This window comes from Microcaecilia unicolor, chromosome 3 (assembly GCF_901765095.1).
Source record: "Microcaecilia unicolor chromosome 3, aMicUni1.1, whole genome shotgun sequence".
NCBI classification, from domain to species: domain Eukaryota; kingdom Metazoa; phylum Chordata; class Amphibia; order Gymnophiona; family Siphonopidae; genus Microcaecilia; species Microcaecilia unicolor.
Genome location: NC_044033.1, coordinates 448,813,854 through 449,102,211, shown reverse-complemented (window position 1 = coordinate 449,102,211; position 288,358 = coordinate 448,813,854). Strand labels below are relative to the sequence as shown.

At 44.6% G+C, this 288,358-nt stretch overlaps 1 protein-coding gene and 1 long non-coding RNA gene across 5 annotated transcripts; one reads left to right on the top strand and one right to left on the bottom strand.

Moving 5' to 3' along the window:
* Nucleotides 1–90,534: 90,534 nt before the first annotated feature.
* On the bottom strand, nt 90,535–109,000 carry LOC115467187. The gene is made up of 3 exons (XR_003941658.1): nt 108,957–109,000; nt 105,444–105,560; nt 90,535–90,574 (listed from the first exon to the last, which is right to left on the bottom strand). It is a non-coding gene; the product is annotated as an uncharacterized LOC115467187 (long non-coding RNA).
* On the top strand, nt 108,414–278,175 carry TDRP (testis development related protein). Of its 4 annotated transcripts, none has more exons than XM_030198938.1 (5): nt 108,414–108,596; nt 109,269–109,413; nt 182,440–182,499; nt 269,063–269,166; nt 277,324–278,173. In XM_030198938.1, exons 2-5 carry the CDS (start codon nt 109,336–109,338, stop codon nt 277,655–277,657), a joined length of 576 nt encoding a protein of 191 aa, XP_030054798.1. In that variant the 5' UTR covers nt 108,414–108,596; nt 109,269–109,335; the 3' UTR covers nt 277,658–278,173. The 4 variants fall into 4 exon arrangements, with proteins under 4 accessions (XP_030054798.1, XP_030054799.1, XP_030054800.1 ...); XM_030198939.1 differs by lacking the exon at nt 108,414–108,596 and adding an exon at nt 108,666–108,783; XM_030198940.1 differs by lacking the exon at nt 108,414–108,596 and adding an exon at nt 108,822–108,928.
* Nucleotides 278,176–288,358: the final 10,183 nt, after the last annotated feature.

Genomic DNA, 288,358 nt, shown 5'->3' with positions numbered 1-288,358 from the left:
TGTCTGCTGCTGCCCCCCCCCCCCCCCCCCCCACACTGATTGCTGCCACTGCCTCCTATCTCATGAGTTTAAAATTTTTCTGGAATCTCGCATGAGGAACTTTGTCAAAAGCTTTCTGAAAATCTAGATACACTACATCAACTGACTCACCTTTATCAACATGTTTATTGATGTCTTCAAAGAAATGAGGCAAATTGGTGAGGCAAGACTTTCCTTGGCTGAAATCATGCTGACTCTGTCCAATTAAACCATATTTATCTGTGTGTTCTATAATTTTATCCTTTATAATAGCTTCCACTATTTTACCCAGCACTGACGTCAGGCTTACCAGTCAGATCACCCCCTGGAACACGTTTTAAAAATCGGCGTGCTATGGATGATTTTAACAACAGATTACAGATTACTAACAGCAGATCAGCAATTTTATGTTTGAGTTCTTTCAGTACCCTATGGGTGTACACCATCTGGTCTAGGTGATTTATCACTCTAACTTGTCAATTTGGCTCAGTAAGACTTCCAGGTTCACTGAGACTTCTTTCAGTTCTTCCACTTCATCACCCTTGAAAGCTATTTCTGGTACATGTAGATCTCTTACATTTTCTTCTGTAAAGACCAAACCAAAGAATTCATTTGGTCTCTCTGCTATGGCGTTGTCCACCTTGATGGCCTCTTTTGCTCCTTCATGATCTAACAGTCCCATGGATTCCTTCACAGGCTTTCTGATTCTGATGTACCTGAAACAGTAGTTATTGTGAGTTTTTGTCTCTGAAGAAAGTTTCTCTTCATATTCTCTTTTAGCTTTCTTTATCAATGCTTTGCATCTAACTTGCCTGTGCTTATATTGGTTCTTATTTTCTTCATTTAGGTCCTTTTCCTTTTCTTTGAAGGTTGTTCTTTTGGCTCTAATAGCCTCTTTTACCTCACCTTTAAAACATCCTGGCTGTTGTTTTCTCTTCTTTCCAGCTTTGTAAATGTGCGGAATGCATCTGGTCTGGGCTTCCAAGGTAGTATTTTTAAACAATATCCATGCCTGATTTAAAGTCCTAACTTTTGTAGCTGATCCTTTTAGCTTCTTTTTAACCATTGTCCTCATTTTATCATAGTCACCTTTTCAAAAATTAAATGCTGCTACAGTGGATTTCCTTTGTGGCTTCACTCCAGAGAGTGGCTCAGACTTCTTGTACCATGCCCTGCATTCCACTAAGGACTAGATCAAAAATGGCTCCACCTCTTGTCAGTTCTTGGACCAGTTGCTCCAAGAAGCAGTCATTAATTACTTCTAAGAATTATATGTCCCTGGAATTCTCTGATATAACATTTATCAGTCAATATTGGGGGTAATTGAAATCACCCATTATTATACTGTTGCCCAATTTGCCAGTTTTCCTAATTTCTCTAACCATTTCTTCATCTGTCTGTTCATTACAGCCCTATAAGAGTACTCTTTCCCTTCACACACAGAATTTCTATCCATAAAGATTCCATGCTGCTATCTGTTTCATGTGGAATCTTTATTTTATTTGACTCAATTCCCTCTTTAACATATAGCGCAACCCCCCCCCCCCCCAATCTGATCCTTGCTATCATTGTGATACAATTTCTACCCTGTTTACACAGTGTTCCATTGATTGTCCTCTTTCCACCAAGTCTCTGAGATGCCTATTATATCAACCTCATCATTTAGTGCTACATACTCTAACTCTCCCATCTTATTTTATGTTTTAGGCTTCCAGCATTTGTATTGTGTTTTTTCCTTGTATCTACAAGCTGCTTAGAAGTTGATAGGGATAATGTACATCGTTTATCCTGCTCTCTCCTTAAACACGTCTGGCTTTTTTTCAGCATTGTTGAAACCTCTCTATTGGTATTCCCTAAATGTCCTGTTTTAATAGTATCCTTCAAGGATACTGCACACCAAGCCATGTGCACCCTCTCCCCCCCCCTCCCCTCATTTTAGTTTTAATTTTAGTTTAAAAGCTGCTCTGTCTCCTTTTTAAAAGTTAGCACCAGAAGCCTGGTTCCATCACAGTTAAGGTGGAGTCCATCCTTTCAGAATAGGCTCCCCCTTTTCTAGAATGTTGCCCAGTTCCTAACAAATCTAAATCCTTCATCCCTACACCATTGTCTCAACCACACATTGAGACTTCGGAGGTCTGCCTGCCTCTTGGGGCCTCTGCATGGAACAGGGAGCATTTGTGAAAATGCTACCCTGGAGGATCTGGACTTCAGCTTTCTACCTAAGAGCCTAAATTTGGCTTTGAGAACCTCCCTCCCAATTTTTCTATGTCATTGGAATCCACATGTACCAAGACAGTGGTAGGGAGGAGCCAGATATATAAAATTCTGTCTAAGTCTGCCACCCTTGCACCAGGCAGGCAAGTGACCAGGGGATCCCCATGTCCACCAGCCACCCAGCTATCTACATGCCTAATGATCGAATCACCAACTACAACAGCTGTCCTAACCTTTCCCTCTTGGGCAGAAGTTCTTGGAGACATATCCTTGGTAAAAGAGGACATTGCATCCCCTGGTGAGCAGGTCCTGTCTAAAAGAGTATTTTCTACTTTATCAGGATGATGCTCTCAGAAGCAGAGCCAGGATAAGGCAGGTTGACGGCGCGGGGGAAGCGAGAGCGGACTTCTGCCGGCGCACATTTTCAGTGCAACAGGATGAAAAAAATAGGCGCCGGCAGAACTCTGTTTGGGGGAGTGGCCGCTCCCCTGGCTCCCCACCTAGCTACGCCACTGGATGCTCTCCTTTCAGGAGACCTCTCTCCTTCACAGCAGCACAGGGGTTGCCAGATTGGAGGTGGGACTTCTCTACAATGTCCCTGTAGGTCTCCTCTATGAACCTCTCTGTCTCCCTCAGCTACTCAAAGTCTGCTACTCTAGCCTCAAGAGAATGAGAGCTAGGTGCTCTTTGCACCGGGCACACACATATAACCCCTTGCCAACTGGGAGATAATCATACATGTGACACTCAATACAAAAGCCTGGATAGCATCTCTTGCTGCTAGACTGCTGTCTGCATCTTTGTATTATTGATTTGTTTAATAATTTAAAACTTGTTAAGGTACTAGGGATATTAGACTAATATAAAAGATCATTTAGATTTTATGGTATATTGTGTGATTTATTTAGTGTTTGCTTCTCAGAAAGTAATGAAAGATAGTCAATACTCTATAAGAGGACTCCTCTCTTGTGATCCTAATTAGAATAACTGACTATAAATTATAGTAATCCCCCAATATTCAAAAGCATTTAACCGGCCAGGAATGAACCTGACAGGTTAAACAGCACTTAATTGGCAATCCGGCATTATTCAGTGGGTGATAGCTGGCTACCCCCACTGAATATCACTAGATAATGGCTAGGAGATAACTAGTTATATCATGTGATAAAGCTGGCTATCCCTGAATATTCAGCGCATAACCAGCTATTTTAAGTGGCCACATTGGGCCGTGTAAATAGCTGGAATATCTTTGGTCAGTTTAAACTTAATTGGCTATCTCAGAATATTAACTTAGCTGGTTAAATTTAAGCTGGCCAAAAATAAAATGTCAGTCACCAGAAATGGCCTGGCATTGAATATCCCGGCTCACTGCCAACTGTGGGAGTTAGCCAGGCTCCTTCATTCGGTCTGAATATCGGCACCTAAGACTATAAATGAAAGGGGCCCGGCCAACTCCTGTAAGCACTAAACCAAGGTATTCAATGCCTGGCCATTTCCGGTGACCAGCATTGAATATCCAGTTTATTTTTGACCGGTTTGAAGATAACCGGCTAATTCGATATTCAGATCTAGCCGGTTGTGTTCAAACCAGCCAAAGATATCCGCTGTAGTCACATGGCCAAATATAGCTGCTACAAAGTGGGGCTGAAAATTGGCGGATAGCCAGTTATATCGCCCGATATACTTGGCCATCCTCAGCTGCTAACTGGCGATTTTCAGTGGGAGATAGCCAGCTATCCCCTGCTGAATATCGCTAGATAGCCGGTTACACATCATTTCTTTAAGACATCCTTGAATTAATCACAGAAATTACATGAGCTTCCAGAAACTAGTAATTATTGGTGACTTCAATCTCCAGCATTATTTATTACTGATTTTCTCAGCATTACGACAGCACTAGCTTTCAGTCAGGTCATCAAATCACCCACCCATGAGAAGGGATACGTGCTGGATTTGATGCACAGATAGAGGTTAACATTCCAGAATGCAAAGCTGTCAGGATTGAGATGTCACTGTCATGGACTACAGAGTGACTTTAAAATAGCCAGGCACTATGAGATTCATAAAAGACATCCAGGACAAAAAAAGTTGCAAACTGTCTACAGCCATTAAAAGTTTGCCTGGCGAAGTAAGACACTGACAGCAGTGAGAGAGCAGCTAGAGACATGGAGTTTAAATCTAGTAAAGGACAGGCACAATGATCCTACCTAAAAAAGTGATGTCCATCTTACATAGACCAGTGGCAGCTCTCATGCACCCTGACTTCCTGATTCTGTTCCCACAATACACACTCTCCCACCATTGCTATGTGAGCCTATTAAAGGAACATGCTAGGGAAAAGTATATGGGGCGAGATAGATTGGGAGTGTGGTAGAGATGGGTTGAGGCTGAAATAGTGGTAGTGGTGGGAAAAAGAGTGAGGGAGGAGACAGTGTGAGAAATCAGGCAGTTTCAGGTACATGATTTGCTTTTACTGTGTCTGAGCAGCCAGGTCAGCAGCATTATCAGTGGGAATGTGCCCACAGGGCCATTTGTATCATTGGAATGGGACCCTTTCCCAGCCCAGGTTACTGGTTACTTTGTCCTGCAACGGCAAGGGTCCTTGTCTTCACACTGAAGTTTATTTGCCAAAAGTGTCCTCTGCTTGAAAATTAAAGAAAATCACCTTGTTACTCCTCAGAACTCTAGTATCTGAAACACCTGAGCTGAAGACTGGAAAGGAGATGGTGCAGACTTCAGTTTTGACTACTACCAAAGAGCATAATGGAAGCCAAACCTTTTACTAAGCTGCGGTAAGCACTAATGCGTGCTTACCATATATTAAAATCCACTACTGTGGGGTGCGCTCAGGCGTTCCGTTGAAGTTTTTGTATCTGCACACGCTTCCCGTGCGCTAAAAAATATTTTTTTATTTTTTAGCACTGGGGGCGTGTTTGGGAGCAGAGAGTAGGCGCGTCCACCATTAATTGGTTAGCATAGCTGCTTCAACGCATGCCAACCGATTAGCAAGTGGTTACCATGAAAACCCTTACTGCCTACAAAATAGGTATAGGTAAGGGCTCCCGTGCTAATGGCAACATGCTAATTGGGAAATTAGCGCATGGCCATTAATTGAGGATATGGTAAATGTGCACTAAAATAGGCCTCAGCGCACGGGAAACCCATGCATTAGTCATAGCGCAGGCCACATTTTAGCACAGGTAGTAAAAGGGCCCCATTATTATTATTATTCCCAACCTATTGAATAGGCTTTAAATTCAACCAAGATGCCATGGTAACTAACCCCCTTTTCAACAGATAACTCATTGAAAATTAACCTGTAATGACACTGCCTTTTTTATGAGAGCAAAATTAAGCGCCTCTTACAGGACCTTCTATCCCATCAGCCTCTTGTTGGTAGATAGAAAGAGGAGAAAGAAATCTAGAGCCTTCCAGTACAGATGTCTCAGACTAATTTATTCAAATAACAGAAGAAGATCTCAAAAAGATGTTGACTGCTTTACAGCCAACATCTTGCACCTTAGACCCATATCCTATAAGCTAGTGAAGCTGGCAGGCAGGAGCCTTAAAGTATATTCAGCCCAAACTGTCAAGTCTTTTCTCTCAGTGGTGATATTGCAAGCAAAACTTAAAAGAGCAGTGCTGAATCCCTTATTTAAAAAGCTGAAAGTATCATACAGCACACATTGCACTTCTAGTACAGCTTATACGGCAGACAGTCTGTATGCAAATAAATGTCTGGAGGAATAAAGAAACTAGCTTGATCCATGTCGGTCTGTGAACACAAGTGAACTATTATATTTTTCGTACACAGGTAAACAAATTGTTATTTCAGAAAGCATTTGGACATCTGTTGTAAGGTGAATTGAAGAATTGCCATGAATTTTTAATTTTATTTGATTGTTTGTCGACATATTTTATGTTTGTTTTCTTGTAACCTGCCAAGAACTGTGGATCAGGTGGGATAAAAGATTTTTTTTTAAATAAAATAAAACAGAGATGTCCTCAGCTCCTTGTTGATTAATCTCCATAGAGATCAGTTTAGGGGACTGGCTTTGGTTATTTTATTTGGATTCAGATGGAGGTTGTTATTCTTGAACGGTAATGAGACATGCAGTTAATTTTCCATGGTGGTTAATGTGTCTAGATCCATACATAGTAGGAGCCATATAAATTTTGTCAAAGACTAATACACCTGAACTAGTAGCTTAAGTTACATTTTGAAAAGAATAGGCAAGATCCTTGTGAGATCCTTCAGGATAAAGCACAAGACCTAGGGAAGGAAGTTATCAAGCTGTATTAGGGCTTTTACATTTAGATACTAGTCTGGTTAGTTTTAAGAAGAATTTGAAGACACACTTCTTTTCATTAGCTTTTTCAAGGCAGATTTTACTTCAGCTCATAAAACTATACAATAACAATTTCCTCAAACAAAATGGCAGTCATAACAAAACCTGGACATAATCATAGGAAAAAGAAGACTGAAATAAAATCTACCCTTAGGTGGACGTGGTTCATGTCGGAGGATCTGAAGGTGAAGAAACAATGCGACAAGGCGATGGCCATGGCCAGAACGATGCTAGGCTGTGTAGAGAGGGGCATAACCAGCAGAAGAAAGAAGGTGTTGATGCCCCTCTACAAGTCGTTGGTGAGGCCCCATTTGGAATATTGTGTTCAGTTTTGAAGGCCGTATCATGCTAAAGATGTAAAAAGACTGGAAGCGGTGCAAAGAAAAGCTACGAAAATGGTATGGGATTTGCGTTGCAAACCGTACGAGGAGAGACTTGCTGACCTGAACACATATACCTTGGAGGAAAGGAGAAACAGGGCTGATATGATACAGACGTTCAAATATTTGAAAGGTATTAATCCGCAAACGAACCTTTTTCGAAGACGGGAAGGCGGAAGAACTAGAGGACATGAATTGAGGTTGAAGGGGGGCAGACTCAGGACTAATGTCAGGAAGTATGTTTTCACGGAGAGGGTGGTGGATATGTGGAATGCCCTCCTGCGGGAGGTGGTGGAGATGAAAACGGTAATGGAATTCAAACATGCGTGGGATAAACACAAAGGAATCCTGTTTAGAAGGAATGGTTCCGTGGAATCTTAGCGAAGATTGGGTGGTGACGCCGGTAATTGGAAACAAAACGGGAGCTGGGCAGACTTCTACGGTCTACGCCCTGATCGTGACTGAATAGATAGGGATGGGCTGGAGTGTAAATTTTAAGAGGCTTCGATGTTAACTTCAGAACTTAGTACAAGAACAGTACTGGGCAGACTTCTACGGTCTGTGCCCTGAGAAAGGCAAGGACAAATCAAACTCAGGTATACATATAAAGTATCGCATACCATGTAAAATGAGTTTATCTTGTTGAGCAGATTGGATGGACCATACAGGTCTTTATCTGCCGTCATTTACTATGTTACTATGTTACATCAAAAATCTGAAAAAGCTAATGAAAAGAAGTGTGTCTTCAAATTCTCCTTAAAATTAACCAAACTAGTATCTAAATGTAAAAGCCATAATTCAGCTTGATAACTTCCTCCCCTGGGTCTTGTGCTTTATCCTGAAGGGTCTCACAAGGATCGTGCCTATTCTTTTCAAAATCTAACTTTAGCTATCTAGCTCCTACTATGTATGGATCCAGACACATTAACCACCATGGAAAATTAACTGCAGGTCTCATTGCCGTTCAACAATAACAACCTCCATCTGAATCCAAATAAAATAACAACTCTGTGGGTTCAAAATGTGACTAGACAGGCTTTAAACTTTAAAATCCCATTCAGAAATAGTGAGATATCTCTAAAATTATAGGTCTGAAGCCTTGGGATCATGTTCAACTCAGTATTAATAATGTTTCCCCAACTCCACTATAAAAAAAATTAATTAATATCTAGTTTTAAAAAGTGTTTCTTTCATATCTGCCAAGTATGAAAACTCTGCCTATTTCTTAAGAAAGTGAGCTAGGTCATAGTAGTCCATGTCATAATAACCTCATGGCTGGTTTATTGTAATGCACTGTATAATATATTGATGCAAACTCCAGCTAATTCAGAATTTCTCACCATGAATTCTAGAGTGTTGCAAGCAACAGTGTTATATCATACTCATTATTCAGGGCCAAATTCAAAATCCTGACTTTGGCCTTTTAGGCCTTAATAGGAAATAGACTCAACAACCTGAAAGATATGTTGTCTTCCTACAAACCTGCCAGGTTTCTAGGGGCCTTCAAAGGAGCCTCCCTAAATATGCTCTTGCCACAAGAAATCAAAAGTTCTGACACCTCAAGAAGACCCAAGATTGCAGAAGTCAGACATTTGTGAGCGGAGGATGTTCCTGTGTATTTCCATTTTGAATTACCTTAATAGATTGTAAAGCAAGGCAGCAGGCTGTTTTCTTCTTACCCACTTGAGATGTCCATGGTCCAATGGATATTTTTCTTAGTTGACCTTGCATGATGAGAAATACATCAATGAACATCTAAGATTTCCAGCAGTAGCGATGAAGAAGCTATGCTAAAAGAGGACAACTGGACTCAGATCACGAGACCCTGCAGGACTGATACCATGACTCCACCTGTCCTCGAACTGAAGAACATGTATGTAGCCCTGGAAGCAAAGAAGGTGAGCGCATCCCAGGGAAAGGAGGAACTGAAGCTTGAAATCCCCAAAGTTGCTGGATCAGTGACCACTAAGAGGCAAAAGGTAGTGATGGTTAATGATTCCCTTCTGAGGAAAACAGCGTCCATCAGCAGACCAGACATGATGTCCCAGGAGTCTGCTGTCTGCCAGGCACCAAACTTTAAGATGTTACAGAGAGCTTGTTGAGACTCATCAAACCTAATGACTATTATCCAGTGCTGCTCATCCATGGTGGCACAAATGGTACTGCCACAGAGTAGATCAGTCAGTTCAGTTCAATTGTGCTTTCAGGGCCACTCTCACCTCACTCATCCATTCCAGTTAGCCTGCAGTCGAGCCTTGGAATGGGTCAATGATCTGGAATAGAGATCTGGGGATTTGGGAGGCACTTATACCTTCCTGCTCAAGAAACACTGTAGTCACAGCTTATGCAAACTCAAGCTGTTTATTTCTTCCAACTCTGCAACATGCAGTACTTCACACCTTTATTAAGCAGTCCAAACAGCATATATACTCCAACTTAGATCCAATCCTTCTGGTGTTCCTCAGGGGAACTCCTATACTAATTCTCCTTTCAGGTATATTTACGGGGATACCTTGTGGGCACCAAATATGTACATATATACAGTGCACCTGTCCATGCCTATGCTGTATGGCAGTGCTATTCTCAGTGGCTGATTCTCCTCCTCTCTGTTAAGACTCAGAACTCTGCGGGTTCTGATACTCCTCTGGTCTGACCCTCTGCTAGCAGTGACCCCTCTCTGGATCCACTCTGTTCTCGGGACCGAGCTCTTCCTGGCTCCAATCTCCTGCTCCTGGGTTGGGTCTGTCGTCTGTCCACCCATAGCACACAGGATCTCCTAGTTACCAGTTTCAGGAGACTCAACCTTCAGTCAGTGATCACACTCCTCACTTAGAATTCCCATTTTCTCCGCCAGGCTCCTCTCTTGGCAGGGAGCCATTAGGCAACCAAAGACCCTTCTATGGGTATAATTTCAATCTTTATCCTCTTTGCAACTCCTCCCCCCTCTTGTCATTCTATACAAGGACAGATCTTTTCCCCTGTATTTGATTTTCAAACCACTTCCGATGTGCTGGGTTTCCTCCCACCCAGGGACATCCTACCACTCCAACCATCTAGCAGAGACCTCCCTCCCCTCATGGCGCTAGAAAAATCTATCACTTTACTAATATCCATCCCACGGGGTATTACACTCTCCCTCCACTTAGAAAAATCTCTTGCCCTCAAGGGTTATTAGCTCAAGTTTTGTTCTCCCTTCTTTTTGGAACAACACAAACCCATACAACCACTTTTTAACTTTATTCAACACATAACAGCACGCCAACTCTTTTTCCCCTTGATCACTCCTTACAGTGATCTGTATCTTCACATAACCCTTTTTTATGCAACCACTTTATCCACATCAACCTTTTCATATTTCTTATCACAAGTAAATAAGAACATACTGGGTCAGACCAATGGTCCATCTGGATCAGACCAATGTTCCATCTAGCCCAGTATCCTGTTTCCAACAGTACCAAATCCAGGTCACAAGTACTTGGCAGAAACCCAAATAGTAGCAACATTCCATGCTACCAATCCCAGAGCAAGCATAGCCTTCCCCATGTCGGTCTCAATAGCAGACAATAGACTTTTTCTCCAGGAACATTTTAAACCCAGACACGCTAATTGCTGTTACTACATTCTCTGGCAAAGAGCTCCAGAACTTAACTATTTATTGAATGAAAAAATATTTCATTCTATTTGTTTGAAAAATATTTTCATGTACCTTCATTGAGTGTCTCCTAGTTTTTGTACTTTTTCAAAGAGTAAAAAATCAATTCACTTCTACTCATTCTATTCAGGATTTTGTAGACCTCAATCATATCTCCTCTCAGCCTTCTCTATTCCAAGCTGAAGAGCCCTAACCTCTTCAGCCTTTCCTCTCTCAAAACTTCGAAATAGGTTGCCAGTCCCCCTGAATGAAAATTGCTGCCTGTCCATCAAAAAGCACTTCCTGACATCACTCTTTTGACCCCGCCCCACCCCCTGCAACTTCAATCCATGTTCTCTAATTCTACTGCTTCCCCTTCTCTGGAAAAGAATTGGTGGGAAGTGTTATAACATTATGCTGGATATTCACTGGAGCATTCCTGTTGCAGGGGCATCTAGAAGTAAAGAGATCTTGGATTCTCTATCGGGTGAACTGTTCCAGCATAAGAACATAATAATAGCCATACAAGGTCAGACCAGTGGTCCATCTAGCGCAGTATCCTGCTTCCAGAAGTGGCCAATCCAAGTCACAAATATCTAGCAGAAACCCAAATAGCATCAACATTCCATGCTACCAAACCCAGGGCAAGCAGTGGCTTCTCCCATGTCTATCTCAATAACAGACTATGGACTTTTCCTCCACAAACTTGTCCAAACCTTTTTTAAACCCAGATATGTTAACCGCTCTTACTACATCCTCTGGCAACGAGTTCCAGAGCTTAAATATTCTTTGAATAAAAAATATTTCCTCCTATTTGTTTTAAAAGTATTTCCATGTAATTTCATTGAGTGTCCCCTAGTCTTTGTATTTTTTTGAAAGAGTAAAAAATTGATTCACTTTTACCCGTTCTACATCACTCAGGATTTTATAGATCTCAATCATATCATCCCCCCTTAGCTGTCTCTTTTCTAAGCTGAAGAGCCCTATTATCTTTAGCCTTTCCTCATATGGGATGAGTTCCATCCCCTGTATCATTTTGGTCATTCTTCTTTGAACCTTTTATAATTCCACTATATCATTTTTGAGATAAGGTGACCAGAATTTAACACAATAAAGATGAGGTTGCACCATGGAGTGATACAGAGCATTATAATATTCTTGTTTTTATTTTACATCCCTTTCCTAATAATTCCTAGCATTCTGTTGGCTTTTTTGGCTGCCTCCTCACACTGGGCAGAAGATTTCAGTGTATTGTCTACAATGACGCCTAGATCTTTTCAGTGCTGACTCCTAAAGTGGACCCCAGCATCAGGTAACTATGATGTGGATTATTCTTCTCAATGATCATCACTTTGCATTTGTCCATATCAAATTTGGATGCCCAGTCTTCCAGTTTCTTAAGATCTTCCTGCAATTTTTCACAATTCGCATGTGTTTTTACAACTCTGAATAGTTTTGTGTCATCTGCGAATTTAATCATCTCACTCGTAGGGGTAGGGCAACCTTCACAGTTCCTAGACTACCTTCTTCAGGTAACAGGCCACTCTGCTAAATCGGGGCAATTTGCCCCTGTAGCTCTCCCACTCTCGATCCAGACTCCGTTAAGGAGTTCCTCCGGTACTGGTTCCCAAAGCCAGCACCCTTCCAGGGCCTCGAGGTTCAGCCCAGATCATCCCTTAGCATCCAAAACATTTATGAGGATCTGCAGGGTCCAGAGGAGGTGGACTACCTCCGGTCTATGGATAACCCACTTGGGAGCCAGGTTCACCTTATTCTGGTGTGCAGATTTCCACTGGCTAGGCATAAGAAGTCCAGCATCATAGCTGGCATTGGCAGTCCTGTCTCAAGATCATTTGGCACCTTCCACATCAGGCAGTTCTGTTGAGGATACAGAAACTCTGGAGGCTTATTTGGGAACTCCACCTTCTCCCTCAGTAATATGGGCAATGGCACAGCCTTCCTTGGTATCACAGTGGCTCCTTCCTGGGCCAGGACCACCTCCACAGCCACAGTACACTGTCTTCAGCCCCAGCCATGGATCCAACCCACTGGGGGTTCTAGTCTGCTTTCATATAGGGAAGACGAAGTGATGCAAGCGCTATCACTCGGTTCCTCCTTGCCCAGGCTCCCCCAGTTTTTCCAGACAAGTTCCAGGGTAGATGAGGCCTCCACTTGGGGCATCTCCTCTGGCAAATCCTCAAATGGCATGTCCAGTGAGGTCTCTGCAGTAGCCACAGGAGAAACTGGCACCTCTGGCTCTGCCCCAGGGTCCTCCCCCCAAGATGTCCTCCAAGTCCGGTCCTCCGACTGAACCCTCAGGTGACTTAGCTCATTCCTTGCTCTTCGCTTCTTGGGTCACATCTCCTTCCTCTTTAAAGAGGCACTGGGCTTGTGCTGCTGGATGACGTGCTGTTCCCTCTTCCTGATAAAATCCGGTCCTGTACGCAGGGCAGCACAACTTGAATGGCACTGGCTCGCTCCAGTAAGGGCATCTAGGACAAATAATGTGCTCCACCACCATGCCCTCCTCCAAGCCCACCTCACCAATCACTTGCAAATAGTGAGCCATTCTTTCTAGCCATCTCTCCACTTTGTCTGCAATATTCTTCAAATTTCCCATGTGGTTGGGTGGGTGCACCTCTACCTCTACCTGAATATATGTAAATCGCTTTGAATGTAGTTGCAAAAACCTCAGAAAGGCGGTATATCAAGTCCCATTTCCCTTCCCCTTTCCCTTTTATAGGGTGGGGCACCCTGTCCAACTCACGAGCATGCCCTCTGCCCTCTGAGGGTACATGTGACATCAGACGTCCCAAATATTCAATAGAAATCTGCTCTCAAAAATCTCTGCAGCGTGCTGTCAATTGGAGTACTCTGTCCTCTTCCCCCCTGGCCAGTGTGGGAACCACCGCCATGATGACTCAGAACCTCCTTCCCATCCTTTCCCAGGTACTCACAGTTCTAGTGGAATTTCTTGGGTCCATTTGCGCGGTATTTTACTGGGCGTGAACTTTCAAACTTGTACCGGGTCGATACCAACAGTCCTACTCCTGGTATTAAGCTGAAAATTGTAAATCCCAGGTCTGCAAAACTCAGTCTTTCTGGTATTTGTAATCCATATTGAGAGTCCTTTCTCTCCATTCTCAATTACAAACTCCAAATTTGTAATCCACAAGCCACACAGGTTCTCGGTTGATTCTCCACACTCGAGCAGTCAAATTTATAATCCTTCAGCAAAATTTTTCTTCAGTTTCCCAAATGCCCTACATTGGACGCCAGTTTTGTGTAACCCAGGTCTCCATCGTGTGCTAGCTCTGGCCTTGGCCACAAAGCAGATCAGTCAGTGCAGTTTAATTTCCCATTCAGGGCCACTGTCACCTCACTCACCCATTCCAGTTCACCTACAGTTGAGCTTTGGAGTGGGTCAATGGTCTGGAATAGAAATCCAGGGGGTTGGAAGGCATTTATAACCTTCTGCTGAAAGATACACTGTATTCACAGCTTATGCAAACTCAAACTGTTTATTTCTTCCAGATCTACCACAGGCAGTACTTCAAACCTTTATTAAGCAGTCCAAACTGCATATAAACTTCACCTTAGATTCAATCCTTCTGGTGTTCCTCAGGGGAACTCCTATAACACTTCTTCTCTCAGGTGTATTTACGCGGATACCTCATGGGCACCAAATATGTACATATATACAGTTCACCTGTCCATTCCTGAAAGGGCAGTGCTATTCTCAGTGGCTGATTCTCCTCCTCCTCTCTGTTCAGACTCAAAACTTTGTGGGCTCAGATCCTCCTTTGGTCTGACCCTCTGTCGATAGTGATCTCTCTCTGGAGCCACCCTGGTCTTGGGACTGAGTTCTCCCTGGCTCCAATCCCCTGCTCCTGGGCTGGGTCTAAACTTCTAAATATAGGAAAATTTTGAAATATCTAGATTAATACCTAGACATTTTATTCAAAATTGACCTAAGTGTGTTTTTGCTGTGAGACATGCTTTTGTATTCAGTTTGTCTCTTCACCTATCTATTTATGACTCTGATGTCACAGGCAAAGACAGGCCTGTGGAAAAAATCTGAATATATAAGCACACTCGCAGCTGAGCAGCAGGATTTGTGGGGTTTCTCAGGCCCTGCCAGCCAAATTAAAGAGACAGAGCCATGGCCAGAACAGCGGAGCTGGCAGGGCTCCCAAGGTAAACAGAACAGAGACAGAGGAGAAGTGGAGGCAGCAGGAGAGCATGAAGACGGAAGAGTGTAAATAGGAGAGACTGAGCATGTGGGCATGGAGTAGGGCACAAGAATATAGAGGGGGAAGAAACATGAGGGAGTAAGATGCAGAGGGTGCAAAAGTGTGAATGAATAGAATATGGAAGAGTGGAATGAAAATGGTGTGGGGCAAGGGAGCAGGGGGCTTAGGGGGAGAGGATTTGAGAGACTGGGGAAGAGCATAAAGAATGCTCTTTCTTTAAGTTGCTATTCAGTTTTATACTTGTTTTTAGTGTTGCCTCTTCAGCTCCCCGATCGTACAGCTCTGACATTCACATTGACTGTTAGGTACTGCACATAGTTAAACTATCACACTTTTGTTAAATAGAACCCCCGATGACATTGAAGCTTACTTTATTCCTCTCCCATGTCTAATCTAGTTAGTTAAGGTTATTTTGGACATCTTGTTAGCACCTATAATTACAGTTGCTAGGAATCTCATCGCATGTTATGTGAATTAGCCAAGCACTCAAACACCATGTTCTGCTTTTGAGTACTTGCAAAATGCTTTTACTTTCACTCATGTGGCATCCTTCATTGCAAAGAAACAATTCTATAAGGATAAGAGGCTATTCAGCACTGCCATGAAAAAAGTATAATTAGAAAAATTGATTTCTCTTTGTTATACTATATGCTGGTTTTGTGAAACAGATAATTTCCCTATTACTGTGAGCAATAGAGGGGCATAATTGAAAGGGGCACCCAAGTTTTCCTGAGGACGTCCTCGCAGGACATCCCGGCGAAGGGACGGGGAAACCTGTATTATCGAAACAAGATGGGCATCCATCTTTCATTTCGATAATACAGTCGGGGACGTCCAAATCTTCACATTTAGGTCGTCCCTAGAGATGGTCGTCCTTAGACTTGGTCGTTTCTGATTTTCGGCGATAATGGAAACTAAGGACGCCCATCTCAGAAACGACCAAATGCAAACCCTTTGGTCATGGGAGGAGCCAGCATTCATAGTGCACTGGTCCCCCTGACATGCCAGGACACCAACCAGGCACCCTAGGGGGCACTGAATTGGACTTCAGAAAAAGCTCCCAGGTACATAGCTCCCTTACCTTGTGTGCTGAGCCCTCCAAAACCCACTACCCACAACTGTACACCACTACCATAGCCCTTACGGGTGAAGGAGGGCACTTAGATGTGGGTACAGTGGGTTTGTGCTGGGTTTTGGAGGACTCACATTTACCACCACAAGTGAACAGGTAGGGGTGGGGGGTGGGCCTGGGTCCACCTGCCTGAAGTGCACTGCACCCACTAAAACTGCTCCAGGGACCTGCAAACTACTGCAATGTACCTGAGTATGACATTTGAGGCTGGCATAGAGGCTGGCACAAAATATTTTTAAAGTTCTTTTTTGAGGGTGGGAGGGGGTTAGTGACCACTGGGGGGAATAAGGGGAGGTCATCCCCGATTCCCTCCGGTGGTCATCTGGTCAGTTCAGGCACCTTTTTGTGCCTTGGTCATAAGAAAAACTGGACCAGGTAAAGTCATCCAAATGCTCATCAGGGACGCCCTTTTATTTTCCATTATGGGTCGAGGACACCCATGTGTTAGGCACGCCCAAGTCCTACCTTCGCTACACCTCCGACATGCCCCCGGGAACTCTGATCGTCCCCGTGACGGAAAGCAGTTGGGGACGCCCAAAATCAGCTTCCGATTATGCCGATTTGGGCGACCCTGTGAGAAGGACGCCCATCTTCTGATTTGTGTTGAAAGATGGGCATCCTTCTCTTTTGAAAATAAGCCTGATAGTTATGTGTTCATTGGCTCAGTGGAATGGACTCCAAATGACTTTTATAGCAAACTGTGCCTATGTGTTCATAAAACAGAGAGCACCCCCACCTCGACTACAGTGGGTTATAGAAAGAATGCCAATTTCATCTTTAGTAAGAGAACATAACTCATTTAGATAACCGTGGGGCTCATTTAGATAACTATGGGGCTATGTAACTTTGTAAGTCTAAGTGCTTTGAAAATATGCCTCTGTGTAGTAAATATGTACACATTCAGTTCATTAGCTTAATGAAATGGAAAAGCACACAAATTCTCCCAGTGTCCTGGGATGTCAACCAGTGGTGTGCTGGTAAATGTTTAACAACAGGCTCTCTCCCCGGTCCACCTCTGCGCCCCCCCCCCCCCCCCGTCCACCTCTGCGCCCCTCCCCGTCCACTTCTGCGCCCCCCCCCCCCCCAAATTGCAGATATGGTTATAGCCGGGGAGAGAGCCTGGGGGGGGGGGGGGCAATCTAATTCATGTTTAATGTGGGATAAAATGCCATAAATAAGTAAATAAAAATAAACTTTTAATGTTGAGCACCTGATTCTCAAAGTGGACATATTCCAAACACTATAATGAAAATAAAATGATTTTTTCTACCTTTGTTGACTGGTGACTTTGTTTTTCTGATCATGCCGGCCCAGTATCCGATTCTGCTGCTATCTGTCCTCTTAACTCCATTTCCAGGGCTTCCTTTCCATTTATTTCTTTACTTTCTGCCTTTCTTCTTCATTTCTTGCCCTACATCTGTAAGTAAAAGCTGGGTCCTCCGCAGACTTGACTGTCCAGTGGATCCAGCTTCAGCCTATTTTCTCCATCCATGTGCAGTTATTCTCCTCTCTTCCTTTTCCCTCTTCTCATCTCATTCCTCACTCTTCCCTCCCTTCCATTCATGTCCAGCATTTCTTCTCTCTCCCTTCCCTCTCCTCCATCCATGTCCAGCAACCCTCCTCTCCCCCCTGCCCTGCCCTGCATGCACCCATGTCCAGCAGCAACCCTCCTCTCCCCTGCTCTCCATCCACCCATTTCCAGCAACCCTCCTCTCCCCTCCATCCTCCCATGGCCAGCAACCCTCCTCTCCCCTCCATCCACCCATGTCCAGCAACCCTCCTCTCTCCTCCATCCACCCATGTCCAGCAACCCTCCTCTCCCCCTGCTCTCCATCCACCCATGTCCAGCGACCCTTCTCTCCCCCTGCCCTGCATCCACCCATGTCCAGCAACCCTCCTCTCCTCTCCCCTGCCCTCCATCCACCTATGCCCAGCAACCATCCTCTCCCCTGCCCTCCATCCACCATGTCCAGCAACCCTCCTCTCATCCCTGCCCTCCATGCTCCAACCACCCATGTCCAGCAACCCTTCTCTCCCCTCCATCCACCCATGTCCAGCGACCCTCCTCTCCCCCCCTGCCCTGCATCCACCCATGTCCAGCAACCCTCCTCTCCCCCTGCCCTGCATCCACCCATGTCCAGCAACCCTCCTCTCCTCCCTGCCCTCCACGCTCTATCCACCCATGTCCAGCGACCCTCCTCTCCCTCCTCCACTGCATCCACCCATGTCCAGCAACCCTCCTCTCCTCTCCATCCACCCATGTCCAGCAATATGTAGATTAAAGTTCCTGGGTCTTTGTCAGATAGTGAGGCAAGCAATGCATTCAACTGGCATGTTTAGATCTGAGTTTTTGTATGCCCAAGGCAAGACTGTAGTTAGTTTGTAGTATTCAGGTTTCAGGTTTTGTTTATTTGATCTACCGCCAAGGGTACATACCATCCTAGCGGTTTACAGTTTGTTAAGAAAAAGAAATAGCAGAAAGGAACTACAGTGCATACAGGATGGGTAAAAGGAGGATCATATGGTTGGGTTTATTCCTTGGTCTGTTCATCATTTAATGCAGTTTTGATTATGTTTTAAGGTCAGGCTACAATCTGAGGAATGTTTGCAGGTTGATTTTTTCAATTGGGACAAAATGGAATGTGTTGTATTTTTTCCAAAAAGGACCATTAAATGTATTTAATGGGGGGGGGGGGGGGGGGTGATCAGTGATGATCCTGATATATTCAAAGTTGGAATGTTTCTTTGACTTCCATGTTAGATATAGGAGCTCCAGTTCATAGGAAGGAAATTACCAGGCTTAGATGTTGCCTTGCACATTGGGTTATATCACAGCTTCAAGCAGAGAACTAGTTGCTCAGGAAAGTGAAATGGTTGTGGGAGAAACACCTGAGTTGTGAAGCAAAGCTTAGGTATCAGCAACAGTGGCATAGCTGTAAGTGGGCCTGGGTGGGCAAAGGCCCACCCACTTTCAACAGGCCCACACAGAGGCAGCACAGCTGTGATATATCTGGCAGGGGTCCCCAAGCCCTACCAGCTGAAGACTTCTGGCATCTCTTCGTCCCCTCCCCCAGGTAATTGGGGGTCTCTTAACTCAACTCCTCCAACCCCCGAAGACCTTTTAAATCTTGCAGTTCTTTAGCAGTGAGTAGCAACTCATACTTGCTGCTCATGCAGCCTTGAGCCATCCCTCTTATGCAACTTCCTGGTCATGGGACCTTTGATTGTTTACAGGCACTGGGGATTTCTGGAACAGCATTATGTTGATTTTGTTTTTACTTGTGTGGTTCAATGCAGATGGTTCTATGAAGGGGAACAAATCTGAGTGATTTTATATATATTCTGGTGTGCTGCAAGGATAAGTCCTCTCAGCAACTCTTTTTAATATTTTATCTTTTATTGTTTGCTCATCTGCGTGATTTTAGTCTTTACAAAGACAATATTCAGGTAATTCTACCTGTGGATTTTCTGTTGAACATTTGCTTTTTAACAGGTTTTTCTTTGATTAAATCTTGGATTTTGCAGAATAGGTTTATTTTGAATTTACAGAAGTCACAAATGATATGAATCAGCTGCTCTAGCTTACCTGAGAGTTTCGTTTCTGTTAAGATAGACAAGACCATTATTCCAGCCATGTGATGCAGTAAATAAAGAGTAATTACAATATATGATTACAGTAAACTAAGCTAAAATAAAGTACTTGTCCAGTCCCTGTAAGTGGTAAAACAGTTGAAGTTTTTTCTACCTTATTTCCAACAAGGAAAGCCAAAGGAGGAGTTGTGATATCATAGAGGTTATAAGAAAGAGTGTTTTTGGAGGGAAATTTGGGGCCCAATGTATGATAATGTAACACCCTTACTTAAATCTAAACACTGGCTGCCTCTCTCTTATAGACCAATCTTCAAAGTTTTGACATTAGTGTATAAAATCTATTGCTCCAGATTTCCATTATTTCTGTTCCACCTACTTCTCCCTTATTTACTTTTCAGGACTCTTTGAATCATACAACATAATTTTTTGATAGTTCGGTGTTAGAAATATATACGTCTTGACAATGTGCAGAGTTTCATTTTTAATGTTACAGGTCCTTCTCTATGGAATTCATTACTGCTTGATCTTTGACTGTAAACTTTCTACTCCAAGTTCAGAGTGTCTCCTAAGATCTACCCTTTCTCTAAGTGTTATACTAGAAGGCACATCATGATAAGTGGCTATGGGTGGGAGCTAGGGATGGGGGTGGGACGCTAGCCTGCCCTGAAGCATCTATTTTATTTATTTGTTGCATGTGTATCCCACATTTTCCCACCATTTTGCAGGCTCTAGAACAGTAAGTGTAATTATTTCTTTTTTGTCCTTTCTGTTGTGGATTTCATCTTCTTCGTATGATTGTATGCTGTGAAGAAACAGTGTGTTTTAAGTCTGTAAAATGTATTATTTTCCTATTTTAATTATGTCCTGAAGTGTATTTCTCCTATTTGGCCATCAAGTGGTGTTTCTTTGCTGTAAAGCTGTTATAGGGAACTGAATGTTCTTTTACTTTCACACAAGTAGGAAGCAGGCAGCAGTATACTTTCAAATCTTGTTGACTGGGCTCTGATTGACCCAGGAGCTCATTTCCTTTAGAGTGTACTGATTTTGCCTTCAGTCTTACCAGGAAGAAAGAGAGACAGATGTCTTTGCTGAGGTTCAGTGAACTATATGCCCTGATCTTCCCAGGTACTGTTGAGACAGTATATAGATGTTTAGGTTGAATTATAATTGATCCATATTTCAGTTACCTGTTATTGTTTGCCAGTTGCACATTTTTGTCCACTATTCCAAGTTCTGAGAATAAACACAATTGTTTGTTCATTTTGCCTGTCTGGACTGATAAAGAATCCTGATGGTTTGTGTGTTGTGGCCCAAGTAACCTAGAAATCAAAAGGGATAATTGGAGAGCAGGAGCCTTGGCCAGAGGCGATTGTAACCCAGTCGAAGGGAGGAGGGTGCTAGTGTAGAGCATGAGTAGCAGGTGCAGGCAGACCTGAGCTGCACCTGCACTGTGCTGGGGATAAACACTTTGAGTGGCATGGGATAACCCCAGACAGGTGGTTAGATGTTTCGTGACATATGCTTTACTGCATTTTATACTCAGGTGGTTTGCTAATGAGCAGTGAATCAAATTTTAATCAAACTTGAAACATTCTGCCAAACTAACCTGAGAGGGTACAGAGCCTTCCCTAGTCAGTGGTATTCTCTGAGTTGGATTAGGACTAGACAAGAGTAAAGAGGGGTAAAATCAATCTATTTTTTTTCTAGGCTGGGGTTTAAGGAGCAGAAGCCTCATATTCTGTTGAGGGTGAACGCTCACCAAGCCAATGTGATCAAGGGCTTGGTGAGGGTTCACCCTCTGAATGAGTTTATTGGTGTCCTTCAAACCATCCTTCAGGGTACCAGTTGGCTATTGGGGAGATGAAGGAGAAGATGTGCAGTTCGAAGCATTATTCTATGATATCAGAGAGGAATTGACCCAGTTGAAGGGAAAATATCATATGTGTCCCCCTGAGTTCATGGAATCCACCAGTGATTGAGTGGAGTATTGTTTATAGATCCTCAGAGGGGAAGAGATTCTGCTCGAGAATCATCCAAGAGTAAAAGATAGATAAATGTTACAGAGAATATTGTCTAGGGGAGTCTATACAAGAAGAAAAGCTAATGAGAGAAGAATAAAGACTTTGTGAGTCAAGAATCCCACCACTAATTCAGTGTCTAATCTTTTGGTATGTTACTGTCTTCTGTGAAGTAATAGACAAAATTGCCTTTTAATTTAACACAATATATTTTTTTTTACTCATCTTACCAAATCAAGTTTAAAAAAAACAGACTGTAGGTGCAGATTTAATACACACTTGAGGTAAAAGGTCATCTGTGCAGGTAGGGCCTTGAGAGTTAGCTCTCAGGACCCAACATTAAGCTATTAATGCCACCTACCCCAGGTAGCTCCTGCAGTGTCAAATACAGTGGCCTACAAGGGGGCCAGCTACACAAGAAGGATGACAATAAAATACATCTTCAAAATAATCAAACATTGTCATTAAACCTGGAAGCAAAGGGGGATTAGGGGGATTACAGGCATCAATTTACACTGTATTTAAAAGGAAGATACAGACAACTGTCAAACATGTAGTATCAGAAGTTTAACAAGAAATCTGCAAATGATCAAATCAATGGAAATGCTTATCAGTACATTTCCCAACTACCTACAGACCTAACAGGCAAGTCTGTTCCCATCCTACAAAATATTAAAGATTTTCTGAACACACTGAGCAACCTGAAACAAGTATCACCATATACATCTTGTGCCCAAGGGTTTGAACAAATTCCATGCTGATGTTGCATGTTACACATTTGTGAATGATGATAATACCTCCTATCTGGGTTATATGGTCTGAAGGAGTGTGAATCCTCTTTAAGGGGGTCTTGTTCATTTACTTATTTCTTACATTTATAGACCAGTTCTCTCAAGAAGCTTAAGCTAGCTTTAAATGCTGAAATGGCATGGAAGATAGAGTTTCCGTAAAAATATCCTCTGGTGCCCCCAATTGTTTACATTTATTATCAAGATAGAATAGGTACAGACAGAAAGAAAGTGTGTCAAAAGGAAAAAGTTGTTATATTCTCTGAAGCTAGTCTTACTAAATAGATGTTCTGCTCTTCAGAACTAAGGTGCTGGTCTCTTATTGAGAGTTCTGAATTGATCCTTCTGGTCCCTAAGGTGGAATATTTTTGTTTAGAGCAAAAAAGACTCAAGAACTCGGGGGTTCCTTCCCTTTGTTCCCCAAGGATGTACACACTGGCTTCTTAGGAATGACAATATTCAGCGCTGCATACATCTAGTAGTGCTATAGAAATGATTAGTAGTAGTAATAGTAATCTCCTACTTACAGTTCCCAGTGAGGGTCCTGCTGGAAAGACAAGGTGGTAGAACTTTCAGGTTTCTGAACACTTGACCTGAATTAGGGGAAAGAATTATGTTACAAAAAAAGAAATATTAACCTTTGACAAACAGTAAGGGCCCTGTTTACTAAGCCATGCTGTAGGCACGCTTCTAAAAAGCTTGTGTGCCTACAGCGTGGCTTAATAATCAGGGCCCTAAGTAAGAAGCTATCACGGAGAATTACTATACCTATCCCAAATCACAACTACTCCAGCTTCAGTTATGAAATCTAGTACACATCAAAGTCAGGGGTGTAGCCAGACTTCGGCGGGAGGGGGGGTCCAGAGTCTGAGGTGAGGGGGAACATTTTAGCCCCGTCCAGCGCTGGCAACCCCCTGCCACTTTTGACCTCCCCCCCAATGCTGCCGCCGTCACCACTGCAACCACATTTGACCCTCCCCCCAGCGCCGCCGACCCTCCCCTTTCGACCCCCTTCCCGCTGCCGCCAACCCTCCCCCGCCACTGCCGCCATCAGGTACCTGTGCTGCCGGGGGTCCCCAACCTCCCGCCACCTGAAGTCCTCTTCAGTGCCACTCTCTGGGTCGGCGCGTTGCTGCAGCTGATCTGGAAGGATTCTGTCATGAGTGAGTCATCCTGACGTCCTGCATGTTCCTACGGCGGGGGAGGGTTGGCAGCGGTGGGAAGGGGGGGTTGAAAGGGTCGGTGGCGGGGGGGGGACCAGGGCTAAATCTGAAGGGGGGGCCCATGCCCCCATGGTCCCACGTAGCTACGCCCCTGCATCAAGTGGCACCCTGACATAATAGCCCTGACAAAATAGCCCTTGACTAAATGTCCCTAGACAAAATAGCCCTAGATAAAATGGCTCCTCCTATAAAATAGCCCCTTGACAAAATAGCCCCCTCGACAAAAAAGCCCATCACAAAAATAAAAAGTATCCTAAAAAATAAAAACTGTACTGACATCTTTATTGAAAGACATAAACAAAATATATTAAATATGCATCAAATTATATTTCATATTGTACAAACAGTTTAATTTTTGCTAAACTATAACATTCTCTAGATAGACAGATTATGTGCTTCACTTTTAAGGAAGGTAATAATATCATCTGCATTATACACTGGAACAAGTGGTCTCAAACATTTCTCTAGATGTAAATACTTTGACTAAGAAGTCTCTGGATGTCGAATGCCTGCACAATAGTGAGAAAGTTCTGTTTCAGTGTGATCTTGTTCCCTCCTGAAATGATTGACAAGTTTAAATATTGATGGAAGATGACAGTTGATAGTTTGTTGAAATGACCAGTGGCGTACCGAGGATGGGGCAGTGGGGGCGGTCCACCTCGGGTGCACAATGCTGGAGGGGTGCAGGGAGCAGCTGCGGCTGTCAGCTTCGCTGGTTCTCTGCTCCCTCTGCTGTTACTTCCTGTTCCGGGGCAGAGGGAGCAGGGAACCAGCGGTGCTGACAGCCATGCGGCTGCTCCCAGCAGGTAAGAATGCACCCGGAGGGGGCTTAGGTGATACACTGGGAGAGGGGGTGACGTGCTGCGCCCGAGGAGGGACGGACGATCCACCCCGGGTGGCAGCCGACCAAGGACTGCCACTGGAAATGACCAGTGCCATGCTTCTACAGAGTTATTAGTACACGGTAAACTACCCAGCACGTGGTTCTGTACATTCCAAATTGCAATTGTTTCTAAGACTCTGCTTTACGATTTCAATGCTGTGTTCTGTCAGTAATCAGTCACTGGTGTTATCTCAGGAGTACAGGTCTTGATGGTGTTCTCAAACCCCGCTGGAACATCATCTAATGACAGGAAACTCAATGCAAGTAGAATCTTTATGTTAATCTTGATATCTTCGTTCTCTCTGTACGCCTCTGATAAACCTGTATCTTGCACTTTTCTCCAAAGACACTGTCCTAGATGAAATAAACATGCACTTAAAAAAGAGGTTAGAAACACTTTTGTCACTGCATTCTAACTTGATTTCGCAAAGTTGGCTAGCACACTTATGGGTATGGTGAGTATTGCCTTATCAGGCCATTTTGTTGGAGGCCTAATATGTCGGGGGCCATATTGTGGGCAGGCTGTTTTGTCAGGGACTATTATGTCAGGGGCTTTTTTGTTAGTTTTTGTTGTTGTTGGTGTTGTTGAGGCTATTTGTTGTCGGGGCTATTTTGACCCAGTACCACATCACATGGCTTGCTTTTAAGGCTGTTTACCCAGGTATAATGACCTACCTGAAAATTTCCCTCCAGCTCTGGTAAAAGTTCATATAGGTTCTCATTTTCAAAGCACATAGACTTACAAAGTTATGTGGAGACGTATTTTCAAAGCACTTAGACTTACAAAGTTCCAAAGGGTCTCATTTTCAAAGCACAAAATTCCATAGGTTACTATGGGGCGCATTTTCAAAAGAGAAAAACAACCAAAAAGTGGCATAAAGCTGCATTTGGACATTTTTCTCACAAAAACGTGCAAATTGGTATTTTCTATGAAGTCTGTCAGAAATGCATTCAAATCACAAGGGGGCACGTCAGGGCGTTTCAAAGGTGGGATTAGGGCATGCCTAACACTTGGACATTTTACAGTTATAATGGAACAAAACAAAAATGTCCAGGACTAAAACTAAGATGTTTTAGTGTAGACCTGTTTTCAGAATGAATAAGGTACAAAAAGGTGCCCTAAATGGAGTAGAGGAGTCGCCTAGTGGTTAGTGCAGCGGACTTTGATCCTGGTGAACTGGGTTCGATTCCTACTGCAGCTCCTTGTGATTGTGGGCAAGTCACTTAACCCTCCATTGCCCCGGGTACAAAATAAGTACCTGTATATATGTAAACCACTTTGAATGTAGTTGCAAAGTACCACAGAAAGGTAGTATATCAAGTCCCATTTCCCTTCCCTAAATGACCAGATGACCACTGTGAATAAAAATATGACTTACCAGCCTCTATGACAGACTCAGGTGTTAAAGTCAGGTCTATCAGAGCAGCATGCAGGTCCCTGTAGTAGTGTAGTGGTCAGTGAAGTATACAGTGGGGGACCCAGGTCCCTATCTCCCTCTACCTGACACACTTGGGGTGGAAACTATGACCCCTCCCAAAGTCACCAAAACCCTACTGTACCCACATATAGGTGCCCCTTCACCCATAAGGTCTATTGTAGTGGAGGACAGTGTGTTTTGGGTAGATTTTGGAGGGCTATTTGAAAATGTCTTCCCCTCCTGTGAATGGTTCTATAGTGTGTTTATGACAGATTTGGAATAGACCTTCTTGAATATATACAGTGGGGGAAATAAGTATTTGATCCCTTGCTGATTTTGTAAGTTTGCCCACTGACAAAGACATGAGCAGCCCATAATTGAAGGGTAGGTTATTGGTAACAGTGAGAGATAGCACATCACAAATTAAATCCGGAAAATCACATTGTGGAAAGTATATGAATTTATTTGCATTCTGCAGAGGGAAATAAGTATTTAATCCCTCTGGCAAACAAGACCTAATACTTGGTGGCAAAACCCTTGTTGGCAAGCACAGCGGTCAGACGTCTTCTGTAGTTGATGATGAGGTTTGCACACATGTCAGGAGGAATTTTGGTCCACTCCTCTTTGCAGATCATCTCTAAATCATTAAGAGTTCTGGGCTGTCGCTTGACAACTCGCAGCTTCAGCTCCCTCCATAAGTTTTCAATGGGATTAAGGTCTGGTGACTGGCTAGGCCACTCCATGACCCTAATGTGCTTCTTCCTGAGCCACTCCTTTGTTGCCTTGGCTGTATGTTTTGGGTCATTGTCGTGCTGGAAGACCCAGCCACGACCCATTTTTAAGGCCCTGGCGGAGGGAAGGAGGTTGTCACTCAGAATTGTACGGTACATGGCCCCATCCATTCTCCCATTGATGCGGTGAAGTAGTCCTGTGCCCTTAGCAGAGAAACACCCCCAAAACATAACATTTCCACCTCCATGCTTGACAGTGGGGACGGTGTTCTTTGGGTCATAGGCAGCATTTCTCTTCCTCCAAACACGGCGAGTTGAGTTCATGCCAAAGAGCTCAATTTTTGTCTCATCTGACCACAGCACCTTCTCCCAATCACTCTCGGCATCATCCAGGTGTTCACTGGCAAACTTCAGACGGGCCGTCACATGTGCCTTCCGGAGCAGGGGGACCTTGCGGGCACTGCAGGATTGCAATCCGTTATGTCGTAATGTGTTACCAATGGTTTTCGTGGTGACAGTGGTCCCAGCTGCCTTGAGATCATTGACAAGTTCCCCCCTTGTAGTTGTAGGCTGATTTCTAACCTTCCTCATGATCAAGGATACCCCACGAGGTGAGATTTTGCGTGGAGCCCCAGATCTTTGTCGATTGACAGTCATTTTGTACTTCTTCCATTTTCTTACTATGGCACCAACAGTTGTCTCCTTCTCGCCCAGCGTCTTACTGATGGTTTTGTAGCCCATTCCAGCCTTGTGCAAGTGTATGATCTTGTCCCTGACATCCTTAGACAGCTCCTTGCTCTTGGCCATTTTGTAGAGGTTAGAGTCTGACTGATTCACTGAGTCTGTGGACAGGTGTCTTTCATACAGGTGACCATTGCCGACAGCTGTCTGTCATGCAGGTAACGAGTTGATTTGGAGCATCTACCTGGTCTGTAGGGGCCAGATCTCTTACTGGTTGGTGGGGGATCAAATACTTATTTCCCTCTGCAGAATGCAAATAAATTCATATACTTTCCACAATGTGATTTTCCGGATTTAATTTGTGATGTGCTATCTCTCACTGTTACCAATAACCTACCCTTCAATTATGGGCTGCTCATGTCTTTGTCAGTGGGCAAACTTACAAAATCAGCAAGGGATCAAATACTTATTTCCCCCACTGTATATAACATCACATCAAATACTTTTTTATGATATGAGCTGAGAGAGGAAATAAGTTTATAGTTCTTATAACATATGCCATACATTAATAAAATTCAAAATCAAACCAAACCATTCTTCATGCAAGAGAATTTTGGAAAAAGTAAACATCAAAGCTGTGGAATGGCCTGAAGTAACAACAAAAGAGTTGGAAATCAAGTTAAAAAAGAGTCCCAAACTGAAAGAGCCCTGGCTCATATGGAGTGACCAATTTTTGGCTCAGGTAATATCTCTCTGTCAAGACCTGGCAAACTGCAAAAATCAACTGATCAAGCAACCAGACTTAACACCACAATGGTTAATAATAAGAAGAACACTTCTCATTCTAAAGGGAGATCCAAGTAATGTTCCCAAAATAACCAATAACTTGTCTACCTACTGTACAGTCTATAAGCTATTCACTGCAATAGATGCTAAGAGAATATATGAGCATATCGATTCTAATCCAAAAGACCAGCACAGAGGGCTCTCAAGACTGGAGTAAATCAAGTGTCATTTATTCAGAGTCCCAGACTGCAGCAGACAAACAAATCCAGTCTGGGTCTCTGAATAAAGGACTTTTGATTTGCTCCAGTCTTGAAAGCCCTTTGTTCTGCTATTTTGGATTTTTTTTTTGTATTGTGTACTTTGTCTCTCTCCTCTTCTGCTTTTTCATATTGATTCTAAAAACATCATGGCAATACAGCAGAAAGGAAATAAGAAGGGAGCATATGAAACCAGATAAAGTTGAATAAAGCCTTAATGGACAGTGCTACAAAAAGCAGAAATCTAGCACAGCATGGACCGAGCACAAGAAGCCATTTTATAGGTTCCCACATTCCTAGTTTGCTTTGAAATGTATAAAATAATAAATTTGAGCACAAGTTTACATTGTAAAAGTGGCAAAGCACAGTCCATCTGAAGTATAGCATCTATATGCAGTGAGGAATACTTCAGGGAAATTCCATGTCACCACTCTTGTTTTCTATAGCACTTAATATAATGAGTACTTATTAACTTTTTGAACCACAGGTTTAGCCTTAATTCTAAAATGATGTCAATACAGAGGTAATGTCTCACTATTTGAAGATGATGATTTGAAGCACTATAGTCCCTGTGATCAACAGTTAGGGGCCCTTTTACTACATAAGTACATAAGCACTGCCACGCTGGGAAAAGACCAAAGGTCCATCAAGCCCAGCACTCTGTCTCCGACAGCGGCCAATCCAGGCCCCAAGAACCTGGCAAATTTTAATAACAATCAATGGACTTTTCCTTCAGGAATCTGTCCAGACCCCCTTTAAACTCAGCAAGGCCAGCTGCCGTCACTACCTTCTCCGGCAATGAGTTCCAGAGTCTAACCACACGCTGAGTAAAGAAAAACTTTCTCCAATTTGTTTTAAACCTACCACATTCTAATTTCATCTTGTGTCCCCTAGTTCTATTATTGTTAGAAAGCGTAAACAAATGCTTCACATCTGTCCACTCTACCCCACTCATTATTTTGTAGACCTCTATCATATCACCCCTCAGCCGCCTTTTCTCCAGGCTAAAGAGTCCTAGCCGTCTTAACCTCTCCTCATAAGGTAGTCGTCCCATCCATTTTATCATTTTCGTTGCCCTTCTCTGCACCTTCTCCAATTCCTTTATATCTTTTTTGAGATGAGGCGACCAGAACTGAACACAATACTCCAGGTGCGGTCGCACCATGGAGCGATATAACGGCATTATAACATCCTCATGCTTGTTTTCCATCCCTTTTCTAATAATACTCAACATTCTGTTCACCTTCTTAGCCGCTGCAGCACATTGAGCGGAAGATTTCAACGTTCTATCCACGATGACTCCCAGATCCCTTTCTTGGTCCGTAACTCCTAAAGCGGAACCTTGCATGACATAGCCGTAATTCGGGTTCCTCCTTCCCACGTGCATCACTTTGCACTTGTCAACGTTGAACTTCATCTGCCATTTGGATGCCATGTAGGCGCCTGTGCGTGCCCAACGTGTGCCAAAATGGAGTTACCACCCAGCTACCATGTGGCCCTTGTGGTAATGTCATTGTTGGCGTGCGTCCACCACGCACATCCAAAAAATATTTTTTTTTTCTGTCATGCATAGTGGACGCAAGTCAAGTGACTTTCAATGCGCATAGGCCATTACCACCCAGTTAACGCGTGAGACTTTACTGCTAAGTCAATGTGTAGTGGTAAGGTCTCAGACCCAAAATGGTTGCGCACCAATTTTGATTTTGCCGCACATCCATTTTCGGCAAAAAGTTTTAAAATGCATTTTTTACAGGTGCGCTGAAAAATGAATCTATATGCACCCAAAACTCGTGCCTACACTAGCACAGGCCATTTCTTAGTGCACCTTAGTAAAAGGACCCCTATATGTTGATAACAGGGACTATATATCTACTACAAATTCATGTAGCAAAAAGCTTTTCAGATTACATGAGGATGACTTTTGGCCTCAACAAATATGCTAAGGCAACCTTCCTAGGAGGAAAATTGAGCAAAATGGAAAACATCTCTTTGACTGATGAGTAAGTCAGAAAGAAACTTGAACAGGAAGGTGTAAATAACTACCTAGGAGCAGAGGAAGCAACAAACATCCAGTATAAATTACTGAGAAAAAAGATCAATAAAGAATATTATAGGGTATTAAAATTAATATTGGAAAATGCTTTAACCTCATGGAACAAGATACAAGCAATCAATCAACTTGCAATTCCTATACTCTTGTATAGTGTTGCAGTTGTAGACTGGCTGCTAATATGTCTTGATAAACTAATTATACAAATAAGAAAACTCTTCTATATCTATGAGGTAATTTTTAAGAATCAATGCACGATGAGATTGTACATTTCGAGACGTGAAGGAGAACTTGCATTGAATTTCTGGGTTTGCAAGGCTGGCTAATGCATAGCCAGTTAAGTGTGATATTCAGCACTGACTATGGGGCACTGTATAAAAATAGGACTGACTTTTAAGTGGACCTATTTATGAGGTGAACTTGACTGATTAAGTGCTCCTGGAATGCCCTCAGAATAGCTGGTTTTCAGTTCGGTGCTAGCCAGTTATTTTCAGTGGCACTAACCAGTTGAGTGCCGCTGAAATTATTGATTAGCCCCGAACAGGTGATTTCTGGCAGGTTAAATCGCTTTGAATATCTACCCAATAGAGTTAATGTGATACAACATCAACTAACTCAAATTTATTTAAATATTTCTAGACCACATAATCCAGAAGTTCTCAGCTGTTAACAAAATATACATTCTCAATTCTAGATTAAATCAACAATGAATGTGACATTATATAAGTACATAAGTACATAAGTAATGCCACACTGGGAAAAGACCAAGGGTCCATCGAGCCCAGCATCCTGTCCACGACAGCGGCCAATCCAGGCCAAGGGCACCTGGCGAGCTTCCCAAATGTACAAACATTCTATACATGTTATTCCTGGAATTGTGGATTTTTCCCAAGTCCATTTAGTAGTGGTTTATGGATTTGTCCTTTAGGAAAGCATCTAATCCCTTATTAAACTCTGCTAACCTAACCGCCTTCACCACGTTCTCCGACAACGAATTCCAGAGTTTAATTACGCATTTGGTGAAGAAAGATTTTCTCCAATTTGTTTTAAATTTATTACACTATAGTTTCATCGCATGCCCCCTAGTCCTAGTATTTTTGGAAAGCGTGAACAGACGCTTCACATCCACCTGTTCCACTCCACTCATTATTTTATCTACCTCTATCATGTCTCCCCTCAGCCGTCTCTTCTCCAAGCTGAAAAGCCCTAGAGGGGCATAATCGAATGCAAATGCCCATCTCCATGGGCATCTATGTCTGAAAACGGGTACGTGAAGAAGCGGGACAGACCGTATTTTCGAAAAAATGGACGTCCATCTTTTGTTTTGAAAATACGGTTTGGATGGACCAAATGCCATGGATTTGGTCCTTTCTGAGCTGGGCTTGTTTTTTTTTTTTTTTTTTTTTTTGCAATAATGGAAAATAAAAACGTCAGAAATGTCCTAATCCAAGCCATTTGGTCGTGGGAGGGACAAATGTACAACACTACCATAGCTCTTAGGGGTGAAGGGGGCAACTACATGTAGGTACAGTGGGTTTCAGAGGCTTCCCATTTACCACCACAAGTGCTACAGGTGGGGGGGGGGGGGGGGGGGGGGGATGGGCCTGGGTCTGCCTGCCTGAAGTGCACTGCAGTACCAACTAAAAGTGCTCCAGGGACAGGGCTTGTTGCTGCTGTATAACCTTGGCACACCAGTTGACACCTGAAGACTAATCTCGCTGAAAACATCCTTTATTTGAATAAGCACGTTTACTCACAGTTAACTGCAGATCAGAGGTTGTGCCCCACTGGCAACGAGTCTCGCAGTAGGTCCGAGCTGGCAGAATGGTGTACAATGCCCTCTTTCAGCAACATTCAAGGTAAGAACTAAGTGCTATAACGTGGCTAACACATGAACAGGATCTAAAACTGGCTTACAAAAATGGCCACTACCTCATGGACTACCGGAAACAAAACAGGGCACACTCTGACCCAGTAAGCAGAGGGAAAAGCACCATGGGAGTATAGCCTACCAACTACCAACATCGTGAGCATTTAACACAAGCTAGTGGAATCACGGAGCCCAATACCCTACACCCACCAAAATGCATTGCTGATGTGACTCTGCAGTGCCCTTAACAGAAAAGGTGTCACACTCACCCGAGACCCACATCAGAACCAGAGAAAGGCTGTCACAGGATAGAACACATTCTGCTGTCATGGAGGTGGGTACGGAATTTGAGGCTGGCATACAGGCTGGCAAAAAAAGTTTGTAAAGTGGGGTTTTTTGGTGGGAGGGGGTTAGTGACCACTGGGGGAGTCAGGGAAGGTGATCCCCGATTCCCTCCAATGGTCATCTGGTCAATTGGGGCACTTTTTTGTGATTTGTTTGTGAAAAAAAAGGGTCCAAAAAAAGTGACCCAAATTCGCATTAAAAACGCCTTTTTTTTCGATTATCAGCTAAAGACGCCCATCTCTCTTCGGCCAATAACCACGCCCCAGTTCCGCCTTCACCACGCCTCTGACACGCCCCAGTCAACTTTATTCATTCCTGCGATGGAGTGCAGTTGAAGACGCCCAAAATCGGTTTTCGATTATAGTGATTTGGGCGCCCGCGAGAGAAAGACGACCTGATTTAGGTCGGAATATGGGCGTTTTTCTCTTTTGATTATAAGGTGGCTAGCCTCCTTAGTCTTTTCTTCATAGGGAAGTCCTCCCATCCCCGCTATCATTTTAGTCGCCCTTCGCTGCACCTTTTCCAATTCTACTATATCTTTCTTGAGATGCGGCGACCAGAATTGAACACAATACTCAAGGTGCGGTCGCACCATGGAGCGATACAACGGCATTATAACATCCTCACATCTGTTTTCCATACCTTTCCTAATAATACCCAACATTCTATTCGCTTTCCTAGCCGCAGCAGCACACTGAGCAGAAGGTTTCAGTGTATTATCGACGATGACACCCAGATCCCTTTCTTGGTCCGTAACTCCCAACATGGAACCTTGCATGACGTAGCTATAATTCGGGTTCTTTTTTCCCCACATTTCTTTGTTGTTTCTGGGACATAAACCGTAGTAGTCCACTTGGCTCTGTCCTTAAGTTCTAACTACTGGAGTTGCTGTCAAAGCCTATCCGAATCCGTCTTGTCATTTGCGGGACGTAGACTGTAAAAGTCTGCCCCGCACTGTCCTCATGTTCCAGATTACTAGAGTTTCCATCGAAGCTCTCTCCAGCCCATCCTAAACCTGATTTCTATATGCGGAACTCAGACCGTACAAGCCAACCCAGCACCAGCCTAAGTTGACACAGCCAGAGTTGCCATATGCAACCCTTTAAGTTTTGTTTTTTATACTATTCATTTTCTAATTAGAGATCCTTTGTGTTCATCCCATGCCATTTTGAATTCCACCACAGTTCTCTTCTCTTCAGGCATCAACTATCTTCTCCGTGAAAAAGAATTTTCTGACATTACTCCTAAGTCTAATATAACAAAAGAGAGGGAACGAAGTACAAACTAAAGTCCAAACAAAAAAAAAAAAAACAGCACCACGGGCCTTTAAAAATGGAACACAGTTCTTTAATGAATGAGCCTTGACAAAAAGACCCGACACGGGCCGTGTTTCGGTGACTAGCACCTGCGTCAGGGATCACAGTGATGATGTGGAAAACTTGGGGAATAACTCGAATATATAGTCACCGAAACACGGCCCGTGTCGGGTCTTTTTGTCAAGGCTCATTCATTAAAGAACTGTGTTCCATTTTTAAAGGCCCGTGGTGCTGTATTTTTTTGTTTGTTATTACTCCTAAGTCTACCACTCCGCAACCTCAATTCATGTCCTCTACTTTTACCATTTTCCCTTCTCTGGAAAATATTTGTTTCTATAATAGAAGAGAGAGTTATAATAGTCTACTGCTCAAAGCACTAGAAAGTACTGGACTACTCCCCCTCTTCAAGTACACTGAAAATGAATTATTTTCTAACTTAGATTATCTTGTACCTTCATTTATGTAACAATGGCTCCATTGTATTAACATTTACCTTCATTGCAGCTTGGCACAACTGCTCTGCTTATGTCAACCAGACTTCATATCCTATTCAAAGCCCTGGTTCAGGCACCACCATTAGCAAGAACAATACTAGTTAATCCAGTTGGCAGTTAAGATAAACAATTGTTAAGCTTTCTTTCTTCTATTTATATCTAATTCCTATGGAGATATTATTGTTTTAAAGTTTTTTAAAACTCTTATTTCCATTTTCTGTTGGTGCTGCTGTGCTGATCCCTACTCTAAAGCCCATGGAATTCTCATGGATACATACATGCAGAGATGCCAAGTTACCCAGTTCTAGGCTGGAGATTTTAAGCCACTCCTGGATTTCTGACCACCTCATCAGGGCGCAGTATGGGATGTTCAGCAATCATAACAATTGTTCACTATAATGGACAATGATACAATCAAATTTCCAGAAAGAACTAAAAACACACCTGTTCAGAAAGGCATATCCCACTGACCCAACATAAAAGCCTGAGTACCTGCAACACAACAAAACCAAAGATCAGAATTGACACACCCCAACTTCCCTCTTCCTCCCTAAATTCCCCATTATACCTACCTTACATGAACCTTGTTCTACCACAAAAACACCTTGTATTTGTTCATGCCGGAACTGGCGAACGCCACTACGGTACTATGTAAGCCACATTGAGCCTGCAAATAGGTGGGGAAATGCGGGATACAAATGTAACAAATAAATAAATAAAAATACAAAAATATTATATAATCAAAACCTATCAACCAACCCAGTAAAAGAATAAACTCCTAAAATAATTCTCAAATTAACCTTTATGATATAATTTTTTTTAAGCCTAATGTACTTGGGAGCCCTTTTACTAAAGGTTTGGCATGCGGCAACAGGCTTGCCATGCACCAGTCCAGAACTACTGCCAGGCTACCGCAGGAGGCCGGTCGTAGTTTCCACCGCCAGCATGCACCATTTCCAGCGCTACAAAAATATTTCTGTTTTTGTAGCACCGGTGCTTACTTGGCGGTAATCGGACAGCGCCTTGTGCTGCCCTGTTACTGCCATGTTAGTGCGGGAGCCCTATACTGTCACCTCAGTGGATGGCGGCAAATGTTCCCCCTCAAAATGACCATGCAGCAAGTCGTTCACCTACTGCACGGCCATTTCTGTTCCAGCAAAAAAGAAAGCCTTTTACCCACTGCGGTAAAAGGGTGCCTCAGCACATGCCAAAAATACACGCTGATGCTAGAGCAGGCCCCCTTTTACTGCTGCTTGGTAAAAGGACCCCTTGTTTTTTTGACACTTTCCTGATCAAAAGATTATGGAGTCGATATTCGGAGTGATTTAACTGGGGTGGAGAGGCACCTGGCTGGTTAAGGGGCCCTTTTACTAAGCTGCATTAGGCTCTAACGCACACCTAATGCAGCAAAATATGTACTGCTATGGGATGCACTACAGTATCACATGGTAGTTTTGGATTGTGTGGCGGGGGGCGTGTCAGGGGCTGAGAATGAGAGTTCTTGCACTAACTGGTTACCACACCTACATTACCACTCTCTAACTGTTTTATACATGGATAACCCAGGAGCCCTTAATGCCTAGAAAATAAGAGGCGTTAAGAGCTCATGTGGTAATTTTTAAAAACATGGTTGCATGCAAATGATGGCAAGAATCCCTTGCAGATACACGATCTAAACAAACACAGCAGGGGTACAATGGAAAGAGCAGCAGACAGTGATCGGACAAAACGGAACTAGCATAAGATATCAGACAATATCTGCGTTTCATTTTAGCCTAGCTAAGTATCAAGACATATCGAGCAAAAGACTCAAGGCCTTTCCAGGCTGAAACACAACTCGTGTTGAGTCTTGGATACCATAATAAATGTGTTTTGTGCGATCACTGTCTGCTGCTCTTTCCATTGTACTTCCGCATGCAAATGACAACATTAGTGCATGGCCATTAATGAATAAAGAGAAAATTATTTTTTTTTATGGCCACAGCAAAAATGGCCTTAGCACATGGGAAAGACCTGCATAAGGGTGAGCTAAGGCCTATATTTACCACAGCTTAGTAAAAGGACCCCTAAACCGTGCTGACCAGCCCCAGTGCTAATATTCAACAGTTCGTAACTGAATAGCACTGTTGAATATTAACTCCGACTGCTACGACACTCTCTGGTTAGTGTCAGGGTGGTCTGGAGGAGGAGGGTGGAGTCAGAGGAAGACCTGGAAGTTGTGTGAGCACCAAAAATATTCCATGCTGCTGCCTGGATAACTGACCGGGCCGGACAGGGCCACATAAAATGCAGTTCTAATTATGTCTAATTAGTTGTCCATTCAGCACTGAATGTCAGTGGTGATCCTTCGTTGGCTGCCACCCGGGGCGGATCGCCGCTGTGCACCCCCCCATCGGGTGCAGCGGCATCCCCCCCCCCCCTCGGGTGCAGCACGACACCCCCCTTACCTGCTGGGAGCAGCCACGCGGCTGTCGGTTCCACCAACAGCCGCACGGCTGCTTTCTGCACCCCTCCAACGGCGTGCACCTGGGGTGGACCGCCCCCACCGCCTTGCCTCGGTAAGTCACTGCTGAATGTTGACTGTACTCACATAACTTTTGGACACTGTATTACACCTGGATATTCAGTGCTGGTTCCTGGATAGAGGCCAGCACTGAATGAATATTTGAGTCTAATTTAGTCAGCAGTGGCCAGTGTTTAAAGAAAACACTGACTGCCACTGGCTGAATGTTGACCGGTATAATATTTGAAAGCTTATTACAGCTGTATTGTGTTGAAGTGCAGGAGTGGCCTAATAGTTACTACAGCAGGCTTTGATCCTGGCAACCTGGGTTCAATCCCCACTATAGTTCCTTGTGACTTTGGGCAAGTCACTTAATCCTCCATTGCCCCAGGTATAAAAGCTTAGATTGTGAGCCCTCTAGGGACAGAGAAAGTCATTCCTCTAGTAGCACTATAGAAATCAGTAGTAGTAATCCTGTAAGTAGATATCACCTCAACTTGCCTACTAACTTTTATTTCTACTGAGGGGAAAACATGAGAGAATTCAAGCTATTTTAAAGATGTGGTCGTGTAGTCAAAGAACCTCTTATAAAGCAAGGAGATGACCAAAATGATGTAGATGAAGAAATTAAATTCTATTACTGCTCCTCAAGAATGAATCATGCCTTCACTTTTCACTCTTTTTGCTTCATCGTGTATTAGAATGGCAATACACTGTTTCAAAAACACTGAAGACAATTAGTATCCAAGGAACTCAGGGATAAAAATAGTGATCTTAACTGAGGCATAACACGATATGTTTTTGAAAGCTGCTTCCACTTGCAAAGCAGAACTTAGCAATGCACATTACAAAAATAAGAAAAAAAATATAGCAGGATTAGATGTTAATCACAACTGTCAAGCTATCCAGTTCCAGAAGAGAGACTGTTTCTGGCCATTCCTGGTTTTGAATTTACATCACAATGCACGGAGGTATTTGTTGTCCCTGATTCTGTGCATCCCAATGGCTTGATTTTCTACATTTGTCACATGTGAGGTTTGTTTTTCAAAAATGGTAAAAGAAAAAAAAACATACAAAGCACAAAACCTTGCTTGAAATGGTATTTAAAACAAAATATGCCTTTTTTTTTTTTTTTTCAAAAATAGTGGAGGAGTAGCCTAATGGTTAGTGCTGTGGGTTTTGATCCTGGCAACCTGGGTTTAATTCTCACTGCAGCGCCTTGTGTCCTTGGGTAAGTCATTTAACACTGTATTGCCCCAGGTACAAAACCTTAGATTGTGAGCCCTCAAGGGACAGAAAACGTACCTGCATATAATGTGTTAAGCGTTGTGTTAGTATAGTAGCACTATAGAAATGATTAATAGTAGTAAATCTAGGATTACTTTAAAATCTCCTTATAAGAACATGGCAGTTTTGATCCATGCAATAACTTTTAGAACTGCCAAGTTATTTGGGGGCCCTTTTACTAAAGCTTAGCACACACTAACAAAAGTAGCACTCACTAAGGGCTCCTTTTACCAAGCTGCAGCAAAAGGCTGCCTGTGTTGGTGTCAGCATGTGTTTTTCACGCTTGTCAAGGACCCCTTTTACCACAGCGGGTAAAGGATAGGTCTTTCTTTTTTTGACGAAATGGCCATACAGCAAGTGAAGTACTTGTCGCGCGGTCATTCTGGGGGAAGCCTTTTCTGCCACCCATTGAGATGATGGTAAGGGCTCCTGCGCTAACCCAGCGGTAACCGGGCAGCACGTGGCACTGCCCGATTACCGCTGAGTACACACAGCTGCTACAAAACTAAAGATATTTTTGAAGTGCTGGATATGATGGGCACTGGGGGTGGGAACTACCACTGGGCTTCTGCAGTAGCCCAGCGGTACTTCCTTTTTAGCGAGCAATAAGTCTGCATTGGGCTTACCACTGCATTTTAAAAGGGGCCCTAAATTCGAAGAGGCCCACATGTATACACCCCTGGATTCTATATATGGCATAAAAAATTATATGTGCAAATTTGGGTGTGTGTACAATTTAATTGACTAATGAACCAATTAGCGTCGATAACTGGGTGCTAATAAATTATCAGTGCTAATCGGCAACAATTAGAATTTACGTGCACATCTTACTAGGCGTATTCTTTAAAGATCCACGTGTAAATTCTAAAATTGGTCTTGGTCGTGGGTATTCCAAGAATTTGTGTGCAGTGTTACAGAATTTGGGGGACCTGTGCCTAATTTAGGCATGGGAATTTACACCGGGTTTAAATTGGTGTAAATGCTCGCACCTAAAACTTAGGCATGGATCCCACTGCTAAGTGCTGTTCTATAAATGTTGTCCAACTCGGAGTGCCGTTTCAGAACACTGTTTTTCAGCGCTGATTGTTTGATGCCATATATAGAATTACCCCCATAAAGGGTTTCTTAGCACTTAGCGCGTGCAAATGTGCGTTAGCGTAGAGTTTCCCAAGTCTGCTCCTGGAGTACCCCATGCCAGTTAGGTTTTCAGGATATCCACAATGAATATGCATGAAAGAGATCTGCATATAATGGAGACAATGTATGCAAATCAGGTTCATGCATATTCATTATGGATATCCTGAAAACCTGACTGGCAAGGGATACTTCAGGACTGGACTTGGGGAAACACTGCATTAGCACACTTTAAGCTTACACTAAGCTTTAGTAAAAGGGCCCCTAGGGATGAACATGGCAAAAATGTTTGTTTCTGGTTGTCTATGGTTCAGTCATCCATTCTGTTCATCTTCAAATTCTCAATTATTTGGATTATTTGTTTTTATTAAAGTCAATGGGGCAAATGATTTTGCACTCTAACATTGGGGGTTTTCATCCATGCTGCATTAAACTTGCTTAAAGATTGCAGGCAGGTGTCTGCCACAGAAGCAAGAGCACATCCAGACATCAAGACTGGCGCGACGAAGACCCCACAGCAACAAAAAAGGGATAAAGGGCACCATAATAACAGAAGAACATAAGAAAAGTCATGCTGAATCAAACTGAGGTCCATCAAGCCCAGCATCCTGTTTCTGACTGTGGTCATTCCAGGTCACAAGTAGCCAGCAGATCCCAAAAAGTACCTCTAATTCCTATAGTTAATTTCCATGGATGAACAGTGGCTCTCCCAAGTCTGTCTTTCTTTCTTCCTTCAGGAACTCTTCCAGTTCTCTTTTGAATCCCCATTATGTTGAGTGCCTGGACAGCATCTTCCAGCAACTGATTCTACATCTTAATTAAACGCTGCAAGAAAGAAAAAAACTTTCTATGGCCTACTTTCAATCTGCCGTTCATTAGTTTCATAGGTTGTCCTCTTGTTTTTGCATTTGACAGGTTAAACAGCTGTTCTCTATGTAACTCTTCTGCCCTTCTAATAAACTTCTGTCATATCCCCTCTCAGACGCCTTTTCTCTATTAGTGTAAAGCCTTAATCCATTTAGCTTACCTTCGTAATGGCGGTGTTCCATCCCCTGTTTCATTTTTGTTGTCCTTCTTTGAAACTCTTCTAGTTGCTCTCTATCCTTTTTGAGATGGGGTGACCAGAACTGCATGCCACACTCAAGGTGCCAATACTCCAGGGACATATATAGAGGAGTAATAATATTCCCTGTTTTGTTCTCTATTCCTTTTCAGATAATCCTTAACATTCTCTGACTGAAAATTTTAAAGTATTATCCACAAAGACTTCAAGATGTTTTCCTGGGTGATGACTTCTGACTCAAAACCCAATAATTTCTACTTACATTTGGGATTATTTTCCTTATGTGCATCATTTTGCACTTGTCTGCTCTGAGTATGGAGTTCGACTATTGACTCGTATATGTAGAAGCACTGATTATTGGTAGCGGCATGTATAGATTATACATTTCTCTGTATAACTTGGATAGCATAATGTAATGTATAATTTATAATAATGGAAGACGTAACTAACTTGCGAGTCACACATACACAAGGAGTGACACCAGCTGCACATATAATAGCAGGACATGTTTATCCACTCCTGGGTAAAAGAAAATTCAGAGACAGAAGAGTAGCATGATCAACAGGACACTTCCAAGGAGACTAAGGAGATGAAAAAATCAGGAATAAAAATGTTCTTTATTGGTAGAAGATAAGACTCAACACGGAACTGTGTTTCGATGATAAATGCCTGCCTCAGGAGTCTACAAGTTAAAATAAACGATAAAAATATAAGTACATTAAAATACATATAAGTACATTAAAACGCATAGAACAGAATGGTGTATATGGAGATATCATTATGTACATACAAATTTGAACAGTAAAAATATAGCTGTCTGGAGGCACATACAAAAGTATATTGAAAAAACAAACCTAAGTACATAAAATCATCTGAAACAGAACAATGTAAATGTATAAATGACATTAACAAAGAACATGCAACCATTCAAAAATATATTGTTATGGATAGATGAACACATATTTCTGACCTGTATGTGGTAAACGCCAGTAAGTGGGACTGAACCAAATCAAGCCTTTAAGGAGACTGATGATTGGTGAATGTACAAAATAGGTTGATGAAAAACACAAGCAAAGCTGCGGAGACAATGACAAGGAAAAAGGTAGTGTTTAATGGCTTAGGGTAGTGAAAGGAGGGTATGAACATCAGGGAGCAAGAGAAGCTATTGGAGCCCCAGAATGAGGCTTGAAATGCACACAGGAGCCAGAGCCAGAACAGTGAATAACAGCCCAACCCCCATCCTATTAGGCGAGAAAAGCATGGAACTGGGAACTCTGGTGCTAAGCATAAATTCTATATTGACAATTAAGCTTATAGGAGTGAATTCTATATATGGTGCCAAAACAATCAGCACTAAAAAAAAAGTGCTGTTCTGTGATCTGTGTGCAAAATTAAGTGTGGTTTATAGAACAGTGCTTATGCCCAGGAATTGCACCTAACTTTAGGCATGGCCATTTGCACCAGCAGAAGTCTTGCAAGGTCACTGCTTGAACTCTAGGCAGCCATTTTGAATCAGTGCCGGGAGCAAGACAGTCTGCAGATGTGCTAGGCAGAAAAGAAGGAGGCTCTTTCCTGCCCCAAAGAGGTCACTAGACCACCAGGGCACCACACTAAGGTAAAGGAGGGGATGGGAGGGGTAGTGAATGGAGTCATGTAGGTGGAGGGAGGCTGGAAAATTGGGGAAGGGATTTACATGGGGGGAGAGGGAGGGAATCTGGCTTTCTTTGGGGGTGTCAAAGTAACAGGGGGTGGGGTGGGATGTGATGGGGTGGGGCAGGGTGTGACAGGGATAGGTGGGTGTGACAGGGATGGGGCGGGGTATGACAGGGGACAGGGCATGTGTCCTTTTTTTTCTTAGGGCAAATATGGTAACCCTACTCCAAACCTCCTGAACATACCCCAACCTCCCTCCCCAGGTCTAGTCTGTGTCCCTGGTGGTCTAATGGGGGTGATGGGGGCAGGAGCAAAACCCACTCGTTCCTGCCTCTTGCGACTGCTTTTACAAATTAACCCACTTAGCTATGTGGGTCCCGGCATTGAATATTGCCGGCATCTGTGTAACCCCTTGCTCCTCCCTAACACTGCCCCCTGTACCAACCCTGACCTGTCCACTTTTTCTGGGGCTGAACAGAGGCGATTTTCAGTGGTACTGCCTGCTTTAGAGCAGCTGAATATCGGGTTAGGTGGTGGTAACCATAGGCGGTCAGTGGCCCAACTGTTTGGGGAGGTTAAAGGAGGCGGGGTTAGGGGTGGGGCCAGGGATGGAGCTTAAATCCATAATTGTCTGATAACACATAGAAAAAAAAATAAAAATAAAAGTCACAATTAATACCTTTTATTAAATTTAGATATTAGCTATGTATCATATGTCAAAGAATAAAGTGGTTGCTCAAAGCATATACTAACCACAATCACTCAACTGCAAAACACTATGCACAATTCAAACCTTCATTATACTCACTTCAGAATCTAAGTAATAATCTGTCACAGAAACAGGACATCTAGAACCCCGAGTTCACAAATTGAAGGCACGTAAAATAAAATATGTGAATCAACCTAAGCATTTTTTTCAACAGAGAAAACTTAAACTAAATGGCTAATCTAGTATCCCTTGAGCTACTACTGAAAAAGATGTGAGCAAAAATCCAAATAAATAAACACAGACTCATGCCAGTGCACCCACAGTTATCATGGGCGGGCTCAGCAGGGAAGGGGGGGGCGGTGGCGGAAAAGGTCACAGCTTGGCTGGGGAGGCTTAGCCTCCCCAAGCCTCTTATACAGGGCGCCTATGGTGGTAACCGATTTATGTGGGCAGGAGAGGCTCCTGTCTGCTTAAATCACTTTGAATATCGGCCAGATAATGTTTTTTAATCCTTTAGATATGAGAGGCTACAGTTTGTGAACATATATTGAGTTTACTCACGTTGAAAATGAAGATCAGCTGAAATGTAATATATATTTATTCTTTATATATGAGATAATAGAATGAGAGTTCTCTGTGCATGGCTGGCTATTTATGTACTATACCTGCTTTAGAATTTATTTTTCCAAATAAGTTATATATATCTATTTCATTTTTTCAGTATATCTTTTTATAGAAAGTATGCTTCTTTTTTAAAAAAGTTTTTCTTATGTTTGAATTATGATGTTTCTATATGTGTATGTTTTTATATTTAAAATATATGGATAAATGTAATGACGCTCTTTGCAACAATTTATTTATATTTATATTCATTTATATGTATTTATCTAATGTATGTTATTGTAATGCTAGGACCCCTGACATGGGCACTTGCCGAAACATGGCTGTGTTGAGTCAACAATACAATTAATAACCTTAGGATGGCTCTAGCGACACCATTAGCCCCCTGGCTATCTTCGCTTTTTGCTGTTTCCGTTCTCTATGGAACTTTTTTGTTCTTCTCCTGTTTCTCTTCTGACTGTAGTTTACTGTAGTCGTTTTTTATAGTCAATATGGAGTTGATCATATAGCTCTAATACACTTATCCAGAATGTCTGCCAATCTCCACTACCCCAGTTGCAAAGGACTTAAATATAAATCAACATATGCATCCAGCTTCTCCTACATTAGCACAAAACTATGGAATGCACTACCAAATGTCATAAAAACAATGCACGACCTAACAACCTTCCGAAAATTACTAAAGACCAACCTGTTCAAAAAGACATACCACAATGGCCCATCTTAAATACCAGATAATGAAACTCTACCAGAACCAGACAAATCCGAACTCTCTATAGCTGACTGCATCAGTCACTCTGTCACTAATGAACGTTAATGCACTACCACCTTATTTCTTACGCCGGAAATGAATTGATTACCTAACTTACTCTATAATTTACTCTATCATTTATGAACTTTAATGCAATTCTGCTTTGCATTTCTCATTCCGGAAATGGTGATCACCATTACAGCATAATGTAAGCCACGTTGAGCCTGCAAAAAGGTGGGAAAATGTGGGATACAAATGCAACAAATAAAATAAATGTCTGATTCATGTAGTCAGCTAGGAGATCAGGTTTAAGAAGAACCTTGGGTCTCTCGTTCTCTTGCTAGATGTTAATCTTTCCACTGCAAAGGTTGCTGAAAATGAAAATCTCATGCAAAATAATCTCCTTGTGAAAGGTGCTGTAGAATGACTAAAGACTTGATGTGTCACATTTTGACTTGCACAAGTAGTCTGTATCATGCGATGAATTCTCCTCAAACCAGCATTCTTGCTCTCTTGGAGATAATTCAGGAGCATGTTCAGAACTGGTGTGGCTGCATTCTCTAGATCTCTCTCAGAGGCACATGAACATAAGATAGAGGAGGCAAAAAGACAGAAAATGAGTCATGAGAGGTGGAGTGCATTAGTGCCCTGGTACTGCTGCTCCCTCAGACCTATAATTTTTTGTTCTCCAGGGTGAACCTAGTTCCTTGCAGTTGCTAGGACCCCCTCACTGATGGAAATTGTAATTGCAATGTATCAAAAAATATCCAAGTTCATTTGTTATTTAAAAAAAAAATGTTTAAATGAATTGAATGCTTGCATGTAGACCAAAATGACATTGTATATTGTAACGGGGCTTTTATTTCTGTGTTTTGCAATTTGTGTGGTTCTGATTATGTTCAAAAATAACAAAACTTTCTTGAACTTAAAAAAACAATGAATTTAATGCTTGTGAAAGGTGTGACAGCACTGGAAACTGAAGTACTCCATTTTTCAACAGATGGAAGGTATATGTTTGTTGCATACATTTGAAACGTATATGACCTGCACAGATAAATGTGTTAGGTATGACAGAATGAGTACAAGAAGAAAGAAGGGATTTAAAAAATGTGAATATAAAGGAAACAAGAGGGGAAAGCATGCAGAGCATGTTTCATAGAATTCTTTCCAACCCTTCATCTTGTGTATGTGTTTGTCTGTTGTGTATTCTGTGTATGCTCTGCGTGTGTTGTGTTTGTGAGGGGTAAAAATTTACATGGTAATACTTTTTAAAATGAATAGGAAGAAATATTTTTTCACTCAATGAATAGTTAAGCTCTGGAACTCGTTGCAGAGGATATGGTAACAGCAGTTAGCATATCTGGGTTTAAAAAGGGTTTGGATAAGTTCCTGGAGGAAAAGTCTATAGTCTGCTATTGAGATAGACATAGGGAAGCCATTGCTTTCCTTGGAATTGGTAATATGGAATCTTGCTAGTATATGGGATTCTGCCAGGCATTTGTGACCTAGATTGGCCATTGTTGTAAGTAGGATACTGAGCTAGATGGACCATCAGTCTGACTCACTTTGGTTATTCTTATGTTCTTAGTTATTAGGGAAGGGGCAATTTGCAAGGTGGTGGTGGTGCAATTGTAGGGGAATCGTTTTTGAGAGTAAGAACAGTTTGTGGGGTGGTGGAGCAGTTGCAAGAGGTAGTTTTTGGCAGTGGTGGTCATTCTTAGCATGTGGAGTAATTGAAGGGGCTAATTTTGGGAGTGGTGGAAATTTCCAAGTTGACACGGTAAATTGGTAAATTGAAGGAGACAGTGTAGTAAATTTAAAACAAATTGGAGAAAATCTTTCTTCACCTAACACATAATTAAACTCTGGAATTTGTTTCTGGAGAACGTGGTGAAGGCGGTTAGCTTAGCAGAGTTTAAAAAGGAGTTAGACGGTTTCCTAAAGGACAAGTCCATAAACCACTACTAAATGGACTCGGGAAAAATTCACAATTCCAGGAATAACATGTATAGAATGTTTGTACGTTTGGGAAGCTTGCCAGGTGCCCTTGGCCTGGATTGGCTGCTGTCATGGACAGGATGCTGGGCTCGATGGACCCTTGGTCTTTTTCCAGTGTGGCATTACTTATGTAGAAACCCACAGTGGCGCTACAGATATCATACTCTGTTTCTTTCGCTCCTATCTTGATTCCTTCATCTGATCCCTCTTCCCGATCCCTTGATGTCCTTCCAATGTGATACCCTTATGCGAATCCCCTTCTGATCCTCAAACTCCCCCCCCCCGATCCACCCCCACTAACCTGGTGCAAAGGAAACCCTCCCCCACTTTTTGGACCTCCTATCACCCCTGAGCCTTACTCAGAGGTGATCCTAGGTACTGGAATGGGTTGGGGCGAGAGTGGTTCCTTCCACTCCCACCCTGTATAGCTTTGGGTGCAAATAAGGTGGCAATGATCCCTACCACTAGGAGGTCAGCATTCCATATAAAGACAAATTAATTCCAGGTAACTCCCAGGCGTGGTAAAGAGTCTGGAGGGGTTTCCTTGGGAGCATGTGGGTGGGGCTTGCATTAATTGGAAAGGGTTGTAGGAGTTGGGGGATTGGAGGGGTGACAAGGTGATTGGGGAGCTGGGTTCAGATCAGAATCAGGAGAGGGTTGTCACAGGGGGGCAACTGAAGACCAGCAACATTATGGTCTGTGACCATGTTACTGAAGTGCCAGTAGAATGGCATTTGTGACAATTAGCATGCAATACTGACCTGTGTGCAGGTGTTACAGCCAACTACTTCTCCAACCTGCTCATGTCACAGCCAACTCCTGCTTTTACCCATATTAGGCAGTTAGTGGATTTTTATTTTTACTGCATTGAGGGGTCCTTTTACTAAGCTGCGGGAAAATGGGCCCTGCATTAGCGGCAGGGGCCATTTTTCCCATGCACCAGGGCCCTTTTTAACACAGTCAATAAAATGCCCCCTCCCCTCAAAAAATGGCCACACGGTAAGATAACTCTTACAGCGTGGCCATGTGGCGGGGAACACTTACTGCCACCCATTGAAGTGGCAGTAAGGGCTCCCATGGTAATCCAATGGTAACTGGGCAGCATGCAGTGATGCATGATTAATGCCAGGCTAGCGCTGCACTAGGGAAAAAAATTGCTAGGACCACCGGAAATGGCACATGTTCCAGCCAGAACTACCGCCAGTGACCACATTGGGCCAGTGGTAGTTCCATTTTATTTATTTATTTATTTATTTATTGGGATTTATTAACCGCCTTTATGAAGAGATTCACCCAAGACAGTGTACAGAAGGTACAGTTTAACATAAAACTTACAATTTTGTTAACAGCATAACAATAGTAAAATAACCAAGAATAAACATATATAAATGAGGTAAACTTGAAAACAGTAAACTGAAACCTAATAATAGAACTACCATGAAAAGGTATAAAAAATATACACATTTAACAGCACTGGAATTCAAATACCAGATATATAATACAATGTTAGCATAATACCAATGATACAGCTAATAAGCATGCATTAGAACATTTAACTAACATGGAGAGGAATAATCGAATGGCGCCGGCGAAATTGATGGCTGACCATCTTCGGGGCTGGCGCCGTAAGCAGGCAGAGCCAAGCGTATTTTCAAAATACGCTTGGCGCCGGCCAAATCGCTCGCCGGGTTTAGAATAGGATCGCCGGGTTTAGATGAGATGGCCGGCTCCAATTTTCAGCCATAATGGAAACCGGACCCGGCCATCTCAAACCCAGCGAAATGCAAGGCATTTGGCCGTGGGAGGAGCCAGCATTTGTAGTGCACTGGCCACCCTAACATGCCAGGACACCAACCGGGCACACTAGGGGGCACTTAAAAAATCTTTAAAAAAAACCATAAATTAGCTTCCATGTGCATAACACCCTTCCCTTGTGTGCTGAGCCCCCCAAATCCCTCCAAAACCCACTGCCCACAAGTCAACACCATTACCATAGCCCTAAGGGGTGAAGGGGGGCACCTACATGTGGGTACAGTGGGTTTTGGTGGATTTTGGAGGGCTCAACATTAACCACCACAAGTGTAACAGGTAGGGGGGGTTATGGGCCTGGGTCCACCTGCCAGAAGTGCAGTGCACCCACTAAAAACTGCTCCAGGGACCTGCATACTGCTGTCAGGGAGCAGGGTATGACATTTGAGACTGGCATACAGGCTGGCAAAAATGTTTTAATTTTTTTTGTTTGTGTGTGGGAGGGGGTCGGTGACCACTTGGGGAGTAAGGGGAGGTGATCCCCGCTTCCCTCCGGTGGTCATCTGGTCAGTCGGGGCTCTTTTTTGGGACTTGGTCCTAAAAATACATGGACCAAGTCCAGCCGGCGAAATACTTGTTCGAGCCAGCGTTTTTTTTTTCATAAAAAGGTGAAGCCGGCCATCTCGTAACCCCACCCCCTTCTTGCCTTCGCTACCCTACCAACACGCCCCCCTTGAAGGTTGGCCGGCGCCGCAACAAAAAAGCAATTGGGGCTGGCCAAAATTGACTTTCAATAATACCGATTTGGCCGGGATTGAGAGATCGCCGGCGATCTTCTGATTTGTGTTGGAAGATCGCCGGCGATCCCTTTCGAAAATAAGCCTGATAGATATAATGCTAAAGATTTTCTACAATACAGCTTACCATATAGCTCAAGGACCAAGAGCAGATATATGATGGGAACAAGATGAGTGGTACAGAGTCAGTTGGGATAATTTGATGCTTAGCTAAAGCCAAGGCAAGTTCTTTGTATAGTTAAGCATGAGAGAAAGAACCTTTTAGTGTTAGGTTTAGTTTAGGTTTTAACACATGGTCCACACTAACATCTAACCTGTGCTAGCTGCTTGACAAAGCTTAGTAAAAGACCCCCTTTATACTTTTCATTGACCAACATAATGGTGACATAAACGTACGGTAGTTTCCATCCCAAAGTAAAATAAAATAAAATGTCCTCAGTATTTTCTCTTTGGAAAGCATTTGCAAAATGGTCTTATCAGTACAGGTAGAGCAAGTTTTGATTTTCAGTGTTCGATGCCATACAAGGCCATTAAAAAAGATTATGCTATAATTCAGTTTCTAGCAGCACAATAGAAATGAGCAGGAGTAATAGCATTAATAATCTAATATGAGTTGATTAGTTGACCTCAGGGTGGAAAAGAAGCTTCATAAAATATAGTACATCTCCGAGAAAAAAGGCTTTCATATCCTCTCGTACAAATTTACTAGCTAAATAACCAAAATATGCAAATGTTAAGATCCAAATAAGGTAAAATAGCTTTCCTCAAAATAAATGATAAATATTAAAGGAAATCATATAGCAATCATGCTAAGTCAGAACAAGGTCCATCAAATGGATAGTCCTGGTCACAAATAACTGACAGATCCACAAAATTCATACTTCATTTCTAGGGATGAGCAATAGCTTTTCCAAGTTTACTTGGCTAATAATTTCTTATAGACTTTTCCTCCAGAAACTGCCAGTTCTCTTCTAAATTCTGTTGAGTTAGTCAGTCACTTTGACCTTGTTCTCTAGACATAGATTGCATGGGAAAAAAAACCCTTTCTACACATTGTTTTCAGTCTGCTGGTCATTAGCTTTCTGGAGTGCCCTCCTGTTTGGGTTGTTTGGAAAGTAAAAAAAACTATTTCCTATTTAACTGTTCCACCCAGCCCATAAACTTCTCTTTTATGCCCTCTCAGTCTTCTTTTCTCTAAACTGAAGAGCCCTAACCTGTTGTAGAGCAAATATAAAGGAGACAGTAAATAGGAAAAAGCATGTCATGTAGACCATCTGTGTATAATCTCATTTCTCAAGTACTGTCATCTGATCAGTATTGATTTGTGTAAGAACAGTCAAACTTTGAATTTAATCCAAAGCCTTCCAAACAAGGTGGAGGTTCTGGTAATCTGAATTAAACTGGAACTGATTATCAGCTGGTTTAGGGTTATTCAAGCCCATTTGTAGCTTGACTTGACTTTCTATTATTTGCCCAGTTTGTAGCTTTTAGCTTGTTTCTTATATGAATATCAAGAGATTCACATTTATATTCACACTAATGCAAAACTGCAAATATTTGCATAAATCAAAACCATCAATGGAGAAGGGTAGATACTGGGGTTCCCTGGGGGTCTGTGCTGGGACCACTGCTTTTTAACATATTTATAAATGACCTAGAGATGGGAGTAACTAGTGAGGTATTTAAATTTGATGATGACACATGGTTATTCAAAGTTGTTAAATCACAAGAGAATTGTGAAAAATTACAAGACTGGGAGAATGGACATCTAAATGACGTTTAATGTGAGCAAGTGCATGTGAGAAAGAGGAACCTGAACTATAGCAACATGATACAAGTTTCCACATGAAGAGTCATTGACCAGGAAAGGGATCTAGGTGTCATCATTGATGATACGTTGAAACCCTCTGCTCAGTGTGTGGCGGCAGCTAAGAAAGCGAATAGAATGTTAGGTATTATTAGGAAAGAAATGGAAAACAAAAATGAGGGCATTATAATGCCTTTGTATTGCTTCATGATGCGACCACATCTTGAATATTGTATGCAATACTGGTCACCGCATCTCAAAAAAGATATAGTGGAATTAGAAAAGGTACAGAGAAGGGTGACGGAAATGATAAAGGAGATATGATGATTTCCCTATCAGGAAAGGGTAAAGTGTCTAGGACTCTTCAGCTTGGAGAAAAGATGGCTGAGAGGAGATATGACAGAGGTCTATAAAATAAAATAATGAGTGGAGTGGAATGGGTAGACATGAATCGCTTGTTTACTCTTTCCAAAAATAGTAGAACTAGGGGGCACACAATGAAGCTACAAACTAGTAAATTTAAAACAAATTGGAGAAAATATTTCTTCATTCTATGTGTAATTAATGCTGGAATTCATTGCCAGAGAATGTAGTAAAAGCAGTTAGCTTAGCAGGGTTTAAAAAAGGTTTGGATATCTTCCTAAAAGAAAAGTTCATAAGCCATTATTAAAATGGACTTTGGGAAAACCCACTGCTTTTTTCTAGGGTAAGCAGCATAAAATGTATTGTTCTGTTCTGGGATCTTGACAGATACTTGTAACCTGGATTGGCCACTGTTGGAAACAGGATGTTGGGCTTGATGGACTTTCGGTCTGTCCCAGTATAGCAATACTTATGTTCTTTAAAAATAAGTCAGATTCAAACTAGGTCAAAGCTGACACCCACTATCCAAAGAAATTGGAGCCAGATATTTGCACATTCAAATCTGACTTCAAAATTGGTTATGAGATGGTCCACTTTGCCTAACACAGTGCATTATGTTTAGGGAATGATCAAACATAAATTTTTGCCAAAAGCACAGGTGAGAAGAAAGCCTTCACTAAATCGAGCCTTAAGCCAGTGGATTCCAAACCTGGTCCTGGAGGCACCCAGCCAGTCAGGTTTTCAGGATATCCACAATGAATATTCATGAGAGATATTTGCATGCACTACCTCCACTGCATTCAAATCTCTCTCATGTATACTCACTGTGGATATCCTGAAAACCTGGCTGGCTGGGGTACCTCCAGAACTAGGTTTGGGAACCACTGTCTTAAGCCTTGTTTTAATTAACATGACAAGAAACAAGGAAATGAGTTTCACTTTATGTGCTTGGAGTGATTTTGTTTTAGTGCAGCTGTCTAAACAGTTCTTTGAATAAGTAGTCCCTGAAATATATCACATGCAGGTGTGTTTTCATTAAAAATTGGACTGGTCTATCAGAAGTTTACATTTCAGTCTAAACAGAGAACAGCCTTGCAGCATTTGCTGTATATGTGTTAATCTTGGTGCCTCAAAGGAACACGTTTTGATTTTGTTCGATTGAAAAAATACTTATCAAAGTTGATGATCACAAAATAAGAATGTACCCAAATATTTCTGGATTGGACAGTATACCCTTGGATTCCAATCCTCATAAACCAGTTCATTTCTATCCTAGAATATACTGGTAGTTGCTTATGAAATCAGAGTATCCAGCAGGCAGATAAGGTATCCATTGGTACCTGTGAAAACCAATTCCACTTATCACTGGTCTGTGAAAATGTATGGATGACACATTGTATAAGCTCATAGTCTGGTCTCATAAATAAATTAAAAAGTAAAATGTACTAATTGTTAAAAACACATATTCTCTTTTACACTGCTAATAACAAGCTAGATGCCAGAAAACTGGAAATAGTAGTAAAAGAGAAAAACGCCAGAACGGCATTGATTGTTAGAGGTGTTGGTCCCAAACGATTACTCGAATTGTGTGGAGAGAGAGAAGATTCTCAAGTACCAAGACATGCAATCAAAGACCAGGAAAATGTGGCAGATAGATATAGAAATATTTCCCATCATTTCGGGTACCGAACAGTAACTGAATACAGAAAAAATCCCACGGAGAAACCAACAGGAAGTCCAAATGCAGGAGTCTGCTTATGTAGAACTCAAGAAAAGTGAATGATGCTAGTGAGGACTAGAAGTAATGTATAGGTCTTTAAAAAGACCGTGTACATATAGACCATTCGCTGTCAGAGGGTTAAGCAATTGTGAAGCGCTGCGTACGACTGGTAGCGCTATAGAAATGATTTGTAGTAGTAGTAGTAGTACTGAAAATCTCTGTGTTGCAGGGCAAAGGTGTCTGCCGTGGTGTGGCAGACTCCTGAAGCAGGCATCGTGTATGCCGAAACACGGTTGCCGTATCGAGTCACTATATACGTTTGAAAAATAAATTGGATTGGTTCAACCAGTGGTCTGTCTAGCTGTCCTTCATTTCCCGTCATTTCGTGTGCCACAGGCAAGTGTTATCAGTAAATCTGAGAGACTGTTGATCAAAAAGAACTTCCAAGTGCAAATGGATAAGTTGCCTATACACGTTACATCTTACAAACTCTAGCAAGAAGCTCTCTTTGGCACAATGCAAATACTCCAGCAAGAGTTAGCAGTAAATTTGAGAGACTGAGATCGTACTCCACGTGCCCTAATTTAGGAATGAGGTTCATTCCTGTCATGGGATGCGCAAAACTAAGCAAAGTCACAAACAAATATCGCCAAGCCTTATTGCAGGTAACATCAACCTGAAATCGGTTCAGTTGGTGCAAATGACTGTGCCTAAAGTTAGTTGTGATTCCTGGGCATAAGTGCTATTCTATAAACTGCGTTAAACTTTAAGCACGGTTTATAGAATAGTGCTTTTATCGGCGCCAATTTTTTTGGTGCCATATATAGAATTCACCCCAATATGTGCAGCTGGTGTTTGTCCTTGCATGTGTGACTAGCTAGTTACATTACATTACCAATGTTCTTATAGTCCGTAAACATCCTGCAAGTTCTATGCAGATTACAAATTAATTAGTCCCTAGAGGCTAACAATATAAATTAGAAAAGGATGGAATAAAACCAATTAAACAGGCAGATATTTCTTGAAGAGAAAAGTTTTTAATGCCTTCCTAAAAAGTAAATAATCCTGTCTCTTTCTAATTTGATTGGGAAGTGCATTCCAAATGGCAGGGACTTGATAAGCAAAGCTTGAGTAAAAAAATTACAGGAATTGAATCGTTTAGCTTTAAATAGTAAGTGGATGGCTGAATTTTGTAAGAAATTAAGGGGCCCTTTTACTAAGCTGCATAAGCATCTACATACTCCCAGTGAGCACCAAAATGGAGTCACCGCCCAACTACCGCACGGCCCTTACGGTAATTTCATTTTTGGCGTGCATCTGAAAAATATTTTTTATTTTCAGGCGCGCATAATAGACCCAAAATGGACGCGCTGCAATTTTCATTTACCCGCATATCCATTTTCGGCAAAAATTTAAAAAAGGCCTTTTTTACAGGCTCGCTAAAAAATGGATTGGCGTGCGCCAAAAACCCACGCCTACACTACTGCAAGCCACTTTTCAGCATGCCTTTGTAAAAGGTGTCAGGTTCTCAGGTTCAGAGCCCATGGAACAAACATGAGCCCTTGGGCTGCTGACGAGGAGCGACAGCAGCAGGCAAAACCCACCAATCAACGCTGGGCAAGCACACCGGCACCGGCAGGGACTGCAGGCACCGCCCAGCGAGCCGGAACACACAGACTGGAATCCCCCGGACTGGAGGTCACAGGACTGGAACACACACCGGACTGGTCCGTACAGCTTCACCTGCACTTAGCCACTGCCCCCCAAGGGTTGAGCCCCTGGGTTCGAGTGGAAGACACCGGATGACACAGGGACCAGGACTGGAAACAGAAGTACTCCTAAATCCTAAACTGACCTAAGTGCTCCCAAGCCCTAAACCAACAGAAGTGCTCCTCACAGAAACTAACAAAAGGACTTCCTAAGCCCTATACTAACTAGCAGGAGTGCCCCTAGGCACTGACCTAACAGGAGTGCTTCTCACAGCACCAAAAGGAAAAGCAGGGGAGCCACAAGGAAGAACAGGGAAGCTAAACACATAAGCTAATAAAGGTGCTTCCTAAGCACCAAACTTCAGCAGACCTAACACAGGTGCTCTGAGCACCAAGCTACAGAAGCTCTACAACTCTAAACTAACTAGGGTGTTCCCATGCACCAAACAACCAGAAGAGCTCCTAGCACTAAAAGGGAAGACAGGGGAGCCACTAAGGAAAAAACAGGGAAGCTAAACACGTAAGCCAAAAGTGCTTCCAAAGCACCAAACACAAATAGCAAAGACTGCAATGCTCCCAACAGCACAAACACCAGAAGTACTTCTAACAGCCAAATCTGCAGTGTTCCTATCAACACCAAACCCTGAAGTACTTCTATCAGCAACAGAGCTTCCAAAGCCCTACACACAGCAATGATTCCAAAGCACCAAGTGGGAAAAGCGGGGGAAACCACAAGGGAAAAGCAGGAAAGCTAAACACACAGTCACAAGTGCACACTGCACTAACACTAACCTGGACCTAAAGCAACTAGCAAAAGCAAACGTTGCAAAGGCCCTGAAGGGAAGAACACCACTTCCTTAACAAGGCCCTCCCTGATGATGTCACACTCCCTAGACCCAGGCAGACAGCTCACTGAAACCCAGAGAGGCCCAACCCACACCAATGCAGCATCGTGAAGCACTTGAAGCCAGTACACCCAAAGAGAGGTAGAGCTAACTCAGTCCACACACACAGCTGTAGTAAAGTGAAACAATTAGAGTCATGCTGCTGGAAGCTGCCAGCATAGAGAGAGAGAGCTAGCTCAGAAAGGACAGACAAAAGAAACAGAAGCCAGCTAAGAAGCTGACCCCCCAGGAAAAAGGTAAGTTTGAGAGGGGTTCTGACCACAATCATAACAAAAGGATCCCTTAGACTGCAGTAGACCAGCATATACTGTGTTGCAATAGTCGAGTCAAGATATAATGAAGGGATGTATTAGGTTATACAAGGAGGCAAAATCAAGAAACTGTCAGAGAGAATGTAATCTGCGAAGCTAAAAAAAAACACATTTTCACAATTGGGCGATCTGCAAATCAAATGCAAGTCTAGAATCTAAAATAATGCAAGGTAGCGAAAGGAATCAACTGGAGTAATAGGTTAAAAAGCACAAGAGGACCAGTAGGTTTGGATGCAAACCAGGAAATCCAACATGCAGTTGTTTTAGCAGGATTGAGAACAAGTCTCTGTGATGATAACTAGTTAGACAGCGATTGTTCAGCAATGAGAAGTGGAGATAAATTCATAGGGGATCGTTTTACTAAAGCTTAGCTCAAGTTATCTGCAGCAGGGCCCAGTTTATTCCTATGGGCCCTGCTGCAGATAACTCAAGCTAAGCTTTAGTAAAAGACCCCCATAGCCTGAGGAGAAACCAGGTATACCAGGAGAATGTCATCTGTGTAAATGAAGAATCGAATGTTGTGGTCTTGCAATAATGTTGCCAAGGGGCTAATGAAGATGATGAAAAGAAGTGGAGAGAGAACTGATTCCTGGGGTACCCCACAACAAAGGGAGATTTCAGAGGACTTTCTGCAGAGGGTAACAACTGAAAAACTACAATCAGAGAAAAATGAGTTACACCATGCAAGACTTTTGATTTTGATTGTAAACCATTCTAGACCTCCTGTGGGACTGGGTAGTCAATAATGTACCTGTACTACCTGATTAGTGCAGAGCATGCCTACACTCCAGCCCCCAGACATGCCTCCCAGCCAAAAAATAAAGAAATATTTTTTTAACGCGGGAGTAGTGAGCACCAATGGCCAAACTACTACGGGACACCTCAGTGCATCCCGCTGCAATGCTTTGTTTATCATGCAGTAGGTATGTGCTAGTGCCTATCATGGCTTAGTAAAAGGATCACTAAATGCCTACCCCTATGTTTTACCTATCCTGCTCTTCTTTTGACCTTCTCTAGTTTGTGCAATACATTTTATCGTCCAAAATGATATGGTAAGCTGTGTTGAAATTCTATGAAGTTAACTAACCCTTATTGTTGTGGGTTTCTTAAAGCCAAAAATGTCCAAGAGATTTGTGGGGTTTTTTTCAAACAACTTTTCTATAAAAGAAATGTCTATTTAGGGGTATTCAAGGCATTGAAAAATATTTAGCATGGTTGTGAAACAGAAATTTGGGATGCTGAGGAGTTGAAGCCACTGTGTATTTTCCATTGGCATCCTCCACTGTGCTCCTGAATCGGCCTTCTAAAAAAAGTGTATATTTTTCATCATTCTGCTCCTGAACCATTCTACCCCTAAATATATTTACACCACTTCAGACCAGAAATAAATTCTATTGGTCTTCTTTTGCCAAATGCACCCTATTGTGTTCCATGGGAGAAATTTTGTTCAAATTCTTTTCTTTTCTTCTCATCTGAAGAGCTCAGAAACAATGAAAAGCTGTGCAAAACCAATGTATATATTTTTTATCATCCCTGATAAAGAGTCAGGAGCAAAAACAGCTAAATATGCCGAGGAATGGTTACAAAAATGTTGGACCAATGGCCTCTCTCATGTTGCCAATGAAACTTAAGGAACAGAACAAATAACAAAGGTTCATGTGGATAGGGAAGGAGCCAAAAATTACTAAAGCAAAGTATAGCAGCATTTGAAATAAAAGAAAGAAAAAGAAATGGGCGAGATGAGCAAAAACTATGAGGAAACTTCTCTAAACTAATTTGTAGGTAAATAATAATTATTATTTTATATATATATATATATATATATATATATATGATTAGAGAATTGGCCTTGAAAGATAAATGAAAGTCAATCTTGTTTTAAGCAGATACAGAATAGAAACGGGCAGCTCCTGGCCAGTTAATTCACTTGTTCAGGGTTAAACGGTCATTTTCAGTGGCACTTAACAGGTTAGTACTACTGAAAATGTTTGGTTAGTGCCTATTTCAAAACTGGCTTTTTGGGGGACGTTCCAAGCGCAAAATCAGCACTTGGCCAATTAAGTGCCAATATTCAGCACTTAACCAGCCAGGGTAACCACATAAATAGGAACGCATGAAAGTCAGTCCTATCTTTATGCAGTGACTCACAGTCGGTTAAGTGCTGAATATCGCACTTAGGGATCTTACTGCAGATTAAAATTAAAGAGTAGTAAATCACCTGGACCAGGTGGTATGCACCCCAAGGTACTGAAATAACTCAAACATGATTTGCTGTTAGTGATCTGTAACCTGTGATTAAAATCATTCATAGTACCTGAAGATTTGAGGGTGGCCAATGTAATGCCGATTTTTAAAAGGGATCCAGAGGTGACCAGGAAATTACAGACTGGTAAGCCTGACTTCAGTGCCGGGCAAAATAGTGGAAACTATTATAAAGAATAAAATTATGGAATACATAGACAAACATGATTTAATGGGACAGAGTCAGATTGGATTCAGCCAAGGGAAGATTTGGCTCACCAATTTGCTTCATTTCTTTGAAAGTGTGAATAAACATGTGGATAAAGATGGGCCAGTTGATGTACTGTATCTAGATTTTCAGAAAGCTTTTGACAAAGTTTTTCATGAGAGACTCCTGAGAAAATTAAGGAGTCATGGGATAGAACACATGGAGGGGCATAATCGAACAGCGCCGGCCATCTATATGGCCGGCACCGCAAACAGCAGTCCCAAACCGTATTATTGAAAAAGATGACTGGCCATCTTTCATTTCGATAATACGGTTGGGGCCGGCCAAATGTCAGAGATGGCCGGGTTTGAGATGGCCAGCATCGGTTTTCGCTGATAATGGAAACCGAGGTCGACCATCTCAAACCCGGCCAAATCCAAGGCATGTGGTCGTATGAGGGGCCACATTTGTAGTGCACTGGTCCCCCTCACATGCCAGGACACCAACCGGGCACCCGAGGGGGAACTGCAGTGGACTTCAAAAATTGCTCCCAGATACATACCTCCCTTACCTTGGGTGCTGAGCCCTCCAAATCAACCCCCAAAATCCACTCCCCACAACTGCTACACCACTACCATAGCCCTTAGGGGTGAAGGGGGGCACCTACATTGGGTACAGTGGATTTTGCAGGGGTTTGGAGGGCTCAACACTTACCACCACAAGTGTAACAGGTAGGGGGGGATGGACCTGGGTCCGCCTGGCTGAAATGCACTGCACCCACTAAAACTGCTCCAGGGACCTCTATACTGCTGTCATGGAGCTGGGTATGACATTTGAGGCTGGCATAGAGGCTGGCAAAAAATGTTTTAAAATTTTTTTTAGGGTGGGAGGGGGTTGGTGACCACTGGGGGAGTATGGGGAGGTCATCCCCGATTCCCTCCGGTGGTCATCTGGTCAGTTTGGACACTTTTTTGAAGCTTGGTCCTGAAAATAAATGGACCAAGTGAAGCCGGCGAAGTGTTCGTCAGAGCCGGCCTTCTTTTTTCCATTATTGGCTGAAGCTGGCCATCTCGTAACCATGCCGCCATCCCACCTTCTATACCCTGACGAAACACCCCCTTGAAGTTTGGCCGGCCCTGCGAAGGAAAGCAGTTGAAGTCGGCGAAAATCAGCTTTCGATTATACCAATTTTGCTGGCTTCAGGAGATGGCCGACCATCTCCTGATTTGTGTCGGAAGATGACGGCCTTCTCGTTCGAAAATAAGCAGGACAGTTAGAGAATAAGGCATTCATGTCTAAATTTATGCATGGGTATTTGAACCACATTTTATTTGGTTCAAATGGCCACACCTAGACGCAATTCCAGGGTGTAAGTACTATTTAACATACCATGCCTAACTTTAAGCTCTTTTTTTCAGCACCATATATAGAATTGACCCCACGATGCTGTTATATAAATGGAGTTAAAACCTGACACTGGAAGTGAATCATACAATAGATGGAAATTGAATAATGAATTATTAGAATTTTGTCAGCATAAGTAACAAAGTTCAAACTAATCCACACTGGTCTAGAAAAGCTTCCACTAATAATTTTGGATGTCCTTATAGAAGGAGGCAAATTTTGTTTATTGTTAGCAGGAAAAGGATAACTAAAAGCAGATTAATTATCTTAAGGGTGAGATAGTTGACTTAGGCAATACTAGATACAGAATGGTGATGGCACACTGTATTCCCAACTTGGTACAACTAATAAGGATCATAAGGCTGGTTTTGTTAAATAATTCCTCTTGATATTAAAATGTTTAAACAAAACAGTCAAGAAAAACCATCACTACCTATTACAGTAATAGAGTATTCTAGTTTAGCACTTACATGTATTTATTCTGGATTCATCCTGGTTGACAGGAAGTGCATCTCTTTTTTTCTAAACCTATCATCATCATTTCCATGGCTGCCCTTCTTTACATATCTGATGTGTTTTTAAGAGGAGCTGTATAAATCAAAAGTTAAGAAACAGTGAAACTAAATTACAGGCATATATTGAGTCTACAAATCTAAATAACGGCATTAAAGTAAATTAAAAACTCTAGGAACTGATTCACTTTGGCAAAAAAAAAGTTGCTTACTCAATCTGCTAAGTCATTCTGGGGTCCTTTTACTAAGACGTTGCAAAAAATGGCCTGCGCTAGTGTCGGCGCGTGTTTTGGACTCATGCAGGTCCATTTTTCAGCATGCCTGTAAAAAAGGCCTTTTTTGGCCAAAAATTGACGTGCGGCAAAATAAAAATTGGCGCGTGTCTATTTTGGACCTGAGAGCTTACAGCCACCCATTGACTTAGCGGTAAGGTCTCACACATTAACTGGGCAGTAATCTACTGCTGATTACCGCCCGGTTAGCACCGTGCGCCGGAAAATAAAAAATAGCATGCACAGTTGATTGAAATATGCACATTTCAATGCATAGCATCTTATCTCCATGATGTACAAGAAAAACAATCGTTACTAGAGAGCTCATATGATATTTCTATTTGTAAAAACCTCTACAAAATATATACTAGGGGCAACATTTTTCAATCACTAATGAGCATCCTAGGCTCTTCGTAGTAAATATTTAACAAAGTCTGCACTAAAAAAATCCACAGCAACTTAGAGAACTGAAAAATACAAGCTATCAAAAACTCCTAACAGTTATTCATGATTATCTCCTGTTGAATACATTGTTACCAAAAGACCATCATATAAACTGATTAAAGTAATACATTGTACCAGATTTTACGCAGTAACAAAGTAAGTGACAGCAGATAAAGACAAGGATGGTCCATCCAGTCTGCCCTGAAATGTGGTTAGGGTTGTACCTGCCATTCTGTACCTGCCCTTGTCCTTAGTGTTCTTAATGCTGCTCTATACAGATTATCTTCTTTTTTTCTAAGTGTGAAAGTAATTTATATTTTGCTTTGAGTAGAATTACTCTATATTTTTATTTCATCCTCATTCTAATCATTGGTTTGTGATTAGCCCCCTGCTTACAAAGCTGCGGTGCGTTAATACCAACACAGCCCGTTCACTTTGTGGGTCTTTTACTAAGCTGCGGTAGCATTTTTAGCTCACGGTAGAAATCAGTTAGCGGTAAATGCTGAGATGTCCATTATATTCTCTGCATTTGCTGCCTGATTTTTATAATGAGCTAAAAACTCTACCGTGGCTTAGTAAAAGACCCTCTTTGAATCAGGGGTGTAGCTACTATGGGGCCACAGGGGCCTGGGCCCCCGTCGATTTGGCCCTGGACCCCACTGCCATGACCCTCTCGACCACCCTTCCCACCGCCAACCCTCCCCTGCCACCATCGCGTACCTTTGCTGGCGGGGAACCCCAACCCCTGCCAGCCGAAGTTCTCTCGGCCGCGCGGCGTTGCTTGCTGAATGATCTGATCAAGTTTCTGTGCATGCGTCTGACGTTCTGTGCAGGACGTCAGATGCACGCAAAGAAACTTGATCAGATCAGATCATTCAGCAGGAGAGGGTTGGCGGCAGGAAGGGGGGGTTGAGAGGACGGCGACAGGGAGGTGAAAGTTGGCGGTGGGCGGGGGGGGGGGGGTCAGCGGTGCCAGGGGGGGCTAAAACGTGCCCCCCTCACCTCAGATTCTGGACCCCCCCTTCCGTCGAAGTCTGGCTATGCCCCTGCTTTGTGTTGGCATTGCCATGTGGCTTTGCACACAGGGGGGTAAATATCATCTTATGTGGTATATATAAATATGCAGAACTAAAAGTTCTATTGAAAGGAGGCTGACAGAACATAAGAGATGTGTTTGAACAGTGGAAAACTACATTTTAAGAATATTTGATGGAGGGTTATTGAGCAAGTCCGGCCATTATAGAGGGTGGAGATGGTGAAACTATTTCAAATGTTAGAAAACAATTTTTATACCACAATCAGTTCATCCAAATGTGAATTCTGTTCCTTACTGAAATATCTGTGGAAGTATAATAGAGTCATTGCAGGAGGTATCACCAATCAGGAAGGAAATGGAGATGGTTTTTTGATTGGCCCATGAACTAATGGCAACAATGTTCTGTGGTGTGTTCTTTAGTTTGGAAATAAATCACTGTTGGAATCTGATCACTAGCCCTGAAGGAGATACAATCAAAACATTGCTGGAAAAATATGAACAAACAACTGAACACTGGACCCTGAAAGTCTGAATGTAAGATAAGCTTGTCTTTGCACTGAAAACGATAAGGAATGAACTTGTAGACTGATGATTAAAATGAGGCATATGAGTTTTTGTCACATTATCTGGTTTATATATGATGGTTCTTTAGTAATGATTTATCCTGTAGCAAGTGGAGTAAAACTGTACTTAATAATGGTGAATTATTTAAGAAAGTCTGCCATATGTCTATGAGCTCAGAGTATATTTCTCTGTACACATAAGTCAGGCTGTGACTAAAGTTTAGGAGGATAATTCTATAATAGGGAGCCTATTCTATAAAGAAAAGTAGGTGCAGAGAAGGGTGACAAAAATGATAAAGGGGATGGGAAGACTATGAGAAAAGGCTAAAGTGGCTAGGGCTCTTCAGCTTGGAGAAGAGATGGCTGAGGGGAGATTTGATAGAGGTCTATAAAATACTGAGTGGATTAGAACAGGTTGATGTGAATCACTTGTTTATTTTTTCAAAAATACTAGGACTAGGAGGCATGCAATTAAGCTACTATGTAGTAAATTTAAAACAAATCAGAGAAAATATTTCTTTATTCAATTTGTTGCCAGAGAATGTGGTAAAAGCAGTTAGCTTAGCAGGTTTAAAAAAGGTTTGAATAATTTCCTAAGAGTCCATAAGCCATTATTAAGATGGATGGGAAAATCTACTGCTTATTTCTAGGCTAAGCAGCATAAAATCTGGCAACGACTTGAGTGAAGAAATATTTTCTTTGATTTGTTTTAAATTTACTACTGAGTAACTTCATTGTATGCCCCTTAGTCTTTATTTTTTTGGAAAGACTAGACAAGCAATTCACGTCTACCCACTCCACTCAGCCGTCTTTTCTCCAAGCTGAAGAGCCCTAGCCTCTTTAGCCTTTCCTCATAGGGACGTCATCCCATCCCCTTTATCATTTTCATCACTCTTCTCTGTACCTTTTTTAATTCTGCTATATCTTTTTTTTTAATGAAATTTTTACAAAGTAAATCCAAGCAATTTCACTTGTACAGCAAAGTATTTCTAAAGGTAACATAATCTTTTACAAAGAGATTCTCACAAAAAAAAGGAAAAGAAAATGTAATTACACTCAAGTCCACAATATTGGATCCAAGACTTAATAAAGAGAGAAAAGATAAGCAAAAATTAAAGGCGTATTATATCTGAAGTACAGAGCTAGATATTTACTTTATGAAGAGCTCCTCCCCCGCAGCCACGAGGATCAAGTTCTCCCCTTCTAGAGCCGGTGGTACCTATAGCGGGAGATTTGCTGGGTATTGCTGTGAGTGAGGCTCATTTACTCCAAGGGGAGACTGAAGAAGTTGGAAGTGAGTCCTCAAGCGAACAACATTGCAACGGGAGTTCAAAGTATGCCTGAAATTGGTCTGATAAGTGAGTCCTCTGAACTGGTGGGTGTTATAATTCCTGAATTATACATAAGAAGCCTCCTGAGGTAACGTTGGATTCTCTATGGTATTTAATTTCTGACTTAGGTAAGACTCACTTTTCACAAACTGGTGTTCTCACACAGAAGCTCTCTGAAGTAGAGATGAGAGTAGAAAAAACTGAAATAGAAGCGAAGGAGTTACTCTCTCGAGTGAATCAAATTGATAAAGATCTTTCTACTGTTCAACATTAACAGATTTGACTAATTTAAGAACTAAATGTGAGACTTTTGAAAACTTTGTAAGGAGTAATAACCACCGCTTTTTGAATTTTCCAACGGTTCCTACAATTAGGCCCCTGGAGATGTTGAAACGATATATGAAAGAAATCTTGGGATTAATGGATGATAAATTTCCTCCTTCTTCACAAGTTTACTATCTGCCGAGGAAAGCAGTAGAACACCAACAAGAACTTTGGGACGTTTCCACAATATTAGAAACTTCTGATTCAGAAATAGCCACCGCAGCGACATTGGTTGCTACAGTGGCATTATCTCCTGATAAACAATGGTTATTGAGGATGTTCTTTAAAAATAGAGAGAAATTATTCCTAGGTTTTAAGATTCAATTATTTCCTGATGTATCAAGAGATACCCAGTGTAGACGTAAGCAGTTTCTTTTGTTGAAACCTGGGGTTTTACAAATAGGAGGAACTTTTTTCCTAAGATACGCATGTAAATGTATCATTAGATATAAAGATGTAAAATATGTTTTCTTTGAATCATCTCACTTGTCAGCATTTCTGGCAACTAAGAGAAGACCAGGAGAACAAATAAGCACCGCTATCAGGCTTATTTTCGAAAGAGAAGGGCGCCCATCTTCCAACACAAATCGGGAGATGGGCGTCTTTCTCTCAGGGTCGCCCAAATTGGCATAATCGAAGCTGATTTTGGGCATCCTCAACTGCTTTCCATCGCAGGGATGACCAAAGTTCAGGGGGCGTGTCGGCACCGTAGCGAACGCGGGACTGGGGCGTGATTGAGATGGGAGTCCTCGGCCGATAATGGAAAAAAGAAGGGCGTCCCTGATGAGCTCTTGGCCAACTTTACTTGGTCCATTTTTTCTTGTGACCAAGCTGTGAAAAGGTGCCCGAACTGACCAGATGACCACCGGAGGGAATCGGGGATGACCTCCCCTTACTTCCCCAGTGATCACCAACCCCCTCCCACCCTAAAAAAAAAAACTTAGAATTTTTTTTTTGCCAGCCTCAATTGTCATACGCAGCTCCACGACAGCAGTATGCAGGTCCCTGGAGCAGTTTTAGTGGGTGCAGTGCAATTCAGGCAGGTGGATCCAGGCCCATACCCCCTACCTGTTACACTTGTGGTAGTAAATGTGAGCCCTCCAAAACCCACCCGAAACCCACTGTACCCACATTTAGGTGCCACCCTTCACCCCTTAGTGCTATGGTAGTGGTGTACAGTTGTGGGGAGTGGGGTTTTGGGGGGCTCAGCACCCAACGTAAGGGAGCTATGCACTTGGGAGCAATTTGTGAAGTCCACTGCAGTGCTCCCTAGGGTGCCCGGTTGGTGTCCTGACATGTGAGGGGGACCAGTGCACAACGAATTCTGGCTCCTCCCATGACCAAAGGGCTTGGATTTGGTCGTTTTTGAGATGGGTGTCCTTAGTTTCCATTATGGCTGAAAAACGGGGACGACCATCTCTAAGGTCGACCATCTCAACATTTAGATCGACCATCTCTAAGGTCAACCTAAATGTTGAGATTTGGGAGTCCCTGACTGTATTATCATAACGAAAGATGGAAGCCCATCTTGTTTCAATAATATGGGTTTCCCTGCCCCTTCGCGGGGCCATCCTGCGAGGACGCCCTCATGAAAACTTGGATGCCCCGTTCGATTATGCCCCTCCACATCTTTTTGTGTTGACCAGGACTGCACACAGTATTAGATGTGTGGTTGCACCATGGAGCAATAAAAAGGAATTATAACATTCTCATGTTTTCCATCCCTTTCCTAATAATTGTTGACATTCTATTTGCTTTCTTAGCCACCGCTACACACTGAGCAGAGGGTTTCAATGTATCAACGATGACACCTAAATCCTTTTTCTGGGTGGTGACTCCTAATGTGGAACCTTGCATGCAGAAGTTATACAATAAGGCCAGTTGTATGTGTAACTTAATTTACTAATGAGCCAATAATTGGTGTTAACGACAGATAACAGGCTATAAATGACCTTATTTGTCACCAATTAACAATTATTTATTTATTTTATTTATTTGTTATATTTGTATCCAACATTTTCCCACCTATTTGCAGGCTCAATGTGGTTTACAATTTTCCGTCATGACTTATGTCATTTCAGAATAACTGTCCTTAATTAGTATTCTGTAAGTTGCACACTCAAATTCCAATCCTGAACACACAACTTCAAGGGGGCCATGGTCTTAGGAGAGGCATGTCAGGCAGTTAGGCATGTGGGTTATTGAACACTGGCATTTACACACCTAATTACCTGTATTTAGGTGCATCAATTTAAATGTTCCAAAACATCAGCAAGGGTAACACAATAATAGTATCATCAACCCAGCTGTTCTATATGATTGCTTGCTCTGTGTTACTCTTTAATCTCCATGCACTGCAAAATGTGATAAACATGTTGTCAAATGGCTGTGATTGGAGGATTTTAATACGTCTTTATACATTGAAGAATGTTTGTAAAAGTTGAAACGATTTACATTGGAAGCTGCAACAATAAATAATTGAGATTTTCTACTGAAACTGTTAATGTTGGTTGGAATTGAACTGAAGGCATTTTGGAGATTAAAGAGTAACAAAGAGCAAGCAATCATATTTTTAAAAGGCATACCCTACCAATCCAACATAAATGCCAATCTCTGCTACACGACAAAACTAAAATACGTAATGGACTTAACACAACTCTTCCGCTATACGATTCCCTTATATGGCTATACCACATGAACTTTATCTTGCCACAACATCACTTTGTATTTGTTTACACCGGAGTCTGCAAACGCCTCTCAGGCACTATGTAAACCACATTGAGCCTACAAATAGGTGGAAAAATGTGGAATGCAAATGTAACAAATAAAAAAATATAGAACAGCTGGGCTGATGATACTATAGTTAGGTGCAAGCATTTGCCCTAGCCATTGAGTTAGCATAAGTGTTTGCACCTAAAGTTAGAGGGGTCTTTTATTAAAGCTTAGCTCAAGTTATCTGCTGCAGGGCCCATAGGAATAAAATGGGCCCTGCTGCAGATAACTCGAGCTAAACTTTAGTAAAAGGCCTCCTTGGTGTGCAAATGCAGACTTCCACTAGCATTCTATAATAGCAGTTGCATGCACATGTTAAGCGATCTATAGAGATTTGCCTCCTGTCCCCCAAATTCTATATATCGTACCTTAATTTCTGTGTGGATATCGAAGCATATTCTATAACAAGGCACGTAACTTAATTTGTTAACTAGATAATCAGCACAATCGGATGGTAACAAGCAATTATCAGCACTAATTGGCATTAAGATTTACGTGCACAACTCGCTAAGTGTATTCTGTAGCGTGGGGTGCTTAAATTCTAAGTCATGTGGTTGAAAAGGGGGCGTGGACATGGGCAGGACGTGGGCATTTCTAAAATCTATGCGCTTTATTACAGAATACACCCACTCTGTGCCTAATTTAGGATTTGGGATTTACACCAAATAAAATGTGGCCTAAATGGACACAACCAAATTTGGTCATGTGGCAAGCTGCTCAACATACTCTTTATGCCGTCCAGAACTTTAAGCCTATTCTATAAAAGTTAGGCATACTTTAGAGAATACGCTTAGGCATAATTTTTTTCCATGCAGATTTTTCAGGTGCCATATATAGAATCTAGCCCTTAATGTGTATAAGTGAAAACTCTTCCCCAGTCTTGCCATCGTGATTACCTCTTCAAACAGCAGCTTAACCCTACATGTCTACAGGCCGTAGGTATCAAGCTTATCAACACATGGGGTCAGCTGTTTTGCGACAGATCATTTCTGCACTTAAAGCACTAATTTAACCATAGAAATGCCTTCGAAATTATCATCCTTAATCTTCGTCTCAGTTTATGCAAGAGGACTAAATGAGGGTTTTTCGGGGTGGTCACATGAGATCTTTTCAATGATGTTCCTGAAGGAGCATTTTGACAAAATGGAAATAAGCCATAGATTCTGCTTTTATTGGCCTCCATTGTTGTTTTTAATGAAGCTCAGAAAATGTTACTCTAACAGTTTAAAGGCATCATTTTTCTTGGCTAAAAGTTGAAATCTGATGTTTTTCATTCTCCTACATGAAATTAGCAGACTTGTTACTGTATATTCTGAGTATTGTTTGATTTGTAGGATGTGATAGAATTGAAATAAAATGTGCATACTGACAGCCATTTATTCTTCTCCATGACAGTTGTGAGGAAAAGCACTTAGAAAGATGCTTCATTTGACATTTTCTTAAGGAATAATAGAAAAATAAGGGAATGTCATATCAAAACACACAGAAAAATAAGTTGAAAAATACTTGGTTAAATTACTTTTCAAAAACTTGCAGACATGAAAATGGCTTAATCGGGATGATTTATGACTTAGGGGTCCTTTTACTAAGCTGCAGTAAGCACTAATTCATGCTTACCGCAGGTTAAAATGCACTACCGCAGTGCGTGCTCAGGCATCCCACGGTAGTTTTTGCATGTGCACGTTACCCACCTGCTAAACAATAACATTTATTTTTTTCACACTGAAGGTGTGTTTGGGGGCAGAGAGTGGGTGTCTTGTGTGCAGCTATGCTAATCGGTTAGTACATGGTGTGAAAATGATGAGGCTTGTGTGATAATGAAGCTCCCACCTCAGGATCCCAGGTCCCTCTTTCACTCAGGGTGAGCTGGTTCTCAGTATGCAGATGTTATGCAAATTAGTCTACCACCCTTTTCTGCTCAGGGTGACCTGCTTCTCAAAAAGCAAACATAGTCAGGTTTCACCAATCAGGCTATTTTCAAACACATCTTTATTCCAGCCTCTGGGGCACACTTCTTTTAGCTTAAAACACTTTCACAAGCTTAAACCGTTCTTCCAGCTTAACCATTTCTTCTTTTAGCTTAAAACACTTTCCCAAGCTTAAACAGTTCTTCCAGCTTAAACATTTCATTTCTTTCTACTCAGTGCAATCTTCCCTTTCAAACATTTCTTCTTGCACAGTTCAATATCCATGGATTTCTTCCCCCTGAGCCCTCTCACACAGGCATTTGGGCTCAGTACTAACTCAGTCCCTGGACACACAGTCCCTCCTTGTAGCACCCAGCTCTAGACACACAGTCTCTTCCTCTGGGACACACAGTACCTCTCCACTGTTCTAGACACAGTCTTTTCATCTGGGACACACAGTACCTCTTCACTGTTCTAGGCACAGTCTTTTCACCACCAGGCCATAGGGCTCAGCCAGTACTTCTCATGGGGATCCCTCTGCTGCAGTTACCAGCCTTCTTCCTCAGCTGCCAGCTCTTCTCCTTCCTCCCTTCACAACTCAGGAGGAGTATAAGTAGTTAATAGCCAAACAGGCCCCAGCCCATAACCTGCTGCACCTGTTTCTATCCCCAGGACTCTCCCCGGTCCTAACGACCTCCAGCTATCCTCCAGGACTCGCCCCGGTCCTAACGACCTCCAGCTATACCTCCCCTTTCTGGCTCCCTTCAGCAACTCACCCAGCCCTTTTCCCTGGACATTCTAGGGGAACTATGCCCTCTAGGGGCCTAACCAGGGTAGGACAGCCTCTTCCTTCTTACAATGGGCAGTGCCGTGCACAAACCTATTAGCACATGATTAGCAGATAAGCCTTTACCGCCTACAAAATAGGTGTTGGTAAGTGCTCAGACAGTAATGGCCACACACTAATGGTAAAATTAGCACATGGCAGTTACTGCAGAAATAGGAAATTCGTCCATTTACAGGCTGTGCTAAAAGTGACCTTAGTGCACGGGAAAGACTCACGTTGGGGATAGTGCAAGCCACTTTTTAGCACTGCTTAGCAAAAGGGTCCCTTAAAGAGTTGAACATGGACAGAAGACATAGGAGTAGTATGGGCAGTGGTGTGCTGGAGCCGGCTTGCACCGGCTCGCAAGAGCCGCTTGTTAAGTTTTGACAGCTCTTGCGAGCCGGTTGTTGTAGAGGGCGAGCCGGCTCCACTGCAAGAGGTAAGCATGGCAGGAGGGCGCCATGCTTATCTCCCCTCCCGCTCCCATCCATGTGTAGCGATGTCCTTCACCCCCCCATCCTCCCCTGCCGCTCCCATCCGTCCATTTCAATTACCTGCCTCGAAGCGCCGCCTTATTTAAAGCCTGCCTGCTGCCCGTCTCCAGCTGCCTGCCTTCCCTGCTTGCTTCTCAGAAGTTGGTTTGCGCCCTTAGTCCCGCCTTCTGACGTCATTCTGACATCTCCTTTTCCCGCGGCGGGACTAAGGGCGCGAACCAACTACTGAGAAGCAAGCAGGGAAGGCAGGCAGCTGGAGACGGGCAGCATATAGAGCCTATGCATTTCTAAGGTCAACACTGATATGGTATGGGAAAGGGGGTGGGGAAATACTACTGGAGATGAAGAGGGAGTGCTGGGTAAGGAGGAAAGAAGGAAGGAAGGAAGAGAGAAAGAGCTGCCTTGATATCTCATCCATATTCATTATGGTTTGTGAGCAGGCAGGTGAGAAGGGATCATGGAAGTCACGAGGAAAGGGGGCGCAGAGAGCAGGGGAACCCCGGCAGGGCAGATTTCATACTCTCCACTCCGGCATTCAGAAAGCCGGACTACTGGAGGCTGAAAGGCTAGCAGGGTTAAGGAAGAAGGGGAGGAACTACCATTCCCAGAATCCCTCTCTTCCCCACCCGGCTGTGCAGGAGTTAGGGGAGGAGATAGAAGATTGGGAAATGGTTTCTGAGGAAGGTAATGAGGGCCAGCTGGAAAGGTTGGGGGCGGAGGAAGCTGGGGATGAGGTTAAAATGAAGGTTGCTGAAGGATTAGGGGAGGAGCTGATGGAGATTGGGGCTTTGGCCCAAACCAGGAAAGGTATTGTGAGGGAGTGGCTGGCAGCTCCTTGAAGACAGTGGTGGAAGACCAGAGGAGAGAGGCTGAGGCACTGGGGGAGGTCTCTGCTAAAGAGGGGACAGGTGCTGGCCTCAGGAAGAGACAGGAGCTGAGTACAATTTAAACCCCAGCATGAACAAGGTGGGAGAAGTGCTGTTTATCTGTGCTGTTAGATGAAGCAGGAAAAGCTGTATAAACTGTTTGATACTGGAAAGTGCTGGGGCTGCACAAGACAGAGCTGCTGGGTTTCCTTACTGGATATGCTCTGTTCCCAAGAGAAGTAATTTTGGTTAAAAGGAGTGAAGTTACATGGACTGTTTAAACCCTGAATGAGACTTTGGCAGCAAACCTTAACAACCTGGGAGTAAGGTTTTTTCCTTTTGTGTCTATGCTGAATGGAAGCAAGAAAATAAAGGTTTTTTTCTATAAACGTTTTGCCTTGATTGAGCCTCTGTGGAAACAATAGAAAGAGGAGGAAGTCCTGCAAGATCTCAGGGGGTCTGGCGCTGAGTTCCCAGAACAGGCCAAGGTGGTGTGGAGCGAGGCAACAGTTGGGTAAAGAAAGAAGCTAAGCAGGGTTGAGCCTGGCTGGGACCTGGAAGGGGAACCCAGCTACAGGTTATTCTCCAAAAAAGCCAGCTCTTTTTCCCTTCCTTCCTCCATATTAGCATATTCATTTGCATATGTATATATGCAAATGAATATGCTAATATGCTCCACCCCATCATTTGCCCCCCCCCCCCCCCAAATGAAACAGTCAAACTGCGTGAGAGAACATCTCCAGCAACATTAAATAAAAATGCATGGGTGGTTACAGAAAACAGTGAAGTTTTTCATATTTTGCTGATCGTCTTATAAATATGAATACTTCTTACCCCTTTATGAAAGGTGTTCCAAATAGTGAGGGCTATAACAGAAAAGGCTCTGCCCTTTGATCTGGAATCTCTCCTTTCCCAGAAGGAGGGGAAATTGTAAGCTCTTTGAGCAGGGATTGTCCTTCTGTGTTAAAATTGTACAGCGCTGCGTAACCCTGGCAGCGCTTTAGAAATGTTAAGTAGTAGTAGTAGTAGTATGTCAACAAGATTTCTTATTTAGAAAGTCCACCTGGACCCCCCCCCCCCCCCCAAAAAAAAAAAAAATCACTTCTGGATGCTGCAGTAAATGCTGCGCTCCACCAGTTGGTTGTGCACAGTCCTTTATAGTGATCATGATCCACTTTACACCACTCCTCCTCAGTCCCAGATATTTCAAACAGGGAGCAAATCAATCCTTTGAGTTCTCAGCTCCTGTGCTAAATCTGCATCCCATCATTAGATATATTGAGAGCAGTCAGATTGAATTTGTATTAGTGAGTTTTCGCTCCAAAAGTGCCTTAATGTATGAATGGGATATGAGTATGGATGGAGAAATAACAAATATTGATACAGGATATTTTGTAAGAAACAAATAAATTATTAAAAGGGTTTCAAATATATAAGAGTATAACTGACAGTGTGTTTTATACTAATTGTATATAGGGTGCAGCTATTCAATACAGAATTTAGCCCAGTATATTGGTATGTTAGAAGGAAGGGATGGAGAACAAGGTGTCCTGGCAGCGGTAGCAATGTACACGCTGCCTTCGATCTGCCCCGGAAGCCTTCTCTTCAAGTTCCTGTTCCCACCTATGCGGGAACAGGAACTTGAAGAGAAGGCTTCGGGGCAGAGCCGAAGGCACCATGTACGTCACTACCGCTGCCAGGAACGCTGAAAAAGACTGCTGCCTGCGCCGGAGGGAGGAAGAGAGGGGGTAGACAGACATGCTGGTCTCCGTCCGCTTCGCTTCCCTGCCCTCTCTGTCTGCATCCCGCCCGAAAGGAAATGACATCAGAGGAAGGCGAGACGCAGACAGAGAGGGCAGGGAAGCGAAGAGGACGGAGACGAGCGCATGCCTGCTTGTTTTTTTTTCACTACTGGCGCTGTCACATCGTCGTCGTCTGGGGGTGGCATTGCCCCCCTCGCCCCCCCCCCCCCCAGTCTACGCCCAGTCTCACCCCTGTCCAGCACTCCAAAGTTCCTCTCACCTATTGTTCACAATCTCTTTACACCTTGGGGGACCAGATATCACCACCTTGCCCCCATGGCAATCCTTCTTGTGCAGGTTTAATCAGTCTTTGGCTGGCAGAAGGGCAAAACCTTCATTGTTTCTTCATGCATGGTGCCACAGGTTTCAGTCCATCTTCAGCCGATGGAGGGGTGGGAACTTTTGCTGGCTCCTTTTATCTTTATTAAAGTTCTTATATACCACTACACACTACATAATAATGAATTGAACTAAACGGTTTAAATAAAAACATTCCTAAAATAATGAATAAACAAATCACAAACAAGCTAAAAAGACCACGAACAAAATAAAACAACAATAAACAGCTCAATCACTTTCATTGAGAGCCTTTTTTGAGGTAAGAAGCCAAGTTGTAATAATTTCTTAAATTTTTGCACATCATTCTGCAAACAAAGTCCCCTCAGTGGAATATTTCACCATCTAGGAGTCATAACAGAAAACAGCCTTGATCTTATCTTTTTTTCTCCTTTTACCTCTTTAACTGTTGGAACCTCAAATAATATTTCTTGACCAGATCTCAATGACCTCCTAGGAACATATTTTTTCAGCCTCATCTCTATATATAAAAGGCACCACCAACGTTCTAAATGAAGCCTCCAGGTGGAAGTGTGAAGGGGGAGAGATATCCAGTTTCCCCATGAGTGTCTGCCCCGCCCTCGCTCTCTCTGTAACACAAACAGTGAAGGAAAACAGCACAGCACGAAATCGAAATCACTCTCTCTGTAACAGTGAAGAACTCAGAGGGGGGAGGGAAGTGAGACGCCCTCACTCTCTCTGTAACACAAACACAGGACAGCAGGAAACTTAACACTGAAGGACTTGACTCGGAGGGGGGGAGGGGGAGGGAGAGAGGGCAGAGGGCAGGGACACACACACTCCCACATGCATACTCTGAAGAAAACCTTGCTAGCCCCCGTTTCATTTGCATCAGAAACGGGGCTTTTTTACTAGTATTTAAATAGGGTCAATCAATCTTTACTGCATTAAAAGTCAGCAAAAAGTAGTTCACTTTTACTCTGCACACATCTGTTTGTGCATGTGCAAACAGATACATAGATGGACAGAAAGAGAGATGGACTTACCATCAACAAGGGGCACGCCTGCTTTTTAATGAAATATGCCTTAAAAAGCAAATTATAGTGAAATTGCTAAAAAATAGAAAATAAGAACACATGCTTATCTTAAATCTGATATATTTAACAGAGGGAGATTTATGAAAGGAAAGAGACCAGAAAAAAGGATAAAAAGGGAACTTAGATACTATAGGGGCCCTGTTTATTAAGGTACATTAGTGTTTTTAGCGTGCCTACACTTACAGCACGTGCTAACCATGTAGGCGCCTACAGGGATATTGTAGGCACATACATGATTAACGCGCCTATAACGCTGCTTAGTAAACAGGGCCCCAGTAGTGTTATGTGCCATTCAATTCTTATGGGCTTCCTCTCATTTCCCATGGCAGGAATCGCTAGCACGGTTAGTAAAAGAGACCCCAAGTGAATCCTAATGCATTTACCTATTTTCTCGACTTAGTGGTGAGGAACTTGCAAAATAGAAAGAACAAACTGCATAGGGTACAGAAGTTATTGTAATATAATGATTTGTTATATAAACTGTACAACTTGTTCTAGCTGGATCCAGAATACTTCCTGGAAAACAATACCAAGAACTTAAGTAGTGAATCTATTGAATTTACACTGTAAATATATCTTTACTGTTAGCTTTAATTAGAATGATATCATCCAACCTACCTGGACTTGTATTTTTTAAACATATTTGCCTCAGCCCCTTTTCCCAGTCTCCAGGGGATGAATTGGCTGTATGGACTATCCTTGGGTGGGCAGTGTTGCAGGGTCGTAGGACAATTGCAGTAGATAGTTTTGGTGGTAGGACAGTTTGCAATGTGGGTAGCTGTATCCCCCCCCCCCCCCTTTTGAGCTAATAAACAAGTGTGGTCCTCAGTGCCAACACATGTAAGCTAGCCATCCAGGTTTCCCTGTGTGACCAATAATTGAGCCTCAAGTCTGGACACCAACCCCTCTTCCTGGACAAGGCACAACAAGGATGCTACCCTCGTGATGTTGTTATTGAGAGTCACATAACTTTTCCCCAGAGGTATGGGTGAGAGGTTGGTGCTAGAAAAAAGTTTTTAAAAAGTGAGCAAATATTTCTCTCAGGAAATGGGAAACGTAGGCAATAACCAGATAAAATAATCCTTAGATTTTATTTGGTTTCTTAGCATTAGATAAATAATTAAAAGCAGGGTAAGAATGCCCAACTTCACTTAAGCCAAGGCAGCAAAATATAAAGCAAAGGAACTCATTTTCAAAGCAAATGGACATCTCAAAATGACCACAAAAAACTCTATCTGCCAAAAACGTCCAAACTGCAATTTTCAAAGAGCAGCATTTTGAATGTTTTACACTGCAGTTTGTCTAAATAGAGAGGGGGCATGTTGGAGGTGAGCTTTGGTTAGGACTAGGGCAGGCCCAAAATTTGGACGTCTTTCCGCTGTAATGAAACAGGAAGAAATGTCCAGAGCAAAAAATGAAGTTTTTATCTAAACCTGTATCAATCACATCCAGAGTACAAAAAACGTGCCCTGAATAAGCAGGCAGCTGACCACTGGAGGGATTAAGGCATAACTCCTTCCACTCCCCTAAGAAGTGAAAGTGACAGTGGATAACAGGCTGTATGACAGTTTCAGATTTTATGGTCATTCCTAATAGAGCAGTAAGCAAGTGTAAGGAGTAGCCTAGTGGTCAGTGTAGTGAACCTTGAACAACAGTACCCAGGTGTAACTCTCACTCTTTTATTTTTGTACAAATATTTAAGCCCTCCAGGAACATACAAATACCTACTGTACCTAAATTTATAAGGCACTACAGTGACTGATTAAAGAAAGGGAATGGGACTTGATATACCGCCTTTCTGTGGTTTTTGCAACTACATTCAAAGCGGTTTACATAGTATATACAGGTACTTATTTGTACCTGGGACAATGGAGGGTTAAGCGACTTGACCAGAGTCACACGGAGCTGCAGTGAGAATCAAACCCAGTTCCCCAGGATCAAAGTCCGCTGCACTAACCACTAGGCTAAGCAAAAGATCAAAGGGCACTGTTGGCACACTGATTGCAGTATGAATTACCAAGGAAGCACAAACACATAAGTAAGACAGGGCGGAGTTCCCCTCAGTCCAGAAGAGGTGCTGTGAGAAGACTTCCAGACAGGGAGAGATATTCATGGGTAAGAATTTGCAGGGAAATTGTTTTTAAAATTTGGGGAAAGGTAGACCTAGAATTAAATAGGTAACCTCAGGGATGTTATTTTAAGTTACTCTGCTCACTTAGCAAAGGAGTTTAAGGAATAGTTTTATTAGCTTATAAAGTCTCTGTTACAGTTCACAGGCCAGCATTTAAGGGGGCTATTTTACAGTTACTATAGTATCAGTATAAAGCACAGCTAATAGGCACAGACACTCTCAGTGTAGACTTTAATTCTTTCCCACCCACCCCTGACCTAATCTCTGATTGATAAGCCCTTGAACCAATTAGGAAGCTACAAATTTGTTTAGGGCATCTCTATCAGCCAGTAATTAGCTCTTAGAAATATAGTGTAGTGAGATCCATAGAGGGGAACCTATTAATAACATTAAAATAATAATAATAATAATAATAATAATAATAATAATAATAATAATAATAGAAGAAGAAACAACTAAATATTAGCATAGCCTAACATATAGCTAGCAATCTTAGGGGACTTTAGTTTGCATATTCCCACTCCATTAGCAACTTAATTAAGAAATCACCAATAATAAGATGCAGGCAACAGTCTAGCAGAGAGATGGAGGCAATGCAGTCTTTTGCACTGTGTCACATGTTTGTATGGTGTACAGCACTGCGTATGCCTTGTAGCGCTATAGAAGTGATAAGTAGTAGTAGTAGCAGTGATTATCTCCCAGTTGGTGAGAAGTCATATCTGTGTACTCACAGCAAAGAGCTCCTAGCACTCAGGGAACAGGTTTTATCCCTGGAAGCTAAAATAGCAGACTTGAAAGAGCTGAGACCTACAAGAACATAGTAGAGAAGTCCTACCTCCAGTCTAGCAACCTCTGTGCAGCCATGGAGGAGAAAGGTCTCCTTAAGCATTGTTTCCCAAGTCCAGTCCTGGAGTACCCCTTGTCAATCATAGAAGTAGTGAATGCAAATCAAGTTCATACATATTTATTGTGAATATCCAGAAAACCTAGCTGGTGTGGAAATAGCATTTCTATAAATAAATCCAATCACCAGTGGTCAGAGAATTAGTCATTTATTTTAGATTTGCATATTTTAGATTTCCCATCCTTCCTTACCGACTTCGATGCCTGGCTCTCCGTCTTTCTTGAGCCCTCATCCCCATCCCTCATTCTCGGTGACTTCAACATCCACACTGATAACCCTTCCGATTCATATGTTGCTCAGTTCCTCACTCTTACCTCCTCCTTCAACCTCCAACTGAGCCCCACCACCACTACTCACAAATCTGGCCACTGTCTTGATCTCGTCCTCTCTTCTACTTGCTCACCCTCCACTTTCCGCGTCTCACCTCTTCCTCTCTCCGACCACCACCTTATCACATTCACACTTCAGCACCCTCCCCCTCACTCTCGCCCAACACTAACTACTACGTCCAGAAATCTCCAGGCTGTTGACCCCTCCACCTTATCCTCTACTATCTCTGATCTCCTCCCTTCCATCTTGTCCTCCACATCCGTTGACAAAGCTGTCTCCACCTACAATGCCACTCTTTCCTCTGCTCTAGACACCCTTGCACCGTCCACCTCCCGGCCCACAAGATGTACCAATCCCCAGCCCTGGCTGACCCCGTGCACCCGATACCTTCGCTCCTGCGCCCGTTCGGCTGAACGCCTCTGGAGGAAATCTCGCACCCTTACTGACTTCATTCACTTCAAATTCATGCTATCCTCCTTCCAATCCTCCCTATTCCTCGCTAAGCAGGACTATTATATCCAATTGACCAATTCCCTTAGCTCTAACCCTCGTCGTCTATTCGCCACCCTCAACTCCCTCCTCAAAGTGCCCTCTGCTCCCATCCCCCCTTCACTCTCTCCTCAATCTCTGGCCCACTACTTCCGTGACAAGGTCCAGAAGATCAACCTCGAATTCACCACTACTCCCTCTCCTCCTCTTCAGCATATATCTCACTCTCTCATCCAACCTACCCAGGCCTCCTTCTCCCCCTTTCCTGCTATCACCGAAGAGGAAATCGCCCATCTCCTCTCCTCCTCGAAAGCCACCACTTGTTCCTCTGACCCCATCCCCACTAACCTACTCAACACCATCACTCCTACCATCACCCCCACCATCTGTCATATACTTAACCTCTCTCTCTCCACTGCATCTGTCCCGGACACCTTCAAGCATGCTGTGGTCACTCCACTCCTCAAAAAACCATCACTTGACCCTACCTGTCCCTCCAACTACCGACCCATTTCCCTCCTACCCTTCCTCTCCAAGATACTTGAACGCGCCGTTCACAGCCGCTGTATTGATTTTCTCTCCTCTCATGCCATCCTCGATCCGCTCCAATCCGGCTTTCGCCCCCTACACTCAACAGAAACGGCACTATCTAAAGTCTGCAATGACCTATTCCTCGCCAAATCCAAAGGTCACTACTCCATCCTCATCCTCCTCGACCTCTCCGCCGCTTTTGACACTGTCAATCACAACCTACTTCTTGACACACTGTCCTCCCTTGGGTTCCAGGGCTCTGTCCTCTCCTGGTTCTCCTCTTATCTCTCCCATCGTACCTTCAGAGTACACTCTCATGGTTCGTCCTCCTCCCCTATCCTGCTCTCTGTTGGAGTTCCTCAGTGATCTGTCCTTGGGCCCCTTCTTTTTTCGATCTACACCTCTTCCTTAGGCTCCCTGATTTCTTCTCATGGTTTCCACTATCATCTTTATGCCGACGACACCCAGCTTTATCTCTCCACACCAGAAATCACTGCGGATACCCAGGCCAAAGTCTCGGCCTGCTTATCCGACATTGCTGCCTGGATTTCCAACCGCCACCTGAAACTGAATATGTCTAAGACTGAACTTATTGTCTTCCCACCCAAACCCACTTCCCCTCTCCCTTCACTCTCTATCTCAGTTGAGAACACCCTCATCGTCCCCGTCTCATCTGCCTGCAACCTCGGTGTCATCTTCGACTCCTCCCTCTCCTTTTCTGCGCACATCCAGCAGATAGCCAAGACCTGTCGCTTCTTCCTCTATAACATCAGCAAAATTCGCCCCTTCCTCTCCGAGCACACCACCCGAACTATCATCCACTCTCTCATTACCTCTCGCCTTGACTACTGCAACCTACTCCTGACCGGCCTCCCACGTAGCCATCTACTCCCCCTTCAGTCCATCCAGAACTCTGCCGCACGTCTTATCTTCCGCCTTAACCGATATACTCATATCACCCCTCTCCTCAAGTCACTTCACTGGCTCCCAATCAGATACCGCATACAGTTCAAGCTTCTCTTACTCACCTACAAATGCACTCGATCTGCGGCCCCTCCGTACCTCTCTACCCTTATCTCCCCTTACGTCCCTACCCGTAACCTCCGCTCTCAAGACAAATCCCTCCTTTCAGTACCCTTCTCCACCACCTCCAACTCCAGGCTCCGTCCCTTCTATCTCGCCTCACCCCATGCCTGGAACACACTCCCTGAGCCCATACGCCGTGCCCCCTCCCTACCCATCTTCAAATCAATGCTCAAAGCCCACCTCTTCAATGTCGCCTTCGGCTCCTAATCACTACACCACTTCTCAGGAAACTTATCTACCCCAACTTGACATTTCGTCCATTAGATTGTAAGCTCTTCCGAGCAGGGACCGTCCTTAATTGTTAATTTGTACAGCGCTGCGTAACCCTAGTAGCGCTCTAGAAATGTTAAGTAGTAGTAGTAGTAGTAACAAGGAGGAACATCCAGCCAGCACCGTAGCCTCTGTTAGATTATGGATACATTTTTATAGGCTAACCCACAGATGAGGTACTGAATCCATTCCATTCAAGAAATGACAAATACAAACATAGGAGGGTTAGACAGACTACAGATGTAAAATCACAGGACCATAAATATATCACTCTGGTGCCTGAGAGGGAAAAAGTATATATTTGTCACGTTCGTGACCGTTTCCTTGTCTTTGCTCACCTCACCCTCTGGTGGCCAGAACCGGTGGCTGCTATGAACTGTCACCCGTTCCAGACTTCAGCCGAGTCCAGTCCGGATCTTCCGGGCTGCCAGACTTGCTTCTCTTGTTTGTGCCTGAACAGCACCCGTAGCTGCCTTGATTCCTGCAGCTGAGCTTCAGCAGCTGATGGGCTTTATTAATCACCTGGAAACGTCTGTGTTTGCCTTTGCATCGTCTAAGGTCCCTGGTTTGTTGGTGCTTTGTGGCACTTCTGCCTAGTCTGGTTTCTTGTATAGTTCCTTGTATGATTCTAGTTAGTCTGTGTGTAGTTTAGCTTAGGTTTATTGCTTATTTCTTAGTCTTGTTTCTGGTTAGTATTCTTGGTCTAGTTTCTGTTTGTCTGTGTTTCTTGCTTAGTGGCTGCTCTGCAGCTTTCAGTCCTGTCTCTTGTCTGTCAGTATTTGTACCCTGTTTCAGTGGCTGCTTGGCAGCTTTCAGTTCCTGTCCTTTAGCTTGTCCATTTTCCTGCCTTGTGTAGTATTGTCTGTCTGTGAGTCCTAGCCCAGTTTCCTGCCTTGCTGCCCATGTTTATTACTTTCCCCTCTGACCCTCAGTCCCTGTTCAGCCTAGTTGGTATTCAGTTCCTGCCCTGTCCGGTAAGTCCTGCCGGCCGCCTGCACTCAGGGACTCAACTCCTGAGGAATGGCGGTCAAGTGCAGGTGAAATCTAGCTGTTCCTGTCAGAGTTCTGCCTTGTCTCTGGTGTGGGGTGGTTTTGCCTGTCACTGCTGCTCCATGGCAGTGGCCCAAGGGCTCATGAACCTAGTTTCTGCCTTGAAAACCTGACAATATTCCTACAGACAGCTTATCTCTTAGCTATTGCCTGTGTCTGCCTGGACAAACCAGAGGAGGTTAAAGGTGAAGACTGAGACAACAAATTAGTCTTATATAAATTAATAACATTTTCCACTATTTTTCAGTTAGAAAAGAATGTAACCCTTCGTTGACCAGTTCCACACTGGCAAGGGGTACTCCAGGACTAGACTTGAGAAACACTGTCCTAAAGGGAGAGCATCACTGTGGAGAGGCAGGAAGTGATACTGTAGCCAGGACCTGCCCTCCAGGGAATGCAATATCCTCTCGCACTGAGGCTGTGTCTCCAGGGGCTTCTGCCTGGAAGGGAAGGGTTAGGACAGCCATTTTAGTTGGAGATTCGATCATTAGGCATGTAGATAGCTGGGAGGCTGGTGGATGTGAAGATTGCTTGGTCATTGCCCTGCCTGGTACGAAGGTGGCGGACCTCACGTGTCACCTAGATAAGATTTTAGACAGTGCTGAGAAGGAGCCTGCTGTCTGGTATATGTGGGTACCAATGACATAGGAAAATGTGGGAGAAAGGTTCTTGAATCCAAATTTAGGTTCCTAAATAGAAAGCCACATTTAGGCTCTTACGTAGAAAGCTCAAATCCAGAACCTCCAGGGTAGTTTCCCTGGTGCCTCATGGGGACATCACTCAGTTTTTGAAGTGGGCCGACCACTTGTGGCCTCCCATTCAGCCCTCTTTTCCCTTTTAGGATTTGAATCTAGTACTGAATGTCCTCTAATGAGCTCCTTTTGAGACTCTGAAGTCGGCTTTGATCAAGGATCTCACTTTGAAAATGTTCCTTTTGGTGGCAATTGCTTTGGACAAGAGAATGTTGTAACTTCAGGCCCTGTTCTGTTAGGACATATCACCCTCGTTTTTGGAAGATTCGGTGTCTATCTGCGCTGTCCCCTTCATTCTCCCTACAGTGGTATTTTCCTTTCATTTGAACCAGGAGATCTGTTTACCCTCTTTTGTGGACCATGGCTCACAACTGAGAGCCATGAGGTTCTACAAACTGTCATAAGGCCCTTATAGTGGGTAGTAAAAAAAAAAAAGTTATTTTCCTTTAGTTTTCCTTTTCTCTTAGTTGTTTATTATTTTTTAGGTTATTTAGCAGGCAGATCCTTTGGTTACTAAGGTAACGTCCTTTATTCTTTCCTTTTACCTTTATGTTTATTTGAATTTGTACCTTTTTTATATTGTTACATGGTTTTGATTCGTTTGCCTTTTCCTTTCCTTACCCTTGCTTTTCATACATGGCTCTTTTAATGGTCAGTTCTGGTGCTAGGGTATTGTCTGCCTGATGTCCTGATCTTGATTGATTAAATTATGTGCCCCCGAAGCAAGCAGGAGTGTTGAAGCATGTCAGGCATTATAGCTTGAATTAATTTCTCACTGGACATTTGTGAGCCTAGTTCCCTAAAAAGTTGACATGTTTTGTTTTATTTTAATTTATGTAAAACTATTCTTAGAATAAAGGTTCTCTTGATTGTTCAGACTGGTATCCTATAGCTTTTTCTTTCCTAAATTGACTCTTGCAGTTGGACTTCGTCTCTCTTTTGTATGCATTCTATTCTACTCTCAGATATTGGTTAATGAACCCTCTACAGATTTTGGGACGCCCATCGCATCTAGGAGGAAAACATAAATAAAAAAACTTCCCAGTTCCGCATTACAAAGCACATATTCACAGGCCATTGCATTACAAAATGGAAAGAACAAGGCTGCCAAACATTCACATTTTAATAAATGATATTAACCAGGAAGCCATTAGCATAACCAGCATTTAATAAAAGTATATTTGGACAGTGGTCAAAAACATTATGTTAGGCCAGTCCTCTCTAAGTACAGTAATAACTGCTGAAACATCTTTCTGTTCATGTCTCATAGGAGTTGAACAATTGATTGTGTGTTGCTCTTTGATAGAAATCAATGATTCATTAATTACTGACTTGCATCTCCTCAAATAATGTGGCAGTGAAAACAGAACAATGACAGACACAGCAGGAAGTCTACAGTAGGCACACGTTTTATGTTCTTTCCTGAAATACATTAATCCTACTAAATGAAATTGAGGCTAGAAAACAATGCGTGTGTGTTTTCTTCATTTAATCTGGCATAGTAGCATAGCCTGAAAAAAGTTCAACGCGGATTACAAAAATTTCAATAAAAATAATATAACTCATTTCCCTTGTGATTTGGTAAATCAAAATAATATGCAATATTATGTAAGGTAAAATTATGTATCATACCTGATAATTTTCTTTCCATTAATCATAGCTGATCAATCCATAGACTGGTGGGTTGTGTCCATCTACCAGCAGGTGGAGATAGAGATCAAACTTTTGCCTCCCTATATGTGGTCATGTGCTGCCGGAAACTCCTCAGTATGTCGATATCAAAGCTCCATCCGCAGGACTCAGCACTTAGAGAATTACACCCACAAAGGGACACTCTGCCCAGCTCACCACCGCCGAAACGGGGGAGGGGAATTAACCCAGCTCATCCCCACACAAGTGGGGGAGGGGAATCCGTCCAGCTCATCCCCGCGGAGCGGGGGAGGGACACCACCCCGCCGATGCGGGGGGATCTGGCTTATCCTGCAACCGCAACCGCGGGAGGAGCTGACTGACCCTAACACCGCCGAAGCGGGAGGGGTACAAAGGTGCCCTACAGCCGCACGAAGCGGGAGGGAGTGCCGGCAGAATTTAAGTCTCAATCCAGCCCCGTAAAACGGAGGGGAGAGGAATGCAGCAGCTCACTGTAACACAAACTCGTCTCAACTCTTGAAGAATCCAAGTGAAAAAACTTGAACACGAAGTCCTCCTGAAGTAACTGAAGACTAAACTTGAACCTAAGATTCAACCAGAATATAAACAGTACAGATATCTGGGAGGGGCTATGGATTGATCAGCTATGATTAATGGAAAGAAAATTATCAGGTATGATACATAATTTTACCTTCCATATCATCAAGCTGATCAATCCATAGACTGGTGGGATGTACCGAAGCAGTACTCACCCAGGGCGGGACATAGAAATCCCTGACCGCAACACTGAAGCTCCAAACCGGGCCTCCGCCCGAGCAGCCACAGTCAAGCGGTAATGCTTGGAGAATGTATGGGCCGATGCCCAAGTTGCCGCCTTGCATATCTCTGCCAAGGAGACAGACCCGGCCTCTGCCATCGAGGCCGCCTGAGCTCTAGTGGAATGAGCCTTCAGCTGGATAGGCGGCACCTTCCCCGCGGCCACATAAGCCGCTGCAATGGCTTCCTTGACCCATCTTGCCACTGTAGGCTTAGCAGCCTGCAGACCCTTACGAGGACCTGCAAACAGGACAAACAGATGATCCGATTTCCGGAAATCATTGGTCACTTCCAAGTATCTGATGATAACTCGTCTCACATCCAGATATTTGAGAGCAGAGTATTCCTCTGGGTAGTCCTCCCTACGAAAGGAAGGGAGACAGAGCTGCTGATTCATATGGAAGCGAGAAACAATCTTGGGCAGGAAGGAAGGCACTGTGCGAATAGTCACTCCTGCCTCAGTGAACTGCAGAAAAGGCTCTCGACATGAGAGTGCCTGGAGCTCGGAAACTCTTCTGGCTGAAGTGATAGCCACCAAAAAGACTGCTTTCAACGTCAGGTCTTTCAGAGATGCCCTCGACAAGGGTTCAAAAGGCGGCTTCTGTAACGCTCTTAGCACCAGGTTGAGATTCCACGCAGGCACCACTGAGTGCAGAGGAGGGCGCAGGTGATTAACTCCCTTGAGAAAACGCACCACATCTGGCTGCGAAGCCAGGGAAGCACCCTTCAGGCGGCCCCTGAAGCAAGCCAGAGCCGCTACCTGGACTTTAAGGGAACTGAGCGACAGGCCTTTCTCCAGACCTTCTTGCAGGAACGCCAACACTGAAGAAATTGGAGCAGTGAAGGGAGAAAGTGAGCCTGCTTCACACCACGCTGCAAAGGTACGCCAAACCCTGGCGTAAGCCGTAGAAGTAGAGCGCTTCCTCGCTCTCAGCATAGTGGCGATGACCTTGTCTGAGAAGCCCTTCTTTCTCAGCCGCTGCCGCTCAATAGCCAGGCCGTAAGACCAAAGGGGGAGGGATCCTCCATCACCACGGGACCCTGATGCAACAGGCCCTGCTCCACTGGCAGCCGCAGAGGATCGTCGACTGAGAGCCTGATCAAGTCCGCATACCAGGGACGTCTGGGCCAATCCGGACCCACCAGGATTATCCGGCCCGGATGCTTTGCCACCCGGTCTAGCACCCTGCCCAACATGGGCCAGGGCGGGAACACATAGAGAAGCTCTTGTGTCGGCCACTGTTGGAGAAGAGCATCTACTCCCAGGGATCGAGGGTCCCGTCCTCTGCTGAAAAAGCGCGGCACTTGGCAATTGGCCGATGACGCCATCAGATCTAGGCTCGGCTGGCCCCAGTGCTTCGTGATGTCCAAGAACGCCTGAGCAGATAGCTGCCACTCTCCGGGCTCCAAAGTATGGCGACTGAGAAAGTCCGCCTTGACATTCATAACTCCGGCAATGTGGGCCGCTGACAGCTGTTCCAGGTTCGCTTCCGCCCACTGGCATAGATTCATGGCCTCCTTGGCTAGAGGGGCGCTCTTGGTACCTCCCTGGCGGTTGACATAGGCCACAGCCGTGGCATTGTCCGACAGGACCCATACAGGCTTCATCGCCAGTACCGGGATGAACTCCCAAAGCGCCAACCGAATGGCTTTGAGTTCCAGGAGGTTGATAGACCACTTTGCCTCTGCAGGAGACCAGAGCCCCTGTGCTGTCCTTCCCAAGCAGTGGGCTCCCCAGCCCGACAAAGAGGCGTCTGTCGTGACGACAATCCACTCCGGGGTCACCAGAGGCATTCCTGCAGACAACTTGTCTGTCTGCGTCCACCAGCTCAGCGCCTTGCGCACTGCTGGGTCCAAGGGAAGGCGCACAGCATAATCCTCCGACATCGGAGTCCAGCGCTGCAGCAGAGAGTGTTGTAGTGGTCTCATATGAGCCCTGGCCCAGGGCACTACTTCCATCGTGGCCGTCATAGAGCCCAACAGCTGCACATAGTCCCAAGCCCGAAGAGGAGAGGCTACTAGGAACTGGTCCACCTGAGCCTGAAGCTTGACAATCCGATTGTCTGGCAGGAAAACTCTGCCCACTTGGGTGTCGAATCGAACTCCCAGATACTCCAGGGACTGAGTTGGGCGCAGCTGGCTTTTCTCCCAGTTGATGATCCACCCTAGGGAGCTCAAAAGAGCAACCACCCGGTTCACAGCTTTGCCGCACTCTGCATAAGAGGGGGCTCGGATCAACCAGTCGTCCAGATAAGGATGGACTTGTACTCCTTCCTTCCTCAGGAAGGCCGCGATGACCACCATTACTTTGGAGAAGGTCCGCGGAGCAGTAGCCAACCCGAACGGGAGGGCTCTGAACTGGAAGTGTCGGCCCAGGACTGCAAAACGCAGAAAGCGTTGATGAGGAGGCCAGATGGGAATATGCAAGTACGCTTCCTTGATGTCCAAGGATGCCAGGTACTCCCCTGCCTTCACTGCCGCTATAACAGAGCGGAGAGTCTCCATGCGAAAGTGCCGAACTTTCAAGGCCCGATTGACCCCTTTGAGGTCGAGGATAGGCCGTACAGAACCTCCTTTCTTTGGTACCACAAAGTAAATGGAGTAACGCCCCTTGCCAAGCTGATTTTCTGGCACCGGAACGACCGCACCCAGGCGGATCAGGTTGTCCAAGGTCTGCTGCACTGCCACAGCTTTGACCGGAGACTTGCAGGGAGAGAGTACAAACCTGTCTCTTAAGGGTCGGCAGAACTCTAGCTTGTAGCCGTCTCTGATGACTTCCAGCACCCAAGCGTCTGAAGTTATTGTGGTCCACTCGCCCAGAAACGAGGACAGCCGTCCTCCAATCTGCACTGGGGCGTGGACCAAGGCCCCGTCATTGGGTCCGAGACCCTGGGGGAGGACCGGAGGGAGCACCTCCGGGACGGCGGTCTCTGCGAAAGGAATGCTGCTTGGGGGAGAAGTTCCTCTTGAAGGAAGAGGGGGCAGAAGAGCCCGACCTGCCCGGGCAGTACCGACGGGCTTCCTGAAACCGTCCTCTGGAGGTACCGGGGCGAGTACTAGCCCGAGCCCTGACCTCTGGTAACTTCTTGCCCTTAGACGTGCCGAGATCGGTCACGATTTTGTCCAGCTCGACCCCAAAGAGCAGCTTGCCTTTAAAAGGCAATCTAGCCAGGTGGGATTTAGAGGCGTGGTCAGCAGACCAATGCTTCAGCCAAAGCCACCGCCGCGCAGAGATTGTCTGAGCCATGCCCTTAGCTAAGGCCCTCAAGACATCATACAGCAAGTCTGCCAAATAGGCTAAGCCCGATTCCAGGGCCGGCCAATCAGCCCTCAAGGAATGATCCGAGGGGGAAGCCCGCTGCACCATAGTCAGGCACGCCCTGGCCACATAGGAGCCGCAAACTGAGGCCTGCAAACTTAAAGCAGCCACCTCAAAGGACGACCTTAAGGCCGCCTCCAATCTTCTGTCTTGGGCGTCCTTTAGGGCCGTGCCACCTTCCACCGGCAATGCCGTTTTCTTAGTCACCGCAGTGATTAAAGAATCCACTGTAGGCCACAGATAGGCCTCACGTTCACTTTCAGGCAAAGGATAGAGGCGGGACATAGCCCTAGCCACTTTAAGGCTCGCTTCCGGGACATCCCATTGAGCCGAAATTAAGGTGGTCATGGCGTCATGCACGTGGAAGGTTCTAGGCGGGCGCTTCGTCCCCAGCATAATGGCAGAGCCAACAGGGGCTGAGGGAGAGACGTCCTCCGGAGAGGAAATCTTCAAAATGCCCATGGCCTGCACTAACAGGTTGGGCAAATCCTCTGAGCTAAAGAGCCGCGCTGCAGAGGGGTTATCCGCTCCATCCAAGCGGGGATCCGTCTCCTCCAAGGAATCCGCAAAGGACCGTTGGGAGAACTCAGATACGCTGCCCTCATCTACATCGGAGGAGACAAAGTCCTCCAAGGCCTGGGAATCAACCCGAGGGCGTTTACCTCCGGGGGCCTCAACCTCTTTACCAGACGAGGGAGCAGGGGCAGCGTTTTGCATAAGGAAGGCCTGATGCAGCAGCAAAACAAACTCGGGGGAGAAACCCCCCAGACTGTGCACTTCCGCAGCCTGGGCTACAGCCCTAGACGCACCCTCAACCGGCGCTCGCAAGAGCGGGGGAGATACATGCTGCGCATCCAAGATGGCGTCCGGCACGACACTCCGCGAAGGAGCCGCGCGGGAAGAACGGCGCTTAACTTTAGCCGCTTTTGTGCCGTCGCCCAAATTAAGGGCGTTCATGGCATTAATGTCTCCTACCTCAAGGGCGGCCCAAGAAGAAGCCGTCCGAGCCGCGTGGCCGGCCAAGATGGCGGAGGCGAGCAGCGGGGGATGGGCGTTTATGGCGGGAAAAACCGCCACACCTGAGGAAGGACCAGGACACTCATCGGTCACGAAACTGTCACCCAACAAGGGCGAATCAGACTTCAAGACCCCCGCATCCCCTCTAGAAGCGCCCAAGCGATCCGGGGAGCGACTCTTTGCGCCCTCGCCCTCCGACGCCATAGGCCACGTGGAGATCAATCGGGGAACCCCCTGCCCGCTATAAAAAGGTAAAAATTACCTGCTTTCCGCTCCGAGCTGTAACGACCTGGTGTCCCAGTGAGTAGCTGCAATAAACGTTTAAATAAACGTCGAAATAAACGCCTTTAAGGACGTTCAAATTTTTTTTTTTTTTTTTTAAACGGAGCCAGCGGGAGGGGGGAGAAAAGGAGGGACCTGGCGCCACCAGGTTTGCACTTGCTCAAGAAGAGCCCTCAACCCCAGGCACTCAACAAAACCTAAAAATTAGGCTTGGAGGGCTAGCCAGAGCTGCTGCTGTGTGTGACCACCACCTGCTGAGATAGAGAACATACCGAGGAGTTTCCAGCAGCACATGACCACATATAGGGAGGCAAAAGTTTGCTCTCTATCTCCACCTGCTGGTAGATGGACACAACCCACCAGTCTATGGATTGATCAGCTTGATGATATGGAACATGTGTTGGCTTACTTTTGTTCACTGTCGTCTACTTTGCTGCTAAAGGTTTTTTGTATTTCTACACTCCGGTAAGTGCTTTGATCACCTTTTAAAAGCAAATAAATAAATGTTTCTGATCAGTAGTAGCAGCAGCAGCAGCAGCCACAGCACTAACCTCCCCTTTTTTCTTTTAATTTCAGTTCCTGCACTTTTGCCAGCATTTTTTAAATTCAGGTATTATAATACACATTCCTCAAGCGAGATAGGAATGGTCTATTAATAGTTAACAACTGGAAAATAGCGGAAAAAACACAATAAATTGTGGGATATGAATATTAATCACGGAGGGGGAGAGGACCTCAGACTCGTGACAATTTCTGATCAATAAGATCGTATCAATATAGTCACGTTAATGTAATCACTGGTCCTCTAACACCAACCTCCTCCTAGATGTTTCATTCATGCGCTTCTAGCATCTAGTATCTGTAAATGCCATGTGTCACAGCTAAACAACAAAAACCACAGCTACTTAGCTTGTTTGCTGCTTTAATTACGGGCCTCCCCAACGGTCCCGTTTCGCCAACTGGGGCTTCATCAGGGAAAGAGGACCCAGCAACACCAAACTGTGGTACAAACCCAACAAGCTGTTCGTGACATAAAGAAAAACGCGCGTAAAGAAACTGCCAATACTTTGCATACCCATTGCGCTCCACTGGCTGCTGTCACCGCACACTACAACCCTCCCAAGTCCTACGTTGAAGGGCCCGCCCTGGTGGTGTAGTGGCCTCTGCGACTGCAGGGGCAGGAAAGAATCCCACTCTTTCCTGCCTTTTGCCGCTAATCTGTCTCTGCTCTGCTCTTCTAAGCCACCACAGTGTTTTAAAAATGGCTGCTGAGGCTTCCGGCGGCAGTCTCGCAAGACTGCCATGGGAAGTCTCGGCAGCTATCTTGAAAACAAGAGTGGCGCCGGGCACAGTAGAAACAACGGGCAGGAAAGGGTGAGGTTCTTTCCTGCTCCCAAAGAAGCCACTAGACCACCAGGGTCCTTCAAGGTAGGATCGGGAGGAATTTAGTGTGTGGGAGAGGGTGGCAGTGGGGGGTTGTAGTTTGCGGGAGGGCACAGTGGTGGCAACTGCGTGGTGGGGGGTTGTAGTATGCGGGAGTGGGCAGCGGGCAGGTTTTGGCATGGAGTGGCCTAGTGGTTAGAGCACCAGTCTTGTAATCCAGAAGTGGCCGGTTCAAATCCCACTGCTGCTCCTTGTGATGTTGGGCAAGTCACTTAACCCTCCATTGCCTCAGGTACAAACTTAGACTGTGAGCCCTCCTGGAACAGAGAACTATCCAGAGTACCTGAATGTAACTCACCTTGAGCTACTACTGAAAAAGTTGTGAGCAAAATCTAAATACATAAGTATAAGTTACACTCATCACAAGGACAAAATATAAGAAAACCAATGGACAGCATTAGGGGCTTATAGAACAAAGAGAAGAGAGTCCGAATCTCCCGCAAAAAACACAAGAAAACCCCGTGTAGGGTCCAAATAAAACTTTTTGGGTGCTCTTACCATCTGTGGTTTCAGTCTGGTCTTTCTGGATTTCTTCCGCTTGTTTTGTTGTTTTCTTAGGGGCTTATAGCCCATTTAGTTATGTTTAAACAAATGAGAGATCTGCATGAAAGAAAATATTTATTTTTATTATTTTGACTTATGAAAACGACTTGACCCTGAAACATGCTCAAAACTTTGAAGGGGTGAAATTGAAGTGTTGCACATGCAGTTTCATCAAAACTGAGCATGTGCAACGTGAGGGGAAGCAGGGCAGGCAATGCAGTAGAGAACAATGCTGGAGGAAGGCTTTTGCTGGTGGGGCTTGGAGACCCACGCCAGCCAAGGTATGTGGAGTTGTGGGGGGGGGGGGGCATGGAGGTGGGGCAAAATGTCCCCCCCACCACCACTGTGGGCTCTGCCCCCCCCCCCCCAATCTTTGAAGTCTGGCTATGCATCTGGGAAGGCAGGGGTAGCCCGAGAGAGTGAAGGAGAGGCAGCAACTGCAACTGCGACTGCATCCTGAGTGGGGGGCAGCGGCGGTGGTCCTGCTCTGGGCCAGACTCTGTCTCTTGGCAGCCCTGGCGGTAACCACGTGCTAGCACTTACTGCAGCTTAGTAAAAGGGCCCCATAGTGTCTTGTTAAACACTACGGCCAGCATTTTTAAAAAATGCAGTCACCGCTGCTTTCAGTATTGACTTAACTGATCATTGTACCTGTTGACAAATATTTATGCAAACTTATGTGAACTCATTCACTGGAAGTGTCCTCTTTTTTTTTTCTTACATTTGTACCCCGCGCTTTCCCACTCAGAGCACGCTCAATGCGGCTTACATATTATATACAGGTACTTATTTGTACCTGGGGCAATGGAGGGTTAAGTGACTTGCCCAGAGTCACAAGGAGCTGCCTGTGCCTGCAGTGGGAATCGAACCCAGCTCCCCAAGACCAAAGTCCACCACCCTAACCACTAGGCCACTCCTCCACTCTAACCACTCCTCCACTAGGCCACTCCTCCTTTGGAGTCGCCTAGTGGTTAGTGCAGTGGACGTTGATCCTGGGGAACTGGGTTCAATTCCCACTGCAGCCCTTGTGACTCTGGGCAAGTCACTCAACCCTCCATTGCCCCAGGTACAAATAAGTACCTGTATATACTATGTAAACAGCTTTGAATGTAGTTGCAAAACCACAGAAAGGCGGTATATCAAGTCCCATTCCCTTTCCCTCTTTTAGAACTTAGAAAAATAATAGCCCTAGCTTTACACCATATGGAACAATACATTGCACAGTTTAGCTGCATAGATTCCAAAAGGGAAACTAAGCATTCTTTGTGTCATAAACAGGGACATATTAGATCATTGAGAGGCTTAGAGATACTTCAGTGGGCAAATCCTGAAAAAATCAGAACCTCTAAGAGGTTTCTGAGCTGCTGGAAAAGAAAATAAGATGATACCTTTTTTATTGGACATAACTTAATACATTTCTTGATTAGCTTTCGAAGGTTGCCCTTCTTCATCAGATCGGAAATAAGCAAATGTGCTAGCTGACAGTGTACATAAGTGAAAACATTCAAGCATTACTATGACAGTCTGACAGGGTGGGGGTGGGTAGGAGGTATGCATGGGGACATCAAAGCATATCATTGATATTCTAACAGGATTGGTGTGGATAGGTGAGGGGTGGGGTGATCAACAGAGACATACAGCTTTATGGTTTATAATGGGCTAGAAACCCCAGATCCTTGTTAAGATCTGTTGGGTGTTAAAATATTCAATCATTCTGACTTCAAAGGTCTTACGTTCTTGTATGGTTTTAAAGTTACCTTTCAGTATTCTCATTGTGAAATCACTGGTACAGTGTCCTGGTTCTGTGAAGTGCTGTCCCACCGGGGTGGGGGCCCTACTGGCTATATAGACTGTCATAGTAATGCTTGAATGTTTCACTTATATACACTGTCAGCTAGCACATTTGCTTATTTCCGATCTGACGAAGAAGGGCAACCTTCGAAAGCTAATCAAGAAATGTATTAAGTTATGTCCAATAAAAAAAGGTATCATCTTATTTTCTTTTCCATGTTTTATTTTGTTTGATTTCTATTGATAACCTTAAGAGTGGACTAACACGGCTACCACAATCCTCTACTTGAGCTGCTGGAGAAACCCTGCTGCTTCAGAGCTGCGGCTGTGCTATTAGTGATATCGCATTGCTGCAGTTTTGGGCTGCTGCTAAAACCTTGCACTTGTGGCTTTGAGTTGCAAGAGGAACCCTGTCACTGTGGTTCTAGGTCTTGAAGAAAACCTGCTGGAGAAGTACACATGACAATCAATTGGGAGAGATTGCAGTTAAATTGGAGAAGCTAAGGGGGAGAGAGACAATAGGTGAGAAGGGGAAGGAGATCAAAATGTGAGTTGAGGAAGAGAAAGTGGTCTAGGCAGGATAGTTTTCTCTAGATTAGCCTGTACCCCTGTAGGCCCTCAATCTACCTCCAGAGGGTAATTGACATGTGTTTTATTTAGGCTTGCTTGCATCAGGGCATACTATATGTGGGGGCTTCAGTATGGGCAGATCTTGGCAATGAATCACCTGGGTGTGGAGGAAACATATTTTCATCATAAAAGGTCTAACCATGGCATAAGAACACAAGCGTTGCCATACTGGGACAGAGAGAAGATCCATCAAGCCCAGTATCCTGTTTCCAACAGTGGCCAATCCAGGTCACAAGTACCTGGCAAGATCCCCAAAAAGTAAAGCAGGTTTTATGCTGCTTATCCTAGAAATAAGCAGTGGATTTTCCCAAGTTCATCTTAATAATGGCTAATGGACATCTAAACCAAAATATTTCCTCCTTTATAGAAATAAAGAGGCAATGTGTTGACTGAAACACTTAAGTCTCTTGCTTGCACAATACTTCTTTTATGAGAAGTAATGCAACTCCTTAATTTCTGTTCACAACCATTGCTAATGTTTTCCAAAAATGGGAGGAATTATTTCTGCAGGTGCACAACAAGCTGCTCGTTTTATATTGTATATGTGTAAGATGCACCTGCTTGAATCATATAAAATTGAAAGTGGAAAGAGACATATTTACTTTAAAAACCATGGGCCCAATAGTCAAAGGATTTATGCTTCTAACTGTGGGATCCTTTTACTAAGCTGCAGTAAAAAGTGGCCTTAGTGTATCCTTGCATGGGTTTCTCCCACGCTCTAAGGTCATTTTTATCGCAGCAGTAAATGGTCAGGTTTCTATTTTTGTATTTATGGCCGTACCCTAAGAGCATGGCTATTAAAAGAAATGACTATGCGCCCCTTTTACAAAGCGGCAGTAAGCTCAATGCAGGCTTACCACTCGCCAAAAAGAAAGTACCGCTGGGCTACTGTAGCAGCCCGATGGTACTTCCCACCCCCAGCGCACCATCATATCTGGCGCTACAAAAATATAGTTATTTTTGTAGCGCTGGTGTGTATCTGGCTGTAATCAGGCAATGCCAGGTTAGCATGGGAGCCGCTACTGCCACCTCAATGGGTGGTGGTAAGATCTCCCCCCCCCCCCCCACAAATTGCCACACGGCAAGTGCTTTACTTGCCACACAGCCATTTCCTGCAGAAAAGCAAGACCTACCTTTTACCTGCTGCAGTAAAAGGCCTCAGCGCACGACAAAAACACACGCTGATGCCAGCACAGGCCCCCTTTTGCCACAGCTTGGAAAAAGGAGCCCTATGTGAGCACTTACTGACACTTGTTTTCTAGCAATAGAAGCTCATATGGTAATCCTGTGTTAACCAGTTTTCTCATGCTAGTGTAGCTGTACTAACTAATTAGCACAAGAATGCCCACTCTCCACCCCTTGACACACCCCCTTAAGAAAAAAAATTACTAAAAAATATTAACGTGCTAATTGGTAGTTACCACAGGACACATGAGCACTTTCTGCAGTACGCCATTTTAAGCTGAGTTAGGTGCACGCTAGAGCCTAATGCAGCTTAGTAAAAGGGCCCCTTTGAGAATTATGCTCATAAATTGGTCTCTTTGAATATTTACTAGGGCAGAGTGCATAAATTATTACTCAGAATGTCACTAAACTCTTGAATTTAGGAACATGAAAAGTGGGTGGTAGCAGGGGCAGATTTAGGGAAAGGAAAGAAGTTTGGAGCTTAACACTGATTTTCAGCACTAGGCTCATAAATTAGATTCATATATCTTGGCAAATGAATGGCAGGCCTAAATTGATGAGCATAACTTTTAAGTTTAAGCTCCTAAATTAAGATGAATTTTCAGCAGAAAAGTTATGCCCTACGTTTAGCTGAAAATAGGGCACAAATTTAGATTAGCTTTTTTTTTTAAATATCAGGCTTATAAGTCTGGACTGTAGGATGAAGAAATAAATTTTGTAGAAGCTGAGGCAGACTTCATGATTAGTACATTTGCCACATAGTAACATATGAGGCAAATCAATAACTTGATGTCTCCAGTCAAGCACGCTGATGCCCCATGCTATGCATGAAGAAGCTGTTATAGAATATTATTATAAACCTGTTGCATTTATGTGCAACCATTTATACCAGGTTCAGGCATAAATGGGTGTGTAAGTGAGCCAGGCAATGCACCTTATAGTAGTCTGTAAGTTATGTATGTAAGTTAGAGACATGCCTATGCCTTTCTCATGCTCCGCCCATATGTACACACCCTTAAAGTTATGTGCTAAGGCAGTTATGTGCCACCTTATAGAATAATGCATAGTGCAGTTATGCACATTAAGGTTTGGACAAGTTCCTGGAGAAAAAGTCCATAGTCTGTTATTGAAATGGACATGGGGGAAGCCACAATCTACAATAGCCCCCCCCCCCCCCCCCGATATTCAATGCTATTTAACCGGCCATAAATAGTGCTTAACCGGTTATCCACATACATTCTGTGGGAGATAGCCAGATAACTCCCACTGAATACTCCCAGTCAGAACTTACCCCCAAATTCTAAATAGCCGCCTAGAGATCCACACGGCAATCCAGGCGTATTCTATAGCAATAAGTGCAACTTAATTGGCTTAACAAGCTAATCAGTGTTTTTAACAGCACTTAACAAGCAACAATGAACACTAATTGAGACTGGGAGACTGGGAGTCTAAATGGCAGATGACGTTTAATGTGAGCAAGTGCAAAGTGATGCATGTGGGAAAGAGGAACCCGAATTATAGCTACGTCATGCAAGGTTCCACCTTAGGAGTCACGGACCAAGAAAGGGATCTAGGTGCCGTCGTTGATGATACGTTGAAACCTTCTGCTCAGTGTGCTGCTGCGGCTAAGAAAGCAAATAGAATGTTAGGTATTATTAGGAAAGGAATGGAAAACAAAAATGAGGATGTTATAATGCCTTTGTATCGCTCCATGGTGTGACCGCACCTCGAATATTGTGTTCAATTCTGGTCGCTGCATCTCAAAAAAGATATAGTGGAATTAGAAAAGGTGCAGAGAAGGGCGACGGAAATGATAAAGGGGATGGGATGACTTCCCTATGAGGAAAGGCTAAAGCGGCTAGGGCTCTTCGGCTTGGAGAAAAGGCGGCTGAGGGGAGATATGATAGAGGTCTATAAAATAATGAGTGGAGTTGAACGGGTAGATGTGAAGCGTCTGTTTACGCTTTCCAAAAATACTAGGATTAGGGGGGCATGCGATGAAGCTACAATGTAGTAAATTTAAAACGAATCAGAGAAAATTTTTCTTCACTCAACGTGTAATTAAACTCTGGAATTCGTTGCCAGCGAATGTGGTAAAGGCGGTTAGCTTAGCGGAGTTTAAAAAAGGTTTGGACGGCTTCCTAAGGGAAAAGTCCATAGACCATTATTAAATGGACTTGGGGAAAATCCACTATTTCTGGGGTAAGCAGTATAAAATGTTTTGTACTTTTTTGGGATCTAGCAAGGTTTTTGTAGCATGGATTGGCCACTGTTTGAAACAGGATGCTGGGCTTGATGGACCTTTGGTCTTTCCCAGTATGGCAATACTTATGTACTTATATGTACTTATGTAATTGGCAATAATTAGAATTTATGTGCACAACTTGCTAAGCATATTCTATAATGCAGTATGCATAACTTCTAACATGTGCAGGCAAAAAGGGTTGTGGCTATGGGCCTGGAAATGGACATTTCATATGTGTTTCAAAATTTACGTGCATTGTTACAAAATATGGTGCAGTGCATGTAAATCTTTACAAGGATTTATGCCATATTTTCGTTGGTGTAAATGGACACTTGTAGTTTTAGGCGTAACAATATCAACTAAGTGTATTTTACATACCATACCTAAATCTAGGAGCTGTTTATAGAACACGCTTAGGCGGAAATGTTTACGGCACAGATTTTTTAGTCCCATATATAGAATCTGGCCCTTAGCGGCCAACCAATAATGTTGCACGATACCACTGGCTATCCACTAATATTCAGGGCATCGCCGACTAAGTATGGCTGCCAAATCAGGCCACCAAAATAGCAGGCTTATCTTTGGCTAGTTTAAACTTAACCGCCGAGCGCTGAATATTAGCTTAACAGGTTATGTTTCAACCAGCCCAAAATAAATCGGATATTCAATGCCAGTCACTGGAAATGGCCTGGCATTGAATATTCAATCTCACTGCCAACCGCGGGAGTTAGCTGGGCCCCTAAGTGCCCTGGCAGAGTTTGTATGTGTTTTAAGAGATGACGAAGGCTTTTCTGCATAGATAAAATTGTACACCTTTGAGAAAATTCTGAAAAAGAGGTTTCAGAGTTAGCAGCTCCCGTCATCCAAGGCCAGTGTTAGGCATGCTAGGCCTAAGGCAGAAATTTTAGATGGGGCTTCAAGGCCTGCCAGCAGACTGACAGGCTTATTTTTGAAAGAGAAGGGCGCCCATCTTTCGACACAAATCGGGAGATGGGCGTCCTTCTCCCAGGGTCGCCCAAATCAGCATAACCGAAAGCCGATTTTGGGCGTCCCCAACTGCTTTCCGTCGCGGGGACGATCAAAGTTCCTGGGGGCGTTTCGGAAGCATAGCGAAGGCGGGACTGGGGCATGCTTAACACATGGGCATCCTCGGCCGATAATGGAAAAAAGAAGGGTGTCCCTGACGAGCACTTAGCCGACTTTACTTGGTGCATTTTTTCTTGCGACCAAGCCTGTAGCTGCTCTTCCCTTGTTCAAGTAGCTGGCTTTGAGCAGCACCTAAGGCAAACGTTAATTATATTTACTTGAGAGCCTGTGCAGCAACTAGTTTCATAACTTTCTATCAATCCTGCCAAAAAAACAGTGCAGTGTGTTAGCAATATCAGGGCCAAAATCAGGAGTAGTGGGTGAAAGGTCATTAGCCACTAGTATTTAGACTTTCAGAGAAAATAGTAGATATCCCATGTAGTTGGTGAAAAGATGACTTCCAGTGCAATACGCTGTTATACTTTATGAGGACAATTTTTTAAAACCCTTTCCCTAACACTGCAAGATTTTCAAGGGGTCTGTATACATGTGGGGTAGCTGGAAATTCTCTCTTCAGCACAAATATTTATACTGATTCAGGCTAATAAACAGAAATAAATCAAAACAAAAGAAAGGAAAATAAGGTGATACCCTTTTTTATTGGACTAAATATATTTTTTGACAAGCTTTTGAAATCAGAGCTCTGTTCTTCAGCACAGAGGCATTTATTTTGTATTATTTCTGTTTCAGTTGTCTTTAAAGTGGACTAACATGGAAATCATCCTATTAACTCCATGACTGACACTCAAAGAATGTATTCTCCTAACTTTGAGAACTGGGCCTGTAAATTAACTTCCTAGAAAAGTTACCAAGGCTGAGTGCTGACATTTACGCTCAAACGTTTACTAAGCTCCTAAATTTAGGATCCTAAAAAGTGGGTGACAACACAGACGATGCTTGTTCCAATGGCAGGCTCAATGTGGCTTACATGGGGCAATGGAGGGTTAAGTGACTTGCCCAGAGTCACAAGGAGCTGCTTGTGCCTGAGATAGGAATTGAACTCAGTTCCGCAGTTCCCCAAGACCAAAGTCCATCACCCTAACCACTAGGCCACTCCTCCACTCCACACACTACAACCCCCCCCCCAGTCCTACCGTGAAGGTCCTTGGTTGTCTAGTGGCCTCTGTTGGGGGGGGGGGGGGCAGGAAAGAACAACACTCTTTCCTGCCCACTGCTTTTCTGGCAGGAGCCGCCGTATTTTAAAAATGGCTGCCAAGACTCCCTGCAGCAGTCTCATGAGACTGTCCAGACCCGCAAGACTACCACGGGAAGACTCGGCTGCCATTTTGAAAATACGGTGCCAGGCAAAATAGCAGTAGTGGGTTTTTTTTCTGTCTCCAAAGAAGTCACTAGACTACCAGGGCCCTTCAAAGAAGGACGAGGAAGAGCCCACTGAGGCTCGGGGGACTGTGGTGTGTGTGGGAGGGAGGCATCAGCTGCAGCAGTAGGGAGGGTGGCAGCACAGTGATGTGTTTGTGTGTGTGGGGAGGGGCGGGGGCAGCGGTGTGGCGGTGGGGAGCCCGGATCACCCTCACTGCCCGGGGTCCCAGATCACTCTCAGTCCGCCCCTGTTTCAGATGAATTCATTTGGCACTTAAAACAAATGTTTGATGACTTTGTCAAATTTCTCTATAACTGTACCAAATGGCAACCACATTGATTCACAAATAGGTATGCTGGCTGACTTGTACTTCTCATATAGACTGCACTTTTTCCGAACAGAATCATACAATTTTTTAGTAAAGTACCATCAGGCTACAAAAAGTGAAAAACTAAATGGTCTGTTATATGTAACAGAAATTTGGCAAAGAAAACAAGACAAGTACTAAGGATTGTGCTATGTCGCTCCAGGCATATTCAGCCTTGCTGTCTCATGATGGTAAAGAGGCATTTGGTTGAGTTGAGTAATCTTTCATGTTTAAAGTACTTAATAGATCTGGCTGTCAATGTATATGAACTGGCTGAATACGATTTATAAATCTATTGCTTTTAGATGTTTGTTTCTCATTCTTTCTTATTTTCAAAAGACAATTTAAGAAATACAAAACCTACTAGCCACAAACTTGCTAATAGGAAAAATGATGGCATAGAAAGAAAAAAACAACTCAAGTTATCACAAGTCCTTAATATTACAGGGAGAGAGACATCAAAAGCACAAAAAGCACATCAGGCATACCACATACATACCCACTCATCCAATCAAATAACCCTTATTACCCCACCCTAACCCTTGGTCTCACACAACCATATAGGTTTCTGTACATTTCCTTATTGTTGATTCAGAGAACTATTTTGCAATTTTGGATCTCTTCTGAGAATATACCCCTTGATGCATGGCTTGTAAAGATGCGTGAGGTAGGCAAGTTAGATTTATTCCAAGTCTTCAAAGTTAGACAATCAACAGTATGCCCAATTATGGAGCCTAAATATTTGAATGGGGTTTGTTTCCTACCATGTCACTTAACCCTCCATTGCTCCTGGTACCAAAATGTAGGGGCCCTTTTACCAAACTGCAACAAAAGTGGCCTTAGCACGTCCTTACATTGGTCATTACCTCACACTAAGGCCATTTTTATTGATGGGGTAAAATGGCTGAATTTCCTATCTTTTGTATTAATGGCCATGTACTAATTTTCCCATTAATGCATGGCCATTATTGCGTGAGCCCCTACCGTCACCTATTTTGTAGGTTGTAAGGGCTCGCACGCTAATCGCTCACTAATTGGTTAGCTTGTTCCAATGTTACTGCGCTGATTAACACAGACGATGCCTACTCTCCGCCCCACAACCCGCCCCCAGCATTAAAAAAAAAATCTGTTTACTAACATGTGGGAAGTGCACACTGATCACAAAACTACATGGGATGCCTGAGCCCACCCCACAGTAAGGCTTTTTTTGCTGTGGCAGTCACATGTTAGTGTTTACTGCAGCTTAGTAAAAGGCCCCCCTTAGAATGTAAGCTCACTAAAGGGGTCTTTTACTAAGCCGCGGTAGCATTTTTAGCTTGCAGTAGAAATCAGCTGGCAGCAAACACTGAGATGCCCATAGGAATATAATGAGTGTCACGGCATTTACCACCAGATGATTTCTACCTTGGCTTAGTAAAAAAAACCCTAAGGACAGAGAAAGTACCTGGATGTAATATGTTAACTGCTTTAGTTGTACCACCAAAAGATGGTATATCAAGAATCTAATAAGAAAGAATTTAAATATTTTTTTATTGTTTTAAGAAAATCGCATTCACACTTGAATAAAGACCCTAAACTAACATATGAAAGACTTCTCCATGAACAAAAGACCTCATTCATCGCATTTGTTCTAGTCCTACTTTACCTTAATTTATATATTGTAAGCCATTCAGATGGCATGCCGATGGGAAGTATATCAAATAATAAATAAACTTGGAAACCTTGGAATTCACTGATTTTATAGAAAACTGGTTTTATAATCATATTTATCTGACAAGTCAGAGATAATGAAGTTTTCAAGATAACACCTACTATTCTAGATGTTGACTGTATTGAAAAAGCAAGAGCAGAAGCTAGGAAACTCTCTTAGGAATAGAATCATACAAATTACTAAACAATAAAACCTTTGTCTTGCCACAATTCAATTAAAAATAATGAAAGAAACACCAACTCTCAAAAATCCTGATACTATTTTGAATTTTCTGAAAAGTTAAATCAACATCATCCAAAACAGGCACCAATACAGTGTGAGAGTAAAATGACATACCCAGATCCTTCCAGCCTTTTCCAAAGGAACTCATATATCTATATATTAAAAAGCAACGGGACAGAGAAACACCTTGGGGAACACTATCTTTAGCTTACCAAATAAAAGAAAAGGAATCATCTTGTTTCACCTGTAAGAATGGTTCAACAAATTCCTTGAACCAATTGAATACTGAGTTCACAAAGTTTAGATAACAGTAAAGTATGATCTCTCAATAAGTCAAATTCTGAAAGTACAATCCTAGGAATGAATGAAGGTGCCCAACTCGTCACATTTTACCAAGTTCAGGTAGGTTGTGAATACAGTTGGCCAAGCTGTCATTAAATGAAGAGCATGGCCCCTGATACACAGGGAAGACTTATGGCCAAAAGAAATGCTGGGGGAAGCAATGCAAGAGCCACCAGTTTCTCTTCCTCTCTAGCCTTGTCCCCAACTCATCTGCACAGTTTACTATCCTCCTCCCAACCCATCTATAGCACACTCGTGCTATGCCTTCCAGTCAACCATGGTCCATCTATACCACCCTATCTCCCTCCAAGCTAGTCCTCAATAGTCTCTTTTCTCTACCTAACCTGCACACACCTTACACTTTATCTTCTCCTAGGCCATCACCACTTTTTCCTCAACCCCGCCTTATCTTAATGTATTCATTCTCCTCTCATCTTATTCTGTTTTCCCCTTACTTCTTTCTCCCAATGCTTAGTTTTTGTTTTGGGGACAGGGTGCTTAATATCCGTATACCAGCTCCACTCCCACATTCTAGACTTCTGTGCTCCCTACTTCCTCCTGACATGACCTGACATGCCCCTTACTGATTCCTCTCCCCATTAGGTTCTCTCTCACCTCAACATGGTCAGTGCCCTCCCCTGCAGACTAGGCTCACCCATTCCTCATCCTTCCTTTAAAGATTTATCTTATACTATATCTCAAATTTTTTATTCCTATGCTTGCAGGCATGGCTCACATTCCTATTCACCTCTCCCTAGAGTCCTAGAACATCTCTATTCTTTGACCCTCTTTCAGGCTTATTTTCGAAAGAGAAGGGCGCCAATCTTCTGACACAAATCAGTAGATGGGTGTCCTTCTCTTAGGGTCGCCGAAATCGGCATAATCAAAAGCCGATTTTGGGCTCACTCAACTGCTTTCCGTTGTAGGGACGACCAAAGTTCACGGGGGCGTGTCGGCACCGTAGCGAAGGCGGGACTTTGGCTTGATTAAGAGATGGGCGTCCTCAGACGATAATGGAAGAAAGAAGGGCGTCCCTGACGAGCACTTGGTCAACTTTACTTAGTCCATTTTTTCTTGTGATCAAGCTGTGAAAAGGTGCCCAAACTGACCAGATGACCACTGGAGGGAATCGGGGATGACCTCCCCTTACTCCCCCAGTGGTCACCAACCCCCTCCCACCCTAAAAAAAAACTTTCAAAATTTTTTTTGCCAGCCTCAAATGTCATACCCAGCTCCATCACAGCAGTATGCAGGTCCCTGGAGCAGTTTTAGTGGGTGTAGTGCACTTCAGGCAGGCGGACCCAGGCCCATCCCCCCCTACCTGTTACACTTGTGGTGTTAAATGTGAGCCCTCCAAAACCCACCTGAAACCCACTGTACCCACATGTAGGTGCCCCCCTTCACCCCTTAGAGCTATGGTAGTGGTGTACAGTTGTGGGGAGTGGGTTTTGGGGGGCTCAGCACCCAAGGTAAGGGAGCTATGCACCTGGGAGCAATTTGTGAAGTCCACTGCAGTGCTCCCTAGGGTGCCCGGTTGGTGTCCTGGCATATGAGGGGGACCAGTGCACTACGAATTGTGGCTCCTCCCATGACCAAAGAACTTGGATTTGGTTGTTTTTGATATGGGCGTCCTCGGTTTCCATTATGGCTGAAAACCGGGGACAACCATCTCTAAGGTAGACCATCTCAACATTTAGGTCGACCATCTCTATGGTCGACCTAAATGTTGAGATTTGGGCGTCCCCAACCGTATTATCGTAACGAAAGATGGACGCCCATCTTGTTTCGATAATACGGGTTTCCCCGCCCCTTCGCAGGGCCGTCCAGCGAGGACGCCCTCATGAAAACTTGGGCACCCCGTTCGATTATGCCCCTCCACGTGTCTTCTTATCTCCTGCAGCACTTCTCCAAGAACCAACAGACTGCAGGATGGCAACAGTTCCACATCCAGAAAGTCCTTATGAGCTGTTCTACCACCTGCATGCACAAGCCTTGGAAGTTCAATAGTCAGTTGCTTCACAGTCCCAGGGCCACAGCTGCACGTGGTGCTTCCTTCTCTCAGACTGAAAATCTCAGAGATCACAAGCTGAGTGGGTGATCAATGGACACAAAGACATTCATTCATATAGCTCACTGTGAGGCATATTTTCAAAGCACTTTGGGAGGCTAAGTTCCATAGGTTTCTATGGAACTTTGGGAGGCTAAGTGCTTTGAAAATATGCCTCTGTGTGCCAACCCTCTGACTACAGTTCAAGAGGTCACAGAGGAAGTGGCTGGCCTGTGGACCTGAGTTAGGGCTCAATCTAGGCTAACTAGTGCCTTCTGAAAAAAAAATGGAAATTGGCACCTCATTTGGTGGCAACAGCTTTGGCACAATGTCCCCTGCTTTAGTAGCAGAAGTAACTCCAGCACAATACCTCTCTTTCTGTCTCCTTTTATCAAACATACCCCATTCCCTTTTTTCCCCAGTCCACATGAGGAAGAACATGGAGGTGGTGCACTACTATAGCAGACCCCCCCCCCCTCATCTGTGGTGTCCTACACACCCACACAGGCACCCCACAACCTAGCTTGAGTGGAGTCAGTACTAGAGCCACGCTGGATTAAGAAGGGAAGCCAGAACTCAGTAGCTGAGCCAAGAGGAAAACCAAACCAAAAAACATATATAGTTTGAAGGCAGTGTATCCCTTTCCCCCTTCCAAATTCCACCCATTTCTCTTGCCACCTCTTCCTGCTACTGCTGTGCTATTTTTTGGGTTCATATGGCATAATAAACCATCTGGTACATCCTTACTCTCTCCCATAAGATGTAACAGGAGAAATAAATTGTTTGTCTCCATTCCCCTTTTAATTTTAGACTTGGTCAGAGGTTTCTTCATTACAGAGCTGCCCAAGAGAGGCAATTTTACAGAGATTTTTCAGACTATTGTGTCACATGTCCTTCCAGTAAAATAATGTATTATCTTGGTGACTGCAGGAATGGAAGAAAATGGCAAGATACTGCTACTACTGGTCTTAGACTTTGACCCAGATCAGCTAGCTCAAAAATCTTTGCTAAAAACTTGAACTTTGTGTATGCAGTTTAGCTTCCGTCCTCTGTCTCTGCTTGTTCTTGGTTTCCTTTCTGCCCTCACATTCCTTTTCTTAAGAATTCTCTTTTCTTAAAAATTCATTTTCTTTCCGCTATGTGTTTATATCTATCCATAGTCTGCCTGGCTGTACAGCTTCCCTCATCTCACGTTTTTCAAGTCTCATTCTTTTCTGCCACTTCTTACTCTTCATGTATTTTCTTTCCACCATAATTTCCCCTTTACCTCTGCTGCTCTCCATCTTTCAACTCCTCTTCCCTCTGCAGCTTAAATAAATCCTCTCTGCCTGCTCTTCTTCCTCTCTCCCAGATCATGTTTCCTTCTGCCAGCAACCTTCACCCACATTGCCCTTGCTCTCTTCCTGAGATCCTCTCTCCCTCACAACCTGTTTCTACTCCATTCCCACAGCTCCACTATTAGTTTTTGACCCCATCACCCAGCCAGTGGAGGCATTGCATGCAAATCTCTCTCATGAATATTCATTGTGAATATCCTAAAAACCTGACTGGCTGGGAAGCCTCCAGGTCCAAGTTTAGGAACCACTGAGCTAGGATACAGAAGGACTTTCCTCCTGTGCTTTCCTGCAGTTCTGCAAGATGGAACTTTTTGACTCAAATCTACAGAGTTACAGGGAAGAATATTGGGGATGTTCAGGCTCCCAGAGCACCGGGGCCTATGAGTACAATTTGTTTTACAGGCATAACAATGTCTTTATCTCTGCAACTAAAATAACCTCTGGATCCTGATGGAAAATGATTGAGTGCATCAATGTTTTCTAAATATTCAGTTAATTGTAAAGCAGCTAATGATTCCATAAGCTCTGCCATGAGTGGGATGCATGTGATCATTAATATAAATTAATCAAACCAACCACAAATAGCAGCACATGACAATATTGGACTTCCTTCCCAAGGAGATTAATCAGGAGAAAAGTTACCTGATCCATAGAAAGAAGGTGAAAGACAAGTTTTCCTTCCTCTGTATTCTGTTGCTTTAGATGCTGGATTATGGGATACACTTGAATGGAGAGTTGGGTGCCAAGAATTTTGGATGGCTGCTTTGAGAAAGAGAGACAATTTACCTGATGCTGTAGAGCCATGGCAACATTTTTACCTTATTTGAAAGAATTGACTACATTTCTCTTATGTTTACATATGTTCTTATTTGTCTGCTGATATTGAAAGAACAGAGAATATTATCCAGATTGTATTGCCAATTCTAATAACTCCTGACACAGCAAGAAAGGGGTGATGCTGGACAGGTAGGTGGGAGGAAGGGAAGGGAAAAGGGAGATGCAGGGCTTGGGGGTAGGGGCTTGGAAAGAAGAGAAAAGGTATTGATGAGACTGCATTTGGAGTACTTTGTTCAGATTTGGAGGGCATATTTTTCCAAAGATGTAAAAAGACTCAAAGCTATTCAGAGGAAAGCGATCTAAATGGTATGGGGTCTCCACCAGAAGATGTATGAGAAGAAACTTGAATATATATACCTTGGAGGAGAAACGGGGAGATATGATAGAGAGAGAGAGAGAGAGGAGATAGTGGATTTGGTGTTTATGTGCTTTCATGTCAGTGGTGTAGCCATGGGTAGTCCTTGGGCTCAGGCTCACCCAAAATTTGTACTCCATTGGTGTGGCTGGCAGAGATCCCCAAGTCCCACCAAAGATCTCCTCCACGCCGAATGAACTTACATGTTGTGCAGTGAGCAGCAGTATTCTCGAGCTGCTGTTGCTAGCTCCATTGCTGCCCCCCCCCCCCCCCCATGCATGCTCAGTTTTCAAGCTTACATGAAATTGAGCATGAATGGAGGCCAGTAGCAGTGGCAGCACAAAGACAAGGCTCCTGCTCACTGCACAAGATGTACTGTAAGTTTGTTTAGTGGGGAGGAGATCTTTAGCTGGTGGGGCTCAGGGATCCCCGCCATCTCAGGTATTTTTTTTTAAGTTGGAGGAGGGTGGTGCTGGAAAGGGAAAGGGGCAGAGATGAAATCTAGGTATTTCTTATAGTTTGGGGGAGGTGCTGGGAGAGCAGGTGGAGGTGAAATATTGGGCCCACCCACTTTGGTCTCAGGCCCACCCTAAATCAGCCTTCTGGCTATGCTCCTGCTTCATGTTTCTATTTACATTTTTGAAAGATAGTAAGGAACAAAACAACCTTTTCCAAAAACAAAGAGGCAATAGAACTAGAGGACACAGAATGAAGTCGCAAGGTGAGAAAATTAAAAGCAACATCCGGAAATACTTTTTCACTGATATGGTGGTGGATGCCTGGAATGCTGTTCTGTGGGAAGTGGCGGGGATGAAAGCAATGACAATTTAAATACATGGGATAAACACAGAGATTCCTTATATAGCATAACGATGGAATAACATTACTGAGCATTTCCATTCACTGTAAACCTTGAAACAACTTTCACTCTTAAAAGATTGAAAAACAATAACAAAAAAAAAAAACAAGCAAACAAGCAAAGAGGGTCTTTTACTACGGTGCGCTAGTGTTTTTAGCTTGCACTAAAAATTAGCTGGCGCTATATGCTGAGACGCCCATAGGAATATAATGGGCATAAAACACTAGCACACCTTAGTAAAAGACCCTCTAAAAGAGGCAAAGAGGGGGTAGACTGCACTGAGCATCAGTTACAAAACTAAAGACAAGGAAGGTGGGGTAACCCACATGGATTTATATGTACAACCCTGGCTACCTTCTTAGACAGACTTGATAGGTCATGCTTGTCTATGTGCCAGTCATTTACTATGTTACTATTGGGTCCTTTTACCAAGCTGTGGTAAGCACTAATGCGTGCTTACTACAAGGTGCGCCCAGGCATCCCGCGGTAATTTTGGCATTGGTGTGTGCTACTCAAGTGCTAAAAAACAGATTTTATTTTTTAGCGCTGGGGAAGGTCTAGGGCAGAGTAGGCATGTTCTGCACTAATCAGCACAGTAAGCATGCATTAGTTTCACTGCTGCATGCCAACCGATTAGCACGTAGTTAGTGCTTACAAAATATGTGGTGGTAGGGGCTCACATGCTAATGGCCATGCACTAATGGGAAAAACAGAAACACTTGGAAATGTAGCTTTTTTCCCTAAACAGAAAAATGACCTTAGCGCGCAGGAATGACTCATTTTTGCACATGCTAAGGCTACTTTTTACCTTAGTAAAGAGGAGATGTGGGGGGGTAGAGGGAGAAGAAAAGAGAAGAGACGAGGGACAAGGTTGCCAGATGGGCGGTTTTCCTGCCCAATTGGGCGGTTTTCCGCAACCTGCCGCGGGAAACTTTTGCCCGCGGCGGGTTGCGGTTTTTTGGGCTTGTTTTTTTTTTGTGCGGCTTTTGGGCGGTCTTTTGGCCGGCGGGGGTGGGGCTAATGGCGACAGAGGCGGGGTTTGCTGATGTATTGGGCGGGGCAATGACGGTGGGGGCAGGGTGATGACGGAAGGGGTGGGGCTGATGACGGCGGGGGCAGGGTTGATGACGGCAGGGGTGGGGGTGATGACGTCGGGGGTCGGGTGTGTGTGGTTTTTGGGCTGTTTTGGGTGGGAATATTTTTTTTTTATATGGCAACACTGACGGGGGAGATACTGTGGTGGGGAGGAGGTGCCAGAAACCATAGCCCTTGTCTTGATCTGAGCTGGAAGTATTGGGGTGGGGGGGGGGCATCGCCAAGTAAGCAAGGGATGAGCAGAATAATTGCAGGGTGTAAAGATGACCAAACGTGTGTGGTCACAGTCAATAATGGATGAATAAGCAGGCACGGTGTCAAAGCAGCATTAGTCCTATTTTCGGGTACTCTCAAATGTGTAACACCCATGATGAGCTTTTCCTGCTGCTGCATCTGGAAAATAAAGCACGCCTCTTACACAATTTCTCTTGTTCTTAACGTTAGGGTGGACAACTCCACCATACATTTTCCAAAGCAGTTGCTGAACGTGCAGTGACCCGACTAAAAATCCATTCTTTGTGTGTGTGTGTTGCCACTGCCTGGCAAGAGGCAGGGATTTTAGCAGGCCAGGAAACGGGAACGTGCGTTTTTAAATCCCGGCGTCAGCCTTGTAAAAGAGAGGTATCATCCCAGCCAGCACAACTATTTGGTAGGTTTTAACTAGTGTTCCTCCCATTAAAAGCTTTCACTACTGCAGGCAGACTGCTGGGGCCGAATATAGGGCTCGAGACATCCTTTGTTTCCGCGCGCGCTCCTTCCCTTGGGTGACAGTCCTGACTGCCAGACGGTTTCCCTCCGACGGAGGCCTCGCGCCCCTTCCTCTCGTCGTTGCTCTGGTAACCGGGCTAGCCCGTCTCTCCTCTCCTTCCTTCCTTCCCAGAAACTGGACTGTGCGCGTGCCGCGGTCAACGTCCTCCCCCCTCCCACCGGCCCCGCTGCCCTCCGACTGACACTCTGACAGGGCCGCGGCGCGGGTCGCAGGTGAACCACCCGGACCCCCATCACTCACTGGCACTGTCTGCATCTTTTAATGGGCTTTCCCTCCCCTTTCCGCCCCCAACTCTTCTCTAGGCCGCAGCGCCGCCCAGTCCGGGGAATTCGGGGATCCCGGTGAGAGCTGGGGGGCGGGGTAGCCCTTCTCACCCGGCCAGGGAGGAGCGGAGGAGGTGGTGCTTTGGGGCTGGAGGTGTAGGATGGAGCTCTGACTCCCCGCCGCCTCTGCAGGCGTGAAGACTGCAGCAACGGAACGGGCGCAGTTCGTGTACACATACAGATAGTTATCTTTTTTTTTTTTTTTAATGCAAATTATTTTCTTCAACAGATATTTTAAAAGCCCCATAAATTCCCCAAAGTGGCAGACTAAACACGCAGAAATCCCTGCCCGGAGGATGTGGAAACTCGGCAAGAGCAAAGTTCTGATCGAGGATTGTCCGGAGGAAGAGGCGCAGGCAGAGCCGGCTCCGCAGGTGAGAGACGGCTGCCCAGCTCCCATTCTGTGTCTGGTCATCAGCTGCTCCCCTCCGACGGCTCCCCAGTCCCCTGCTGACCAAACGCTTCACTGTTGTGGAGTCTGGATTTCATTGAAATCGTGCGCTGAGGTTCTTCTCCATTGCTTTTCTTGTATTGAGGAGTAGGAGAAATATACTGGGTTCTGAATTTATTTGTGTTCCAGTAACTTGTGACTAATTCACATATAATAAGCATTAAAAAAAGAGCTAAAAACTCTTTAAAGAAAAAAAAGGGAGGCAGTAATTGTTCTGAAGTCTGCTTACATGATAAATTTGATCAGCTTAGTTGGGAAGTTGGGTTAAGGTCCTAAAAATATTTATTCCTCCTAATGCTGCTTTGATTGAGTTATGCTAGTAAAATTACAGGTTTATTCGTTGCTTAATTGGAGGCCTATGAGATGTTTTAGAGCTCCAGTTATTAATGTAGTAATTATAGAATTTTCCAGATTTAAGTAATTTAGAATTCTTGAATTTAGCATAGTAGAAAAGCCTTTGATAATTATAATATGCCCTGATTCCTTTAATTTAAAGAGGATTTCCTTTGTGTAAGCCTTTGATTATATGATATAAATGTTGATTGCATCTTGTGTAGAGAATGTAAACTTTGCAGGTATTTGTGTAAGTTAAAAAATTTTTGTCATGTTATTGCCATAGCATCTATTATCTAGTAAGTTGCTGAGCTGGCAGTTACTGTGACTTGTCCAAGGTCACACTGTAAATTATTAGTTAAGTCTGGATTAGAAACTAGGAAACTTCTGGTTTATGATCCCCTTTACTAATATTTCTGACTTGCTACTTTTTCCTCCAGGAGCTAATTATTAAGTTAACAGTATCTAACTCAGTGTGAATGTTGTCCGTTGTGGTTTATCCTATATAATAATTCTCACCTCCAACGTTCTGACTTGCCTGGGATTGTGGCTCATTCCGAGTTGGTCTGCTAGGCTGACATCACCATAGCCATTATGATGTTAACTTCAGAACCCGGTGGGGGGGGGGGGGAACATGCCTCACAGCTGAACCAAGTCCAGAGGAGGGTCGCTGGACATGGGTGGCTGGAGGGGGGGCAGGAGAGAGAGGAGGGTCGCTGGACATGGGTGGCTGCAGGGCGGGCAGGGGGGTCGCTGGACATGGGTGGCTCCTACAGCTGCAGGGGGGCAGGGGAGAGAGGAGGTTCACTGGACATGGGTGGCTGCAGTGGGCACAGGGAGAGAGGAGGGTCGCTGGACATGGGTGGCTGCAGGGGGAGAGGAGGGTCGCTGGACGTGGGTGGCTGCAGGGGAGCCGAAGAAAACCTTGCTAGCGCCCGTTTCATTTGTGTCAGAAACAGGCCTTTTTTTACTAGTTTTATTATAAAGCGTGAACATCTTACCATTTCAGTGAGCACAGTATTTTAAACAAGTTTTTTAAGTTCAAATATTTTATTGAAAAGTTAGCATTTAAACAGAAACATAGTAATAAACTGAAATACAAAGAAATATTCAGGCAAACATAGGGAAGAGCATACACAAATAATTATTATACAAATAATTTTCTTTTCCTCAATGGGAAAAAAATATGTGTAGTATAAATAGAGTTCCATTGGAGATCAGATTTGTTTAATTTTCTGATATAGATTTTTTTTCTGAAACCTTTAATTCAGATTTGTGTATTTGACACACTGTGTGCCACCAGAAAATGTCATTCAAGTTCTTAGCATTTTTCCAGGATCCTAGAATGGATTGGATAGCACTTGATATAAGTATGTCCAATAAAGGTTTATGAGATACATGAATTGTTAAAGATGGTAGAGCTGATTTTAAGATAATGAAAGATATTATTGTATAGTCAACTAAACTTTATCCCAGAATAATTCAACACGTTTTAAAAAAATTCTTTTTATTATTTTAACTTGAAGTTAGACAAAATCAATACAAATACGAATTAACATAACAGCTGCTAAAACCAAACTACTGTGGTTATTTATAGCTATAATTAACAAACCTTTGATGAAAGAAAAGAGTCCAATGTAATCCATTTTTTGATTCTGGCTGCTAAATCGCATTGATGAAACTAAAGAGCTTGCTATGATTAAACACGTTTTAATTTATGGTTGTACAGTGGGATTTGTAAGACAAGGTAACATCATGCATGCCTACTAAATATTGTTGAGAATATCCAGTGTGTTCCAGTAAAGCTGGCCTTCAATAGCAAATTGGCCCTATTTACGAAGCCAATCTAGAGGCACGTTAGCGTTTTTAGCACATGTTAACCATTAGCATACACTAACTGTGTAGGCGCTCATAATATTCCTACACAGTTAGCACATGCTAAAAACGCTAGGGCACGTTTAGTAAACAGGGCCCAAAATCTTTAAAATTCCATGAGTGTGGCTTCCAGGAAATAATGCTCAGTTCATCAATTTAAACCCCCACTTTTTTCATAGTCACTGTATTGAGTTTTAGGATAGCTTTTTCAGAAAATAGCATCATTTTATACAATGTACCCTGTGGCAAATACAGTAATGTGTATTAATGGTGTGAGCATGCGTTGTTAGTATATGACCCCTTGTGGCAGTCACTTTTTTCACTGGTGAACTGCTTTAAAAGTAAAAAGTGCTATTTCTGGCACCTGCTTTGGATCATTTTCAAAACAGTGACCCAGCAGCTGTGTTTATCCCTACTTTTGCTCACTGAGGTAAGTGTGTTATGGAACACTGAAAAAGTTGTGTTTGGTCATGGTTACTAAAGTGTGCAGAGCAGTTACTTTTACCGCACTGGCATAACAGCACAAACTAATTCACATGTTAATTGCATAGAGCATTAGTGGGCACTGGGCAGGAAATGTTCAAGGACTGCAGTTAATGTACGGCACTTTAGCTCACGCTGTCACTTGTGTAGTTAGCATGGGTGCACACCGCAGCCTTAACAGGAGGCATTAAGTGTATCCATGCTAATTGCGAATTACCTAATATGCCAAGTGTACCAGAAATACCCCCCCCCACCCCTCCACCATCGCTTACATACTTCTCTACCTCCTGGGATCCACCAATTTATTTTTTAAAAAGTTTGCTCCCCTGGACCTCCCCCAAACCCCCCTGCCTCTTACCAGGACAGTTTGGTGTGTAGCAGGGAGCAGGAGCAATCCTGAGTCACTCCTTCCCCTTTGGCAACTCTTGCTCAAAATGGTTCCTCTGACACCTAACTGTAGTCTTGCAGTACTGTTACTAGAAGGCAAGCCACCAAATACATTGTTTTCAAATTGGAATTCCTGTAAAATTTGAGTAAAGTGGAGTGTGGTAGCTGTATTAGTCTAATAAAACAAAACAGAGAAAAGAAAATAATATTTAAGCTAATCAAAGAATGTATTTAGTCAGTCCAATAAAAAGGGTACCTTATTTTCTTTTCTCTGTTTTATTTATATTTATTACCTGTAAATTTTGGAAACTTTCTATAGAAACATCCAAAATTTTGCCAGCATTGCCCAAATTGTACTGTGAAAGTTCAAAATACTTGGGTCACAGTTAATGAATTATTTAATTAAGTTAGAAAAACAATTTTTTTTAAATGGAAAACATTCTTCCCAAATATATCTTACCATGGCTTCTTGAAAACAGTTTCATAGCCAAACAGGAAGAAATGCGCAATATCTAGATTCTTTGCAGAAGTATTTTGCAGTATAATTTGGGTACAATGTTGGAGACAGAGGCATAGCCGAGAGATGGGTCTGGACCCCTACAGTTTGGGCTCAGAGCCCCTCCACAACCCAAAGTGCCTGCTGAATGGCTGGCAGTGGTGCTCAATCCCCACCATCGGATGAAATGCGCTGCCTGGAATTGCCCCACTGCTTCCTCAGCAGTGAAGTCAGCTTCATCCTCCTTTCCAGCCGCTGACACCAGTATTCCTCGTGCATGCTCAGTTTGTGCCACATTGGTGGCTGGAAAGGAGGACGCACTGGGGCAGTTCCAGGCAGCTGATCTCATCAGCCGGTGGGGATTGGACATCCCGCCAGCAAAGGTAAAATTAATAATGCGGTGGGGGAAGGGAGGGAGTAGATTTAAAATGCAGTGCCCCCCCAGTTTACTCCTGGGCACCCTCAAAAATTGAATCCTGGCTACGCCAGTGGTTGGAGATAGCATGAGAAGTTGATGACAAGTGCAAAGGCAGAAGTATATGATACCTTCTAATTTTCACCCCAAAAGATTTCTCCTCCAGTAGATGTGATTCTGCAGTCATATGGATATATTTTGATGACTGACAGTGATCTGGGCAGCTAGGCAATACGTTTCTTTGGTGTTCTTTCAGCCCCTTTCTGTTCACTGCCATCCACCTACAAATTATTATTTAACACAGGTCAGCACAGGTGACCCCCACCTGGAGCAAGAAAAGAGCTTCCAAGCCAAGCAGTAAGAAGGGGAAAGAGAAACCGAGGACGCACTTACTATCCTGAGGCCTGGTCCACTGATGCTGGAACTTTCCTCTGCCACGGCATGCCCTTGTGGAAGAAGGAACTTAGTTCACAAGAAGGGTGTGTTGTGGCAGAGAGAAGTTCTGGCATCAGCAGATAAGGCCTCAGAATAGTAAGTGCGGATTTGGCTTCTCCTTCCCCATCTTTTTACCACTTGGATTGGAAGCTCTTTTCTCATTCCAGGCGGGTGGGTGGATGGGGAGGGGGTTTGGAGATGGGAGTGCAGGAGGGGGAGAGAGAGGGGGCGTCCCAGTGCTGGTCCCTGGGGAGAGAGGGATGTCGTGCGTGTTGGAGGGAAGTACTGGTCTCCCCACTGCCCTGGGCCCTCAGGCAGTGCTCGGTTGGCCAAATGGTCAGTCTGCCCCTGCTTTGGATTTTGTGACTGTAAAATTTGAATGGAAGTTTCAAAGATATTCTGTGATTTTCTTTTTGTGACTATACCCCAGAAGATTACCAGGGCATCTTTAGGCTCCCTATCAGGTAGCTGAGGAGGAAGGGGCAGGGGAAAGAGGGAAGTCATTTTTAAGTTTCAACTCCTTAGTGCTGCTCTTGTACCAGCAGGTGACCTTTTTCCCATCTGGAGCTTGAGTGCATCTTTTTTTATAATGTGCTTGATTTGATTTGAATTAATTATATACTGCCTTTCACAACACTGTATTAAAGCAGTTTACAATGCATAATAACAATACAAGCATTATGCATATCAAAAACCTATTCCAAACATTGTAATAGAAGAATCAGCTAATAAGTACAAAGGTGTACTGAATTTATTTCACTGCTGTTTACAACATACACTTTAATTATGAATAGCTTGAGGTCTTTCAGGTTGGCTGAGGATTGTATGTGGATTGCAATCTTCTTACCACAGACTTTCAGTTGGATTCAGGTCTAGGCTTTAACTTGGCTACACAAGGTCATTCACTTTTTTCTTGCTGAGTCACTCCACTGGTGCTTTTGCTTTGTACTCAGGATTGTTTTCCTGCCGAAAGATGAATCTTCTCCCCAGTCCTAAGTCTGTTCCTCCAGAATCTGTATATGCATCAAAAGAAAATCACAATTGTGTGGCAGATGAATGGCAAACCAACATAAATATAATACATTTTCTCTCTAGTGGATATATGTATCTAGGGAGAAAAGACCTCAGAATTTTCATAGCTCTATGCTCATGCTATTTAGAAAAGGCTCTGAGCAATGAGGTAACATAGTAACATAGCAGAACAGCAGATAAAGACCTGTACGGTCCATACAGTCTGCCCAACAAGATAAACTCATAGTATAAGGTATGATATGCATACTTTATCTTGATTTCTCCTTGCCATTTCAGGGCACAGACCATAGAAGTCTACACGTCACTGGCCTTGTTCTCCAGTTACGGAAGCTGAATTTATCCAGCCAAAATCAGGGTACAGACTGTAGGAATCTGCCCAGCTCTGGCTTCACTTCCTAATTACTGGTGTTGCCATCTAAGTTTGTTTGGTTCCACACTTCCTATACAGTATTCCTTTGTGTTTATCCCACAAATTTTTGAATTCTGTTACATTTTCATCTCCATCACCTTCCATGGGAGGGCATTCCAGGTATAATTATGGGTCAAAAAGCTCCTCTTCAAGCAATCAATTAATTAATTAGCATGTATCAGTGAACATAGTAAATGACAGCAGATAAAGACTAGAATGGCCCACCCAGTCTGCTCAGAATGGTGACCAGGGTTGTGCCTAGAACTCTATGCTGGTTATCATCTTTAGATAAATAATCCTTATAACTGAAACCCGGTGCAGTTTACCCTCCCTCCCCCACCACCACTTTTTTTTCTTTAAAGTGTGAGTGAAATGTTGTATACTTTTATTCCATTTTTATGCCATATAAGGAATGTCTGTGTTTACCCCACACCTTTTTGAATTTTGTCACTGTTTTTGACCTCACCTCTTCCTGTGGAAGAGCATTCCAGACATGCATCACCCTCTCCATGAAAAAGTATTTTCCAATGTTTTAAACATTTCCTCTTTGCAACTTTGTTTCATGTCCTCTAGTTCTGTACCCTCTCCATTTTTGGGAAGAATTATGTTCCTTATCTTTTCTCAAGAATTTAAATGTCTGTATCATATCTCCCGTGTCTTTCCTCCAGGGTATACATATTCAAGTCTCTTCTCATTTGTCCACTGGTACAAACCCCATACCATTTTGGATGCTTTCCTCTGAATGATTTCAAGGCTTTTCATGTTCTTGGCAAGTCATGTCCTTGAAAACTGAACACAATACTCCAAATATAGTGTCACCAACAACTTCTACAGGGGTATTATCACCTCCTTTTTTCTGCTGGTTGCACCACTTTCAGTGCAGTAGCCTTGGCCACTGCCTTGTCACATTGTTTCACAACCTTGATATCCTGAGACAGTATCACACCAAGGTCTTTTTCCTTGTCTGTGCACATCAGCCTCTCGCCTCCTATCGCATGCAACTCTTTTGGATTTCTGTACTCCATATGCATCACCCTACATTTCTTTGCATTAAAGCTTAACTTCCAAGCATTAACCCGAGCTTCTAATTTTTGTAGGTCACTTCTCATGCATTCCACTACCTTTGGGGTGTCCTCTCTGTTGCCAGTGTTCCCATCACCCATTTTCTTTCTAACCTGACAATATTGCTCACAAATATATTGCAGAAAACAAAAGAGGGAGCAAGGGTACACAAACCAAACCAAAAAAAGCACACAAGGGCCTTCAAGACTGGGACAATAAAGGAAATTTATTCGGAATATGGCCCAACGGTGTTTCGGTGTGAATATGCCTGTGTCAGGGGTTTAAAAAATAACAACATAAAAATAGATAAAATATATCATACATTGACATATCACATATTAAAAACAGTACAATGAATTCCTATAAATAAATCTCTATATATAAAAGGCACCACCAACGTTCTATGAAGCCTCCAGCCGGAAGTGTGAAGGGGGAGAGATATCCGGTTTCCCCATGAGTGTCTGCCCCGCCCTCGCTCTCTCTGTAACACAAACAGTGAAGGAAAAAACACAGCAAAGCACGAAATCAAATCGCTCTCTCTGTGACAGTGAAGGACTCAGAGAGGGGAGGGGACAGCAAAGCAGGAAATCAAATCGCTCTCTCTGTAACAGTGAAGGACTCAGAGGGGGGAGGGGAGAGAGGGCAGAGGGCAGGGACACACACACTCCCACATGCACACAGAAGAAAACCTTGCTAGCCCCCGTTTCATTTGCATCAGAAACGGGGCTTTTTTTACTAGTAATTACCGTATTTTTCGGACTATAAGACGCACTTTTTTCCCCCAAAATTTGGGAGGAAAATGGGGGGTGCGTCTTATAGTCCGAAGGTAGCGTTTTTGGACCTCCGTTCCGTACTTACAGGATTCCATGTTCCCTGGTGGTCTAGTGACGTCGGGGCAGGAAAGAGCCCCCTCTTTCCTGCCCATCGCGCTGCTCTCCGTGCTTCTCAATGCTTTCTGACGGTCTCGGCGAGATTCAAAATGGCCGCCGAGAATCTCTTTCCTGCCCCGACGTCACTGGACCACCAGGGAACATGGAATCCTGTAAGTACGGGACGGAGGTCCAAAACCCGGACAAGACGCACCGGAGCACCTAGGTTTTAGAGGAGGGAAAGAGGAAATTTTTTTTTTCCTATTTCCCTCCTCTAAAACCTAGGTGCGTCTTATGGTCCGGTGCGTCTTATAGTCCGAAAAATACGGTAACATAAAAAGGCGATAACACAAATTAACATTTTAACATGCTATGGACGTAATCTACTTAGATTTCAGCAAAGCTTTTGACACGGTTCCCCACAGGAGGCTCGTGAATAAACTAGATGTGCAGAAGATAGGTCCCGAAGTGGTGAACTAGTTGAAGGGCAGACGCCAGAGGGTGGTGGTAAATGGAGTTCGCTCGGACGAGGGAAAGGTGAGTAGTGGAGTGCCTCAGGGATCGGTGCTGGGGCTGATTCTATTCAATATATTTGTGAGTGACATTGCCTAAGGCTTACAAGGTAAAGTTTGCCTTTTTGCGGATGACACGAAGATTTGCCACACCTGTCAATCCATCAATTTCTGATCTAATTTACTACCTTGGGTCCCATCCTCAAGTCACTCTTTACTTATGAGCCTCTTATAAGGAACAGTATAAGAGACTTTGCTGAAATCTAAGTAGACTACATTCAGCACACGTCCTCAGTCCAGTTCCTTTGTCACTCAAAGAAACCAATCAGATTTGTTTTACACACTTTGCCTTTGGTAAAGCCATGTTGCTTTGGATTTTGTAACTCATTGGATTATATAAAGTTTGACCATCCCTTCCTTCAGCAGCATCTCTATTACCTTCCCTGCCACAGAAGTAAGTTTCACCGGTCTGTAGTGTCTCACCTCTTCTCTGTTACTGCTTTTGTATATAGAGAGACCACATCAGCCTTTCTCCAATCTTGTGGTATTTCTCCATTCTTCAATGATCTATTATACACATCCTCTAGAAGGCCTGGCAAAATCTGTCTAAGCAGTATCCTGGGATGTAGCTGATTTACCCAGAGATGGGCGCCCATTATAGAATACTATTGAGTGCCAATTTTAGTGCCTGATTTTAGGATTTACACCTGCTGAAACAAAGTGTAATTCCTGGTGCCCAATTTGTGCGCATATCCTCAGTATTCTATAATACTGAGTGGACATTTTAGGAATACCCCTGACCTGCCCATGGACCTCCCATGGCCACGTGTTGCATGCTGTGGGATTTGGCTGCACATTATTTTAGAATAGTGCATAGCAGTGTGCGCCCAAATCCAAATTGGTGCTAATTAGTGCAAATTAGCACTCAATTATTGATTGACTTGTTAGACAATTTGGGCACGTATCTTGGATCATAGTAACATAGTAAATGACGACAGATAAAGACCTCTACGGTCCATCCAGTCTGCCTAACAAGATAAACTCATTTTACATGGTATGTGATACTTTATATGTATAATGGAACAGCAGAGAGGGAGTGGGGAAGGTAGGCTCTTTCCAAACGCAGAGACGGACGTGCGGTTAAAAATAGTTTATTGGTAACATCAAACAAATATATGACTCATATAAGCCTTTCCTCAGCTGAGAGGTACCCACCTCTACCACCGGCTGCCTTTCAGGTGCTGTGGAGGACTTGCAGCTCATCTGCATATCCTTACAGCCTTCTCCGGGGTGACACCCAGGTCCACCCCGATCCACTCAGGGCCTCCGCTCTAGGTGCCCAGCGCTCCCACCAGGTGCTGTGGAGGACTTGCAGCCCTTCTGCATTTCCTCACAGCTGTATCCGGGGTGACTCCAGTTCCACCCCGACCTTCCCAGGGCCTTCTCTCCAAGTGCCCAGAGTTCCCAGGTGCTTTTTGGCTAGGATCAGGCGACCCTCAGGGGGAGGAATGCTGGCTTCGGCCTAACCCCTGGTAAGCCTTTCCTCAGCTGAGAGGTACCCACCTCTACCACCGGCTGCCTTTCAGGTGCTGTGGAGGACTTGCAGCTCATCTGCATATCCTTACAGCCTTCTCCGGGGTGACACCCAGGTCCACCCCGATCCACTCAGGGCCTCCGCTCTAGGTGCCCAGCGCTCCCACCAGGTGCTGTGGAGGACTTGCAGCCCTTCTGCATTTCCTCACAGCTGTATCCGGGGTGACTCCAGTTCCACCCCGACCTTCCCAGGGCCTTCTCTCCAAGTGCCCAGAGTTCCCAGGTGCTTTTTGGCTAGGATCAGGCGACCCTCAGGGGGAGGAATGCTGGCTTCGGCCTAACCCCTGGTAAGCCTTTCCTCAGCTGAGAGGTACCCACCTCTACCACCGGCTGCCTTTCAGGTGCTGTGGAGGACTTGCAGCTCATCTGCATATCCTTACAGCCTTCTCCGGGGTGACACCCAGGTCCACCCCGATCCACTCAGGGCCTCCGCTCTAGGTGCCCAGCGCTCCCACCAGGTGCTGTGGAGGACTTGCAGCCCTTCTGCATTTCCTCACAGCTGTATCCGGGGTGACTCCAGTTCCACCCCGACCTTCCCAGGGCCTTCTCTCCAAGTGCCCAGAGTTCCCAGGTGCTTTTTGGCTAGGATCAGGCGACCCTCAGGGGGAGGAATGCTGGCTTCGGCCTAACCCCTGGTAAGCCTTTCCTCAGCTGAGAGGTACCCACCTCTACCACCGGCTGCCTTTCAGGTGCTGTGGAGGACTTGCAGCTCATCTGCATATCCTTACAGCCTTCTCCGGGGTGACACCCAGGTCCACCCCGATCCACTCAGGGCCTCCGCTCTAGGTGCCCAGCGCTCCCACCAGGTGCTGTGGAGGACTTGCAGCCCTTCTGCATTTCCTCACAGCTGTATCCGGGGTGACTCCAGTTCCACCCCGACCTTCCCAGGGCCTTCTCTCCAAGTGCCCAGAGTTCCCAGGTGCTTTTTGGCTAGGATCAGGCGACCCTCAGGGGGAGGAATGCTGGCTTCGGCCTAACCCCTGGTAAGCCTTTCCTCAGCTGAGAGGTACCCACCTCTACCACCGGCTGCCTTTCAGGTGCTGTGGAGGACTTGCAGCTCATCTGCATATCCTTACAGCCTTCTCCGGGGTGACACCCAGGTCCACCCCGATCCACTCAGGGCCTCCGCTCTAGGTGCCCAGCGCTCCCACCAGGTGCTGTGGAGGACTTGCAGCCCTTCTGCATTTCCTCACAGCTGTATCCGGGGTGACTCCAGTTCCACCCCGACCTTCCCAGGGCCTTCTCTCCAAGTGCCCAGAGTTCCCAGGTGCTTTTTGGCTAGGATCAGGCGACCCTCAGGGGGAGGAATGCTGGCTTCGGCCTAACCCCTGGTAAGCCTTTCCTCAGCTGAGAGGTACCCACCTCTACCACCGGCTGCCTTTCAGGTGCTGTGGAGGACTTGCAGCTCATCTGCATATCCTTACAGCCTTCTCCGGGGTGACACCCAGGTCCACCCCGATCCACTCAGGGCCTCCGCTCTAGGTGCCCAGCGCTCCCACCAGGTGCTGTGGAGGACTTGCAGCCCTTCTGCATTTCCTCACAGCTGTATCCGGGGTGACTCCAGTTCCACCCCGACCTTCCCAGGGCCTTCTCTCCAAGTGCCCAGAGTTCCCAGGTGCTTTTTGGCTAGGATCAGGCGACCCTCAGGGGGAGGAATGCTGGCTTCGGCCTAACCCCTGGTAAGCCTTTCCTCAGCTGAGAGGTACCCACCTCTACCACCGGCTGCCTTTCAGGTGCTGTGGAGGACTTGCAGCTCATCTGCATATCCTTACAGCCTTCTCCGGGGTGACACCCAGGTCCACCCCGATCCACTCAGGGCCTCCGCTCTAGGTGCCCAGCGCTCCCACCAGGTGCTGTGGAGGACTTGCAGCCCTTCTGCATTTCCTCACAGCTGTATCCGGGGTGACTCCAGTTCCACCCCGACCTTCCCAGGGCCTTCTCTCCAAGTGCCCAGAGTTCCCAGGTGCTTTTTGGCTAGGATCAGGCGACCCTCAGGGGGAGGAATGCTGGCTTCGGCCTAACCCCTGGTAAGCCTTTCCTCAGCTGAGAGGTACCCACCTCTACCACCGGCTGCCTTTCAGGTGCTGTGGAGGACTTGCAGCTCATCTGCATATCCTTACAGCCTTCTCCGGGGTGACACCCAGGTCCACCCCGATCCACTCAGGGCCTCCGCTCTAGGTGCCCAGCGCTCCCACCAGGTGCTGTGGAGGACTTGCAGCCCTTCTGCATTTCCTCACAGCTGTATCCGGGGTGACTCCAGTTCCACCCCGACCTTCCCAGGGCCTTCTCTCCAAGTGCCCAGAGTTCCCAGGTGCTTTTTGGCTAGGATCAGGCGACCCTCAGGGGGAGGAATGCTGGCTTCGGCCTAACCCCTGGTAAGCCTTTCCTCAGCTGAGAGGTACCCACCTCTACCACCGGCTGCCTTTCAGGTGCTGTGGAGGACTTGCAGCTCATCTGCATATCCTTACAGCCTTCTCCGGGGTGACACCCAGGTCCACCCCGCTCCACTCAGGGCCTCCGCTCTAGGTGCCCAGCGCTCCCACCAGGTGCTGTGGAGGACTTGCAGCCCTTCTGCATTTCCTCACAGCTGTATCCGGGGTGACTCCAGTTCCACCCCGACCTTCCCAGGGCCTTCTCTCCAAGTGCCCAGAGTTCCCAGGTGCTTTTTGGCTAGGATCAGGCGACCCTCAGGGGGAGGAATGCTGGCTTCGGCCTAACCCCTGGTAAGCCTTTCCTCAGCTGAGAGGTACCCACCTCTACCACCGGCTGCCTTTCAGGTGCTGTGGAGGACTTGCAGCTCATCTGCATATCCTTACAGCCTTCTCCGGGGTGACACCCAGGTCCACCCCGATCCACTCAGGGCCTCCGCTCTAGGTGCCGCGCGCCTAACGGCGCGCGGGGCATTTTTCTCTTTGTATCTAATCTTTTTCCAGTTGCTAAAGTACCTTAATCGTTTATGGCCCCTATTCACATTCTCTTCCTAGCTCTGTCCCTTCCTAATCTTTTCCCTCACCCCCTACCTCTCTCCGCTACAGGAACTCACTTCCCATCCATTGACTTCATCACCTCACCTTCTCTCCTACCCTCTTCCTCCTTTTTGGCTTTTAATCTCCGTCTCTTTCTTCCCTCCATTTTGCCTTCCCCATTCCACCTAAATACCTCTCGCCTTCGACGCCTTCGTGGCCACACCTCTCCTACTCTCCTCCGCTCTCTTTTACTCCTTCTCTTACTCTCAGCTGGTGACATCAATCCCAATCCTGGCCCTCCTCACCAACTATTATCCAAACTCTACAGATCTCACCGTGACCTCTCTAACCTCATCTCTATTCCTCTACTCCCCTCCTCTTCTCTGCCCTTCTCTTGCGCCCTATGGAATGCCCGCTCTATCTGTAACAAACTCCCCTATATCCAGGACCTCTTTATCTCGCGTCACCTCCATCTGCTCGCCATAACAGAAACCTGGCTCTGCCCTGATGACTCTGCTTCAGTCGCAGCCCTGTGCCATGGCGGTTATCTATTTTCACATACTCCTCGCCCTGCTGGCCGTGGGGGCGGTGTTGGACTACTTCTCTCTCCCTCCTCCAGATTTCAACCCCTTCTTCCACCTCAATCTCACTGTTTTTCCTCCTTTGAAGTCCACTCTATCCGCCTTTTCTCTCCTCTGCCTCTTCGAATAGCGGTCATTTATCGTCCCCCTGATAAGTCCCTTTCATCCTTTCTCAGTGACTTTGATGCCTGGCTTGCCTTCTTCCATGATCCTTCCTCCCCCTCTCTCATCCTTGGTGACTTTAATATTCCTGCTAATGATCCTTCCAACTCTTATATTTCCAAGTTACTCGCTTTAACGTCGTCCTTTAATCTCCAACTATGCTCCACCTCCCCCACTCATCAAAATGGTCACTGTCTTGATCTCATCTTCTCCTCCAACTGTTCACCCTCTAGTTTCCTTGCCTCCGATCTTCCCCTCTCTGATCACCATCTTATAACTTTCACACTTAAATCTCCTCCCTCCCAGTCCCGTCCTATCCTATCTAATTTATCTAGGAATCTTCACGACATTGACCCTTCATCTCTATCCTCCCATGTTTCAAACCTCCTCTCTACTGTGGCACCATCCACGTCTGTCAACGAGGCTGTTTCTTCTTACAACAATACTCTATCCTCTGCCTTAGACACTCTTGCACCTTTGATGACCCGCCCTGTAAGGCGTACAAAACCCCAACCTTGGCTGACTTCTAATATCCGCTACCTACGTTCCTGTACCCGCTCCGCCGAACGCCTCTGGCGGAAATCTCGGGCCCTTGCTGATTTCTTACACTTTAAGTTCATGCTGACCTCCTTCCAATCTGCTCTTTTACGTGCCAAACAGGATTATTATATCCAACTGACCAACTCTCTTGGCTCTAATCCTCGACTTCTCTTCACCACATTGAACTCTCTCCTCAAGGTGCCCCCTCCCCCAACTCCCCCTTCACTATCTCCTCAGACCCTTGCTGAATTCTTTCACAACAAGGTTCAAAAGATAAACCTTGCTTTCTCTACCTCACCAGCTCTCCCTCCACTAGTCCGTTCCCCTCTCTCTCCTTCCCCTCATTCCCTTTCCTCCTTTCCTGAAGTTACTATTGAGGAAACTACACTTCTCCTTTCTTCCTCAAAATGTACCACCTGTTCCTCTGATCCCATTCCCACCCACCTTCTTAATGCCATCTCTCCTACTCTTATTCCTTTTATCTGTCACATTCTCAACCTCTCACTTTCCACTGCGACTGTCCCTGCTGCCTTTAAACATGCTGTGGTCACACCTCTCCTTAAGAAGCCTTCACTTGACCCTACTTGTCCCTCTAATTACCGACCCATCTCCCTTTTCTCTCCAAATTACTTGAGCGTGCTGTTCACCGCCGCTGCCTTGATTTTCTCTCCTCACATGCTATTCTTGACCCATTACAATCTGGTTTTCGCCCTCTCCACTCAACCGAAACTGCGCTTACTAAAGTCTCCAATGACCTATTACTGGCTAAATCCAGAGGTCAATATTCCATCCTCATTCTTCTTGATCTTTCCGCTGCTTTTGACACTGTCGATCACAGCATACTTCTCGATACCCTGTCCTCACTTGGATTCCAGGGCTCTGTCCTTTCCTGGTTCTCTTCCTACCTCTCCCTCCGCACCTTTAGTGTTCACTCTGGTGGATCCTCTTCTACTTCTATCCCTCTGCCTGTCGGCGTACCCCAGGGTTCTGTTCTTGGTCCCCTCCTCTTTTCTATCTACACTTCTTCCCTTGGTTCATTAATCTCATCCCATGGCTTTTCCTACCACCTCTATGCTGATGACTCCCAAATCTACCTTTCTACCCCTGATATCTCACCTTGCATCCAAACCAAAGTTTCAGCGTGCTTGTCTGACATTGCTGCCTGGATGTCTCAACGCCACCTGAAATTAAATATGACCAAAACCGAGCTTCTCATTTTCCCCCCCAAACCCACCTCCCCGCTCCCCCCATTTTCTATTTCTGTTGATGGCTCTCTCATTCTCCCTGTCTCCTCAGCTCGAAACCTTGGGGTCATCTTTGACTCTTCTCTCTCCTTCTCTGCTCATATCCAGCAGACCGCCAAGACCTGTCGTTTCTTTCTTTACAACATCCGTAAAATCCGCCCCTTTCTTTCCGAGCACTCTACCAAAACCCTCATCCACACCCTTGTCACCTCTCGTTTAGACTACTGCAATCTGCTTCTTGCTGGCCTCCCACTTAGTCACCTCTCCCCTCTCCAGTCAGTTCAAAACTCTGCTGCCCGTCTCATCTTCCGCCAGGGTCGCTTTACTCATACTACCCCTCTCCTCAAGACCCTTCACTGGCTCCCTATCCGTTTTCGCATCCTGTTCAAACTTCTTCTACTAACCTATAAATGTACTCACTCTGCTGCTCCCCAGTATCTCTCCACACTCGTCCTTCCCTACACCCCTTCCCGTGCACTCCGCTCCATGGATAAATCCTTCTTATCTGTTCCCTTCTCCACTACTGCCAACTCCAGACTTCGCGCCTTCTGTCTCGCTGCACCCTACGCCTGGAATAAACTTCCTGAGCCCCTACGTCTTGCCCCATCCTTGGCCACCTTTAAATCTAGACTGAAAACCCACCTCTTTGACATTGCTTTTGACTCGTAACCACTTGTAACCACTCGCCTCCACCTACCCCCTCCTCTCTTCCTTCCCGTTCACATTAATTGATTTGATTTGCTTACTTTATTTATTTTTTGTCTATTAGATTGTAAGCTCTTTGAGCAGGGACTGTCTTTCTTCTATGTTTGTACAGCGCTGCGTATGCCTTGTAGCGCTATAGAAATGCTAAATAGTAGTAATAGTAGTAGTAGTAGTACTCAACACAGCTGTGTTTTGGCGCCGTAGCACCTTCTTCAGGAGTCTACAAAATTAAATATAACAGCAAAAAAACATGAGAGAAATAATAAAAAAAAACATATAATGACATTCAAAACAGAAAAACAATCAAAATATCTAATATCCAGCGAATAAATAAAATTGATAATGGTAAAACCAACAAAGAAATACATGTACATATATTGAAATATATATATATATGTAAAGCAATGTGACATAGTTGTAATTATACAAACAAATGTATGCACAAATACACTCTATAGGATACCAGCTTAATATCATGACATTAAAACCATAGCAACATCATGACTTTAGAACCACTACATCCATTTTGTGATACTTGTGCTGTAGGTGTTTTGTACAGCATTTATATCTTATCGTTACAGTTTACTAAAATAACAGAATTGACTCATGTTATATGGTTGATATATATATATATATATATATATATATTTATTTTTTTTTTCCCTCACCCGGCTGGTCCTTCCACGTCTGTTTTCCGTCCTGTCTTTTACCTTGCCTTATTGGAATGCCTTTTTTACAGGACTGTGGTTCCACTTGCAGTATATATTTAGCTGGATTTTAACATCATAGTCCTTCATAAGGTCAGTGAGATATCGTTTTCTAGTTTTACATTTTATATATATATATATATAGTTCCTAATTTTTTATTATATATTTTTTTATTCATTACCTATGGAGATAATATATATTTTTATATGTCCGTCCCCTTCCGTAGTTTATATACATCTATACAAACAATATACCGTTTCAGCATTAAACCTTCTTGTAGATTGTTATTCTTTTTATAAAAAATTGTTTTGAAACAATAAAAAGTTCTTTTCTGAGTAAATATTACATATGCCTATTTTTAAATTTCAAACATTTTTTGAGTATACTTAACTATATTTTAATTTTATATCACATATGAGTATACACACATATTTATATGTTTGCAGAGTCAAGATGTTGCTATGGTTTTAATGTCATGATATTAAGCTGGTATCCTATAGAGTGTATTTGTGCATACATTTGTTTGTATAATTACAATTGTCACATTGCTTTACATATATATATATATATATATATATATATATATATATATATATATATATATATATATATATATTTCAATATATGTATATGTATTTCTTTGTTGGTTTTACCATTATTATTATTGTTGTTTTTATCATCAATTTTATTTATTCGCTGGATATTAGATATCTTGATTGTTTTTCTGTTTTGAATGTCAGTATATGTTTTTTAAAATTAGTTTTCTCATGTTTTTTGCTTACTGTTTTATATTTAATTTTGTAGACTCCTGAAGAAGACGCTACGGCACCGAAACACAGCTGTGTTGAGTCATATATTTGTTTGATGTTACCAATAAACTATTTTTAACTGCACGTCCATCTCTGCGTTTGGAAAGAGCCTACCTTCCCCACTCCCTCTCTGCTGTTCCATTGGACTTCTTTCGTGGGTTTCTAGTGCACCTCCACACCACGTGTGGTCTCTTCCTTGCGTCCATACTTTATATGTATACCAGAGTTTGATTTGTCCTTGCCTTTCTCAGGGCACAGACCGTAGAAGCCCAGTACTGTTCTTGTACTAAGTTCTGAAGCTAACATTGAAGCCTCTTAAAATTTACACTCCAGCCCATCCTTATCTATTCAGTCACGATCAGAGCGTAGACCGTAGAAGTCTGCCCAGCTCCCGTTTTGTTTCCAATTACCGGCGTCGCCACCCAATCTGTGTTAAGACTCCATGGAACCATTCCTTCTAAACAGGATTCTTTTGTGTTTATCCCACGCATGTTTGAATTCTATTACCATTTTCATCTCCACCACCTGTTGCGGGAGAGCATTCCACATATCCACCACCCGCTCCGTGAAAAAATACTTCCTGACATTAGTCCTGAGTCTGCCGCCCTTCAACCTTAATTCATGTCCTCTAGTTCTACTGCCTTCCCATCTCCGGAAAAGGTTCATTTGCGGATTAATACCTTTCAAATATTTGAATGTCTGTATCATATCACCCCTGTTTCTCCTTTCCTCCAAGGTATACATGTTCAGGTCAGCAAGTCTCTCGTACGATTTGCAATGCAAATCCCATACCATTTTCGTAGCTTTTCTTTGCACCGCTTCCAGTCTTTTTACATCTTTAGCAAGATACGGCCTCCAAAACTGAACACAATACTCCAAGTGGGGCCTCACCAACGACTTGTAGAGGGGCATCAACACCTCCTTTCTTCTGGTTATGCCCCTCTCTACGCAGCCTAGCATCCTTCTAGCCACGGCCATCACCTTTTCGCATTGTTTCTTCACCTTCAGATCCTCCAACACCAATACTTCAAGGTCTCTCTCCTGAGTCGAGCTTACTAATCTCTCCCCTCCTATCCGGTATCTTTCTTTTGGGTGTCCGCACCCTAAGTGCATCACTCTACACTTCTTGGCATTAAATTTTAACTTATACAAAATGCTTACTATTTGGGTGCTAAATTGCTATAAACGGGTATGCAGTACGTACTAATGTAATTCACTGTTACTACCAGAAGTACTAATGTATCACATCAAAAGCTTTTGGTACTCTCTTTTCATATTTTCATATTGCAGTGCTCAGTATGTGTGGCTGTGCCTTATACCATTGGTCACGGTAACTGCTAACAGCGCACCAACTTCAAACATCACTGCACTGGGTCTGGCTGTCCTCCTTAGTTCATGGTCAAAACGCTTCAGTTCTTAATATAAATTATACAAACATTAAAGATGTAAATTGTGTCTTCTCACTTATCTGATATAGTGTTTGTTCAAGGCAAGTCCCTTGTGGTGCTATGTTGTCTGCAGCTGTGACTGTGTTCCACCAGTGTAAGTGCTCTTACACTTGGCAGATGTTGAGACTCTTAGGGCACATGGCCTCTACAGTACATGTAACACCCATGGCACATCTACATATGAGATCACCTGATTGGACACTAGCTTCCCAATGGTATCAAGCTACAGGGAATCTGGATGATGTGATTCAACTGTCCACCGATTTTTCAAATTCTCTTCAGTGGTGGACAATCCGGTCCAATTTGATGACCATTCCAAATTCCTCAGCCACAAAAAGTGCTGACAACGGATGCATCCCTCCTAGGGTGGGGAGCTCATGTAGATGGACTTCACACTCAAGGAGCCTGGTCCTTCCGGGAAACAGGTCTTCAGATCAGCCTCCTGGAATTACAAGCAATCTGGAACGCTCTGAAGGCTTTCAGAGATCGGCTGTCCAACCAAATCATCTTGAGTCAGACAGACAATCAAGGGGGCATCGGATCTTGCCCTCTGTGTCAGGAAGCTGTTCAGATGTGGCTTTGGGCACGCCGTCAGGACATGTATCTCCAAGCCACTTATCTGGCAGATGTAAACAACAGTCTGGCCGACAGGCTGAGCAAGGTAATGCAACCTCACAAGTGGTCACTGAATATGGGCATAACCCGCAAGATCTTCTGCACGTGGGGCACCCCCTCGGTGAATCTTCTAGTAGGAAAGACTTTGCTGGAACTCAAGCAAGACCGCGGAATCATGATCCTGATTGTACCCTTCTGGCCACGTCAGATTTGATTCCCTCTTATTCTGGAGTTTTCCTCCGAGGAACTGTGGAGATTGGAGTGTTTTCTAACCCTCATCAGAACAAGGGGTCGCTTCTACATCCCAACCTCTGGCTCTCAGCAATTCAGTCCACCCTATCACTATGATATAGAATTTGTACCCTGGTATGACCGTGTCACACTGGTTATCTTCCTTCCATCAGTTCTCAGAGATGCCTATTATATGTAATTTTTCATTTAGTTCAAATTATTCTGACTCTACCTTCATATTTCTTAGTCTTCTGGCATTAAGATATAGACATTTCAAACTATGTTTTTTCATTCCTATTTTCATTTTGCTAAGCAGTTGACATTTGATTTTTATTTAAAGTCATCTGGTCTAATATGGTTTCTATTGCAACCTAGCTATAGGGATACCCTATCTTCCTTGTTTTGATGATATTTTTGAAAGGTACCTTTTTCCGAATCATGTATTTGAATAACTGTTGGCCTTCCCCAGGTTCTAGTTTAAAAGCTGCTCTATCTCCTTTTTAAATGCCGATGCCAGCAGCCTGGTCCCAACCTTGTTAAATTGGATCCCATCATTCTGGAATAGGCTCCTCTTTCCCCAGAATGTTGCCTAGTTCCTTACAAATCTAAAATCCTCTTCCCTGCACTATCGCCTAAGCCACACATTGACACTCTGGAGCTCTTCCTGTCTCTTGGACCCTATGCGTGGAACTGGGAGCAGTTCAGAAAATGCTACCCTACAGGTTCTAGATTTGAGCTTTCCATCTAAGAGCCTGAATTTGGCTTCCAGAACCTCTCTCCCACAATTTCCTATGTCATTTGTACCCGGATATACCAAGACAAGTGGCTTCTCCCCAGCACTATCTAAAATCCTATCTAGGTGATGCGTGAGGTCCACCACCTTCGCACTGGTCTGGCAAACGACCATGCGATCCTCACATTCACTAGCCACCCAGTTGTCTACATGCCTAATAATCAAATCACCAACTACAATAGCCGTCCTAACCCTGCCCTCCTGGGAAGAAGCTCCTGGAGACACATCCTCAGTGCGAGAAGATATTGAATGTCCTGGTAGGCTTTTCCTGGCTACAGGATTACTTCCAGCTGCAGCAGGATGATGCTTTCCTTTTGTAAGACCTCCTTCCCTCCTCCAAGGCAGCACAAGAGCTGCCAGACTTAATGTGGGACTTCGCTACAGCATTCCTTTAGGCCTCCTCTATGTATCTCTGTCTTCCTCAGCCCCTCCAAGTCTGCTAGCCTCATGGGAATGGACTCGTTCTCTGAAAGCTAGGAGCTCTTTGCATCAAGCACACACATATAACATCTCACTAACTAGAAAATAATCATACATGTGACACTCAATGCAAAAGACTGGTTAGCACCCCTTTCTTGCTGGACTCCTGTCTGCATCTTAGTATTATAGAATTGTTTTATTAAAACTTCTTAAGATATTATGGATATCAGATTAACATAAAGAGCCTTAAGGTTAAATGGTGTAATTTGTAATGTATTTAGTGTTTGCTTCTCAGAAACTAATTAAATGTAATTAAAACTCCAATGAAAACTCTCCTTTTGTTGTCCTAATTAGAATAATTGACTATAAATGAAGAGTTGAGCTAGAGGTGGGTGGGAGTTGGTGAGGGTGGGTGGGAATGAGGACTGAAGTAGGCCCCGCTGTGCCTTCTAGAGTCTCTCTGTTAATGCTGTGGCAGAAAATTCAAGTTTTAAAACTATGGTGAAAAGGGTATGAAAACTTGCTAATAAAGTTTGCTTCTCTTTGTTTAAATTTTTTTTAAGTTCGAACTACGTTTATCAATATCCTACAGTTCCTCCTTTAAACCCAATTTTTAAGTTACCAAGCACATAGCAAAATAATGTCACTTACCCATAGAAATGACCTCTTCTCTCAGAACTTCTCAGAAAGAAAGTTAAGTGGGACCTTTCCTCTCTATATAGTTTGGATTCTAAGGAGACTGCTTTAAGGAAATTCTTTGAAGGTAGCCCAGTAATCAGACTGCCCTTAGTAACCTTTGCAAAAATTCTACTTCCTCACACCTTAGTTAACACCTAAATCAGGGGTTGTGTTCTGTATTGGTAGTTCTCCATATGAAGTATCATATCTATGGGGCAGCTCTGGGGGCTTTGTTGGGAGACTGAAGAGTACAGTCACTTGTATCCTTCCCCCTGCCCCCAACTTGGATATGGTTTACAGTTATTGATCAGGGAGATGGAGTAGTGGGGCAGATTCTTTTTTTCTTTAATAAAGTTTGGAAGTCTTGATCTGGGAACATTAATTATAATACCCCAAAATAAGAAGTGATATGCATTATACTTCAGAGAGGACCTTTTATCTAAGCTGTTCCATATTTTAGCTATAATTAGTATATTTTACCTTATTCATGTAGCACACATTATTGCTTGAATAATTTTGTATTTCCATTCTATCCTGCTAGTCCAGGTCAGACCGATGGGTTGTATCCCCTTACCAGAGGATGGAGGTAGGGACCCCAAACTCTTTCAGCCTGGAAGTTTTCATTATTTGTCTACTTCCAGAAGATGGAGCAGGTTGAAGTGGTGCAACAGGTTTTTCTTTGAGTAGGCCTGACTCCCTGGGGTGTAGTTCACGGCCTGCTTCCCTAGTCCTTGGGTTGGTGTAGCTCCTGGGGTTCAACCACAGTCCTTACCCCAGCTGAGCCTGGAGGGATTGGGTCATCTGTAGCCCTGAGACTTAGCTCATAGTTTCTAAATTTGGTAAGGCTTATTGGTAGAGGCCCCTATGGGGTTCATGCAAGCAATAGAGGAGACTCCAGTCTTCCCCGCCCCTGACCCTGATATACCCCTGCAGAGGCACAATTGGGGAAAAAGGGAGTTGAAGCAGGTGCTTGTCTGCAGCACTAAGGGACTTTGTGCAGGTACTGGTAGGTATGAGGCAATAGTACTAGAGTTCTTCCCTGGTAGGGTGAAAAGTCCTGCCCAGTGAGGGGTGGTGTGGTCCCATCTCATGTCAGCTGTCAGAGATGCCTGATGGAAGGATTTGTGAGGTCCTGCAGAAACTAGAAGCTCAATACTATTGCTGGTTCCTGCTATCCCATATTTGATGGGGCACTAGAGTTTTGGTCCCCAAGTGAGCATGGTGAATTCCGGGAGGGTATTGTGGCAGTTCCAAGCCTCCCCCAGCACAACTGTGCCAGCCATGGATCTCCTGACTGGCAGGAACGGTAGCTGTTTGGTAGCTGACCAGCCAGAGTGTCATGCTGATTGAGAACCATATGGTCCATGAGCTGGGAGGGAGGCTTCCTTCTCACTTGACTGAGGCTGAAACACTGGGTGGGAGGGAGGAGCTGGGATTTCTGGCCACAATTGATCCAGGCCATCTTGGATTGTACCTTACAGGCCCTTAGAAGAAATCAGATAAATAGGACAAAAACGTAATGTGCAGGGACCTTAATGCATAGCCAAAATTGTTCCCAGCATTCTAATCAACTCATATACCTTTAGCTACTTTGCAAACATATTTAAGTAATATGGTTCTTCAGATATAACAACACAGGTACTGCAGAATTATCTTAAGCAGCTGAGTGTGAATCGTCATTGATCCAAAATGATTTTTCAAGAAATTTTTGTTTAAATAACATTGCAGTAAAAATAAAGCTACTTAGTTTCAAGCTTCAAAACAGAACCTCTGCCGACATGGACAGGTTTCGTTTTTCTTTTTCAGGGAAGAGGTTCAATTTATTTCTTCTTACTCCATACTATACATCAAAGGAGATGTTCTGCAGTACCTGTGTTGTTATATCTGAAGATCCATATTACTTAAATGATATGTTTGCAAAGTAGTTAAAGATATATGAGTTGCATAGGATGCTGGGAACAATTTTGGGTAGGCCCTTAGAAGAGACATTTTTCCAGTAAGAGGAGACCGAAGGAAATGATGAGCAGACCACAAAAAGACCACAGAAGTCCAAAATAATACAAAAACACCTTTATTATGCACTGAGCCCGATTTGGCTAAGTTTTGCCAAATGGCTGTTTCAGGGACTAAAAAACTAATAGAAATATAATAAAAAAACCCCACATTGTTATGGATCCAAGACGGTGATGCAGTAAGACGCTCGTTCTCTCTGCTCCCGTATTGCTTATTTCTTCGGTATGTGCTGAGACATCTTCCCTATTGAATCAATATACACAAAAAGCAAATGTGAAGAAGTTTTGAATACTCATTCTGTGAAGATTAATGCTTTGGAAACTCAGGTTCAGCAGTCCCAAGCCTTACAATCTAGTTTGGCTTAGGACAAACTGTTGGTTCATCACAGGCTGGAAAACTTTGATAACTATGTCAGACATTTAAACTTGCATATTAAATTTTTCTAGACTTTTGACAACATTGCCAAAAGACCTGTTTTACAGATTTTGAAGGAAAAACTTAATTACTCCGATATTGGTTTTCCACCTTTGCATAAGATTTATTATCTTCTAGTACCTTGACAACGTTCAAGTTCTCCAGACGCTTCCTCGGTTGTGGATGTTTCTTCTGACATTTTGAATATAACTCAGATTTTGGAGACTTCTGCTGAAGAAGTGATTGCAAGGTCAACCTTATTGGTGACATTTTTATTTCAACAAGATAAAGGGGCCTTATTTCACCTCTTTTTTAGGCTCTCGGATTCTACTTTTCTTGGAGGGAAAGGGTCTATTTTCCCAGTGTTATGATCGTGGTCAGAACCCCTCTCAAACTTACCTTTTTCATGGTGGTCAGCTTCTTAGCTGGCTTCTGTTTCTTTTGTCTGTCCTTTCTGAGCTAGCTCTCTCTCTATGCTGGCAGCTTCCAGCAGCATGACACTAATTGTTTCACTTTACTACAGCTGTGTGTGTGGACTGAGTTAGCTCTACCTCTCTTTGGATGTACTGGCTTCAAGTGCTTCATGGTGCTGCATTGGTGTGGGTTGGGCCTCTCTGGGTTTCAGTGTGCTGTCTGGGGCTAGGGAGTGTGACATCATCTGGGAGGGCCTTGATAAGGAAGTGGTGTTCTTTCCTTCAGGGCCTTTGCAACGTTTGCTTTAGGTAGGGTGGTGCAGTGTGCACTGGTGACTGTGTGTTTAGCTTTCCTGCTTTTCCCTTGTGGTTCCCCTGCTCTTCCCTCTTGGTTTTGGAAGCATTGCTGTGTGTAGGGCTTTGGAAGCTCTGTTGCTGAAAGAAGTACTTCAGGGTTTGGTGGTGTTAGGATCACTGCTGATTTGGCTGTTAGAAGTACTTCTGGTGTTTGTGCTGTTGGGAACATTGCAGTCTTTGCTGTTTGTGTTTGGTGCTTTAGCAGCACGGTTGGGTCTGGTGCTTTGGAAGCACTTTTGGCTTTTGTGTTTAGCTTCCCTGCTTTTTCCTTGTGGCTCCCCTGCTTTCCCTTTTGGCGCTGTGAGGGGCACTCTTGTTAGTTTAGTGCCTAGGGGCACTCCTGTTAGTATAGGGCTTAGGAAGTCCTTTTGTTAGTTTACTGTTAGGAACACTTCTGCTGGTTTAGGGCCTGGGAGCGCTTAGGTCAGTTTAGGATTTAGGAGTACATCTATTTCCAGTCCTGGTCCCTGTGTCATCCGGTATCCGGTAAGTCCTGCTGGCCACTCGAACCCAAGGGCTCAATCCTTGGGGGGCAGTGGCTAAGTGCAGGTGAAGCTGTACGGACCAGTCCAGTGTGCTCCAGTCTGGTGCGCTCCAGTCCGGTGTGTGTTCCAGTCCTGTGTCCTCCAGTTCGGGGGATTCCAGTCCAGTGTTGCAGTCCTGTGCCCTCCAGTCCAGGGGATTCCAGGCCGTGTGTTCCGGCTCGCTGGGCGGTGCCTGCAGTCCCTGCCGGTGCTGGTGTGCTTGCCCAGCGTTGGTTGGTGGGTTTTGCCTGCTGCTGTCGCTCCTCGTCAGAAGCCCAAGGGCTCACGTTTGCTCCAGAGCCTGGCCCCGCGGGCTGTGAACCTGAGAACCTGACACCCAGATATTTTCAAATTGGCTCAGTTACTTAGGAAGAAGTTCCTAGCACTTCAACCTCATCTTGTTTCTTTAGGAGCTAGGTTTCAATTGATATTTCCTTGTAAATGTATACATTTTCTTGATCAACATACATATGTGTTTTTGATATGGCAGGATGTTACCTCCATGTGCAAAACTTGCATATATACTTCTGCACATGAAGAAACATTCCTCAGTGGGCAAGCTATGTCTTTGAGAAGGGAGCCTAATTTCTCTGTGCTGGAGTCAGGGCTCCTGGTCCTCGCAGCTTAGAAAGCGGTGTGTGAATCATTGCCCCCTCCAGGATCATAACACCATTCATGTGCAAGCACCATACATAGGCAGCATCACATGCACTGAGGTCCCTTTGTTGTTGAAATACATGGTATTCCTTTTTTATAAGAAAGAAAGAACATTGCTGAAATCAGAATGTGCTCAAATCAGAATGTACAGAATATGCAATGACAACTAATTATGGGGCCCCTCTCCACTAGCCATGCAATGCTAAAATGAGGTGCTGCACATATCTGGACCCCCCTTCCCCCCCACCCTTGCGCACGCCTACATACTGATGTGAACATTGGAGCCACCCAAAGACACACCTGCCTTTACCCTGTTGCCCATCCCCACCTCCCAGCAAAAGTGCATATGCTCCACAGAAAGGCCACCATGCCACCCACTGTCCCCATGGCCACCTCAGCTCACACTGCACCTGTGCCTGTATAATCCCTTCAGGCCCCCCTCCCCCAGTTTACCTGTTGTTGCCATCTGTCACAATCTGTGTGAGGAGCATTGTACAACATGTCATCCAAAATAATAATGTATATGACGCCAAGAAGGCCCATCGCCTGAACCTTATGTTTTACAGACGCTTCAGATAGTTGCTGCGGTGCTGGTACAGACGTATCTGGTGAGAAGACTCTGCCCTAATCCAGCCCATGAGGGAGCACCTCAGGCCCGATTAAGTACCATAGACATAGCACCTGTATAACAGCTCTGTCTCCGATCAAGGCCTGAATATGCAGCAACCCTCGTTACAGTGTGCCCACAATCTATGTATCTATTAGAATGTGTTGCAGCCAACCCCCAATCTATGGAAATGGAAGGGGGGGGAGGGGAAGCCTTTGGAAAGCATCCTCCAGCGACCAATACAAAAGTGCCCAGTGTGTCACACACACCTACCTAGTACATTTCAGCCGCTATGGCAGGGGAAATAAAAGAGTAACCCCTACGCCAACACGCATCTGACAAAGGAATGTTAAAGGAGGACAGTACACTGACAAAAGAAGGCAGTCATAGCATCATTTGCCCCCAAATGGATGGTCTCTCATGCTCTCTAACCCACACTCCCTGGATATACCATTGTCTGCTGCAAAGGTCAGTATGCTGCCCTGTGAGACAGTCCACAAGGACCAAGCTGGATGCCCTTGAAATCTCCACATTATTGTGGGCCCCAAATCCCCACTGTGGAAACTCTTACCTATGTGTACACTTCCCTTCTACCTCGGGCATCCCAAAAGTATCTTCATGGGGTGATGTGCAACCACCATCATCAGTGAGAGCCCTAAAACAGCTACTACTACTTATTTCTAAAGCACTACTAGACGTACGTAGCGCTGTACACTTGAACATGAAGAGACAGTCCCTGCTCGACAGAGCTTACAATCTAATTAGGACAGACAAACAGGACAAACAAGAGATAAGGGAATATTAAAGTGAGGATGATAAAATAAGGGTTCTGAACAAGTGAATAAAGGTTAGGCGTTAAAAGCAGCGTCAAAAAGGTGGGCTTTTAGCTTAGATTTGAAGACGGCCAGAGATGGAGCTTGACGTACCGGCTCAGGAAGTCTATTCCAGGCATAAGGTGCAGCAAGATAAAAGGAATGGAGTCTGGAGTTAGCAGTGGAGGAGAAGGGTGCAGATAAGAGAGATTTACCCAGTGAACGGAGTTCCCGGGGAGGAATGTAGGGAGAGATGAGTGGAGAGGTACTGAGGAGCTGCAGAGTGAATGCACTTATAGATCAATAAGAGGAGTTTGAACTGTATGCGGAAACGGATAGGAAGCCAGTGAAGTGACTTGAAGAGAGGGCTAATATGAGCATAATGACACTGGCGGAATATTAGTTGTGCAGCAGAATTTTGAACAGATTGAAGAGGAGAGAGATGGCTAAGTGGGAGATCTTTGAGAAGGAATAGTCCAAGCGAGAGGTGATAAGAGTGTGGATGAGGGTTCTGGTAGTGTGCTCAGAAAGGAAAGGGCGAATTTTGGTGATAGAGAAAGAAACGACAGGTTTTAGCAGTCTGTTGAATATGTGCAGAGAAGGAGAGAGAGGAGTCGAAGATGACCCCAAGGTTACGAGCTGATGAGAGTGTTATCCACAGAAATAGAGAATGGGGTAGGGGGAGAGGTTGGTTTAGGGGGAAAGATAAGAAGCTCAGTCTTGGTCATGTTTAGTTTCAGATGGTGCTGAGACATCCAGGCAGCAATGTCAGACAAGCAGGCTGATACTTTGGCCTGGATTTCGGCTGAGATTTCTGGTGTGGAGAGGTAGATCTGGGAGTCATCAGCGTAAAGATGATACTGAAAACCATGGGATGAGATCAGAGTACCAAGGGAAGAAGTATAGATGGAGAAAAGAAGAGGTCCCAGGACAGATCTCTGAGGTACACCAACGGACAGTGGGATAGAAGTAGAGGAGGATCCACTAGAGTATACACTAAAGGTACGCTGGGGAGAGATGAGAAGAAAACCAGGAAAGAACAGAGCCCTGAAATCCAAATGAGGACAGCGTATCAAGGAGTAGGCTGTGATCAACAGTGTCAAAAGCAGCAGATAGATCGAGAAGGATGAGGATAGAATAGAGACCTTTGGATCTGGCCAGGAACAGATCATTGGAGACTTTAGCAAGCGCTGTTTCAGTTGAATGAAGTGGGCGAAAGCCAGATTGAAGTGGATCAAGAATAGCTTGCGATGAAAGAAAGTCAAGGCAACGGCGGTGAACAGCACGTTCAAGTATCTTGGATAGGAAAGGGAGGAGGGAGATAGGGCGATAGTTGGAAGGACAGGTAGGGTCCAATGAAGGTTTTTTAAGGAGTGGTGTGACTACGGCATGTTTGAAGGCATCAGGAACAGTCACAATAGACAGTGAAAGATTGAGGATATATCAAATAAAAGGGATGACAGTAGGAGAGATAGTGTTAAGTACATGGGTGGGAATAGGATCAGAGGAACAGGTAGTTAGTTTCAAGGAGGAAATAAGATGTGTAGTTTCCTCTTCAGTGATTTCAGAAAAGGAAGAAAAGGAGGCAGGGGTTGGAGGGTTGAGAGAATGGACTAAGGGAAGGAGAGGTGGAGGTGACCTAGTTGAGAATTCATGTTTAATCTTGTGAACCTTATCATGAAAGAACTCAGCCAGAGTCTGGGGGGAAAGTGAAGGGGGGGTTGGAGGTGAAGGCATTTTGAGGAGAGAGTTCAGTGTGGCAAAGAGACGTCGAGGGTTTGAGCCAAGAGAATTTGTCAACTGGATGTAATAGTCCTGTTTGGCAAGTAAAAGAGCAGACTGGAAGGAAGTCAGCATGGGCACGGGATTTCAGCCAAAGGCGTTCGGCAGAGTGGGCACAGGAACGTAGGTTGTGGATTCTAGAGGTTAGCCAAGGCTGGGGTTTGGTACATTTTACAGAACGGGGAATGGGAGGAGCAAGAGTATCCAGAGCAGAGGAGAGAATAGTATTATAAGAAGAGACAGCCTCATTGACAGACTTGGATAACATAGTGGTAGAGAAGAGATTTGAAACATTGGAGGACAGAGTAGAAAGGTCAATAGCCTGAAGATTCCTAAATGTATTGGTTAAGATTGGATGGGACTGGGGAGGAGGGTGTTTAAGTGTGAAAGTTATCAGATGATGGTCAGATAGGGGAAGAGTTGAGGCACAGAAACTGGAGAGTGAGAAGTTTGAGAAGAGGATAAGATCAAGACAGTGGCCATTCTGGTGAGTGGGAGCAGTGGAGCACAGTTGAAGATTGAAAGAGGATGTTAAAGCAAGAAACTGCAAAGCATAAGAGTCAGAGGGATCATTAGCATGATTGTTAAAATCCCCAAGAATGAGGGAAGGAGATGAAGGTTCAAGAAAGAAGAGGAGATGAGGTTCAAGAGCTAGCATCAGTACTGCATAGATAGATGCCCCCAAACCTAGGTTTCCCACCTTGCTCTCTGGAAACTGCCTTTTCTCTGAGGACAAGCAGGCCACTTGGTGTGGAGCGCTTTTAAAGCATATATGTTTTTAAGAGCATGCACTAGCGTCCCCACCAGGCAAGCACAAGTGCCTTCTTGCCTGCTGTGAGAGCATGGGACCAGCAGTTTCTCATCATTTCTGGTGAAGAGAGAACGTGCTGTCCCACGCTCTTCAGTGTCTGGTGCATGAGTTGTTTAAAGCTTTTTTGTGCCTTCTGTGCAGGTTTTTTTTTCCAGATTTTTGTTTTCTTTTTCTTCATAAAATTTCTTCCACTGTCCTTTATTGTTTTAGTTCGGTTTTCCCCACTTTAAAGTTTTCTTTTATTTTTGGCATACTCCGTAGGCCATCTTAGTCCCGAGCTCTGGTGGAGCATTTGTCCATTTCTTTTTCTGGTGCTTGCCCCTTTTTTAGTCACCATCAAGTCACTTGATGTAACCATGGCTTTTTTCCCTTCCATGTCATCGAAGGTTTCCAGTGGCTTTATGTGCTGTGCCTAGTGCAATAGGATCATCTCTGTCAAAGACACCTATTCTTGGTGTCTTCAGTGTCTGGGGCCAGAACATTCCCCTGCCAAGCTGTGTTCTTTGTCTGTACATGCAGAAAAGAACTTGGCTATCTATAGAGGCTGAAAGAGACAAAAATTTTGAAGCCTGTTCCAAATCGACATTGGCACTTGCTCCAGCATTGGGTGCATTGGTCCCCATGGCTGCAAGACCCATGTCCGGCACTGGGAGTGGATGTGCATCAAGTAGGTCTCCACCTGCCTTGACGCTGGCCACTATGCAGGGCCCCTGAGACTGGTTGGCATTGGACTCAGCACCAAGTTTGCGTTGGGATTTGATGTCCTCTTCAGCACCAAGCTTGGCATCGGGCAAAGACCAAAAAGTGCTAGTATCGATCCTCCTCGTCACATGGTGCTGGAAGCACTGGGGCGCTGAGGGATCTGGTCCTCGAGAAGCATCGGTACTAGTTGGACTGCTCCCCCTCCATCGTGGAAGTGCCAATGCGAGGGTTGCCATGCAGCCAGGACAAGGTGCCCGCGGTGACCCTGATAGTTCAGCAGGCTGCCACTGAACTGACACCCCAGCCTTTCCCAATGTCGACCCTCGATGAGTGTATCTGGGCCATGCTCCATGGGTATTTTGCGGGGCTCCTGCAACAGAATTCATCGGCATCTGGGGTGCTGCACCAGCCATACCTCTTGCTGTTGCCCCACATGGCCCTCAGCCTGCGGTGTGGTACCAGTGTCCGTAGGTGCCCGTGTAGGCACCTCCTTGATGTCAATCGAGGAAACTTCACTGCAGCTACTGCTACATACTTGGCTGTAGCAGAGACTCGAGTTTTCTCATGTTCAAAAGGCCAGAGGGCAGGGGAATAGTGTAGGCACCAGCCAGGAGCTACCTGCAGGGGAGGAGGAGCAGGAACAGTTACTGGAGGAACCCACACCCCGCTTGTGGATTTTGCAGATGGCCCTGTGGAGGGGCCCCACTTCAGGACCTGCTGAACTTGAGGGGCAGTAGAGATCCTTATTTGTCCAATGCCAAACAGACTGCCTTCCTGTGGACGGGTCTGTCCTTCTTGCCAAAGAAGGTTTCTTCCTTTCATGTCGATCAGGTGATGTCATTCCCAGCATTCACAGGACAGAGAGAACTGGAGATTGCATGGAATCTTTCAAGGTTGGATGTCCACAGAGTACTTTTGCAGTGCTTTTGGAGTGGAGGAGTATCCTAATGGTTAGTGCAGTGAACTGAGATCCTGGGAAAGTAGGTTCAATTCCCACTGTAGCTTCTTGTGACCCTGGGTAAGTCACCTAACCCTCCATTGTCTCAGGTACAAAAAAAAACAAAGCAAAAATGAAAAAACTTAGATTGTGAGTCCACTAGGGACAGAGAAAGTACCTGCATATAATGTGAGCAGCACTGTGTACATCACCATAAAAATAATTAGTAGTAGTAGTATTAGAGGTTACAAATTCCTTTCACAAGTCCAATAAACTCTTCATTTTATTTCATGGTTCATGTAAAGGAGAGGTGGCTTCTAAATCCTCCATAGCATAGTGTATTCATTTTCTCTACCTCCATCTTCTGGTAGGGGGACACAACCAATTGATCTGGACTGGTCTATTAGGTTTCAAGGAAAAGAAGTTAATAGGTATGAATAAATTTCATCATTTCTGTATCCCTATTGCAGTGCTGGAATACCAAACCTTATTCATTAAAAGCTGATTTCATTTTGTGCAGCTAACAAGTTTTTCTTTCTCTGGAGAGCAGTATTACTCAATGTGATAGTCAGGAGCCATATGTGTTGTTTTGATACCATTGCAGGTGTATTTATTGTAAACATATGAGAGTTAAACTAAGATTTTATTTTTAAATATAAAAGAGTAAATCTTGTCTGATTTGGAATAACCTGTGTTCACAGTTAGGCTAAATATATATATACATATGTTAGTGCAGTATATGGAAAGCTCCCAATTTACCACAATGATGTACCCATAATATTGTGGAAAACTACCTTTTCTCAGTTCTATAGGTACCCTCTAGAGTATCCTGTATTCTGACATCTCCTGCAGCAGCTCTGAGCTATTTTCTCTACAGCCTCTCATCTATTTTTGGCCTGTTACGGCCTTTGTCCCATAGAATTTCTCCGGCTGCCATCTCAGCAGTGTGATCAGGACAGCCTGTGCAGCTGTTCTATGAGGCCACCCTTTTTTCCATTGCTTGAAGGTTTATCTTGGACTCTTGCTGCCGGCTCTCTCTCATGAGGTTGCCTCAGGCCACTGCTTCTTGAAGCCATATCTACAGTCTTGTATGCCTCAAAGTAAGAAAAGTCACACAGAAGAGAGGAAGTTGTAGTGGGTTACAGTAGCAGGTAAGATAAACAGAGAGAAGGAGAGATGAGAGGGCATGGGGAGACTGGAGAAGGAAAGAAATGAGACTGAAAAAAAATTAGTTTGAGAAACTGGAGGATATGGGGAAGGAGGGAACTAAGACACTCAAAGGGACAAAAATGAGGGAGAATAGATTGTGTAGTAGAATCAGATAAGAAGAAATTAAGCTGTTTTTAGAGCAGCAGGCTGAGAACCAGTGAAGCCAGGGTTCAAATCCTGCTTCTCCCAATGATATTTATGACCTTGGAGAAAAATCACTTCAGTATCTCCTGCCTCAGGTACAGTTTAGGACAGAGGCCTTGCAATTAACTTCAGTATTCCTTAGCGTCCCTCCGGACTGGTCCAGAATGTGACTGATGGGTTGTGCACGCCTTCCAGCAGGTGGAGACAGAAAAAAAACTGTGACTCTAGAGAGAGCCAATAAGAGCCCTTGGCAACAAGAGAAAGATCCAGTAATCTCAGTCTCCAGCAGGTGGAAGGTGGTGAGCCCTTCAGTCTCATTCGTTATATTATATTTATATTTATGTGTTATTATATTCTTTATATTTTTTCTATTTCTTGCTATAATTCTTTTAGTTGGTTTTAATTTATTTCTTCTGTGCATCCGGATATATATATACCATGGGGGTCTCTTAGCGCCTCGGGGGTGTGAAACTCGGGTGGCCGGGTCTCTCCCCCCATGTCCTCCCTGGTATTCTTTTAAGCTATGCTTGAGTAAAAAATAAAAATAAGAGGAAATCTCAGCACAAAAAGGCAGTTTCCTCAAGCTCTTCAGGGGAAGAGCTTTTGAGGCAGGGAGAGGCAGCCACGAGAAAAAAAAAACAAAAAGACAAGCTTTTATTTTGGTTCTCTGCCCTTTACTTTCTCTTTAAACGAGCAAGACAGCTTCTGTTTTCTCTCTGTGACGGTTTGCTGTTGTTTTTTCTGGCTCCTGTTTTGGTTCGCAGTTGGCTTAGGCAGACGCGATGGCAGAGAAGCTCCGCCACTGTTCAGTCTTTCAGCGGCAGGGAGTTGGCTCGAGTGGTGCTTGTAAGTTTTGCACCGCGGTAGATGCTTCGTCGGAGCAGGGGCTGTAAAAATGTCGGCGCCATTAGCGGGGGGTCCGATTCGGCAGCTTTAAGAGCGGTCGGGTCAGCCTTGCCGGCAGCGCCAATTTTGGCGGGAAATGCCGCCATTTTATTTTCCCCTCTAAATGCTGCATCTCTGCCTGCTTTACCGGCCTCTCTATCAGCTCTGCCTCAGACTCCTGTTTCTTCAGCAGGTTAAGGTGGCTTCCCGCCTGACTTTGTGGTATAAGTGTACTAAGCTTTTTTTTATTGCAGAAAGCTGCTCCAGGAGAGGCTTCAGTGAAGAGGTCTCAGGAGAGCCAAGCAGCAGCTGCTAAGTGGCCCAGGCAGTTTGGGGATTTAGAAGAGGATTTTTCTTGTGATTTGGACCAGGAAATGCCGTCCTTGGAGGAGACATAGGTGTTTCCGGAAGGTCATTTTCCTGAGGACCTCGGTCAGCTGGTGTCACGGTTGTGCCCATGTTTCGTGCTCTCCTCCTTCTCGCCACCTGGTGGCCAGACCTGGTGGTTGCAATGGACTGTCTGGTTACTGTCACCCGTTCCAGATTTCAGCCCAGTCCGGTCCGGATCTTCCGGGCTGCCAGACTTGCTTGTTTTGTTTGAACCTGCACAGCTCCCGTAGTTGCCTGGTGATTGCTGCAGCTGTGAGCCTCAGCTGCTGCTGGGCTTATTAGCCATTCTGAAATCTTTCTGCTTTGCCTTTGCATCACCTTAGGCCCTGGTACGTTAGTGCTTGTTGCACTTTTGCTTAGTCTAGATTCTGGTTCAAGTTCCCTGTCTGTTTCTAGTTTAGTCTTTGTGTAGTTTAGCTTGTACTGTCCTAGTCTTGATTCTTGTTTGTATTTCTGTGTCTAGTCCTTGGTTCTGTGTGTGTCTTGTTTAGTGGCTGCGTTGGCAGCTTTTAGTCCTACTCTGTTGTTTGTTGACTGTTGGTATCCTGCTCCTGCCCTGTCCTGCAAAGCCCTGCCGGCCGCCTGCACCCAGGGGCTCAACTCCTGGGGAAAAGCGGCTAAGCGCAGGTGAAGACTAGGGTTCCTGCTCTGCCTGTTCCAGCTTGTTTGCCTCTGCTGCAACCTCAGTCCAGGGTTCCAGTCCTGTTCTGCCCTGTCCCTGGTTTGAGGGTGATTTTGCCTGCCGCTGCCGCTCCTTGGCAGTGGCCCAAGGGCTCACAAACCCAGTTTCCTGTTTTGAAAAAGTGACAGCTGGAAGATGGTGCGGAGCCTCTTTCTGCGGGGGAGGATCCTTCATTGGTGAGAATTTTTCATAAAGATGACCTGCAGGAGCTTATTTCTCAGGTTTCCACTACCTTGCAAATTGAGGAGCAGGAGACTCCTGTGGCGGAGTCCAGAAAGGTGAATTTACTGGTGAAAGGTATTCGTAGGCCAGGTAAGACTTTTCCAATGCATCAGGATATTAGGGACATCATTCAGGCACAGTGGGAGGTGCCGGATTCTGCCTTTCATCTTGCCAGATCCATGCTCAGGCTTTATCCTGTTCCGGATTTAGACAAGGATCTTTTACGCCCTCCAGTGGTGGATGCCATAGTGTCTGCAGTCACTAAACGAAATACGGTTCCCGTGGATGGCGGGACAGCTTTGAGGGATGTCCAGGATCACCGTATAGAAGAATCTTGTTAAAGAATAGTTTTGATGTTTTTGCTCTGGCAGTGCAGGCTGCTATCTGTGGTTCTTTAGTAATGAGAGCCTGTTTTCGTTGGTCTGAAAAGGTTTTGGACCTTTCTTTTGGATTTTTCAGGGATAGATGCCGAAGTGGCGAAGTTGGAAATGGGTTTGGCCTTTTTGGCAGATGCTCTTTACGACTTGCTTCGGGCCTCTTCTAAGTCTGTGGCTCTTTGCGTGGCGACCCGTCGCTCTCTTTGGCTTCATGGCTGGTCTGCGGATGCGGGCTTTAAGTCCAAGCTTAGTAAATTTCCTTTTAAGGGTTCTTTTCTCTTTGGCGATGAGTTGGATAAGCTGCTGCGTAGCCTAGGTGAGGCTAAAGTTCCGAGGCTTCCTGAGGATTGTCCGAGGGGGCCTGGATGTGGTGTTTTTTTCTGGCCGTGGTAGGGGCCGTGCTTTTCGGTATAGACCTGGCAGAGTAGTTCTGTTTTAACGATCCAAGTTTTTTTCAGAGGACCCTCTCCTTTTGAGGTAGTTGTAGAAGCGGTTGGGAAATGGGAAATTCTTTCTCATCTTCCTCCCATCCTCAGCATTGAAAGTTTGCGGGCCCAGCCTCTGGTTCAGGTAGGAACTCGGTTGGCACAGTTTTATGGGAGGTGGGCCCAAATTACTTCAGACCAGTGGGTTCTAGAAGTTATTTGCGATGGGGTTTGCCTTAGAGTTTCCTCGATCTTTGTCAGACGCTTTCGTGGAGTCTCCCTGCCGTTCTCTGCTCAAAACCAGGGCTGTCAGGGACACTCTACGCAGACTTCTCGACCTTCAGGCTATTTGTCCAGTTCCTTTGGCAGAGCAGCGTCTAGCACGTTACTCCATAAACTTTCTGGTTCCCAAGCAAGAGGGTTCCTTCAGGCCGATTTTAGATCTCCAGGTGGTCAATCGAGCCCTCGGGGTGCCCTCGTTTCGTATGGAGACTTTGCGGTCAGTCATTGTGGCGGTGCAGACTGGGGAGTTTCCTACGTTGCTTGACCTCACAAAAACCTACTTGCATATCCCTATTTGACTGGCACACCAGTGTTTCCTTCAGTTTGTGGTGCTCGGCCAGATTTTCATTTTCGGGCTCTTCCCTTCGGGCTTGTGACTTCTCCTTGGACGTTTATCAAAATCATGGCCGTAGTAGCCGCAGCACTCAGAATGGAAGTCATTCTAGTCCATCCTTATTTAGATGATTGGTTGATCAGAGCAAAGTCTTACCAGGAGAGCGTTCAGGTGACAGCTCGAGTAGTAGACATCTTGAAGTCCCTAGGTTGGGTAGTCAGTGCACAAAAGATCCGTCTGCAGCCATCTCAGTCATTGGAGTACCTGGGAGCCTGTTTTGACACATTGCAGGGCCATGTTTTTCTTCCGCTGGCTTGTGTCCTCAAACTGCAGTTTCAGATTCCTCACTTATTGCAGTCACCAAGGCCAGCGGCCAAGGATTACCTTCAGGTCCTGGGTTCCATGGTGGCGGCGATTGAGGCAGTGCCCTGGGCCAGGGCTCACATGAGGCCGCTTCAGAGGTCTCTTCTTTCTCGGTGGTCATCACAGAAGGATTCTCTACATCAGAAATTGTCACTTCCGGCTCAGGTGAAGAGCAGCCTACATTGGTGGTTGTGAGATGCCAGTATGACCAAAGGAATGCATCTGGATCAGCCCAACTGGAGGGTGGTTACAACAGATGCCAGTCTCTAGGGATGGGGAGTTCACTGTCAGGGACAGTATGCTCAAGGCAAGAGATCTTGCTCAGTAAATCTATTAGAGACCAGGGCAGTTAAACTAGCAATCCAGACCTTTGTCCATCTGTTGAAGGCGAGGCAGTCCACGCGATGCCAGAAAATGCCACTGCGGTGGCTTACATCAATCGGCAAGGAGGAACGAGGAGTTGGCAGTTGGAGCAAGAAGCGTCACAGCTGTTACAGTGGTCGGAGGTGCATCTGGTGGCGCTGTCAGCGGCTCATGTGGCAGGAGTTCAAGATGTTCAGGCAGACTTTCTCAGTCGAAACATGCTAGATCCCAGGGAGTGGGCTGTAAGCGATGTGGCATATCGGGGGGGGGGGGGGGGGGTTCCCCAAGATGGACCTGTTTACTCCCTGGCCGACTTGTCTTTTTTATGCCTTTCCTCCCTGGCCATTGACAGGGTGTCTACTTCAGAGAGTCGAGATGCACAGGGGCTGTCTGATCTTGGTGGCGCCGGATTGGCCTCGCAGACCTTGGTATGACGATCTTCAGCGGCTTCTAGTAGGGGATCTGTTCAGGCTTCCAGTCAGGCAGGATCTTTTGGCTCAGCTTCGCTCTCATCGGCGTTCGACCTCTTTGAATTATGTTCGGACCTGGAAGATTTTTGAGGCCTGGTGTGAGGAGCTCGGGATAGCTCCCTTTCGCTTGTCCGTCTTGCAAATTTTGAATTTTCTGCAGCATGGTTTCGACAAAGGCCTTGTTTTGGCTTCTCTTAAAGTGCAGATTGCAGTTCTGTCATGTTTTCGAGGTCGTGTTCAAGTAAGATTGCTGGCTAGCCACCTGGATGTGTTCCATTTTTTAAGAGAGGTTAACCTCCTGCGTCCTCCGTCTTGCTGTTCTTTTCCCCACTGGGATCTTAATTTGGTACTCTCGGTTCTTACCAAGCCTCCCTTTGAGCCTTTATCTTCTTGTACTTTGAAGTACTTAACCATGAAGGCATTGTTTTTAGTGGCTATTGCCTCAGCTAGGAGATTTTCGGAGATGCAGGCTCTTTCGTGTAGGTCTCTGTTTTTGGAATTCAGCTTGGATCGAGTGGTTTTAAGACCAGTTCCTTTTTTTCTGCCCAAGGTATTGACTTGTTTTCATTCATCTCAACCGGTGGTGTTGCCTGTTCTAGGTTCTTTCTCCGGGTCGGAGGAGCAGCGTCTCTTGAAGCGTTTGGATGTCAAAAGAGTTCTGAAGCATTATGTCAAGTCTACGGAGGAGATTTGTCAGTCCGATCATTTGTTTATTCTCATCAGAGGTTCACGCAAAGGGCTTTTGGCTTCTAAGCCCACTATTTTTCGTTGGCTTAAAGAAATTATTGCATCAGCTTACCTTCTTTCTGGGAAAGCTGTTCCGGAAGGAGTTAAGGCTCACTCTACCAGAGGTCAGGCTACTTCTTGGTCAGAGCATTGTCTGGTGCCTCTGGAGGACATTTGTATGGCGGCAACTTGGTCTTCTTTGCATTCCTTTTCAAAGCACTATCGATTGGACCTCCTGAGTCATCTGCAAGTTGTTTTCGGGGCACACGTTTTGATGGCGGGGCTGTTAGTTTCCCTCCCATAATCTTACTGCTTTGTTACTTCCCATCAGGCACATTCTGGGCCGGTCTGGAGGCACACTAAGGAAGGAGAAATTAGACCTTACCTGCTAATTTGCTTTCCTTTAGTCCCTCCGGACCGGCCCAGATCCCTCCCTTTAGTTATTCTGTGTCTTCAAGAGTTAAGTGATATTGTTTTCTTGGGAGCTGTGTTGCTGGTTTCTGGTTTCATCATTTAAACCCCCCCCTCCCCACAAATTCTATGGTTCAGTATGTAACCTTTTGTGCATGATATGCAGGGGCATGTCATTGGTCACATTATTGTTGGTGGCACACACCCTGTGTTGGCAATGTGCTAGTGGCTGCTCAGGCTTTCATATGCACAGACCATTTACTTATTGTTTTACTTCCTTCTGCTTTGGTACTTTGTTACTGGATCTTTCTCTTGTTGCCAAGGGCTCTTATTGGCTCTCTCTTGAGTCACAGTTTTTTTTCTCAGTCTCCACCTGCTGGAAGGCATGCACAACCCATCAGTCACATTCTGGGCAGGTCCGGAGGGACTAAAGGAAAGCAAGTTAGCAGGTAAGGTCTAATTTCGCCTTTGTAGTGATTCTGGCTTTGAATCTAGGTAGAGTCCATTGGAAACATTTAGGCAATATTGAAAGGGATTTAAAAGCCCAGAAGTAGCTCCTAGCTGGTTAAATTGCTTGTTTGAAGCTAGCCACTCATTTTCAGCGGCACTTGATTGGATTGTACTAACAATATAGCTCTGGAAGTTCATTTTTCAGTTTTATCAATATTCTAAGATGTATACCACCCTGTCCAGGCGATTTCCTGCTCTTCAGTTTGTCAAATTGCCCCATTACATCTTCCAGGTTTACAGAGATTTGTTTCAGTTTCTTTGACTCATAAGCATTGAAAACCATTTCTGGCACTGTTATCTTCCTCAGTGAAGCAAAAAATTCATTTAATCTCTCTACTATAGCTTTGTCTTCCCTGAGTGCTCCTTTTATCCCAGAGTCTTCTAGCAGTCCAACTGGTTCTTTTACCAGTTTCTTGCATCTAATACACCTAAAAAAGTTTTTACTCCGTGTTTTTGCATCCAACACAATCTTCTTTTCAAAGTCTCTCTCTGCCTGCCTTCTCAGCACTTTGCATTTGACTTGCCATTCCTTATGCTGTTTCCTATTATTTTCAGTTGGATCCTTCATCCATTTTCTGAAGGATTTTCTTTTAGCTCTAATAGCTTCCTTTAACTCACTTTTTAACCATGCTGGCTGTCGTTGTTTCCTCCTTTTTTTAATACATGGAAATATCTGGTCTGGGCTTCCAGGATGGAATTTATGGATAACATACATACCTGATTGTCTAGGTTTTTTTGACCATTCTCCTCATTTTATCAGAGGGGGTCATTTTAGTAAGCCGTATAGGCGCCTACGCACGCCCAGCGCGCGTCAGTTTTGAGTTACCGCCTGGCTACCGTGTGGCCCTTGCAGTAATTTCATTTTTGAAAATATTTTTATTTTCTGGCGCATGGGCAGTAATCAACATTTTACACGAGTAGACCATTACTGCATGAGAACTTACCGCTAGGTGAATGGCTGGGGGTAAGGTCTCAGACACAAAATGGATGCACGGAAATTTTCATTTTGCCGCACATCCATTTTTGGCAAAAATTTTTAAAAAGGCATTTTTTACAGGTGCGCTGAAAAATGATTCTGCGCGCACCCAAAACATTCGTCTATACTACCACAGGCCATTTTTCAGCGTGCCTTTGTAAAAGGGCCCCATAGTATTCTTTTTGAAATTTAAATGCTATCATATTGGATTTCCTCTGTGTACTTACTCCAGAGATTATATCATATCTAATCATGGTATGATCACTGTTATCATAGCCCCAGCACCATTACCTCCTGCACTTGATCATGCACTCCACTAAGGACTAGGCCTAGAATTGTTCCTCCGTTGTTGGTTCCTTAAAGGGTTTGTTTGAAGCAGTCTCCTTAGAATCCAAACTATATAGAGAGGAAAGGTCTCACTTAACTTTCTTTCTGAGAAGTTATTGAGAGAAGAGGACATTTCTCTGGGTAAGTGACATTATTTTGCTCTGTGCTTGGAAACTTAAAGGTGGGATATTGATAAATACAAAATTAAAAAAAGAAAAGAAAAACAGAGAAGCAAACTTTATTAGCTAGGCTCCATATTCTTTCCCCCATTTAAAACTTGAATTTTCTGCCATATCATTAATAGACTCTAGAAGTCACAGCAGGGCCTGGTTCAGTCCTCATTCCTACCCCCTCCCCAGATCCCACCCACCCCTACCTCAACTCTTCACTTACAGTCAATTATTCTAATTAGTACAACAAGAGGAGGGTTTTCATTAGAGTTTTAATTACATTTAATTAGTTTCTGAGATGCAAACACTAAATAAATTACAAATTACACCATATAATCTTAAGGCTCTTTATTGTCATCTGATATCCCTAGTACCTTAAGAAGTTTTAATTAAACAACTCAATAATACTAAGACGCAGACAGCAGTCCAGCAAGAGAGGGGTGCTATCCAGTCTTTTGCATTGATTGACACATGTATGATTATCTCCCAGTTGGTGACAGGTCATATACGTGTTCTTGATACAAAGAGCTCCTAGAGAACGAGTCTGTTCTTTGGAGGCTAGAGTAGCAGACTTGGAGGAGCTGAGGGAGACAGAGAGGTACATAGAGGAGGCCTACAGGGACCTCTAGTCTGGCAGCCCCTATGCTGCCTTAGAGGTGGGAGGTCTTCTAAAAAGAGAGCATCAATCTGGTGCAGCTAGAAGTAATCCTGTAGCCAGGACCAGCCCACCAGGGGATGCAGTATCCTCCTGCACCAAGGATGTGTCTTCAGGAGCTACTGCCCAGGAGGGAAGGGTTTGGAGGGTTTTTGTAGTTGGTGATTTAATTATTAGGCATGTAGATAGCTGGGTGGCTGGTGGACGTGAGATCACCTGGTCACTTGCCTGTCTGGTGCGAAGGTGGAGGACTTCACGCGTCACCTAGGGAGGATTTTAGAACCGCCTGTCTTGGTACATGTGGGTACCATTGACATAGGAAAATGTGGGAGAAATGTTCTGGAAGTCAAATTTAGACTCTTAGAAAGCTCAAATCCAGAACCTCTAGGGTAGCATTTTCCAAAGTGCTCCCCGTTCCATTTAAGGAACCAAAAGACAGAGCACCGGAGTCTCAAAGTGTGGATGAGGTGATGGTACAGGGAGGAGGGTTTTAGATGTGTAAGGAACTGGGCAACATTCTGGGAAGGAAGAGTCTATTCTGGAATGATGGGCTCCACCTTAATCTGCTGCGTAATCTCCATTTAAAACGAAGCTAGATCAGCTTTTAAACTGGAACCTGGGGGAAGGCTGACAGTCATTCAAAAATTCATTTTCTGAACAAGATATCTTTCAAAGATATCACCAAAACAGGGAAGATAGGATATCCCAATAGCAAGGTTGTAATAGAGAACATATTAGACCAGGTGTCTTTAAATAAAAATTAGAAAAAAGATTGCAAATTACCACTGCCAACTGCTGAGCAAGATGTATATAGGAACAACAAACATAGTTTGAAATGTCTATATGCAAATGCCAAAAGCCTAAGAAATAAGATGAGAGAGTTAGAATATACTGCACTAAATGACAAATTCTATATAATAATTCTCACCTCCAACATTCTATGTGTCTTGCTGTCTGTGTCCGTGGCTTCTTCGGAGTTTGTCTGCTAGGCTCCGTAGCTCAGGCTGACGTCATCGTAGCCATTGTGGCCACACCCCTGGGGGTGGGGCTGCCCTGGGAGTGGGCGGGGCGTGTGACGTGTCCCATGTCCAGCCGGCTCGGTGCTCTGTGCAGCCTGGGAAAGAGCAGGGTGGGCGGCAGTAGCCAGGCCGCGGTGATCAGGATCAGGAGCCCACCCCCCCCCAGCGCATCACCCAAGCCCCCCCTCGGCACATCAAACCCCCCCCACCTCGGTGCATCACCCAAGCCCCCCCCCCCAGTGCATTCTTGCCTGCCGTGTGCACGCCGCTGGGGGGGGTGTTGGTTCCGCTGGTTCCCTGCTCCCTCTGCCCTGGAACAAGAAGTAACCTGTTCTGCCTGTTCCGGGGCAGAGGGAGCAGGGAATCAGCGGAGCCGACACCCCTCAGCAGCGGAAGATGCAGGTGTGTTAGAATTAGAAGGGCGGCGGGGAGGGAAGGAAGAAAGAAGGTGAGATGCTGGGCCTGCGAAGTGGCGGCAAGAGGGAGAGAGAGAGCCACTAGGTCCCCCGGTGAGGGAGAGATGCCAGGCCCACAGGCGAGCCAGGGAAGAGAGATACTGTGTTCGCCCCTAAATCTGAGAGGGAGCATGCCCTTTTTCTGCTAGCTATGATCCTACGACCCTGACACTCGGAGGGAGGGGACGATCCTGGAACTCAGAGGGAAGGGACGACCCTGGAACTGGGAGGGAGGGAGGGGGGAGACCCTGGAACTGGGAGGGGGGGCCCTTGGCACACACTCTCATTCTCACTCTCACAGACACACACTCTCTCTCACACACACACTCGCACCCAGTCTTTCTCTGTCACACACACACACACACACACACTTGTTTTCCTGTTACAAAGTGTTGCTTGCTGATCGGTTGGCTGTTTTTGTTCTCTCTGTGGATTAACTTGTTTTTATAACCACGTGTATACATAAAGGATTTATTCAAGCCAATCAGCTTCTTCTCAGAGAAATTGTGACCCCTGAGGCAGGCGCTTTGGCGCCAAAACACAGACCGTGTCGGGTCCTTGATATGAATATTCTGAATAAACTGTTTCTTGATATTATCTCTCTATTGGTTTGCACATTTGTCAGCCTCTACTTTTGCTGTTTTGCTTTGATTCTCCGTGGAGGCTCCTCCTGTTTTCTTGGATTTGCTGATTTACACACACACACACACACACACACACACACACACACACACACACACACACACACACTCGTACATTCACTCTCTCTCTCTCACACAGTCACTCTCACACACACTCTCACAAACATGCACACTCCGAGGAAAACCTTGCTAGCACCCGTTTCATTTGTGTCAGAAACAGGCCTTTTTTACTAGTTAGATATAATAGGCATCTCTGAGACCTGGTGGAAGGAGGATAACCAGTGGGACACTGTTATACCAGGGTACAAATCATATCATAGTTGTAGGGTGGATCGAATTGGTGGAGGGGTAGCATTGTATGTTAAGGAGGACCTTGAATCAAATAGATTGAAAATTCTGCAGGAAATAAAACGCATCTTGGAATCCCTATGGATTGAAATTCCATGTGTAAAAGGAAAAAAGGATAGTGATAGGAGTGTACTACCATCCACTTGACCAGGATGAACACAGAGATGTAGAAGTGTTATCAGAAATTAGGGAGGCTAACAAACTGGGCAATACGATAATAATGGGTGATTTCAATTTTCCTGATATTGACTGGGTAAATGTAATATCATGCTACGGAGGTAAAATTCCTAGACAAAATCAAGGACTGCTTTATGGAGCAGCTGGTACAGGAGCCAACAAGAGGAGAAAAAATTCTAGACTTAGCCCTTAGTGTATTAAAAAAGGAGGAAGGAAGACCACATGACAGCTGGCATGATTAAAAAGGGAGGTGAAGAAAGCTATTAGAGCTAAAAGAAAATTCTTCAGAAAGTGGAAGAAGGATCCGACTGAAAATAATAAGAAATAGATAAGGAATGGCAAGTCAAATGCAAAGTACTGATAAGGAAGGCAAAGGGAGACTGAGAAAAAAAGGTTGGTTTTTTAGATATATTTAGAAGGAAGAAGCTGGCAAAAGAATCCGTTAGACCTCTATATGGCTGATGGGTGAAAGAGGCACTCGTGGAAGACAAAGCCATAGCAGAGAGATTAAATGTGGGGGTCCGCAGGGGTCTGTGCTGGGACTGCTGCTTTTAACATATTTATAAATGATCTAGATATGGGAATAACTAGTGAGGTAATTAGATTTGCTGATAACACAAAGTTATTCAAAGTTGTTAAATCACAAGAGGACTGTGAAAAATTACAAGAGGACCTTACGAAACTGGGAGACTGGACATCCAAATGGCCGATGACGTTTAATGTTAGCAAGTGTAAAGTGATGCATGTAGGAAAGAGGAACCCAAATTATAGCTAGGTAATGCAAGTTTCCACGTTAGGAGTCATTGACCAGAAAAGGGATCTAGATGTCTTTGTTGATGATACATTGAAACCCTCTGCTCAGTGTGCAGCGGCAGCTAAGAAAGCAAATAGAATGTTAGGAATTAGGAAAGGAATGGAAAACAAAAATGAGGATGTTATAATGCCTTTTTATCGCTCCATGGTGTGACCGTAGCTTGAATATTATGTGCAGTGCTGGTCACCACATCTCAAAAAATATATAATGGTATTAGAGAAGGTACAGAGAAGGGTGACAACAATGATAAAGGGGATGACACGACTTCCCTATGAGGAAAGGCTAAAGCAACTAGGGCTCTTCAGCCTGGAGAAAAGATGGCTGAGGGGAGACATGATAGAGGTCTATAAAATAATGAATGGAATGGAATGGGTAGATGTGAATTGCTTGTTTACTCTTTCTACAAATACTAGGGCTTGGAGGCATGTGATGAGGCTAGAAAGTTGTAAATCTAAAACATGTCAGAAGAAATATTTCTTCACTCAGCATGTAATTAAACTCTGGAATTCGTTGCCAGAGAATGTAGTAAAAGTAGTTAGCTGGGTTTAAAAAAGGTTTGGATATCTTCCTAAAAGAAAAGTCCATAAGCCATTATTAAAATGGACTTGGGAAAAATCCGCTGCTTATTTCTAGGATAAACAGTATAAAATGTATTGTACTGTTTTGGGATCTGGCCAGATACTTGTAATCTGGATTGGCCACTTTGAAACAGGATGGGCTTGATGGACCATCAGTCTGTCCCATTTTGGCAATACTTAAGTACTTATGAGTTTCCCTTTTACCCCCTTGTCCAGCTGTTGTAACAGTTGATTGAGATATTCATCACTATACCTAAGTATATTCTTAGCCTTTTACCTCTTGGTCATCTAGCGGTACAGTTGCTTTTTTACCTGCTTTTTGCTTTTTATATGCCTCAGAAAGTTTTTACTATGTATTTTTGCTTCTAACACAATCTTCTTTTCAAAGTCTTCTTACCCCGCCCCCTGACAGATATTAATCCGCAAACAAACCTTTTCCGTAGACGGGAAGGCGGTAGAACTAGAGGACATGAAATGAGGTTGAAGGGGGGCAGACTCAAGAAAAATGTCAGGAAGTATTTTTTCACGGAGAGAGTGGTGGATACTTGGAATGCCCTCCCGAGGGAGGTAGTGGAGATGAAAACGGTAACAGAATTCAAAAAAGTGTGGGATAAACATAAAGGAATCTTTTTCAGAAGAAATGGATCCTCAGAAGCTTAGCAGAGATTGGGTGGAAGCACCAGTGGTTGGGAGACGGGGCTAGTGCTGGGCAGACTTCTATGGTCTGTGCCCTGGAAATGGCAGATATAAATCAAAGTCAGGTATACATATAAAGTAGCACATATGAGTTTATCTTGTTGGGCAGACTGGATGGACCTTACAGGTTTTTTCTGCCGTCACTTACTATGTTACTATGACCCCCCTTCTGCCATTTCCCCCTTCAACCTCTTCCTCACAATACAAAAAAAGGTATCTGTATGGGGCATTGCAGCAGTTTTTTGCTGTTGTGGCTTGGTAGTGAAGGGAAGGCTGGCTGCTAAATTTCCACCATCAATTTAGGCAGAGAAACAGCAGCATTTGAGAATCCCCACGGGGGTTGAGTATCACTTTAAATTTTTTATTACTGTTGGGTTCTACACTGTTTCCTGCCTTTTTGCAATCCTGATGGTGGCAAAACGCTAGCAGCGTCATAACAGTCTTCCTTTTGCCTTTGGGGCTCAGATTCAATGGTTCCTGTTGTGGAGATGGTGGGGGACTGTGGTTTCCCGTGTTGAGGAAGGCAGTCCACATTTTTAGCACTTTTTCTCCCAAGTGCAAATCTTCCCATAGCTATTTTGGAGAGCTGTATTTTTTCTCCTGATGATCATCACAGCCAGGATTCAGCTCAGTTGGCAGGTACCTGCCCTGAACAATCCCTCTGCAAGCCAGCCAGAACATAACCACACAGCCCCAGGTGTGAAACAGGCTGTATGGTTATGTTCTGGCTGGCTTGCAGAGGGATTGTTCAGGGCAGGAACCCTTTTACCCCAAATCTGTATTGTTGATGCATCAGGCCTACAAGATTAAAATGACCCTTCAGCCTGCTGCTTCCCAAATTGCCCCACTGTGGGGTCTGGGGGAGTCCACCCGTAAGAGGAGGAGAGCTAGGGTCATTTTTTTTTTGTTAAATTTGTACCCCGCGCTTTCCCACTCATGGCAGGCTCAATGCGGCTTACATATTGTATACAGGTACTTATTTGTACCTGGGGCAATGGAAGGTTAAGTGACTTGCCCAGAGTCACAAGGAGCTGCCTGTGCCTGAAGTGGGAATCAAACTCAGTTCCTCAGTTCCTCAGTTCCCCAGGACCAGAGTCCACCACCCTAACCACTAGGCCACTCCTCCACTCCATTCTGAGGCACTCCATTTCTGAGGCATGTGCTGTTTCTCACCCCTGTCCTGGGCCGTCAGAAAGTAGAAATTCTGCAGCATCCCTATCTTCTCCCCTGCTAGATCTAGTGGAGGAGGGGGAGATTTTGAATGATGAGGCGGTTGACCCCTCTGTGGTCAGAGTGTTCCAGAAGGAAGAGTTGCCCTCCTTTGCAGCTAAAGCTCTGGAGGTTCTGAAAATTGCTTAGGCAGGCGCTTTGTACTAGCCATCCTAGGATTTGGCTGTGGTGATTACTAGGATGGCTAGCACCATGCGCCTGCCTAAGATCTTTCCTGTTCATGAGGCCATCAAGGAATTAATTGTGACATAATGGTCCACTTCAGATGCCAGTCTAAAAGTGAAGAGGGTGATGTCTGACCTTTACCTATTCTGTCTTGATCAGCTGGAGATGCCCAGGCTGCTTAAGGTGGGCTGTCTTGTTGCTGCGGTGACCATGAAGATGTAGGAATATATTAGAAGGCTAAACTCCTAATATGTAATCTGAGGTACTTGGATGACAGAACACTACTAAATAGCAATTATTCTGAACACATTTCTAGGGGAAGCGTATCTCTTATTTGCCCTTAGACTCTGCTGACCAGCTGTACCAATGAAAGGAACAATGCCACAAATGGAATATATATTATTATTTATTAGAAATATAAAAATATGTGGCACAATGCAAAGCAAGTTACAAAAATTATCTTGTACTACTAGAAATATAGATTATCACCAAGCTAGATATATATAAAGAAATCTGATCAGTTAAATAACTCTGTATGAGAGATTACAACAAATATATTGTGCAAAATAAAGGGGAAATGGGACAAAATAAACACTTAGCAGCTAGTAATTCACTGATCACCAGTCCTGAAAAAACAGTCTTTCACAGACAAAAACTAAACTATGAACCATAGGTAGTAAATCCTGTTCTGTTACCTCGCAGTCCATATTGCAGACTTTCAGTGAATGAAGAATCGAATTCCACTGTTGAGACTCTAACAGAAGCCTCTGTGAGTCAATCTCAGTCCAGGAATAAAATCTAAGGTTTTTATTCTGTATACCAATTACACAGTCTTTCGGGTAAGGCCTTAGTGATACAGTGGAACTGACCTTGTCAGCCTTATCACAAGGAAAGTTCAGTTCCCTGGTGTTTAGGAAAATTAGTCTCTCTGTCCTCTCAGAGTTATCTATCCAACCAGTCTTCCTTTCTTCTCCTTTCTCCTCTTCCTCTGCAATCCAACATTGGCATCTTTCTGGGTCAGATGATACCTATGGACCAATCACAAACGGTGTAATGCTGTCCAGCAGAATTCATGATCATGAAGAGAAGTCTTGTTATTAGCAAATAAACTCTTATCAGGCGAGGCAGATGGTAGCATACCTAGGGTTCCCATATGTCTGGATTTACCCCGACATGTCCTCTTTTTGAGGACATGTCCGGGCAACCGGGTGGGTTTTGCCAATCTGCCCGTTTGCCCGGATTTCTGGACAAATGGGCAGGCTGGTGGGCGGGCCGTCCTCTAGGACGACTTGCCCACCAGCCTGCCCGTTTGTCCAGAAATCCGGACAAATGGGCAGATTACTAGCCTCTCCTCCCCTTACTTACTACTGCCCTGGTGGTCTAGTGACCTCTTCCGCCTTCGGGGCAGGAAAGAGCCCCTTCTTTCCTGTCCGGGGCGCTGCCCTGCATGCATCCTTCCTGTTCCTGATCTCGGCGCCGATTCAAAATGGCCGCCGAGCGTTGAAATGACCTCGTGAGACTTCAACTCTCGGCAGCCATTTTGAATTGGCGCCGAGATCAGGAACAGGAAGGATGCATGCAGGGCAGCGCTCCGGGCAGGAAAGAGGGGGCTCTTTCCTGCCCTGAAGAGGTCACTAGACCACCAGGGCAGTAGTAAGGTAAGGGGAGGGGGGTGACAGGGAGGTGGAGTGACGGTGTGTGTGACAGGGGGCAGAGCGAGGGCGTGAAAGGGGGCAGGGCAGGGTGTGAAAGAGGCGTGGCGGGGTGTGTGGTGGGGGGGGAGCATGTGTCCTTTTTGGGGGACAAAATATGGTAACCCTAAGCATACCTCCCTGTTGATTCTCATACTCCTGGAGCCGTCTGTTCTTTGTGAGGTAGGCTCCTCCCCTCTTCCCAGGAGATAATTGGAGGCTAGTTTGCAGTAAACAGTGTGTCCTTGGATGAAGTCATCATGCAAAGCACTGATTTTCCTTTGTAGAAAAGCTGGCTTCGGATGGTTTCAGATGTATTCAGGTCACAGGCTGTAGAATCTATATTAGTTATAAAAGAATGGTTCATGCTTGTATAGGCCCTAGACCAGCAAAGGTGAGATAGCAAGAAAATACCTCTACAAGGACCACCTTGCCTGTAGAAGGGGGGATTACACTGAATGATGTGCAGGACTGTAAACTATAGGCTTCATTGAAGTTTTCCTTTGAGATGGGGTCTCTGTCCTTAAAGGCAGCTATCTACAGTTCCTATAGAATTTCAAAGGGCGGCAAAGGCATAGATGGGCAGACTGCATAGGTCATATGGTCTTTACCTGCCATCATTTTGCTTTGTTTCTAATATTTTGTGATCCATCTTGAAATTTTAAGAGTGGCTGATATAAATCCTTTTAATTAAAAAAAAAAAATGAACTGCATGTGCTTCCTGCAAATGTAATTAGAATTCTAGCTGTGTGCATAGTTGGAAACAGAATTGTGCATAACGACATCAAGCTTGTTGACAGCAAGAAAAAAAAGTTAGACAAGTTGTAAAAGCATCAGTGCTCTGCAGTCTCAAATGGAGAAAAGCATTATAATTCAGAACAGGTACAGTAATCGTTTTGTGTACCACCTGTTCTGCTATCTTGTACTCTTTTTTTTTTTTTTTTTTTTTTTTTTTTTCCCACTTCCACCATCTGACTTCTTAATGCATTTGCACTACTATCAGGCTCATTTTCGAAAGAGAAGGATGCCCATCTTTTGACACAAATCGGAAGATGGGCGTCCTTCTCACAGGGTCGCCCAAATCGGCATAATCGAAAGCTGATTTTGGGCGTCCCCAACTGCTTTCCGTCGCGGGGATGACCAAAGTTCACGGGGGTGTGTCAGAGGCGTAGCAAAGGTGGGACTTGGATGGGCCTAACACATGGACGTCCTTGACCCATAATGGAAAAAAAGGGCATCCCTGACGAGCACTTGGACGACTTTACCTGGTCCTGCTTTTTTTAACGACCAAGGCACAAAAAGGTGCCCGAAAAGACCAGATGATCACTGGAGAGAATCGGGGATGACCTCCCCTTACTCCTCCAGTGGTCACTAACCCCCTCCCACCCTAAAAAAACATCTTTAAAAATATTTTTTGCCAGCCTGTATGCCAACCTCAAATGTCATACTCAGGTCTATCACAGCAGTATGCCGGTTCCTGGAGCAGATTTATTGGGTGCAGTTAACTTCAAGCAGGCGGACCCAGCACCCCCCCTACCTGTTACACTTGTGGTTGTAACTGTGAGCCCTGCAAAACCCACCACAAACCCACTGTACCTACATCTAGGTACCCCCTTCACCCGTAAGGGCTATGGTAGTGGTGTACAGTTGTGGGTTTTGGATGGGGGGGAGGGGGTTGGGGGGCTCAGCACACAAGGTAAGGGAGCTATGTACCTGGGAGCAATTTATGAAGTCCACTGCAGTGCCCCTAGGGTGCCCAGTTGGTGTCCTGACATGTCAGGGGTACCAGTGCACTATGAATTCTGGCTCCTCCCACGACCAAAGGGTTTGCATTTGGTTGTTTCTGTGATGGGCGTTCTTGGTTTCCATTATCGCCGAAAATCAGAAACGACCAAGTCTAGGGACGACCTAAATTTCAGGATTTGGGCGTCCCCGACCGTATTATCGAAACGAAAGATGGACGTCCATCTTGTTTTGATAATACGGGTTTCCACGCCCGTCCACCGGGACGTTTTGCGGGGACGTCCTCAGCAAAACTTGGGAGTCCCTTTCGATTATGCCCCTCTATATAAACTCTGTTGTATATAGTCACTGCTACTGTACTCCTATTTTAAAATTTTAAAGCAGGTTGGGCAAAGCAGAGTGTCACCAAAGCATCCTTTTGCCACAGGAAAGTCCATTTCCGGGGGGGGGGGGTGTGAGCCACAAAAAATTAAAACCTTTCAAGTAAACCAATCCACTCAGTAGAAAAATCACCATAGGTAGATAAATTTTCCCCTGAATTCATCATCCCTGCTTGTCACAGCCAGGTCCATGCTAGGGGAACACTAGGAAGTGAAGTGCATCTTAGTCTTCACCTTTTTCCTTCAGTCTGAGCCTCAGAATATTTGAAAGCTGCTAGGACTTGAACCACAGGTATACAAATAGAGAGGAATAAACACTGGATGTTTGGAAAGGAGGAGGCAGGAGAAGAAATTGAGTGGATGAGTGGCCTAGTGGTTAGGGTGGTGGACTTTGGTCCTGGGGAACTGAGGAACTGAGTTTGATTCCCACTTCAGGCACAGGCAGCTCCTTGTGACTCTGGGCAAGTCACCTAACCCTCCAGTGCCCCAGGTACAAATAAGTACTTGTATACAATATGTAAGCCGCATTGAGCCTGCCATGAGTGGGAAAGCGCGGAGTAGAAATGTAACAAAAAAAAATCTAAATGGAAGTGAAGATAGCATCCAGGAACAGGCAAAAATCAGGACATGCAGAACAGGTGAGAAATATGAAGAAGTCAGACACCGAAGGTTAGTAGAGAATAAGATACTCAGTGCCCCCATAAGAAACCTATCTGAAGACAGGGACGGTTAGATGATCAGAAGGTTCCTTCTACAGGACCCACTCAGCAGTGATAGTAACTAAGTAAATGTAACTAGTTTATTTATTTATTATATTTATATCCCATATTGTTCCAGCAACCCCGGGCCTAAAAGTTTAGGAGGGCCCTGTCAGATGTATTCAGGATTCAGGACACTAGAATTGCCAATGTCTGGATTTTTCAAGATTCTAAAAATTTGAACGTTATCTGTCTCAAAGTCAGAAGGATGGCTAAGAGGGGCATAATCGAAAGGGGCCGCCCATCTCTAAGGGCGCCCATCTCAGGGAACGGCTATGGGAAGGGGCGGTCCCAACCGTATTATCGAAAAAGATGGGCGGCCATCTTTTCTTTCGATAATATGGTTGGGGCCGACCAAATGCCTAGGATTTGGGCGGATTTGAGATGGCCGGCCTCGGTTTTCGGCGATAATGGAAACCGAAGGCGGCCATCTCAAAAACGAACACATCCAAGGCATTTGGTCATGGGAGGGGCCAGGATTCGTAGTGCACTGGTCCCCCTCACATGCCAGGACACCAACCGGGCACCCTAGGGGGCACTTTTAAAAATAAAAACAAAACATTAAAATACCTCCCAGGTGCATAGCTCCCTTACCTTGGGTGCTGAGACCCCCAAATCCTTCCCAAAACCCACTCCCCACAACTCTACACCATTACCATAGCACTTATGGGTGAAGGGGGCACCTAGATGTGGGTACAGTGGGTTTTAGGGGGGTTTGGAGGGCTCCCATTTACCACCACAAGTGAAACAGGTAGGGGGGGGGGGGTTGGGCCTGGGTCCACTTGCCTGAAGTGCACTGCACCCACTAAAAACTGCTCCAGGGACATACATACTGCTGTGATGGAGCTGGGTATGACATTTGAGGCTGGCATATAGGCTGGAAAAAAAAGTTTTTAAAGTTTTTTTTTCTTTTGGTGGGAGGGGGTTGGTGACCACTGGAGGAGTCAGGGAAGGTCATCCCCAATTCCCTACGGTGCTCATCTGGGCAGTTCGGGCACTTTTTTGGGACTTGGTCGTGAAAAAAAAGGATCCAAAAAAAGCGGGCCAAATTTTCGCTGCGGACGCCCTTCTTTTTTCGATTATCAGCCGAGGGCGGCCATCTCTTAAGCACGCCCCGGCACGCCCCTGTCCTGCCTTCGCTACCCTTCCGACACGCCCCCGGGAACTTTATTCGTCTCTGCGACGGACTGCAGTTGGGGGCGCCCAAAATCGGCTGGGGGGGGGCGGTGGGTGTGGTCCGCCCCAGGTGCACGCCGCTAGGGGGGGGGGGGGCCGCGCCTGCCTGCCTGCCTGTCCTCCGTTGTTCTATGCTTCTCTGCCCCGGAACAGGAACGCCACTGCTATCGATTATACCGATTTGGGCGCCCACGGGAGAAGGGCGGCCATCTCCCGATTTGGGTCGGAATATGGCCGCCCTTCTCTTTCGAAAATAAGCCTGTAAGTGTGTGGATATTTTTCAGAGCTTAGCTCACTATAGCTCTCCAATATTACCCCCTTCCAGTGCAGATGCTGTGGTAGAATCCAGCCAATGGGAAAACTTCTAGTCACAGGAAGGAGGAGCTGAGCTGCAAAGGCTGTGGGGGAAGCTGAGCCCTGCACAGGGTCTTTGGAGAGAACCAATGGAACCAGTGAGTGTTCTGGGACTGGGAGGAAATAGGAGGAGATGGTTGAAAAGGAGTAGGACTGAAAAATGGGAGGAAAGTGTGTGGGTCTGCTGCAGGCAGGATTTTACATGATGGTGAGCAGACCTGCGGGGGGGGGGGGGGGGGGGGGCACTCCCTCCATGACCATATGAGCGGCAGGACAGCACTAAAAAAGAGAGCTAGAAAATGTGTATGTTTCTGTATCTCTGTCAGTGTTGTATAGTAAATAAGTAAATCTAATATGGTTTATTAAGACTTACTATACCACCTTGGCAAATATGCAAATCTAGGCAGTTTACAGACTAAAGCAAAATTTCAGAGTAGGAAAGAACCTGCACTCAGACAGGAAAGAATATAACAAATATCCAAGAGGCATTCAAAATTCATAATCATCAACAATAAAGAGTAGGTAAAAAGTAGGGGGAGGGGATAGGATATCAGGTATTGGAAAGGCAATGGGAAACACCAGTCATAGCACTTGTCTTTAGTAGGTTAATCTGGGTTGAAAGCCTGTCCAAACAGCCAAGTCTTCGGTGTAGTTTTGAATTCTTGAAGGAGAGTTCATCATGGATAACTAGTGGCAGGAAGTTCCAGAAAAAGTGGGCTGCAAAATAAAAGGCACACAGGTGATTCTAACTGAGCAGATCTGGGACTAGGAAGAATCAGGTGGTGATCACTGATAGAGTGGAGAAGATGGGCAGGGGAATAAGGAATAGTAAAGGAAGCTAGGTAGAAGGGGAGACTGATCCTCTGAGCTTTAAAGGTAAGGCTCAGAAGCTTGAAGACTATACGTTGCTGAACAGGAAGCCAATGATGGCTTTTTCCAACAACTTGGCAGGTGAGCTCAGAGGCGACTAGCTAGCTGTGGAGGAAATGCAGCCACCCAAGCAAAAAGTAAAAACGGGAGCAAGACATAAATGATGATTACTTGGTAAACCAAATGAAAAAGCAAAACTTTGGAACAGGATTTTGCTATTGCAATCCTTGATATTCAAACAGTGAATCATCTCATCTTAAGTTTAAAGAGGAAATCTGCTTGTCTGACCTTAAGACTGAAAGATTCCACACATTTAATGTTCTTGCATCAGTTCTTGAAGATATTCAAACAGAGTATGACATCAGATGAAAAGCTGTTAGAACAACGACAGTCAACGATCCCAACTTTGTGAAAGCCTTCTCTGTAATTGGACAGTATGACAAGAATAATGAAGATGAAGATGCAAATGATGAGTGTGAAGGGGTTTATATAATACTACCTTTCACCCTTAAGAAAAGTCCCTTTCTAACTAGCCTAAGAGCACTGATCCTGCCTGGGAGGAACTGAGCTGGGAGTCAATACCTGGGAGTTCAAAAGACAGGGCTAGGCTAAGTAAAGGAGGCCCAGGGAAGGAAGAACTGAAGCGCAAGTCTATGCCTCTACTGAATGTGTTTAGCTGCTGTAACCTGGCTAAAGTAAGCCAACTCTGTTCTTGTTAAGACTTGCAAGCCTTGCTGAAGTCTGGCTGGAGCCAGACCTGAGTTTCAGAAGACCCGAGAACCTACAGGCTATGTTTGGGGCAGGGCAGCTTCACCAGCCACAGACTGCTTGGCCTGCTAGCCAGAGGCCTACTCGAGACTGTTACTAAATAAGAGAAACTGTTGCTTCTAAGATTCCTGGCCTGTGAGGTAACAGGTCCCAGGGCTCAGGTGAATAAAACCATTTACTTTCACCTTTATATACCTTAACTGGCTGAGTTATTTCAAGGGTCACCCCATAACCCTTGCTCGGGGTATCAATAAGTTATACAGCACTACTTCAAATGCAGATGATAATGACAATGATGCTATATGGAAGTCAAGTGTTTCAAATTGAAATTCCCTTGAGCAACACCTGCAGACCCTGTCTGAAAACATCAATAGTTTTTCAGCCTAGTCTCATCTGAAGGAACTTTTTATCAGACTGAACACTCCATTTCCTCCATTCCCTCAACCTGTGAGGGAATCTGTGGAACTGTTAGATCATGAAGGAGCAAAAGTGCACTCAGGGAGGACAAGACCATTGTGGAGAGATTGAATGAATTCTTTGCCTTTGTCGTTAAAGAAGAAGATGTTAGAGATCTACCTGTATTGGAAATGGTTTTCAAGAGTGACGATGCAAAGGAACTGAAAGAAATCTTGGTGAAACTGGAAGATGTACTGAGCCAAATTGACACATTAAAGAGTGATAAAACACCTGGACCAGATGATATACACCCCAGGGTACTGAAAGAAATTGCTTATCTACTGTTAGTGATCTGTTACCTCTCTTTAAAATCATCCATACTACCTGAAGATTGGAGGGTGGCCAATGTAGCACCAATTTTTGAAAAGGGATCTGGGGTGATCGGGAAATTACAGACCAGTAAGTCTGATTTCAGTGCCAGGCTAAATATTTATTTATTGGGATTTATTAACCGCCTTTATGAAGAGATTCACCCAAGGCAGTGTACAGCAGGTACAGTTTAACATAAAACTTATAATTTTGTTAACAACATAAAATACAATAAATGAGTTAAACTTGAAAAGAGTAAATTGAAACCTAATAACAGAACTACCGTGAAACAGTATCGAATATACATATGTAAAAGCAGTGGAATTTAAATACCAGAGATATAATACAATGTTAACATAATACATCTAATAAGCATGCATTAGAGCATTCAACTAACATAGATATGATGCTAAATAGTTTCTACGACACGGCTTAACATATAGCTGAGGGACCAAGAGCAGATATATGGTAGGAACAAGATGCGTGGTACAGAGTTAGTTGGGATGATTTGATGGTTTGTTAAACTCAAGGTAAGTTCATTGTATAGTTAAGCAAGAAATAAGGAACTGATCTAAGTTACAGTATATGTAGCAAGCTAGTCCAGGTGTAGAATGGGTTTATAGTCAGTCACCCTTAGGGTGACTAAGTATTAAAGACGTGGGAGAACAGCCAGGCTTTCACCTGCTTCCTGAAGTAGAGGTAGTCTCGAGTTATACTTAGCCCTCTGTGAATAAATTCCAGAGAATGGGGGTTACTCCTGAGAAAGCTCACTGGCGGGTATCATGTCGTACAATTCTTTTGATGAGGGTACAGATAGTGATGATCTTTGAGAGGACCTTAGAGATCTTAAAGGCGTGTAAAAGGTTAATTTATCCTTTAAGTACTCTGACCCATTTTGTCTGAGGGCCTTGAAAATTAAACAAAGAATTTTAAATTTAGCCCTGTAAGGTACAGGTAGCCAGTGTAGATTTTGCAGAAAGGGCATGATGTGGTGATGCCATTCTATCAGTCGTGCTGCAGCATTTGAATTAGTTGGAGCTGATACAAACTCTTTTTGGTTTGGTCAGTGTACAGGGCATTACAGTAGTCAAGTCATGATATTATTATGGCATGGACCACTGTGGTCAGACTCGTCTTTTCAATATATGGAGAGAGATTTCGTAGCTGCCGTAGGTGGTAAAGACAATTTTTGAAGGTTGTTTGAATTTGTGGTATCAGTGAGCGATGAGACTAGCAGTATCCCAAGATTCCTGACCTGTAATTTTAGGGAGAGCTCATATTTCCCAAAAGTTATAAAGAATAAAATTATGGAACGCGTAGACAAACATGGTTTAATGGGACAGAGCATGGGTTCAGCCAAGGGAAGTCTTGCCTCACCAATTTGCTTCATTTCTTTGAAGGCGTGAATAAACATGTAGATAAAGGTGAGCCGGTTGATGCAGTGTATCTAGATTTTCAGAAAGCTTTTGACAAAGTTCCTCATGAGACTCCTGAGAAAATTGAAAAGTCATGGGATAGGAGGCAATTCAGCTTATTTTCGAAAGAGAAAGACGCCCATATTTCGACCCAAATCGGGAGATGGGCGCCTTTCTCCCGTGGGCGCCCAAATCGATATAATCTAAAGCCGATTTTGGGCGTCTCCAACTGCAATCTGTCGTGGGAACGGACAAAGTTGACGGGGGGGGTGTCGGAGGCGTGGTGAAGGCGGGACTGGGGCGTGTTTATTGGCTGAGGAGAGATGGGTGCCCTCGGCCGATAATCGAAAAAAGAAGGGCGCCAGAAGCAAGAATTTGTGTCACTTTTTCTGGACCCTTTTTTCTCACGAACAAGTCCCCAAAAAGTGTCCCAACTGCCCAGATGACCACCGGAGGGAATCGGGGATGACCTCCCCTGATTCCCCCAGTGGTCACTAACCCCCTCCCACCCAAAAAAAAAGAACTTTAAAAACTTTTTTTTTCAGCCTGTATGCCAGCCTCAAATGTCATACCCAGCTCCATCACAGCAGTAGGGAGGTCCCTGGAGCAGTTGTTAGTGGCTGCAGTGGACTTCAGGCAGGTGGACCCAGGCCCATCCCCCCCTACCTGTTACACTTGTGCTGGTAAATGGGAGCCCTACAAACCGCCCCAAAACCCACTGTACCCACATCTAGGTGCCCCCCTTCAGCCATAAGTGCTATGGTAATGGTGGTGTAGAGTTGTGGGCAGTGGGTTTTGGGGGGGCTCAGCACCCAAGGTAAGGGAGCTATGGACTTGGGAGGTATTTTAAATTTTTTTTAATTGTTACAAGTGCCCCCTAGGGTGCCTGGTTGGTGTCCTGGCATGTGAGGGGGCCAATGCACTACGAATCCTGGCCCCTCCCACGACCAAATGCCTTGGATTTGTTCATTTTTGAGCTGAGCGCCTTCGGTTTCCATTATTGCTGAAAAATGATACTGCCCAGCTCAAATCCGATGCATTTGCCTGGCACAAACCGTATTATCGAAAAAAAAGATGGACGCCCATCTTTTTCGAAAATACGGTCTGGCCCGCCCCTTCACGTACCCGTCTTTGGAGATAGACGCCCATGGAGACGGGCGTTCGATTATGCCCCTCAATGTCTTTCTGTGGATTAGATATTGGTTATTAGACATAAAACAGAGGGTAGAGTTAAATGGTCATTTTTCTCAATGGAAGAGGATGAATAGTGGAGTGCCGCAGGGATCTGTATTGGGACTGGTGCTATTTAACATATTTATAAATGATCTGGAAATCTGAACAAGTGAGGTGATTAAATTTGTAGATGACACAAAACTATTCAAAGTTGTCAAAACACATATGGATTGAGAAAAATTGTAGGAAGACCTTAGCAAACTGGAAGACTGGGCATCCAAATGGCAGATGGAATTTAATGTGGATAAATGCAAATAAATGCACATTGGGAAGAATAATCTACATTGGAAAGAATAATCCAAATCATAGATGCCTGATACTAGAGTCCACCTTAGGAGTCAGCATTCAAGAAAAAAACCTAGGTGTCATTGTAGACAATACGCTGAAATCTTCTGCACAGTGTGCAGTGGCGGTTGTGGCGGCAGCCAAAAAAGCAAACAGGATGCTACAAATTATTAGGGAAGGGATTCAAAATAAGACCAAGAATATTATAATGCCTCTGTATCGCTCCATTTTTGCGACCTGACCTTGAGTATTTCGTTCAATTCTGGGTTCCATATCTCAAAAAAGATATAGCAGAATTGGAAAAGGTTCAAAGAAAATAAAGGGGTTCAAAATGATATAGGGGATGGAACTCCTCTCATATGAGGAAAGGCTAAAGAGGTTAGGGCTCTTCAGCTTGTTGGAAAAGAGACTGCTGAGGGGGGGATATGATTGAGGTCTACAAAATCCTGAGTGGTGTAGAACAGATAAAAGTGAATCGATTTCACTCTTTCACAAAGTACAAAGACAAGGGAACACTCAAATTACATGGAAATACTTTAAAAACAAATAGGAGCAAATATTTTTGCATTCAACGAATAGTTAAGCTCTGGAACTCATTGCCAGAGGATGTGGTAACGGTGGTTCGTGTATCTAGGTTTTAAAAAGATTTGGACAAGTTCCTGGAGGAAAAATCCATAGTCTGTTATTCAGATGGAGATGGGGCATGCCACTGCTTGCCTCGGGATTAGTTAATAGCATGAAATATTGCTACTAATTGGGTTTCTGCCAGGTACTTGTGACCTGGATTGGTCACTGTTGGAAGCAGGATACTAGGCAAGATGAACTATTGGTCTGACCCAGTTTGGCTATTCTTATGAGATCCTGTCAGTTGAACACCTTTTCAGCTGTGCAGGATTAATGACTCACAAATATACTCGCCCGAGTGACAGTCATTTTCAACATTTAGTTTTACTAAAAGCAAAGTGGATTGAATTTTAGAGCAAGAAAGTTATTGGGATAAAAATGTTAATAGTTTCATTCATTGTAGTTGTGGTGCTTTTAATTTTACTCAAAAAGTATTATATTCAACAATAACTTTTTTAGTTTCATTTAAGTAAACGTTTTAATGCGTTCCTTACTGTACTTTCGGGCAGTCTGTCCTTGGAATCTCTGGTCAGGGCTGGCACAACCCGGTAAGCATGTCAGGGTAGTGCCGACCTCTGGAGGGGGCCACAAGTCATGCTTACCACTGCTGGTGGCTCACAGTTCCAGCCCCAGCTGTCCTCGGTCCCAACCTGCCTGCCCTCAGCTCCTCAACAGCCATTTTTTTGTTCCTGCCGCTCTGTGTTTAAATCTTTTATTTTACCTCAAAGTCAAAGTGGCAGCAGTAAAAGAACCAGACTTGCCTGGAGCCATCCCTTCCCTCTCAGTGTCCTGCCTTCCTCTGATGTAATTTCCTGTTTCCTTGAGGGCGGGACACTTGAAAGGGAAGGGAAGGCTCGAGACAAGCTTCTTCTTTCACTGCTGCCGCTTTGACTTTGAGGTAAAATAAAAGATTTAAATGCAGGGCAGCAGGAATAAAAAGGGGGCTATTGTGGGAGAAGAGGGGGGGCTGGGGTTGGAACTGGAACTTGGGGGCTGAAAAGGGGAGCAGGTGGGGGCTGGGTCGAATCACTGGACATGGAATGGAGGGGAGGATAGGGGCAAAGGAGAATTGCTGGACATGCATGGGAGGGCAGAGGAGAATCGCTAGACGTAGATGGGAGGGCAGGGCAGGGGAGAGAGGAGAAATCGCTGGACATGGATGGGAGGGGAGGGGAGGGCAGAGGAAAATTGCTGGACATGGAGGGGAGGGCATGGGAGAAAGGAGAATTGCTGGACATGGATGGGAGGGGAGAGAGAAGAAATTGCTGGACATGGATGGATGGAGGGGGGCAGGAGAGAGAAGAGAGTTGCTGGACATGATGGATGGAGAGATAGGCAGCGGAGTGAGAGTTGCTGGACATGGATGGATGGAGGGGAAGGCAGGAGAAATACTAGACATGGAGGGAAGGGAAGACAGGAAGGAGATGCTCATGGATGGAGGGGAGGGGAGAGAGAAGAAATGCTGGACATGGTGGAGGGGAGGGAAAATAGAAGAAGGAGATGCACATGGATAGAAGGGAAGGGAGAGGAGAAATGCTGGACATGGATGGAGGGGAGGGAAGACAGGGAGGAGATGCACATGGATGGCGGGGAGAGAGGAGAAATGCTGGACATGTATGGAGGAGAGGGAAGAGAGAGGAAGGAGATGCATACTGATGGAGATGAGGGAAAGGGAAGAGAGGAGACAAAACTGCACATAGATGGAGAAAATAGGCAAAAGCTGGAACCACTCTATACCTCCTCCATTCAAGTCCATGGAGGACCCAGCTTTTACTTATGGATGTAGGGCAAGAATTGAAGAAGAAAGAAGGAAAGTAAAGAAATAAATGGAAAGGAAGCCCTGGAAACGGAGTTAAGAGAACAGATAGCAGCAGATTCAGAGACTGGGACCAACATGATCAGAAAAACAATTTCACCAGACATCAAAGGTAGAAAAAAAATCATTTTATTTTCATTTTAGTGTTTGGAATATGTCCAATTTGAGAATTTACATCTGCTGTCTTATTTTGCAATGTATAGCAATGTGTTTCTTTCTGTTTTTCTGTTATTGTGTTGCACGCAGAGTCTAGCTTCTTAGAATCTCAGGTTAATTTTTGAAGAATTTGAAGAGGGGCTATCGCTGTTCTGCATGTATAACTGCAAGGCTATGTGTCTGAATAGGTTCTGAGATTTTGATAACATATTGTGTTTCAGATGTGGAAAGACTGTTCTCCTAATTCCTGGTCTGTATGCTAATTTGGTTTGTCATTTTGGGCATACTGGAGCTGTAACAGCTTACAGAAATTATTTATAATGGAAAAAAAGAACAAGTTATTTCTCTTCTCCTATACTGGTGTAATATTTTCAATGATGCCTGTTTATATGTGCCATGAAGGTAAACGGGGTGTGGCTACTGTAGGGGTGGGGCCATAGTGATCCCGCCCCTAAGGTTACTCATAATGAGTACCAGTACCTTTTTTCCTACAAAAAAAGCAGTGGGGGCAGGTGTCTGATATTGGAGGAGTTTGTGTTGCTCTCACGGAGGGGGGAGGAGAGAGAAAGTGCTAGATGGGGGGAGGGGAGTCATTAGGAGGAGAAGGGAGCGAGAAGAAATGCTGGATGGGTAGGGGGTGCCTACTAATAGGCTGCAGGGGAGTGCCAGAAACCCTAGCACCCGCCCTGTCTCTGGTCTGTATCAGAGGCAACAGAGAGTGAACATGACTTACTGCTTCCCTGGTTCTCAGCCCACTCCTGCAGAGCTGCCAAGTTACCCAGCTCCAAGAGGGAGACTTTTTAGCCAGTCCTGTTTTTGAACTTATATCCCAAGTCAGTGTTCTTTTTGAAATCTCTGATACCATCAATTGAAACCAGCACTTCTTATCCCATAATGAACCAGCATAGTGTTACAGAACTCTAGAACTGGCTCAGAATTTCCCTTCTAGAACTGGGTAACTTGGCAACTCTCCCTCTGTCCCCCTTAAGCCTTTCCATTCAAAGCTTGTGCTTGCATCTAGTCCCCATGCTCACTTACACAGGAGATGTGGAAAAACAGTGGTCCAAGCTAAAGGCTGCTCTATGGCGACTGATCTTTTTGTGAGGAAAGTAAACAAAAACAAGAGAAGCAGGAAGCCTATATGGTTCTCCAAACAAGTAGCTGAAAAAATAAGAGCAAAAGAGGCTTTGTTCAAGAAATACAAAAGAACATAAAAAGAGAATCACAGAAAAGATTATCAGATTAAACTCACAGAAGTGAAGAGGAAAATATGGCTAGTGAAAGCGCGAGCGGAAGAAAAAATGGCTAAAGATGTAAAGAGAGGTGACAAGACCTTTTTCAGATATACTGGAGAAAGGAGAAGAGATCCTTGAGCAGGGACCGTCCCTCTATATTAAATTGTACAGCGCTGCGTAACCCTAGTAGCGCTTTACAAATGTTAAGTAGTAGTAGTAGTAGTAGTACTGGAGAAAGGAGAAGAGATAGGAATGCAATTGCGAGACTGAAAGATAATGAGAATGGCTATGTGGAGAGTGATGAAGATAAAGCGAACGTGCTAAACAATTATTTCTCTTCGGTGTTCACGGAGGAAAATCCTGGAGAAGGACCTGTGGACGGCTGCCGAGGGAACGTCTGGGAACGGAAGAAAGAGTTTATAAACAGCTTGAGAATCTGAAGGTGGACAAAGCTATGGGGCTGGATGGGATACATCCCAGGATACTGAGGGAGCTCAGAGAGGTTCTGGCGGAACCTCTTAAAGATTTATTTAATAGATCTCTACAGACGGGAGCGGTTCCGCGGGATTGGAGTCGAGCGGATGTGGTCCCTCTTGGTGGACATCCTTCGGGGGAAGTTTCACTGGCAGACTGCAGGTTGTTGAGTATCCAACCATCTTGAAGAGCTGAAACGTGAATGAACGCAAGACTACTACTACTACTACAAATAATTTCTATAGCGCTACCAGACCCTGAAGACACTTGAACAGAGCGAAACATGATCATGTTGGGTTCTTTTGTGGCTACTTGATTGCTCAAGATAGAATATCCTTTGTTTGGGGAATTCTTTGATTAAAAAGCAACAGGACAATATCTGGAAAGTGGACAATATCTGGACCGTGGAGAGTTTCGTGTCTCTGCAGGTTGCCGATGAGGTGGTCAACAGAGACCTTTCATCACTTTATGTGAACGCTGGTTAATAATTTTCTTCTTCAATATTGAAGGATATTTCAAGTTTGATGGAAAATTAACACTGAAATCCTCATATGGGGATTGATTGGACAATGTGTTAAAAACATCGTATTACTTTAAACATCGGAAAAATATTATTGTAACAGTGTGTTGACTGTAAAGTACTGATATCCACTGAGGTATTAGTCCTGGTATGTGTGTATGTGGTTTAAAGGTATGGATGAGAAATTAGGATGTGAGTGTATGTTTGGGAAGAGTTGATTGGATTTTATAACAATGTGATATATTTGGTGTAAAATTTCAGGTATTATTTAATTGTATTAATAAAGGAAACTAATTTGTAATATATATACAGTTGTCAATAATTTTGAGTCTTCACAAAAGTGGAGACAGAGAAGAAGTGGGAAACCACAGACTGGTAAGTCTCACGTCTGTGGTAGGAAAAATAATGGAGTCGCTCTTGAAAGAAAGGATAGTTAACTTTCTAGAAGCCAAAGGAAAATCCTGCCAAACGAATCTTATTGACTTCTTTGAATGGATGACCAAAGAACTGGATGAAGGATGTGCGCTAGATGTAATCTACTTGGATTTCAATAAAGCCTTTGTTACGGTACCCCACAGAAGACTTGTGAATAAGCTGAAAGGGTTGAACTTAGGACCGAAAGTGGTGAACTGGATAAGAAACTGGTTGACCAACAGGTGGCAGAGGGTGGTGGTAAATGGAATCCGCTCGGAGGAAAGAAAGGTGAGCAGTGGAGTTCCTCAGGGGTCGGTGCTGGGGCCTCTTCTGTTTAATATATTTGTGGGAGATATTGCTGAAGTGTTGGAAGGAAAGGTGCGCCTTTATGCGGATGATACGAAAATAGCCAATACCCTGGAGGGAGTAGAAACTATGAGAAGAGATCTCCAAACCTTAGAAGAACGGCTCCGAAGGATAATATATTGAAAGTTGGATATCATTTCCTTCATTCAGGGAATTGATGGTACATCACAACTAATTTTAAAGTCACATCACAGACGGGGAACTCCCGCAGGACAGATCCGCATCTATGACTACAACCATCCTTACATAAGATAAGTAGAGAGTCTTCTCTATTCCTTTAAGCCGTTTTTTTCACCCTGTGCATAGAAGTAATCTTCATGGACCAAAGTAAATAGCAGTATTGCTAAAAAAATCACGGAGGTTGAACAAGTGTGTCTTATACTGATTAAGCCTATAATACATGGAGAACATTAGGATTGTTGTAATATCAGGATAGGGAGGTTGGAGTGCCATGATGTTAGATTGGGCTTCTTAAAGCAGTATCATACTGCGAGAGAGTCCTGCGGGACTAGCCCCGATGACTGAGCACTATTTGAATATTAAAAAAGAAAAAAAAATAATAGATCTCACTTTGGCACTTTTGATTTAGAATTTCTTTTGGAAGGTTTTTTTGTGCTTGTAGTAGTTAAAATTTAATGCCAAGAAGTGTAGAGTGATGCACTTCGGATGCAGAAACCCGAAAAAGAGATACCGAATAGGAGGGGAGAAATTAGTAAGCTCGACTCAGGATAGAGACCTTGGGGTGTTGGTGTCTGAGGATCTGAAGGTGAAGAAACAATGCAACAAGGCGATGGCCATGGCCAAAAGGATGCCAGGCTGCATAGAATGGGGCATAACCAGCAGAAGAAAGGAGGTGTTGATGCCCCTCTACAAGTCGTTGGTGAGACCCCACTTGGAGTATTGTGTTTAGTTTTGGAGGCCATATCTTGCTAAAGATGTAAAAAGACTGGAAGTGGTGCAAAGAAAAGCTACAAAAATGGTATGGGATTTGCATTGCAAACCGTACGAGGAGAGACTTGCTGACCTGAACAAGTATACCTTGGAGGAAAGGAGAAACAGGGGTGACATGATACAGACGTTCAAATATTTGAAAGGTATTAATCCGCAAACGAACCTTTTCCAGAGAAGGGAAGGCGGTAGAACTAGAGGACATGAATTGAGGTTGAATGGGGGCAGACTCAGGACTTATGTCAGGAAGTATTTTTTCACGGGGAGGGTGGTGGGTATGTGGAATGCCCTCCCATGGGAGGGGGTGGAGATGAAAAAGGTAATGGAATTCAGATATGCGTGGGGTAAACACAAAGGAATCCTGTTTAGAAGGAATGGTTCCGCGGAATCTTAGCAGAGATTGGGTGGCGACGCCGGTAATTGGGAAACAAAATGGGAGCTGGGCAGACTTCCACGGTCTATGCCCTGATCGTGACTGAATAGATAGGGATGGGCTGGAGTGTAAATTTTAAGGGGCTTCGACGTTAGCTTCAGAACTTAGTACAAGAACAGTGCTGGGCAGACTTAGTACATAAGTACATAAGTACATAAGTAGTGCCATACTGGGAAAGACCAAAGGTCCATCTAGCCCAGCATCCTGTCACCGACAGTGGCCAATCCAGGTCAAGGGCACCTGGCACGCTCCCCAAACGTAAAAACATTCCAGACAAGTTATACCTAAAAAATGCGGAATTTTTCCAAGTCCATTTAATAGCGGTCTATGGACTTGTCCTTTAGGAATCTATCTAACCCCTTTTTAAACTCCATCAAGCTAACCGCCCGTACCACGTTCTCCGGCAACGAATTCCAGAGTCTAATTACACGTTGGGTGAAGAAAAATTTTCTCCGATTCGTTTTAAATTTACCACACTGTAGCTTCAACTCATGCCCTCTAGTCCTAGTATTTTTGGATAGCGTAAACAGTCGCTTCACATCCACCCGATCCATTCCACTCATTATTTTATACACTTCTATCATATCTCCCCTCAGCCGTCTCTTCTCCAAGCTGAAAAGCCCTAGCCTTCTCAGCCTCTCTTCGTAGGAAAGTCGTCCCATCCCCACTATCATTTTCGTCGCCCTTCGCTGTACCTTTTCCAATTCTACTATATCTTTTTTGAGATACGGAGACCAGTACTGAACACAATATTCCAGGTGCGGTCGCACCATGGAGCGATACAACAGCATTATAGCATCCGCACACCTGGACTCCATACCCTTCCTAATAACACCCAACATTCTATTCGCTTTCCTAGCCGCAGCAGCACACTGAGCAGAAGGTTTCAGCGTATCATCGACGACGACACCCAGATCCCTGACACCCAGATCCCTTTCTTGATCCGTAACTCCTAACGCGGAACCTTGCAAGACGTAGCTATAATTCGGGTTCCTCTTACCCACATGCATCACTTTGCACTTGTCAACATTGAACTTCATCTGCCACTTGCACGCCCATTCTCCCAGTCTCGCAAGGTCCTCCTGTAATCGTTCACATTCCTCCTGCGACTTGACGACCCTGAATAATTTTGTGTCATCGGCGAATTTAATTACCTCACTAGTTATTCCCATCTCTAGGTCATTTATAAATACATTAAAAAGCAACGGACCCAGCACAGACCCCTGCGGGACCCCACTAACTACCCTCCTCCACTGAGAATACTGGCCACGCAATCCTACTCTCTGCTTCCTATCTTTCAACCAGTTCTTAATCCATAATAATACCCTACCTCCGATTCCATGACTCTGCAATTTCTTCAGGAGTCTTTCGTGCGGCACTTTGTCAAACGCCTTCTGAAAATCCAGATATACAATATCAACCGGCTCCCCATTGTCCACATGTTTGCTTACCCCCTCAAAAAAATGCATTAGATTGGTGAGGCAAGACTTCCCTTCACTAAATCCGTGCTGACTTTGTCTCATCAGTCCATGTTTTTGTATATGCTCTGCAATTTTATTCTTAATAATAGCCTCCACCATCTTGCCCGGCACCGACGTCAGACTCACCGGGCTATAATTTCCCGGATCTCCTCTGGAACCCTTCTTAAAAATCGGAGTAACATTGGCTACCCTCCAGTCTTCCGGTACTACACTCGATTTTAGGGACAGATTGCATATTTCTAACAGTAGCTCCGCAAGTTCATTTTTTAGTTCTATTAATACTCTGGGATGAATACCATCAGGTCCCGGTGATTTACTACTCTTCAGCTTGCTGAACTGACCCATTACATCCTCCAAGGTTACAGAGAATTTGTTTAGTTTCTCCGACTCCCCCGCTTCAAATATTCTTTCCGGCACCGGTGTCCCCCCCAAATCCTCCTCGGTGAAGACCGAAGCAAAGAATTAATTTAATTTCTCCGCTACGGCTTTGTCCTCCTTGATCGCCCCTTTAACACCATTTTCGTCCAGCGGCCCCAACCGACTCTTTGGCCGGTTTCCTGCTTTTAACTGTCTGTGCCCTGAGAAAAGCAAGGACAAATCAAACTTGGGTATATATATAAAGTATCTTGTTGGGCAGATTGGATGGACCGTACAGGTCTTTATCTGCCATCATTTACTATTTAGCTTATAATCATAAGAGAAAAACGCCTATATTGTAACCCAAATCGGGATATGAGCGTCTTTATCCCGTGGGCGCCCAAATCGGTATAATCGAAAGCCGATTTTGGGCGTTTCCAACTGCAATCCGTCGCGGAAACGGGTAACGTTGACGGGGGCGTGTTGGAGGCGTGGTGAAGGCGGAACAAGGGCGTGGTTATTGGCTGAGGAGAGATGGGCGTCTTTAGCTGATAATCGAAAAAAAAAGGCGTTTTTACCGCGATTTTGGGTCACTTTTTTTGGACCCTTTTTTTTTCACGAACAGGTCCCAAAAAAGTGCCCCAACTGACCAGATGACCACTGGAGGGAATCGAGGATGACCTCCCCGGACTCCCCCAGTGGTCACTAACCCCCTCCCACCAAAAAAAACCCACTTTACAAACTTTTTTTCCAGCCTCTATGCCAGCCTCAAATGTCGTACCCACCTCCATGACAGCAGAATGTGTTCTATCCTGTGACAGCCTTTCCCTGGTTCTGATGTGGCTGTCGGGTGAGTGTGACACCTTTTCTGTTAAGGGCACTGCAGAGTCACATCAGCAATGCATTGTGGTGGGTGTAGGGTATTGGGCTCCGTGATTCCACTAGCTTGTGGCAAATGCTCACGATGTTGGTAGTTGGTAGGCTCTACTCCCATGGTGCTTTTCCCCCTGCTTACTGGGTCAGAGTGTTCCCTGTTTTGTTTCCGGTAGTCCATGAGGTAGTGGCCATTTTTGTAAGCCAGTTTTAGATCCCTTTCACGTGTTAGCCACGCTACAGAACTTAGTTCTTCCCTTGAATGTGACTGAAAGACGGCATTGTACAGCATTCTGCCAGCTCTGACCTACTGCTCATCTCAGAACCAGGGAGACTCTTTGCCAGTGGGGCACAACCTCTGATCTGCAGTTAACTGTGAGTAAGCGTGCTTATTCCAATAAAGGACATTTTCGGAGAGATTAGCCTTCAGGTGTCAACTGCTGTGCCAATGTTATATAGCAGCAACAAGTCCTAGAGGCCTACGTGTATGCAGGTCCCTGGAGCACTTTTAATGGTACCGCAGTGCACTTCAGCCAGGCGGACCCAGGCCCATCCCCCCCTACCTGTAACACTTGTGCTGGTAAATGGGAGGTCTGCAAAACCCACTGTACCCACATGTAGGTGCCCCCTTCACCCCTAAGAGTTATGGTAGTGTTGTACATTTGTGGGTAGTGGGTTTTAGGGGAGGTGGGTTGCGGGCTCAGCACTCGTGGTAAGGGAGCTATGCATGTGGGAGCGTTGTCTGAAGTCCACCGCACTGACCTCTAGGGTGCCCAGTTGGTGTCCTGGCATGTCAGGGGGGCGAGTGTACTACGAATCGTGGCCCCCCCCACGACCAAATGGCTTGGATTAGGACGTTTTTGAACTGGGTGTTTTTAGTTTCCATTATCGCAAAAAAAAAACAAACGCCCAGCTGAAAAACATCCATTTTTTTCGAAATTACGGTCTATCCCGCCTCTTCACGTACCCGTTTTTGGACATAGATGCCCATGGAGATAGGCGTTCGTGTTCGATTATGCCCCTCCACGTATGTTACTATGTTACTATATATTACTGCTATCAGTATAACCCACAGCTAGGCTCTGCACTTTTCCCTGCTACTTCTGGAGAGGTGAAATGATGGTAATATATTGTTAATCCATCCCTGAAGAGACCCCCAGTAACACTTGGTAGGGGGTACGAGGCAGGTGAGAGGATGTAACTGCGAATGGAGGAGGGGGGATTGGGGAGTTATGGATCCTGTTGGGGAGAGCTTGGCCTTCTCCATTTTTTGTTTTTAAATTGCTGCTTCCACTGGGAATGATGGCTAAGGCCTGTATATTTGCTGGCATCCTAAGTATTTTACAGGAGTCTGTTTTCAGCAGAGGCTTTTGTAAAGTACAGTGATGAGCATGTCCTGACCTAGATTATTATTATTATTATTATTGTTTGCATTTGTATCCCACATTTTCCCACCTCTTTGCGGGCTCAGTGTGGCTTACAATAAGATATGAATAAAGAGAATACAGTTGTTACAAATTGGTTATGGGTTACATTGTACAAGTTATGCAAGATAATCAAATTATCATTAGGAATATCACAATGGGACATCAACAGGGAGACTTTGGGAGGAGACAATAGGAAGCTTAAGGGCAATGTTAAGACATATAGGCACATGGTTTACCTATTCCTGTAAGTACATGTATGAGTAATGTGGAATTGGGGGGATGAGAGATCATGAGTGGATGTGTGATGCATTGATGTAAGTGAGTGTAGACTCTATGTGTTTTGGTTTTTTCTCACTTACCCTCTCACTTACCCTCTCAACCTTCACAAATTATAGCCAACTGAGGTCTGATATTCAGTCCTTGGCAGGCAAGTGATTTTTATGATTCTGTTGCAGGCAGAAGTTGACTCAGATATTCAATGCTGCACCTATTCCAGACATTGGCATTGAAGATCTGGTTATTGCCTGGCTGCTGAAGTTATCTGGATGACTGCCGATGTACAGACTGGTACCCAGATAACCATGCAGATAAAGTTATGATAGCCCTTAACTCCAGACTCTATCCTGACTCCATCTCCAGACTGCACCAACACTAACTAGATACAGTGGTCTTCCCTTACTTTTCTTTGCCACTGTCCAGTTGTGTGCAGCTGAAAATCAGGGCTTACCCAGTTCACAGGAGATAACCAGGTAGGAGCTTTTCCTACCTGGTTATCTCCCACTGAATATCAGTACCCTGGTGTGGAAATGCTTAGTCACATAGTCAGTACTGAGGAACAAAAAAGATGCTATAAGAAATAACTACATTGCCAGTAGGGGTACACCAGGGTTCAAGTTTGTGTCAGAGGGCTCTGTATGATTTGGGGAATGTTGCTGACCCGGGGACTAGGCAAAACAATCTCCTGATTAAATTAACTTTGATGACTAATTTCTATTTATTTATGTAAACATTTATAGCCTGCCTATTAACTATGCATGTAACAAAATACATACATAATCATTAAAACAATCGCATAAAACATACATATATAATCATCATTAAAATTTCAAAAACACTGTCTCTTCAACCCTCATAGAAAAACATGGATCATCTAAATCCCAAAATAAGCCTCTGGGAAGAACAATGCCTTTAACTGTTTCTTAAAAGTATCAAGATCCTACAATAAACACAGACTCGGTGGCAATTCTTTCCACTTATTTGGGGCCCACATAAGACAATCTGCCTTTGTGGTAACAGAAAAATGCAACTGCCTCAATAACGGCAAAATTAATTGCTGTGAATTTACTGATTGCAATGCCTGAGTAGGTGTAAAATACTGCAACACCTTTCTAAAATAAGCAGGAACTACATCATGTAAAGACTTAAAAACCAACAACAGCAATTTAAAACAAATTATGTAAACAACTGGCTGCCAATGAAGTGCCTTTATTTCACCCGTAACAAATTCAGAATGGCTCAAACCAATGATAGGCAGAGATGGAGAAGTCAGAATAGAAGCAGAAATAGCTATAACTGTGATGGAGTGACTGTACAGGTGGTTTGTAAAGGTGCTTTGGATGAAATTCTGCAAGCATCAGTAGTGGTGTGACAGAAGGTAACTGGAAATATGATGGTTAAAGCCTTACCTACAGATTCTTTATATGGTGCCCAGATTTGGGTGAGCAAACTTGGGCACACTTTCGAGATACACGTGCAACTTAATTGGCTAACAAGCTGTTAACTGTCAAAAATTGGATACTAATAATTATTGGCTGCGGTATCTAAATTCCACAGCAACCCAAAAGGGGGTGTGGCATTAAGAGGGTCATGGGCGGGTGATGGCATTCCAGAAAGTTGCACGTTGTCTTATAGAATATTGGATTTCCACACTCAACTTGAGAATTGGAATTTATACCAGGCTTCAGTAAGTGTGTCACCCAGAGTTGGGTACAGGAATTGGTGCTAAGCGCTTTTCTGTTAAGAGCTCATGCATTTTATAGAATAGTACTTAGCCTTGATCTTTTCTGCCACCCATTTTTGAATGTGATTTATAGAATTCCCCTCTAAACTGTAGTCTGTAGAAGGGAGCGCAGATACTGACAGGAGTGAACTGGTTTCTGTTTGAGAAGTATGTTTTTGGATAAAGTTGTGAACGAGAACTGTATGTTAAGTGAACAAACTGTTGTTTAAAACCAATCTGGAGTAATTTCATAAAAGTTGTAAATTTAAAATGTATTAAGAATACACCAGTGTCCTGCTTATTGATGGTCAGGGTCTTAGTGTAAAGTACCTAGCTATCTGAGCTAAACCAGAAGGAACCTCTTTTATCACCATGTCTTCTGCAGAATTCATTTGTTTAAACTGTGAAAAGTAATCAAAGCCATGGAGAAGAATCTGGGACTCTGATTTGAGAAATATTGCTTCTGTTGTTCAGTAACTGTTTTTTATGCCTTTTTTTTTTCTTCCCAATTTAGACTAAGGACCAGTTGCTTCAAGATGAGGCTCCGTCACCTGTGTCACAACTAGCCACAAAGGTATGTTCTTAATTTCTTCCCAATAGTTCAATGACTATTGATTGTGAACTGATTTGTTTTATGTGTTTTTGGTTTACTCTTTCAAAAGGTTACTCATGTTTTCAACCACTAGTTTTTTTTTTTTTTTTGTATGAAGTCAATATTAACAAATGATACATGTTTCAAACAAGGAAAACAAAAATCTGGTGACAATGCAGAGCAATACATGTAACTTCAAATTTTATAGAACTTTTACTTTAGAAGTCAAATATACCCCCCTCCCCCCCACCCTCTTCCCTTACCCCCCCTCGGACTGGCTTTATCACAACCCAGTTCTTCATCGAAATTATGTATGAAGGAGAAAGGGGTCCCAAATCAAGTGCCACCTGTTTGTACGGTTGCTCCGCTCAGCTATGAGCCGTTCCATCTCACAGACATATCCCAATTTTCGAAGCCACCAAGTTAATGGTGGAATCGTAGTCTGTTTCCAACAAGCCGCTATAACTATTCGAGCTGCACAGGTGGCATAGCGCACCAAAATCTGTTGAGTAGGTGTGAGGCCCGCTGCTTTTGTTGAAAACAGAAAAATAGTGGGGTTCCATGGGATCTGAGTTCCCAGCCATATCTGCAGTGTACTACGAACTGCTTTCCAATAAGCTCTGATTTTCCTACAGTTCCACCAAATATGTCCCATGGATCCCTTCACACCACATCCCCTCCAGCACTGCCCAGGCATGGTGGGATAAATTCGTTGTAAACTCTCTGGTGTCATGTACCACCTAAATAGGACTTTAATGGCATTTTCTTTGAACGGGACATGAGATGACACCCCCGCCGCCGCTCATTCCATCCTCTCCCATACCGTATCCTCCAGTTCAATACCCAGGTCCCTCTGCCAACCCTTCCTGTGAAGTGTGTAACAAGGTGTTTGTTGAGTAATAATACGATGTAAACGAGATATCAGCCCTGTGGTCGTAGCCTGTCCCTCACATATTTGCTCAAGGGTTAATTGCTCTCTATGTAGTACTTCCTGAATTGCTTTTGTCTTAAGGAAATGCGAGAGCTGGAGAAATGCATACTTATCAGTCACCACTGTCGGAAACTGTTGTTGAATTTCTGTATAAGACAAAAGGGACTCTCCTGCCAATAGTTGCCCCCAGGTTCTCAGACCTCCTTCATACCATCTAGTAAATATGCCTCTCTCTGTCCCCGGAATAAATAAGGGATTATATGCTATGGGGGATAAACGCGACAATAGGCATTGACGATGCGGAAAAAGACTATCCCAGTTAGACAGGGTAACGTATATGGAGGGGCACAAACCCTCTTCCAATGACCTAAGGGACCTTGGTAGCCACATTAGTGCCCCCAACGGTCTTGTGCCCAATGTGAACTGCTCCAGGTCCACCCATTGCCGATCAGGGTAGGCCTGGAACCATTCCACAGCCGCACGTGCCTGAGCTGCTCTGTAATACCAACCCACATTGGGGACCCCCAGCCCTCCCTTTTTCCTATCCTGGTACAAGAAGGCTCGTGCTAGCCGCGGACGTTTGCCAGCCCAAATAAAACGCACAATACGATCTTGCAGTGCAGCAAGAAATTTACGAGGCAGCGGGACCGGAAGAGCTTGGAACAGGTACAGTAAACGTGGTAATATGTTTAGCTTAACTGCGGCAATACGGCCAAACCAGGAGAGTGCAATGTCTCCCCATCTCTCCATATCTGCAGTGAGAACACGGCCCAGGCCTTTATAGTTTGCTGTGAAAAGATCAGAGAGCCTAGCGGTAATGTTCACCCCCAGGTAACGGATACTCCCACTAGCCCACCGAAAAGCATACGTCGATTTTAAGGTTTCCACCAGATCCGCAGCAAGGGTCACGTTTAGGGCCTCAGATTTGGACATATTTACTCTAAATCCTGAGAGTGCTGAGTATTGTTCAATGTCCTGCAAAAGCTCAGGGAAAGATGTTAGAGGGCGAGTGATGAACAATAACACGTCATCTGCAAAGAGGGCCAGTTTATGTGCTTTCCCCGCTATTGTAACGCCAGTGATCCCCGGATTGGATCTAACCCTAGACGCAAAAGGTTCCATGACCATAGCAAACAACAGCGGGGAGAGAGGGCATCCCTGCCTGGTGCCTCTGTGCAGGGTGAAGAATTCAGAGTAGCCCCCATTCACGCTGATACATGCTTTAGGTGAGGTATAGAATGCTTGAATCCACCTACAGAATTGGGGTCCTATCCCGAAAGTCTCCATCACTTTGTACATGAATGGCCAATGCACCCTGTCGAAGGCCTTTTCAGCGTCTAGACTAAGGAGACACATAGGCCTTCGCATTTTTTTTCGCCAAATACATTAAATCTACTACTCTCCTCGTGTTATCCATTGCTTTCCTATAGAAAATGAAACCCACTTGATCAGGGTGAATAATCGCTGGGAGCAAAGGGGCTAGTCTATTAGCTAAGACTTTGGCTAAAATTTTGACGTCAGCGTTTAGAACAGATAAGACCCGCAGTCCGCTTGGTCTTTGTCTGGTTTTAGTAACACTGCTATCCATGCCTCTAACATGGAGGCCGGTAAAGACTCCCCCCGCCCTATTTGGTTAAACAGGTCAGCCAAAAGTGGGGCCAGGTCAGAAGCAAATTTCTTATAAAACTCATTAGGGAGTCCATCCAGCCCCGAGGACTTACCAGATGGTAAATGCTGAATAGCTTTGTGTATTTCAAGCGGGGTGACCGGCTCATCCAGAGTGGCACGTTGCTGGCATGTCAGGGAGGCTAAATCAGTCTCCGCTATGTAATCTGCAATAGAGTCAGCAGGGAGGTTTATTTCACGAGCGTATAACTCCTGGTAGAAGTCACCAAACCGCCTTCTAATAGCTTCCGATGTATTCAGCATGCCCCCTCCTCTCTCCCGGATATGGGTTACCGCCCTTTCCACCTTTTTCCTACGTAGCCTCAGGGCCAGGAGGCGTCCCGCTTTGTTAGAAAATTCATAAGAATAAACTTTCGATCTGGATTGTAATTGGCTTAAGTGTTCAGAATAAATAGAGTCCAGCTGAAGGCGCTGGGCTCGCAGCTCCTCCAATGTGGTGAAAGAGCCGCCGGCCTTATGCTGAGCTTCTAAACTCTTGATCCTATCTAAGCATTGGGCCACTTGTTTTCTACGAATCCTAGCCCTCCTACTAGCCAGCTATAAAAAGTAGCCTCTTGACACTGCCTTAATGGCATCCCACACAATGCTAAGGGGCGGCCCCGATGCCTTATTGATCTCCAGATACTCTTTCAACACTTTTTTACAGCCCTCCACCACCTCGCTCTTTTGTAACACAATGGCATTAAGTGCCCATCTTTTGTCTTTAATCTCTGCCTTGATTGTTGGCAGTACGACCCAAACCGGGGCATGGTCAGACAGGGTCGCACTGCCAATACCTGCACTGGGCCCCTGCTCTGATAGAGCCACATCGAGAAAAATATAATCGATACGTGAGTATGATGCATGCACTGCTGAGTAATATGTATAATCTCTCATTCGCACATGATTCAATCACCACACGTCCAGGGTCCCCAGAGAGGTGGCCATTGATCCCAACGCTAAGGCATCCCGGGTGCCTACAGGCTGCCCTGGCCCAGACCGGTCTAAAACCGGATCCATTACTCCATTGAAGTCGCCCCCCAGTATTATAGATCCTTGTGCAAATGTAGCTAAAAGATTCCTTGTTTTAATGTAGAAAGCCTGCTGGTGATCATTCGGAGCGTATATACAGGCTAGGGTTATGTCCATGTGATCTAGTGTTATGTGCAAAAACAGAAACCGCCCGCCTGGGTCCCGTTTGACCTTTACTATTTGGGCTTGTACTGACTCTTGAAATAACACCGCCACCCCACGTTTTTTGGATCCCTCATTGGAGGAGGCAAAAAAGGACCTGGGGTATTTAGGATGGGAGAGGAGTCTTTCGTGCTTCCGGCGGAGGTGCGTCTCCTGCAACAAAACTATATGAGCCCCCAGCTGCTGGAGCTCTTTAAATAATTTCTGCCTTTTTTGTGGCATATTCAATCCTTTTACATTGTAAGATAAGATCTTAAGATTTATACTCATAGCTAAAACATAAAACCAAGCAGAACGAGCAGAACATACCAACCCACTATCCTCACTTTCACCTCCATCCTCCTACAATATGCCAGTCCGAGCCCATCCTCCCCTTCCCTCCCCCCCCCTAGACTCTTTATCTAACCCCCCCTTCCCCAGTCAGCAACCCGAAGGTACATGCCCCTCGAGTGGGAAGTGAGAAAGTAACCCACTGTGTTTCAGGCCGATCCAACTCCCTCCCGCCCCCCCTCCGCCGATATTTACCATGCTACCATCAGATGCCAAATCCCATTTAAACAGATCCATTAAAAAAAAAAAAAAAAAAAAAAAAGACTGTAACTTATATACATGCCACATCTCTCCATGAATTACCCCTCTCCCAGTACTAATACAAGACCTCACTCCTTTTAGGTGCCTCACTTTTGAGGGTATCCCTCCTCCCACTAGAGGAAAAGAAGAAAAGGAGATGAAAAGAAAAGAAAAAGAAAAAAATATATATATACATACAGACCCCCCATTAACCATAGTACTTCAAAATAAACTCGGAACAAAGCAGACTGAGAGACTCTATGATCAATGTCCCCCTGATACCACAAATGTGTCCGTCTGCTCTTCATCATCCACAGACGCAAGGAACTCAGGTGACAGGCCCCGATTAGGCCAGCGTATCAGCATTCAGGTCCCCTCCGCTGTCACTCTCCGCTTCGGATTGCTGCGCTTGTTGGATGCGGGGACCCGCTGCCATTTTTGTAGCTTTGCTTTCGTCGTGAGTGCCAGCTCTCCCAGAGGTGCCTTCGAACTCACCAGTCCCGCCGCATACAAAGACGCCCAAGGTTCAGTTAGGGAGCAAACCCTATATCTGGTCCCTTTAATCGTGAAGTTCAGCGAAAAAGGGAAGCCCCACCGGTAGGTGAGCTTCTCCTTGATTAGGACATCCAGAGCCGGTTTCAGGAGTCGTCTCTGCTGCAGCGTGAACTGGGAAAGATCTTGGTATACCGTTATCTTGGCTCCTCCATACTCCAAGTCCTGTTTCTTCCGAGCACAGGCAAGAATTTGTTCTTTTATTTCATACTTATGAAATCGCACGATGATGTCTCGCGCTCTAGTCTCCTGGCGCGGGCCCAAGGCTCTATGTGCTCTGTCCAAGTCAATCTTCTCTGACGCTACCTCGGACCCCATCAGGGTTGCACATATAGTTTGCACTATTAGTGGGACATCTTCCGTCTCACCACCCTCTGGAACTCCGCGGAGTCGGAGATTATTCCTCCTGCCCTGGTTTTCTAGATCGTCCAGTTTATAAGCCAGGTCTTTCGTTTTTTGATCCAATTCCTGTATGTGTGCCTCATGAGCAGTTAGGGATTCTGCATGCTCGTCCAGCCGAAGTTCTGCTTCTTCCACTCGTCCCCCCAGCTCGCGGAGATCTGCGCTAAGCACCTCCATCTTTTCTAATATCTCTTCTTTTGATTTTTGGATGTCCTCTTGGATACCGGACAGAATCTGTTTGAGTTCGCCCGAGACACCCTTTTTTGCGGGGGGCCTCCGCGACTCCGCCAGCGATAAGGCTGAGTTGGAGTCAGAAGGCGAGGCCTGCGCCATTGCCTCGTGGCGCTTCGGGGTCTTACTCGGCCCGCCGCCTGCCGACTTCTCTGAGTCCATGTTCCGCGCTGAATGCGCCTTGCTCATACCGGCTGGTGGGTATTGCCAATCGGGAGTGTTCAAAAGCGTCGAAAATAGCTGATGGTGGTCACTTAAAGCTTTTTTATCGCGGCGGGGAGCGGGAGCTGAGAAGCTAGACGACCATTGCCAGTGGTGACGTCACTTCCTCCCTTCAACCACTAGTTTTGATCTGTATTGAAACCTCATTTATTGATCGTGTTGGTCTTTCTTAATGCAAGGGAGTGAAATGAAGAGGCTCACAGCATTTTAGGATCAATATTATATGAAACTGACCCCTTAAGATTACCTCTCTCAACTGCCCACTTAAATCCCCTGGGGCCATCCTGATATTCAGTGGTACCAAAGTGGTTAGTGCCACTGGATATTGTCTCCGATCACTCAAAGGAGGTGAGATAAGGGAGGAGCACAGGGCCAAGTGAATGCTGGCAATATTCAGTACCAACAGCCACATAGCTAAGTGACCTAATTTAGGATAGTTCAAAACTTGTCCTAAATTAGGCTGCTTAACATCCGTGTGCCGGCACTGAATAACGGGCTGGAACCCAGCATAACTTTTTAAAACAAATTTGAGCCCCTCAAGCCCCCTCCCACCCCCATGGCAAAACCCCCTTCTACCCTCCCCCAGCCCCTGGCCAGAAATTAGTCCCTCTAATCCTCCAGCCATGCAGATAAGCTCCCCCCCCCCCCCCACCAGATCCTCTATCCCTAGTGGTCCAGTGGAGGTTGTTGATAGTAGGAGTGAAGGAGCACAGCCCTTTCGCTCCTGCCCCTTGTGGCTGCCTGGCAAAATGACTGCTGCATCCTCTCGCAGCAGCTTGTGGTACTTTACTGCAAGCTGCTGCAACCTCTCGCGGCAGCCATTGTGCCAGGCAGCCGCAAGGGGACTGCACTTCTTCCCTCAATGACCCCCACTTGACCACCAGGGATAGAGGTAGCCCCAGCGGGGAACTTCTTGGATGGCTAGGGGGGTGGGGGGAATGCTTTTTGGCTGGGGAGACTGCTTTTTGGCTGGGGAGGGGGAGGGAAGGAGAAGACTTTGTCATGGGGGGCAGGAGGGGGCTCAGAGGGCTCAAATTTGTTTAAAAAATGTTCTCCGAGGACAAGCAGGCTTCTATATTCTCACAAGTGGGTGATGTCGATCTGCGTTGCCAGGTCCGGTTTTTACCAAAGTTAAATGAGAGCTTTGTGGAGCATGAGCTGTGCTCCAGCGCACATGCGCGAGTGCCTTCCCACCCATTGTGCGAACATGGTCTTCTCAGTTCTTTTTCCGCGTGAGGAGAAGATATTTTTCTTGGCCTCTCCTCATTCACTCTGTTTAGAGAGCTATTTTTTGTGCCTTCTGGATATTTTTGTGTTAATAATTGAGCTCCTCTTTTTGGAAATTATTTTACCTTTACTTTATTTTCTTTGGAGTTGTTTTGCATGGTTGTAAGTTTTATTGTTTTTCCGTCATCATCGAGCTGCTTTCAGGCCCTGACTTCAGCCGTGCCTTTCCCCTTTTTCAGTCACCATCGCGTCATTTAATTTAGCCAACAAAGTTTTTCCATCCATGTCCACGAAGATTCCCAGTGGTTTCAAGCGCTGTACCCGGTGCAATCAGACAATCTCAGGGAAGGCCACCCATTCTTGGTGTCTGCAGTGTCTTGGGCCCGACCATAGCCCCGCTGTGTTCTCTGACTTCACATGAAGAAGAGGATCCAGCTTTCCCGAGAGGCTCGAAGAGAGAAGATTTTTGGAGCCAAGTCTGGTTCCTCAATGTCGACATCAAGGTTGAAGGCGTTGGCATCAACATCGAGTATCGCACCGGCATCGGGAGCGTCGGTAAGCATGGCTGCTACTAGACCCGTAGACACTGGGAGCAGTGAAGCATCGAGTGGGTCTCCACCTGCCTCGATGCCCTCAGGACCGTCCATTGTTGGACCCGACCCCGAGGCAACGTGAGGATTTGACATTGTTCTCATTGGCACCGAAGAGCCTTTGTGACAGGTGAAGGCCAAGAAGCATCGTCATCGGTTACCCTCGATTCATGTTTCTGGGAGCTGTGTCTCCTAGCAGCCATCTCTTCTCTCTCCCACCTGGTGCCTTCTGCATTAACCTCATCAGCTAGAAGGACTTTTGGCAAACCAAGGAGGAGTTCCTACTATTCTTCTAGGCATAGGTACAACTCTTCAGCTCGCCAACTTACTCAGGCTCAACCCCAGCATGTTTGTTCCCATGAACAGCATGTGCCTAAGGCCTCTGCTGCTCCTCAGGCAAAGCTAGGGACGAGCTTTTGGCTGGCTCCAGCAGAGCATAGCCGCAGTAAAAGTGTCCATCCCAGACAACTTGCTGGTTGCTCAGGCACAATTCTCCCGCACTTCTGCCCAATAATCAGAGATAATTGCGCTGCTTAAATTTGCATGCATTATCTCTGATCGTAGGTCTAATAGCACCCCGCACTGTTCCAGCACTATTTTAGAGCGCTGTTTGGAACGGCGCGGGGTTTATTTATTTATTGCATTTGTACCCCACATTATCCCACCTTTTTGCAGGCTCAATGTGGCTTACAGGGTGTTAATGTGAAATAGTCATTACATAATCTTAGATACAGTCGGTATTAAGCTGGAGGTATAAGAGGAATAAGTTAGAAGGTGTTAGGTAAGGTCATGTGATGGGTGTTTTAAAGCATTTGGGTGGTATAAGGAGTAATGTGTTTCATTAAGGATTATTTTTGTAGGCCTTGTTGAAGAGATGTGTCTTCATAGATTTGCGAAAGCTGGTTAAATTGTCCGTGGTTTTCAGGGCCATGGGTAGTGCGTTCCATATCTGTGTGCTTTTGTACGCAAAGGTAGTTGCGTATGCCTGTTTGTATTTAATTCCTTTACAGCTGGGGAAGTTCAAATGGAGGAACTTGCGGGCTGATCTTCTGGCATTTCTAGGTGGTAAGTCTGTTAGGTTTAGCATGTAGAGTGGGGCGTCTGCGTGAATGATTTTGTATACGGTCGTGCAGATCTTGAATTCAATTCGTTCCTTCAGCGGGAGCCAGTGCAGTTTCTCTCTTAGGGGCCTTGCGCTTTCGTATTTGGTTTTTCCAAAAATGAGTCGGGCTGCGGTGTTCTGGGCTGTTTGGAGTTTCTTAATGGTTTGTTCTTTGCATCCTACGTAGAAAGCGTTGCAATAGTCCAGGTGACTTATCACTAGTGACTGTACTAGGGTGCGGAAGACGTATCTTGGGAAAAAAGGTTTTATTCTTTTGAGTTTCCACATCGAGTGGAACATATTTTTCGTTGTATTCTTCACGTGGATATCAAGTGTGAGGTTTCGATCAATAGTGACTCCAAGAATTTTCAGATTTTCTGAGATGGGGAGTGTGCAGTAAGGTGTGGTTATGGTAGGGTAGTTGTTTGTGTTGTATTGGGAAGTGAAAACTAGACATTGAGTTTTTTCTGCGTTCAATTTTAACTTGAATGAGTCCGCCCAAGAGTGCATGATTTGGAGGCTCTGATTGATCTCGTTGGTTATTTCGTTTAGGTTATTTTTGAACGGGATGTGGATCGTAAAATCGTCCACATATATATAGGGGTTAAGGTTCTGATTGGCTAGTAATTTGGCTAGTGGTATCATCATCAGGTTGAAAATAGTTGGTGAAAGGGGGGATCCCTGAGGAACTCCACATTCCAGTGTCCAGGGTGGTGATCTGTCATTGTTCATTGTTACTTGGTAGGACCTGGTGGTGAGGAAGCCTTTGAACCAGTTGAGAACTGGGCCTCCAATTCCAAAGTATTCTAACAGGTGTAGTAATATTCCGTGGTCTACCATGTCGAAGGCACTAGACATGTCAAATTGTAGTACGAATATGTTTTTACCGGTTGCAATTGTTTTTTTGAATGAATTCATTGCAGACACAAGTACAGTTTCAGTGCTGTGATTTGATCTAAATCCTGATTGAGACTCATCTGCCTGAAGATATCTTAGTTGTCACAGATCGTTTTACTAAGTATGTTCAAGCCTATCCTAGACTAAACTGCAAGTACTATTGCCACCACCTGTGGGAGAACTTCATCTACCATTGTGGATTTCTCAAAAGAATCCATAGTAACCAAGGAGCCAATTTTGAATCTTGTAAAATAGCTGGCACCTAATCCACAACTATTCCATATCATACCAGGCACGCAAGAAGATAAAGTTTTACATATGTTAAATGCAGGTTCTTATCCGTTTGTGACTGTGACTGGGATGGGAAGCCTTCCATGTTTCCTTTTGCTGCAGGGGGAATTTCTTGAGGAAGGTGTACTTGGGTTGCCGGTGTTTTTGTTTGTGCATGTTGGAATACGTAGCTCGTAACTAGGGCTGCATTTCAATAAAAAAGTTTAATTGTGATTTATTTATTTACAACATTTGTATCCCACATTTTCCCACCTATTTGCAGGCTCAATGTGGCTTACATAGTTCCGAAATGGTGATTACCAGTTCCGGAAAAAAGAAATACATAGGTAGAGAAGACAGAAGGTATTCAGGAAGGAAAGGTCATCATATAATAAAAATCGGGATAACTTAGCTTAAACCATCATGAATATTCAACTTCAATATTCAAAATTAGTCTGAGCAATAGAAAATAAAGAATTAGATATTGTGAAAGTCCAGTGTACATCTTGTTAATTGACAATTAGGGTGCTTTCTTGAATAAATTGGTCTTCAATAGTTTACGGAAATTAATTATGTCATGGGTTGTTTTTATGGTTTTTGGTAGTTCATTCCAGATTTGCGTGCTTATGTAGGAGAAACTAGATGCGTATGCTAGTTTATATTTTAGTCCTTTTACAGTTAGGATAGTGTAGATTCAGGAACGCACGAGATGAGCTAGTAGAGTTCCTGGTTGGTAGGTCTATTAGGCCTGACATATATCCCGGAGCTTCACCATGTATGACCTTATGAGCCAGGGTACAAACCTTGAATGCAATGCGTTCTTTTAATGGAAGTCATTGTAATTTTTCTCTTGCAATTTTAATTGCACGATTATGGGACACACACATTTCCTCTCCCTCCCCCCATTAGATATTATACCTTTGCTGGTGAGGATGCCAAAGCCCCACCAGTTGAACAAATTCACTGCTAAAGCGGCCCCCTTCCTCCTTGTGCTGCCTTAGGAGCGAAGAAGTTAGCGGGGTTCCTCCAGCCGCTGATGTTGGCAGTCCCCAAGTGTTCTTAGGAAGCTTAGTGGCATCATCTACCCCACCAGCCAATGAGCAGGTACTGCAACTTTGGAGGGGGCCTGAGCCCATTCTCTCCCTATGTGCCCCCCCACCGTGCCTTCACACATTTTCTCATGTGCCCTCCTGTGCCTTCACCCATTCTGTCTCTCTCATGTTCTTCTCGTGTCTTCACCCATTTTCTCTGTCTCTCATGTGCCCCTCTGTGCCTTCACTCATTCTCTGTTTTCTCTCTCATGTGCCCCCTCACATAGGGTTACCATATGTCCGGATTTACCCGGACATGTCCTCTTTTTGAGGACATATCTGGGCAACCTGGCGGGTTTTACCAATCTGCCCGTTTGTCCGGATTTCTGGACAAACGGGAAGATTGCTAGCCTCCCCTCCCCTTAGTTACTACTGCCCTGGTGGTCTAGTGACCTCTTTCGCCTTTGGGGCCCCCTCTTTCCTGCCCAGAGCGCTGCCTTGCATGCATCCTTCCTGTTGGTGATCTCGGCGCCGATTCAAAATGGCCGCTGAGAGTTGACGTGACCTCGTGAGACTTCAACTCTCGGCGGCCATTTTGAATCGGCGCCGAGATCACCAACAGGAAGGATGCATGCAGGGCAGGAAAGAAGGGGCTCTTTCCTGCCCCGAAGAGGTCACTAGACCACCAGGGCAGTAGTAAGGTAAGGGGAGGGGAGTGACGGGGGGGGGGGAGGGGGGTGACGAGGTGTGTGACAGGGGGGAGGGGAAAATGTGACAGGGGGCGGAGCGAGGGCATGAAAGGGGACAGGGCAGGGTGTGTGGTGGGGGCGGGGCATGTGTCCTCCTTTTTGGGGGGACAAAATATGGTAACCCTACCCTCATGTGCTTTCTAATGTGCCATGCCTTGCCTCCCCTCCACTCTCTTTTCCTCTCGTGGTTCTTTGATGCCCTCCCCCGCCCACCCACACGGTTGTTCTGGCATCTCTTCTCCCCTCCCAGACCACTGATCGTTCTCTTTCCCCTCCCGGCTTACTTTCTTTTTTCTTATCATGTTGCCTCTGTCCAATCCACTGTTTTCTCTGCAGGCAGCGAAGGAGGGTTCAGCCTACTCGGCCCCAAATATCATCGGAAGTCCTTCCTATCATCATATTTATGGCCCATTTTGGACTTTCTCACCTTTCCATTCAGTTTCTCTTTTTATCTAAACAATTTCTGTTCTTCCTTCCCTTCCCCCACTGATTCTTCTGCCCTCTTAACTGTCATTGTACTTGATTTCACAGTTCATTGTAAGCCGCTTTGAGGCTGCTTTAAGTGGTTTAAAGCGGGGTATAAATGTTCTGAAATAAATAAATAAATAAATCTTCACCTGCAGCGGCATTGAAACTCTTCTCGGCCTGCATCAGGCCTTTCCTTCAGACCTGTTCCGCCCCCTTTTGAAAACAGGAAGCTGTGTCAAAAGGGGGCAGGACAGGTCAGAGGGAAAGGCCCGGTGCAGGCCAAGGCAGCATTTTAATACCGCTGCCACGGCAGGGGGAAGATCTACTGAAAAAAAAGGTAAATGGGATGAGGAGAGAAGAGAGAGCTGCCGGTAGTCCGGCCCGGAGGGAGAGATGCAGGACTAACCGTGTGTTCATGCATGTGGGCAGGCAGGGGAGGGAAGCAGGAGAATATTTATGCAGTCTGCTATTACAGCTGGAAGTTCTAGGACCTCATCAATTGCAACATCGCTTCATGCTTCTTATTAGCAACACTAGGGAAAAAAATATTTAGTGCAAGGGCTTGTTAGAGTATATATTAGGAGTGCCTCAACACAACTTTCAGAGAGCAAGTAAAGTTAGTTGCATAAATCTGGAACCCTTTTCTTAGCCTGATTGTGAGTAAATTGCCACAGCTCCACTGTTTGTGAAAATCAAATACTTTCACATTCTATTTCATTGTGCAGTTCATTACTGAAATTGTTTGGAACCTAAAATGGGGGCCTGGGTGGGGAGAGGAAGATTGTAAACTTGAATGATGTACAGTCAGACCCTTTGTGTTAGTACTTGCTTATTGTGTTACAAAGAGTTCTAAAGGGTACCCCTGTTTTTAAAAACTCCTTTGAGCCAGCTCCAGAAGCAGAATGCCTATGTGGTAGTGGTATACACTGTCCTACAGGAAATAGGTATTTCACTTACAAAGTAGGGAAATAAGCTTTTGTTCCTCAGTACTGCAGGATTGCAAATGCTATGGGGATAGGTAGGAAGTTCTAGCCATTGCTTAGTAGTGATGCCAGCTGGCCAGGCTTAAGATGAATAAATATCTGGCTTCTGAGTGAGCAATTGTGTATGACATCTGGTGAAGGATTATCATTGAAATGGCTAGGTTAAAGAAAATATGGGTGAATCCTAGGTAGGGGCAAATGAAGGTTCATAGAAGATAATTTTATTACAGGCCACCTAAAAAAGGAAAACACATAGGCAAATATGTTGTTCTATTTTGTATTTTGTCTGTCTGACTTTACAATTTTACTTCCTGCATCTTTTACACAAGCAACTTATACACTTGTGTGCCTTTAAAAAAAATAGCCTCCCGAAAAGCTTTGTCGTAAAGTTGCACCTATTCCAAGCAGGTACATGTTTGTGGGTATTTACTAGAAGGAACGAGCACATATGCATTTATTTGATAAAATATATGCATAAGTGCTGATCTTGCCCATAACTTACCTATTCTGTACTTCAGGAATGTCTTCAAGAGTGTTACCTAAAAGTAGGTTTTGTGAGCATTTACCTTCCCCCACCCTTTTTGGAAAGCTGTGCTAGCTGCTGCTGGTGTGGTAATGCAGCCCATTCAAAGTGAAGGCTGTGTTGGCATCGCTGCACGACTTTGTAAAAGGTGGGTTGGGGGGTTACTTTTACGTGTGTATATACTGGGGCAGTTTTATAGGTATCTGCTTGAACATGTACAATGCTGTTCTACACACTCAAATTGTTTATAAAATTGTTGCTGTAGTACCTGCTGGAAGCCCAAAGGAGCACAAAAACTGGACTAAACAAACACTTTCACCTATTTAAAGCTCATATTAGGTGCTATGAGGCTAAATATTTAGGTTTGAATCAGTCTCTTAATGGACTACACATTCAGAAGAGACAAGTAGCAAAAAGAAATCAGTTTTTTGTTGTGTTTGTAATGTGAATATACTATGCAGTTCGTGAAATATACACTATGTAGAATATAATATGTCAGTTCAAAATAATTTTTTATGGGCAGCATTACTTTTTGTAGGTGCTGGGTAAGAAGTCAAGGAACAGGACCAGCCAGTGCTGGAAGGCCTTCAACCAGAGAATAAATTGCCTCAACTGACTGGGGAATACCCCTCCCCCCAGCCAAATGGAGTGCCCCACCTTGTGCAGTAAGCACAGTTTTGCAGTCACACTTTAACAAAATGAAAATTTACTGAACAGCTACCTGAAGTAGTAAAACAAATCATGGAAATAATATATGTAAAATAAAACACATCAAACACTGATGCCCACAGACAGTAAGTATGTAGCATATTTATGGATTTATTGTTTGTCATGCCGTCAGAAGAATACATTGTAGCCCATGCTTGCGCACCCTGTAATTATACTCATCTATCCTCTTTGTGTCACACTCACCCCTCTCTTGGTTGAAATGTCTTACATCCTGCTTCCTCTTGACTGAGGTATTGGTGATGCTTCCTTCTGATCTTTCTGTTGCAGGCTGAAGGTTTGACTGGTTTCTCAAAGCCCCTTATTTTATAGGGTTTTAGCATATAGCATATATGTTAGACTGATGAGTCTAACATATATGCTAGTTCATTGGTTCTCAACCAGTGTGTCACCAAAAATTTGACAGATAGCACCCTTGTGCTTTTCTTAACACGTGTGCGGCAGGTTGAGGAGCACTGAGAACCAGAATGTCAAATGCTTAATCTCCTTAACTAGTCCCTACTCCTGTCATCAGCCGCAACTAGAAATGTTATAGCCCTATGGTGCACCCCTCTTCTCCATCTCAGCAGTCACCACCATTGCATCTGTATTTCTCATGCATCATTGTCAGCAGCAGTGAAATGATATGTAGGGTTTTCCCTTTGTTCAATTGCAAATTGTAATGTTCAGTGAGTCATCCACGTGAACATTATCTGTTAGGTGTGTTGCATTTTGCCAAAGCTAAAAAGAGAGCGAAGTGGAGCACAAGCGCCTTCCCTCCCGGGCGAGTGTGGAGAAGGTGTGATTTTTTTGTCCTCTTCTCAATCGCCTGGTTTTTTGAGAGCTGTTTAGTGCCTTCCGGCTATTTTTCTAGTCTTCTCTTGAGGCTCCTTTACTAGGGCCTCTTTCGAACCAGTCCTTTTATTTTTCTTAGTTTTATTTTGCCCCGGTTTAAGTTTTCTTATGTTTCCATTGTCATCGGGCTGTTTTTAGGCCCTGACTTCGGTCGGGTCTTTCTTTTTCCGTGCCTTGCCTTTTTTTCAGGCACCATCGAGTCATTTAATTTAGCTGACAAAGTTTTTCCATCCATGTCCAAAAAGATTCCCAGTGGCTTCAAGCGCTGTACCCGGTTCAGTTGGACTATATCAGGAAAGGACACCCATTCCTCGTGTCTGCTTTGTCTTGGGCCCGACCATAGCCCTGCTAACTGTTTTTTCTGTCTTCATATGAAGAAGAGGACCCAGGTTTCCCGAGAGGCTCAATGAGAGAGAATTTTTGGAGCCGTCCGGTTCCTCAATGTTGGCATCGAGGGCAGAGGAGTTGACTTTGATGTCAAGCATTGCACCGGTATTGGGAGCATCGGTAAGCATGGCTTCTTCTAGACCCTTAGACACTGGGAGCAGTGAGGCTTCGAGTGGGTCTTCACCTGTCTCGAGGCCTCCTGCTGTGCAGGCCCCCAGGGACCGTCCATTGTCGGACCTGACCCCAATGTCGTCTTCGTTGCCACCGAGGAGCCTTGGTGACATGCTTTGGGTGAAGGCCAAGAAGCATTGTCATTGGTCACCCTCATCACATGGTGCCGGGAGCAACAGGGTGTTGAAGAATTTGGCACCCCAGAAGCATTGGCGCAGAGAGGATCACTCCCCCTCTATACAGGAGGTGCCGATGCACTTGTCTCCAAGCAGTCGAGATCCTGCTCCCGCATTGAATCCAGCAGTTCTGCAACCTGAACCTCAGCTGGCACCTCAGCTTTTCCCGTTGTTGTCCTTTGATGAGTGCATCCAGGCCTTGCTCCCTGAGCTGCTGGATGGCCTTATGCAATGGTGTATATCGGTACCGGGGGTGCTTGCGCCTACCCTACCTCCTGCTGCGGCTCCACCTGGCCCTTAGCCTGTGGTGCGGCCTCCGGTGCTGCCTGTGGCCCCGTTGTTGACTGCCACCCAAGCTGCCACACCTTCGACATCAGTGGAGGCAGCTTCACTGCAGTTGAGACGGAAGTCGACTTTTCAACGCCATTCTTGAGGACATGTTTCCTCGGCACCGAGGCATGTTTGGTCTCGGCAGTCCCATAGGGAGATGTTGTCTGACACTGAGGAGGAGCACTCATGGGATTCAGAGGAGAATCCTAGATACTTTTCCTTACATGAATCTTATGGGATTCCTTCTGAACCCTCCCCTCCACCTGAAAGTAGACAGTCTCCGCTAGAGAGCCATTCATTTCCATCTTTTGTTAAGGAAATGGCTGAGGCCATTCCTTTTCTTTTGGAAGCAGATGATGAGCCCAGGGCCAAGATGCTTGAGGTCCTGGACTCTACATAAGTACATAAGTAATGCCATACTGGGAAAAGACCACGGGTCCATCGAGCCCAGCATCTTGTCCACGAAAGCGGCCAATCCAGGCCAAGGGCACCTGGCAAGCTTCCCAAACGTGCAAACATTCTATACATGTTATTCCTGCTAAGGAGGCTGTGACTGCACCTCTCCACGAGGTACTCGAGGAAGTCCTTGTCAGGAACTGGGAGTCCCCTCTGTCGGTCCCTGTTATGCTCAAGAAGATTGACACCCAGTATCGAATCCACAGTACATCTAGTTTTGATAGGTCTCAGTTGCCTCACAATGTGCAACTTTCTTTAAATCAGTCACCTTACTTTCTAACTCTGCTTACTTTCTTACCTAGTTCATAAGATCATTCACGGAGATGCCCCAGCCTACATGTCAGACCTGATAGACTTACCACCCAGGAACGCTAATAAATCATCCCTCACATTCCTTAATCTTCACTTCCCCAACTGTAAAGGTCTAAAATACAAACTAACCCATGTGTCAACCTTTTCCTACTTGAGCACACAATTCTGGAATGCGCTGCTGCACAACTTAAAAAAATCTGTGAACTAACTAACTTCCGCAAACTATTGAAGACCTATCTCTTTAACAAGGCATACCACAAAGATCAACAAATGTGAACTCCTACACATATATCCAGACTTGCCTTACAATATTTGCTCGTTATACTACTATCCTGCTTTATCACTATCATGTTAACCAAGATCCTTATGCAATACTAAATGTATATTTTCTTATATATTTCCACTATTCATGATGTAATGTAAGCCACATTGAGCCTGCAAAGAGGTGGGATACAAATGCAATAAATAAATAAATGTTACATCTTTGCTTTACCCTTCACTATCAATTAAAATGTTCTATTACGTATTGTGTTGACATTGTAAGTAGTATACTATGCCATACTTTGTATTGCTTTTTGAATATTTTTACTGCTGTAATTGCCTATTGCTCATGTTTGATTTATTGTTACTGTACACTGCCTTGAGTGAATTCCTTCAAAAAGGCAATAAATAAATTCTAATAAATATATACATTCCATGGTGGTGGAATCAATTCTCAAAAGAGCCAGAAGTACTAAGGACTATGCCTCGGCGCCCTCAGGCAGAGAGTCTAGAACTTTAGATTCTTTTGGGAGGAAGATGTACCAGACTTCAATCCTCATCTCTTGTATACAATCCTACCAGCTCTTCACAAGTGTCTGCTTGAAATACTCGGTTCGACAGCTGTCTGACTTGGTGGATGCACTCCCTCCGGAGCAGGCCGAGCCTTTTCGCCAGTTGGTCAAGCAGCAGAAGGCGTGTTGAAAGTTCTTGGCCAGGTGCACTTATGACACTTCTGATGTGGCATCCAGGATCTCTGCTCAAAATATAGCAATGCGCAGACTCCCATGGCTGCATGTTTCTGACTTGGAACACTCTGTTCAGCAGTGGTTGGCGGATGCTCCTTGCTGGAGGGATTATCTTTTTGGAGAGAAGGTTGAAGAGGTCGCTGACCAAATCAAGAAGCATACTGATACAATCTCTTCTCCCTCCCGCCAGGTAAGTTCTGCATCTACCTCCTCAGCTAGGAGGGTTTTTGGCAAGCCAAGGAGCAATTCCTACTACTATTCTAGGTGTAGGTACACTCCTTTGGCTCGCTAGTCTACTCAGTCTCAGCTGCTGCACGCTCATTCACGTCAACAGCGTTCGCCTCTGCTGCTCCCCAGTCAAAGCAAGGGACAGCCTTTTGACTGACTCCAGCAGAGCATAGCTGCAGTAAAAGTGTCAATCCCAGACGATTTGCCGGTCGGGGAGGCTAAACTTTTTTTCACCAAAGGTGGCCTCTTATAACCCCAACAGGTGGGTTCTTCAAATAGTCCGTCTCGAATATGGCCTCATTTGGCGTCTCAACCTCCAAATTGCCCAACAAGAGCTCATTCATTCAACTTTCAGCACAGGCAGATACTTGCAGAGGAACTCTCCACCTTTCTGAAGGCCCATGCGGTCAAACCAGTTCCACTAGGGGAAGAAGGGCAGGGATTCTATTCCAGGTACTTCTTTGTGCAGAAGAAGACAGGGGGGATGCGTCCCATCCTAGACCTATGGGCCCTGAACAAATTTTAGGATGGTTTCCCTGGGCACCCTTCTCCCAATGATTCAGAAAAACGATTGGCTGTGCTCTCTGTACTTAAAGGATCAATATACTCACATCCCGATATTTCAAGTCCAGCAGAAGTTTCTTCGATTTCGGCTGGGAACACATCACTTTCAGTATCATGTGACTTTTGGCCTCACATCAGCTCCCAGGGTCTTCACCAAGTGTCTAGCGGTAGTTGCAGCATTGCTACGTAGACTGGGAGTCCTTGTGTTTTGACGATTGGCTGGTGAAGAGCACCTCAGAGGATGTTGCTCGGGAGTCCATGCAGATGACTATTCAGGTGCTAGAGCTACTAGGGTTCGTTTTAAACTACCCCAAGTCCCATCTTTGCCCTGTCCAGCGATTGGAGTTCATAGGAGACCTGCTCGACACACAGAGGGTTTGAGCCTACCTCCCACAGATGAGAGCAGACAATATTGTTTCACTGGTGGCCAAGGTTCGTGCCTCTCAGCAGGTCACAGCTCGGCAGATGTTGAGATTCTTGGGCCACATGGCTTCCACAGTGTGCGTTACACCCATGACGCATCTTCACATGAGATCAGCTCAATGGACCCTGACTTCTCAGTGGTTTCAAGGCACGGGGAATCTACACAATGTCATTCAAGTATCCATGGAGCTTGTACACTTTCTTCAGTGGTGGACAGTTCGATCCAATTTGACTCTGAGACATCCATTCCAAATTCCTTAGCCACAAAAAGTGATGACGACTGATTCATTTCTCCTGGTATGGATAGCTCATGTAGATGGGCTTCACACTCAAGGAGCTTGGTCCTCACAGGAAACAAACCTTCAGATCAATGTCCTGGAGCTTTGGGCAATCTGGAACGCTCTAAAGACTTTCAGTGATAGGCTGTCTCATCAAATTGTTCTCATTCAAACAAACAACTAGGTTGAAATGTTTTGGTTTTTTTTTTGTTACATTTGTACCCCGCGCTTTCTCACTCATGGCAGGCTCAGTGCGGCTTACATATTGTATACAGGTACTTATTTGTACCTGGGGCAATGGAGGGTTAAGTGACTTGTCCAGAGTCACAAGGAGCTGCCTGTGCCTGAAGTGGGAATCGAACTCAGTTCCTCAGTTCCCCAGGACCAAAGTCCACCACCCTAACCACTAGGACACTCCTCCACTTTTTACACCAACAAGCTGGGGGGCACTAGATCACACCATCTGTGTCAGAAGGCCGTCTGGATGTGGCATTGGGCTTGCCAACACGGCATGTTCCTTCAAGCCACTTATCTGGTGGGTGCAAACAATACCCTGGCTGACAGGCTGAGCAGTATAATGCAACCGCACCAGTGGTCTCTCAATATGGGCCTGGCCTGCAAGATCTTCCGAGCATGGGGCCCCCCCCGTTGGTGAATCTTTTTGCCACTCAGATCAAACACAAGGTCCTTCAGTTCTGTTCCAGGCTTCAGGTTCACAGCAGACTAGCATCAGATGCCTTCCTCCTCAGTTGGGGGACAGGTCTTCTGTATGTGTATCCTCTGATACCTCTAGTGGGAAAAACTTTGTTGAATCTCAAACAAGACTGCGGAACCATGATTCTGATTGTGATGTACTGGCTGCGGCAGATTTGGTTCCCTCTTCTTCTGGAATTATCCTCCGAAGGACTGTGGAGATTGGAATGTTTTCTGACCCTCATCACCCAGAACGAAGGGTCATTTCTACATCCCAACCTCCAGTCTCTGGCTCTCACAGCTTGGATGTTGAGAGCCTAGAATTAGCTTCCTTGGGTCTTTCGAAGGGTGTCTCCCGAGTCTTGTTGGCTTCCAGGAAAGATTCCACTAAGAGATGTTACTCTTTTAAATGGAGGAGGTTTGCTGTCTGGTGTGACAGCAAGGCCTTAGATCCCCTTACTTGCCCTACACAGACCCTGCTTGAATACCTTCTACACTTGTCAGAGTCTGGACTCAAGACCAACTCTGTAAGGGTTTACCTAAGTGCAATTAGTGCTTATCATCAACATGTAGAAGGTAAACCCATCTCTGACAGCCTTTAGTTGTTCACTTCATGAGAGGTTTGCTTTTGGCAACGCCTCTTGTCAGTCCTTCACCAGTGTCATGGGATCTCAAGATCGTTCTCACCCAGCTGATGAAAGCTCCTTTTGAGCTACTGAATTCCTGCTATCTGAAGTACTTGATTGGAAGGTCATTTTCTTGATGGCTGTTACTTCAGCTCATAGGGTCTGTGAGCTTCAGGCTTAGTAGTGGATGCACCTTATACAAAGTTTCATCACAACAGAGTAGTCCTCGGCATGCACCCTAAGTTCCTGCTGAAGGTGATGTCAGAGTTCCATCTGAACCAGTCGATTGTCTTGCTAACATTTTTTCCCCGACCTTATGCCCATCTTGGTGAAAGTAGCTTGCACACCTTGGATTGCAAGAGATCATTGGCCTACTACATGGAACAGACAAGGCCCCACAGACAGTCCGCCCATTGTTTTGTTTCTTTTGATCTCAACAGGATGGAGGTCACCATCAGGAAACGCACCATTTCAATTTGACTGGCAGATTGCATTTTCTTCACTTATGCCCAGTCTGTGCTGGCATTGGAGGGTAATGTCACGGCTCATAATGTCAGAGTCATTGCTGTGTCGGTAGCCCACTTGAGGTCTGCCTCCATTGAAGAAATTTTCAAGGCTGCAACATGGTCTTCAGTCCATACTTTCACATCTCGCTACTGCCTTGAGCAGGATACCTGATGTGACAGTCGGTTTAGGCAAACTGTGTTGCAGAATCTGTTTGGGGTCTAGAATCCAACTCCACCCTCCTAGGCCCATTTTATTCTGTTCCAGGCTTTAGTATTAAACTGAGGAGACCGTGTTTGCGCGATGGGCAGGAGGTTTGCGCTCCACAGAGCTCTCTCTCTAGCTTTGGCAAAATGCCAGACCAGGCGACGCAGATCAGCGTCACCCACTTGTGAGAATATCAAGCCTGTTGTCCTAGGAGAATACCTGGTATATGTAAGTATCTTCACTAATGCTTTATTGTCTCAGGTATCAGGTATAAACAGAGCTAGGTTTGGAATGGCACTGCCCAAGATTGCGTTGGAGGCAAAAACACATATTAAAATTATTTTTAGTTAGATTAAAAGCAGGAAGCCAGCAAAAGAATCGGTTGGACCGCTAGATGACTGAGGAGTAAATGGGGTGATCAGGGAAGACAAAGCAGTAGCAAAGAGATTAAATGAATTCTTTGCTTCGGTCTTCACCGAGGAAGATTTGGGTGGGATACCAGTGCCAGAAATGGTATTCGAAGCTGACGAGTCAGAGAAACGTAAATGAATTCTCTGTAAACCTGGAGGATGTAATGGAGCAGTTCTACAAATTGAAGAGTAGCAAATCTCCTGGACTGCATGGTATTCATCCCGGAGTACTGATAGAACTGAAAAATGAACTTGCGGAGCTATTGTTAGTAATATGTAATTAATCCTTAAAATCGAGCGTGGTACCGGAAGATTGGAGGGTGACCAATGTAACGCCGATTTTTTTAAAAAAAGGTTGTAGAGGAGATCTGGGAAATTATAGACTTGTGAATCTGATGTCGGTGCCGGGCAAAATGGTAGAGACTATTATGTTTAAATCTTTTTATTCAAAACAACATCATTTACTACAGATACAGCTTGTTACTAATAACCATAAATTTAACATTTCATCTGTGTAACTCTATCCAACCTCTTATGTCAGGGCAATTTAGATTTTTTACATTTCCCCCCCCCCCCTCCACTCCTTCCCCTTCCCTCTCCCCCCCTCCCCCCCTTCCCCCCCCCCTCTTCCTCTCTGGTCTTCTTCTTCCCCCCTTTATGAAAGCTATTGGCTATAAATCGTTTCTAGGTAAGTCAGCCAATTCCTAGTCTTCTCTTCTCTTTGCTCTACCCTCCCATCCTCCCCCCGGAACTGTCCATAAATATAGGAGATTTAGGCTAAGACCTCGCAATATTGCTTTCCTCATATTGGAATGTGGGGGTCTCCCAACCGGTTAAGTACAGCACTACGAGCCCGAGGCGCAAGCACATGTATGTAACTTTTCCAAGTCAAGTATAGTTCTTTTTGTCTTTTAAATTTCAAGTAGGTGTCTCGTAATTCCATCAACAACAAGGTGTGGAATCTATTGCGCCATTGCCAATACGTAGGAGGTTCCCGTTTAACCCAATTGACCATTATGCATTTCTTACCGATTAAACATGCTTTATATAGCAATAAATTATGGTGAACAGCACTGGTCCCCACCACAGCATCCAGACCCAATAGAGCATACTCCGGGCACAATAGAATATGTTTATTCAACACACAGCCCATAAATCTAAATATTTTAGCCCAGAATCGCCGGATCTCCCTGCATTCCCATAGAGCATGATAAAAAGTGCAGGGATCTTTTCTACACCGCTCGCATATAGGTGAATCCACTCCCCCCATTTTATGTAGTCTCATTTTAGACGTATAGGCACGAAAGATCACCCGTCCTTGGCATTCTCGTAGTTCTGCGCTACCTATTTTTTTGGGAATCTGCTTCAAAGTGCTTAACAACATTTGCCGTGTTATCCCTCTCTTGGTGTCTGCTGACCATTTCATTGTAAGATAATTCATTTGTTTCGGTCTTTCAGTGTGCATGAGCCTTTTATGTAAGAGTGATATTGATATGGCGTCTTCCGTTGGCACTTCATACAGCTGAGCAATTTTGTTTGGGATATCCATAGCAAGATATTGTCTAGGGATACCTGCAATGTAATGGGAGATTTGTTGATATGCAAAGGTGTCCATCAATGTTACCCTTCCTAACCCTAAAGATTCCACTCCCTTAATCTTACCAGTGGAATCTACCATATCTTGCAAAACCGTAATCCCTTTATGTCTCCAAACTCGGAATCTCGAATTATCCATTCCTGGCATAAAGTCTTTATTCCCCATTATAGGTAGTAGCCCACTCTGGTGTGTGTTAAATGCCCATGTTCGTCCAAATTCTCTCCACACCATCCGAAGCGGTCGGACCAACAGGCTAGACCTAATATGTTTTGGAAGGGAAGATTGCTTAGCCTGCAGCACATATGACAAGCGTAATGGATGAACCCACTTTTCCTCTGCTTCCCTCGGTGAATGGTAAGAGGTTCCTAATAGCCAGTCTCCTACGTGCCTCATTAAACAGGCTCTATTATAACGTAACAAATCTAGGACCCCCATTCCTCCTCTATCCCATGTATCCAACATATTTGTCCAACTTATTTGCGGCCTCTTCTTGGCCCAGAAGAAGTGAGACAATAGCCCCATCAACTTCTTCCTATCCCTTTTCAAAAAGTATATAGGTAATATCTGGAAGCAGTAGAGCCATTTTGGGAATAACACCATATTAAATAAGGCTATACGCCCCGACAGAGACAGCGGCAGATTAGACCATCTGTTCAGGAGACGCCTTGTATACTCAAACAAGGTAGTTATATTTTTCTGATACAATTGGGATGGATCCCCTGGCAGCTGTATTCCTAAATAAACAAAGGAATGATCTTTACGTCTAAGTGGGCAGGCTAATCGAGACCATTCCTCATCTGTCATGTATAGAGGTTGAATCTCAGATTTGTCCAGATTAAGGCCAAATCCGGAGAAATCCCCGAATTCTTTAAAGAGTTCTAGAATCGCTGGTAGGGATACGCTCGGCTGTCTAAGGACGACCAATAAGTCATCCGCGAAAGCAGAGATCTTAAAATGCTCCTCCCCCACTTTTACCCCCTGTATTTCTGGTGAGCCCACGATGTCTCGAATTAGGGGGTCTATCACCATCACAAATAAAAGAGGGGACAGGGGGCATCCCTGTCGGGTGCCTCTTGCTATCTCAAATCGTCTAGATGTCAGACCATTCACCGCCACCTCTGCCATTGGGCCATGATACAGTGTCTTAATGGCCTCAGCAAAAAATCCCGTAATCCCATAAACTTCTAATACCGCAAACATAAAGTCCCATCGCACTCTATCGAATGCTTTATGAGCATCAAAGCTTATCAATATTGATGGGATGTTACCATTTTTTATCTGTTCTAATGCCAATAAAATCCTCCTCAAGTTTTTTGCAACCGATCTGTCTCTCACAAATCCCACTTGTGGGTCTAGTACTAAGTGAGGTAAGAACCTAGCCAATCTATTTGACAAATAATTTGGCTTCATATGATATTAGAGAAATTGGTCGGTAAGATTCCGCTAAATCTGGGTCCCTTCCTGGTTTCAGTAATACAATTATCTGTGCTGCCCGCAGTGAGTTCGGGAGTTCTCCCTTGGTAATATACCTATTAAAGACGCTAGTAATACAGGTTCCTATATCCTCCACAAGGATTTTATATACCTCTGAGGTGAACCCATCTATCCCTGGAGATTTATATAGCGGACTGTCTCGTATACACCACTTAACTTCTTCTTCAGTGATATTTGCATTCAAGATTTCCTGTTGGTGTCCCTTGAGCCGGGGGAGAGTTAGTCCCTCCAAATATAATTTTGCCTCTAGACCTTCCTCCTCTGGCGGTGAGTATAAACGGGCATAAAAAGTTTCAAACACTTTATTAATATCTTCATTTGTGTGATGTCTACTACCTTGTTCGTCTCTTATATGTGTCACCCATCTCCGTCCCCCCACCTGATTAACTAGTCGCACTAGCAACTTTCCATGTTTATTTGCATATTTAAACATTTGATACTTATAATATGTTAAAGATTTTTGTGTGCGGGAATGAATTAACTGATTAAGTTCTACCTGCGTTGTCATCAATAATTTTTTATGAGCAATAGAGTGTGTTCTCCCATACAACTGGCGGAGCATACGTACTCTCGCCTCCAATCGCAACAGCTCAGCTTCCCTTTTTTTCTTTTTATGGGCTGAGTAGGATATTATATGTCCACGTAATACAGCTTTAGCAGCTTCCCAGAAAAGTATTGGGTCTGAATGAAAGCTTTCTCTATTAAATTCCCCATATTCTTTCCATTTATCTTTCATAAAGCTATGAAATTGGGGGTCATAGTATAAGGCTCTTGGGAATCTCCACTGGAAAGATCTCTTAGATTCACCCCCCCATTGTATACTTACCCAGATCATTGCATGATCGGATATTTGTGTAGGGCCTATCTCCGCTGTTACTAAATGAGTAGTAATATATTGTGATATTAGCAGATAATCTATGCGTGATTGCGACCCGTGGGCTCTAGATATGTGAGTGTAATCTCTTTCCCCGGGATGTAATAAACGCCAGGAGTCCAACAGCTCTAATTCTGAACACACCCAGGGCACCCCTTTCGAATAGTCCACCGGTCCAACTCGGGAGGAGCCAGTACTGTCCACCATTGGATCAAAAACCTGATTAAAATCCCCTCCCATTATCACCGGCATTTGCTCGAAGCCTTGTATGTGCCTGACAAGAGTCTGGAAAAATTTTTTATCGTATTGATTTGGGGCATAAACATTGATCAGTAACAATGGTCTATTATATAGGGTGATATGCTGAATAACATACCTCCCTTGTGGGTCTATTATTTTCTGGTGCAGCACATATTGTAGTCCTTTACGAAATAAAATGGTCACCCCCGCTTTTTTGTTTGAGGTTGGGCTATCAACCAGGTCACCAACCCACCACCTACTCAGTTTCCTGTTTTCCGTTGCATTCAAATGCGTCTCCTGGAGCATAGCTATGTGTGCCTTATGTCTGTTCAGCGCTTGTAAAATCTTAGATCTCTTAATCGGGGATGTAATTCCCCCCACATTCCACGATATTATCTTGAGTTTATCTATATCTAGGTAATCCCATTAGATTTAATTCCATAGATATATGAATCCTCGTCAAGGAAGGGGTATCCCAGCTTACCCCTCCCCTGGTTAGTGCTCTGTAATCTGTCGTCTCCTGTAGTCATGTATGTTTCAACCAAAATTACTACTTCTGTCAGTTCCATCCCCCCTCCCCCCTCCCGGCTGTGCCCTTGCAAAGCCCCTCCCTCCTCCCCCCTCCCTTTTATCTCTCTGTCCCCTAAACCCCCCATCTCCAGTTCCCCCATGTAGTTCTAAAGAGAACCAGTCACGCTTGGGTACCCCACTTCCCCCTTTTCCATTCTATTACAGCCCCCTTATGTTCTAAATGTCCATTTTAACACCTCTCTCATGAATTTCCCATAGTCCCCATACAAACAATATATACCCTAGACAAGTTGTCAAGGATATCAACTATCTTACAGTATGTCTTATCTCCAAAGTTCATAAACAAAGTCTATCATCTGCCATCTCCAGGTATACTATTTGAGACCATCTGCTCATCACAGTTGTTGTTTTACTGCAAGGTCTATTTCTTACCACTCCATATTGCTCCAGCATTTTTACGCAGCTTGGCTCAAGTCTTTCTCCTCATACAAAGGTACTTCAACTATTTTATCTCTGGCAAAAACACCAAGTTCCGCGTTTGTAAGATTAGTTATTGGTATTTATCCATATGCTGCTCAAAAGCTCTGCAGACATTCAGCTTCCTTCTTTGGATCGCCATAGAAAAATGTCCGTGTTTGCAGCAAATATGCCCTCCCGCCATTTTATCAGTGGCCATGTGCTGCCTCACTCCATTGCTCTTGCTGGGAGCGTTTTCAAGAAGTCTTTAGCGGCCTCCGCCGTCTCATAGCTTTTTTCTCTGCCATCATGATAAATCCGCAGTTTAGCAGGGTAAAGCAAAAAGAACTTTATTTTACGTTCATATAGTTCAGCACATACTTGTGCAAAGGCACGCCTCGCCATCGCCACACTATTTGAATAATCCTGAAAGCACAAGATTTTCCGGCTCTCATAATGCAGTGTCTGTCCCGCCCGAATTGCCCTCAGAATCGCTTGCTTCTGACCATATTGTAGGAGTTTCAAAATGACCACTCTAGGTTTCTCATTTGGCTGACGACGAGGCCCAATTCTATGGGCACGCTCAATTCGCAGAGGGTCTGGTAAGTTGTTCAATTGCAATGTCTCCGTGAGCCAACGCTCCAAGAAGCTTACTAGTTCCACATCTTTCAGGCTTTCAGGCAGTCCGACGAGCCTCAGGTTATTTCTCCTCGCTCGATTTTCTAAGTCGTCTAACTTTTGCTCTAGTTCTTTCAGTTTCTTCTGCGTTGTTGCTCTAGGCTCCTCCATCTCCTGCATACGATCCTCGACATCACTGACTCGCTGTTGAAGATGATCTAAATCTAGATGGAAGCCATCTAGTCTTTCGTGTGCCGCTTCAGCTCTGTCATACAGAGCCTGCAATTTTTTATCTAGAGCAGCTTCCACCGCTGCCGTCACTTCGGCTGTAATCTCAGCGGTCCAAGCAGCACAAATTGGGGAGCCTTGCATTGGCGGGCTGTCCGCCATCTTAGAGTCTGTGGCCTTGTTTTTGTCCTTTTCTTTTTTCTGAAGTCTGGAGGCCATTCCGCTACAGACAAACGATTAAAAGATCGTGTTTTCCTCGCTCTCCTTTCCGGTTTGCCCCGAGGTGGGTATATTTGCAAAGCGTTTATCAGGTGCCGTAATTTGCAGATAAATAAATCTGGAAGTGTGGGAGCTCCGCTTTTCAGCGACCGCTCTCTTCCATAGTACCACGTGACCTCTATGGTAGAGACTATTATAAAGAACAAAATTACAGAGCATGTTCAAAAGCATGGATTAGTGAGACAAAGTAAACATGGATTTAGTGAAGGGAAATCTTACCTCACCAATCTACTACATTTCTTTGAAGGGGTGAACAAACATGTGGATTAAGGTGAGCCGGTTGATATTGTGAATCTGGATTTTCAGAAGGCGTTTGACAAAGTACCTCATGAAAGACTCCAGAGGAAATTGGAGAGTCATGGGATAGGAGGTAGTGTTCTATTGTGGATTAAAAACTGGTTAAAAGATAGAAAAGAGAGAGTAGGGTTAAATGATCAGTATTCTCAATGGATAAGGGTAGTTAGTGGGGTTCCCCAGGGGTCTGTGCTGGGACCGCTGCTTTTTAACATATTTATAAATGACCTAGAGATGGGAGTAACTAGTGAGGTAATTAAATTTGCTGATGACACAAAGTTATTCAAAGTCGTTAAATCACGGGAGACTTGTGAAAAATTACGAGAGGACCTTACAAGACTTGGAGACTGGGCATCTAAATGGCAAATGACGTTTAATGTGAGCAAGTGCAAAGTGATGCATGTGGGAAAGAGGAACCCGAATTATAGCTACGTCATGCAAGGTTCCACGTTAGGAGTCACAGACCAAGAAAGGTATCTAGGTGTCATCGTTGATGATATGTTGAAACCTTCTGCTCAGTGTGCTGCTGCGGCTAACAAAGCAAATAGAATGTTAGTATTAGAAAAGGAATGGAAAACAAAAATAAGGATGTTATAATGCCTTTGTATCGCTCCATGGTGCGACCGCACTTCGAATATTTTTTCAATTCTGGTCACTACATCTCAAAAAAGATATAGTGGAATTAGAAAAGGTACAGAGAAGGGCGACGAAAATGATAAATGTGATGGGATGACTTCCCTATGAGGAAAGGCTAAAGAGGCTAGGGCTCTTCAGCTCGGAGGAAAATGTAGCTAAGAGGAGATATGATAAAGGTCTATAAAATAATGAGTGGAGTTGAACGGGTAGATGTGAAGCGTCTGTTTACGCTTTCCAAAAATACTAGGACTAGGGGGCATGTGATTAAGCTACAATGTAGTAAATTTAAAATGAATTGGAGAAAATGTTTCTTCATTCAACGGTGATGCATGACCTCCGCAATTTCCTGGACCAATTTAGACGAGTGTTTGAGGAGCCTGGGAAAGTTACCTCCGCAACGTCAGCACTTCTGAGATTAAAGCAGGGAACGCGTACTTTGGGCGACTATGCCATTTGGTTCCGCACTCTGGCTTCTGAGTTAACTTGGAATAATGAGAGCCTGGTCACGACCTTTTGGCAGGGGTTGGCGCCCCAAATTAAGGATGAGCAAGCTGGACGTGATCTTCCTACTGGATTGGATGACCTGATTAGACTCTGCACTACAATTGATATTCGATTCCAGGAGCGTAGCCGAGGACGGCGCTCCTCAGAAAGGGTGGGAATTAAAACACCTAGTCCTCAGGGTGTGCCCCCGATGTCTAGGGGCCAGGAGGCTTCTCCCCTACCACCCGCAGAACCCATGCAATTAGGGCACACTTCCCTCACCCTGCAGGAGAAACAGAGACGTTGGAGTCTCAACCTTTGTCTATATTGTGGTGATACTGGACATTATGCGGCCAGGTGCCCTCTTAAACCGGCACCCTTGGATCAGGGTCTGACGGCAGGCACTATAGTAAGTCTATCTGCTGGCATTCCTCGTACTCAATTCCTGGTGCCAGCTGTGCTCGATCTTGGTCACAAAAAGGAACAGACTGAAGATTTTCTGGACTCCGGGGGCCGGCGGGAACTTTATAACCGAGGCCCTGGTCCATCAATTAAACATTCCTATACAAAAATTACCTAAGACCATGCCGCTGTTTTCAGTTTATGGATGCATTCAAGGATATGTGAGCACCCAGACAGGTCCGGTGAGCTTATGCATTGGAGATCACAGAGAAGACATTTCCCTATACGTCCTCCAGTCAGCCATGCAACCCATTGTGTTGGGTCTACCTTGGTTACAGAGACACAATCTGAGCCTAGACTGGGAGAAGGGTGAGATCTTGGACTGGGGTGAATCTTGCAGGAAGGATTGCCTCGTGCCGGATCATGGTGTGTTTGACAGTGAACGGCAAGACCAAGAATCAGATGCTTGGACTGATATTAGTGACTCACAGTCCCAGGACTCGGATGTTGCTGCAATGGGTCTGCACTGTGTCTACATGGCACCCCAGATCATTCAGTTCCCAGCTGGAGTCTGCAAGGCGTCCAAACCCCAGAGTCCCACCATCAAGGGCTCTAAGAAGATTCCTCGAGGCGGGTTGTCTTGCATCTCCCCTCGAAGACAGGGTTCAGGTCTTAAGGCTCAGGACCGCCCTGATGTTCGGAAGTCTCAGGGCTCGCAGAGTAGTTCACAGCGAATCGTGGCGGGTAGCCCTGCTTTGGCGCTGGGCACTCGGCCCAACTCTGTGTACAAGCTCCAGCCTGGTCTGCAGCTGACCGTCTCACGACCCGTGCCTAGTAAGGGGATCATGGATCACTCGGTTAAACTCACCAACAGATTCCATCAGAGATATCCATGGAGACCTAGATCACCCGAGAGGTCGGGGGGGGGGGGCTTGAGAGGGAGGTACTGTTATGACTGTGCCCCTGTGTCATGCTCTCATTCATCTCGTCCCCTGGTGGTCAGACCTGGTGGTCGCAATGGACTGTCTGTTTGTGGTTTTCCCGGTTCCAGAAATCATGCCGATCCGGTCCGGATTTTCTAGCCTGCCAGTTGGTCTTGAGACTTTTTGGAACTAAGCAGTTTCCTTACCTGGTGACCTCCCTGGCTGTTTGCCTTTATTAACCACCTGGAAGCTTTCCTAGTTTGCCTTGCAACAGAGCTCTTCAGAGGTGTGTCTTCTGCTATTGATTGTTGCTGTGCTTCCTTGCTACTTTCAGTTTCTGCCTATCTCTGCCTTTGAACCTTTGCCTAGACCTGGACTTTGACTTTGCTTGCCGCCTGCCGTTGAACCTTTGCCTGGACCTGGACTTTGATTTTGCTTGTCACCTGCCTTTGAACCTTGGTCTGGATCTGGACCTTGCCTTTATTTGCCTGCTCACGGCTCTGCTGGGCTTGTGGACTATCTTCCTGCTCTCTGCTGTGGCTTCTGTTCTGGTCCTGCCGCTCCAGTCCGGAGGCTACCAGTCTGTCTGGGTTCCGCCTTGTTCTCGGTGGGTGTTCCTCCTGCCACTCCTCGGCAGTAGCCCAAGGGCTCACTATCCAGTGTTTCATGTGAAGCGTGACAATACCGAAATGATTGTGCAAGAGTTAGACAGAGTGACCATAAGAGAAAAGTGCCACAAAATGCTGTGACAGTGATAGAAGTGTCTCTTAAAATATTGAAAATAGCAGCAAAACATAACTTTTTGAAACTTTTTCAGGAACTTTGTTTTGACTTCAACTCTGGTGTTGTAGCCTACAGTAAAAAAATAAATAATGTTCAAATCAGCGTTTTCATAAGAACATTAGCCATACTAGGTCAGACCAATGGACCATCTAGCCCAGTATCCTGCTTCTAACAGTGGCCAATCCAGGTCACAAATACTTGATAGAAATCCATTTAGTGGCAACATTCCATGCTACTAATCCTGGGGCAAGCAGTGGTTTCCCTCATGTCCATCTCAATAACAGACTATGGACTTTGCCCAAGGAACTTGTCCAAACCTTTTTTAACGCCAGATATACTAACCACCATTACCACATCCTCCGGCAGCGAGTCCAAGAGCTCAACTATTCTTTCAGTAAAAAAATATTTCCTCCTATTTGTTTTACACAGAAAAAATATAAATAATGGGTAGAACACCTTACAAATATACTCCAGAATGTAAAACATATGATATACTCACATATCCCTAGTACCTGAAGACGTTTTAATTAAATAACTCTATAATACTAAGATGCAGACAGCAGTCCAGCAGAAAGAGGGGTCTATCCAGTCTTTTGCATTGAGTGTCACATGTATGATTATCTCCTAGTTTATGAGTGGTTATATGTGTGTTCTCGATTCAAAGAGCTCCTAACTCTCAAAGAACAAGTTGTTCTCTTGAGGCTAGAGTAGCAGACTTGGAGGAGCTGAGGGAGACAGAGAGGTACATAGAGGATGCCTACAGGGAAGTTGTTGAGAAGTCCCACCTCCAGTCAGTCAGCCCCTGTACTGCCTTGGAGGAGGAAGGTCTCCTAAATGGAGAACATCACCCTGGTGAACTTGGAAATAATCCTGTAGTCAGGACCAGCCCACCAGGTGATGCAGTATCCTCACGTACTAAGGATGTGTCTCCAGGAGCTTCTGCTGTTGTAGTTGTAGTTGGTGATTCGATTATTAGGCACGTAGATAGCTGGGTGGCTGGTGGACAGCTATTGTAGTTGGTGATTCGATTATTAGGCACGTAGATAGCTGGGTGGCTGGTGGACGTAAGGATCACTTGGTGATTTGTCTGCCTGATGTGAAGGTGGTGGACCTCATGCATCACCTAGATAGGATTTTAGATGCTGCTGGGGAGGAGCCGGCTGTCTTGGTACATTTAGGTACCAATGAAATAGGAAAATATAGGAAGGAGGTTCTGGAAGCAAAATTTAGGCTCCAAATTAGAAAACTGAAATCCAGATCCTCCAAGATAGCATTTTCAGAAATGTTCCCTGTTTCACGCACACGACCCAATAGACAGGCAGAGCTCCAGAGTCTCAATGCATGGATGAAATGATGGTACAGGGAGGAGGGCTTTAGATTTGTTAGGAACTGGGCAACATTCTGAGGAAGGGGGAGCCTATTCTGAAAGGATGGTCTCCATCTTAACCAGGGTGGGACCAGGCTGCTGGCATCGGCATTTAAAAAGGAGATAGAGCAGCTTTTAAACTACAAACTGGGAGAAGGCCAACAGTCGCTCAAAAACGCATGGTTCGAAATAAGGTATCTTTCAAAGATATCACCAAAACAGGGAAGGCAGGGCATCCCAATAGTGAGGTTGCAATAGATAGCATAGTAGACCAGGAGTCTTTAAATAAAAAGCAGACAGATTTTCAAGTTTGCACATTATCACTGTCAACTGCTGAGCAAGATGTAAATAGGAACAACAAACATAGTCTGAAGTGTCTATATTCCAATTCCAGAAGCCAAAGAAATAAAATGGGAGAGTTAGAATATATTGTTCTAAATAAAAACATAGATATAATGGTCATTTCTGAGACCTGGTGGAAGGAGGATAACCAGTGGGACACTGTCATACCATAATACAAGTTATATCGCAGGGATAGGGTTGATCAAATTGGTGGAGGGGTAGCACTGTATGTTAACGAGGGCCTTGAATCAAATAGACTAAAACTTCTACAGAACACAAAACACATCTTGGAATCCCTATGGATTGAAATTACATGTGTAAAAGGAAAAAAGGATAGTGATAGGAGTGTACTACTGTCCACCTGGCCAGGATGAATAGACGGATGTAGAAATGTTATCAGAAATTAGGGAGGCTAACAAACTGGGGATCACAAAAATAATGGGTGATTTCAATTACCCTGATATTGACTGGATAAATACAATATCAGTGCATGCTAGAGAGGAGAAATTCCTTGATGGAATCAAGGACTTCTTTGTGGAGCAGCTGGTTCAGGAGCCAACAAGAGGAGGAATAATTCTAGACCTAGTCCTTAGAGGAGCAAATGATCTGGTGCAGGAGGTAATGATGCTGGCGTCTCTTGATAACAGTAATTATAACATGATCAGATGTGATAAAAGATCTGGAGCAAGTATACACAGGAAACCCAATATGTCAGCATTTAACTTTCAAAAAGGAGACTATGATAAAATGAGAAGAACAGTGAAAAAAAACAAATAAACTTAGAGGAGCAGCTGCAAAGATCAAAAATTTACATCAGGTGTAGATACTGTTCAAAAATACCATCTTGGAAGCCCAAACCAAATACATTCCGTCTATTAAAAATGGAGACAGGAAAACCAAACGACAGCTGCCATTTGTTAAAAAGTGAGGTGAAGGAAGCTATTAGAGCTAAAAGAAAATCTTTCAGAAATTGGAAGAAGGGTCTGACTGCAAATAATAGGAAACTACATAAAGAATGGCAAATCAAATGCAAAGTGCTGATAAGAAAGGCAAAGAGAAACTTTGAAAAGAAGATTGCTTTGGAGGCAAAAACGCATAGTAAAAACTTTTTTAAGTATGTTAAAAGCAAGAAACTGGCAAAGAATCAGTTGGACTGCTAAATGACTGAGGGGTAAAAGGGGCACTCAGGGAAGACAAGGCCATTACAGAGAAATTAAATTAATTCTTTGCTTCGGTCTTCAGCGAGGAAGATGTTGTAGAGAAACCGTTGCCAGAAATGGTATTCAATTCTGATGAGTCAGAGAAACTGAATCATATCTCTGTAAACCTAGAAGATATAATAGGGCAATATGACAAATTGAAGAGTAGCAAATTGGCTGGACCGAATGGTATACATCCCAGAGTATTGATAAAAATGAACTTGCAGAACTATTGTTAGTAATATGTAATTTATCTTTAAAATCATGTAAGGTACTGGAAGATTGGAGGGTGGCCAGTATGTGCTAATTTTGAAAATGGGTTTCAGAGGTGATCCGGGAAATTACAGACCAGTGAGCCTGACGTCGTTACCGGGCAAAATGGTAGAGGCTATTAAAGAACAAAATTACAGAGCATATTCAAAAGCACGGATTAGTGAGACAAAGCCAACATGGATTTAGTGAATGGAAATCTTTTCTCACTAATCTACTTCATTTCTTTGAAGGGGTGAACGTACATGTGGATAAAGGTGAACTGGTCGATACTGTGTATCTGGATTTTCAAATGGCATTTGACAAAGTACCTCATGAAAGACTCCAGAGGAAACTGGAAAGTCATGGGATAGGAGGTAGTGTTCTATTGTTGATTAAAAAAACGGTTAAAGGACAGAAAAAAGAGAGAAGGGTTAAATGGTCAGTATTCTCAATGGGGAAGGGTAGATAGTGAGATTCCACAGGGGTCTATGTTGGGACTGCTGCTTTTTAACATATTTATAAATGATCTAGATATGGGAATAGCTAGTGAGGTAATTAAATTTGCTGACGGCACAAAGTTATTCAAAGTTGTTAAATAGTAAGAGGATTGTATAAAATTGCAAGATGACCTTACGAGACTGGGAGACTGGGCATCCAAATGGCAGATGATGTTTAATGTGAGCAAGTGTAAAGTGATGCATGTTGGAAAGAGGAACCGAAACTATTACTACATGATGCAAGGTTCCACGTTAGGAGTCACCAACCAGGAAAAGGATCTAGGAGTCACTGTTGACGATACTTTGAAACCCTCTGCTCAGTGTGCTGCGGCAGCAAGCAAAGCAAATAGAACGTTAGGTATTATTAGGAAAGGAATGGAAAATAAAAATGGGGATATTATAATGCCTTTGTATTGCTCCATGGTGTGACCGCACATTGAATACTGTGTGCAATTCTGGTTGCCCCATCTCAAAAAAATATAGTGGAATTAGAAAAGGTACAGAGAAGGGCAACGAAAATGATAAAGGGATTGGACAACTTTCCTATGAGGAAAGGCTGAAATGGCTTGAGCTCTTCAGCTTGGAGAAAAGACGTATGAGGGCAAATATGAAAAAGGTATATAAGATACAGAGTGGAGTGGAATGGGTACACGTGAATCGCTTGTTTACTGTTTACAAAAATACTTGGAGTAGGGGCATGCAATGAAGCTACAAAGTAGTAAATTTGAAATGAATCGGAGAAAATATTGCTTCACTCAACGTGTAATTAAAAGCAGTTAGCTTAGCAGGGTTTAAAAAAGGTTTGGCTAGCTTCCTAAAAGAAAAGTCCATAAGCCATTATTAAAATGGAGTAGGGAAAATCCACTGCTTATTTCTGGGATAAGCAGCATAAAATGTATTGTACTGTTTTGGGATCTAGCCAGGTACTTGTGACCTGGATTGGCCACTGTTGGAAACAGTTTACTGGGCTTGATGGACCTTCGGTCTGTCCCAGTATGGCAACACTTGTGTACTTATAAGTTCATAGCTTTTCTTGAAAATCCTTTTGCTTAATATTGTTAGAAAATTTTCAAAAAATAAATATTTGATTGACCTAAAAGGAGGAAATGTTTTTTCCTAATTCCTCAGTTGGCTGTTACTGTCTTATCTGATTAAAACAGCAGGTAAACCTGCAGTCAGATAGACATTTTGCAGTACACAAACAGCTCACTATCTCTATCATTGGTCTTAAAAAATCCTCCAAAGACATTTTTCATTCAAAATATTCAAAATGTGAAACTTCTGGGATCTTCTAAACAGAAAAGTATTTATATTGTGTGTAGAAGTTTCATGTTCACATTTTGATATTTTGAATCAACCTCTGTAAGATGAAAGAAGCAAACTGTATAAACACATTTTTGAAACAACTTTGTAACTGGAGTTTACAAATCTGAAAGAGCGATCAGAATGAACTCTCTGCCGACAGTTTTCTGCACAAGTTTAATGAATAATATAAAGTTGAAACAGTTTTCCATCAGGACACACTTTACAAAATGTAACTGTTATTCTTTACTGTAGTTTCCCAGCAAGAAATACATGGGCTCTATCAGTTCTGTGAACTGCATGAATTTCAGAACAAAGTGACCTCAGAGGAAGTTTTCTTTCTCAGAGTAAGGGTAAACAAAATCATATTATAAATGAAAAGCTTGTTCTAGTGTTAGCTCTCATTATTACTTCTATTTTTAGCAAGTAGTTCATGCATAGTTTTATCAGGTTGACAGATATTGTTTTCTACATTTTCAATCTGATATTAATGTGTTGCTTCTAAGTGGCAAAGGTATCTGTAAACATTCTGTTTCCTGGAGCTTCAGCACACGTACTTTGTATTCTTTCTGGTGAGCAGTTAGGTTCCTGTTTATGTCTCCAGAATGAATAATATCATTTCTAGCCAAGATGCTAAACCCTAAGGCATAATTATTCAAATAGTTCTAGCTTTGGTTTGATAGCTTTTAAGTGTACATTCAGTTTAGGCATGACAGTTGAGTACTTTCTAAACTTCGTCTAAATGCACAGTTCAGTCTCCATACTGAAAATGTTAATGTCCTCCAAATCAGAAGAGTCCAATTCCATGAAGCTATAATAATGCAATAAATGATAGGCTAAATAAGGTATCCCCATTGGATCTAATATTGATAAAGTGTTGTACAGCAGAGCAAAGGATAAAGTTTCAGTGGAGCAGTGCTGGGAAAAGAACATGCTTTTCCTCCACCATAATTTTTTCCATAGGCTAAATTCATTGATGGCATGCTGTATCAGAAATACAAATACAAAAACGTGTATAAACATAGTAAGATAAGAGAGAGAGACTTGCAATGAAGATTAGCTGGAAGTGTTGGGATTAGCTCTCTCTATGGAATATGATGATTATGGTAGAGGTCAAGCTTTAAGCACAGGGTACACATACAAGAGCAGCGCAGTTTTTGCAGCCCCTTACCCCCTATCCCCAGTAGGACTTCCTTCATTTTCTCTGATGGTCTAGGCAAGAATGATCACCAGTCACACATGCTCATGCCGGCTCTGGCCTCAAAATAGCTGTCAAGATCTCTAGTGGCAATCTTGTGGTACTACTGCATAAGTTTTGGCAACCAGGTACAGTCCAATCAGACCTAGGTATTCAGTGCCAGTGTTCAAACATGGCCTGGCATTGAATATTTGGGTCTAGTTTAGCGTGATGAGTACGACTATACTAAAGGTTACGTATATGGGTGGATGGATAGACGGACCCGGGGACGAAAAAATAGAACTGCAGGACGGAGAGTGAATTTTAAGATCTCCTCCAGTGACTCTTCAGGGGATGATGAAGGCATAAAGGAAAGAAATCAAGGGGAAACAAATTTAAGATCAGGAAGATTGCAGGAATCTGGGACTACATTATCTAATTCTTTTTTAAGGTTACCCGAACAGATCCAAGAAATACAAATAGAAACCAAGGAGGCAGGCAAAACGTCGGGAAAAGTAAGGAAGGGGGCCAAGAAAGCAATATAATCAATATATCACAGGTTAATTTATCTATAGAGGAACAGCATGTTTTAAGTAAAGGGCTTTCTTTTGTACCATCTAATACTTACGATGCTTTTGCTACGCGTCGGGCACTATATAGGTTTTTTAGGGAGCTCCGATTACGACTATTTTTTGGGGCACAAGAAACTGTAGTAGGACCGGATTCCTATCTTCCCCGTACTGGGTATAAATCTAGATGGGTACCTCCGGGACCCATCGATCCATCAATTGTTACTTTTCAGAGACTGGTTCTGGCGGAACTTTCTTCTATAGAAAGTCAGGAGGGGAGAGCAGGTGGTAATCTCTCTTACTCTCAAAGGCAGAGTATTGATAGACTAGCAAGAAATAAGGAAATTATTATACAGAGGGCGGACAAGGGGGGCTCCACGGTTATTATGGACTCTGAGAAATATGTTAGAGAAGCCCTTAATCAATTAAATCAACAACAATTTTATAACAAAATTGGAAGAGATCCCACTCTAGAGTTAAAACAGCAAATAGATGAGTGGGTGGACACTGCAGTATTAAATGGTATACTTACGATTAAGGAGCAAAGATTTTTATGTCATCTGTGTCCGAAGATTCCGTATATATATTTTGTACCCAAGGTTCATAAAACCTTGGAGAATCCCCCCTGCCGCCCTATAGTATCGACACGTGACTCTGTCTTGGAACCTATATCTCAATTCATGGACAGGTTTTTAAAACCTTACGTGAGCCAGGCAGAGTCATATGTCAGAGATTCTTTACATTTTATTCAATTGCTAGAAGAGATTGATTTAACACACATACGGGATGGTGAATTTCACATGATTGGGCTAGATGTGGTAGCATTATATACCAACCTTCCTCAGGATCAACTCATTAAGATGGCATCAGAATATTTGATACGTTCTGCCATGCCTATGGCTAAAGTTAAGGTGTTGAGCCAATTGCTCACCTTGGTGGTCAGCCAGAATTATTTCAGTTTCCAGAATGAGTTTTATGTGCAGAGGGGAGGGGTGGCCATGGGGGCCACGGTCGCTCCCTCGCTGGCGTGTCTGTACATGACTCAGTTTGAGGAGAAATATGTATATCACTCACCATGGCAGGAACATATCCTGCTATGGAAGAGATACATAGACGATGTGATCTTATTCTGGCAGGGCACTAGGGAAGAGGCCCTTAAATTTGTTGAGTATTTGAACACATTGGACACTCATGTGCACTTCACCTTTCGTATGGATAGTGAGAAAATTTAGTTTTTGGATATATTGGTCAAGAGAATGGATAATAATGAGTTCAGTACCACTATATATAGAAAACAGACAGACCGTAATTCCATACTCCATTACACTAGCTTTCACCATCCTGCTCTCAAGAAAGGGGTTCCCATAAGCCAGTTTTTGAGACTTAGGCGTATATGTTCAACCACAAGTGAATTTAGAAAACAAGCTAAGCCTATGACTCAAAGATTTCTGCAAAGAGGGTACCCTATGGGGGTGATTAAAAAAGCATACAAGAGAGCGTTGTATGCTCAACGTCCCTGGTTACTTCTCCCCACCCCAAGATCCATAGATCGCACTTTATCTTGTGTTCTGCCTTTTTCTGTTAAAGCCTCTAAAATAGGACATATTATACATAAGAACTGGCACATCCTAAGAACTCATCCGGTGTTTGCTGAGCATCCAAAAATAGCCTATTCCCGCATGTCTAATCTAGGGGAGTTGTTACATAAACCTAGAAATAATGGTAACAACCGGGGGCAACATTCACCGTGTGGGAAGTGTGCATTTTGTACATTTTCCATGTCCACTCAATGGGTTTGGATCCCTGGTACCACCAAGAAATATTATTTGCGCAGCATTACTGATTGCACCAGTGTAGGAGTAGTTTATTGTATAGTGTGCCCTTGTCAAATGTACTATATAGGGCACACGAAACGCCAGTTAAAAAAAACGTCTGGCTGAGCATGCTAGCAACATTAGAATTGGTAAACAAGAGGCTCCTTTGGTCAGCCACTGGATAGCACATGCTCATGAAGTAGCTGATTTAAAATGCACGGTGCTTAGACAGATCACTCCGTGCAGAGGAGGGGGTGACGTCACAGCACAGCTGCTGTATATTGAACAGAGATTTATCTTCGAGTGGGATACGGTGGCTCCCAGGGGTCTGAACCTGGAGGTAGAATGGACATAGTAGGTTTTGCCCCCCAGGTGAAAATGATTCAGTGAAATTTGATATAAGGAAGCAGTGTGACTTCCTGCTTTAGTCATTTAAGTTGCTGAGACGCTCACAGAGGGTCCTGTGCTGGGCTCATGATTCCTAAGGTAGGCTGCCTTAAAATTTAAAGGTTAAAGATTTCATTATTGAATTTGATTTAGATTGAATAAGTTTGTATAGGGGGGGTTAAAAGAGATAGATAGGAATGAAAGTAGGGAAATGTTATAGATAAACTATGTACTGTTTTTGGTATAGGGAAATGTTCCTCCTGAAGAAGGAGTGTTCGAAATGCGGTCTCGCATCGAGGAACAAAAGAGAGAAGGTGTGAAGAGTTAGAAGGTGCTTAAAGTCTGGAAACAGTATGTAAATTCCAGGAAGCCCTTGACACACTGCACTGATTCACTCTGCTGAACTAACACTACTCCAAGAAGAGTGCTGGAGAGACTTTGTTGTGAACACTGTGCTCCTGCTTGATGTGATTTAGAAGATTTTTATGATTTAAAAGGACTATAATTTGAACCTTTAAGGACGATATCTAAGACACGTGGAAGATTTGAAATTGAGGAAACAACAATTGGGGAGCATGTACACAGATTATGGATATATAGAAATGTGCCCACACAAGGTTTATGTGAATGGGTGGTGAAGTGAAGGGTGTGACTGGGCAAGTTCCGGAACTTACACAGCATAAGTGGTTTTATGTGATATATGTATTGTAATAAAAGAAATTAAATATTTTAAAGGAAGAACGTTTTTTGTGATATAGTTTTGGGATCTGTTCTTCTAGTTTAAATATTTATCCCCAGTAATATATATAAAGCACATAAAAAAAACAACAAAAAAAAAACCAGCTGACTGCTGCCAGTGGAATATTGACCGAACATATTGTAACCAAAGGTTAATCATTTCCATCAAGGTGCTATAAATTAAATAGTCAAACTATTCTTAAGCCATGATACTTCACTTTTGGGAAATGCTTTTTTTTGTCATGTGATGAATTTTTCATGTAATACTAGTTATAGCACGTTAACTTTAAAGCACAAATCAAGTAAAAATCCAGACACACAGAAGTGAAGATAATTCTTCAAGTCAATAATATGACAAACTTTTTATCAAAAGCAAGCTCATGATGCATCAAGCCTTTTATTTTTCAAATGTTCAGGGAATGTTCAACCACCGGATTCTGTAGAGGTTGCTCAAAGTTGAGCGTGCAGTTTTAGACACAGATCCCAGATCCTTGCGTAAACTAATCAGTGTAAAGTAATCAGTTATTGGTGTTAATAAGCACTTAACTGCCATTAATTAGGATTTATGCATGGATCTGCCCTACGCCCTATTCTATTTCATGTGCACCTACATTTTATAACTCCCAACTCCAAAGGGGGTGTGGCCATGGGAGAGTCAGCGGTGTTCCCAGAAATTAGGCATTTGCGCGCCTAACTACCTAAGTTGGGTACAAGCATTTATACCAGCCTTTGGCAGGTACAAATGTTTGCACCCAAAGTTAGGTATGAAATGCACGCTAAGTTAGTATTCTGTAAATGTTGTTACACACAGAGCGCCCTTGACAGACTCTGAAAGTTAAGGTACCAAAAATTAGAAATAATTCTAGTCATAAGGTTTTGGAACTAGGAACAGTGGAGACCACTCACTCCTTTTTGAGAATGTTGCATTGGCTCTGGATCAGGGAATGCTTTCATTTTAAATTATTTTTTTTTGGATTTATTTACCAGCTTTTTGAAAAAAAAAAAATTCACCCCACGTCATGTACAGTAAAAAAACCCCCAAACTATATATAGGCAATAGATACAGTAAAATTAATTAAATTACAGTGCATACTATGGGACAGAATGCTACTTACAATGACAACACAATACACATTGAAACATCTTAATAGACAGCACAGGGTGTAATTGGAGTTAGAACATATAGAGGGGCATAATCGAACGGGGCGCCCAAGTTTTCCTGAGGACATCCTCGCAGGATGTCCCGGCGAAGGGGTGGGGAAACCTTAATTATCGAAACAAGATGGGCGGCCATCTTTCGTTTCGATAATACGATCGGGGACACCTAAATCTCCACATTTAGGTCGACCTTAGAGATGGTCGTTCCCGGTTTGCGGTAATAATGGAAACCGAGGACACACATCTCAGAAACGACCAAATGCAAGCCTTTTGGTCGTGGGAGGAGCCAGCATTCGTAGTGCACTGGTCCCCCTGACATGCCAGGACACCAACCGGGCACACTAGGAGGCACTGCAGTGAACTTCAGAAATTGCTCCCAGATGCATAGCTCCCTTACTTTGGGTGCTGAGCCCCCCAAAACCAATTACCCTAAGAGGTGAAGGGGGGCACCTAAATGTGGGTACAGTGGGTTTCTGGTGGGTTTTGAAGGGCTCACATTTACCAGCACAAGTGTAACAGGTAAGGGGGGGGATGGGCCTGGGTCCGCCTGCCTGAAGTGCACTGCACCCACTAAAACTGCTCCACGGACCTGCATACTGCTGTCATGGAGCTGGGTATGACATTTGAGGCTGGCAAAAAATATTTTTTTCCATTATTGGCCGAGGATGCCCATGTATTAAGCATGCCCCAGTCCCGCCTTCGCTATGGTTCAGACACGCCCCCGGGAACTTTGGTCATCCCCGCAATGGAAAGCAGTAGAGGGCGCCCAAAATCGGCTTTCGATTATGCCGATTTGGGCGACCCTGGGAGGACGCCCATCTCCCGATTTGTGTCGAAAGATGGGCGCTCTTCTCTTTCGAAAATGAGCCCAATAGATAGATAAGACAGATAGAAAATAAGGGTGATTAAGTTAAGGGAAAATTATATATAGAATCAGAAAAGGTGCATGAAAATGATCTCAGCTAGAATAGGAGCGGATAAGCAAGTCTGCTACAGTATAGGTAGCTACATAAGTACATAAGTAATGCCACACTGGGAAAAGACCAAGGGTCCATCGAACCCAGCATCCTGTCCACGACAGCGGCCAATCCAGGCCAAGGGCACCTGGCAAGCTTCCCAAACGTACAAACATTCTATACCTGTTATTCCTGGAATTGTGGATTTTTCCCAAGTCCATTTAGTAGTGGTTTATGGACTTGTCCTTTAGGAAACCGTCTAACCCCTTTTTAAACTCTACTAAGCTAACCGCCTTCACCATGTTCTCCAGCAACGAATTCCAGAGTTTAATTACGCGTTGGGTAAAGAAACTTTTCTCCGATTTGTTTTAAATTTACTACACTGTAGTTTCATCGCATGCCCCCTAATCCTAGTATTTTTGGAAAGCATGAACAGACGCTTCACATCCACCTGTTCCACTCCATTCATTATTTGATATACCTCTATCATGTCTCTCCTCAGCTGTCTCTTCTCCAAGCTGAAAAGCCCTAGCCTCCTTAGTCTTTCTTCATAGGGAAGTCATTCCATCCCCGTTATTATTTTAGTCGCCCTTCGCTGCACCTTTTCCAATTCTACTATATCTTTCTTGAGATGCGGTGACCAGAATTGAACACAATACTCAAGGTGCAGTCGCACCATGGAGCGATACAACGGCATTATAACATCCTCACACCTGTTTTCCATATCTTTGCTAATAATACCCAACATTCTATTCACTTTCCTAGCCGCAGCAGCACACTGAGCAGATGGTTTCAGTGTATTATCAACAACGACACCCAGATCCCTTTCTTGGTCCTTAACTCCTAACGTGGAGCCTTGCATGACGTAGCTATAATTCGGGTTCTTTTTTCCCCACATGCAACACCTTGCACTTGCTCACATTAAACGTCATCTGCCATTTAGCCGCCCAGTCTCCCAGACTCGTAAGGTCCTTCTGTAATTTTTCACAATCCTGTCGCGAGTTAACAACTTTGAATAACTTTGTGTCATCAGCAAATTTAATTACCTCGCTAGTCACTCCCATCTCTAAATCATTTATAAATATATTAAAAAACAGCGGGCCTAGCACAGACCCCTGAGGAACCCCACTAACTACCCTTCTCCATTGTGAATACTACCCATTTAACCCCACTCTCTGTTTCCTATCCTTCAACCAGTTTGTAATCCACAATAGGACATTTCCTCCTATCCCATGACCCTCCAATTTCTTCTGTAGCCTTTCATGAGGTACCTTGTCAAACGCCTTTTGAAAATCCAGATATACAGTATCAACTGGCTCCCCTTTGTCCACATGTTTGTTTACTCCTTCAAAGAATTGAAGTAAATTGGTCAGGCAAGATTGCCCCCACACAAAAGCCGTGCTGACTCCGGTCTCAGTAATCCTTGTCCTTGAATGTGCTCTGTAATTTTGTTTTTAATAATAGCCTCTACCATTTTCCCCAGCACCGACGTCAGACTCACCGGTCTATAATTTCCTGGATCTCCCCTGGAACCTTTTTAAAAAATCAGTGTTACATTGGCCACCCGCCAATCTTCCGGTACCACTCTCGATTTTAAGGATAAATTGCATATCACTAACAGTAGCTCCGCAAGCTCATATTTCAGTTCTGGCAGTACTCTAGGATGAATACCATCCAGTCCAGGAGATTTGCTACTCTTCAGTTTGCTGAACTGCCCCATTACGTCCTCCAGGTTTACCGTGAAGTCAGTAAGTTTCTCCAACTCGTCCGCTTGAAATACCATTTCCGACACCGATATCCCACTCAAATCTTCCGCGGTGAAGACCGAAGCAAAGAATTCATTCAGTCTCTCTGCTACATCTTTATCTTCCTTGATCGCCCCTTTTACCCTTCGGTCATCCAGCAGCCCAACCGATTCTTTTGCCGGCTTCCTGCTTTTAATATACCGAAAAATATTTTTGCTATGTTTTTTGCCTCTAATGCTATCTTTTTTTCATAATCCCTCTTGGCCTTCTTTACCTGCGCCTTGCATTTGCTTTGACACTCCTTATGCTGCTTCTTGTTATTTTCAGACGGTTCCTTCTTCCATTTTCTGAAGGCGTTTCTTTTAGTCCTAATAGCTTCCTTCACCTCACTTTTCAACCATGCTGGCTGTCTTTTGGACTTCCGTCTTTCTTTTGTAATTCGCGGAATATGTTTGGCCTGGGCCTTCAGGATGGTATTTTTGAACAGCGTCCATGCCTGTTGTACAGTTTTTACCCTCTCAGTTGCCCCCTAAGTTTTTTTTTTCACCATTCTTCTCATTTTATCATAGTCTCCTTTTTTAAAGTTAAACGCTAACGTATTTGACTTCCTGTGTATAGTTACTTCAAGGTTGATATCAAAACTGATCATATTATGATCACTGTTATCAAGCGGCCCCAGTACCATAACGTCCCTCACTAGATCATGCGCTCAACTAAGGACCAAGTCTAGAATTTTTCCTTCTCTTGTCGGCTCCTGCACCAGCTGCTCCATAAAGCTGTCCTTGATTTCATCAAAGAATTGTACCTCTCTAGCGTGTCCCAATGTTACATTTACCCAGTCTATATTTGGATAATTGAAGTCACCCATTATTATCACATTGCCCATTTTGTTCGCGTCTCTGATTTCTTTTATCATTTCTGCGTCTACCTGCTCATCCTGACGAGGCTGACGGTAGTACACTCCTATCACCGTCCTTTTCCCTTTTATACATGGAATTTCAACCCACAATGAATCAAAGGTGTGATTGTGTCCTGCTGAATTTGTAATCTATCTGAGTCAAGGCTCTCGATAATATACAATGCTACCCCTCCACCAGTCCGGTCCACCCTATCACTACGATATACTTTGTACCCCGGTATGAGAGTGTCCCACTGGTTATCCTCCTTCCATCAGGTCTCAGTAATGCCTATTATATCCAATTTTTCATTTAGTGCAATATATTCCAACTCTCCCATCTTATTTCTTAGACTCCTAGCATTTGCATATAGACATTTCAGAGTTTTGTTTGTTGTTCCTATTTGCATGATGCTTAGTACTTGACGCTATTGATCTGCCATCTTTTGTCTGATCTTTAGTTATATTTAAGGGCACCTGGCCTACCACGGTCTGTTGTGCAACCTCACTATCCAGAAACCCTATCTTCCCTGTTTGTGAGGTATCCTTATCCCAAACCATGCGCTTTTGAGCGACTGTCAGCCTTCCCCCCATTTCTAGTTTAAAAGCTGCTCTATCTCCTTTTTAGTCCTTGTGTATCCTACTTCTATCCCTCTATCCCTATCCTTGTGTATCTTCTACTTCTATCCCTCTGCTTGTCGGCGTACCTCAGGGTTCTGTTCTTGGTCCCCTCCTCTTTTCTATCTACACTTCTTCCCTTGGTTCATTAATCTCATCCCATGGCTTTTCCTACCATCTCTATGCTGATGACTCCCAAATCTACCTTTCTACCCCTGATATCTCACCTTGCATCCAAACCAAAGTTTCAGCGTACTTGTCTGACATTGCTGTCTGGATGTTTCAACGGCACCTGAAATTAAACATGACCAAAACCGAGCTTCTCATTTCCCCCCCCCCCCCCAAACCCACCTCCCCACTCCCCCCATTTTCTATTTCTGTTGATGGCTCTCTCATTCTCCCTGTCTCCTCAGCTCGTAACCTTGGGGTCATCTTTGACTCTTCTCTCTCCTTCTCTGCTCATATCCAGCAGATCGCCAAGACCTGTCGTTTCTTTCTTTACAACATCCGTAAAATCCGCCCCTTTCTTTCCGAGCACTCTACAAAAACCCTCATCCACACCCTTGTCACCTCTCGTTTAGACTACTGCAATCTGCTTCTTGCTGGCCTCCCACTTAGTCACCTCTCCCCTATCCAATCGGTTCAAAACTGCTGCCCGTCTCGTCTTCCGCCAGGGTCGCTTTACTCATACTACCCCTCTCCTCAAGTCGCTTCACTGGCTCCCTATCTGTTTTCGCATCCTGTTCAAACTTCTTCTACTAACCTATAAATGTACTCACTCTGCTGCTCCCCAGTATCTCTCCACACTCGTCCTTCCCTACACCCCTTCCCGTGCACTCCGCTCCATGGATAAATCCTTCTTATCTGTTCCCTTCTCCACTACTGCCAACTCCAGACTTCGCGCCTTCTGTCTCGCTGCACTCTACGCCTGGAATAAACTTCCTGAGCCCCTACGTCTTGCCTCATCCTTGGCCACCTTTAAATCTAGACTGAAAGCCCACCTCTTTAACATTGCTTTTGACTCGTAACCACTTGTAACCACTCTCCTCCACCTACTCTCATCTCCTCCTTCCTGTACACATTAATTGATTTGATTTGCTTACTTTATTTTTTGTCTATTAGATTGTAAGCTCTTTGAGCAGGGACTGTCTTTCTTCTATGTTTGTGCAGCGCTGCGTACGCCTTGTAGCGCTATAGAAATGCTAAATAGTAGTAGTAGTTGCTTCATTTCGTTGTTTTGGGATCTTGCCAGAATTTTGAGTTCGTTTCAGGGAAACTATTTACACATCCCCATAGTGGCAGAAATGTGACTATTTAGGAGGAGGGCAAAGGCTTTTAGTACTGCTGGGCCGGTGGCCTGGAATGAGTTCACAGTTGATTTGCAGGCATCGACTGGTTTGTGGGCCTTCAGGATGGGGCTTAAATTATATTTATTCCCTTGAGAAATGGTTTTTGGAGGACCTGGAAAGTTTAGGTTGCGGGAATGTGTGATGATCTTTCATTGTTAATTCTGGAGTCAATACTTAGGAGCCTTTTAACTAGCCAGAAACAGCTCCTGGTTGGTTAAATTGCTTGTTCAGGGCTAACCGGTTATCTTCAGTGGCACTAACTGGTTAGTGCCACTAAGAATGACCGGTTAGCATCTAAAACAAAACCAGCTATTTTGGGGGCATTCTAGGGGCAGAGCTGGCACTTAACTGGCCAAGGTCATCACATAAATAGGACCGCATAAAAATCAGTCATTCTGCAGTGCCTTATGGCTGGTTAAGTGCTGAATATCGTACTTAACTGGCTATGATTTAGCTGGCTCCGGAAACCCAAGAATTCAGTGCTGGTGCTTGGATATGGACCGGCATTGATTTTCTGGGCATAACGCCACTGGAAGTCAGCAAAACACTGAGTTCCGCTGGCTGAATATCAACCCTCTGTCTTTACTCATGTATTCTATATCTTTATTCGTCCTTCTTTTAACTTCTGTACACCATCCAGAATCATTTTTATATCATAAGTACATAAGTATTGCCATACCGGGACAGACCATCAATCCCAGCATCCTGTTGCTTACAGTAGCCAATCCAGGTCACAAGTACCTGGCAAGATCCCCCAAAAAGTACAATACATTTTATGCTGCTTATCCTAAAAATAAGCAGTGGATTTTCCCCAAGTACATTTTAATAATGGTCTATGGACTTTTCCTTTAGGAAGCCATCCAAACCTTTTTTAAACCCCACTAAGCTAGCTGATTTTACTAGATTCTCTGGCAACATACGCACATAAGCACTGCCACGCTGGGAAAAGACCAAAGGTCCATCAAGCCCAGCACTCTGTCTCCGACAGCGGCCAATCCAGGCCCCAAGAACCTGGCAAAAAACCCCAAAATTTAATAACGATCAATGGACTTTTCCTTCAGAAATCTGTCCAGACCCCCTTTAAACTCAGCAAGGCCAGCTGCCGTCACTACCTTCTCCGGCAATGAGTTCCAGAGTCTAACTACGCGCTGAGTAAAGAAAAACTTTCTCTGATTTGTTTTAAACCTACCACATTCTAATTTCATCTTGTGTCCCCTGGTTCTATTATTGTTAGAAAGCATAAACAAATGCTTCACATCTGTCCGCTCTATCCCGCTTATTATTTTGTAAACCTCTATCATATCACCTCTTAGCCGCCTTCTCTCCAGGCAAAAGAGTCCTAGCCGTCTTAACCTCTCCTCATAGGGTAGTTGTCCCATCCCTTTTATCATTTTTGTCGCCCATCTCTGCACCTTCTTCAAATCCTTTATATCTTTTTTGAGATGAGGCGACCAGAACTGAACACAATACTCCAGGTGCGGTCGCACCATGGAGCGTTATAACAGCATTATAACATCCTCATGCTTGGTTTCCATCCCTTTTCTAATAATACTCAACATTCTGTTCGCCTTCTTAGCCGCCGCAGCACATTGAGCTGAAGATTTCAACGTCCTATCCACGATGACTCCCAGATCCCTTTCTCGGTCCGTAACTCCTAACGCGGAACCTTGCATAACATAGCTGTAATTTGGGTTCCTCCTTTCCATATGCATCACTTTGCACTTGTCAACGTTGAACTTCATCTGCCATTTGGACGCCCAATCCCCCAGTCTCACAAGGTCTTCTTGTAATTTTTCACACTCCTCCCGCGACGAGGTGACCCTGGATAACTTTGTGTCATCTGCGAATTTAATTACCTCACTAGTTACTCCCATCTCGAGGTCATTTATAAATATGTTAAAAAGCAGCGGTCCCAGCACAGACCCCTGAGGAACCCCACTAACCACCCTTCTCCATCGAGAATAATGGCCATTTAACCCTACTCTCTCTTTTCTATCTTTTAACCAATTTTTAATCCACAATAGGACACTTCCTCCTATCCCGTGACTTTCCAGTTTGGAGTCTTTCATGAGGTACTTTGTCAAACGCCTTTTAAAAATCCAGATTATCAATATTGACTGGCTCAACTTTATCCACATGTTTGTTCACCCCTTCAAAGAAATGTAATAGATTGGTGAGGCAAGATTTCCCTTCACTAAATCCATGTTGGCTTTGTATCATTAATCCATGCTTTTGAATATGCTCTGTAATTTTGTTCTTTATAATAGTCTCTACCATTTTGCCCGGCCCTGACGTAAGACTTACCAGTCTATAATTTCCCGGATCTCCCATGGAACCTTTTTAAAAAATCGGCGTTAGATTGGCCACCCTCCAGCCTTCCGGTACCTCACTCGATTTTAAGGATAAATTACATATTACTAACAATTGCCCCATTAGATCCTCTAGGTCTACAGAGATTTCATTCAGTTTCTCCGACTCGTCAACAATGGTATCTCTCCCAAATCTTCCTCGGTGAAGACCGAAGCAAAGACTTCATTTAATCTCTTCTCTACGGCTTTGTCTTCCCCGATCGCCCCCTTTACTCCTCGGTCATCTAGCGGGCCAACTGATTCTTTTGCTGGCTTCCTGCTTTTAATATACCTAAAAAAACTTTTACTATGTCTTTTTGCCTCCAACGCAATCTTTTTTTCAAAGTCCCCCTTTGCCTTCCTTATTAGCGCTTTGCATTTGACTTGACATGCCTTATGCTGCTTCTTATTATTTTCAGTTGGTTCCTTCTTCCATTTTCTGAAGGATTTTCTTTTAGCTCTAATAGCTTCCTTCACCTCACTTTTAACCATGCCGGCTGTCGTTTAGTCTTCCGTCCTCCTTTTTTAATACGCGGAATATATTTGGCCTGGGCTTCCAGGATGGTGTTTTTGAACAGCATCCACACCTGATGTAAAGTTTTGCCCCTCGAAGCCACTCCTCTAAGTTTTTTTTTTTTACCGTTTTTCTCATTTTATCATAGTCTCTTTTTTTAAAGTTAAACGCTAACGTATTGGATTTCCTGTGTATACTTACTTCAAAACTAATATCAAATTTGATCATATGATCACTGTTATCAAGCGGCCCCAGCACCATTACCTGCCGCACCAGATCATGTGCTCCACTAAGGACTAGGTCTAGAATTTTTCCTTCTCTCGTTGGCTCCTGTACCAGCTGCTCCATAAAGCAGTCCTTGATTTCATCAAGGAATTTTGATTTCGGCAAGGAATGTAAAGAAGAAGATTTTAGTCACATAAGGTCGTGGGGTAATACGTGGAACAGTAACAGGCTGTACTGTAATGACGGGCTACACCTTTCGGTGATGGGAAAAAGGATCCTTGGAGAGAAAATCAGACAGTATGTTTCTAGACATTTAAACTAGAAGGCGGGGGTGACAAAAAGAAACAAGGGAATTCGGAAAGTCACCCCCAGAATAAACTTGATGGCAGAGGGAAAGGTCATCTAAATACAGAAAACCACCTAAACTCTGTACGCAGATGGAAAGCAATGAGCACAAATGCTCACAGTCTAGGTAAAAAGGTTCAAGACTTGCAAGCCCTGATGTTTGAAGAAAACTTGGATATTGTTGCTATTACAGATACGTGGTTCAATGATTCCCATGAATGGGATGTGACTATACTGGGCTATAATCTTTTTAGAAAGGATAGAGAGGGCAGAAGGGGTGGAGGAGTGGCGCTGTATGTGAGAGACAATATCAGAGCGGCTGAAATGCGGGGCACCTGGGGAAAGGAAGAAGCTTTATGGATTATCTACAGATCTCCGGCACAAATAGACAAGCTAGACAAGGATCTGATAGAGGAGGATATTCAGAAGATTAGTATGAAAGGGGAGCTGTTACTGTTGGGAGATTTCAACTTGTCTGACGTGGATTGGAACGTCCCGTCTGTGGAATCGGAAAGAAGTAGGGACATTGTGGATGCCTGTCAAAGTGCCTTGCTCATACAAATGGTGACGGAACCCACGAGGGAAGGGTCGATGCTGGATCTAGTGCTCACGAATGGAGGAAGTGTTTCTAATATCCAGGTGGGTGCCCACCTATGTAATAGTGATCATCACACCGTATGGTTTGATATAAGGGCGAAGGCGCAGTGTGGACGCACAAAACTAAAAGTATTGGATTTCAGATGTACTGATTTTGATAAAATGGGAGAATACCTGAAAAAAGAGCTGTTGAAGTGGGAAGGCGTAGGAGAAGTGGAACATCAGTGGTCAAAGCTGAAGGCTGCTATAAATATGGCGACTGATCTTTACGCGAGGAAAGTAAACAAAACCAAGAGAAACAGGAAGCCTATATGGTTTTCCAACCAAGTAGCTAAAAAAATAAGAGCAAAAGAGGCTTTCTTCAAGAAATACAAAAGAACGCGAGAGGATCACGGAAAAGATTATCGGATTAAACTCAAAGAAGTGAAGAGGGAAATATGGCTAGCGAAAGCGCGAGCAGAAGAAAAAATGGCTAAAGATGTAAAGAGAGGTGATGAGACCTTTTTCAGATATATTGGAGAAAGGAGAAAAGATAGGAATGGAATTGAGAGACTGAAAGATAATGAGAATGGTTATGTGGAAAGTGAGGAGGATAAAGCGAATATGCTAAACAATTACTTCTCTTCAGTGTTCATGGAGGAAAATCCTGGTGAAGGACTGCGGTTGGCTGCTGAAGGAATATTTGGGATACTGCACCATTTATAAACAGCTTCAGAATCTGAAGGTGGACAAAGCTATGGGATCGGATGGGATACATCCCAGGATACTGAGGGAGCTCAGGAAGGTCCTTGTGGGACCTCTTAAAGATATATTTAATAGATCTTTAGAGAGGGGAGATGTTCCGTGGGATTGGAGACGAGCAGATGTGGTCCCTCTTCACAAAAGTGGAGACAGGGAAGAGGTGGGAAACTACAGACCGGTAAGTCTCACGTCTGTGGTAGGAAAAATAATGGAGTCGCTGCTGAAAGAAAGGATAGTTAACTTTCTAGAAGCCGAGGGGTTACAGGACCCGAGGCAACATGGTTTTACCAAAGGAAAATCCTGCCAAACGAATCTTGTTGACTTCTTTGATTGGGTGACCAAAGAACTGGATGAAGGACGTGCACTAGATGTAATCAACTTGGACTTCAGCAAAGCCTTTGATACGGTCCCCCACAGAAGACTCGTGAATAAGCTGAAAGGGTTGAAGTTAGGACCAAAAGTGGTTGACTGACAGGTGGCAGAGAGTGGTGGTAAATGGAATCCACTTGGAGGAAAGGAAGGCGAGCAGTGGAGTTCCTCAGTGGTCAGTGCTGGGGTCTATTCTGTTTAATATGTTTGTGGGAGATATTGCTGAAGGGTTGGAAGGAAAGGTGTGCCTTTTTGCGGATGACACGAAAATAGCCAATACAGTGGATACCCTGGAGGGAGTAGAAACAATGAGAAGGGATCTTCGAACCTTAGAAGAATAGTCGAGGGTCTGGCAGTTAAAATTTAATTGCTATACTCTGGGGAATTAATGCCTCTTCCGGTTTCCCAATTAATAACCTTAAGACCTATATGGAAACCTGATCAGCTTAAAATTGTCCAAAAATCTTTTTTTATATTTGTGATAGTGCTCAGTACTGGGTGCATCACATGTTCCCCTGATGATGCATAATGCGAAACCTGTGAGCATGTTGGGAACGGGAGTGAGCCAAGTGAGACAGGGAACACCCTGCACATCACAGAGGGAAAACGGGTAGCACATCACGAACAAAAGAAAAAAAAAAAGAATTACGAGATTGGAACTGCAAACCGGTTCATGGCACTATATTGAGACAAAATACCTCTGTAAGATAAGTGGACTGTTTATAAACTTATGCTGATAAAGTATAAGTATGACAACTGGAGAACAGCACTGCTGGACTTAGTAACCCTGGAAAGGAGAGCGGATAGACATAGGCAGTAACGTCCAAGAGGTCTATCACTTAAAAAAACATTGGTAGGGAGGTAGGAATATATAGTGCTATGATGGTGGGCGTTGGTGCTGTTAAAAGAGTTATTTACTAGCTCTGTAATTTGCACCCAGTACTGAGCACTATCACAAATATTAAAAAAAAAAAAAAGATTTTTTTTTGACAATATTAAGCTGATCAGGTTTCCATATAGGTCTTAAAGTTAAAAATTTAATGCCAAGAAGTGTAGAGTGATGCACTTGGGGTGCAGAAACCCGAAAGAGAGATACCGAATAGGAAGGGAGAGATTAGTAAGCTTAACTCAGGAGAGGGACCTTGGGGTGTTGGTGTCTGAGGATCTAAAGGTGAAGAAACAATGCAACAAGGCGACGGCTGTGGCCAGAATGATGCTAGGCTGCGTAGAGAGGGGCATAACCAGCAGAAGAAAGGACGTGTTGATGCCCCTCTACAAGTCATTGGCGAGGCCCCACTTGGAATATTGTGTTCAGTTTTGGAGGCCGTATCTTGCTAAAGATGTAACCTTCACAGAAACCAGTATATCATATGCAAACACTTACATTTTGCTCTTTGATATTTGTCCACAGAGGCTGCAGGTCGGGGTGCAGCAATGGGGGTGGCGGACCTGCACCAGGCCCAGGCGCTAGCAGCAGCATCATCACCACCACCAGGCGGAGCCCCACCACCACAACTGCTGCAGGGGGTTGATTAGAGTGCTCTTGTCCCTGATTCATCCTCCTCTTCCCAGTCAGAAGGAGAGGATGAAGCAGAGGCAAGGTCACCCCAGCGCCAGCCACGTCCATCCCCTTGTGGTGGCCCTCTAGCTTAGCCCTCCATTGCCAGGGAGCTGGTAACAGAAGTGCAGGACTCGGGGGTCACTATAGATGGGCTGTCTGTAGGTGGTGCACGAATTAGCTGATCTCATCCAGCAGGACCTTTCCACCAGGCAGCACTCTATTCCCCACCCATTCCCAATGTGTGAATACAGGCTTTTCGTTGGTTTAATTCTCTCCCTTCCCCCCAAAGTTTATGATCATATATTGTTCGCTTATCCCCAAGTCAAGATAGCCAAAATTGTATTTTGATAATTTCACATTTTTATAAAATACATTTTTCTACTTTAACTATCTGTCTCCTGTGTAATTCTTTTTGGGTGTTATGTAAAGGTATTAACATAAAACCTTGGACCCTATATTGTAAGGATGAAGGATCCAAATTTGGGGGCCCTCATATCAAGCTGGGGGAAAATGGGCCTCTGCTTGACCTTGGATATGTCTTTCCCGCATAGCAAGGCCATTTTTACCGCAGTGCTATGAATGGCTTGTTTCAGTTTGATCCTGTCATGGTGATGTGCTCATGTTCCATTTGTGGGCCCTTATTCTAGATATCTTACTGTGTTAACGCACCCATTGTGTGGTCTTGTGCCCAGAGAGGCAGTAACCAATTTTACCTGTATTATTGTTTAGGCCATTTGAAACAAACTATTTAGATCTTCATATTGGATGGACATCCATATCCTGTAATGAAACCATGATATGGAAGTCTATGACAGCTGTCAGTTCATATGGCAAGGTTACAGAGGAGGGCGACAAAAATGATAAAGGGGATGGGACAGCTTCCCTATGAGGAAAGGCTAAAGTGGCTAGGGCTCTTCAGCTTGGAGAAAAGACGACTGAGGGGAGATATGATAGAGGTCTATAAAATAATGAGTGGAGTGGAACAGGTAGAAATGAATTGCTTGCTTATTCTTTCCAAAAATACTAGGACTAGGGGGCACGCAATGAAGCTACAAAGTAGTAAATTTAAAATGAATCGGAGAAAATATTTCTTCACTCAACATGTAATTAAACTCTGGAATTCGTTGCCAGAGAATGTAGTAAAAGCAGTTAGCTTAGCGGGGTTTAAAAAGTTTGGATAGCTTCCTAACAGAAAAGTCCTTAAGCCATTATTAAAATGGACTTGGGGAAACTCCACTGTTTATTTCTAGGATAAGCAGCATAAAATCTTGCCAGGTACATGTAACCTGGATTGGCCACTGTTGGAAACAGGATGCTGGGCTTGATGGACCTTCTGTCTGTCCCAGTATGGCAATAAGTATGTTCTTAACATGGTGTGGATGTGCTTTGGACAGGAATGGAGAGATTAATATCCAATCACAATTGCAGAAGGGAAACAGACATCCGTGTTGTAATACATGGATGTGGATGTCTGTTATTAGACATGGGACCCTCCAGGTAAGAGAAAGTTGCTGGTACTGACCAGTTCTCCACTGAATGCAGTAAGAAAAATTACTGTAGGTATGTGCCTGACCCTGGCAGCCTCAACATCCAGAAATACAGTTAAGGAAGAAGACTTGATGTGGAACTTGAACTACTTATCTCACCACCACCACTACCCTTTCAGACGTTATTCACAAACACCTGCTCTAACCATGTGCCTACTTGGGCACCTGATTCACAATGCGCTCACTGGCTGAAAATACATTTTTTTCTGTTTCCATACATACATCCATGTCCCTTGTGTTGCTCTGTTCATAATGTGGATGTTTACTTTTATTGCTTGCATGTTCATGCTAGACGTAGCCTGCACTTGGAGGTCCATGTCTCATTAATGCAGGAACAGCACAAATATTCACAGATCCTGTTCTGGCCTACTTACCAAATGCACTTCCTGACAAACGTCCTCAAGAAACATTCTTTGCTGAACATGACACGACCTATTAGAAAAGGGCACAAAACAGGGACATAGAGGTAGTGCTAGGGAAATTTTGTAGTACTGTGCAACACAATATATGCAGAATTCCCCCCTCCGCATACTGTACAGAATTCTGTGTGGTTTGCTTGTCTGGGTGGCACAGAGCTTTCCAGTTGCGTGCCTCTCTCCCCACTCACCTCTCTAGCACAGTAAGAAGAGGAGCAGCAGAGATACAGATCAGACTGCTTCCTGCTCCTCTGCCATCCCAGGCCTCGGTGATTCCTTTAAGCCATGCGGCTGTGTGGAGGCCTGCATGGCTCAAAGGAATAGTCGGTCCCAGGATGGCAGAGGAGCAGGATGCAGGCTAACCTGTGGCTGTGCTGCTCCTCTTCTTGCCGTGCTACAGAGATGAGTTTGGAGGGAAGGAGACAGCCGGGAGCTGAAAAAATGAATGAGGCATGTATGCATGGGGTGGGGGCGGGACAATAGGTGGATGAAGTATGGGGGAGGTTTGACAAGTTGATGAGGTGTATGTGTGCGTACCATGAGAATGTAGTAGAGATCTTCGGGAAGGTACATAGGAAACTATTGTGGTGAGGGAGGGGGTATTTCCTGCCTGGGGGTAGATGCCAGCCATTAGAATGGTGGAATTCTGTACAAGATAATCTACTATAATAAAACGCACCCTGAACGTTCTGAGGACAAAGGTTTCTGAACTCACAGCACAAGGGTTCGTAACTTCATGGTGGTGAAGCCATCCCACTATGACTCGGAGCCCCGACCTCACGTCAAACGTCATGACGTGAGTTCAGAACCTTAGCAAAAAGAACCTTCAGGGAGCGTTTAAAAATAAAAAAAAGTCGAGGAAAAACAAAAAACAAACAAGCAGGGGGAGCTCCGCGTGTTTCCCTACTCCTCCCCCAGGATGTGCAACACCCACCCCCCGCACCACCACCCCCCCCCCCCACAAAGCCACACACAGACACGACAAACCGCAAAAAAAAGAAAAAAACCCCAGCCAACACATGCTTCAGATGCAACAAACACATCCGCGCCCCCCCCCCCCCCCAAGGCCACCCACGAAAATCCTACAAAAAAAAACAAACCACGCAACACAATCCACATGAAGGAACCCCCACCCCTACCCACCCACCGACGTGTAGCTTTGCCGCTGGCGCCGGGGAACCCGAAACCCCACAAGAACACATCCGGCGTGATGTGCAGGCAGGGCTTATGTGCGTCTGACGTCATGCACGTGCACGACGTCAGACGCACATAACCCCGCCCTGCACAGCCTAGATGCAGAACATCAAGCGGCACTCAGCAGAGCCCACGACGAAGGACTTCTGCTGGCGGGATTTTGGGTACCCCGCCAGCAAAACTAAGACACGGTAGGCTGGAATGGCGGCGGGAGGGGGGGGAGTAACGCGCGGCGGCGGCGGGTGCATCACGCGGAGGAAGCGGAGATGGAACACAACAAACAACCCCAGAAAGCAGCCTCCGCTTCCTTTGAAATTCAACACAATACAATCCCCCACCCAAAATGAAAGAAAAAACACACACACACACACACACACTCTCACAACAGGCAACGCTCCATGAAACTCCAGCCCCCACCCCCCACACACAATCAATCAATCATCTGGCAGCGGTCCCAGAACCCACCACCCCCAAAAAACACTTACTCTCAATTGGCCACAACTCCTCAACGCACCCCCCCAACAGACACACACACACTCACTCACTCTCTAATCTGGCAGCACTTCCTGAAACCCCTGCCCCCCACACACACACTCATACTCTCATTTTGCAACAGTTCCTGACCCCCCCCCCCCCAAACACACACACTCATTCTCTCATCTGGCAGTGCTTCCTGAACCCCACCACACACACACTCTCTCATGTGGAAACGCACAATAAACACACCCTCACACACACACTCATCATCTGCCAGCGCTTCCATAACCAACCCCCAAACCCCTCTTCTTCCCTGCTGAAACCCCAAACACACACACCCCGACACCCCTACAACACACACACACACACTCTCTCTCTAACTCCGGCAGCGCTTCCTGAACCCCCCTCCCCCCCCAAACCACTCTCTCACATCTGGCAGCACATCTTAAAACCCCGTACACACACACACTCACTCTCTCATCTGGCAGCGCTTCCTGAAACCCCTGCCCCACCCACACACACACTCACTTAATAATCTGGCAGCCGTCCCTAACCCCCCCCCCCCCCCACACACACACACACTCACTATCATTTGGCCCTGCTACCTCAAACCTCCCCCCCCCAAAACACACACACTCACTCTCTCTTCTGCAAGTGCTTCATGAACCCACGCCACAAACACACACGCACTCATCTGACAGTCACACAATCACTCACACACTCGCTTGGTTTCATACACTCAGTCTCACAGAGCATCTCAGTATCACACACACTCTCTCTCACGCACACACTGAATCTGTGTGAAACACACTCTCAATCACTCTGTGTCTCACATACGCACTTGCACACACTCTCATTCTCACACATACACTCACACCCACACTCTCTCTCTCTTACACACACTCGCACTTTCACTCTCTCTCACCCACACTCACTCTCACATACACTCTCCCAAACATACACACTCCGAGGACAACCTTGCTAGCGCCCGTTTCATATGTGTCAGAAACGGGCCTTTTTTACTAGTTATAAATAAAGGGCTCAGAATTTTACACACGTTTCAAAGATTGTGTGAACTTGGGACCAAAAGTGGTGAACTGGCTAAGAAACTGATTGACCAACAGGTGGCAAGGGGTGGTGGTAAATGGAATCTGCTCGGAGGAAAGGAGGTGAGCAGTGGAGTGCCTCAGGGGTCAGTGCTGGGGTCTATTCTGTTTAATATATTTGTGAGAGATATTGCTGAAGGGTTGGAAGGAAAGGTTTGCCTTTTTGCGGATGACATGAAGATAGCTAATAGAGTAGATACCCTGGAGGGAGTAGAAACAATGAGAAGGGATCTCCAAAAGTTAGAAGAACGGTTGAGGGTCTGGCAGTTAAAAATTAGTGGTATACTCTGGGGTATTAATAGCTGTCCGGTCTCCCTTATATTAATAAACTAGTAAGAAATGCCAGTTTCTGGCAAAAATGAAACGGGCGCTAGCAGGGTAATCCCCCCCCCGTCCTCCCTCCCTCCCGAGTTGCAGACAACCCCTCCGTGCCTCCGTTCCGAGTTGCACACCTCTCCTTTTCGTCCCTTCGTCCCTCAGTGACGTGGTTGCGAGGGCCGCCCCGCCCTCAACGTCATCGCGTTTTGACGTGAGGGCGGAGCTACAGTGACTGGAGCCTGCAGGCCAAACCGGATATCTCGGGCGCCTCAAGTTTCCAGCTTGAGGCTTCAAAGTGCCTTTTATATATATAGATAATACAGTCCAGAAACCATTCAAAATGTTTACTCTTGTTTTGTTATTTTTTTAAATATGCAAATAGTGCTCAGTAACTGACTAGCAGTTCTATTCCGTGTCATGCCCAACCAGCCATCATCGCACCAATACCTCCTCCCTACCAATGGTGTCAGAAGTATGAATCAGAAGTATGAATTGTCAAAAAATTCCGTGCACCGAGGTGCATACAAAACTAGTCAATGATGAGTTCACTACTTATCTTTATGTTATAATAGGGCGGCTCTTAGTTCCGAGTTGTTCAGTGGCTACCCAGTATCTTCCGTGATGTGTGGTGCGGTGAATAGTGCCTTAGAAGATGTTCCATTTTTTTAAATGTCGGTTCCCTACATGCTGTCATGTTTCGCTAAAGTGCGTCTTCGGGGGAATGCTAATCTGAAAATGAAATATACTGAAATTTAACAGTCCTCTCAATCACGGATCAAGTATACAAATATTAACCAATCAGCTTAAATATGAAGGTGAAGAAACAATGTGACAAGGTGATGGCCGTGGCCAGAAGGATGCTAGGCTGCATAGAGAAGGGGTATAACCAGCAAAAGAAAGGACGTGTTGATGCCCCTGTACAAGTCATTGGTGAGACCCCACTTGGAGTATTGTGTTCAGTTTTGGAGGCCGTGTCTTGCTAAAGATGTAAAACGACGAAGCGGTTCAAAGAAAAGCTACAAAAATGGTATGGGATTTGCGTTGCAAACCGTATGAGGAGAGACTTGCTGACCTGAACATGTGTGCCTTGGAGGAAAGGAGAAACAGGGATGACATGATACAGACGTTCAAATATTTGAAAGGTGTTAATCCACAAACAAACCTTTTTTGGAGACAGGAAGGCGGTAGAACTAGAGTACATGAATTGAGGTTGAAGGGGGGCAGACTCAGGAGTAATGTTAGGAAGTATTTTTTCAAAGAGAGGGTGGTGGATATGTGGAATGCCCTCCCACAGGAGGTGGTGGAGATGAAAATGGTAATGGAATTCAAACATGCATGGGATAAACACAAAGGAATCCTATTTAGAAGGAATGGATCCACGGAATCTTAGTGGAGATTGGGTGGCAATTCGGTAATTGGGCAGCTAAGCCAGTGCTGGGCGGACTTCTACGGTCTACGCCGTGATCGTAACTAAATAGATATGGATGGGCTTGAGTGTAAATTTTAAGGGGTTTCAACGATTTTAAGGAGCTTCAGAACTTTTAGTACAAGAACAGTGCTAGGCAGACTTCTATGGTCTGTGGCCTGAGAATAGCAAGGACAAATCAAATTTGGGTATACATATAAAGTATCACATACCATGTAAAATGAGTTTATCTTGTTGGGCAGACTGGATGGACCTCTCAGGTCTTTATCTGCCATCATTTACCATGTTACAATGTGCAGAGACTTATCAATTGGTTTGCACAGACTTTTCAATGCCAGAGTGGGGTTATGTTGATGCTACTGAGATTAAACTAGAATCAGATTTTTTTTTTAAATATTGTGAATTCTCTAGGAACATCCCCTAATTCTGCTCTGCACACATTGCATATGAGGAAGATTTCTGTGGATGCAGAATATATATTTACATTTAACACTTTGATAATGCAGAGCCAGAGGTCTGTATTTTTATGTTAGAGTTCCAGGCAACATAATTTAACTCAAAAATTTTTTGTTGTCAAAGTATATTTTATTTTTTTAGTAAAGCTTGGGAATATAAATTGCATTAATTTTTTTCCTTGGGACAACTGCCTAACTAGTGTTCAGAGCAAGGGGACCTCTTCACCCTCCTTCCTAACCAGAATTTTCAGGGGGCCTTCTCCTTTGGTTGCCTTGGGGGGGGCACTTCATCCCTCACATCAGGAAGCAGACTGCCCTGAACCACCCCTGGGGTAAGTGCTTTCAGTTGTTAGTAGAGGCAACCAAGAGGAAACGTTGTGCCAGGGGGGTAAGTGCTGCTTCTAGGGGAGGTGGGCTGGAAAACCTTGTCACTATAAAGTATAAAGTGCCTCTCAAATATTTGTGACCAAGCCCAGCAATACTGCTTCTGTGCTGTGATAGGAACGAAGCCCTGTTTGATTAGGGTGAACAGCATTCCTTTCAATGAAAGAGGTCAGACATTAACCCACCTTTGAAACAAAAGGAAGGTCCGCTATAGGTCGACAATGAGAGATTATATCTCTCCCTAATTGAGGATCCTTTTGATGAGATCTGATTGTTGCTATGTTCCAGCTAGAGGGTTCATGCCCTTGCATCAAACTATCCTGAATCATCTTAGCAGCAAAGGGAAGAAAAAGTGTACTGCATTGTTTAACTATATAGGAAAGGAAGAGTCATGGGGTGCTTTAGTAAAGCATACAATTTTTAATGCCTGAGAAACATCAGACTAAGTCGGTATAATAAAAGCAAAAAGTGTCACCTCTTGTGACAGAACAGTGTGTTTTAAGTCTGTAAAATGTATTGGTTATTCAAGTGTATTGCTCTAGTTTTAAAGCAGGTGGTCCATGTTCTGTTTTAAGTTGTTACAAAGAACTGACACCTTTCTTTCTTTCAGGGGGTCTCTTACTAAAGCTTAGCTCAAGTTGTCTGCAGCAGGGCCCATTGTCTGCAGCAGGGCCTATTTTATTCCTATGGGCCCTGCTGTAGATAACTCGAGCTAAGCTTTAGTAAAAGACCCCCTTAGTTAGTTCACAGATAGATGCCTGTGGTGATGTAGCCAGTTGTTGTTTTTTTTTTTAACTTGTTGACTGGGCTCTGATTGGCCCAGGAGCTCTTTTCATTTGGATTGTACTGTTTTTTCCCCCAGTTTCAGCCCAGGAGTAGAGCGAGAGAAAGCTCTTTGCTGAAGCCCTGTAAACCAGTTATGTTTGATAACTGGTGAGCAGCTATGTGTAGGAAGTAGGAAGACTCTGGATTCTCTATAGGGAGAACTGTTTCAGCAGTTGATAATGGAACCCATCCGGGATGGAGCCATGCTGGACTTAGTGCTGATGAATGGGGAGTGTATTTCTGATGTTATAGTGGATGATCATCTGTCATCAAGTGACCACCAGTGGTGTGATTTAATAGTAAGACACGTTGCTTGTAACAAAAGAGGTATAGCAAATTAAATAAATGATAAACAATAAAAGTGGAGATTCTAGACTTGAAAATATCTAACTTTGTTCAGATGGGGGGATTACCTCAAGGATTAAAACTGGTTAAAAGATAGCAGACAGAGAGTAGGGTTAAATAGTATTCTCCGAGGACAAGCAGGCTGCTTGTTCTCACTGATGGGTGACGTCCACGGCAGCCCCTCCAATCGGAATCTTCACTAGCAAAGTCCTTTGCTAGCCCTCACGCGCCGATGCGCACCGCGCATGCGCGGCCGTCTTCCCGCCCGAAACCGGCTTGTGTCGGCCAGTCTTCTTTTCTCCGCGCTCGGGACGGTTGTGTTTCCATTTCGTGCCCCGAAAAAGTCGACCTCGCGCGTCGTTTTCGACTCGTTTCGCTTCAAAAGTGTTGGAAAAAACCTCTTTTGGCTTTTTCCCTTCCTCTAGTTCGAGTTTTTCACCCCGGTAAGTTTTCTTTCGTCGTCGGGGTAGGCCTTACTTAGGCCCCGGTCGAAATTTCCTTCCCGCTTTTTTCTGCTGGTGCCAAATTTCGCCATTTCGTCTTTCGATCTCGCCGGCGTGATTTTTCCGCCCATGACATCGAAGCCTTCCAGCGGCTTCAAGAAGTGCACCCAGTGCGCCCGGGTAATCTCGCTCACTGACAGGCACGCTTCGTGTCTTCGGTGTCTGGGGGCCGAGCACCGCCCTCAGGCCTGTAGTCTGTGTTCCCTTTTACAGAAGCGGACTCAGGTAGCGAGGTTGGCCCAGTGGAACTTTTTGTTCTCGGGCTCTTCGTCGGCATCGGCACCGGGGGTATCGAGTGCATCGACGTCTGCAGCGTCCAGACCTTCATCCTCGGCGGCCAGTGCATCGAGTGCATCGAGGCATCGACCCTCTGCATCGGCGCTGAGACATCGGGTGACTGCATCGACGTCGGTGGTACCGGGACCTCGTCTGCTGATGTCGTCGGACGGTGGTGCTTCGTCTGGAGTGCAGGTGAGGGCTGTCCACTCCCCTGCTGGTGGCGGTGAGCCTTCAGGTGGGTCTCCCCCTACCCTGAGGGCTCCTGCGGTACAGCCCCCCCGAGATCGACCCTCTTCGGTCTCGGCCCCGAGGAAGAGACGGCTGGATTCTACGTCCTCCTCGTCGGTGCCGGGAAGCGCCGGTGACGTGCTTCGCAAAAAATCTAAGAAGCATCGACACCGGTCCCCTTCCCGTGTCGGCACCAAGAGCTCTGGGTCGCCGAGGGAGTCGGCACCCAGCAGGCATCGGCACCGAGAGGACCGCTCACCCTCTGTTCAAGAGATGTCGATGCGCTCCACTCTGGACAGCCCGGAACAGCCTCCACGTCCGGAACAGGTTCTGACGTCGACGCCTGCATCGACTTCCATGCCTTTTTCTGCAGCCGCTCTGAACGAGAGCCTCTGGGCCGTTCTTCCAGAGATTCTGGGAGAGCTGTTGCGCCCTACCTCTCCGGTACCGGCGGTGCTTGCGCCTCCGGTACCGTCGAGCGTGGCGCCGGCTGGTCCATCGCCCGAGGTGAGGTCACCGGCGTCGGTGCCGCCTGCGGTACCGACTGCCGTCGCCTCCCAGGAGGGCTCCCCGACTACGTCGGCGGAGGGAGCTTCGCCGATGCGGGCGAGGGAGTCTACCTCTCGACGCCCCCATCGTGGACTTGGCTCCACAGAGTCGAGTCGGGCGCGGTTGCAGACACAGGTTCGTGAACTTGTGTCTGACACCGAGGGTGAGGCCTCGTGGGAGGAAGAGGAAGACATCAGGTATTTCTCTGACGAGGAGTCTGAAGGTCTTCCCTCTGATCCCACTCCCTCTCCTGAAAGGCAGCTTTCTCCTCCTGAGAGTCTGTCTTTCGCTTCCTTTGTCCGGGAGATGTCTACGGCCATCCCCTTCCCGGTGGTTGTGGAGGACGAGCCCAGGGCTGAAATGTTTGAGCTCCTGGACTATCCTTCTCCACCTAAGGAAGCGTCCACAGTACCCATGCACCATGTCCTTAAGAAGACATTGCTGGCGAACTGGACAAAACCTCTAACTAATCCCCACATTCCCAAGAAGATCGAGTCCCAGTACCGGATCCATGGGGACCCAGAGCTGATGCGCACCCAGTTGCCTCATGACTCTGGAGTTGTGGATTTGGCCCTAAAGAAGGCTAAGAGTTCTAGGGAGCATGCTTCGGCGCCCCCGGGCAAAGACTCTAGAACCTTAGACTCCTTTGGGAGGAAGGCCTACCATTCTTCTATGCTCGTGGCCAAAATCCAGTCTTACCAGCTCTACACGAGCATACACATGCGGAACAATGTGCGGCAGTTGGCGGGCTTGGTTGATGTGCTCCCCCCTGAGCAAGCCAAGCCATTTCAGGAGGTGGTCAGGCAGCTGAAGGCGTGCAGAAAATTCCTGGCCAGAGGGGTGTATGACACCTTTGATGTTGCGTCCAGGGCCGCTGCTCAAGGTGTGGTGATGCGCAGGCTCTCATGGCTGCGTGCCTCCGACCTGGAGAACAGACTCCAGCAGCGGATTGCGGACTCGCCTTGCCGTGCGGACAATATTTTTGGAGAGAAGGTCGAACAGGTGGTAGAGCATCTCCACCAGCGGGATACCGCATTCTCCCGCCGGCAGCCTTCAGCATCTACCTCTACAGGTAGAAGATTTTTCGGGGGAAGGAAGACTGGTCCCTACTCTTCTGGCAAGCGTAGGTACAATCCTCCTTCTCGACAGCCTGTGGCCCAGGCTAAGCCCCAGCGCGCTCGCTCTCGTCAGCAGCGTGCGACTCAGCAAGGCCCCTCGGCTCCCCAGCAAAAGCAAGGGACGGGCTTTTGACTGGCTCCAGCAGAGCATAGCCGACATCCAAGTGTCAGTGCCGGGCGACCTGCCAGTCGGGGGGAGGTTGAAAGCTTTTCACCAAAGGTGGCCTCTCATAACCTCCGATCAGTGGGTTCTGCAAATAGTCCGGCAAGGATACACCCTCAATTTGGCCTCCAAACCTCCAAATTGTAGACCGGGAGCTCAGTCTTACAGCTTCCAGCACAAGCAGGTACTTGCAGAGGAACTCTCCGCCCTTCTCAGCGCCAATGCGGTCGAGCCCGTGCCATCCGGGCAGGAAGGGCTAGGATTCTATTCCAGGTACTTCCTTGTGGAAAAGAAAACAGGGGGGATGGGTCCCATCCTAGACCTAAGGGCCCTGAACAAATATCTCGTAAAAGAAAAGTTCAGGATGCTTTCCCTGGGCACCCTTCTTCCCATGATTCAGGAAAACGATTGGCTATGCTCTCTGGACTTGAAGGACGCCTATACACACATCCCGATACTGCCAGCTCACAGACAGTATCTGCGATTTCAGCTGGGCACACGTCACTTCCAGTACTGTGTGCTACCCTTTGGGCTCGCCTCTGCGCCCAGGGTGTTCACAAAGTGCTTGACTGTAGTAGCAGCGGCACTTCGCAGGCTGGGGGTGCACGTGTTCCCATATCTCGACGATTGGCTGGTGAAGAACACATCCGAGGCAGGAGCCCTGCAGTCCATGCAGATGACTATTCGCCTCCTGGAGCTACTGGGGTTTGTGATAAATTACCCAAAGTCCCATCTTCTCCCAGTGCAGAAACTCGAGTTCATAGGAGCTCTGCTGGATTCTCAGACAGCTCGCGCCTACCTCCCAGAGGCGAGGGCCAGCAACTTGTTGTCCCTCGTCTCGCGGGTACGAGCGTCACAGCAGATCACAGCTCGGCAGATGTTGAGATTGCTGGGCCACATGGCCTCCACAGTTCATGTGACTCCCATGGCCCGCCTTCACATGAGATCTGCTCAATGGACCCTAGCTTCCCAGTGGTTTCAGGCTGCTGGGGATCTAGAAGACGTGATCCACCTGTCCACGAGTTTTCTCAAATCCCTGTATTGGTGGACGATTTGGTCCAATTTGACTCTGGGACGTCCTTTCCAAATTCCTCAGCCACAAAAAGTGCTGACCACGGATGCGTCTCTCCTGGGCTGGGGAGCTCATGTCGATGGGCTTCACACCCAAGGAAGCTGGTCCCTCCAGGAACGCGATCTGCAGATCAATCTTCTGGAGCTGCGAGCGATCTGGAACGCTCTGAAGGCTTTCAGAGATCGGCTGTCCCACCAAATTATCCAAATTCAGACAGACAACCAGGTTGCCATGTATTACATCAACAAGCAGGGGGGCACCGGATCTCGCCCCCTGTGTCAGGAAGCCGTCAGCATGTGGCTCTGGGCTCGCCGTCACGGCATGGTGCTCCAAGCCACATACCTGGCAGGCGTAAACAACAGTCTGGCCGACAGGTTGAGCAGGATTATGCAACCTCACGAGTGGTCGCTCAATTCTCGTGTAGTGCGACAGATCTTCCAGGTGTCCCCTTGGTGGATCTCTTCGCATCTCGAGCCAACCACAAAGTCCCTCAGTTCTGTTCCAGGCTTCAGGTCCACGGCAGACTAGCATCGGATGCCTTCCTCCTGGACTGGGGGGAGGGTCTGCTGTATGCTTATCCTCCCATACCTCTGGTGGGGAAGACTTTGTTGAAACTCAAGCAAGACCGAGGCACCATGATTCTGATTGCTCCTTTTTGGCCGCGTCAGATCTGGTTCCCTCTTCTTCTGGTGTTGTCCTCCGAAGAACCGTGGAGATTGGAGTGTTTTCCGACCCTCATCACACAGGACGAAGGGGCGCTTCTGCATCCCAGCCTCCGGTCCCTGGCTCTCACGGCCTGGATGTTGAGAGCGTAGATTTTGCCTCTTTGGGTCTGTCAGAGGGTGTCTCCCGTATCTTGCTTGCTTCCAGGAAAGATTCCACTAAGAGGAGTTATTTCTTTCTGTGGAGGAGGTTTGCCGTCTGGTGTGACAGCAAGGCCCTAGATCCTCGCTCTTGTCCTACACAGACCCTGCTTGAATACCTTCTGCACTTGTCTGAGTCGGGTCTTAAGACCAACTCTGTAAGGGTTCACCTTAGTGCAATCAGTGCATACCATTACCGTGTGGAAGGTAAGCCGATCTCAGGACAGCCTTTAGTTGTTCGCTTCATGAGAGGTTTGCTTTTGTCAAAGCCCCCTGTCAAGCCTCCTACAGTGTCATGGGATCTCAATGTCATTCTCACCCAGCTGATGAAACCTCCTTTTGAGCCACTGAACTCCTGCCATCTGAAGTACTTGACCTGGAAGGTCATTTTCTTGGTAGCCCAGGCCCCTTACACCAAATTTCATCATAACAGAGTAGTCCTCCGCACTCACCCTAAGTTCTTGCCAAAGGTTGTGTCGGAGTTCCATCTGAACCAGTCAATTGTCTTGCCAACATTTTTTCACCATCCTCATTCCTGCCCTGCTGAACGTCAGCTGCACACATTGGACTGCAAGAGAGCATTGGCCTTCTATTTGGAGCGGACACAGCCCAACAGACAGTCCGCCCAATTGTTTGTTTCTTTTGATCCCAATAGGAGGGGAGTGGCTGTAGGAAAACGCACCATATCCAATTGGCTAGCAGATTGCATTTCCTTCACTTACGCCCAGGCTGGGCTGGCTCTTGAGGGTCATGTCACGGCTCATAATGTTAGAGCCATGGCAGCGTCGGTAGCCCACTTGAAGTCAGCCACTATTGAAGAGATCTGCAAAGCTGCGACGTGGTCATCTGTCCACACATTCACATCCCATTACTGCCTGCAGCAGGATACCCGACGCGACAGTCGGTTCGGGCAGTCAGTACTTCAGAACCTGTTTGGGCTTTAGGATCCAACTCCACCCCCCGAGGGCCCTGTTTGTTCTGTTCCAGGCTGCACTCTCAGTTAGTTGGTAAATTTTTTAGGTCAATCTCAGTTATGTCCTCGCCATTGCGAGGCCCAATTGACCATGGTTGTTGTTTTGAGTGAGCCTGGGGGCTAGGGATACCCCATCAGTGAGAACAAGCAGCCTGCTTGTCCTCGGAGAAAGCGAATGCTACATACCTGTAGAAGGTATTCTCCGAGGACAGCAGGCTGATTGTTCTCACAAAACCCGCCCGCCTCCCCTTTGGAGTTGTGTCTTCCCTGGTCTTTGTCTTGCTACATATGAGACTGGCCGGCACAAGCCGGTTTCGGGCGGGAAGACGGCCGCGCATGCGCGGTGCGCGTCGGCGCGCAAGGGCTAGCAAAGGACTTTGCTAGTGAAGATTCCGATTGGAGGGGCTGCCGTAGACGTCACCCATCAGTGAGAACAATCAGCCTGCTGTCCTCGGAGAATACCTTCTACAGGTATGTAGCATTCGCTTTCTCGATGGAGAAGGGTAGATAGTGGAGTTCCCCAGGGATCTGTGCTGGGAGCACTGCTTTTTAACATATTTATAAATAATTTAGAGATGGGAGTAACTTAGTGAAGTAGTTAAATGTGCTGATGACACAAAGTTATTCAAAGTTGTTAAATCGCAAGAGGATTGTGAAAAATTACAAGAGGACCTTAAGAGACTGGGAGACTGGACACCTAATGGCAAATGACGTTTAATGTGAACAAGTGCAAAGTGATGCAATGTTCTATTACATATTATGTTGACATTGTAAGTAGTATACTATGCCATACTTTGTTTTGTTATTTGAATATTTTTACTGCAGTAATTGCCTATTGCTCATGTTTGATTTATTCTTACTGTACACCGCCTTGAGTGAATTCCTTCAAAAAGGCGGTAAATAAATCCAAATAAATAAATAAAATAATGAGTTGAGTGGAACGGGTAGACGTGAATTGCTTGTTTACTCTTTCCAAAAATACTAGGACTAGGAGGCACGCAATGAAGCTACAAAGTAGTAAATTTAAAATGATTCTGAGAAATCTTTTCTTCTTTCAATGTGTAATTAAACTCATTCGTTGCCAGAGAATGTAGTAAAAGCAGTTAGCTTAGCGGGGTTTTGAAAAGGTTTGGATGGCTTCCTAAAGGAAAAGTCCATAAACCATTATTAAAGTGCACTTGGGGGAAATCCACTGCTTATTTCTAGGATAAGAAGCATAAAATGTATTGTACTTTTTGGGGATCTTGCCAGGTATTTGTGACCTGAATTGGCTGCTGTTCGAAACAGGATGCTGGGCTTGATGGACCTTTGGTCTGTCCCAGTATGGCAACACTTATAAGTTGTCTGGATAGGAATACCTGGAAGAAGTAGGAAAGCAGTGGGCAAAACTAAAAGGAGTTACTGTAAGGGCAGCAAACATTTTTGTAAAGAAAGTAAATAAAAGTAAGAGGAAAAGAAGGCTGTGTTCTCAATAGCAGCTGAAAAGGTAAGAAAAAAGAGGTTTCAAGAGGTCACAGAAAGAGGAAAACAGGTGACAATATCTGGGAAAGCTAAGAGAAGCTGGTAGAATAATCAGGAAAGCAAAGATGCAAATGGAAGAAAAAATAGGCATTATGTAAAATGGGTAGCAAGACATTTTTTAGATATGTTAATAATAGGAGGAATTACAAAAGTGGCATTGTGCGACTCAAAGGTGAAGGAGAGGAATATGTAGAAGCTGATAAATATAAGTCAGAATTGTTTAACAAATATTTCTGTTCTGTGTTCACAGTAGAAGGGCTGGGAGAAGGACCACAGAAGACAAACACTAATAGGAATGGAGATTGTAGTTCCTGATGTGGAACTAGCTAAACTAAAGATGGACAAAGTGATGGGGTCGGATGGCATACATCCGAGGGTACTGAAGGAACTTGGGGAAGTTCTCGTGTCTCCATTGGCTGACCTTATCAGTGCTTCTATAGAGTCCAGAGTGGTCCCAGAGAAGGGCAGATGTGCTCCCTCTCCTCAAAAACAGAAGTAAGGAAGAATTTGAGAACTACAGGCCAGTCTGACTTCTGTGGTAAGTAAATTAATGGAAATGCTTTTAAAACAGAAAAAAGTTTCTGGAATCCAGTAGATTACAGGACCTGAGGCAGTATTGGTTTACCTAGAGGCAGGTCTTGTCAGACAAATTTGATTAATTTCTTTGGCTGAGTGAGCAGAGAGTTGGAGAACGTGAGATGTGATGTATTTAGATTTTAACAAAGCTTTTGACACAGTTCCACATAAATGACTAATAAATAAACTGAGTGCCCTCAGTGTGGGCCCTAAAGTTACTGACTGAATTAGGAACTGGTTGAATGGAAAGTGAAGAGGATAGTGGTAAATGGAGCTCACTCTGAAGAAAGGGACTTTAGCAGTGGTATGCTGCAAGGTGTGTTAGGGGGGCCAATTTTTGTAAGTGATATTGCTGAAGGCTGTCTGATAAGGTTTGCTTCTTTTTTTCAAATGATACCAATAGGGTAGACACCCCTGATGGTGTGGATCACATGAGGAAGAAACTAGCAAAGCTTGGTCTTGAATTTGGCATCTGAGATTTAATGCTGCAAAAACTTGAGAGAACGGAATAATTTAGGGAGTGAAGAATTTTGTGCATGAAAGAGGAACAGGACTTGGGCATGATCATATGTGATGTTTTTAAGGTGGCTAAACAGATGGAAAAGGTGACATCAAAAGCTAGAAGGATGCATGGGTGCATAGGGAGAGGAATGGTCAGTAGGAAAAAGGGGGTGATGATACCCCTGTATAAGACTCTGGTATCCAATGAACCTCAATATCTCTCTTGCCTCCTAACCTTATACTCCCTTATGAGCACTACGATCAAGAGTTCAACACCTCCTGATTGTTCCTTCTTTCCGGGAAATTCACCATGAGTACACACGGTCCGCTATTTTGTTGGTACAAGGCCCAAAAAAATGGAACAAATCATTGAGGGAACATACGGTACTTCAATATTTCAAAACCGATTTAAACACATTTCTTTTCCGTGACGCCTTTGGTTAGAACTGTCACGTATATACAGGCTCCCCCTTTCTGAGCTATAAGACTGGAAGGTAGCTTATTCCCTCTTTCATACCTCCATTTGCTATCCTATCGATATTGTAGTTGTCATAGGCGGTCGGTGGCCCAACTGTTTGGGGAGGCTAAAGGGGGCGGGGTTAGGGATGGGGCCAGGGGTGGAGCTTAAATCCATAATTGTCTGATAACACACAGAAAAAATAAATAAATAAAAATAAAAGTCACAATTAATACCCTTTATTAAATTTAGATATTAGATATGTATCATATGTCAAAGAATAAAGTGGTTGCTCAAAGCATATTCTAAGCACAATCGCTCAACTGCAAAACACTATGCACAACTTTGTGCAAAAACACACTCAGAACCTTACTGTACCATAAATATTACACTGGGCAGAACCTAATACACCAATATACCACCCATAAGGAAAATGCAGACCGTCAACAATATGAAACAAGGGATCATATCATCACATTTCTCATGTAGAGCCACAAAACACCCTAATTAATGTGGGAGAAAATGCCATAAATAAGTAAATAAATATAAACTTTTAATGTTGAGCACCTGATTCTCAAAGTGGACCTATTCCAAACACTATAATGAAAATAAAATGATCTTTTCTACCTTTGTTGTCTGGTGACTTTCTCTGATCATGCTGGTCCAGTATCCGATTCTGCTGCTATCTGTCCTCAGTGCAGGTCAGGAAGTCATCCTCATTAAATATCTCCCTGGCAACCCAGGACACCTCCAGCCAACCCCCCCCCCCCCCCCACCTCTTCCAGCAGTAAGGTAAACAAACCATAAACCAATTTCTACAACTGATTCACAAGGCTAGAGGGCTTTCACTGCAGCTGTGAGGATGGAGGTAAATCAACAATTTAAACCCCTCAGAGCACAGCAGGGGAGGCTTAGCCTCTCCAAGCCTCTTATACCGGACGCCTATGGTAGTTGTGCCATTTTCCCTCTTGTGTCCGGTCTTCGCTTTCCGTTTTGGGTTCTCTATTTTTTAGTATATAAGCTGCCTAGATGTAACTGGTGATGGGCACAGTAGTAAACCCTCAATAAACTTGAAACTTAAAACTTGAGACCTCATTTAGAATATTGTGTACAGTTCTGGAGAGCGCATCTTCAAAAAGATATAAACAGGATGGGCAGGTACTAAAATGGTCAGTGGTATTCATCATAAAGCGTATGGGGAGAGACCTAAAGATCTCAATATGTATACTTTGGAAGAAAGACAGAAGAGGGGAAAGAGATATTTAAATATGATAGAGATATGTAAATACCTACGTGGCATAAATGCACAGGAGGCGAGTCTCTTTCAACTGAAAGGGAAGCTCTGGAATGAGAGAGCATAGAATGAAGGTGAAAGGGGATAGACTCAGAAATAACCTGAGGAAATAATTTTTTGGGAAAGAGTGGTGAATTCGTGGAATGGTCTCCCAGTGAAGGTGATGGAAACAAAAACTGTATCTGAAATCAAGAACTTAGAAGTACATAGGATCTTTAAGGGAGAGGAAAGATAGTAGATGGCATGGATGGGCAGACTGAATAGGCCATATTGTCTTTATCTACCTTCATTTTTAATGTTTAGCTGCTGCTGCAGACTGAACATAAGAATAGCCATACTGGGTGAGACCAATGGTCCATCTAGCCCAATATCCTGTTTCTAGCAGTGGCCAAGCCAGGTCACAAGTACCTGGCAGAAACCCAAATAGTGGCAATGTTCCACGCTACCAATCCCAGGGTATCCTCATGTCTGTCTCATTAGCAATGGACTTTACCTCCAGGAACTTGTCTAAACCTTTTTTAAACCCAGATATGCTAACCGCTGTTACTACATTCTCCAGAACTTAATTATTTGCTGAGTGAAAAATATTTCCTCCTATTTGTTTTAAAAGTATTTCCTTGTAACTTCTTTGTGTGCGCCTTAGTTTTTGTACTTTTGGAATGAGTAAAAAAGTAATTCACTTCACTTCACTTCTACACCACTCAGGATTTTGTAGACCTCTATCATATATCCCCTCATCTGTCTCTTTTCCTAGCTGAAGAGCCCTAACCTCTTTCGCCTTTCCTCATATGAGAGGAGTTCCATCCTATTTATCATTTTGGTCACTGTTCTTTGAACCATTTCTAATTCTGCTATATCACTGAGCAGAGGGTTTAAACGTATCAACCTAATGTGAAACCTTGCATAATATGACTAACTATAGTTTGTGTTGCTATTCCCAATGAAGGGAACAGGAGTTACCATTCTTTTGAATACAAATAAAGTGTTATCAATACTTTCACCTTTGAATGTCTGTGTCTGTTGAAGCTCTGCACTCACACCCTCACTCACATTGCAACACTGATGTTATTTTTCATGTCTCTTTTTCTCTTAACATTTTTTAAAGTTATTTTAATTTCTTTTATTTTGTTAGCTTGTTGTTTTTCTGGAGATGTCCCAAATGATGTTGGGATTCTGGCCCGGGTTGCATGTGAGGGAAAAATTCAGAACTTTGACACTTATTCCACATGTCTGATTTGACTGAATTCAGACTTTAATCAATGTAAACTGAAAACACTGTGGAAGAATGGACTTCCCCAAATCCCTATGAGGAGAAGAGGCTCCTGCTTGCCTAGAATGAGGGAAAATAATGTCATCTGCACTGATATCGGCTGTTTCTTTGCACTTTTCTAGTGCCTCCTCTGCCTTTTTCTCCCTATGCAGTACCCTAGAATCCAGTCACAAAGGAGCAGTGCCAAGGCTCTTCCAAATTGGCATTACTCTCCTTTGGAGGCTTCCATACATAACACATAGTTATCCTCCATACATTCACAAAGGTCTGAAATCAAGGCATCATTGAGAGGTTCATCAAAAGCACTAGAGAAGTACAGACATACAAGTGCATATATGATTCAGAATGCTACTCCTAAATGTAGATCTATGTAGTCTTCGTTTGCATTGTCAGTACCAGAGGGAGACTAAATATAGAGTAGCATTGACCTTTGCATTACTTTATCTACTCATAGGTATCATATTGACTTCTCAGCATGGATTGGCCAGAGCTTCACACCTGTACCAGTAGTGAAAAGCTGCTCCAGTGCAAGCATCTCTACACACGCACCAAATTTCATTCTGTTCTCCTGTTGATGGCAGACATCCATGTAATAGCTGACCAATAAACATCCAGTGGTGTCCATCTCAGCCCTGGTTGCGGTAACTGATGAGTTGTTGCCATCTGCTTCACTGTCTTTCCCCAGGCATCCTCATTTCTTCCTGCAGATAACATAATAGGAGATATTAATCTGCACCTTGAAGATTTCACCCTAACAAGCACCAAAGAATGTAAAGAGTTCCTACAACTATGGGATCTTCATACACCAAATACACAACCAACACACATAAAAGGACACACACTAGACATTATCACACACAAGTTTGACACAGACTCAAACCTTCTACTAACATATACAAGATGGACACCTGCACCATGGTCAGATCACTATAAAGCATACATCTCCCTCCAATGGCGAACAAAAGACACAATTAGTAAACAAGAACGAAAACCCTACACCACGAGAGGAAAAATAGACCCGGCAACATTCTGGCAGCAGATCTACCACAACGGATGGACAACAAAAGCAGACACAAACCAATTCCTCCTAGATTTGGACGACAGATGCAGAACAATACTAGACAATATTGCCCCAACTCAAACCAGAACTTCACATAGGAAGAACTCAAAACCATGGTTCACTGAAGAACTGAAACAGCTCAAAACACAAGTAAGAAGGTTAGAACGTGCGTGGAAAAAAAAAGAATGACGACCCAACACTTAACGCCTGGAAACAACTCCAAAGACAATATAAATACACCATAAGACAAATTAAAAGATTATTCTATAAAAACGAAATCGGACCGAACTACAAAGACACACAAACTCTTCCAACTCATGAATAAACTACTAGACACCACACCAATCACAACCAACAACAAAGATACACCAGGAGCAGACAATCTCGCGAAATACTTCAATGAGAAAATCGTACAATTGCGACTTAAAATACCAATCAGCACCACCGATTACGCTGCACTCCTTGACTGTCTAGTCCCAGACCCTGGCATATACCCAGCAGACAGAACCTGGACCAATTTCGAGATACTATCGGAGGACCTAATCTCCCAAACGCTCAAAAGATTTGCCAAATCTCACTGCAAATTAGATATATGCCCAAACAACCTTATGACATCTGCCCCTCATCAATTCATAACAGACCTCACGAGCCACTTAAACTATATGCTACAAATTGGACTCTTTCCGAAGGAAAAAGGAAACATTCTACTCACTCCTATACCCAAAGACGCAAAGAAAAGCGCCAGTGAACTAACCAATTACAGACCAGTAGCATCCATACCCTTAATAACCAAGCTAACAGAAGGGATGGTAACCAAACAACCCACAAATTATTTAAACAAATTCTGTCTTATGTGCAAGGACGGTGAGCCCTCAAGGGACCTTAAGGAACAGCCGTGCAACCCCAAGTCTTCACCCGCGGCGACCGCCGTTCACCAAGGGTTGAGCCCCCAGCTGCAGGCGGTCAACGGGACTTCAGGAACCGCGGGGTGCCGAGCTGACCCGGACAGGGACCAGGAGAGCAGCGGGCAGTTGGAGCAAGAGAACATCCGATAACAGGCAAAGTTCAGGGCAGGCAGCAGACAACGAAGTCAAGATCCGGCAAGAGGTCGAGGCAGGCAGCGAGCAGGGAAAACCAGGAACAGTCCAAAGGTCAAGAACCAGCAGAACAAGAAACACAGGAACCACAGGAAAAAAGCCTCGGGAACAGAACCTGAAGCAAAGTTCTGACTCTGTCTCATCCTTAAGTATTGCACAGCATCAGCCGCCCCGCCCCCGCAGGTATAGCCCACCAATCCGGGCCTGGCTATTGACAGAGCCCTTCAGATTGGCTCTGTCGGCCCAATCCTGCACCTCAGAGGCGGAGCTCCAACCCCCCGCGCCAAGGAGAGACGAAAACGCCGGCCAAGGCGCCCGGGCACCACCTCCCCCTCCAGCGCGAACACTTCCTTCCCCGCCGGCGACCGGCGGCCGCAATCGCCGGCTTCAGGCCTCGGCCCCGGACCGAGCGGTCATCACCGCAGCGGGCCTCAGCTCCCCGCCGCGGCCCCCGAATCGCCGCCCCTCGTCGCGGAGGACGCCGGTTCCCGCTCCCCACGGCGGGGGCGCCGGAGGAAGCAGCGGACGCGACAAATTCTCAATACTACAGGACTCCCAATCAGGATTTCGGTCTAACCACAGCACGGAAACAGTACTAGTCACCCTCATGAATAAATTTAAACAAATGATTGCAACTGGCAAGAACATACTACTGCTACAATTCGACATGCCAAGAGCCTTCGACATGGTTGATCATGGAATACTATTACATATCCTCGAATATTTTGGAATCAGAGGAAATGTTCTCAACTGGTTCAAGGGATTCCTAACCACGCGATCATACCAAGTGACATCCAATTCAACCACATCAGCCATATGGATACCTGAATGTGGAGTTCCACAGGGATCTCCCCTGTCACCGACTTTATTCAACTTAATGATGATACCCTTGGCGAAACTACTATCAAACCAAAACCTTAACCCATACATTTACGCAGATGACGTAACGATCTACATTCCATTTGATCAAGATCTAAAGGAAATCTCCAATGATATCAACCAAAGCCTACACACCATGCACACATGGGCGGACACATTCAAGTTGAAACTCAACGATGAGAAAACCCAATGCCTAGTACTCACCTTGCAATACAACACAAACAAATTTACCACCATTGACACACCAAAACTGAATCTTCCAATCTCGGATACCCTAAAAATTCTTGGAGTTACCATTGATCGACATCTAACACTCGAGAGGCACGCGAAAAACACAACCAAGAAGATGTTCCACTCAATGTGGAAATTAAAAAGAGTAAGACCTTTCTTCCCAAGAACCGTCTTCCGCAACCTGGTACAATCAATGGTACTCAGTCATCTAGATTACTGCAACGCACTCTACGCCTGCTGCAAAGAGCAAATAATCAAGAAACTTCAGACAGCTCAGAATACTGCAGCCAGACTCATATTCGGTAAAACAAAATATGAAAGCGCTAAACCCCTACGAGAAAAACTACACTGGCTCCCACTCAAAAACATATCACGTTCAAAATATGCACCCTAGTTCACAAAATCATTCACGGAGACGCACCAGCCTACATGTCAGACCTAATAGACTTACTACCCAGGAATGCTAAAAAATCATCCCGTACATTCCTTAATCTTCACTTCCCAAACTGTAAAGGCCTTAAATAGAAACTAGCGTATGCGTCAACCTTTTCCTACCTGAGCACACAATTCTGGAATGCGTTGCCGCGAAACCTAAAAATGACCTATGAACAAGCCAACTTCCGAAGACTACTGAAGGACCCATCTCTTCAACAAGGCGTACAACAAGGATCAACAAATATGCAATCCTGTACACATACCCAGAACTGCTCTTACAATAATTGTTTGCCAAACAACTATCAAGTTTCTTCACTATTACTAAATGCAAATTTTCTATATAATTCTTATACAATTCTTAATTATTTCATACTATGATTGCTTGCTAAAATACTATCATGTTTTACCATTATCATGTTACCCAAAATCCTTCTGTTATACTAAATGCATACCTTCACATGTATTCTCACTATTCATGATGTATTGTAAGCCACATTGAGCCTGCAAAGAGGTGGGAAAATGTGGGATACAAATGCAACAAATAAAAAAAATCTAATGAACTTGTCAAAGGCAACTGTTAAGATAAAGTTTCAGTAATCTAGTATAGGGCCAGATGCACTAAACTTAACAAGCCAGCAACATGGTTTTTAAACTGGTTCTAGCCAGTTTAGCGCACAAGTAGTAAACCGGGACATGCACAAAAGGGTTCTCCGAGCCATTTTCCTGTCACGGTAGCAGCTAAGGAAAACGGAATGCAAATGAGCTAATTACTATTTTAATATGAGTGCGATGCTATGCACTATAGTTTCCGACCCCATGCACCGTGGAAAACCTAACGGGAGGTCTGCACCTCTCGTTGGGGCTGCTGTGAGTGGGACCCATGCAGAGGAGGATGCCCATCGCAAAAATCAGAAGAAAAAAAACCGTCCAAGTATTCGTCAGAAACGTCCTTTCAAGTGCTAACACTTGGATGTCTTTTACTCAAAAAAAAAAAAAGGACGTCCCTAACGAGCACTTGGACATTTTTTTCTTCAGATTTTGTGATGGGCGTCCTTTCTGGACGTGTTTTTCTTACGTGCCCGAAATGATCACTGCTGGAGGGAATCGGGGATCGGGATGTGCGAGGATGTCCAAATCAAAACTATTTGGACGTCCCTTTCGATTATGCCCCTCCAGGTCTCTCTCAGCCAATCACAGCGTGTTTAGTTACGTCCAAATAGTTTTGATTTGGATGTCCTCGCACGTCCCGATCCCCGTGATTTGGATGTCCTCGCATGTCCTGATCCCTGATTCCCTCCGACGATGGTCATTTCAGGCATGTAAGAAAAATACGTCCAAAAAGGACACCCATCACAAAATCTGAAGAAAAAAACGTCCAAGTGCTCGTCAGGGACGTCCTTTTTTTTTTTTGAGAGTGACGTGTATGAAGCCATCTTTGGCATGCGCATAACAGCCAACAAAACGATTGGCTGCTCTGCGCATGCTCAGCTGGCTGACTGGCTTCCCCTCCTTAGGAAGGAAATCGCGTGCAAATGAGCTAACAGCGAGCAGCTCATTGCAAGCGATTTCCTTCATGCATGCCAGTTTTTTACCGATTCGCTAAAGGATTGGTAAGGGAAGGGCTCTTTCCGTGGAGTTAGTGCATCTGGCTGATAGTCCAGCTTATAATCAAAAGACAAAAACGCCTATATTGCGACCTAAATTGGGAGATAAGCGTTTATCTGCCAAAAACAAATAACGCGGTATAATCGAAAGCCAAACTTGGACGTTTTCAACTGCACTCCATCGCGGAAGCGTACAAAGTTGACGGGGCGTGTCGAAGGCGTGGTGAAGGCGGAACTGGGGCGTGGTTATCGGCCGATCAGAGATGGGCGCCTTTCGCTGATAAAGGAAAAAAATATACGTTTTTAGCGAGAATTTGGGGCACTTTTCCTGGACCCTGTTTTTCCACGAATAAGGCCCCAAAAAGTGCCCTAAATGACCAGATAACCACTGGCGGGAATAGGGGATGACCTCCCCTGACTCCCCCAGTGGTCGCAAACCCCCTCCCACCATAAAATATGCCGTTTCACAACTGTTTATTTTCACCCTCAAATGTCATACCCACCTCCCTGGCAGCAGTATGCAGGTCACTGGAGCAGTTATTAGGGAGTGCAGTGGACTTCAGGCAGGTGGACCCAGGCCCATCCCTCCCCTACCGGTTACAATTGTGCTGCTTAATGCTTATTAGTCGTCCAACCCCCCAAACCCACTGTACCCACATGTAGGTGCCCCCCTTCACCCCTTAGGGCTATAGTAATGGTGTAGACTTGTGGGCAGTGGGTTTTGAAGGGGATTTGGGGGGCTCAACACACAAGGGAAGGGTGCTATGCACCTGGGAGCTCTTTTACCTTTTTTTTTGTTTTTGTAAAAGTGCCCCCTAGGGTGCCCGGTTGGTGTCCTGGCATGTGAGGGGGGACAGTGCACTACGAATCCTGGCCCCTCCCACGAACAAATGCCTTGGGTTTATTCATTTTTGAGCTGGGCGCTTTCATTTTCCATTATCGCTGAAAAACAAAAACGCTCAGCTCACAAATTGTCGAATAAAACATGGACGTCTATTTTTTTCGAAAATACGGTTCGGTCCGCCCCTTCACGGACCCGTTCTCGGAGATAAACGCCCATGGAGATAGACGTTTTTGTTCAGTTATGCCCCGTCTTCCCCATCCACTGGGATTGCTTCTGTGTAGATGATTACTTACTCATCACAAAATGCCTTAGTCTCTCGGCTTTCTACCTGACCTTAGATTCTAAATCTCAGGGGGAGGGGCATTCTCTACATCCCTTCTCACCCTGTTAAGAACTTTTGCACAGTACCTTGGAAGATTACCCAGATCCTGATTTCATTCCTCCAGAATCTTCTTTAGAAAGAGTATTATTATTATTATTATTAATTACATTTGTACCCCGCGCTTTCCCACACATAGCAGGCTCAATGCGGCTTAATAGAATTACAAAGTCTTGAAGGAGAATGTTACAAGTTGTAGTAAACATAGTAGTAGTGGGGTTTTGAGTATATGTAAATTGAGCATGGAGAGGTAAACAAAGATAGGATGAGCAAAAGGAGAAGAGATTGGGAGGGGTAAGGAGTAGGAAGGATGGAGAGGAAGAGATTGAGGAATGAGCATAAGGAGATTGTGAGACACGGTCAAAGGTATAATAATCGTCGGGGCAGGAATCATGTGGGTGGGCTTAAAAAGTTAAGTTGGGTCATTAGGGTAAGCTTTCTTGAAGAGATGGGTCTTCAACATTTTTCTGAACAGTAGATGGCTGTTGATTGTTCGGATGGATCTTGGCAGAGCTTTCCAAAGCTGGCTGCCCAAACAGGAGAAACTGGATGCATAGGAAGTCTTGTATTTAATACCTTTGCAGTTGGGAAGGTGTAAATTGAGGTAAGTACGAGAAGATGATGATCTATTTCTGGTTGGGAGTACATAAGTAATGCCACACTGGGAAAAGACCAAGGGTCCATTGAGCCCAGCATCCTGTCCACGACAGCGGCCAATCCAGGCCAAGGGCACCTGGCAAGCTTCCCAAACCTACAAACATTCTATACATGTTATTCCTGGAATTGTGGATTTTTCCCAAGTCCATTTAGTAGTGATTTATGGACTTGTCCTTTAGGAAACCGTCTAACCCCTTTTTAAACTCTGCCAAGCTAACCGCGTTCACCTCGTTCTCCGGCAATGAATTCCAGAGTTTAATTACTTGTTGGGTGAAGAAAGATTTTCTCCGATTTGTTTTAAATTTACTACAGTGTAGTTTCATCGCATGCCCCCTAGTCCTAGTATTTTTGGAAAGCGTGAACAGACGCTTCACATCCACCTGTTCCACTCCACTCATTATTTGATATACCTCTATCATGTCTCCCCTCAGCCGTCTCTTCTCCAAGCTGAAAAGCCCTAGCCTCCTTAGTCTTTCTTCATAGGGAAGTCGTCCCATCTCCGCTATCATTTTAGTCGCCCTTCGCTGCACCTTTTCCAATTCTACTATATCTTTCTTGAGATGCGGCGACCAGAATTGAACACAATACTCGAGATGCGGTCGCACCATGGAGCGATACAACGGCATTATAACATCCTCACACCTGTTTTCCATACCTTTCCTAATAATACCCAACATTCTATTCCCTTTTCCGATCCGCAGCAGCACACTGAGCAGAAGGTTTCAGTGTATTATTGACGATGACACCCAGATCCCTTTCTTGGTCCGTAACTCCTAACGTGGAACCTTGCATGACGTAGCTATAATTCGGGTTCTTTTTTCCCACATGCATCACCTTGCACTTGCTCACATTAAACGTCATCTGCCATTTAGCCGCCCAGTCATCTGCCATTTAGCCGCCCAGTCGATGAGGTTATTCATGTAGTTAGGGGATTCTCCATATATGATCTTATGAATCAGAGTGTGGACTTTAAAATTTATTCTGTCTCTGATGGGGAGCCAGTGAAGCTTCTCTCGAAGAGGTGTTGCGCAATTGAATCTTGACTTGCCAAAGATACGTCTGGCTGCCGTGTTTTGGGTAGTCTGAAGTTTCTTCAGGATTAGGGTCTTACATCCTAAGAAAACACTGTTGCAGTAATCTGCGTGCGTGAGTACTGTGGATTGTACTAGGTTCTGAAAGGTGTCCAGGGGAAGGTATGATTTCACTTGTTTCAAAATCCACATCATATTAAACATTTTTTTTGTGATGAATGTAGCATGGTTTTCGAATGATAAATGGTTATCAATTGTTACTCCAAGTATTTTTAGGTTGACAGATATGGAGAGTTTAACATCTGGGGTGCTAAGAGTAGTCGGGAGAAGTGGAGAGTATTGAGATGAAAGGACTAGACACTGTGTTTTCTCTTTGTTTAATTTCATCTTGAAAGCGTTAGCCCAAGAGGTTAGGGTGGTGGTCATTCCTATATTTATGTTATTGGAGATTTCAGATAGATTGGATTTAAAGGGGATAAATATAGTGACGTCGTCAGCATAGATGAAGGGATTAAGGCCATGTTGGCTAGTAACTTGGCTAGGTTGAAGAGTATCGGGGAAAGCGGAGATCCCTGTGGTATCCCACATTCAGATGACCGTGGGGAAGATATGTTTGTAGTTCCTTTGACTTGGTAAGACCTTGTGGTACTAAAGCTTTTTATCCAGTTGATGATATTTGTTTATTTATTTACTTACTGCATTTGTATCCCACATTTTTCCACCTCTTTGCAGGCTCAATGTGGCTTACATTATGCCGCCATGACAATCGTCATTAGCGAAATAAGAAGAACAAAGTATTATTTCAGTTAAGGTTCATAGGATATCATTAAAATTAGAATTGCGTACAGATGTAGGAGAAGCTGGATGCATATAATGATTTGTATTTGAGTCCTTTGCAATTAGGGTAATGGAGGCTTAAGAAAGTACATGAAGAACGTTTAGTATTTCTTGCTGGTAGGTCTGTTAGGTCTGACATATAAGTCAGGGCCTCTCCGTGGATGATTCTGAGGCATATTTTCAAAGCACTTAGCTTTCCAAAGTTCCATAGGTTTCTATGGAACTTTGGAAGGCTAAGTGCTTTGAAAATATGCCTCTTTGTGAGCTAAGGTGCAAATTTTGAATGTAATTCGGTCTGTTAATGGAAGCCAATGTAATTTTTTCCTAAGGGGTCTAGCACTTTCGTATTTCGCCTTTCCAAATATGAGTCTAGTATGATATTGGCACCGATCCCAAGTTTGTCTAGAAGTTTAGTTAGGATAGTATGATCAACCATGTCAAAAGCGCTGGATAAGTCAAATTAGGATACGGTTTCCAGTTGCTATTTCTCATTGGAATTTGGATATTAAAGTAAGAAGAACCGTTTCAGTGCTATGGGCCAAACGAAAGCCCGACTGCGATTTGTGCAGGATGGAGAATTTCTGAATATGTTTGTTGAGTTGCGAGGTCACTCTGTTTTCCATCAGTTTTGTGGTTAGAGGGATGGAGGCAATTGGACGGTAGTTGGTAATATCATTTGCAGGTTTTTTTGGTATAGGTGTTAGTAGTAATATATTGCCATGTCTGGTGGGGAAGGAGCCTCGCTGAAGTAGGAAGTTTAAATGGGTGGTGAGATCTGAAATAAAACATGTTGGGGTGCCTTTTAAAAGATAGTTGGGACAAGGGTCAAGTTGGCAGTAAGACCTGGAGAGTTTAGAGATGGTTTTAGTGACTTCTTCAGTGGTAAGAAGGGTAAAATTGGTCCAATATCGGTCTGCCTGTACTCTGTGAGTATCCCTTCTGGCCCATGAACATATATTTTACCTGGGATTTGATTAATGCATATCGAAAGATGTTCCCTTCCTCTTCCAGTAGGAAGCAAAACTCCATTCAGATGTGTATAGTTTCTTAAAATTGATAGACCGCTGTAACCATCCTGATTCATACTCTTTTGCAGGAGCAACAGCTTTGTATGTGGCAATCCTCTTCTAATGATTCAGCTCGTATATATAAAGATGAACATAAAGGGGCTCATTTTCAAAGTACTTAGACTTACAAAGTTCCATAGGTTACTATGCAACTTTGTAAGGCTGAGAGCTTTGAAAATACACCTCAAAGTGGGCTTGGGATGGGTCAGAATTGATGGAACTTCTTTTTAAATGTTGTATTGGTTTTACTGTACTTTAATGTAGCATGCTTCAATCTTTTTGGTGACGCATGGCTAATCAGATTTTGGAAAATACATAAAATAAACTTCAACCAGCACCTGGTTTCAATAAAGCCTAACTATTCATCCATCAGTAGTAGTCAAGACAGTGATGAAGTCAGCAAGAAAATGCAGAGAAGTTTCTAATGTGTCACCTGCTAAAGATCCTAGAATGCAATGTAATCCTTCTAAATTGCAGCCCAGCACCTCTACATGGTTTAAATGTACTCCTGGGTGAATACAGTGCAATTGTGAAATGCAGAATTTGCACAGAATTCTGAAGTTCATTAGAGAGAACATTCGGGCAGGGGAAAAGAAACGGCTAAGGAATAGGAAGAAAGAACTGTGGAGGGCAGAACGTTTTTTTTTTTTTGGGGGGGGGGGGGTAGGAGGAGAGAAAACAATGAAGGGAAGGAGGAGAAAGACCTAGTGGGTAGAGAGAGAAAGCTAGCGAGTGTCCACCCTGAAGTAGGATCGGAGAAAGCTGGGAACGGAACCTACCAGGATGGGGGGGGGGGGGGGGGGGCAAGCTAAGTTGTTATGTGAGAGAGATGGGGAGGGTCGAGCCTGAAAAGTGAAAAGGCTATTGTGGAGGAGTAGCCCACTGGTTAGTGCAGTGGACTTTGATCCTGGGGAACTGGGTTCGATTCCTATTACAGCTCCTTGTGACTCTGGGCAAGTCACTTAACACTCCATTGCCTCAGGTACAAATAAGTACCTGTATATACTATGTAAACTGCTTTGAATGTAGTTGTAAAAACCCCTTTCCCTAGGAGACATTTCAGGTCTGGAACAGGAGTCAGGATATATAATGGAGTGTTTTCTGCACAAAAAAGTTGCAGATTTTGCTGAATTTTAAAATGTGCACAGAATTTGCAAAATCTTCATGCAGAATTCCTCCCAGGGGTAGCTTTTCCACAGCTATGTAGGAAGCATTCTGATTCAGTATTGTTGAATGACTACCTTCCTGTATGGCTGATTTTTTTGGCTGTCCACAGAGAACTCCTATATCTTTCCACTAAAATAACTGGTTGTTGGTCTGCTGTGCACATTTATTTATTTATTTATTTACAGCATTTATATCCCACAATTTCCCACCCATGGGCAGGCCCAATGTGGCTTACAACAATCTACATAAAACCAGCAGCTTGTCAGGGGTCAAACAATTAATGTCCTAGAAGTATAATGGGGAAAAGGCAAAGCGAGGTAAAGTAAAAGAGAAAGAACAGCGGTGAGTAATGACACCGGGGTAAGACAGATCAGAAGGTAGAGATGCCTGGCAGGAGTGACATGCCTAACACGTATTTCCATGTATTTTTAAGTATTCATAGCATTTTATCATTTAATCTCCATTATTGATTCAAGGCAGAGCTGTACTTGACTTTAATTTCTTTTCTCAAAATGTCTGCAGAGTGTTAATACCTATTGTGTATTTACTTATGTAGGTTCAAGGAGCAGGTTTTCGTGGCTGGAAAGAAGTGACTTCAATATTTAATAAAGATGATGAACAGCAACTGCTGACAGGAAGTAAATCACCAAAATCCAAAGTGTAAGTTGAACCAAAATAGGAAATTCAAATGTTGTGAAAACTGTCTAAATGTTGTGAAAACTGTCTGCTGGTTCTATTCTGTAAGAGCTGCAACATCCAACTGAACTAGGTGAAAGTTCAGGATCTACTGAAAAATGGACCAAAATGTACATTTCTTTTTGTTATAAGTGTTAAAAATTTCAACCTAAAGCTTGTACAGTTAGGAAAATGGTGTGTCAGAGTTTACAAGCATTTGAAGAGGGACACTATGGTTTAATTTATAAACATTTTCCATAAGCATGAAATCCAGAAACAAAATCAGACTGTATGTCTATAATCTTGCAAAATTTTATACTCAGTGCGCTAAAGCCTCTTTTGAAAAGCATTATTGAATTGGGCCAGCGCATAGGCGCCGACTCCGTGGGTGCTGTGGGTGCTCGAGCATCCCAATATTTTCAAACCTGCCCCCCTTGCTTTCCTGCCGCTCAGCCAGCGCTTAAAACTAATTTTACCTGACTGAACGGCAGTGAAAGAAGCAGAGTACAGCCGGCTCCGTCTTCACCTTTCCCCTTCCCTCTCAGCTGTGGTCCCGCCCTTGCGTAAAAAGGAAATGAGGGCGGGACCACAGCTGAGAGGGAAGGCACAAGGTGGAGCCGGCTGTACTCTGCTTCTTTCATTGCCGTTCAGTCAGGTAAAACTAGTTTTAAGAGGTAGGGCAGGGAAGAGGGGAGAAATCGCTGAACATGGATGCAGGGCAGGAGAGAGAGAGTTGCTGAACATGGATACAGGGGAGGGCAGGGGGCAGGGGAGAGAGTAGAGTTGCTGAACATGGATACAGGGGAGGGCAGGGGAGAGAGGAGAGTTGCTGAACAGGGCCGTGCCTAGGGTCTCCGGCACCCCCCTGCAGTTGGCCCCCCCCCCCCGAAAACGATTGCTACACTACCCACCCTCTTCTCCCCAGATCTTTTTCCTTTTTTTTTTGTTTAAATTTACCTCTGTCCGGCGGCAGTGTAGCGTTAGTGAGAAGGAGGCGTCGCTCCCCCGCCCCGACGTGTCAGTCTTCCCTTCGCTCAGTGTCCCGCCTTCTTCTGATGTCATTTCTGATGTCAGAAGAAGGCGGAACTGAGTGAAGGGAAGACTGACACATCGGGGTGGGGGAGCGCCGCCTCCTCACTAACGCTACGCTGCCACCGGACAGAGGTAAATTTAAACAAAAAAAAGTTTGGGCACTTTTTTGGGATTTGGACCTGAAAAAAAAGGGACCAAATAAAGTGGACCAAATTCTCGCCAGGAACGCCCTTCTTTTTTCCATTATCGGCCAAGGGCGCCCATCTCTTAAGCACGCCCTCGCACGCCCCTGTCCTACCTTTGCTACCCTTCCGACACGCCCCTGGGAACTTTGGCCGGCTCTGTGATGGAAAGCAGTTGGAGCTGGCCAAAATCAGCTTTCCATTATACCGATTTGGCTGGCTTCATGAGATGGCTGGCCATCTCCTGATTTGTGTCGGAAGATGGCCGGCGATTTCCTTCGAAAATAAGCTGGCTAGTCTGTAAGAGAATGTAAACCCTTTATGGTAGACAAATCACTCCTTGCAGCGGTTTCCCCAGATCCCCTTACCAAGCTGTTAATAATTTGAGATGATCCATCATTGCTGTGTGTTCCTGAAGATGTCTATAATGAAATTTCAAAGCAACATTTATCAGTGAATTCAGAACATATGCCGTGGAAAACAATTCATAAGTCTCTACTTTCAAATCAACAGGGTTCAGTGCCATAACTGCATATAAGCAAAATCTCCTTCTGAGAGAGGTGAAACTCCTCCTGCAGAGAACAAAAGGACTTCATCTTGCCATCTTCAGAAATTACATGAAATAAATATTGGATGCCCTTTTTCTCCAAAGTAGCAAAGGCAGGATTATCTGTACCTGGAGAAAATGCCCCATTATATCCATTGGGGAACAGAGGAGTGATCTGTATATTAATGTTATAAAATTTGCAGACTTATTTCCAACCTAACCGTAAAGTGTGTACAATACGTAACCCCTGGTGCTGGAATTTATACATGCCTCCCCATCATGCAAAAATACACTGAAATTTTGTTTTGAAATACTGAATGTTCCAAAGGAGTATAGAAGTCAGAGGTACTCTGAAACCAGTCTTTGATGTGTTTCATTTCCTCTGCCATAAATAAGCTGCAACTACCCTGCAATCAAACATTAAAAATGAATACAAGGCAAGCTGTCTGGCAAGCAAGTAATAGACTATGTTGGTAGAATGAAAGATGTAACATTTATGATTCTCATGCTCACGCATCCATAGCCCATACCAACATAAACCGTATGTTTTTCTCATAGAGTTTACCACAGATCAGAGTAAATTCTTTTCTCTATCAGAGCGTGTGAGTAGTCTTGAAAAATATGCACATGGTTACCTTCAAATTGCAAGGTATCCTTTTTTAGCTTTGTAAAGGCATAGAAGCTCAACTTTATGGACACAATTATGCACGTTAGCAATAATTACTCGAGGAAAATGCGCACACTCCAGGCGTAGAGTACCTGAAGTCCCTGACAAAGGAAGCTCTTCAGAGAGTAAGTATGGTTCCACTGGTTCCACTGAGCTGAGGCAGACACAGACTCAGCCTTCTCTGAGTATGGGGAGGAATCTGACTAGGATCATTCACGGGTCTCAGATGACCCAGATTACGTCTCGGAGGAGGAATCATATGGCATTATCTTTTTCACTGGTTTTGTGAGGGAGGTGGCTTCTGCCATCCCATTTAAGTTAGGGACTGAGAAAGAGCCCAGGGCACAAATGTTAACTGTACTAAGGAAAGGGGTCACGGTACCATTGTACCCTAACCTTAAGGATGCACTGACAAAGAACTGGGAATCTCCCCTCTCAGTGCATGTGGCACCTAAGAAGGTGGATACGCACTATCTTATCCAAAAGGCTCCCAGATTCGAGAGAGCTCAATTGCCACACCATTCCCTGGTGGTCAAATTCACCCTCAAATGAGCTACTATCTTATCCAAAAGGCTCCCAGATTCGAGAGAGCTCAATTGCCACACCATTCCCTGGTGGTCAAATTCACCCTCAAATGAGCTAGGAGCTTACATACATAAGTACATAAGTATTGCCATACTCGGACAGACCGAAGGTCCATCAAGCCCAGAAACCTGGCAAATCCAGGTCACGAGAACCTGGCAGCTTTCATCAGCTGGATGAGGTCAGCCTCCATAGAGGAGATTTACAAAGCTGCAACGTGGTCATCTGTCCACACATTCACATCTCATTGGTGCCTTGAGCAGGATACAGGATGAGGTATCATTTAGGGCAAGACAGGTGTTTCTGGGTCATAGGTCTTATTCTGCCAGAGCCCACTGAAACCTTCTATTCCTGTTCTTGGGATCCTCTGAGGGAGTGGAGCAGGGGTTCTCAACCCAGTCCTAGGGACATACCCAGCCAGTCAGGTTCTCATGTACATTGAATATGCATGAGATAAATTTGCATACAATGGAGGCAGTGAATGCAAATGTATCTAATGCATATTCATTGTGGATATCATGAAAACTAGACTGGCCTAGTGTGTCCCGAGGACTGAGTTGAGAACCCCTGGAATGGTGGTAAATATTCTGGATACTTTATAGTAGTGGATGTCTATTTAATCATAGCTAGTAGAGATAAGCATTCATTTGAAATTACATGGGAAATAGTAACAGCATTTCCCGTTTCATTTTTAAACTGAAAAGATAGTGTCAAAAATAGAAAATATTGTGGATAGTGTGCACTGTTGCTCTGTAGTGTGCATTATTTATTTATTAGGATTTATTTACCACCTTTTTGAAGGAATTCACTCAAGTCGGTATACAGTAAGAATAGATCAAACATGAGCAATAGGCAGTTACAGCAGTAAAAATTTCAAATAACAATACAAAGTATGGCATAGTATGCAACTTACAATGTCAACACAATACGTAATAGAACATTTTAATTTATATTGCCGCTGAAATAGGAAACAATATTTTAAAAACTGCATCTAAAATGAAAAATCCCATAAAAATTATGACCTGCACTCTCCTAATATTGAATAGTTCTTTGAGATGAGCCAGCTCCCTTTTCAGTGCAAAATACTGCAGAAAGATGGCAAAAGAACATGAGAATAGCCATACTGGGTCGGACCAATGGTCCATCTAGCCCAGTATTCTGCTTCCAACAGTGGCCAATCCAGATCACAAGTACCTGGCAGAAACCCAAATAGTAGCAACATTCCATGCTACCAATCCCAGGGCAAGCATGTCTATCTCAATAGCAGATTGTGGACTTATGCTTCAGGAACGTGTCCAAACCTTTTTTTAAACCCAGGTACGCTAATCACTGTTACCACATCCTCTGGCAACGAGTTCCAAAGCTTAACAATTTTTTGAGTGAAAAAATATTTCCTCCTATTTGCTTTAAAAGTATTTCTATGTAACTTCATTGAAAGAGTAAAAAAGATCAATTCACTTTTACCTGTTCTACACCACTAAGGATTTTGTAGACCTCAATCATATCTCCCCTTGGCCATCTCTTTTTGAAGCTGAAGAGCCCTAACCTCTTTAGCCTTTCCTCATATGAAAGGGGTACTCTCCTTTATCATTTTGGTCGATCTTCTTTGAACTTTTCTAATTCCGTTATATCTTTTTGAGATACAGCGACCAGAATTGAATGCAATCCTCAAAATGAGGTCATACCATGGAGCAATACAGAAGCATTATAGTATTCCTGGTCTTATTTACCATCCCTTTCCTAATCATTTCTAGCATCCTGTTTACTTTTTTGGCTGTTGCCACACACTGGGCAGAAGATTTCAGCGTATTGTCTAAAATGAAACCTAGATATTTTTCTTGTGTGCTGACTCGGCCTGTAGTAGTCAAGATCTAGCATACCTCAAGAACCATCAATTTTTCATTTTATTTTATCTTATTTATTTTTAGACAGCCTGGAACAGAAAAATAGGTCTAGGGGGGTGGAGTTGGATTCTGGACCCCAAATAAACTTTGAAGGACTGTCTGACCAAACCAGCTGAAAAAGATGGCCTACCAACTTTTATCTCAAAACCGATGCCCCTTGAGTTGAAACGGTACTGCACACTTTGGCAGTAATGAGAGTGATGGTGTGGACTGAAGTCCACGTTGCAGCCCTGCAATTCTCTATGAAGACTGGTCTCACATTAGCTATTGACGCAGTCATGGCTTTAACATTGTGAGCTGTGGCATGACCCTCTAGAGTTAGCCCACCTTGGGTATAAGTATGGAAGATATGGTTTGCTAGTCAGTAGGAAAAAGTTGTTTACTGATGGCAGCTCCCATCCTGTTAGGGTCAAAAGAAACAAAAAGCTGGGTGGACTTTCTATGGGCAGTGGGCTTGTCACTGCTTGCCTGGGATTGGTAGCATGGAATGTTGCTACTATTTGAGTTTCTGCCAGGTACTTGTGACCTGGATTGGCCATGGTTGGAAAACAGGATACTGGACTAGATAGAACATTGGTCTGACCCAGTGTGGCTGTTCTTCTGATGGGCATGGGATTTTGAGGAAAAAAGTTAGCATGACAATTGACTGGTTAAGATGGAATTCAGGCAGTACCTTAGGAAGGTATGTAGGATGCATGTGTAAATTCACTCAGTTGTAAAACTTCATATAAAGTAGGCCAGCTACTAAGGCCTGGAGTTCACTGACCCTGCAGGCCTAAGTGACAACCACCATAAAAACAAGACTTTCCAGCGCAATACTTAAGATGACAGATATCAAATCGCTAGAAAGTAACTTCCATCGGCTAGATAAGGACAATGTTGAGATCCCAAGATACTGTGGGAGGCCTGATGGGAGGTTTTAGTTAAAGTAAGCCCCTCATGAGTTCAACAACTAATGGCTGAGCAGAGACAGGCTTATCCTCTGCATGGTGATGATACACTCCAGTTGCACTAAGGTGAACTTTTATGGAGTGGTCTTGAGACCTGACTCAGGCAGTTGTAGAAGGTATTCAGGCTGTTTTTGTGTGGGACAGGAGAAAGGATACCACATCAAGCGCCCCTCCCCTGTTATCACAAAAAAAAACGTACATCACTTAAGACTGCCATGCTCCAAGTGTTTTTCTTTCAGTGAATATTGGACAAACGTTTTTTGTTGTTTTGTTTTATTATATGGTTTAAACGTTTTTGTGTTAGAAATACGTCCGTCTGCCCCATGTGCTACTTTTTGTATGTTCTTTTCTTTTGAAAATGAGCCCCATGATATTTCCATGTGCTTTCTTCTCTTTATAACAATAAAAAAAGATTTCAGCATAAAATACTTCCATCATGGTCTTCTCCAAAAATCAATCAATGAATTTGTTCCACAGACAGGGAAACCAGCTTTTCGAAATACCTTTCACACTCATTGCATATAGTCAATACAGAGAGACTGTTTTACTATGTTGCGCTAAGCCCTTTTCTTGCAGGGCTATGAAAACGCCTTTTATGTATTTGTTCCATTTATGGCCAGGCGCCGTTACCATTAGTGCTCAGCCATAAAAAAAAAATAATGCAAGAGTTCTAACCGCCTCTTATTTAGAAGGTGGTTAGGGCTCCTAAAATATGCACGCACTAACTGGTTACTGCTGCCACACCCCCCTCAAAGCATTACAGAAGGGCCAAATATCACATGCAGATACCAAAAGTGATGCAGCACACTTTAGTATGTCCTGCATTAGGTGCACATTTGTGCCTAATGCAGCTTAGTAAAAGTGCTCCTTAGTTTTCTGCTTTATTTATGGGCATGACAACTTTTAAAAGCTTTCTATTTGTCCCCAATATATGGACTTTGTCTTTTTTTTTAATGGTCCAGGCAAGCTGCATAACACTGTATCTCAGTTCTGATAGGCATGCCATCTTTATACAACATCAATTTATACATATGAACAGTACTTAACCTTTTGCATTGCTTATAGAAATCACTTTATAAATAATCAACATTCAAACTCATTGTAAGTAATCAATTTTAAGGTTTATTTTTTGTTTCCTGAGCATTCTAACTCATTGCATATAAGCAATACTTGGCAAGTCTAATACTTGTTCACAATCCTGTGCTCCACAGGATATATAGGAAGGATTTTTTTCCCCTTATCCAGAGATCCCAGATTTAGGTTCGCCCTTGTATCAATGAGGAGCCTAGGCCATTGGAAACTTCTCCTTATCAGAAATCCTAGGGAACTGTAAGGAGTCCCTCTCACCTTTCTTCCTCGCCCAAAGGACAGCAGTGTTATGAAGTACCACTGAATGAGAAATCGGGTCCCTGTTTTTTTTCCTCTTCTTCATGAGAACCCCTTCCACCAACTGGGAGCTTGCCTGATAAGTTCCATCACAGGAAGGGTACTTGGTTCCATAGATCTTTTTATCTACTTCTGAGCCTCCTGGGAGGGTGCATCCATCCTTGCCTGTGGGAGAGGTTTCAATGCCAGCCAGTAGGAATAGGAAATAGTTCCTATCTGTGGAGCTAAAGAACCAGTCTTCACATTTGCATTGAACACTCCTGCTGGGTAATGAGGGCCCATTTGTAATGTTGCAAACTTGGTAGTGTTTGGGGGTGGGCTGTCCCAGCTCTTCTTGCAGAGATCTGAATAGTAGGAAGCTACTGAGGCACCAAACAAATGGTGGTTGAGAGGAGGGGGGACACCCTGACCACTAGAAGACTATAGAAGAGCATGCCCAAAACACCCAGAGGAATCCTGAAGGCCATCAAGATTATGGGGTTCTAAAAGTCCCACAGAGAGTAAGTAATAGAAGGAACATCCTGCACTTGATACAGTGAAATATATTGACTTGGGGAAATGACTTCTGCAGCAGAGCCAGCACTGTGCACTCATTCACCACTACCATCCCCTCAGTGTGCAGGAAGATGATACAAGTGAGCAGCCCAGTTCTCTCAAAGCAAAAAGAAGCAAATAATCTAACACAGCATGAGAAGGAGATATCTTCCCACCAGTTAACAATTATAGTGATATTAGGGAGGAAATGTGGTCACTAAGGGGGCTGGAAAGACATACATAAAAGAAAATCTTGCAAGTGTAATTTCCCTAAACAAAATTGATTAAAAATACTGTTTAGATACAAAATTGTAACATAACAAAATTTACATATATATATATATATTTATATTTTTAGGACTAATCTCAAATCAAAAGAAGACATGAAGATGGACAAGAAATCTTTTTTGAAAGATGGCTTTTGGGACAGCTTAGCAATAAAACAGAGCATTCAGTCTAAGAAACCGGATGAGATTGAAGGGTGGGAGCCACCACAGATTACCATTGAAGAACCTACCTGTAATACAGAATGGTCAGATTGGGAAGATGAAACAAAAGGTTCCACAAAGTACACAAACCTAGCCAGCTCAGGAAACAGTTCAAAATGGAGTATCAAATCAGCTGGAAAACTAGTTAGTATTCGAAGGCGGAGTAAAAGTAACCTTACCGAGAACTGGGAGGAATTAGAATGATAATAGCTAATGTGAATGGTCTTTAAACAAGAATCACAGCAAAAAGAAACAGTGGAGGTGACCAAGGGACCAGAGTGCAGCCAGACTTGAAAAGTACTTATTTACTGGCACTAGCTCACATACGATACATAAAAACATACAAGATTGTTCGGAGGACTCGACACAGGCCGTGTTTTGACTATACTGTCTGTATAAGGAGTCCAAAAAACAAATCCAGATGTGCATGTATAAGATATACAAAACTATACACCCTTGTCACAAAAGCATTATGAAACCTATAGGGCAGGGGCGTACCAACACCTTGGCATGAGGGGGGTCTGCTGCCGACCCCCTCGCCACTTTGACCCCCCCCCCCCCCGCCACTTTCGACCCCCCCTTCTCGCCTCCAACCCTCCCACGTCACCGCCAGGTCCCTTTGCTGGCAGAGGTCCCCCAACCTCTGCCGGCCAAAGTCTTCAGCGCCGGTCTCCGATGCGTTCACTGATCTGTTTCTGTGAGTCCTGACGTCCTGCACGTGTGCACGCAGGACATCAGGAGTCAGGACTCACAGAAACAGATCAGCGAATGCGCCGGAGACCAGTGCTGAAGAAGACTTCGGCTGGCGGGGGTTGGGTACCCCCGCCAGCAAAGGTACCTGGTGGAGGGGGGGGGGGTGAAAAGTGACAGTGGGGCGTCGAAAGTAGAGGAGGCCAGGGCTAAATCTGTGGGGGCCCATGCCCCCACTTAGCTACGTCCCTGTTATAGGGGAGTATAAACACATCTCCCCCTAATGAAAAGACAATCAATAAACGGTGATAACTTGCAGTATGACTGTTGATTGCTTTTTATCACTAGGGGAAGGTGTGTTTATACTCCCCTATAGGTTTCATACTGTATGCGTGACGAGGGTGGATAGTTTTGTTCACCTTATACATGCACATCTGGATTTCTTTTCTGGACTCTTTATAGTCAAAACACAGGCCATGTCAAGTCCTCTGAATAATCTTGTTTGTTTTTATGTATATGTGAGCTGGTGCCAATAAAGAAGTACTTTTCAAGGATATCGCTGGCTGCACTCTGGTCCTTTGGTCATCACCGTTTCTTTTTGCTGTGCCTCGAGGTGTGGAGATTTGTTCTTCTTCTTTGCTTCCTTCTTTAAACAAGAATGTCAGGCTTCATGATTTACATTTATGTGTAAACCAAAATTGGATCTATTCAGTATTGTATATGTATGTTCTTTTACCCAAATTCTTAAAAAAATACCATTTGCACTTTTATTCTGTTTTTACTAGTATAGAATAGTTGATTTTTCCACGATTTCTATAAGAGTAGAAAACCTATTTCGTGCCTATATTTCACATTCAAAAACTTTTAAATATATTGCATTGCTGGTTTTACCAAAACTGTAATTCCTTAGTGAATGTATACACTGGTTGTAAATTAGACTGCCTTATACTGTGACTAGTAAAGGTTATACCTTGCACATTCTACTGTCAAGTGCCTGTATTACACATTTATAATGTATTTGTGATGCACAGCTTAACTTATTGATAAATTAATTGACTTGTTTATTATGTATTTCTGAAATGACTTTCAGTATAAAAAAAGGTTTAAACTTTGAAATTTATTATAAAATAGTTAAAAAGCAAAAATGGGTAGGGAATTGAGATCTGTGAAATATATTTGTGTTTCATAGCTAGTCAAGTGGAAAAAATGCCTCATATTTGTGCATCAGGTTTTTATGATTACCATATTACTGTATTTTTTTAATGTGTTAATTCACCAGTATGAGGTCTCCTGGGTACTTAATGAAATTGTAACCAGAGACAATAGAATGTATTTTCTTTGTTAAAGTACTATATATTTTGTTTAGATCTATAGTTTAATTTTATATCAATATGCTCATGTTTCACCAAAGAAATATTTTAAAATTTCTGCTGTTTCACATGACTGAACAGTGCATCAATATTTTGCCAGGCTGAGTGATTGTTCTGGGATTCTCTGAGGTGAAATGCTTCAGCTGGCAGTAATCAGTCACTTAATATTAAATAATAATTTTTGTTAAATATGTTTTGATTTGAGGAGCATTACTCTGTGGCAGAAACCAAACTAATAGTTTCTTTTCTCATTTTTTAATAAAGAAAATAAAGAACTCATTTAAACTGAATTACTTTGACAAGTTTATTGTTTTTGTTGCTTACATGTACCTGTTTGCAATCTCATTTGCTAAACTATGGTGTTAATGTTGACATTTTAATAATGAGTTGGCAGATAGGTACTGAAAGCTAAACTATAATTTTAAAAAGTAGTAAGTGAACATATGGCCAAGTGTTAAGTGATACACAAAAGGAAAAAGAATCTCATCTGTGAAGCCTGTTTACTAAAGAATGCTATTGCATATGAAACAGTGTATTAGGAGCCCTTTTCCCAAATGGCAGTAAAAAGTGGCCTTAGTGAGTCCTTATATGGGACATTCCCACGTTCTAAGGCCATTTTTACTACTGGGTAAAATGGCCAATTTTTGTATTTTCATTATTAATGGCCACATGCTAATTTTTCCATTAGAACATGAGCCCCTATTGTCACCCATTATGTAGGTGATGAGGGCTCATGTGCTAAACATGGGCTAATCAATTAGTGAGCAGCAATGTACCTATCCTAACCAGTTAATGGAGAACATGCCCACTTTCTGCCCTCAGACCTGGCCCCGTGGCTTAGTAAAAGGACCGATTTAGTGTGTTAGTGGTAAAAACCATACCATTAGTTCATGAAGTTTTTTTTTAAACAATGTTACATGCAAATTTATGCAAAGCAGCTCAGTATTAAAATAAGTTAATACAAATCAAATTTACTGTTAAATAAGAGATGACAGGGCCAAGTATAAGTAGTTAGTGTAGCTGGGTTTAAAAAAAGGTCTGAACAAATTACTGGAAAGAAAAGTCCACTGTTAAGGTACTCTTGAGGAAAGCCACTGCTTATTGCTGTGGGAAGGTAGCATGGAATCTTGCTACCTTTTGTGATCCTGGCAGGTACTCGAGACCTTAATAGGTCATTTTTTGAAACTGGTTGCTAGGCTAGATGGTCCTTTGGTCTGACCCTCTATGGCAATTCTTAAGTTCTTATCTTTAGATCCCTGTTTAAAAAAAAAAAAGAGAGACGTTGAGCCAAGGAAAAATTCATTTCGCCCAACCACATTTTTAATTCAAAAGCCTTTTCAGCAAAAATAACAATAGTGATTTGAAGGCAATTGAGTGTGGCAACCGACTCATCATCACTCCCCTATCTTTTGATTGCTCATCTCTGAGAAACAAGCTAAATTTCACTATTTATACAAAGAGGCAGAACCTTGTCAACCAAATAGAAATAAACAGCTCCTCTGCACTGGGAATAGGGAATATTAGTCATAACTTGACCTACAATAATGAAACCCAAAAGATTTTTAGCTATCAAAACGTTTTACTGGGTTTGTTTGCTGTTTTATCAATAGTAGCTGGAAAATAAAACCTCCCTTTGCTCTATAAATAGAACCCATATGTTTGCTTCCTTCCTCCAACCTTTCCTATCCTTCTCTATCCATATCTCTTGTGCAACCAGTCAGTTTACCATCTACTTTCTAGCCCTTCAACTTGGAGGCTTACTTATTGCTAGCTTGAGACACAGGATTTGTTACCCCACTTGTAATGCTAACATTAACTATGGTTCAGGAGGTGTAGTTAAGTCTTTTAATAGTCACTAGTAGCTAGAATTAGCCCTCATGGAAGTACCAATCTCCATTCTTAATTGCAAAAGTAGCGTTGGTGGGCCTTATCCTCACCACCTCCCTAAAGAAGTAGCTTCCAGTGCATCTTTTAGACTGGATTTTCAATAAGGTCAGAAAAAGAGCATAGAAACAGAAGAAGGAGAAACTCCAATCCTTATGAACAAGTGCAAAGCCAGCAACAATGAGTAAGAAGACAAAAGACAAGGAAGCCATTCGATGAAATAAATGAGTCTTTATTGCTTCCAAAATACTGTAAGCGTATTGTCGAAAGATGTATTGTCTTTGTTGCTGGCTCAGAAAGGGTGCATGACATTCTGACAAGAAGCCTGTTTCAGGCATATGGCACAGCAAGGTGGCAAAAATGAAATCTGGAGTTTATGCTGGAGGAAAGAGAGCATACAAAACCATTGGAGGGAAATATAGCAACCTTGACAGGAAATGTATGAAGATGCCTCTGTTCTTTAATAAGTTTTCCATATGGTTTAAAATGAAGAGGGATACAGTAGGGGCTCACTAGTATAGGTCGTTAATAGGTGAACTGGTGAGAGAGGTAGGGAAGTTGCAGGGTCCAGCTAATGTCAAGGCATTCTTTAGTGGGATCTTTGGTGAAATCAAGTTTGAAGAGATGCAGTTAAAAATTTTGCACAGGGCTTATATATATATATATATATATATATATATATATATATATATATATATATATATATACACACACACACACACACACACATATACACAGTGCACTCCATTTAAGTGCATGTCGGATAAGAGCATGCCGTACTTCAGTCCCGTTTTTGGCACCATCAATTTCTATGGGGACAAACTTTGTTTTAGCGCACCACTGATAAGTGCAAGATTCACTTATATGCATGGTTCAAGACTGCTCCTCTGCAGGAAAGACTCCGCATAAGTGCACGCATGGAATATGGAAGCCGATTGGCGCGTGACAACCGAGATTTCAAATTTACCGCCTCTTTAACTGCCCCAGGCAGATTAGGGGAAAGAATGTTGTTGGAGCATGCACCGGGGTCGTCGTCATCGTCGCGGCGGCAGAACTGTAAGACTTTAACACTGGCTGAACGAATAGAAGTTCTTAAAAAATTTGAAAACAAAGAAAGTCAAGCATCTATTGCTAAAGAATATGGTGTCAATCCCAGTCAAATTTCACAAAGCAGAAAGACCAGCTTCTGGAAGACTGGCAAAACAATACAAATCCACAACGGAAACGAAAACGTGCGGTAGAAGATGCTCTTCTTCGGTGGTTTTCTCGAGTCAGGAGCAGACAGTTTCCTGTCAGTGGTCCACTGCTTATGGAGAAAGCTAGCCAGCTAGCTGAAAGTCTTGGACTAACTGAATTCAAACCAGCTGTTGGATGGTTGGAAAGATGGAAGGAGAGGAACAGCATAAAATTTAAGGAACAGCATAGTGAGAAACAAGACGCTGATGACTTTGGTGCTGAAAATTGGGTTCCATATCATCAAGCTGATCAATCCATAGACTGGTGGGTTGTGTCCATCTACCAGCAGGTGGAGATAGAGAGCAAACTTTTGCCTCCCTATATGTGGTCATGTGCTGCCGGAAACTCCTCAGTATGTTCTCTATCTCAGCAGGTGGTGGTCACACACAGCAGCAGCTCTGGCTAGGCCTCCAAGCCTAATTTTTAGGTTTTGTTGAGTGCCTGGGGTTGAGGGCTCTTTTGAGCAAGTGCAAACCTGGTGGTGCCAGGTCCCTCCTTTTCTCCCCCCTCCCGCTGGCTCCGTTAAAAAAAAAAAAAAAAAAATTTTGAACGGCCTTAAAGGCGTTTATTTCGACGTTTATTTAAGCGTCTATTGCAGCTACTCACTGAGACACCAGGTCGTTACAACTCGGAGCGGACAGCAGGTAATTTTACCTTTTTATAGCGGGCGGGGGTTCCCCGATTCTTCTCCTCGTGGCACATGGCGTCGGAGGGCGAGGGCGCAAAGGGTCGCTCCCCGGGTCGCTTGAGCGCTTCTAGAGGGGATGCGGGGGTCTTAAAGCCTGATTCGCCCTTGTTGGGTGACAGTTTCGTGACCGATGAATGTCCCGGTCCTTCCTCCGGCGTGGCGGTTTTTCCCGCCATAAACACCCATCCCCCGCTCCTCGCCTCCGCCATCTTGGCCGGCCACGCGGCTCGGACGGCTTCTTCTTGGGCCGCCCTTGAGGTTGGAGACATTAATGCCATGAACGCCCTTAATTTGGGCGACGGCACAGAAGCGGCTAAAGTTAAGAGCCGTTCTTCCCGCGCGGCTCCTTCGCGGAGTTTCGCGCCGGACGCCATTTTGGATGCGCAGCATGTCTCTCCCCCGCTGTTGCGAGCGCCGGTTGAGAGCGCGCCTAGGGCTGTTGCCCAGGCTGCGGAAGTGCACAGTCTGGGGGGTTTCTCCCCCGAGTTTGTTTTGCTGCTGCATCAGGCCTTCCTCATGCACAACGCTGCCCCCGCTCCCTCGTCTGGTAAAGAGGTTGAGGTTCCCAGAGGTAAACGCCCTCGGGTTGATTCCCAGGCCTTGGAGGAATTTGTCTCCTCCGATGTAGATGAGGGCAGCGTGTCTGAGGTCTCCCAACGGTCCTTTGCGGATTCCTTGGAGGAGACGGATCCCCGCTCGGATGGAGCGGATGACCCCTCTGCAGCGCGGCTTTTTCGCCCAGGGGATTTGCCCAACCTGTTGTTACAGGCCATGGACACTTTGAAGATATCCTCTCCGGAGGACGTCTCTCCCTCAGCCCCTGTTGGCTCTGCCATTATGCTGGGGACGAAGCGCCCGCCTAGAACCTTCCACGTGCATGATGCCATGCACACCTTAATTTCGGCTCAATGGGATGTCCCAGAAGCGAGCCTTAAAGTGGCTAGGGCTATGTCCCGCCTCTATCCTTTGGCTGTGAGTGAACGTGAGGCCTATCTGTGGCCTACCGTGGATTCTTTAATCACTGCGGTGACTAAGAAAACGGCATTGCCGGTGGAAGGTGGCACAGCCCTAAAGGACGCCCAAGACAGGAGATTGGAGGCGGCCTTAAGGTCGTCCTTTGAGGCGGCTGCTTTAAGTTTGCAGGCCTCAGTTTGCGGCTCCTATGTGGCCAGGGCGTGCCTGACTATGGTGCAGCGGGCTTCCCCCTCGGATCATTCCTTGAGGGCTGATTGGCCAGCCCTGGAATCGGGCTTAGCCTATTTGGCAGACTTGCTGTATGATGTCTTAAGAGCCTCAGCTAAAGGCATGGCTCAGACAGTCTCTGCGCGGCGGTGGCTTTGGCTGAAACATTGGTCTGCTGACCACGCCTCTAAATCCCGCCTGGCTAGATTGCCTTTTAAAGGCAAGCTGCTCTTTGGGGTCGAGCTGGACAAAATCGTGACCGATCTCGGCACGTCTAAGGGCAAGAAGTTACCGGAGGTCAGGGCTCGGGCTAGTGCTCGTCCCGGTACCTCCAGAGGACGGTTTCAGGAAGCCCGTCGGTACCGCCCGGGCAGGTCGGGTGCTTCTGCCCCCTCTTCCTTTAAGAGGAATTTCTCCCCCAAGCAGCATTCCTTTCGCAGAGACCGCCGTCCCGGAGGTGCTCCCTCCGGTCCTCCCCCAGGGTCTCGTACCCAATGACGGGGTCTTGGTCCACGCCCCAGTGCAGATTGGAGGACGGCTGTCCTCGTTTCTGGGCGAGTGGACCACAATCACTTCAGACGCTTGGGTGCTGGAAGTCATCAGAGACGGCTACAAGCTAGAGTTCTGCCGACCCTTAAGAGACGGGTTTGTACTCTCTCCCTGCAAGTCTCCGGTCAAAGCTGTGGCAGTGCAGCAGACTTTGGACAATCTGATCCGCCTGGGGGCGGTCGTTCCGGTGCCAGAAAGTCAGCTTGGCAAGGGGCGTTACTCCATTTACTTTGTGGTACCAAAGAAAGGAGGTTCTGTCCGGCCTATCCTCGACCTCAAAGGGGTCAATCGGGCCTTGAAAGTGCGGCACTTTCGCATGGAGACTCTCTGCTCTGTTATAGCGGCAGTGAAGGCAGGGGAGTACCTGGCATCCTTGGACATCAAGGAAGCATACTTGCATATTCCCATCTGGCCTCCTCATCAACGCTTTCTGCGTTTTGCAGTCCTGGGCCGACACTTCCAGTTCAGAGCCCTCCCGTTCGGGTTGGCTACTGCTCCGCGGACCTTTTCCAAAGTAATGGTGGTCATAGCGGCCTTCCTGCGGAAGGAAGGAGTACAAGTCCATCCTTATCTGGACGACTGGTTGATCCGAGCCCCCTCTTATGCAGAGTGCGGCAAAGCTGTGGACCGGGTAGTTGCTCTTTTGAGCTCCCTGGGATGGATCATCAACTGGGAGAAGAGCCAGCTGCGCCCGACTCAGTCCCTGGAGTATCTGGGAGTTCGATTCGACACCCAAGTGGGCAGAGTGTTCCTGCCAGACAATCGGATTGTCAAACTTCAGGCTCAGGTGGACCAGTTCCTAGTAGCCTCTCCTCTTCGGGCTTGGGACTATGTGCAGCTGTTGGGCTCTATGACGGCCACGATGGAAGTAGTGCCCTGGGCCAGGGCTCATATGAGACCACTTCAACTCTCTCTGCTGCAGCGCTGGACTCCGATGTCGGAGGATTATGCTGTGCGCCTTCCCTTGGATCCAGCAGTGCGCAAGGCGCTGAGCTGGTGGATGCAGACAGACAAGTTGTCTGCGGGAATGCCTCTGGTGACCCCAGAGTGGATTGTCGTCACGACGGACGCCTCTTTGTCGGGCTGGGGAGCCCACTGTTTGGGAAGGACAGCGCAGGGGCTTTGGTCTCCTGCAGAGGCAAAGTGGTCTATCAACCTCCTGGAACTCAGAGCCATTCGGTTGGCGCTTTTGGAGTTCATCCCGGTACTGGTGTGGAAGCCTGTACGGGTCCTGTCGGACAATGCCACGGCTGTGGCCTATGTCAACCGCCAGGGAGGTACCAAGAGCGCCCCTCTAGCCAAGGAGGCTATGAATCTATGCCAGTGGGCGGAAGCGAACCTGGAACAGCTGTCAGCGGCCCACATTGCCGGAGTCATGAATGTCAAGGCGGACTTTCTCAGTCGCCATACCTTGGAGCCCGGAGAGTGGCAGCTATCTGCTCAGGCGTTCTTGGACATCACGAAGCGCTGGGGCCAGCCGAGCCTAGATCTGATGGCGTCATCGGCCAATTGCCAAGTGCCGCGCTTCTTCAGCAGAGGACGGGACCCTCGATCCCTGGGAGTAGATGCTCTTCTCCAACAATGGCCGACACAAGAGCTTCTCTATGTGTTCCCGCCCTGGCCCATGTTGGGCAGGGTGCTAGACCGGGTGGCAAAGCATCCCGGCAGGATAATCCTGGTGGGTCCGGATTGGCCCAGACGTCCCTGGTATGCGGACTTGATCAGGCTCTCAGTCGACGATCCTCTGCGGCTGCCAGTGGAGCAGGGCCTGTTACATCAGGGTCCCGTGGTGATGGAGGATCCCTCCCCCTTTGGTCTTACGGCCTGGCTATTGAGCGGCAGCGTCTGAGGAAGAAGGGCTTCTCAGACAAGGTCATCGCCACTTTGCTGAGAGCGAGGAAGCGCTCTACTTCTACTGCTTACGCCAGGGTTTGGCGTATCTTTGCAGCGTGGTGTGAAGCAGGCTCTCTTTCTCCTTTCACTGCTCCAATTTCTTCAGTGTTGGCGTTCCTGCAAGAAGGTCTGGACAAAGGCCTGTCGCTCAGTTCCCTTAAAGTCCAGGTAGCGGCTCTGGCTTGCTTCCGGGGCCGCCTGAAGGGTGCTTCCCTGGCTTCGCAGCCAGATGTGGTGCGCTTTCTCAAGGGGGTTAATCACCTGCGCCCTCCTCTGCACTCAGTGGTGCCTGCGTGGAATCTCAACCTGGTGCTAAGAGCATTGCAGAAGCCGCCGTTTGAACCCTTGTCAAGGGCATCTCTGAAAGACCTGACGTTGAAAGCAGTCTTTTTGGTGGCTATCACTTCAGCCAGAAGAGTTTCCGAGCTCCAGGCGCTCTCATGTCGAGAGCCTTTTCTACAGTTCACTGAGGCAGGAGTGACTATTCTCACAGTGCCTTCCTTTCTGCCCAAGATTGTTTCTCGCTTCCATGTGAATCAGCAGCTCTGTCTCCCTTCCTTTCGTAGGGAGGACTACCCAGAGGAGTACTCTGCTCTTAAATATCTGGATGTGAGACGAGTCATCATCAGATACTTGGAAGTGACCAATGATTTCCGGAAATCAGATCATCTGTTTGTCCTGTTTGCAGGTCCTCCTAAGGGTCTGCAGGCTGCTAAGCCTACAGTGGCAAGATGGGTCAAGGAAGCCATTGCTGCGGCTTATGTGGCCGCGGGGAAGGTGCCGCCTATCCAGCTGAAGGCTCACTCCACAAGAGCTCAGGCGGCCTCGATGGCAGAGGCCGGTTCCGTCTCCTTGGAAGAGATATGCAAGGCGGCAACTTGGGCTTCGGCCCATACATTCTCCAAGCATTACCGTTTGACTGTGGCTGCACGGGCGGAGGCCCGGTTTGGAGCTTCAGTGTTGAGGTCAGGGATTTCAATGTCCCGCCCTGGGTGAGTACTGCTTCGGTACATCCCACCAGTCTATGGATTGATCAGCTTGATGATATGGAAGGTAAAATTATGTATAATCATACCTGATAATTTTCTTTCCATTAATCATAGCTGATCAATCCATAGCCCCTCCCAGATTTCTGTACTGTTTTTATTCTGGTTGCATTTCAGGTTCAAGTTTAGTCTTCAGTTACTTCAGAAAGACTTCGTGTTCAAGTTTTTTCACTTGGATTCTTCAAGAGTTAAGACGAGTTTGTGTTACAGTGAGCTGCTGCATTCCTCTCCCCTCCGTTTTTCGGGGCTGGATTGAGACTTAAAATTCTGCCGGCACTCCCTCCCGCTTCGTGCGGCTGTAGGGCAGCTTTGTACCCCTCCCGCTTCGGCGGTGTTAGGGTCAGTCAGCTCCTCCCGCGGTTGCGGT

Bases quoted from the DNA above. Each gene is read 5' to 3' on its own strand.
- TDRP (XM_030198936.1), top strand. From the start codon at position 108,978: ATGGGCTTTCCCTCCCCTTTCCGCCCCCAACTCTTCTCTAGGCCGCAG. The intron at 109,058-109,268 runs GTGAGAGCTGGG...TTTCTTCAACAG, and splicing joins CGGGGAATTCGGGGATCCCG to ATATTTTAAAAGCCCCATAA. The intron at 109,414-182,439 runs GTGAGAGACGGC...TTCCCAATTTAG, and splicing joins AGGCAGAGCCGGCTCCGCAG to ACTAAGGACCAGTTGCTTCA.